Below are 288358 nucleotides of genomic sequence, written 5' to 3'. Positions count from 1 at the left end.
ATATTGTTCAGGATCAAAGAACAAGTATACAAAGTTAATATCCTTTAAAATGAAAACGAGAAATTAGAAAGTAACAGCTTCCATTTATTAATGTTTTCCAGTCCTTTTTTCCTTTATTAACCCTTGTGCTTCATTTAGTAGTTAATAACGTCTCTTGAGCAAAAGACACATTTATCTTTATTGGCTTTTAGGTTAGCAGACAAAGTAAGGATGAAACTGTCCTTTATGCTCATTTGTTCCCCTCCCCCAGAGCCACCGTCCTGCCTCCTCCTCTTCAGCTGGTTCCTCTTCTCCTAGTTAGTGCTCCACCCCCTTCTGCTTTCTGATCACATGGAACCTTGGGACCTCTTTCTGCCTTCTGTTCTCTTTTTCAGTTTCACAACCTAAAGAATGCACATATAAACATGTGTGCATGTACACGTACACGTACACACACACACACACAGAGAGAGAGAGAGAGAGAGAGAGAGAGAACACACCGAGTGCAGTGTGTGTCTCTCTGAGTCTGACTTGTTTCACTTAGCACAGTGACCTTTCAATTGAAGACGTCCCTGAAACAGTCCGTGACTTCGTTTCTTTGTACAGCTGCATAAAATTCCTTTGGGTATAAGCACCTCCTTTTCTCCATCCACTCATCTGTTGATGGACATTCAACTAGTTCCAATTCCTGACTATTGTAAATACCGCAGCTATAATGAAAACTACAAGCATCTCTTATGAGTTCTGTGAGTACACACCCCAGAGTACCATAACTGGGTCAGAGTCACTGTAGTTGCTGCTTTTCATACTAATGTACATGGTTGCTATGTGAATTTGCATCACAACTACCATTGATTAAGGGGTTCTCTCTCCCTATATCCTTACCAGTACTTGTTAATATTTTAAGACTTATTTTTATTATTTTTAATTATGTGTAGGTGCACATATCTGTCTATGGGTGTGTACATGTATGTGGAAGTACCCCCAGTGGCCAGAGCCATCTTTCCGGCACCCTTGGCCACTGAGCCATCTCTCCAGTCCCATTCCAGCTGAGTTGATTTTCTCAACTCAGTTTTACTTTGCATTTCCCTGATGGCTAAGACTGTTGAATACTTTTTGAAGTATTTACTAGCTATTTCTATTTCTTCCTTTGACATCTATTCAATTCACAGACAATCCACTGACTGAGTGGTTCAGCTATTAGGTATTTTTTGCAATTTTTTATAACTCCTAGATATTAACCCACTGTCTTACTTGTAGTTGGTAAAGATATCTTCCCCATTCTGTAAGCTGTTTCGAACCAAACCAAAGTACAAAAGGATTATAAGACAACAGTGTGAACCATGACACATCAGTGAACTAAACTAACAAGATAAAATGAAAAATTTCTATAAACACCCAGGTTTATAGAGAGTCAGGAAAAAAAAGGAAAATATCAAGTGCAAGTGAAGAGGCTGAATGGAAAAAGCTTACAACAAATAAAAGTCCAGAGCCGAGGATGTGCTTGGTGTGTCCTGTGACTTACAGAATAATTAACATTATTCTCAAGGATGTTAAGGGGGGGAAAGAGGGAGGAACACCATGGAAGTCATTAGATGAATTCAGCATCAGCATCATATCCGAGCCCAGGCAAAGACATCAAAAGAAAACTAACACCCATCCATCAATAGCCTCTGTGATCTAAATGCAAAACTTCTCGGTAAACGCTATCCAATTGAATCCATTTTCAAATCGTAATACACTGTGACCACATGAAATTTACCACAGACCGGAAGAGTGTCTGAATACATTAGAGTCTCTATAAGGCAGCACAGAATGACGGGCGTGGGAGGATCACATGATCACCTTAATTGATGCAGTGAAAACATTTGACAAAATTCAATAGCCTTTCAAGGCTCAGAAAGCTAGGAAGAAATGGAATCTTCCCCTGAATGGGAATATGCACTCATGAGGAACGCACAGTAAGTGACCTCATTGCTGCAGGTCTGAAAGCCTCTCTTTCCTCCTAAAGCAAGAAGGAGAACAAGAACAAGACAAGGTCTCCCTCTTTTGTCTCTTCAACATTGTTCTCAAAATCCTTGGTTGGTTGGTTAGTGGTTGTGGTTGTTGTTTGGTTTGGTTTAGTTTGGTCAACTTGACACAAGCTAGTTATCTGGTCAGGGGACCTCAGTTAAGAAAAATGCCTCCATCAGATTGGCCTGTGGGCAAGTCTATAGGACGTTTTCTTGGTTAATGATTGATGTGGGAGGGCCCAGACCACTGTGGGTGTTGCCATCCCTGGGCAGGTAGGCCTGGATGCTATGAGAAACCAGGCTGAGAGAGTCTTGGGGAACAAGCCAGTAAGCAGCATTCTTCCATGGCCTTTGCATCAGCTCCTGCCTTCAGGCTCCTGACACAAGGGATCTTGAAAAAGAACCAGCCTAAGAATTCCCACTTCCCAATTTTAGGATGCACTGTGAGAGAACAGTGGTGCGAGGGGCCACAGAGACAGACATATAGACCACTGGGCTAGCCCTGACATTCGGGAACTGAGCTACATATTTATCGGGGCACCAAGACCAATCACTGAAGAAAAATGTGCAGAGACAACTGGATAATCTTACACAGAAAAGATGAGTTTGGAAGGCTGGGAAGATGGTTCCATTGGTCCAGTGCCTGTAGTTTTTGATGAGAACCTGAGCTGGATCCCAGAGCCCACAGAAAAATATCTTGGCACAACACCACATGTCTGTAACCCCTGTACTGGGGAAGCAGAGATAGGAGGACCTCTGGGGCTGGCCAGCCAACCAGTCCAGCTCAATTGACAAGCTCCTGGTTAGGTGAGTGACTCTGTCTCAAAAAATAAGGTGGATAGTGATGAGAAAAATACCAAGGTTGACTCTGACCTCCACATACAGCCACACATAAAGAATAAATTTGGATCCTTGTACATTACATACAAAATGTATATAGTATGCATAAAAGTATAATATAAATTGTGGGAAGCCACATGTGCCATTGCAGGGTGGCGCAGGCTACTGCTGGCCACCACGCATAAGTTTGGGCAAACAACCAATGCGTACTTATGCAGTAAAGTTTTTTCCACCAAAACACTGCCTGGCCCGGGCATGATACTGAGGCTCTGCAAAGTACTGAGAGAATAACCAATCAGATGTGAGACATGCAAATGAGGTATGTTAATGAGGTTTTGTGAGGTACTGAGAAAGAATAACCAATCAGATGAGGAACATGCAAATGAGGTAGAATGCACAACCAATCCGGGTGTGAGACACGCCTCTCCTAGGCCTATATAAGCAGCACCAGTTCTGGGCTTGGGGTCTCTTCGCCTCTGCAATCAAGCTCTCCCAATAAACGTGTGCAGAAGGATCCTGTTGCAGCGTCGTTCTTGCTGGCCAGACGGATGCGCGCAAGAATAAATTGGTAAAATAATATTTAAAATATAACATATACACCACATAGAAAAATAAAGCTCAAATAGATTGAAGATCCAATGTGTAAAGCAAAACCATTCAGCTCTTAGCTGGAAAACAAGTACGTTCTGATAAACTAGGATCTGGCCATCGTCACTTAGATATGGAACAAAAATAACAAATGAAGGTAAATACAAAGGGAAACTTAATATTGTTAAGATGACAACACTGTCACCAGAATTTTACAATATTGTGCTTCAAAAGTCACTGTGTGGAAAGTGGAGGATGGAGCACTAAATGCTCCACCAGAGAACCGGCCTGGGGTCAGGCAGCGCACGTGCAACTCCAGCCACAAGGACTTAACACATTCTGCTTACCTACATGGGCACTTGCACACATGTGCACACACACACACACACACACACACACCATAAATATAATTAATTAATTAATTAATTAAAAGGACAATACACAAAATGAAGGAAGTACTAAAACCCTGAGAACAATTCCCACAGTTAAGTAACACAGACAATTCAGTGTCTAAATGGGTAAGGAACCTGATTGTATATTTCTCCAGAGAAAATACACAACAGCCAATAAGCACTTGAAATGATGCTTGATATCATTAATCATTAGGAAAATGCACAGCAAGAATATGAGACCCCACTTCACACTCACCAGAACCTCTGTAGTTAATGACAGAAAGTGCTGGGAGACCAAGCAAGGAGGGCAGATACAAGTTCGCCACCAGTGTAGGCTACGTAATGAGTTCTAGGGAAGCCTGAGCTACAGCCTATTTTGGTGAGGATGTAAAGAAATGGAACCCTCCTACATCACTGATGGGTATGCAGAAGGCACAGTCATAACCAGAAACCACATAATGCTTCCTTAGTAAGGTTGCATTACTCCAGCAATGCACCCTGGGTAAATTCCCAGAATAGTGACCACAGGTGCTCACTGTACACTGGGGCTGGGGAGACAGCAAAGTTTAGAAAGTGCTTGTCTCACAGCACAAGGGCCTGAGTTTGATTCTGAGGACCCACAGAAATATACCAGCTACAGTGGTTTATGCTCATTCCAGTGCTGGGGAGACCCAGGCAGGAGGATCCCTTGGGCTTGTTGTTCAGCCAGTATCGCTCCAAGCCAATGAGAAAGCTAGTCTCAAAGGAGGTGGCTGGCATTCCTGAGTATGACATCAGAGGCCGTCCTCGCCCACTTCTCACACGCATACATGCTTGCACATGAACACACACACACACACACACCAATAAAAATGTGTGCATCAAATGTTTATGAGAACACCATTCAAAATAGCCAAGAGAAACCACCAAAATGACAAATCACTAAATGATATAAAGATAAAAATGTGAAGTCTGTGCACCCTGGAGTATCACTCCACTATGAGAAGGAATGGAATTCTTACATGTGACATCACGTGGAGAACCCTTGAATGGATTTGTAAAATAATCCAGATATGAAAGGACAAGCATTGCATAAATATATATATATAGGAAGCTTCTAAAACTGCCCAATTCATGAGACATAATATAGATCAGGAATTATCACAGGCATGAGAGGAGGAGAGATGACGGGGAGTTGTTATTTACTGGCTACTAATTTCTGTTTGTAGTAATGAGACTTCTGGAAATAGTGGTCATGGTTGCACCACATGTCAGCGTAGTTAATGCTGGAGAATCAAATACTTAAAAATGATTAAACCTGGGGCTGGAGAGCTGGCTCAGTGGTCAAAAGTACTTCCTGTTCTCCCAGAAGTCTGTGGTTCAAATCTCAACACCCATGTTAGGCAGCTCACAGCCACCTGTAAGTGCCCCTCCATGGGATCCAACGTCCCCTTCTGGCCTCTGAGAGCCCCCACATATTCAGACTACCTACACAGAGACACACACATACCCATCAATAATAATAAAATCTTTTAAAAATTATTAAAGTGGCTACTGTTGTATCTAGGTTTAAAAATGAACCATGTAAGCCATGATGGTGGTGCACGCCTGTAAGCCTGGTGCTTGGGAGGGCTGGGGAAGGAGGCAAGACAGTCCAATACCACTTTTCCTTAGCCATCTAGCGATGTGAGGCCAGTGCGGGCTGTGTGAGATGCTACTTCAAAAACAGATTTTGACAATGTAATATACAAAAGGCCTGTCCTGAATTGTATACTTTAGATGAGTGAGTTGTGTGGTGGGTGATTATGTGTCAGTATAACTGCTTTAAAAAAAAAAACGGAAGCGGAGTATTACATTTATTCAGATAAATGAACAGCATGAAAGAACCCAGATGCATTCTGGTAAGTGATTCAAGCAGGACACAAAAGACACGTCACATGGTGTCATTCACATGAGATACCCAGGGTCGATAAAATAAAGAGCCGGGGTAGTCACCATTACCTGGAGCTGAGGGGAGTTGAGGGAGAGGGGGTGACTGTTAATGGATGCAGAAAGTCTCTGGTGGGGAACATAAAAAGGTTCTAAAAGTAATTCTGGGCCTGGAGAGATGGCTTGGCTGTTAAAGGTACAGCCTGCTCTGGCAGCGGATCCTAGGTGGGTTCCCAGCACTCACACGGAGACTCACAACCTCCTGAAACAATTCCAGGGGACCCATCCAATGCCCTCTTTTGGACTCCACAGGCAACTCCATTCACACACACACACACACACATCCCTCACCCCAGCAAATGCATAAGCAAGCAACTAAAATACATATTAAAAATATAAAAGCTCATTTGACAATGGCTATACAATTCCATGAATATATTAAAAACTAAATTCATACTTCCAATGATGAATCAGGTGACTGTACATGAATTCTAGCTCAGTATAGCTGTTTATTAAGGTAAGGTTATAGGAAGGCCCAGCCTAGGGCTTGGTCCCTAGCTAGTGTTTGATACAATCCAGTTACCATGGAGATGAGGGTGATTCTAAGACGATGACATGTGCTTCACACAGGGCAACTCTTAAAGCATGGAAAACATCACAGGTGCTCTTGGCAGCCATGTGTTTGCTGGGGCTAGTCTGCCCATCTCCAGAGACCCAGGCCCACTGAGGACAGAAGGACCTGACTCCAGCACGGGCACCAATGTTTACCTCCCTGCTGTCCGGCTCCCAAGCTCCCTGCTGCTTTAATTGGCCCCTGAAAGGGAAAGATGTCTCATTGACAGGCCCTAATGAATCCCTAGGAATCTGGGTCCCCAAATTCTCCACTCCCCAGTTGCTAGTTCCAGACAAGCAAAGAATTTTGCAGGCTCCCAGAGGAAAGCTAGGCCTTGAGAGACAGCCACATATGTGGTCTGAGCTGACTGGTAATTAGACCCAAGAGAGCCTACCTCATGATGGCAGACTCTACGCTTCGTGCATGGTGCACTAAGGAAGAGTGGCATAGAGTCACTTCCTCAGCTCCTGGGGGAGAGTTCTGGCCCACACCTTCCTTCTTGCCCAAAGGCATCTCTGTTCAATCCCTGCCCTTTGGCTTATGGCTCTGAGGCACAGACTGGGCCACTGCCCACTCCTTGAGATTCTGAGCTCACAAGGACCAACTCATACACCTCTTCTCACCCTTCAAGGCCCAAGGCAGACACGTCTCTATGACATCCTAGCCAAGTGTGAAGCCATGGCACTGCCTGAGCACCTCTGCTTTACAGCTCCTGGCACTGCAGGCCTGGAACAGAGCTGGCCACACATGCTTCCTGCTTCCAGGTAGACCACAGAAGCACAGAAGCCAGACTTGAGGAGAGAAAGCCTCAGGCTCCATTTGGTCCTCGCTATCCTCCCTCCTCAGAGTCGTGACTTGCTGCTAGTAGCTGTTCCTTTAAAACTGGGGCCTGAAGTCAAATACTAATAAAATGACAAAGCCAAACATCTGTTTTTCTTGACTTCAGGACTCCTCCGGGCCTTCACTGTGCTAACTGAAGCTGCCCATCTGTTAGAAGTGGGGGTGGGGGTCTTAAGAGGCTGCAGGGATGGCTCAGCAGTTAAGAGCATGTGTTGCTCCTCCAAATGACCTCCATTTGGCTCCCAGCACCCACGTGAAGCAATTCACAGCAACCTGTAACACCAGCTCCAGGGTATCCAAACCCCTTGCCTGCAGACATCTGAACTTAAGTGCACACACCCATACACTGACAGCCTAGCACATGAACATGAACACACACACACACCCCTAATGCAAAGCTATAAAAGAGGAAGGTCCTTAACTATTAGCTACAGAATCTTTCCCCCCTCTTAAAATCTTATGGGACCAGGATAATGTGAAATCACTGGAAAATTCTGTGAGATGAATGGGGCAGGCGAACCAAACTGAACTCAATGCCAGTAAAATAATTAAACGTTTAGATGAAACTATAAACACTATCAGAAAATGAAATAAAAGGAAAATGTCAGCAGTATCTTTGGACCTCCAAGCCTGGAACTGAGCCTGGCCCACGGTGATGTAAAGGTTGGTAAAATGAATAGAGGATTTCTGATATCACAACGCACATGCTAGGCTGGCTGTGCTGGCCTCCATGTTGACCGCATCCCATGTAGGAAGCTAACCCAAGGCAACTGATAACTCTGTGGGCCACTTCATGGAGGTCAGTCAGTGAGGCCAACAGAAGGGAAGGAAAGACAATACAGCGTCAGATATACAAGACTTTACAAAACATGCCAAGAGGGATGGAGAGATGGCTCAGCGGGTAAGACTGCTCTTCCAGAGGTCCTGAGTTCAAATCCCAACAACCACATGGTGGTTCACAACTATCTATAACAAGATCTGATTCCCTCTTCTGGTGTCTGAAGACACTTACAGTGTACTTACATATAATAAATAAAATAAATCTTAAAAAAGAGAGAGAGAGAGATGCCAAGAGTCTGGTGTGGTGGCGCATACATTTAGTCCCAGTTTTCAGGAGGCAGAGACAGGTGGATCTCTATGAGTTCAAGGCCAGCCTGGTCTCTGTAGGAAGTTCCAGGACAACCAGGGCTCCTAGTGAGACCATCTCAAAATTAAAAAGTGCCATGGCGCTTGGCTGAGGGCTGAGGAAGGACAGAGGAAAGGTGCAAGGATGCAGCTTTCATGGGTACTTCTGGCCTCTGGGTTTGGTTGGTTGGTTGGTTGGTTTTGATTTTGGGTTTTTGTTGTTGTTGTTGTTGTTGTTGAGACAGCCTCATGTAGCCCAGGATGGCCTCAAACATACAAAATGTATACCAAGGGTGACTTTGAACAGCCTGTCTCCAGCGGCGTATGTATGGGCAGCACATCCAGCCCACAATGCATGTTTCCCGTCACTCCGGCTAGCACATGGACAGCCATGAGCAGAGACGGGGTCACTATGACGGTCTACAAGAGAGAAAGCACTGAGACGGCCAGCAGCTCTAACTGGAATGCAAGAGGGGGTGTGGAACACACTCAAACAAAGCACAGAGGCTGACACTTGGGCGTGGGAACACTAATTGCTCATAGATGCAAACCTTACAGATGGAGCAACTGAGACCTGGAGGCATTCAGGGGCCTGCCCATGGTCTCACACAAAGAAAAGACCGGTCCACAACTTAACTCCTGGGCCCAGAACCCTTGCCATCTGACACAAGAAATAGACGTAAAACTGGAGGTTTTACAAAGCACTGGATACCAAACCTGGGCGTTTGGACCATTTCCACGGCAACTGAGAGCCATGGCAGAGTGTTGCGATTTGGACTGCATATCTTTGCCTTCTCCTTCAGGACTTTTTCCAGTGCTGTTGCTAAAATGCACAATCTATCTTCTTCTAGGCCAACCCAACCCTCTTGGTCTTCATGGAGAATAAGCCATTCTCTCCTCCTTGCAAGCAAAAAGCACACAGTCCAGAGAGGTCAAGAGACATGTCTAGAGCCACACAACTAGTACCTCAGATTTGAGAATCTCAGAACTATTCTCCTATACCCTGATTAAGAAATATGTGGTACATCTACACAATGGAGTACTACTCAGCTATTAAAAAGAATGAATTTATGAAATTCCTAGGCAAATGGATGGACCTGGAGGGCATCATCCTGAGCGAGGTAACCCAATCACAAAGGAACTCACACAATATGTAATCACTGATAAGTGGATATTAGCCCAGAAACTTAGGATACCCAAGATATAAGATACAATTTGCTAAACGCATGAAACTCAAGAACAAAGACCAAAGTGTGGACACTTTGCCCCTTCTTAGAATTGGGAACAAAACAACCATGGAAGGAGTTACAGAGACAATGTTTGGAACTGTGACGAAAGGATGGACCATCTAGAGACTGCCATATCCGGGGATCCATCCCATAATCAGCTTCCAAACGCTGACACCATTGCACACACTAGCAAGATTTTGCTGAAAGGACCCAGATATAGCTCTCTCTTGTGAGACTATGCCGGGGCCTAGAAAACACAGAAGTGGATGCTCACAGTCAGCTATTGGATGGATCACAGGGCCCCCAATGGAGGAGCTAGAGAAAGTACCCAAGGAACTAAAGGGATCTGCAACCCTATAGGTGGAACAACATTATGAACTAACCAGTACCCCTGAGCTCTTGACTCTAGCTGCATATGTATCAAAAGATGGCCTAGTCGGCCATCACTGGAAAGAGAGGCCCATTGGACTTGCAAACTTTATATGCCCCAGTACAGGGGAATGCCAGGGCCAAAAAGTGGGAGTGGGTGGGTAGGGGAGTTGGGGGGAGGGTATGGGGGACTTTTGGGATAGCATTGGAAATGTAAATGAGGAAAATACCTAATTAAAAAAAAAGAAATATAGAAGAATGATGTCATGGCCTAGAAAAGAACAGCTGGTCCAAAGTGAGCACAAGAGATGATAAAGCAAGACCTTGAACCTAGGTGAGCTCCCAGAGGCCTTTGCAGCATTCGGCTAGCTGCCTGTCCTCCGTAGCTGCACTCCTGAGAGAGAGAAAGACAGTGTCCTGACTCCCTCCTTCAGCATCACTGTGTCCCCATCTATCTTGTCAGGGACCAATGCCGGGACATCTCCAGGCTGCCTTCAATTATGAGGCAATAAATATGAGATGTGCTGCTCGGTGAGCAGCCGCTTGGGCCGACAGCCCCGCCTCCACCCTCACCAGCCTCTGTACCAGGAAGATTGGATTTTGTATTGTTCATTTTTTATCTCTCATTTTGTCGGATGGGGAGACACAGGCCATGGGAAGTGGATAATTTGATCTTCTCTCCACTTTACCAGTGCAGCATGGGAAGATGGGAAGTGTGATGTCCTCAGGGTGCTCCCACACTGTCGAGCATCTCCACCTCCCGCGTACCTACCCTGTGAGCATGCAGCTGTAGCGCAAGGGTCCTGCCCAGGGAGATGGTGACCTGAGTTCCAGCTTTGACGCTGCTGTTGGCCCACTTCAAGATGTTGGATCAACACCCTGAGCCAGCAGGCAGGGGGACCCAAAAGAACATGACCTGTTCCAGCCCTCTTGGAGCTGTGGTTTACATCAAGTAAGCAGACAGCTCCTCTGTTGGGCACAGACATTGGGACTGGGTATGAAGGATACAGATTTGCCAGGAGGGATGAGAATAAGAGAACAGTACACATGGCAAACGCAGACAACGTTGCTTGACTAACACAGCCAGAGGGAGGAAAACCACCGAAATGCTCTTAGAGGCCTGAGAGTATGGCTGAGACATGGGGCACACAGAAAGGGAGGGGCAGTTTTAAGCAGAAGGGGTCTCTACCAGGTTTGAATTTTAGAATATACTCTCTGGCTACCCAGAAAGCTGGTTTGGCAGTGAGACCAGAGAGGGAAGGTGAAAACTTCAATGAGGAAGCTGGTGTAATGGTCCAGGAGAGAGGACTTTGTCCTAGAGTAGGGCAAAAAAAGACAGTGGATCAATAAATACTCCTACTTGGGGCTGAAGAGATGGCTTATGTGTGAGGAGAATGTACTGTTCTTACAGAAACTAGAGTTCTATTCCCAGCACCCAAGTCCCAGCTGCCTGTAACTCTACCTACAGGGGAACTGATGCCCTCTTCTGGCCTCTGGACATCCGCGTGCACATGCAAGTAAATATGCACAGGCACGTGCACGCGCGCACACAGACACAAACACTCACAATTGAAAGTAATGAAAAACAAGTCTTTTTAAAAAGAGAGATACTATTGTTATCACCAGCCTAATGAATGTTGTCATCAAATTTCATTAGAATGGGGATAGTGCTAGATATTAATAGTTTCAAACCCAACAATTCTTCAAGTAGATCATCACCCCCATTTTGTAAAGAAATGACTCAAGACTTGCTCAAAGATACACTGCCAATAAGTGACAGAGGAAGGATAGCAACAGACCCATACAGGCTCAATGCCCACACCCATCCTTTCCAGGTTTCTTCACCGCGTTCTGCTTCCTGGGAAGGAAGGCCACTTTCTAGGGCCTAAGAAGGCAAAATTTTTCATTGTTTGATATGGGAAACAAAGAACAGAGGAAGAAAGAATGGTATGAAGTCTGCTGGCCAGTGGGCATGTGGGTGGTGGGTGGATAGAGAACACAGGAAAGTCGGAAGCTGTGGAAGGAGACACTGAGTATGGTCTTGACCAATAGAAACAGATGACAGTTGGGATTTGTTGGTCAGTGACGATTGCAGATATCTGAGTTGGTGAGGTCATTAGAGGAAGCACTTACAGCAGTGGAAGATCAAGTCTGAGCACTTCAACTCTCAGAGGGGGAGCTACATGAAGTCATCTGACAGAGACCATGATCAGAAAGGTGGAAACTAAACTCTGTCAGGACCAACAAGCAAGAGTAAAGCAGAGACACTCCAGCAACCATGGGGACCTGTTCAAGTGGCCTTTATGGGCATCATGTCATCCAAACAGTTGAAAGGGTCTGTAACACCTACTCACAGACTTGAATTATCTTGTGCACTAGACATGGGGCAAGTCTTTTGGCCCTGCCAAAGGGTGACTCCTACCCTACTCTTTCCAGAAACTGAATGGTCAGATTAAGAAGGCCAAGAACAAAGCCAGGTACACAACTTTGATCCTAGTACTCAGGAAGCAAGAAGATCTCTGTAATTTAGAGTCACTTTGGTCTGCATAGTGAATTTCAGGCCAACCAGATACATAGTGAGTACATAGTGAGATCTTGTCTGAAAAAATGGGGGGAAGAACAATTGCAGAAAGAAGAAAAATGAATAAGAATGCATGAAGATTACTAGAAAGGTATAACAGATACACCAAAGGAAAAAGGAGTTTTACTTTGTTGCTATTTAAAAATGACTATACTTATCAAGAACAAAGTCACAAGCCACCATTGCTCAAATACTATTCAAGCAAAGAAGAGTGAGAACTATGTGTGTCAAGTGAAGCCAAATGGTGAACTGTCTATTGTCCTGGAAGACATTTCAGCTACTGTCTTTACCCATGAATGATACCATGGCTGGGTATAATAGTCAAGTGCATGGGTGCAGAAAAGTAGAGCTCCATCTGGATAGAGAAGAGTTGATAAAGGGTCACTGTCATCTGGGTTAAATCATGACTAGAGTTTCTCTTTGCTGCTGTTACTCTTGATGAAAAATCCTGTAAAGCTACTGAGGCCATGCCATTTTACAGATGTAAAGCTGATCCCTTATTTGATTGATAACATAAACTCCTGAGGCCATGTTATTCTACAGCCATAAACCTGATTCCATGTTTAACTGACAACATTTTAAACTATTAAAAAGAATAATTTTCCTTTTCAAAATACAGGGACCTAAACTCCACAAGCATAGAACATTTTAGGTAGTAGGGGTGTGGAAAATGAAGGTCAGTTTAAAGAGCAAAAAGCAAGGATAGACAGAGTGAATCTCAAGAAATTGAGCTGCCATGATAAGGGAAGAGAGGGGTGTTAGTGGCTATAGAGTAGCATGGGATTGTGGTCACTTGAGATGAGAAATTTGTAATCACACCAAAAGTTAAGCAGCAGGTAGAGAGGAAAAAGTACCTGGAGGAAGCAGGCAGCAGTGTTCTCTGGCTGTAAGCCTGGGAGATTTTCCTTTCTGATCATTGCAGTACAGTACAGAGATTAAGGATTCAAGATCTGCAGCCAGGGGTTCAGTTCATATGACTTTAGTCAAGTTACTTAATGTAAGACAGAGGTTTGCCACATAGAGATGTCTTCCCTGTGGAGCTGCTAAGAACAGAAAGCTGGCTAACATGGACAAGCAGAACAGTGTCTGGCGCACACAGAGCACTTGATGAAGTTAGTGTCTGTGGTCAGTCAGCTAGCTATTAGCTAATTCATCTGACACAGCTGGAGCGAAGGGGAGATGAGGTGCAGCCTGTCACTTCCTGTCACTCTCTGTCACTCCCACTTACAGCTCTGGTCTGGAGTCAGACCTGAGTTCACAGCCCTTCATGCTAAATTTCCATTTGTCTATCTGAACAAAGCTTCCTGTCAAGAGGTGGGTATGAGGGCTGGGGATGTAGCTTGATCAGCAGAGTGCTTTCCTGGCTTGCATAAAGCCTTGGGCCTGAGCCCCAACCACCACATAACCAGGCATGGATGTATATATACACTTGTAACTCCAGCACTTAGGAGGTAGAGGCAGAAAGATCAGAAGTTCAAAATCATCTCTGGTTACATAGTGAGTTCAAGATCATTCTAGGCTACATGTCTCACTAAAATGATATAAAATAAAATAATAAGGTGAGGGGGCTGTGAATAGTTGACGCTGCACATGGCACAGGGCAGGGTCTGGTGCTGACACTCTTCCAGGGCTTTGCTCATCTTCTACCCCACGGCTGGTCCATACCCAGCTCCTCTTTGTCTAGGGGGCCTTGAGTAACTTCCTGTTCTTCACAGCTAAAGAAATCCAAATAAAACCCGTGGTTATGTTCCAGACGAGGAAACAAAGGCTTAGAGGGGAAACGACCTGTAAAAGCACAGAGGCAGGCCTGAAATCCACAGTCCCCTCTTCTCTTCCCTTCCATCAGTCCCCACTGCCCCCCGGAGGGTCCTGCCAGGTGGGAATAGAGTCAGGTGCCAGCCAGAACCCCCTACCACCTAGAGATAGAAGTAAACTCTAGATAAGAGTCTGTTGCCCAGTTTTCCCTCCTTTAGGGCTTTTTCCTGAAACCCCCAGTCTGTTGCCTCCTATGGCTTTCCCCATCCTTGGCATTCATTTGGCTGAACCCACAGTAGCTGAGCATCAGGTTTGGAGATCTGAGGACGACTCAGGGCTCACATGGCCAGGAAGGGCAGACCTAAGTGGGCAGAAAGGGACGAAGGCTTCCCTAGCAGGAGGCTCTGGGTCTAAACAAGATTATCTCATCTCCTTGGAGCCTCAGTACTTGCTAGTTAGGTCAGCAATATGATCTGCAGCATTTTTCTGGGGAAGCGGAGACTTGAAGCAATGACATCATCTGCTCAGGGTCTCAAAGGCAACAATGTTCAAATTGGGGATTTCCCCTCTGGCTCCAGGCTCCACCTCTAGACACACCCTGCTATAGGCTCCTCTGTGCTGTGGCCCTTCCGTAGAATCTGTCACCCCCTTTTTGGGATGCTCGCTGAAAAGAGGAAGGTCCCCCACATTTCTGAGGCCTGCCCACCTGCTCTTTCTGGGGCGGCAGTCTTTCCACAGCTGGGTGAACTCCAGGCCACTCCCCACCCACCCGTCTCCCTGATAATGAATTGCGAGCCTGCGGGCCCAGCTGCAATGCTTTCGTCACCCAATTACCGGAGCTGCTGGCACGATAAATCTTGCTCACACAAACGCAGGCAAATCTGCAGCTATTTTCATGGCCATTACTGTGCATAGGACATTGGGACCAGGTCATTTGCTTTTCTGACATGGGTTTCCTATCCCCACAACCCTCCATCTTTTCTGTCTTCTTGCATTTCTCATTGGCAGCTACACCCCTCCCCTCCGCATCCCTCAAGCACCTGCACCTCCGTTCCCTGGGCTGTGGGGCCAAGATCAGAAGACTCGGTGTGACCTTGGCCAAGTCTTTTCACCCTTCCCGGCTTCAATTTCTTGTAAAATATAAATGATGTCGGTGACTTAACAAGTTTGTGAAGATTAGCTCACCCAGGCGTGGCACACGCCTCGCTGGCATTAACAAGGGTGCGTGTCAGCATTCTTTGTTATTTTTAAAACAATTATGTATTTATCACAATGTGTGTTAGGAAAAAAATATAATATCGAGCCTGTATCACTGCTAGGAGACCATGAAATTAGAGATCCAAATAAAGTATGCTAAAGGAAAAATATTAAAAATAAGCCACAGAGTTAGCTACTATGGAAGGATTGTGTGGTTGAGAGAAGGGTGAGAGCCTGAAATAACAGCCACACAATGCTTGCACCCATAAACATCTGTTCTGTTCCCCACCCTGCCCCAGTTCCTGCAGAGGGAGCCTGCCCCAGTTCCTGCAGAGGGAGCCGGCCTATCCTGCTGAGAGGCGCCGGCTGATCTGCAACAGGGTATTGGGGGAACTTGGGGCCTTTGTTCTCATGAGAAATGGTTCCTGGGCCTTTACCATGCAGAACCCTTGTTTGGTAGTAGGGACAAGGGGCTCCAATGGCAGTGTCTCCCTTGGGGAGCCCCCTCTCCACTTCTCTTTGAAGAAAACCCTGTCATAGTCAGGCAAGACAGTTGTCATGGCATTTACCCAGTAGGACTTCCCTTGAGGTTTCAGACTTGTGGACTTGCAGTGAGGGCCCAAAGCCAAGGACAGAAGGCCCTGAGACCACATCTGTAAGGAGAGGCACAGAGGAGCAGGTTCACACAGAGGACATGACAGAAAAGGATTCAGGGGTGGCCTTGTGTGAAGGACTGTGTATATGCTCTGGTGGAGGAGAACAGGACTCCCAAGATCCTCGTGGGAGCTGGGCACGCCTGCCAAGATGGGGAACCTCATCTCTTATCATAAAGAAAGCTGACTGAACCTGGGAATTTTCAGACCCATCCCAGGGCTGTCGCTAGACAACGGAGAGACTGAGACAGGGCTCCGGCAAACATGGCTAGGGACAGGATGCCACTGAGTGGAACAAGGGAAAGAATTCCAGGGAGAGTGCAGAGGCTCACTCCAGTTCTTCCCCCCTGTAGGCATGCACAGAGGAAGATCAGAGCAGTTTCCGCAGCCCCCACAACAGAATTCACAGGCCAGCATGCAGCCCTGTGGTTACAGATGAGGTAGGGCTGACCACCTTTAAAAAAAAGCTGAGCCTTGGGTATCTGGCAAGATCGAAGGGAAACCTAGCTGTCTGTCTAACCCTGGATGCACCAAATGAACTATCTTATAAAAAACCAGAGGCAGAGTCTACATTCCTCTGTGTGTGTGTATGTGTGTGTGTGTGTGTGTGTGTGTGTGTGTGTGTGTGTGTCTGCACCATTGTCACCATGGAGACAATAAGGCTAATGAGTGACGCCACCTCAGGGCAATTTTGAAAGTTCAGGCACTTTGAAAGAACTGACTTCCTCGGGAATCCTCAGGAGTCCTTAGCAGAAATGCCTAACTGTTGGGATATGGAGCCTGAAGAGACCACCTCCAATAGCCAGACAGGTCCCCCAGCAGAGGGATGGGGACACCAACCCACCTACAAACTTTTGATCCAAAATTGGTCTTGTCTAAAAGAAATGCAGGAACAAAGATGGAGCAGAGACTGAAGGAACGGCCCATTTTGAGCCCCATCCCATGGGTAGGCACTATTGATGATGCTATGCTGTGCTTGCTGACAGGAATCTAACATAGCAGTCTTCTGTGAGGCTCTACCCAGAAGCTGACTGAGACAGATGCAGACACCCACAGACAAACACTGGACAGAGGCCGAGGACCCCTATGGAAGAGTTAGGGAGAAGACTGGAGGTCCTCAAGGAGATGGCAACCCCATAGGAAGATCAGTAGTGACAACTAACCTGGACCCCTGGGAGCTCCCAGAGACTGAGTCACCAACCATAGAGCATACACGGGTTGGTCCAAGGCACCCAGCACATATGTCGCAGAGGGCTGCTATGTCTTGCCTTAGTGGGAAAGAATGCATCTAATCCTGAAGAGACTTAATGCACCAGGGTGAAGAGAGGGGAGGGCCGTCCTCTCAGAGGCGAAGGGAAGGGGTGGTGGGGGAGCATTTGGGATGTAAATATAAATGAATTAATTACTCAAATAAAAAAAGAAAGAAAGAACCGACACTGCTGTGCAGCCACCAAGGATAGACAGCAAGCTTTAAAATTGGGGTTGCCTGCAATTTGCAGGGAGTTAGGGAAAGATTGCCACCTCGTGTTTAATGTTGGTAGTGCCTCAAACAAACCTATGTAGGGCCTTATAGATGCTACAGATATCAGATTTTTGACTTGCTGGTCCAAAAATAGTCTTACCAATAACGTGTTCTAATTTCTGGAAACAAATTAATATCTAGTCTTTTTAAAGAGACAAATATCATAAATTTTCTGCTCCAATCCAGGTGACTTTGGGAGACTTGGGGCTAGGGCCACTTACCACTTACCTGCAACTGCCCTCCTCCCCACATGTTCACACAGATGCAAATGCATCCGACAAGTATGAGTCTATGGTGCTCACACCTAGTGCCAGGATGTAATCTGGCCTTTGTCCCTGCCACTGGGGAGCTCACCCTAGAAAATATATCACACAAATATAGTGACAATACACTTCAGGGCAAGGTGATGTTGACTGGGGTCCAGGGGGCAAGAAGGGGTCCTGATCCAAGAGCAAGGCAGGTACCCCCACAGATAGGACATCTACTAAACTAGATCCTGGGAGGAAGGGGTTCTCTTAGTAGAGAAGAGGGGGAAGGGGCCATTCAGACAAGAAGAGCCACAGAGAGATAGAAATGAAGCCTGTTTGGGAACATCTGCCCACATGTGTAGAACAGCTGAGGGAGGTGGGGTAGAAATTGGTCCCTGGCTTTCAAAATAAAGGCTTTATCCTGGAACTGAGGCCTTATCATGCAAAGGCACTGGCCATAATGTTGCAAGCCTGACCACCCTCGTGTAACCCCTGGGAACTTTGTAAGAATAGAAGGAGAGAACTGACTCCACAGGTTTCCTCGACAATACATCTGTGACTTGTATCCACACACATATGTACGACATGACAATTTAGATAAAAATGTTGAGAGAGGGGGGTGAGAGAGAGAGAGAGATGTCCCATTGGTGGAGAAGCTAGCTAGTATACAGAATGGGCAGGGACAGTGTTATGGCAACTGATGGGGCACTCATGATAAGACACATGAAGCTCACTGCCTTCGCCTCCTGCCTCTTCCTTGTCCCAAAGTCTGGTGTCCTTAGCAGGTCACTGTAGTCCTCTCAGACACAAAAGAGGGCCCTCTCGTGACCTCATGCCCATGGACAGACACAAGGGCCCCTATCCCTACCAGAGACAAGAGCAGGACCCAGACAGGGACTGGAGAATAATCTCACCATGGCTCTACCCTGAATGCTTCACAGAGAACATCTGAGGTCCTCTCATCAGCCAAGAGGTTAACACTGTTGTGCCTGATTTTCAGAGGAGGAAAGGCAAGTCAACACATTGCCCGAGTTCAAAAAATTAAAGGAGAATAGAGAGAAGAGGCTGTCAGATCTCTGAGTTCGAGGCCAGCCTGGTCTACACAGCAAATTTGAGGACAGACAGTAGGGCTATACAGAGAACTCCTGTCTTGAAAAGCAAAAACAAAAACAAAAATAACCACACAAAACTCACAAGACTTAAGAACCTTTCCCTCTTGAGATGGAGAGATAGCTTAGTTGGTAAAGTGCTTACCATACAATCCCACAAACCTGAAGACCAAGGTTCAGTTTCACAGAATGTTTTTTAAAACAACAACAATGACAACAAAAACCTGGGCAGAGCAGTGTGCACCTGTGATCTTAGCACTGGGCAGACACACGGGAAGATCCCTGGGGCTCACTGGAAAGTTAGCCTTGTCAATCAGTAAACGCTGGGTTCAATGGGAGATTCTGTCTCAAAAAAATAAGGTGGAGAACTACTGGGGATGACAGCCAATAGCAGTGTCTGGCCTGCGCGCGCACATACACACACACACACACACACACACACACATTCTCTCTCTCTCTCTCTCTCTCTCTCTCTCTCTCACACACACACACACACACACACACACACCTTTACTCTCCTCCCAGCTTCCTCCTGATTCCCAACATCTCTAACCCCACACTGTTCTGTTCAGTAAAGTACTGTACAACAGTCAACAGCCTCCTAAGCATCACTTAAGTATTTCCCTCCCTCCCTTGAAACTTTGTCACAGAAAATATATTTTAATGACCCCTGCCCTCAGGCCACAGAGCCCACAGCCAAGCCCAGAGGGAGGCCTCTCTTCCCTGCGGTCTAGACTTCTCCATATTTAAGCAGATGTATCCCAGACCCAAGCTGAGTGGGCTTAGCCTGACACACAGGCCTAGATCAACCTAGGCTCCCACAAAGAAACCAGACTCGGGACTTTCCAACCTTGACCTTTTAGGCAGCTGTGATTGCTGTTATCTCAGATACTCAAAATCAGGATTTCCCAACAGGTACCCTCTGGGCATATTACATGGCTTAAAATTACCAGGTAGCTGAATTTAAGCCCCATGTGCCTTCAGCCAGGCACAGAAGCAGCTGTGCTGGATAGTTTTCTGTCAACTTGACACAAGTTAAAGTCTTCTGAGAGGGGGGACCCTTAATCTTTCAATTAAGAAAATGCCTCCATAAGATCAGGTTGTAGGAGCCAGGCAGTGGTGGCACACGCCTTTAATCCCAGCACTTGGGAGGCAGAGACAAGTGAATTTCTGAGATCAAGGCCAGCCTGGTCTACAGAGTGAGTTCCAGGACAGCCAAGGGCTACACAGAGAAACCATGTATCAAAAAACAAAAACAAACAAACAAAAAAAAACAACAACAAAAACAACAACAACAAAAAAGGATCAGGTTGTAGGGCATTTCCTTAATGATTGATGAAGGGTGATGCCACCCCGGGATGGTGGTCCTGCTAAGCAAGCCATAGGAGTAAACCAGTAAGCAGCACCTCTCCATGGACTCTGCATCAGCTCCTGCCTCCAGGTTCCGGCCCTGCTTCAGTTCCTGTCCTCACTTCTTCAGTGATGAGCCATGATGGGGAAACATAAGCTAAATAAACCCTTCCCTCCCCAAGCTCCTTTGATCTTTGATCATTGTATTTCAGCTCAGCAATAGAAACCTGAAGACAGCAGTAGTTCTCCCAAGCACGGCCACCCACCTGAGCTGAATTTTGAGTCCCAGCTAGCAGCATTTGGCCTTAACTCTCCCAACAGGTACACACATGCCTGCAAGCCAGGACCTTTGTCAGAACCCATTGAGATCAGTGGTGCCTTGAGGCCTGCCCTAGAGCCTGGTTCTGGGTTGGTTCAAGGCCTGTGCCCACCTACTGAAATTCCTAGGGCAATGGATGTTCCTTAGCATCGAAAATATTGATGAACACCTACCCATAATGCCCTTCTCCAAAGATGTGAATAAACCGCAGCATTCTCCAGAGGAGTATCCTCACAGGGGATGGGGAAGGATGTTCTTTTTATGTAAGGGACTGGGCTCTGGCCTTCAGATCTCTCGCCCCCTTCAGATCTTCTCCGATTCCTTTTGTAACCACCATACTAGTCCTTGGAAGCATCAGCGTCCAATCACAAGTCCCAGGTTAAATGTGCTCACCCCTAGCATTCCTTAATAACAACATAACAGATGTGACCTGGAATACTAGCCAGGCATCTGGAAGAGCTTCTGGCTTGGTTCATTTCCTGTTTCTGTAGTGAGACACTATGCACAGACAACTGTAGAAGAACGTTTGTTTGGGGCATACAATTTTAGAGGGTAAGTCCATCACCATCGTGGCTGGGAGCATGGCAGCAGGCAGGCAGGCAGGCATGGCACTGGACAATATCTGAGAACTTACATTTTGATTCATAAACATGAGGTACATAGAGGTGACTGAGAACAGCATGGGCTTTTGAAACATAAAGCCCCACCCTCAACCTCAAGAAAACATCTCCAGCGACACACCTCCTCCAACAAAGCCACACCTCCTAATCCTTCCCAGACAGTTCCATCAACTGGGGACAAAGTATTCAAATATTTGAGCCTATGGGGCTATTCCCATTCAAAGCATCACAGCATGGGTGGGTATGTACCTCAGCATGGGTGGGTATGTACCTCAGCTTGGGGTCCTGTTCATGGCATCTCTCTGAACCCTGGCTCCACTTTACTTCATGCTACCAGAGATCATCATTGGGGTTGCTTCAAAGCCTGAGGTCAAGGAAGGTCAAGAAGAGCAGGGATTTTCATCTTTCCTAAGACCCATCTTTGAATTCACAGTTTGTGGGCACTATACTTCCTCAAATGATTCAACCTGGAATGGCTATTCATTCAATCTCTCAAGAAATATTTATCAATTTCATACTGTACAAGAGGAACAAAAGGAAAACTAAGAAACTTAAAACGCTTCCTTCAAAGTCCACACCTGTCATAAACCAAAGTCCATGGCCTTCATTTTCAACATAGACGTTTTTAAACCAGTACACAGTATAGCTGGAAGAACAATTTCCCAACGATTTGACTCCCCAAAGTTAAGTCTGAGACCCTCGAGGGAAGAGATTTACCCTAGACCTATTAAATTCCATTCTCCAGGTGGAGGTGTGATAGAGGATCGGGTAGTAGAAATTGATTTTAGCAACTCTCCAGGTGATGTATATGTACATAAAAGGTCGGAGAGCACTGCTCAGACTTCATCTTGGTGTTGGGGTACACTGTGTGAAATTGTGTCTCTGTCCTTCCTCACTACCTAAGGTGTCCTCTGACTGGCTTTAATAAAAATCTGATGGTCAATTAGCTGGAAACGAAGTGGAAGGTGGGACTTCCTGGGAGAGAGAAGGAGGAACTCTGAGAAGAAGGAGGAAGGTGTTTTCGCAGGAGACATGGGAAGGGGCAGATGTGACTACGAGCCTGTAAGGTATAGCTAGCCACAAGGCTAGATGGGCTGGATGGTTGGGTTAACTTAGATGAGCTAGCTGAGGGTCTGCCCAGCTAGGTCTAAGCTTTGAAATATTAAAAGGTCTTTGTGTGGTTATTTGGGGAAAGGATGGTTAAGGAATAACTGATGCTATATCAATCTCCAGCATTAAGTAAGATATACAGAACATAATAATCATTTAATTTGCAAATAGTGCCCAACTTACAGGAATTAGAATCCAAACTTACAGTCTAAAAGGGCCAGGTAAAAGACAGGGTAAAGTCAGGTTAGCCTGACCAAAGTTCTGGTGTATTTAAAAAAGGAAGAAAGCTGACCAAAGGCTGAGGACACAATTCCTGCGACTTTTCCCAAGCACAGCACAGTTAAAAGCATGCTAGACAGAGTTCTGTCTGTGGCCTGAAGTAGCAGAGAAGTTCCGAGGATTGCAAAAGCCTGGTCAGGGTGGTCCTAAAGTGGAACCAGGGTCACGCCCACCCTCCCACTCTCCCTTCTCCCTCCCCCCTCCCCATCCATCCCACCCTCCCCACCCACCTCACCCACCCCACCCTCCCACCCAGCTATCTGAACTGGCTAGGGCAGGGCTAGCAATACAAGGTACAAAAGATAAAGCCCTGAGCATCTGAACTGGTAAGGTATTAAGTTTAAAACTGGCAAATTGAAATCCTTAAGGAGAAAGTCAGGAATTAAAGGGAAAACTATTTTCCACGTTAGAAAATGGAAGTCACAACAGCAGAAGGCTCTTGGATCCCGTAGTTTCGTCTTAGTTGTCATCGTGGAGCTAGTTACAATATGTTCACAGTCTTCTGTGCCCTCTCTAAGGAAGTTCAGAATAAAACAGACTTAGGAAAGGGGAGAACCGAGAGATGGGATGCTAAATTACAAATAGAGATAGAGGAGGAAAAGGGCTCCCCAAGAGAGAAAAGGGAATGGATAGCGGCTGGAACTCAGAGCTTCCTGGTTATAAGATGTTAGTCAGCTCTTTCTGCTAAGGGCCAGCTGACACAGTGCAGGAGCACCTAGATTCCAAGGCCCAACAGACAAGACTTTGATGCTACGGCATGAGATAACACATCTGACCCCAAAACTTAGAGTTTCCTTGTTTCTTTGCTTGGCTTTTGTTTGAATGTTTTTGTTTTTCCCTAGTAGTGGAAAATAGAGAGGATTTGTTTGTTTGGCATTACTAAAACATGGTGTCTTAGTCAGGTTTTCTATTCTTGCACAAACATTATGACCAAGAAGCAAGTTGGGGAGGAAAGGGTTTATTCGGCTTACACTTCCATACTGCTGTTCATCACCAAGGAAGTCAGGACTGGAACTCAAGCAGGTCAGAAAGCAGGAGCTGATGCAGAGGCCATGGAGGGATGTTACTTACTGGCTTGCTCAGCCTGCTCTCTTATAGAACTAAGACTACCAGCCCAGAGATGGTCCCACCACAAGGGGCCTTTCCCCCTTGATCACTAATTGAGAAAATGCCTTACAGTTGGATCTCATGGAGGCACTTCCTCAACTGAAGCTCCTTTCTCTGTGATAACTTGAGCTGTGTCAAGTTGACACAAAACTAGCCAGTACACATGGGAAATTTCTAAAGATTTTAAGTAGATTCAGAATGTCATTACAGTTCAAAAATTGTTGTTTTCTAAATTAAAGAGTTACAATGATTTCAAATTGAGGTGAAATATTTGACCAGGCCAATGATGGCACATGCTTTTAATCCCAGCACACAAGAGACAGAGACAGGCAGGTCTCTGTAAACTCTAGACCAGTGAGGCCTACACAATGAAGTCTGGGTGGGACCCCTGCTGACAAGATTGGGGTTAGGGTTAGTCTAAAATCCAAAATGTCACATTTTTTTCCTTAAAGGTACTGTGTAAATATATGCATGTTATATTTATCCACATCAGGTATGTTTATAATTTCAGCTAGAAAGATTATGCTTTTTCTGTTGCCAAAAGCATTTTGCTCTAGGGAAGATATATTCTACTAGTCACTGTAAGGACCCAGAACTGGGGCGGAAGCCGAGTTGTTTTGCTTTTATACAACAGCTAAAGAAAAGCTATGCTCATGAGAGCAAACATGAGGTAAAACACCATGCCACTCAGAGCAACCAGCCTGTCTCCTTAGAATATCGCACTCCCACAGGAGAACTAGTGGAACTCAGCCTAGCATGAAATGCATAACCCAGGCCAAGACCTCTGGGCAAGTACAATATGCTTGAGGGTATTCTTGGACATTAAGATGGAAAGGCGTTTAAATAAAATTGAACACAGGGAAGAATGTTAAATTAAATAAAAAAAATACAGATATATCTACATAAAAAGTAATCTCCAGAGAAAGGAGATTAAAATTTGACATAAGGGCTGGTGAGATGGCTCAGTGGGTAAGAGCACCCGACTGCTCTTCCAAAGGTCCGGAGTTCAAATCCCAGCAACCACATGGTGGCTCACAACCATCCGTAACGAGATCTGACTCCCTCTTCTGGAGTATCTGAAGACAGCCTATAGTGTACTTACATATAATAAATAAATAAATATTAAAAAAATTTTTGACATAAATGTTTTCAAGGGGACACAGGTACTAAATAAACTCATGCCTTTGATCCCAGTACTTGGGAGACAAAGACAGAGACAGGTAGGTTCCTTTGTGAGTTCAAGGCCAGCCTGGTCTACAGAGCAAATCCAGGACAGCCCAACTACGCAGAGAAACCCTGTCTTTAGAAATAATAATAAACATATGCCATTGTAGAGGAGGATATTTGGACTCCATACAGTCTTGTTCTGATTTAGTAATATGAAAATGGTTAGATTGCCAATGGTGATAGTGACATTGTACTTCCTCTTTGAGAGAGGTCAAAATGGAGTAGACTGATTGGATCAGTCTATATTTATAATGACTTCAAACTGTGAGACGACAAAAATATGTCATGTGGGAAGAGGGGCTTTTTATTTGTGTCAACAGAAAAGGAAAAGGGGCTTTGGATTCCATCCAAAATAATAAGAATCAGATATCATAGAGGGAAATCTCCTATAGATCTTGGCTGCAGCAAGAAAGGAGAAAATTACAAGGACCAAACGACCCGGTAATGTATAATGCTAAACCCTCTATTGAAACAACTCTGAAATTGGCTGGGACATATACGTCTCCAGCTAGAACTTCAGCTCACATGGCCAATAAATCTTACTGGCTACAGAATGCTCATAAGTTATTATTACACATCATCCTTTCGGATGACATGAATGGAGACTTTTATTGCAGTTTGGTTATGTAATCATACTAAAAACACACAGATGTTTTTCACATGCTCACACAAAAAGAAGATAATTGTTAACAGACTTGTAAACCTTGCACATTCCTTACATATATTAATGCAGAACTGGGTATTACTTGTAAAAGCTTGTATGTCATTTGGGGGGGGGTGATTACAAATAATTATGATCTTGACAGGGAGGAAGCAAAACAGGGAGCTTCGACCCAGGGAGTTACATCTTTCCTTTCCTCTTCTCTCTCCTTCTTATCTTTTATCTTTCTTAGATTAAGGGAAGGGTGTTGAGAAGTAAGGGGGAATATAGAATTATCATATAGAAATAATGGACTAAAAGGGTAGATTATTGAATCTACTCTTCAACTTCAGAGCTATTGATATTCTCAGATAAGGTTATTTTTGTTACACTGGTACATGTTGCATATCTATACAGATTTCAGGTTTTCATAGGTATGAATCTTTGTATATTGATATAAAATTTAAGGTTAATTTTGTTTCAATATAACACATGTATGTTTCAACTCGTATATAGATGTGCCTTGCAGCTCATTTGAATACTCCGGGTTTAATTCCAGCCCTTTTATAGCTGCTATTGCAAACTATTAGCGAAATGTTTGTCTGTTTCTGCATACGCAGATATTTCTTTCCTTACAAGTCTCTGATGGGGATGAAAACTAGATAATCGTGAAAGAGGAAAATTACTGAACACCTGAACTGTTCCTGAACTCTCTTACCCCTCCCATCCAGAGACTGTTCCCGGAGCACTCCTGAACTTTTTACCCCAAGGTACCCCCTCCCAATTGGAAACTGCTCCAGGAACATTTTTTAGATAAGGGTCTCCTGGAACGAACAAACCTAGTCCTACCCCTCCTAACTGAAGACTGTTCCAAGAACATTTTTGAGATAGGGGCCTCCTTGTACTACCCCAGAATGTTCCAATAGATCGAATACATTGCCAAAATATAGGACACGACCCCTTGGTGACGTAAAACTTGTACTTTTCCCCTGGCTATTTCCTATAAAAGCCTGTAAAAATTTGGGCCGGGCGCCGAATCTCCTCTGCACCTTGCTGGCTGCATGAGTTTCGACCCCAGATATCTGGTATATGTGCTTTTTTATGTGCTTTCTTGTCGTTGCTGTATTAAATCTTACTCTCTATACATCTTAAGTTCGGTCTCAGTGTCTTCTTGGGTGCGCGGCTGCCCCGAGGCTTGAGTGAGTGTCTCCCTTTGGGAGTCTTAGAGTCTTTCATTCGTAGTCTTGCTATAAGTTTAAGTTGTGAGGGAGCTAAGAAAATGTTGTCGGGTCTAAGGAGATGTTTTAAGGACTGTAAATGAAGGCTAGAAGGTCCAGGAGATGCCTTATGAAAATTGTAGGAAAATATAAACAGGTGTTTTAGGTTGGTAATGCAAATTAGGATAGAAAGGGAGTTAGAACTGAACTCATCAAGATAGGGTAAATACTAGAGTTCTCTCTTCAACGATTGCCAAGTAAACTGGGCTGAACACTGTGAATGTAATTCTTACCTGAGAGTTCTTGTCATTTTTCTTATTACATATAGTTTTTTATGAGATAAAAAGCCTTTATTGGCCGGGTGGTGGTGGCGCACACCTTTAATCCCAGCACTTGGGAGGCAAAGGCAGGCGGATTTCTGACTTTGAGTCCAGCCTGGTCTACAAAGTGAGTTCCAGGACAGCCAGGGCTATACAAAGAAACCCTGTCTTGAAAAACAAACAAAAAAGCCTTTATTGGACTAAAAAGGGGGAAGTTGGGGTACACTGTGTGAAATTGTATCTCTGTCCTTCCTCACCTTAGGTATTCTCTTACTTTAACAAAAATCTGATGGTCAATTAGCTGGGCAGGAAGTGGAAGGCAGGACTTCCTGAGAGAGAGAAAGGAACTCTGGGAAGGAAGAGGACAGCCTTTTCTTTTCTTTTCTTTTTTTTTCCTGATCGTTTCTTTATTAATAAGTAGAGATACACAAAGACTTGATAAAAAGTACATAAAAGGCTCAAGAGGACAGCCTTTTCACTAGGAGACATAAGAGGGGACAGACGTGACTATGGGCCTGGATGGGACTAAGTGGTGGCTTAACTTATATGAGCTAGTTAAGAGTCTGCCCAGCTAGGCCTAAGCTTTGAAATATTAAAAGGTCTTTGTGTGATTATTTGGGAAACAGCTGGTTAAGGACTAACTACTGATGCTGTATTAATCTCCAGCACTAATTAATATATACAAAACATAATAATCATTTAATTTACCTCTTAGTTCAGCCTGCTGTGATTTTATTACAGTGCCTTGGACTGAAAAGTTCATATGCAACAACAATTTGTGGGTCACTGTTCTGTTCTTGAGATGGGGAAGTTCAAGATTAAAGTGCCAGTAGCTTGGATATCTGGTGAAGGTTTCATGAGGCCTCGTGAGGCTTGTTTTCTGTATTCTCACACAGCTTAATTCTCTCTCAGTGTTGTTTCCTCTCTATGGCTACTACATACAGCTCCAGAGACTGAGCCAGCAATGAAGAATGGCAGAGGCAGTGTTGCATAAGACAAGATTTCCGTCCACTCTGTGGCTCCTAGAGCTGCCTGGTGCCTACAGGCTGCTTGGCTGGCACGGCACTGCCTCTCCTGCTATCCACGTCTATGCTTCTCCCTTAAAGGGGTCCATGTCCTCAGTTCTTATTCTCTTTCCAGTTGACAACAAAACCTATCTTTAGGATGACTGTGGGTCTTGGATGGCAGGTTCTGGAGCTGGAGAGTTGACTCTAAGGTTAAGAGCCCTGGCTGATCTTCAAGAGGACCCAGGTTCAATTCCAAGTACCCACATGGCATCTCACAACGGTCTCTAATCAGATACCCTCACACAGACTTCCACACACTACATACTGAGTAAACTGGAGAGCTCTCTCTCCATCCTCAGAACCTGCCATCCAAGACCCAGAGTCACCCTAAAGATAGATAGGTTTTGTTAACAACTGGAAAGAGAATAAGAAATGAGATCATGGAACCCCTTAAGGGAGAAGCGCGAAATAAAAGTAAATAAAAAATAAATAATTGTTTTGGTTTTTTTTTTTTTTTAAGTAGGCTCTTAGAGGTTGGAAAGCAAATTCACTAGCCTGCGATTCTGAGAGGAAGTGTCATGTGACACACACTGCCACAGACACCAGGGAGTGCCCTGTCAGGGGCCCTGCCTTGTCCCTTCATTACCTCATTGTCAACACTCAGCCATCAAATGTTGCCCATGCTGAGGACAGTGAAGACAGTGGTAGGATAACTTCCTGCTCTGCTCTCCACGCTGCTAAGCTCTTCTGAGGACTCCCTGGTCAATCTCACTGTCTTGAGGAGGTGGGTTAAGCATGTGCTCAGGCTATGGGGGTTTTGTGCCCCACTTTGTTATAACAGTGGCTTATCATTGGAGTAACCATGTTGAATAAACTATTTGCAATGCTTGGAACATTCCAAGGATCAACTTTACTGATGTTGGAATGGGTAGTTAGTTATGCATAAGGTAGCTTACAAAAATTTGCTTTTAGTTAAATGTTTACTAAGTCCTGATAAAAATCTCAGATGAGGTAAACAAATGGAACCACCAAGGCTTGTAGAGTTTTGAGTATTCCTCTCAAGCCAACAGGTCGGACATGGACCAATGTAATAAAAATGCAAAAATAGAAGACGTCAGATTTCTTGCTTTAAATGATTATGTAAACAAGTATTATAAAACTACTGAAAAGGTAAACTAGTATTCTCTGGAAGTTACTTTTGTCCTTGGGAACATCTCAGTATTATGAAAATTGCTAAGCTTATTCAAAGCCTTTCCTAAAGTGAATTTCAGAGAGCACACGGACTCGCTGAGAGAATTTAAGGAGTCGTACTGAATTAGTTGGTGAAGCCCAGCAGCAGCTAAACAGCCCACTGGCATGCATGCTGTAACATCAGCAGTGAACTTAAAGGCGTCACCTTCTTACTGGAACACCGGGACTCTTCAGCCAATTTGACAGTAATTTCAGTCTTTAGAAAACACAGTAAGATATACAGTGGCCAGACCTGGAGCTGCAGTCAGTGGTCACTGCTTGGCCAGGGTCTTCACATACATGCTCATGGGTATCTCTTGCTCACAAACCAGCCACTGTAGTCCTGGCTCTATTTCCCTCTCGCTGATTAAAGAACCTTGTATGAAACTACAAAAGAGGATTAACGTTTTCTAAAGAGTTCTCTGAAAAGAATAAGTTGGCTCAAATTTACTTTTTGAAAAATGTTGACTATGCACTATTAATAGATATTAGGACAATGACCATTTCAGTTTCCTTAGCAGTCAAGATCAATAATTACTGGGGTACTGGGGGGGGGGTGCCTGCCTTTAATCCTAGCATCCAGGCAGAGCCAGGTGGATCTCTGTGAGTTCGAGGCCACCTTGGCTTACAGAGCAAGTTCCAGGACAGCCAGGCCTACACAAAGAAACCCTGTTTCAAAAAAACTCGTTAATCGAGCCGGGCGGTGGTGGCGCACGCCTTTAATCCCAGCACTTAGGAGGCAGAGCCAGGTGGATTTCTGACTTCGAAGCCAGCCTGGTCTACAAAGTGAGTTCCAAGACAGCCAGGGCTATACAGAGAAACCCTGTCTCGAAAAGAAAAAAAATCATTAATCAATGGAATGAAGAACTTTAAGCATATTTAATTTTTCTAAGTCAGCAATTCTCAAACTTCCTAATGCTACAACCCCTTAATACAGTTCCTCACGTTGTGGTAACCCCCAGCCATAAAATAATTTTGTTGCTACTACATAACTGTAATTTTGCTACTGTTATGAATTTTATTTTCTGATGGTCTTAGGTGACCTCTGTGAAAACAGTCATGACCCCCACGTTGAGAACTGTTGTTCTAAGTGATGGCAGTGTTTATGAATACAGTGATGTGTCTGGCATCACAGAGCCAGGTAAGACACACTGAGAACATTATGAGCTCAGCATCTCCCTTGGAGTCATGGAGGAATGTCACAGCTTGGCTTTAGGCTTGGGACATCTTACAGTGTGAGACCAGGCCCAACCTAGGTGGATGGAGATCAGCTCTGAGCTCTGGTTCTCTTTGGGAGGTAGCCGAGGATAGAGAGCAAAGAGCATCAGTGTGGTGGTGGGGTGTGGTGGTGGGGTGTATGGGTGTGGTGTGGTGATGGGGTGTGGTGGTGGGGTGTGAGGGTGTGGTGTGGTGATGGGGTGTGGTGGTGGGGTGTGAGGGTGTGGTGTGGTGATGGGGTGTGGTGGTGGGGTGTGAGGGTGTGGTGTGGTGATGGGGTGTGGTGATGGGGTGGGGTTGGGAAGGTGGGGTGTCGGGGTGGGGGACAAGACTTGGTCTTGTGGGAGATTGTGTGCTTTCTATAATAACATTTACCAATTTTGACTTTAAGTTACTCTTGAGGCTAAAAGTTGCAGGTCTCTTGGCAAGTTGACACCTATCACTTAAAAGAGGTCCTTGTTCTTTTCTCCACAGGCTGAGCACCTAAAGCTGAGGGTTTAACTCCTTGTCAGCTAGGGAAAGTCACTTTTTGGAATAAGAAAGGAGACACTTTAAAAAGGGGTTCTAATCCTTATTTCCAAGAGAAAAGAAAAATGGAGGGAAACGATTGAAACTATCTAACTCACTCCAAGCCGTTCACGCTAGTTCTTTATTTTCTCAGAGTACGTGCTCGCGAAGTGTCTAACTCAAACATTCACCACAAGTTTAAACATAAATTCAAAAAGAAGATGGCAACAGAGATGTTTACATGAATTTCCATTAAGAGTAGTTATCTAACTAGACATTTCTCTTCTGTCACTAGCTCCGCAGGTTCATTGAAAGTTAAAAACCATAATTCTTGTGTATAAGTTAACAATGAAGTTGCATATAGATAAGCCCAGTCAATATTTTATGGTCTGTCCTAGCACCTACAATAAATCTTTCATTCCCTTTCATGACCTCTAGCTAATTGTTTTTACAGTTCTAAGAAATGTGTTCTAAGTTGTAAATGCCTGCTTTCTATCTCAGAAGTAATTATGACATGTGAAGACTGGCAGAGTTCTCACTGCAGTTTTCATATCAGAGAGGGCTTTAATAGAAGTCCTATTATAAAGGACTTAATAATTACTAGTATAATTTTAGGAATTCTTATAGGATCATCATTAAGGTGTGGTGGTGCATGCCTTTAATCCCAGCACTTGGGAGGCAGAGGCAGGCGGATTTCTGAGTTTGAGGCCAGCCTGGTCTACAGAGTGAGTTCCAGGACAGCCAGGGCTACAGAGAAACCCTGTCTTGAAAAACAAAAAACAAACAAACAAACAAAAAATAAGAAATCATCTATTTGTCTATATAGCATCACTACAAGACAGTACACACACAGAGAAAAGGCATGTTAATACTAGAAATCTTTCCTACAATGTTGTCCTTTGGCCTTGCCTGTAAGGGCTCATCCATCATGGTTCATGGTTCACCTGTCACGGTGAAACCATCTCAGGAAGATCACCTGCTAGCTCTGAGCCTCTCCTAGATGGCTCCTGGGATTAGATAAAAAAGCCCAGCTCCTGGAAGCATCGTGACTAACCTGGAATCAGGCTAGCACACACAGCTCTCATTTTAGCTGACTGTTCAGCAGTGTTAGAATGTCCCCCTGGAAATGGGTGGATGCAGCTAAGGACCTCTGACTCTGATTCATCTCTAACAGAGGTAATGGCATCAAAAGCAATAAGCACCATTATCAACCATCATCCAGGGCAGCTGGCACGGGTTTCTCATTTTCTCCCTTGTAACTGTTTTCTGGATGAGGAAGGGGAGGTGGAACACAGCATCAAGGCTGGAGAAAGCATCTGACCTTACAATTCTGCTTTCTCAAGTCTTCTAAGACAGAGAATGTGCACAGCTCCAGGGATTATTGGAAGGATAAGGGCATTTTTCTTATTAAAAATACAGCAATGCGGGGCTGGAGAGATGGCTCAGTAGTTAAGAGCACTGACTGCTCTTCTGAAGGTCCTGAGTTCAAATCCCAGCAACCACATGGTGGCTCACAACCATCTGTAATGAGATCTGATGCCCTCTTCTGGTGTGTCTGAAGTCAGCTGCAGTGTACTTACATATAGTAAATAAATTTTTTTTAAAAAAAGTACAACAACACAGATCTTTCTTCTGGCCACGGCAGCTGCACATCACCTAACACTCAGGTGAGCAGTGAATCACTGGGGAAGGCAAGTCTGTGGCTTCTCCTCAAGATCAGAATCCAGGAAGGAAGTGAGCACATGGCCTCTCCTCTTAATGGGAAGAGAAGAGATTCAAACTCCCAGTTCAAGAGCCTCGTTATGTAAAATATGGCACAATTTTCACTATGCTCATTGAAGGGAAAAGTGAAAAAATTCAAGGAGCAGATTATTAGTTTTTAGATTTTTCTCTAGACATCAGAGACCTCTGCTATCCTGGCTGTAGCTGCCATTCCTTTCTGTGGGAAGCTGGGCCTCACTCATCCGTCTTGATTTGGCTTTAGTCGCGACTAGGGCTGGTACAGTCTTCACAGCTCAGGACCTCGTGGTCTGAAAACAGACAGAAGTCAATCCGTTCATACTCCTTCTTCTCCCCACACTCAAACAAACACGCCACCAAGTCCTGTCCTTCCACAACAGCCAAATCAGAGTAGCCACTGGGCCCAGAGTTCAAGATCCACGGGCGGGACCAGCAGTTCACCTCCAACGGGTTCTGGTTGTGGTAGATGCCTAGGTTAATCCTCTTCCTCTTGCTAGTTGGATGTGAGTACAAGAGCCATGTTCCTGATGGTGTTTCAGCTCCTTTCTCCACCTCCCGAGAACTGTCCAGCAGAGGGTACTTCTGAGAAGCGGGAGCACCTTTGCCAATTGAGTCTTGATAGATGTTTGGCATCTTCAAAGGCCGGAAGCTCACTACACTACCTTGGCAGCCGGTTCGAGGCTCATGGAGTTGTGAGCTCAGGGTTGGCTTCTGAAAGCAGCCACCACTATCAGTACTAAAAGCCTCTGCTCGAAATCGGCTTGGTGTTCGGGCACTGCAGTAGAGCACAGGGTTACCAGTGGTCTCAGCCACTTCTGCCACTTGGCACTCCCCTGTCACCTGGGGCCCAATGAACTTGCCATGGTGCCATGTGACTCCAAAGTCATCACTGTAGATCATCAGGGAATGGGACTTGACTGAACACGCAAAGCAGAGAAACCAATGTGAGACATAGTAGGCATAGGCGGGGATGATCAGCCTTCCCGAGTGCAGCTGGATGCCATGACCTGGGCCCACAGCAAACGTGGCCCAGTGCTTCACCTCTGAGCCAATGACCTCCTCAGTCAAGTCTTTCACTTCACCCCAGGAGCACCCGGCATCCTCACTGCAAAGGAAGCAGAGACGGGCGGCATTTTTGCCCCACACAATTTGGCACCTCTCAGTAACATGGCCCCGCACACAGATGAAAAACAGGTACACGCGGCCAGTCTTTTTCTCCCACACAGGGCAGGGGTTCATGGTGCGATGCCCAGGTAATGTGGCCTCCATCAGTAGCCGCTGGGGGCCCCACTAGTCAAGGGAGAGAGAAGGAGACAGTGGAAGTGAGTTACTAATATGAAGACAAGAGGCTCATGAAAAGCATCAGTTCTTTTTTCAAACAATATAGGACATTGAAATGGACAGAATCTTGAAGGCCCAAATAATCACTAACTTTGCAGCTATTACAAGGTGGCTTTAAATCTGAAAAATGAAAATGCTAGACACTGTAAAAGCTGTGCTCTCTCAAGAATGTTCTTTGCTTCATCTGGACTTCCAAATCATCCTCCAATCTACAACCTCAGTGCCACCTCTGCTCGGAAGCCATCCTTGAAACTCACTCTTCTAACAGCTTAGACCAGCTATGTGACACTATCCATGTTTTTGGTAACTGTCTCCCCTTTTAGACTATGAGCTATTTGAACAATACCCAGATTGTGGACATTTGTATCTCCAATACCTGGCATGTGAGAGCAGTCAATAGACGTTTACAAAAACCAACAAGAAAGGTGGGGGCCAGTGAGATGGCTCAGAGCACAGATGCTTGCCGCCAAGCCTGGTGACCTGATTCTGGTCTCCGGGGCCCAGTGGGAGAGAGAGAGGGGACCAAGGACTTTCATTAGTCTGTTGATCACCAGACATGCATGGTGGCACATGTACACAGAGAGACAGACAGACAGACAGACACAGAGACAGAGCAGGGAGGGGAGGAAGAGAATACATTGTAATACAAAAGCAGACGATGAAACTTAAACAAAATGGATCAAAGAGGGAAGTTCCCAGCAAAGCGGGAAGCTCAGGACAGAAGGGCTTTTATCTTCCTGCACTATGGTGGGAAAGCAAGGCGTAAAGACTCAAGCAGAGTCTGACAGCCCTGCCCCAAGCCTGCCCTTATCACAATCGTGAGACACCGGGCAAACGTGATTGGCATTCCTCATTGGCCAAATGGAGAGCAAGAGAGGAGCTATGAAGGCAGTAAAGGAGATACTGCCTGGCCACACACCACAGGAGAGGCTCGAGCTTCTCACGCAGCATTTGGTAAATTTCTAGAATCCCAATAGAAAAGGGCAAAGAGCAAAATCAGACATGTCACAGAAGGAGGGAAAAAAAAGGCGTTCAACCTCACACATAAAACATTAATAGGAATTAAACTAATAGAATTTTCAATTAACATTTTTTTTTACATTATACAGTTTGGTAATTGTTGGTAAAAAAAAAATGTGGATAAATATGCCCCTTTATGTATGGGTTAGAGTATAAGAGTTGAGCTCTTCTGTACAGATACATTTATCCTTTCACAGGATGCTCAATTCTGGAAAATTATCCCAAGACCTATGTGTTCATTAAATAAAAGTCTGGAGATGTAGAATGGGGTAGAGTGCACGCCTAGCACATGTAGAACCCAGGGGTGGATCCTAGCACCACACACTGAGAGAAAAAGTACAAGGCGTTTCTTCATAAACATTTTAAAAGTGGTTTTTCATGATAGCTTCGCTTGTAATTGTAAGTATCCCAACACATGAGGTTGTGTTTAATGGGGAAAATGACCCTTTGTTCATATATAGTGATGTGGGATGGGTTCTATCCAATGTTAATCTACACTGCCCAGTAACCCTGCTCCAGGGAATTCTACTCTAGGAGCCAAGCCCAAGCAGGATAAGCCTGGTACTCTCAGGAGAATGCTGTCAGTCCAGACAGGTCTTCAAGTTGCAGTTTTCAAGAGACCAGATGTCAAATCAAGCCTGTCACTAAAAGAAGAGAGCTTTTCAGCCCAGAGAAAAGAAGTCATGAGATACAGCAAGGAGTGACTCTCTACAAAAGGGACCTTATGTTATGCATAGAAGGCAGGGAGACAAGATCAATGCATAGTTAGAAGTAGAGACAATCTCGTTTAAAACATGCAATTTTCTGTCAATGGTTAACATCTTAATATGAAGTATTATGAAAACACACCACCGTGAAAGATGTCTAGTGTTGAGTTCTTACTAGGCAGTTCTCATTATCAACTACATGCTGTAAGTGATAAAGCAGAGAACACTCAAGGACCCAAGTTCAGAAATCCAACAGGGTACACTGACTGGCCTGGCTAGTTTTAAGTCAACTTGATACAAGCTCCAGCTTGTATCTGAAAGGAGGGGATCTCAACTGAGAAAATGCTTCCACAAGATCCAGCTGTAAGGCATTTTCTTAATTACTGATTGAGAGGTGACAGCCCAGCCCATGAGAAAGCAGGCTGAGTCAGTCAGTCAGGAGCACCCCTCCACGGCCTCTGCATCGGCTCCTGCTTCCAGGTTCCTACCCTGTTTGAGTTCCTGCCCTGACTTTTCTCAGTGCTGGACTGTTACCTGGAAATATAGGATGAAATAAACCCGATTCTCCCCCAGGTTGCTTTGGTCATGGTGTTTCATCATAGCAAGAGTCAGCAATCCTAATGAGGACAGTGACTAAAGCTACGCCCCTAACCGCTAAACTAGAAGCTGCTCATGAAATCAGATTTCTATATGGAGAAATGTTTTTCCTAATTTCAAAAGTCAGTGCAGTGAGGAGAAAGCACGGGAACCATGGGACTGCAGGACAATGAGGTTCTGCAAGAGCAACCAGGAAAACAAAACAAGCAACGCCCTGGCTTAGCAGCTCACTGGCCGCACCAGCAAGAGGAGCGAGCGACACAGGTGGTGTCTGTCCTAGAGAAAATGAAACAACTAGGCCTCAGGCTCTATCAGGCCACAGGGCCGGGCCTCTGTGGGGTCTGATCTGCCAAGCTACTGATATACAGTAAAGAACTGGCAAGTCCTCAAACTACAAAATCCTCAGAAGGAATTGGGAACCACTGCCATTTAAAGCAAGGACAGAGGCTCAGCAGAGTCCCAGCGTCACTGTGTCAGTGTGACATGGCAAAGCACCCACTTTGGATATGATGCTCAGACTGTAAGAGATAGAAAAGCAGGTAGATTCAGGGATGGAGTACTCGGCAAAGCTGAGGAAACGGTGCTTCCTTCTTTGGGTGGTTTTACCAGGGCATAGGAACAAAAGGCAGGCCACGCCAGGTCTGAATGAACCACAGAGGTCTTGGGCCTGAGTCTGCTGGATTATGGATACATGACTTAGAATAAGTGACAAGGCCTTCGAGCCTCGTTTCCCCACATGCCAGACACGACTGACATCAAAGCCTAGGATACAGAAAGGCTGTGAAGATGCTATGTATCCCTGATCACACAGTAAAAGCCCCTCCCTTTCTTAGCTACCCACACCAAGTTTTACTGGCAAAGGTGAGGAGAAAAGAAGAGACCCGGAAGTGCATTCAGCTCTGAGGAGAGAAGATGAGGCCTGTAGCAGTGAATTAGTTAAACCGCTCTGGTTCCCAGTGAGCTAAACTAAGGCAGAGCATTAGAACCAGTTCTCATCAGAGCCCCATGCCCGTATCTGGAATGAGTCACCTCTACAGAGCGCCCCTTCATCAGCCCTCGTCTGAGCACCAGGTAGGCAGCATCCTCATCTCTGACTGAGGTACGTTTCTCTGCAAAGGCCAGGAAGGTGTGGGTGGGAGGAAGGTACAGCAGGGCTGGGATCCGGTAGGTCACCCTGCTCTGTTCTTCCTGCTGGAACAGGGTGCTGCTGAGGGAGCAGGGTGGGACTTCCTCCATGGCTTCTGTAAGGACAGGAAACAGTTCAGTGTGGGTCTGCATACAAGTTCCTGGTCATTTCATTGCTGAGGGCACACAGCGGGTACTTGAATGTCTACTTCTTCATATAAAGAGAACATCATAGCATCGATAGCCCAAAGCAGATATCATGAACCCTCATGCAACAACTCTGTTCTCTAGATACGTCCATTGAGTTCCAAGGTTACTCAAACGCATTTGAGTAACATTCGAGATTAACAAAGCACTAGGAAAGCTTTCCCCCCATCCTGAAGCCTCAGAAAAAAAGACAGCCTGCTTTCTCATCCGTGCCAGTAAGAGGGCTTTGTCCTCTAGTCACTGTGTGAGGGGTGCACACAACAGAGGGTGGAGATTCTCAAGGGACACATCTTGGTGCTGTGATCTCAGTTCTGGGTGGTCTAATGCAGGTAGACCTGCAGCTTTGGCTGGGGTGACAAGTGTGTTAAAAGCCACACTCTTGCGTGTGACCCGCTGTGTGTAGCTCAAGGGGTTGGTACTCTGGGCTCTGGGTTTGCTCTTACTCTCAGCCCCTTCAGGATTACATTTTTTTTTCCCGCAAATTCAGCTACATGGGTCTTTGTGAAAGTCTAGCTGCCATTTGCTAGGCTAGCAGGTCTGTGACACTAATAGTAGAAGCCTCCAGAAACTGAAAGAGCCCAGAAGCCCCACTTCCCAGAGGCCACAGAAGGGACTCAGGCCAAAAAGAAAAAAAATAAACTTTAAGATTTAAGCTTCTTTCAAATTATCTGTTATCCAAGGCCCATATTCAAACAATTTATACAAGGAAGGAAGGAAGGAAGGAAGGAAGGAAGGAAGGAAGGAAGGAAGAGAGAGAAAGGAAGGGAGGAGGGAGGAAGGGAAGAAGGGAAGAAAGGGAGGGAGGGAGGAAGGGAGGGAGGGAGGGAGGGAGGGAGGGAGGGAGGAAGGAGCCCATAAGAGCTAGGCCAATGACTCCTCCCTCTGTATTTATTCAATAAACATTTCTGGGCCTACATATATCAGGCCCTTGCACTGGTGTTGAGGAGACACTTGTTCTCAAGGTTAGAACGAGTGAGGGGGGAGATAGATCACACAGAGATAGATATGAAGCAGTGAGCATTGTCTTAGAGATAAACACAAGCGCAAACAGAAAAGGCACAGCTGTGCAGCTCAAAGCCCCAGCAAAAGACCTTCTGAGAGGGTAACACTGGGCCAAGCCAGCTACCTACTCTGCCTGGGACATTCTTTTTCAGATAGTCACACAATTCCCTACCTCACTTTTCTAAGTTCTGGTCAAACCTCATCTACTACCTCCCCTCCTAAAGCTGTGCTCAGATATCATCCAGTCGCTGGGCTGTTATCTGACAACAGCTTGCCGCCTCTGTGCCTTGTTCCCTGCTTGTTTCCCCACAGGACTTCTCACTCTCAGAGGTCTCCCATAGCGTACATACTCAATGCATGCTACAAAATAAAAGATCCACGGTATCAGGTCCAAGATGGCAGTCTGTGCTCATCCCAGGCTGGACTCTGACCCAGTGAACACTCAGTGCTTCTCAGAAACCTTGTAAAGTGGGTTTCTATTTGTCAGGAAAAGCCATTACGTTCTTATCTTCTCCTACAGGCCTGTACTCTCTGGAGAGGGCCTCTAGTCTCTACTAAACCAAACAGGCTTCCAGCAGGTCAGAGGCCCCACAATAGTTCCCAGGCTATTCCAGCTAACCTGCCCTCCTTCCGATACAGCACAGTCACTTAGAACAGGCAGGACTCTCCCACCATATTTGCTATCTTTCCTGCTCCCATAGTTCTGGCAATCACCGGTCTGCTCCTCTCTCTCCCTGCCTTTTCTCTTTGCTAACCCGGGGGACCCTCAGCATTCCTCAGTCACCTTCTAGAGTGGGTTTCCATCTGTCAGTAAAAGCCACTACTTTATCTTCTCCTACGGCCCCCCAAATCTCTGAAGAGGTTGCCACCTGTGTGGCTTCCTCACTGCACCCCTTGATTACACAGGAGGGCTTTATCTCCTCACCTAGAACCAGGCGTTCTGAGCTTGCGGGTTTGGGTAACAGACAACAGTGAGCTGTGGGGGCTTTCAGTCGGCTAGTGTGACTGTGGTGAGAGGCGTGAAAGACCTGTGAGCAAAGATGGGACTAAGTTGACCAGCAGATCTAGATCCCAACAAATATATATACATATATATATGTACATATATACATATATATATATACATACACACACATACATATATATACACACACACACATATATATATGTATATGTATGTATTCCATACAGCCTAGCTGAGCCATACGATGTGCATACACACTGATGAAGTTCTCACAACGAAACCACATCATGGATCATTGTGGTGTTCTCAGTACCAAGCCCCATCATTAAGCACTGCATTATTCTATTAATTACAACCTCCTCTTAGCACCTGGGCTGGTCTTGAACTTGTGATTCTCATGCCCCAGCCTCCTGAGCGCTTGGATAACAGGAGCCAGGCACCATGACTGGCTCTCATTTGTTAAAGGTTAGTAATGTGTACTTATGAGGACCATTCTAGAATGCTTTATAAACTTTAAGGCACTATACAAATTGATGTCTTTAATTATTGGGAATGCTGACCTTTTTACAATTCGGTTTTGGTTCTGCCATCACCTCAACAATTAAATTGTCATTAATTTTCACTAATTATGATTATTCTAATAATAATGATGACAGTGGTAACACAGTAGCCTGGTCACACTTAAAGGATTCACCCAAACTATGTGCTCAGAACTAGGGGCTGAGAAGAATCTAGTACAGGTCGGCTTTGGAGTTGTTTGCTTTAGCAGATAATTCTAATTATTAATTACTGGTCCATACTCTCTCGCCTTCCAACCAGGTCCTCTCTACTCTCTTTCTCGGGGAGAGTACAGTTTAGCACGACTTCTGAAGTCAGCCTTGTTTGAAGAGGAAAACTTAGGGGAGATCACTCAGTTGCAAACCTAGTATCAAAAACATTCCACCTCGGAACCTTTTTGGTCGCCCACAACTCCCCAATAGTAAGAAGACTTCCCAGTCTCGGTTTCGCTTTGTTCCCACAGTGCTAAACTACAGCTGAAGTTTGGCTTTAGATGGAAGAAAGCAAAAATAGAATGGCCCAGAACACACTCTGGCTGTGAGGTCCTAGCTGATTCTGGCTGACTAAGTCTTCCTGATGCAGGTCCCCACAGTCCCCGGCCGAATCACCCCAGCTCACCGGCTCCGGAGGCTCTCTGGGCTCTCCCGTGGAGTCTCGGAAGAAGGCCTGAAGCTGAGCTGGGGCGGTGGAGACAGGATAGCAGCGACAGAAACCACAGACGCTGAAACAAACCCAGTGACTGCCGCGCAAGAGCTGGCAGTAAAGACACAAATATCCCTGGGGCAGTAGGGACGCGCTGGGGAGCTGACGCCAGAGGACTGAGAGCAGTATCTGGGTGTCGACCTCCCCGGCCAGGCCACGCCCCTTCACCGCGCAGTGCCCGCTGCTTGCTTCTCCACGCCCTTAACGATTGGTCTGTGGAAGGTATCACCGCCTAAAACTTCCCTAGACAGCCTAATTGTCGAGCAAAGGTTCCGGGGCTCAGAGGGGACTCCTAAAAAGATAAAAGGTGGAAGGGGGTGTTTTCACACAAAGCACTGGACACTCTCCTTACAAAAGGTTCCAAAATGTATATATGGTGGTGCGGGGCTGTGGACTTTGCTAGTGTGGTAGAGACTGTTAAATTTCATCTGTCTGGACTACAGAATGAGTTTAAGGCCACCCTGAACAATTGCCCTTCTCGCAAGATTTAAAAAAAAAAAAAAAGTATAAACAGAGCTGAGAAACCAGTTAGGTGGCAGAGCACTTGCCTACCAGGTGAAACGTCCTAGGTTCACTCTCCTGTACCTTTGATAACTTATTGTATATTGTCTACACACATTTACATACATGTATTTGTCACCAAGTACTGAATCCATTCTCTTGTTTCACAGTCACACACAAGGACCATCCCATTCTTCCCCACCTACCAAAATCAAAAGAGGAAAAAGCCCCTCTTGACACACTGCAGCATCTAAGAGATCAGCCAGGGGTGGGGACAAAGAAAGCTAAAACTGACTGTTTTTAAAAACAACAACAAAAACAAACAAACAAGCAAGCAAACAAACAACCAAACCGAAACAAACAAACAAACAAACCCATCAGGTCAACAAGGCTACCAGAGGAGACTAAAAGGAAAATGAAAAAGACACAACCAAAACAAAAACCCAAACAAACATAAAAACCAAGATGTGGAGTACATTGATATCAAAGTTCACAGTGGTTCCTTATGTACCAGGTTAACATAATGAACCAGGACATTTAGCATAGTGGCAATACCCTGTGGGGAGGGACTTGTATTTGGCTTATAATAGTAAGATGTATGATAGCACCCTTCACCTTATAATATTAAAAATCACACCCCCAAGTGGCAGGTCTAACCACAGTAAGATAGAAAGCAGCACAGCAGGGCCAATTCGGCTGGACTGTATTCCTCCTCTGCCTGTGAGGATGCGGGGGTGGGGTGGGGGGGTGAGTGGGGGGGGGGGGGTGGGGCCCTGTCCACCAAGGAGCAAAAGGTGTCTTCCTTTTATTTCATCCCAGTCATGTTAGGAGTTTCTCTCCCAAATGGCTGCCTCCTCTAGTTCCAGTGTAAGAATATGGGGTCTTCTTTCTTTGAAGTGAACTTGATACTCAGAAGTAGAACTCACATGGAGAGAAACAATTGAAACTCATTTTTTTGTTGGAACCAAGTAAAACATAAAGGAATTTGGCAAAAGAAATGAAGGGAAAGATGGAATATTAACTTAAAGGATGGAAAAACACTGACTTCTACTGAATTTGAATCCCTGAGCCTGAGCAAATACCATGGGTACGGCAGTGAACGCTCTAAGGGATGGGCTTTCCTAAGACACAAGATCATAACAGGATGGGATTTTCCTTCATTCCTTTTTAAATAATGAGAGATTAGCCTGACAACACTGAGATAAAATAAAGTATTTTCCTACTAAAAGTAACTAGGACTTCAAAGAAAAACGGCTGATTTCAGAGCAGGGCAAATTCACAAATGTCAAAGGGCTGGGGGAGAGAAGGGGGCAGACAAAACATTAAAACTTTTTAATCTATTACAAAACCAAACAAAACTGAATTTCTAGACCTTGTTTGGATCTCAGATTGAATAAATGAATTCTGAAAACACATGGAGGTGGTTTTACCAGTGAGCAGACATTAGGTGACAGTTTGGTTTTGTTTACTAACAGCATTGTAGCTGCTTTTCAGTCTTCCCAGCCATGAGCACCAAGGCCCCAGATCTTGGTTTCTAATAGCTGATTCCAGGGGTGGAGCTGGGAATAACGCAAGCTGAGTGTGGAACACCTTGTGGCACGTAAAGTACAAAACGTCACAAAGTGACCGGGAGTTCCTTCCCAGGAGCTCCTTAGTGGCCAAAGCTGAAATCCCCAGGGCTAGAAGATATTGGTAGCGAGAATATAATCCATAGAATAAAGTAAAACCAAGCCCATACCACGTGAATAGTTGTGCTAACCAAGGGGAAGGGAGAGCTCTTCCTGACAGTAGAATTCCAGCTAATAAACACTGAAGGAAGAAATGAAAAATACCACTGTCTTCCCTTTAAAGGTTGGCAAAAGGGCTCCACTTGTCGCAAGAAGATGTTATAGAAAATATAAGTTTATTTCTAAAATCTAAAACAATTCAGAGCCATTTCCAAGGCTTTTGGTTATCAGTTGAGAACTCTGCAGAATCAACTGGTTTTCTTCTGTCATAGACGCTGGGACACACTTTGCAGGTCCTCCTTCAAGGAAGGCCCACAGCCACAGCTGCAGGACCAGCTATCAGTCCTCTGTCATCACATCCGGTGATTCTGGGTTTTCCTCAGCAGGAGAAGGCCCTTCCCTTGAAGTTGAGTCCTTTACCCAGGTTGACCCACATTCAACATCAAATAAGTAACTGATAAGAGGGCATAATGTTCTGGCCATTCCAAGTCAACATAGACTTATTTCTAGAAGTCAGCAGTCAGGAGAGGTTACCCAAGCTTAATATAAGCTTGCACCCCATCTCATCTTTCTCAGTATCTTTTGATTGGCTTCCCTGGTCCTCTAAGGTGATAATGCCAGGGGCAGTGAATAAGAAGCACCTTGCCAGACTCTGGCCCACAGCCTGCTTCTTGGGCAGCACCTAACCTAAAATTCTAGAATGGTTGACTGAGTTGTTCATGGGCTGATTCCATTTTTTTTTCTATGTGTCTTAGGGTTTCTATTTCTGCACAAACAACATGACCAAGAAGCAAGTTGGGGAGGAAAGGGTTTATTCAGCTTACACTTCCATACTGCTGTCCATCACCAAAGGAAGACAGGACTGGAACTCAAGCAGGTCAGGAAGCAGGAGCTGATGCAGAGGCCATGGAGGGATGTTCTTTACTGGCTTGCTTCCCCTGGCTTGCTCAGTCTGCTTTCTTATAGAACTCAAGACTACCAGCTCAGCGATGGCATCACCCACAATGGGCACTCCCCCCTTGATCACTAATTGCGAAAATGCCTTACAGCTGGATCTCATGGAGGCATTTCCTCAAAGGAGGCTCCTTTCTCTGTGATAACTCCAGCTTGTGTCAAGTTGACACACAAAACCAGCCAGTTCACTATGTATTAAGCATTTTTTCATCATGTGTATTCATTATGCATGCTGTGGTGTTACATAAGGACATTTTCATGCAAGAACATTCTCTCCCCCACTTCTAATTTCCCGCCTTTAGTCCTCTTTGTTCCTCAAGACAGTTTCACTTCTACCTTCATGTCATAAATACATACAATACTTTCTCTCACATTTGTCTAAGGCTGAGTAAACTCGATTGGTTATCATCAGCTGTCTCACCTTTCTGCAAATGGTGTAATTTCATTCTTCTATATAGCTGGGGGTAGGGAGGTGGAAGCCCATTAGGTATATAGACCACATTCTCTTACCTATTTCTCTGCTGTTGGACATTTGGGTTGGTTTTGTAACTAAGCTAATATAAACATTGTATGACTGTGACATGTTAAATAGGAGTCCCTTTGATAAAAATCTAGAGCAGACACAACTAGGTCAGATAGCTCTCTGAGTTTTAAGTAACCTCTGCAATGGCTTACATAATGGCTGGATTAGTTTCTCACTAATAACTAGATAAGGGTTTCTTTTGTAACCATTATATGATGTGTGTATAGGTATGGAATTCCACACATTATACTTGTACATGTGTGTATATGTATGCCTTGTGTGACCATGCCCACAGACACCAGAAGATGGAATTGCAAGATATTTTCAATTTCAGTTTCTCTGATATCTACCGAAAGTGAACATGTTTTTGTGTCTATTGGTCATTTTGTGTTTCATCTTCTGAGAATGATTCATAATTCCTGTATTGACTGGCTGGTTGATTTCTTGCCCTGGTTAGCTTTGTCAATACAACATAGCCTATAGTCATCTCAAGAAAGTCTCATTGGAAGAACCGCATAGATCAAATTAGCCTGTGGGCTTGTCTGTGGAGGACTGTTTTGATTGTTAATTGATGTAGGCAGGCCCTCCCACTGGGGGCAGGGCAATAACATCACTAGACAAGTGATCCTGGTCTGTCCAAGAAAGCTAGCTAAGCATAAGCCAACCAGCCAGCGGTACTCCGTCGTGATTTCTGCTTCAAGCCCCTGCCCAGACCTCCCTGCAATGTTTGTTTTTCCACAGCAACAGTAAGGAAACCAGAACATCTCCCCATCTTTTAAAGTTCTTCCTAGATATTAATTTTGTTAGGAATATAGCTAGCAGAGATCCTGTTCCACTCTTGGGTGCTCTCTTCACATTCTGATCTTCTTATGCAGCTTTGAGATGACAGTTTGATGAGTTCTCTCTCACTTGTCAATAGTTGGTATTACTTCCTGACTGGGTTCTATTCAGAACAGCCTCTCCTGTGCCTGCATCTTGACTGGTGTCTCTACCCTTCCCTCTACGTTTCAGTTCTAGATCTTACATTAAGGTCTTTGGCCCCCCTGGAGTCGGTCTTGTACAGGGCTAGAGATGGGGTCTGGTTTCATTTTTATATGTGGGCATGCGGTATCACCAGCACCTTTTGTTGGAAATGCACGTTCCGCCAACATGTTTTTTTTTGGGGGGGGGGGGGCAGGGCTTTTTCTTATAAATAAGGTAGCTATAGTAGCACAAGTTAACATGTGGCTCTTAACGTTCCGTTGGTCTGTGTGGTTCTGTGCCAGGGATGTGTTCTTTGTTAACTTGAAATTGGCTTTTTTTTTTTCTTTTTTGCTCAGCACTGCTTTGATTATCCAAAGTGTTCCATGTTTCTGAATACATTTTAGGATCTTTTTTTTTTTTTTCTGTGAAAATGACATGAAATTTTGATGAGGACTGCACCCAATCTTTGAATTTCTTGTTAATATAATGATTTCACAATATTCACTGTTATAATCTGTAAGCATAGGTCTTCAATTTCTTTCTTCGATGTTTTGGCGTTTTCATCGTAAAGGTCTTTCATTTGTTTGGTTAGGTTTATCCCAGGGCTTTTCCAGGTGTGTGGGCAGGGGCAGAAAGAACAAGTGTGAACGAGGTTGTTTCCCGTTTCCTTTCTTAGCGTGCTTGTTGATAGGCACATAATGCTTTTAATTTTTCACATGGTAATTTTGTGTGCCACTTTTCAGGAAGTGTTGATAGGAGAGCTAAGTTTTCTTCTGGTTCTGAATATGAAATCTTATCTACTTTTCCCTTTTCCTATTTATACCCCTTTTGTTTTGTCATGTTGCTCCAGCTAAGATTTCAAGCAGTCTCTACTCCATTCGTATAGGGAAAGAGACCATATGTGTCTATTGCTGATTTTTAGTAGAAATGCAGTGTTTCCCACTTAGTGTAATAGTGCATACAGCTTTGTCACATGCAGACATTATATTTACATATGTTCCCTTTACTCCTCGTCTCTTTGGGAATTTTTACCATGAAAGAACGCTGGATTTTATCAAAAGCCTTTTGATCATCTACTTAGATGACATTGTGATTGCCGTCTTTGGATCCTTATACTGGTTTGCATGTTGAATCATTACTGCATCTTTGGATTGAAGGTGACTTCAGATGGTAAATGGCCTTTTGATGTGTTCTTGAATTTGGTTTGCAAGTATTTTAATAACTTTTGTATATATGCCCATCAGTGAGATTGGTTTTCAATTTTTGTTGTGACTATACCTGGGTCACCAGAACAATACTGGTTTCCTGTGAGGACTTCGGTACATGCTTTCCCTTCCTTTCCTATTTATGGACCAGTCTGGGAAGTGCTGGGGTTAGTTTTTTTTTTAAAGTATCAGGAAGCTTTCGGTAGTGAACGCATTGTGAGACTGGACTGTTTTAGCTGGGAGATAATATTACTGTTTCAATCTCATAGCTTGTTATAGATCTCTTTAAATGCTCATCTCATCTTGGCTTAATTTTGATAGGTCACCTATGTCTACATAGGTCGCATAAGCTTTTAAGGCATGTGCTATGGATTTTCTCAATTTCATTGCTGACTATGGTGCTGTCTACCTTTTCACTGATTTTTTTTCCTTTTTTACATTTCTATGTAATTTTTTTTTCCTAGCCTGTTCTTATTTCTTTCCAACTACTGATTTAGGGCTTAGGTTGTTCTTGTTTTCTACAAGACCTCACCTTGAACTTACTTCTCACAACTCAGACCCTCCCTTCCTACCAGGCAATTACACAAGAATTCAAAACATTCGGATAAGGTGGTCACAGACACCACCAGAATGCCAGGCCCAGGAGTTTTGAGACAGAGTCTCAGCACGTAGCCCTGGCTGACCTGTATGTAGCCCTGGCTGACCTATAACATGCCACATAGACCCGGGCTGGCCGCAGCCATAGGCATCTTCCTGTCTCCCTGGTGCTGGGATTTCAGATGTGCACTGCCACATGCAGCTTTTTTAACAGGTTTACAAACTCTGTTGAAAGGGCACTGCAGACCTAGGTCAGAAGCAGCTACGCAGCATACACAACAGATGCAGTGAACAAGCATCCCACAAGAGTGGGTCAACAGCCAGTCCTTGGGAGGGGCTCTGCAGCCTCACAGTGAGTTCCAGTGGAAGTGGAGCCTGAGTGTTCCTGATCTGTGTGTCTACAGCTGTTCTGGGGTAGGGGTGGGGGTGGGGGTGGGGGTGGGGGTGGGGGTGGGGAGTGGTTAACTGATTCTTCAACACATCTAAACTGCTTAAACTGGCTGCAGTCCGTCTTTAAGTGGATTTACTGGGACCTACGTTTTTAAAGGTTACTAAAGTATGCACTTTACAATGAGAGATGTTTTATGTTTAATTCCAAGGGGATATTTTCTAACCCTCTTAATGAAGTGACTTAACCTAGAGAAGGAATGCAGTTTGCTCAAGCTTACATATTAAAATAAAGCTATGGAAAATCAAGTCTCTTGACTCTAACAACCAAAAAATCTATTTTTTTTCTACTTCTGAGATACTGAAAAACTAGAGAGAAAAACATCACCTATTATTCTATTATCTATTGATAAGGGAAGTTAAATTAAAACCATTAAGTGATATTATAGTTATTAAAACTTTGTTTGCCTATAGGGAGTAGCTATAAAATACACTATAAAAACAAATTTAAAAGCCACAATGGCATGTGCATAGGGTACTAGCTGCTACAATGCCAAGAGGCAGGAGAATCACTTGTGTGCGTGAGTTTAAGACCAGTCTTGGCAACATACTAAGAACCCCATCTTGAAACAAAGGAAAAGAATGTGTCAGCATAGTTGGAGTGTTTAAGGGGGGGGCATATATAAATCTGTGTTTGGAGAGCTGGGGAAGTAGGTCAGTGTGAGAACATTTGCTTAACAAGTACAAACCCAAAGCCAAGGATATATTTGTATAGACATAAAGCAAAGGGTAGAGCAGGTGTGCGGTAACCACGGCCTCCTCTCCTAGCACTGGAACCTCCCTAACAGTAGTGACTGTCCCTGTGCCAGTGTCATTATCTGACCAAACACTTTCAAAACCTTTAAGTGGGTCCCTGAACTTGAACCTTTACCCTGTGTGCCCACGCACAGAGGTCAGAGGCTGACCCAGAGTGTCAGTCTATGCACCTGTGGAGGCCAGAGGTTGACAGTACAGGTCTTCCATTTCTATGCAGCCTGACTTCTGAGACCGGGGCTTTTACGGCACCAGAGCTTGCTAATTCAGCCAGACTGGCTGCCGGCAAGACCCTAGCCTCCGCCTTGTCTTTGTTCCCTAGCACGAGGGTTAGATGTGCTTCACCATGCATGGCTTCTATGTGGGTTCTGGAGATCCAAACTCAGACGCCACTGCTTACACAGCAAGCATTTCACCCTCCCAGTCATCTCCCCAACTCTGGCTTTGAGGCTGGCCGGCCAGCATGCTAGAGAGCACCCTGTATCCATGTCACCAGCAGAGGGATTACAACTGTAGCACCTGGCTTCTCTTCACATGCATTCTCAAGGCCAAACTCGGGATCCCACGCGTGCACGCCAGCACTGTATTAAGTGAGCCACCTTCTCAGCGCTGCACTGTTGCTTTTACAAGAAGGGGTGGGAGGCAGCATTAGAAGCTCAAGGAACTGACTTAGCGAAGGATTATAGGAAGGCTTATAGGCTTACAGAATCCAAGCCTTCAACATCTGGCCAGTGTGGTCTCACTGTGTAGTGCTAGACAGGACAACATTCCGGATGCTCTCTAATTTGGGGTACTACACTTAGAATTAGACTCCGGAAACTGCCCAGTTCTCTGACCAAGTTGAGAAATTTTTTTGTCTCTGCAGGAACATAACATCTGGTGGCCTGTCAACTTTCATGCCTTAGCTTCCTCCTGTGTGAGGACTGCTGTGGGTGAGCTTCAGCGAGCCAATGCATGTGATATGCCCAGAGTTAAGTGTCACTGCTATCACTAGAACTAAGTCCCTGGCTCCGAGTTCTCAAGGGCCCACAGACAGTGAGCCAGCCTAGAGGGGACTCCACCCAAGTAGAGCACGTGCTGTGTGTGCTGTTCCTTCTTTCAAGACTAGTACTCCACATTTTCACATCTTCTTTCATTTATTGAAAAAAATTTTAGAAAATGGTAGTTAATAAAGGGCACAAATCAACAGGAACATACGAGTGGAAAACAGAGAATATAAAACTAAAAATGCCACTGGCTTCTTTAATTGGTTAAGAGCACAAAAAGTAACAGGCAGGTCTATTTTAAACAAATTAAAAAGCTATTTTGTATTTTTGTAAAAAATAATTCTCCCCAAGTCAAATATATATATACACCCACAAAAATGGTGTGTAAAGGAAAGCTGTCACACTTAACAAGTTGTATCCTGGATTTAAGGAAATAGTTGCTGATGCAGGGGTCAACACAAAGTCAGCAACAAGTTAACAATGCCCACTCCCCAAGCCAGGACCTGGCTCTACTGCCCAGGATCAAATCATTCCCCCTTCCTCAGCCTGGGAAGTGCTGGGATTCTGGGTGAACACTACTGTGCCCCAGCAAGGTTAGTAGTTCTTAAGAACTGAGCATTCAAACGCTGCATGGCACAAAGCTAGACTGCATAAAGTACTATTAAGCACAAAGGAAAAAGTATGCTTAGCTCTTACAAAAACGCTTCTTAAGGAAAGCAACAGAAAACCACTCAGCAGACCAGGGAGGCTACAGCCATCAAAGGGACAACTGCATATCTGAACTAGGAAACTCTATTCATCCAGGGTGGATTAGACAGGGGCATCTTCAACATTTTTTACTTGACCAAGCTTAAGCTTTCTGTCTCCTCCCCTACCCACCAGTGAGTCGTATGATCCAGGAGAAGGAGAGCTTTTACAAGTGGCTATTTTATTTTTCTTTCTGTGGCGAGACTGTCATGGAGCCTGGATATTTCTGGTTCATATGCATCCATGACCAATGTCCCGCTGTGGTCAAAGAACTTAGCAATGGACTTGGTGAACTCAGCTTCCCGCTGCTGCTTTGTCCTCCCACTGATGAAGGTCAACTTCAGGGTGTATTTGTCATCAAACCTAAGCATCAGGACAAAGAGAACAAATCAAAAACCAAACCGACTGGGAAACTGAGGCACTCTTAGGGTGGGAGACAATAATGGAACACATGATAGTAAGACAGGGGTACTGAGGAGAGGGAGGGAAGCAGCAGCAGGGATGCAGGAAGCTGAGGGTGAAGGACCAATGAGAGCACACATATGAAATGCCCAATAACAACAAACGGACTCAAGCAGTAACAATTCCTCCCCAAGTGTTTCTGAAAGGTAGAGATAAGCTAGGCAATGCTGACATAAGGGCTACCCCACTACACACTCTCACCGAGAATGAGAGAGACAGAGACAGAGACAGAAAGACACAGAAACACAGATAGACTGACCAACTGACCCCACTCACAGGTCTCCTAACTGCCCTGAAGACACTAATTCTGATGTCTCCTTACAAATACTGATTTCCCTTCCCTTCCCTGGTTTAACTGCTGAACCCTAATGAAGAAGAGAACACCAGGCTATTCAAGAAAAGTACTACATGTGGAGGGACCAGAAAGTTCAGAGGCCCTGTGGTGAGACCAGCAAAGAAGGGTGTATCTGCACACGCATGTGGAGTACTTGCCACACACATAAGGACTGCTAATCTGTCCTCAGAACTTAGCCTTTCATCCAGCTTGTTTTATTGTTATTGTGTGTGTTAATGAGTCTGTGTGTGTGTGTGTGTGTGTGAGAGAGAGAGAGAGAGAGAGAGAGAGAGAGAGGAGAGAGAGGAGAGAGAGAGAGAGGGGGAGAGGGAGAGGGAAGGAGGGAGGGAGAGGGGTAGGCTGTGCGCCACCACGCCCGGTTCCTAACAATTCTATGGAGGGGTTTTTTGAACTCAATAAGCTTCACTTTACATACTTTACCAAAAGCCATGAATTAGAAACAAACACTGGAACATAGACTCAGCTCTGGGTACCAGTGAACACATGTGTGTACTGCCAAAGTTCAGAAAGAAAGGCTAGACTGTGCTTGAGTTGCACAGAGCACCACTGCAGAGATGCTTGAACACATTCAGAATGAAGTCAGAAGACACAGATGCTAAATACAGAGCCTTCAAGATAACTAACCTCACAACTCGGATCGACTTTAAAAGATTTATTTTCTGTGTCTGTTTTTACCTGCATGAGCTTGTGTATAACATACATGTAAAAGACAAAAGACCATCCGTTCACCCACCCCCCTAAAAACAAAACAAAACAAAACAAAACAAAACAAAACAAAACAAAACAAAACAAAACAAAACAAAACACAGAAGAGGATGTTGGAGCCCCTGGAACTCAAGTTACAGATAGTTGTGAGCTACTGTGGATGCTAGAACCCAAACCCAGGTCCTCTATAAGACTGGAAGCAGTCTTAACCTCGGAGTCATCCTTCCACTCCAACCTTTGACCTTTGCTAACTGGCCACAAGGAAGAAGACCATCATTCTTCAGTCTTCCAAAGTAAAAACTATAAAGAAATCCAGAACTGCTATGCTAGGAAAACCTCCTAGCTCATTTGTCCCCTTTCATGGCACTTGACTAGCACTATGCTCTGCAGAGAGCAGACACAGTGCCCAGGAATCATGACAATGCAGGAGCCAACACCACACCAGTCCTTAAGCATCTCTAAGAACTAAGAATGGGCGTTACCTTTTGAGGCTGGAGGACAGCTGCCAAATATCATCAGGATCCATTCCTGTGGGGTCTTTTCTGTGGGCCACAAGGAAGATGCTCTTCTCTTTATATGAGGTATAAATGGTCAGAATCCCCATCATCACAAAATAGGTTCGAATAACGTTAAGGGAAAAATACACAAATATGCAAACACAACACAAGTAACAACAAATGACACACAAGAGCCACAAACATTTTCTTGACTGTCCTAAATACTTTTTATCTTACCACTAAAGCACTGAGAACTTAGTTACTCACTCTTAGCCCTTTTACCTTGTATTTATACCTAAAAAAAGCAAGGCTCTCTCTGGTTAGTTCTCTAGACACCTCAAAAAGGAGACAAAACGGTACAGGACAAATGGGCTTTCTCATCTTTTATACTAAAGGACAACAGATCTAAGAATTGTCCGTTGTCTAGTTTTTTAAGACAAAAAACCCCAAAGGAACCAGAGGCTGGAGCGATAGCTCAGCAATTCAGAGCACTGGCTGCTCTTGCAGGAGTCTGGTTTTGAATTCCACCACCCATACAACAACTAAGTACAATCTACAGCTACAGTTCCAAGAGATCTTATAACCTCTTCTGATTTCCTTGGAAACCAGGCTTGAATGTGGCACACAGGAATACATGCAGTCAAAATACTCATACATGTAAAAATTGTTTTAAAATATTAAAAATAAATTTTAAAAAAAGAAAAGAAAAGAAAGAAAAGCACTTCAAAGGCAGAGGCAGGTGGATCTCTAATTTTGAGGCCAGCCTGGTCTACAAAGTAAGATCCAGGATAGTCAGAGCTATACAGAGAAACCCTGTCTTAAAAACAAAAACAAACAAAAAAACAACAAAACAAACAACCCTATCCCCAAAATATCTCCCCAGTGGATTTGACTGTATTGAACCACTGTCAGAGTGACTTCAGATCAGTCTTCGTGAGAGCGATTATGCCTGACGTACAACGCGTGTGCACACAGACACGTCACACTGGTTGTTAACTCTAAGTTCAACTGCTAACATGCTGTGTGGAGTGTTATTCAAATCTTATCAGCTAAAGAGGCAGAAGCACAGTGCAAAGAACATGGACGTTGGAGTTAAGACAGTCTTAGATCTGCATTGTAGCATTTAATAAATTTCTTCCCCAGCTATCCTCACGTTTACAGTGAGGAGAATACTGAACTTTTAGAATTGTCATGAAGCCAGGTACAGTGGTACACACCTATAATGTCAACACTTGGGAGGCTAAGTCAGGACTACTCCAAGTTTAAGGCTAGTTAGTGTACTGAGATTCTGTCTCAAACAAACAAGAATTGTCATGGGGTTTCTATATATAACCATGTAGCGCACAGTAGATATTTATAACAGTAGTCACTAGCACTATATATAGAACATGAACTTAGACCCTTATACAAATATAACTGAACACTATCTAAGTAGTTCTTCTGGAGAGTGTGGGTAAGGTTGCTGTCACTGTTTTGAGAATAAGTTCTCTAGTCTCTGAGATTGCTTCAACAGTGAAAACCTGAGGCGAGGGTAAGTGACCCGACTGAAGAGTCACAGAGTGCGTGCTGGCGAGCCTGGCGAGCCGGGAAGCACCGCGTTGTATAAAAGTGCTTTTACTCGGCTGCTTTATGAGGATGGCTCTGAGAGTGCGTGTGTGTGTGTGTGTGTGTGTGTGTGTGTGTGTGTGTGAGTCCATGTACGGTGTGTGTACATTAGTGTACTGTGGAAGCCCAAAGTGTGTGTCAGGTCCCCAGGAGCTGTATTACAGATGGCTGGACGCCACCTGATGGGTTCTGGGAATAAAACTCCAGTCTACTGCAAGAACACCAAGAATTCTTAACTACTGCACTCTTCCCAACCTCAGGAAGGTAACGCCTTTATATATAATTAGCGGTAGAGTTCTACAGAGCAGTGTGAATTTATAGCTGTACTTTTTTGGGTTTTACATTTATGTATTTGGTGCAACATATGCAGGAAAGTACATCAAGGTGTGCGCAGGAGTCGGTTCTCTCCCCTCACCGTGGATACCAGCAAATGCCGTCACCTTCAGAGCCATCTTGACGGATCCCCCCCAAAAAATGCATTATATTTTTTAAGTTATAGTATAAGACAGTTATAAAGAGATAAACTAAGAGATAGGAAATAGAATTGGGAGACTACAAGAAAATCATTATTACAAATGCATATAAATTTTATAAATAAGATATAATAAAAGTTCTTTACATTGCATATGTTAAGAAATAATATGTTTATCATAAAAAGGAGAGGCAAAATTCAACTTACAATAGGATTTTGTAACTATGAATTAAAAATGCATGTAATACATTAAACTTCCAAACACTATAGATCATTTAGCCTAGCTTACCTTGAATGTGCTCAGAACATTTGCATCAGCTAGCAATTGGGCAAATCCATCTAATAAAAGCCTAATACAAATAGCATGCTATCTGATGCAATTTGTTGAGTTTTATTTTGAAAACCACAATGGTTGTATGAGTATTCTTTCATATCATTATAAAGCAGAGAAATCTTAAGCCAAACTCTTGAATTTGGGGACTGTCTATATTATATATCAAATATACTATAATCTCCCACCTAATTTTTTTCTTTTACAGTTGTGTGGGGTATATGCATGTATGTATGTTCACCTGTATGTACATGTATGCACGGGTACACAGAGACATGTATGTGTATGGAAGCCAGGGGTTGACACTGTCTTTCTATACTACACTCCATCTAACCTTCTATACCACTCACTGAACCACCCTGGAGCTCACTGATTCAGGAAGCCTGGCTGGCTGGACGGCCCTGGGATCCTTGCCTTCATCTCCTCAGCATCGAGACTACAAACTGTGCTACTATGTCCAACTTTTTATGTGGGTGCTAGGGTTCTAAACCCAGGTCTCTGTGCTGTGTAGCAAACATCTTAAAAACTGGATCATCTCCCTGTCCTCTTTTTTTCTTTCCAGTTTTTAAATGACACAAGGTTTTGCCAGGTAGCCCTAGCTGGCCTGAAACTCATTAATCATGCTGACTCAGCCTTCTGAGAGCTGGAATCACAAGTGTATGCAACCGAGCCCAGAGTCCCATTCATTTTTGCGATTCTGAACGGGTATCACTTACATTTTTTTTCCTCTAGCACAAGATCACAAAGCACCTTGGATTTCAAAGTCATGTTGTATATAGCCCCAGAAGGAGTCTCAATTTCACTGAAACACAAGGCCAAACCCTAGGCTCATGCTCGGGGCCTCCCTGGCCAGCTCTCCAGCTTCAAAGAAAAAGAGGAAGCAGATTCGAATTTCTATAATCCAAAGCTTCTCTACTAACAGTCTAGAATAAATGGATTAAAGCAACCCAGTCTAAAATTAAAGTCTAAAGGGTTAAAAGAGCAGGATCTCGCTACCACTGTGTGACAGGAGCTTTGGTGTTCCTACTGGTTAATAATAACTAGGTGCATACTGATAAAGTAACCTTATTAAATACAAACTATCAATGATGGAGCATGAGTCTATAGGCATAATTTTATGTTAATTCTAACATTAGCAAGCTCTAAAATCAAAGCTTTTATATTTCAAAAGCAAAGATAACTTAATGGCAGATATTTCTGAATTGCTACTAAAAAGCAAACCATAGCATTGAAAAGGATATGATATGACGCACAAAGCCAAAACTGGCTTGGACTCAGGAAAGGGATGCATGTAATCCCAAATCAAAGCCACGATGGCAAAAAAGCAGGAGATGGTACAGATGGTGAGGCGACCGTCAATGAGACCAAAGTTCTCCACATACTTGTACTTTTCCAGAAGTACCTAGTGAAAAGCAGGATATAAGGTCAGATCGATGCTTTCTTCCTATGGCTTACGTTTACTGGTTGCCATCTAAAGTCATGTCATGAAATGCAGGGATGAACACAGTTCTCTTCAACTAGCATCTTACCACCCTACACAAAGAAGACTCAAACCCTCTTTAAAGAATACTCCCCTGGGGGGGGGGTGCTTATCAAGTCCTTAGTTTTAAATTTCTCAACTTTTCCCGTAGAACACAGCTGACAGTTTTTCTCTTTGCAAATGGGCTCACCATAGATGAACTGTCTTCCCAAGGCTCTGTGCTCTAAGCTAATTAATCTCAGAACAATGAGTTACCAATTTTCTTGATATCCCAACATTCGTATTAAAACCCATTTCCTCCTACTTATTCTGTGGTAATTTTAGAAGCCCCTGTTGGCTCATTTCCTAACTTTGAAAACTATGGTCATTCCAAGTAAGAGAAGAAAGGGGAGTCCTATCCACAGGCTGAAAGCGTGCTCTTGTGTTCTCACAGGAAGTACCTTTTTGGCAGAGTCATCCAGAGAGTTCTTCACAGCTGATCCATCCCACTTATCAATTTTTACAGGCTTATCATCAATCTTCCACTGCGAAACAAACAGAAAAGTTGTACAACCAAAACCATGGCACCTAACGAAGCAGCCTTCTTCAGGCTGCTAAGTGCACGAACACTCACCCTTTGTCTTCTGATAGGAAGGTTAAGCACTGCACTCAGATGCGTGTATGGACTCTCACATGGACGGTGCAAGTCTCCACGCAGAAAACTCAAACCCTACAGCACACATGCGTGTGCTATGTGAGCTCATATATTCTGCCCCCCTTTACCCACTGATGAATACAGGAAAAAAAAAAACTGCCTTTGTTCATCCTAATATTTTACAAGCACAAACTTCATAAACTATAAAGGAATTTATAGACGCTAACAAAGAGGAAAGGTCTTCTTTAAAACATTGTCTGTGAACAATTTGTATACTTTATTAGCATATTTTAACTTTAAGACAGCAAACTCGGTACAACCTGTTAAAAATGTCAATTTTTCTATTATAAAACAACTATCCCAATTTGCTGTTTTCTGTTGCTGTGACAGGATATACTATCCAACAACTCTGGTTGGAAACCAAGGGCAGCATGTAGCTCAGAGGCAGTGCTTGCCTGCCATGCATGAGGCCCTGGGTTAGATCACTAACAGGTAACTCAATTCAGATTCACTTGGCTTGAAGAATGGATTCTTCTATTAAAAGGCAGAAAACTGGTGAGATGGCTCAGCGGGTAAGAGCACTGCTCTTCCAAAGGTCCTGAGTTCAAATCCCAGCAACCACATGGTAGTTCACAACCATCCCTAATGTGATCTGCCGCCCTGTTCTGATGTGTCTAAAGACAACCACAGTATACTTACATATAATAATAAATAAATCTTAAAAAAAAAAAGACAACAAGAATTTTTTAAAAAGACAGAAACTATTTCTATCTTATAAATCTTGTAAAAAGCTGTGATTCTTTGCACTGATATACAAATAAGAAAGCACGAAGTCTGCTCAGAGGAAAAGAGTATTAATGAAATGCTAGGAATGTATGTGTAAAAACAGTGTGTATTTATGTGCTTGCATGCATGTAACCAAGCATGTGTGTGTGTGTATTTGCACACATATCCCGCCCCAGGTCCCCTAGAGCTGGAGTCACAGGTAGTTGGGAGTCAGTTGACACAGTGCTGGAACACAACTTGGATCTTCTGTCAGAACAGCAAATATTCCTAACCATTGAGCCATCTCTCCAGCCCCTAAATTAGTTATATTTAAAACCATTATTAATCAAATCTTTTCCCATCAGTGTCTTAGAAAAACACAATTTTTAATTATTCATGGAAGCATTTTGTAATACTGATTCTCTCAACCTGCCAACCTACTAATCAAACATGACACCTAATTTAGAAAATTATGTACTGAACTAAGAAGAAAAGGACAGCCTTTTTTTTTTTTTTTTAAATCCAAACACCTGGCTCATACGCATTCAGTCAAATATATTCTACTTAAATAACCTTAAATAATTTGTAGAGCTAAGCCTACAACAAGGTCTGGATTATCTGTGAAAGATTAAGTCATTTTGAAAACTTTGTCATTCCAAAAGAGGAGGAAGAAAAAACCATATTCTCATAGCCCCCTACCCCAGATACACATCACTGAGCACAGCCCAGTCCAGAAATGAAACTTGTCTCTGCAATCTCCGAGTTATTTTCAGGGATAAACTGCAGCACTGAACATGCTGAGTAAGCTTCAGCTCTAACTCTCCTGCCCAGTGCCCAGAATCTTCAGCAGAGAGAACAGAAACTCTTCCAGTGAATTACAAAAACCGCAAGGAAGGTTTGAATTTGGTTTCTGAAGAGAGGGAACATCATCCTACTTTGTATGCATGAATAGCTGAGCCCTCTCTGCACAGCAGAGAAATATCTGGACAAGTAGGGACTGACATTAGGTATTTATTTTTGTGGTCATCATTCTCAAACACTGCTCATCTAAAACGTTTGTAAATCACATCCCCTCTGCTGTTACGCGGGCATCTTTTCCCTCTCCTCCTGGTCTTCCTAAACTAAACAACAAAGGGCAATAATGAAGAATAAAAAGACAAAGCAGAGGCTGAGGAGATCAGTGAGCTCGGAACTCAGTAAGCCATCCTCTCTCAGACGTAAGGCAGAGCCAGGCCCGGCAGCCACGCCTTTAATCAGTGCTCAGGAGCAGAGGTAGATAGCTCTCTCTAGGTCTGAGGGAGCCAGTCTGGTTTCCATAGTTCCAGGCCAGCCAAGGTTACAAAGACTGTCTCAACAACAAGCAAGGTGGAGATGAACTGAAAAGATTCCCAACATCAGCTTCTGGCCTACACACACACACACACACCATAGTTGGGGGTAAGGGCGAAACACAAAAGCAAGTTTGTTTCACATGGGACCTCACAGGATAAATTATAATGAAGGGTAACATGTGGAAAGGAATTAAGGTAGGTCTTCCTAAGGATTGCCACCCTTAATTAGGAGGGCACACTTTCCACGTTGGTCTTTGCCTGCTATCTGGCAACGTGGTTCTTACACAGTTTCCCACACTGATATAAAAATCCTTTACATGCTAAAAGTAGTTCCCTGTGTCTAAGCTGTGACCCATGCCAAACACCTTTCCTTCTAGGAGTCTGACACAGACCAGGCATAAGGTGCCCATTTAAGCAGCCCTAGGGAAAACCACTGTGTGTCTAATGAGGCTCCCTGGCAGACCACACCACTGTCTATGTGCTGTCCAACTCTTCCTACTCAGGGCATGTCTTGTGGGGCTCTAGTGGCAGAGCAACTCTAGACGACCCCATGGTTTCTTCTGCACTCCATCTCGAAAGCAGCATCATATGCTGGGTCTCACAGTTCATCTAACAGGTCACCAATCTTGGGAACTCTGCTGACACATACATTTACTTTTCCTACTCCTCCTGCCATTTTGTAAAACACAGTCACAGTAGGGACTTGATATTATTTGATAGCTTAATTCGATCAGACCATGACTCTGAGCTATATCATTCATCGGTATGGCTATTCCTCGTTGCAAAGGAGTCACTGCGGCTATTAGAAACCACTTGTCTATCAACAGAAGAACAGGACATGCTTGTCCCTGGCCACGTTCTGGAGGACAGAAATGGCTAGTTCACAGAAAAAGGCTACTTGATGATGATTTCCATGGGCCAATGAAGGTTCATTTCACTTGTGAGTCTCTGCTGGGGATAGTTCTACAAAGACATTCCACTGCAGGCACGGCACTGGGAATCTCACTTCTCAAACGCTCAGTGAAGTTTTTAAATTTAAACACCTCTATTTTGAGGAATATATATAGGAACTATATAGGAAGTCATTTTTGTTTTGTTTTGTTTTGTTTTTTAGAATTAACGCATTTGGGGATTACAGCCTCTGTTCCGCACACATCTTCTGGCATTAAGGGCTGGGGCTGGGTCAACAGAGGGAAACATTCTTGGTCATCAGGGTACACTAAGTGAGCTGACAGTCTTCAGAACAGCATGGTGGCAGGAGCACTTTCTCTTACTTGGGCAGAGTCGAAGCAGATGTTATGTGGTGACATGAGGACCACAGCGGACTGCTTCAGAGAGTTCCTCAGCCTGATCCAAAGGACGCCTCGACTCCCTCTAAGATGGACACCAGGGGTGACAGTGCTGTATCAACAGAGGACCCCACTCTGACTTAGAAATAAATTACAAAGTTTCTCTCTCTGTGTCTACTCCAGTTCAGAAAGTGGGTAAGAGCTGCCAAAGCGGCTAGTTAGTAGTAGGAACAAGGCACATGGCTAAGGAACCACAACCTAGGGCTGCTTACAAGGCTAAAGGTAAACTTGGCTCTGAGCAGGAAATAGGTAAGATTTTAAGTGGGCTAAATCAACCACCTTTATGTGTTGGAAGGGAGTCTGCTGGTTTTGTTTTGAACACCTCAGTCAAATCTGCAGATGATCTCAAAGGTAATACCAGGACATGTATAATATATAACTATACAGTACTACTGATAACAAATAAGTTAGACAGGGCCTTAAAGTGCAGAACGTGAATGTTCAAAATCGCATTTTGAGCACAGATGGTGTGGGAACTGGATGGACTTAGTAACAAACTAGTGAGAAGTAACATGACAGAACAAAGAGATGTGACGGGGCCAGGCATGATGGGTGGTGAATGCCTTTAATCCCAGCACTTGGGAGGCAGAGGCAGGAGGATTTCTGAGTTCGAAGCCAGCCTGGTCTACAGAGTGAGTTCCAGGACAGCCAAGGATACACAGAAAAACTCAAAGAGATGTGATAGGGTTCCATCTACCACAACTAGGGCTCTTAGATGACTGGTCTTAACCATCATGCCATTTTGCAAGAGAAGGAGCACAGGAGGACAAGGATGGAGCCTCCCCTGTGTGCACTAGGTTTGAGATGTTCAAGCTCTATAGCTGTATTTTACCTTTGACTCCAGAATTTTCTAACCAGTAATAAGGAGATAAAGAAACTGATACTCAGAGGCTGTGATGACTGCTTGGGCTTAAGTATACATCTACCCCCACCTTCCATAAATACACATTTAGCAAGATCAAGAGTAACAAGTGCAAAATTAAGGGGAAAATGTTAATTTGGGGAGAAAATGATGTGAATCTTGAAAATGCAGTTGCTTAATTTAGATACAATTTGAAATCCCATGATATCACCAAGCCAAGATTCCAGCTGTTAGCACTTTGAACCTTCAATTTCAAGGTTTTTTTTTTAAGGGCCAAGAAATACTGTAATGGAAATTGCTGGTATGCGAGTGCTTATTAGTGGTTGCATTTATGAGTTACTTGGAGGTTAGAAATTACCATGTGTCAATTAAATTATGAACATGCACATTAGTGGCAACTCCAGAGAAACTGAGGGAAAAAATTCCCCCCACTGCTTTCTCTGTGGTCCCAGACTCTAACAGCAGTCTGGCCCCATGACTCAGGAAGCCTACACTGCTGCAGTTCTGTGGAGACAGTTTCAGTTCATGGACACTACAGCTTAAATATCCCTCAAATGGTGCCAATCCATCTGAGAGCTAAGGCTGGAAACGATGAGGAGGCAGGACATAGTTCAGTCGGTAGAGGGCTTGCCTGGCACGCAGGAAGCCCTCGGTTCAATCCCAGCACCACATAAACCAATGCATGTCTAATCCCAGCACTTGGGAGGCTGGAGGCCAGCCTAGAACACAGGAGACCCCGCCTAGAAACAACAAGGTCAGGTACTCGTCTTCAGTCTTAGCACTCTGGAAGGCATAGGCACACAAACCAACTTGAGTTCAAGGCCAGGCTGGTCACACAGTGAGTTCTAGAATTCCAGGCCAACTATCATTACATAGTTAGACTCTCAAAAAACACAAATAACAAAAGCCCTGAGAAATAAGACGTGAAATGAGCCCATAGTCGATGGATATGGTAGATCATGCACTTAAACACTACAGCAACCAGCTTAGAAACTGCAACTGCACTGTAAGTGACTTTCTGGGTTCTCTGTGGCCATGTAAAGTGGCCCCCCTAATGTGCAAAGCAGTTTTGACAGCTCCTCAGAAAGCCAAACACAGGACCAAGGTGTCAGAACACAGTCCAGTGGGAGATTTCTGAGGGCTTATAAGACAAGACATGAGCCTTGTGACATGAGTTTCTTCAGAACATAGACTCGCTCCTGGGATGGATTTTGTGGTCCTCGAAGGTACACTGGGAAGGGATAAGTTCACGCCAGCTGGTTTTAACCGCTCGAGGCTTGCTCTTGTGATTGGACACACACTCAGGTGACTCTTCTGAACCCTCGGAGAATAAACTGTCTTGTCTGATCTCTGAATAAAGTTGACCACTGCATCAGACTTTATAGACATTTCAGGTTCTGCTCACCCAGGTTCACACTGCCAACTACAGCAGTACACACCAAGGGAGCCTGTAATTCTAGCACTCAGAAGAGTGAGGCAAGACCACACCAGGTCCAGTCAGTCAGCCTGGGCTACAGAGACCACATTTCAAAAATCAATCAATTAAAATATCAACAGTTACCATATGACCCAGCAATTCCACTCCTAGGTACATAGCCCAAAGAACTGAAGATGTCCACCCAGTGGACAACTGTGTTTAGAGTAGGTGTCACACAGCCAAAAGGTGCATGATACAAATATTAACCAATAAGTAGAAAAATAAAATGTGATGTATCAGCATCCAACGGAGGGAGGGCTTCAGTAGGTAAAGCACTGGTCACAGGAGTGTGAAGCCCTGAGTTTTGAGTCCCAGAAGCCACATGTAAAACTGGACTTAGTTGTGAACATCTGTGTAACATCTGTAATGCCCATGCTCCTGTGAGGGGGGTGGAAACAGGATGATCTCTCCCAGGCAGAGAGTGAGGACACCGGAGTGTGTCCGCTATATCCACCAAGTGCCACGGCACTCACATCATATTCAGACATACAGAAACTTTAAAATGGTTTATCAGTATGTCTTAATCAGGGTTTCTATACCTGACAAAACATCATGACCAAGAGGCAAGTTGGGGAGGAAAAGGTTTATTCAGCTTACACTTCCATACTGCTGTTCATCACCAAGGAAGTCAGGACTGGAACTCAAGCAGGTCAGAAAGCAGGAGCTGATGCAGAGGCCATGGAGGGATGTTACCTCCTGGCTTGCTTCCCCTGGCTTGCTCAGCCTGCTCTCTTATAGAACCAAGACTACCAGCCCAGAGATGGTATCACCCACAAGGGGACCTCCTCCCTTGATCACTAATTGAGAAAATGCCTTACAGCTGGATCTCATGGAGGCATTTCCCCAACTGAAGCTCCTTTCTCTGTGATAACTCCAGCCTGTGTCAAGTTGACACAAAACTAGCCAGTACACAGTATATAAAATAAAATTTGATACATGCCATAAAACATGTGAACTAGTTAGGCTATGGTGATGCACACCTTTAATCCTAGCACTTAGGAGGCAGAGACAGGAGGATCTCTGAATTTGAGGACAGCCTGGCCTACAGAGTAAGTTCCAGGAATGCACAGAGAAACCCTGTCTCAAAACAACTACACCAAACCACAAGAACACGTGTGAACTTTGAAAACATGTTACATGAAAGAAGCTAGTCACAATAGTTCATTTACATTTCATTTATATAAAATGTCCACAACAGACACACTCAGACGGAAGCTAGACTTCTTGCTAGCTTACAAGCATGAGAGTCTCCATTTGAGCCTCCTCACTGAAAAAAAAAAGCTTTATGGTGGCCTGGAGCTAAGAATAAAGCCTAGGGAAGACTGCTAATGGGTATGGGGTTGGGGGGATTTACAAAACCTTCCTGAAATTGTACACCAATGATAAAAAAAAAAAAAATTGGACAGTAAAACGAATATTATTTTCAATTTTTAAAAATACACTATTAAAATGAATGGGTAACAAAGAATATATGAAACATATGGACAGCCAGGCCTCAATACTACAAAATCTTATTCTGATCTGGGAGATATGGAAATTTATTGTTTTTAACTAAAAACAGAGGGAATCTAATATGGACAGTTTTCACACATGTACTAAAAATATTAAGGAGTCAAAACCCAGAAAGGAGGAGGATAGGAAGAGCACACGCAGTTATCAGCCCCACGTTACAAGGGCAGAAACTGAGTTACAAAGACATGTGGTGACTGGTCCAAGAATACACAGCTGGCGAGGAGAGAGCCAGAATTCAAAGCAAGGCTGGCCCCAGTTCTCAACTAAGCTACAGAAGGTGTGTTCTAAAGTAAGGCTGAGAATCCAACCAGGAGACAGAATCCAGGTAATGAGGTTAAAAAGGATTGGATAATAGTTTACCATAAATAAATAAATACATACATACATAAATTTCAATAGCCCGAACAAACTGGGAAACAGCTACTCTTTATAGCTGCCACACAGAACAAAATGCTCTGAAAGATTTGGGGCAAAAATAACTTAGTGCAGTGGACGAAGTCACTTCAAGATGGAAGATTAGATCTGCAAACTTATTTTTAAAAGACAGGAAGTATGTGCTGCTTGGTTTTGAAGGTTGGTTTCAGAGGAGCAGACACTCACACCAGTGTAGAGCAGTGAGCACATTCACACACCCAGACTGCACATCCTCACAGCAAGGGAAACTACAGGCGCAGAACTGACACCCTCCTCCAGGCCCAGAGGCTGGAAGAAAAAGGAGAGAGAAATAAGAGTCAAGAGGCTGTAAAGGCGGCATCCTCATGTGAACAACCAAAGTCCTCATTCCGGACGTGTGTCACTCAGGACAAGTCCCCACGCTCTCCACCTCAGCAGTCAGTCAGTGCGAGACACTTCAAAGCAGCATCCTCTACAGCTCTTCCTAAGACCGGGCTGGCATTTGTTTCAGCGAAATTCAGGGCTATAAGCACTCACTCTACGCCGATCAGTATAGAGAAACCCTCACAGGAAACCGGAAACACCCAAATGGGCAGGACACAGAAACCAACAGGTGCACCAGATGCGAGAGGAACTCAGAGAGGGAACAATTCAAAGTTAGCAGTTTTTCCAGGAAAAAGGACCTTAAACAGCTCTTGACCATTTTCACTCTTCTGTCTTTCATTTCATGGTTGATTATGAGGTGGGGAGGTATGGTGGAAATGCCTATGATTGCACATTAGGCAGGCAGAGGCAGAAAGACCAACCTGGATTACACAGTAAGGCCCTGTATCAACAAAACAAAATGAAGACTCTTCCAAATGTCCCTCTGTAAGAACACTCTACCTTTCTGATGTCCCAGTTGGGGATCTTGTCATTCTGTTTTTATACAGATCTTAACATTACCAGTATTATAATTTAGTCTTTATAACGAGCCTATAATGAGAATACCTACAACGCTTATTGTGGTAAGGAAATACAAGTTCAGTAATAAGCAGTCATCCAGGGCTTTTTAATGCTACCCTAGAATTCAAACTTACCCTTCTAAGAAATCCTATATATTAGTGTATAGTATGTACTATACACTATTACTGGGTCTAGTTCATTGAACTATGTAAATAACCTTCCTCAAGTCACTTTATATAGTCTCTTTACATTCCACTCCTAAATAACTTTCTCTAGTCTAACCCTACCTTTCACTAAGTTTACTTAAACCCTTCTAGTAAGCCTACTACTAAGAAATCTTAAGCACTATCATATTCTTTCCTCAAGAAAGACTTGAGGACCAGACAGATGGCTCAAGGCTTACAACCTGAGTTTGGTCCCTGGATCCTGCACAAAGCCAGTTCCAGGCCAGCTTAGCTACACAGCAAGACCCTGTCTCAAACTTGACTCTAAGGACCCTCCAAAAGACAAGGGGAACTGGGGACGTGGGTCAGTGAGCGCTGCCTACCACGTAGGAAGCTACACAAATGCGGGATGATCGGGTATCCATCTCTTAAGCCCTAGCCATCTGTTCGACACAGAGGAGTAATAGAGCATTTCGATTAAAATGTTTCAAGAAAAGTGGTTTACTATAGTAAAGCACCATGCTTCACCCTCATCACATTAGCTGGGAAGGACAACCCTGGAAGGGGGCCAGAAGGTATGCTGGGCTAAACCCCTCATTCTATAGAATAAGGAAGGCAATAAGGAGAACAGGCACATTTTAGGACACAGAGCTAGAGGCAGAACTAATGCCAGGCCCGTTTTTCAGGCAACTGTCTCTTCCAAGTTGCTGTGCAAGGGGCAAGATGGTCAATCCAGGAGCAGCGTTCCTCCCTTGCCTCTTTCCTTTAAGCCCTTATGGACAAGGACGTGAAATTCTTTAGTAATTGTGTAGGCAGAGTGGAAAGCAGTCAGCTGGTACAGACAGAAAAGGCCACGCAGGGGAAGAGAAAGGCAGGGAACCCAAGAGGGACAAAGAATCTTAAGGCTTCCTATCAGACCAGCAAGGGAAGTCAATTTCATTATTTGACATATCATGAAAAAATTAAAAGAAACCAAAAAAACCGCCTAAAAACTTTAAAGGCCAAGGAACTCTTGGGGCTCTGTAGCAACACGCGAGGATGATGGTGGAAGGCTTTGGGGAATACTGACTTCGAGGAGATTCTTTCAATTTCTTTAGGAGTTCCATTTTCCACGTTGATGTTATGGGCATTTTCAAGAGTGGCCCTCCTAGCACAATAGAAACGTGATCATTATAGTGAAATATTGCCATAATTACGAGAAGCTGCGGTGGCGGTTAGGGACCAGCAGCACTTGCGAAAAGAGATGACTAAAGGGAAGGATTGTTTTCCAACGTGTAGAGAGGGCAAGTTACAAGTGTGCGTTCGTGTGCTACAGAGGAGCGCTCAAGGAGCCGCAGAAAATAAGGGGGGCGGGGATGGGAAGCTGGGCTTACCAGCTCCTGGGCATTCCCCGGGCTCTAGATTGTCCCCAGGACTGAGCTCCTCACCTTATCCAACAAACCACTGCGGCTGCTGCTTGTCCCGCAGCTGGGGCCGCCGCCAGCCCCACTACTGCCTCCGCCACCGCCGCTTCTCCCGCCCTGCGACGCCGACGCCGCCATCTTGTCTCCCTCCGTGTCTCCCTCCCATACGACTTGTCCGAAGCCGATTGGCTGAAGCTGCTCATGTGATAGGCAGCGCAGAGCCCATCGGGATCCGTAGTCTGGTGTGCTGATGAGGGCTGAAAGTGGCCGCGGGGCTTGACGGGACTTGTAGTTAGAATCTGCCGTCGCCGGTTGCCGCCTACGTTGCTAGCCACATCGTCGCGGTTACTAAGGAGTGGGTGGGGAAGGCTGTGGCAAGCGCCACCGTGGAGCGACTCCGAGATTCCCGTGAGGCTTGCAGGCGTGCACTCCGCCTGACAGGGACATCGCCTCCGCGGGCTCTTCGGAGGCGGAAACGACGCCGAAGGCAGGTGTGGCTGGAAACTTAAGTTTGCTTGAATTATGAGTCTTTCCAGCCCCAGATGTTGTGTCCTAAGAAGGGAGGTAGAGCCTGCTCTTCACCCCTTTCTGTCCCTGAAGGTAGAATATTAGCTCGAGTATTCTCTCCGAAGTGACTATAATCTCAGCTGTTAGTAATGTTTCCAGTAGAACTATCATTTATTGAGTGCCTACTGTGTGCTAGGCAGTGCCCTACATGCACTTACATCCACCCATTCTGTGTCAGTCTCAGGATAAGGCTGTATAGACAAGAAAAGGAATTTATCAGAAGCCAGAGAGCATAGGTCTGAACACACTTAAAACAAACTTCTTAGTTTTTTTAAACTTAAAAGCATGTTTCCAGTTTGACAATGTGATTTTTATAAATATTGAGAGAAAAAAATATTGAGCACCAAAAAACCTTGACACTGAAACTAAGGCATATAAGGAAAATAGATCTGGTTGCTAATCTAGAGGCCTAGGATATCTCATAGTAATATCACTTTATGCCATATTACATTGCATTATTTGGTTTTTATACCTACATATTTTCCATATGCGTACAATGATCCGCCAGATACTGAATTTGCTAGACATTTTGTTTTGTTTTTCTGAGACAGGGTCTCACCGTCAGGTCTAGCTGTCCTGAAACTCACTGTGTAGACAGATTGGCTTCAAACTCCCAGAGATCCACCTACCTCTGCCTCCTTAGTGCTGGAACCAAAGGTGTATAATACCATGCCCAGCTTCTGAATTGCTTAGCATGTACTCAGTCCTGTTCTACACACTTAGAATATACCTCTGAATGAAAGAGACAAAACGTTCTTGGCAAGGCTATGTTCACATGCTCACTAAAGAATAGCAGATTAGATTTCATCCTCTAATAAGCAATTCCTGGCCACTCCAGTTGTAAGGGCCCAAAAATCACTGAAGGAAGACCCCAGGCTCAGAGAGTACGCAAAAACAAAGAGCATTTATTCTGCAGAAACACCAGCATGCAGGGGCCAACCATTCTTTGAAATGGTGACCCCAGATAAACGCATGCAGGCCTTCTTATAGAGAACTGAGGGAACTCTCTAGAAGGATTAGGTAATCTAAAATTTCATTGGTAGGTGCTGGGGGGTCATAGGTGATCAGAAGTCTACATTCCCATGTCATGAGCATTCAATCATGTGATGAAATAGGGTTGTCCAGTGCAAATGGCCCATTCTGAGATCAGATATTTTCCCATTTTTGTGGTTATCTCCAGGCTGTTCTTTGGGAGAGGGTTTTCTGAACTTGTTCTGGATTTATGGTCTGTTCCTAGAGCTGGTGCCTTATGACCTACTTTCTGGGACGTATGGTCTATTCCTGAAGCTGGTGTCTTACGGCTTTTTTGAAATCAAGCCTGGTCCTCAAAATGGAGACAAATGGGTGGGAAGTCTTTAAATGGGGACACATGGGGTTTCTATTGTCCTTTCACAGTTGAGTGTCTCATAACTTTTGGTTGTTACCACTCACCTCTTATCACTTCTCCGTTTCTTAGCACCCAGTTCTACTGGTACCCGCTCTGTGAACCTCCCTTGGTCCTTGCTTCTGCCTTCCTTGCAGACAAAATAAAGTGCACCTGCAGCATTTTGCTTATGCATCTGTTTAGTTGAGGCAGCATTTATTACGTGTCATCCTTCTGTAGGCCATGTCCTGTTTGAGATGCTGGAGATGAAGAGGTTACTAGAACCTAGGCTTGCCCTTGGAAGGCCTCAGCCCGAGGTGGGTGTAGTGGGGAACAGTCAGAAAAGCAGATCACTCTGATACACTGTCATCGAGTACCTCCATTAAGAAATAGGCCTGAAGGCTGGAGAGATGGCTCAGCAGTTAAGAAGGAGCACTTGGTATTTCTGCACAGGATTCCAGTTCAGTTCCTAGCATGCATGTGAAGGCTCACAACCATCTATAATTCCAGTTCCAAGTGATCCAGTGCCCTCTGTTATCGCCTGTGGGCATTGGGTGCACATGCACACATGTAGGCAAAACACATAAAATAAAATTAAAAAAAAAATGAAGAAGCTATCAAAAAGTGAAGTGGGCCTGAGATGGTAGCAGAGGGTCAATCTGGGAACAGGGAGGTACAGGAAAAGAAACTGCCTGAATCAAGATAAAGGCACAGGAAGGGAGTGTGCTGACGGTTGCAAATCAGGAGCATCAGTGCCTGGGTGGGGGTCCCAGGTGGGGGTGATGCAGGCACACAGTTGTAGGAAAGAGACAAATAGACAAAAGATGCTGTGTGTTGGAGCCAGGAGGTACCAAAGTCAGCTTGACGTCAGCTTTCAAGTTTGAGAAAGGGCGCAGAGATAGCTGAAGTTAACCCTTGAATCTGGACCTTGAACTTGCGTTTTCTACCATAATGATAAGTTCATTCTCCTGCTGGGGCGACATTCTAGACAAATGTAACCAGGAGCTATGTCCCCTTCTGGGCCCTTTAGTTTTGTACCCATACCTTCCCACCTGTTAGTACTCCTCATGTTGAGTTGGGATTCCTGTAATTCTTTACCTCCTGGGTCATGCCTGAGATGGATTTATCCTTTGTGTTAAATGTATAGAGTTTATTTTTCCCAGACTGGGTCTTCCCTTTCAGCTTTGTCTTTTCTGCTTCGGCTCTGCAGAGATGTATTTCACTGAAATGACATTCTAGATGGCCCCTTCCTTTACCATTGGCCCTTTCTGTAGCCCGCGTAAACAATGCAGCTGCACTCTACTGTGCAACAGTGTAGCTCTTGTAAAGTTATGCCCATGTCTGTTTCTGTATCTTTTGGGTGTGCACAGGTGTGATATTCAGGATCAAGACCAGGGCCTTGAGCATACTGACTGCATTCCCTGCTCCCTGTCTCTTCATAGCTACCCCATCTTTTTCATGGAATTGCTTTCATTCTCTTATCCCCACTACACATGCCCTGACCCTTCTTCATACAAGACACAGTTTGGAGCAGAAGGCTCCAATGATCCAAAATGTCAGATACACTTGCTAAGGTTCAAGAGTGCTTAACAACGGGCTAAAAGGAATTACATGGTCTCTTTTACAGGTAAAGAGACAGGTAAAGAAACAAAAGCAAAAGGAAGGCAAAGAATCATTCCCGAGGTCAAAGATCAAGTAAGTACCAAATAGGCTTGTACCTACGCCCTGGTAACCTGGTGAATTGCGGGAGCCTTCCTAGCGGCTGCCATCGCTAGCATTTTCCTGACAGTGATTTATGCAGGTGCTCCCTGGCTAGCTGTCTGTCACCTGGCTAGTTGATAGATTGGTTGATCTCCAGAGAGGTATCCTGAAAAACAAATCAACTGGTTTGTACCTGGTCACCTGCTCTTTTTTTTTTTTTTTTTAGAGAATTCTAGGCTCTGTGTCAGGTGTCAGGGTGTTCTAGTCTGGTTCTCTGTTGCTGTGATAAAAACACTGGCAAAAAAAAAAAAAAAGCAACTTAGGGAGAAGGGGGTTACGTGTTTTACAGATCCTAATCACAGTTGTCAACCAGGGAAGCCACGGCAAGAACTAAACAGGGCAGGAACTGAAGCAGAGACCACAGAGGAATGCCTACTTACTTAGCTTGCTTTCTCCCACCACCCAGGATGCCTTCCAACTGAGACCTGGGCCCTCCCCACATCAGTCATTAATCAAAAACAATGTGGCACAGGCTTGTCCGTGTAGGCCAGCCTCATAGAGGCATTTTCTCAGGTGATGTTCATACTTCCGCGATGGCACTAATTCTAGTTAGGGTCTGTTGACAAAAGCAAACTAATCAGGACGTGAGTTGATATGGATGAGGTAATCATAGCACATCAGAATGCGCACAGGCTCCTCACTAAACCAGAGAGCCCAGCCTCTACTTCCTCATCCAACAGCAGATTCTATAGGAATCTGTCACGTGCTGGATATTGTGTTAGGATAAACAAACAATTAACTATGTAACACTGCTCTTTCCCTCAGGGAAATTAGAGAGATGAGATTTACCTGCATCCTTTTGGTCCCAGGAGTACCATGGCGTCCTTCATCAGACTCTCCTGTCTCTTAGGTGCTTCTGATGCGCTAGATTCCACGGGGAGATTAGAGGCAATAGACTGAGCTGTTCAAACCCAGAGGTCCCAGTCCCCTGGGGGTAGGTTTGCAGGGTTATCTTGTGAAGTCGGAAGTGCTTGAGTCATAAAGGAGAAAATTACAAAGTGGATGAATTAGCTCAGAGTCTAGCAAAGGCACAATCGTCCCCCCCCCCTCCCCCAGAGAGATCAGTAAAGTCTCTCAGAGGGGCGGCATATGCTGGGGTGGGGAAAGATGGCTTTCCTCCACGGACCTTATCCATGGCTTCATGTCATCCTCACCACGGCTTTGTAGCAGAAACTAGAGCCGAACTTGAGTTCCTTGTTCAGGAACTGCCCACTTCCTTCTGCCTCACCTCAGGTTTGTCACTCCAAGGAAACCTTTTCCCAGGACACCTTGCTCCCTGCTTCCTCACTGCCCCTGTCATTTATGGATTCTTCCTATATACTCTTAAGACTGAAGTCTCACAGCCTTCACTTAACTCCCTTCCCTCAGCCAGGGGGCCTCAGAGGGTCTCACATTATCTGAAGCTGCCCCAAAGCAGGTTTTTTGATAACTAAAGTCTGTCAAGGAAAAAAATCTCTAAGTTTCACAATTTAAGAGACTTAGATCTCTGAGAGACAGGCCCCGCAACTGAATTTTAATGGGTGAGATCAACCAAGGTGGACAGAGTGAGAAGGGATATGCTTTGCAAAAACAACACTAAGCACTAAGCACAATGGACAAAGCTGGGAACACTGTTCACCACATACCCTCCAGGCTAAATGGACAGGAGTGGCCAGGCTGGCAAGGTAGGGTGGAGATGCCAAGGACCTTGGAGAACAGGTTTCAAGAGCAAGATGGGGAACCTTGGGTTCAGAGCACCTGCCCATTGTGTCTGAGGCCCTGGGTTCCATCTCCAGCAAAGCAAAAGCAAAATGTTTGTTTAGCTAAACAAACAAAAATGACTAGGGCCTATGGCTTTCCCGTGAGAATCCAGTCAGAAGAGTACGGTGGCAGTCTAGGTACGGTACAGTCTGAGGGTGAACCAAGGCGGTGGAGAAGGGTAGACTGCTAGACCAATGTGAGTGGAAATTTTGCCACAGCAAATGACCAATAGAAGCAGAGGATAAAAAGCAAGGCCCCGGCCCCAGAACAGGGTCAGGCCACATTGGGCAGTCCCCTGCTGTGCATTTCCAGGCAACAGCAAATGCTTGTTGTTGGATTTGTAAAGCTAAGTAATAGTAGTATTCTGGTGGGGTTTGTTTGTTTGCTTGTTTGTTTGCTTGTTTGTTTTTGAATAGAATTTCTTACTTTGACCCGGGAAAGTCAAAGGATTTTCATCATAGAAAATCAACAGGCGCCTCAGCGTTGACTATCTTCCCAGATATGTTTGCTTTGGCCTGCACATTGTTTCAAAATGATAGATGAGTTGCTCATGCTTAAATAATCGGGTTCCATACCCTCCCCCTCCAAAAACAAAACAAAAAAAAACCCAAAAAACCAAACAACCAGACTTCTCTTGGGGAAAAAAGGAGGGGCTGGGGGGTGGGGATGTGGCAATGTTGACTCAGATTTCTGCTTGGCAGCAACTGGGAAGGACTGAATAGGAGCTGCTCCTGCAGGCATGCACACACACACACACACATGCACACACACACACTCGCACACACATGCACACACATACACACACACATACACACACACACACCCTCTGCTTCCCTCCTGTTGCTGGCATCCAGATTTCTTTACTCTCTCCCACAGCTTACCCAACTCCTACAAAAGCCTGTATTTGCCACACTTAGCTACTTACGTAAATTTTTACAAGGTCTGACAGCAGACAAACAAGGACTAATAAATACATACAGATGATAGATAAATCCCAGGGGTTTCTTGTTAGGCTTGGTTTGGGTTTTTGTGTTTGGTTGGTTGGTTGGTTTGGGTTTTGTTGTTGTTGTTGTTGTTGTTCTATTGTTGTGGTGGTAGTGCTGGTGCTGGGATTAAGCTCAAGCTCTTGCACACACCAGGCAAGGCCTCTACTGCCCTCAGCTCTTAGTCATCGTTCCTGAACTCGGCAAGCTCTTTAACTTCCTGTTTCCTGAGTGACAAGTGATACATTCTACTGTGATTAGGGGGAGCAACTCCTCTGAGGAATTATTCTGAGGACAGTAACATGACTTTTCAAAATAAAAGCCCAACTCAAACCCTGGAGGCAGAACCTCTTCCCAATTTCTGTCTGTATACATGCACGTACACACATTTCTTTCTGCATACATGTATGTACATACGTGTACAACCAGCAGGAAGTGAAAGGTTATTTCCTTTGTATTATTTTTATTTCTCAGGTGGTAGAGAAATGGGCCAGTCAGGATATGCAAAATGTCTTCCCTATTGTAGCCATTCCTCCTTCTCCTCAGTGGAGGAGTCCCTCCCCTAGGCTCCAACTACCCTTCTTCCGGATTGCTTCCAGATGGGGTTAAGGCCGCCCATCTTTCTCATTCTCTCCTCGTCAGATCTGCTCCCTCCTCTTGGTGACAGGTATATAGGCGAGCCTCTCTCATCCCGTTATCCGTGGTCATCCCAGAAGACTCTCCCTGTGTGCTAGTCAGGTGCTGTTTGCTCTCCCAAACCCACTCCCAAGCATCTCTCATTAGATCATCACAGCAGTTCCACAGAAGACGTCCACTTACTCTCTGCATTTCATAAAGGGAGAAACTGAGGCAGTGTGGTACAGTGTTAAGTAATTTAAGTGTCCAAGGCCACCCAGTAAGTATCTTGCCAGCATTTGACCTGTGCTCTGCATGTAGTGCCTGCCCTCCAAGGCTGGGACCAGTGTGAAAGCATTGGCTGCCTTGGCTCCCTGTGTGAGCCAGGGAGCGCATCCCCAGATACTCCCCACACCCCACATCCCCAAACCCTACCCTGTCACCTGCTTCCTCTTCACTATGCCTTCCTGCTTGCCTCTGCCTTCCCTTTCCCAGCACAGGTCTTTGGAAACTTTGCTTGTGGTTACCTTGCTCGAATTACTCTGCCTCCCTCCCTCTCCCCACTCCTTGTGTGTGTGTGTGGGGGTGTGCTTTCTCTTTCTCCTGGTTTAGTTCCTGTGTTACATGGGCCCTCATACCTCGAACTGGCCTGGTACAGCACACTCCCTACTTGCAGTACCCATTGCCAGCCTCATTCATTGGCACCAATTTTGTCAGGCCTCCTTTCTCAAGCATAGCTCTTGTGCAAAGCTCAGAAGTTGACTATATCTTCCAGTCACCTACAGTTTGAAACCACAGCCAATTCCCCGAACCCCACTCTTCATAGCAAGTGCCCTTCAGGGGCAGGCACTATCTTTCCTGTTCTGCCTCGCTGGAAGAGTCCTTGACACACACCCTTCCCCTTCCTGAGACTGACAGCTTCTTCTTGAGTACTGCAATGCCCTCAGTTCTATGGTTCTTCCTTTTTGGACCATTTATTCTTCTCTCCATCAGTAAATTGAGTTTACCCCTCAAACTGGATTTATCCAGTCTCAACTTGGTTTGTGCATCACTTTTCCTAAAAAGTAAGCCCCATTTCTCTGAACTGTGTTAAGACAAAGACAAAGACAATTCGGCCCTTCACATGTGATCTGCTCACTCCTCTGTGAAGGTAGGATTGTCACTCCCCACTTTACTTCGAGTTCCTCAGTGGAAGAGAGGAACTTGCTTATCACACAGCAAGGCAAGGATTCAAGCCAGGTCTGTCCAAGCCTAATCTAGTATTCTGCTGAATGAAGACTAGTTTGAATTGGAAAGCTCAGGTCCCACCTCCCTGATCTGTTCTCAGCAGCCCCATTTCTGAAGCAGAGCCTCTTGGTCCTTAGATGTAGGATGCTTAGGACACAGTGGTCTTGTTAGGCTCGTGAATGTTAGGCACTGGGTGAAGGGGTCCCCTGCCCTTTTGACTCTTCTGACTCCCCGCTGCCCTGCCTGTGTCCTTCAGGGAGATGGTGTCTTCAGGAATGTACAAAATGGACAATGGCAAGCCTTGCCTCAACAACTGCTTTCCAGCCAAAAGTCTCCTTCGGTTGCCGGAAGAAGGTGAGGTGACTTCTCCGTTGCTGCCTCTTCTCTATGCCCATCTTCCTGCCTGGCGCCATTTTTGCTTAATTTCTCCTTGCCACTCAGGCCACCCCTCCCATTCCTCTTTTTGTAGCGCCCTCAGTCGGCCTTCTGTAGTGTGTGTTTAACCACAGTGGCTTCTGCTCAGCGGCCTCTCGTTGCTGACACTGTGGAGGCCCTACATGTCAATGGCAGCCTAACCCACCCTTACTCTCTGCCATGACCCTCTCCTTTATTTACGCCTCCTTCCCAGGATGCTCTTCTCACAAAGCTTTTGGCTATGTCCTGAATGTTCTGGTTAGCTGGAGTCTTCCGAAGCCCTTCCCTTCTCCTATGGTTTTCAAAGACCATCTTATGACCTCTGAGTCTGCTGTGCACCTTTCTTCCCATTTCTCTTATTAGATGAGTAATCAGGCTCTGTTCCACTCCCAAATGAAGTTGCTAATGTGTCTGTAGTTTTTCAAATATCCATCTAGTTAAACTCCCCCTGCCTGGGGCAAGGATGTTTAGAGTGAGCACAGCCTTAGAGGTGGAACACTGTCTAGAAGTCAGGTAGCTCTATTGCTTCAGATGAGTAGGTCAAGAGAAAAGCCCACCTTCTTTAACCCCTGGTTTCGTGACTTGTTACCTAGCTACTCTACTGTTAAGTATTTCCTTATCTTCCATAGAGAGATGGACTAGTCAATGGCTAAAACATGAGTAATGTAAACCATATATTCATATAAACCATATATGTGTGTATACATATATATATACTGCATAATTCCATACATATGGATCTGATAAGGTTTAATTCATAAACTAGAAATAGTATGAGATTAACTTACAGAGCTAAAACTGTTCTAGTTAGCTGATAGTAGATAGAATAATTATATCAGTATGCTATAATCAATTAAGTTATGTAACTGTGGGCTTTTCCACCTGCACATAAGTTCCCCAAAATAATGACTCTGAGACTTAATATATATGAATAAATGCTCAGGCCACAGGCTTGGGCTCCTTTCCCCTATCTCATAACTCATTTATCCCATTTAAACTAGTCTTAGCCATGCCACATGACTAGTTACCTCTCCTTCAGGATCATGCATCTGGCTTCCTTAGAGTTGAGGGTGGGGGTGTTGTAGCTTGTCAAAGGACCCCCACTCACAAAGACCACAGAGACTGCATGAGGATTTTATTTATCCAACATGTTGGGGAACCCCTTCTCAGCACCAGGCCAGAGGAGAGACCCAGAACAAAGAAGGAACACACTTTTTATACCTTTGTAAGGGCTGGATATAGGCACCAGGGTAGTTTGGCTTATTTTAATTGGTGTAGCCAATAATCTTTTTAGACATTGGTTGGCTTGTATAGGGTGACTCTCATTTTAGCTGTCCTTGTGGTTTTTAGTGTGAGGTGGGGCAGGGGAATTGTTAATCTTGGTTTTGACTGTTAAAACTATGTTTCTATATTGCTCAGTGAGCCAGCTTTTTTAAAAATCTGGCTCTGTACTTGGCCTGCTAGTACAGTGTGGAAAGTCTTTTCTGAAGGGGGAAGGTACTAGGTAGCCTTGAATTTATTTTGGATACTCCAGGGACAATCTTTCTGCACCTCATTCAATCCCAGAATATCTTTGTTTTTGCTGGATGTCCCATCTTCTAATCCTGCCTCAGATCATTGGCCAATCAGCCCTTTGACAGTGAATGCTTTTACACAGTGCACAAGAGATTATCTCTACAAAGTTGTTTTAAATTCTTCTTTCTTTCTGGGATTTCCCACTTAATAATTTTAGGCCATAGTTGAGTCCTAGCAACTGAAAACAGAGAAAAACCTTGGAAAGGGGGACCTTAGAATATGTAGGATATGGATTGACTCTTCTCTAGCCTATTCTCCAATTTGTTGAGGGGTTTGGTAACTAGGGATCAACCACAGGGCCTCACATGTGGCAGGCCAGGGTTCTACTACTGAGCTACATCCCAACCCTGTTCTCCCTGCTTCTCCTCTTAGGCATCGCTCCTGGCCACCTACTTGTTTGAATCCTGTGAGGAAACAATCAATGTGGATTCATGTTTTTTTTCTCTCCCTCCCTCCCTCCCTCCCTCCCTCCCTCAAACTCTCTCTACACACAGAAGAAAGAGACAGAGACAGACAGACAGAGAGACAGAGAGGGGAGTGAGGTGTTTATCTGCATGTGTTGGTATGCATACTGACTGAGAGCAAGGAGGTGTGGACTTAGTGAAGAATATACTCGATGCCTGGATCTTGGTTTCTAAATACAATTCTCCAATGAAAGGAATAAGAGCTCCCAAGAAAAATAGATCTTCACAGGTCTGAGGCAAGGAGAAAAGACTTCAGGTTGGGCTTTAAACATCTTGTGGTACCAGAAAGTGAAGAAGTGCTCACAAAAGCATTGAGGGCAGGTTGAAAGGACACGGGAGTCAGACAACAGAGCCAAATCTGGGAAATAAATAGCCTAGATAGGGAAATGAATAATGGTAGGATAAATATTCATGAGCCCATAATGATATAAATAAACATTTAAGTCAATAAATAAGTGGGAGAGAAGAAACATCTTTTCCTTGTGGTGAAACTCTCATTAATGAATACAGAAGGCATGAGGGAAATATAAAATCACTATTCAAATATCACAGTAATATTTTTTTACAGGTAAAACTCACTTTGGGGTAATATGTCAGTCAGGATTCTTTAAAGCAGTAAGGCTAGTAGAAGATGGGTAGATGGATGAATGGATAGTTAGATGATAGATAGATAGATAGATAGATAGATAGATAGATAGATAGATAGAACAAGTGGGTAGATAGAATAGGAATTGACTTATGTGATTATAGAGGCTTAGGAGACCCCTATGGAGAGCTAATCTGAGGTAGATATTAGTTTGTGTATTTTGTTTCCTGATGGTAAGAATGATGAAGCCCCATGCTTCTCATAATTTGGGTAAGTTCTACCACTGAGCTACAAGCTGCCCAATGTGGGTTTTTTTTTTAATTGAATATCTCTAGGTATCCCTGACTATTCTAGAACTTATGTAGACAGGCTGACCTTGAACTCACAGGTATTCACTGACTGTAGAGTGCTGGGATTAAATATGTATATCCCATGCATCCCCTCCCCCACTGTAGTCTTGAAGCAGGGCAAAGGGAGGACATATTAGTCAGGAAACTGGCAGATTTCTAAGAAGGGCTGACATCAGTCGCTGATGTTGCATCAGTGCAAATTGCTCCAGTACAGTAACTTCGTGGCTGTTATAAAGGCAAGAACAGAACATCAGGGGACCCAGGTGAAGGCTGTGTGTGGCAATCTGACTGTTTTTGCAACTTTTCTGAAAGTGTAAAGTTATCTCAAAATGAAAAATTATAAAGTAAAGCAAAACAAAAGAATCCTTCCTCAATCCTCCTTTCTGCTAAAAGCTATACCATTCTTGAGCTTCGTCAGGCTCCAGCACTTCCTATGGCTGCCTCTCCTGACCTTTCTAGCTTCTTCTCACTGATCTCCTGGCACATCTGGACCTTTCCTCTTGGGCGCTTTGCATTTTCTCATCAACTCAGACTTACCTTAGGAGTCAGGGATATGCTGAGTGTCAGGGAGTACCACCACGCCCAGGTGGGCAGCCTTTGCTGGTGGGGTTCCAGACTGCCTAGCCCAGAGCAGGAGGGGAAATGCCTCACGAGACCAGAGCAGGCAGGACTGGCAACAGTGGCTGAGTGTGGAGCCAAGCCCTGGATCCTGGGTCCCACAGCTATTCTGTTGTGTGTTATCCTGGCCCTCATATATCTGGGTATTTGTTGTTCTTCCCTATGCCTAGACTGCCTTAGTTTCAATCCTCATCCATCTACTAAGCTGGAATTCCTTCAGCCTAGTAGAGCTATCTCATGCTGGTAGGTTCTCTGGACTTCCACACTACCTCAGATATTATTGAACTGTTGGGGTCAGGGCTTCTGTCATGTTCATTGCCATGACCCCAGCTCTCAGCACAAAGTAGATGTCCTCAAACATCTAGGCAGGTGATGATGTGGGCTCACTACATCATTCGTTTAGCAGCGGTCACAGTGGCAAGTTCTGTGCAGGCTGTGTGGACTCGAAGATGAGTTAGTCAGACAAGGCCCCTGCTGTTAAAGAGTGTCTATTCCGGAGGGAGGGGAATGTGGACAACAAATGAGTAAGTAAATAATATAAAGATTACAGTAAATTCCAAGGTTAGATTAATTGCTAATGTGGAAGATAACAGATTATAGAACGTCATCATGATATTTAAATGGGCTTACTATGAATGGCATATTCTTGGTTTGTTTTTTTTTTAAGATAGGGTTCCATGTAACCCAGGCTGGCCTCAAACTTGCTGTGTAGCTAAGGGTGACCTTGGGTCCTCCTAGTTCCACTTTCTGAATATTGAGTTTACGGGTGTGCTCCACTATAATAAGTTTTATGTAGTGGGGGGGCGGGGTGTGAACTGAGGTTTCTGTGTATGTGAGGCAAACGCTTGGCCAACAGAATTACATCCCTGGGAGTCATATTAGTCTTTTTGCTGATGTATAAAATTGAGGTCACCGAGCCTAGTACTGAGAGATTAATCCTTCATGCTGACAGGGATCAGGGAGGACATCACATAACAGGAAGAATCTGATCCTGTCTCTTAACCAAACAGTAGCCTTGGGAGGCACACATTTGGAGATGAGGAAGGAATTGTACAGCCATCCCTCTCTTTTATCATAAGCCAGTTCATCCATAGTATACCCCTCACTGAGCCTAGAGGCTCTTGAATGAGACGTGTGCACAGACACTTCAGCAGTAGTGAGTGCTTGGTAGTGTCAGTACTCAGGAGATAAATTAGAGATAAATTAGGCATTAGAGACAAATCTTCTGTATTCGCACCCTTGTCTTGAGAGGCGTTTGGCCTTACTCACTGTCCCAATCTTCCCCACAGGCCGGGGACACTGGATAGTGTCTCGGAAAGGCAGCATGAAGAAAGGTGCAGCTAAGGCCTCCACTGAAGGTCAGGAAAGCCAGAAGAAGGTTTCTTTCGATACTGGGTTGAAGAAAACATCTCGGAGGGATAACCAGGCAGACGTTCTTGGACACATCTTGGACAGGTCTTTTCTGGTGAGAGAAAAGGCATTCCTGAGTGGCTGACAACATTATCTAAGGGAAGGGGAGGCGAGGGGAGGGGAGGGATGAGGACTCCTCTACTTTGTCTGACCAGGGGCAAGGACTGGTCTTGCCCAGGTACCACTGCTCCCACCTGACTTCAAGCTATGAGAGTGATGGTAGCATGACGAACTCACCCTGGAGATGTCATTTAACACGTGAAACCTTTACATACATCCTGCGCCCAAGGCAGGCCCAGGATGGCCGTCCTTTCTATATTGCTGCCACTGGTAGACAGGGAAAGAGGCCCCACATACAGTGAGTGAGTGGCCAGACCAGGATTAAAACCCTGATCTACCGACTCAAAAACCTGTACCTTTATATTATGTAAAATGGCTACACAGGGTGGCACATGCCCTTAATTTCTGTACTCTGGGAGGCAGAGGCAGTGGATCTCTGTGAACCTACTTAGTGAGATCCTGGCTCTAAGAGAGAGAAAAAAAAGACACTTTACAAAGTGAAAAGTCCAGCCAGGGCAACACAGAGAAACCCTGTCTTGGAAAAAACAAAAACAAAAACAAAACAAACAAAGTGAAAAGTTTTATGTCATTTGGAAAGGCAAGAGTGTTTCAGAAATAAAAGGTAAACTGAGGATTCTATGCCAGCACTGTGGAGGAACGAGAGATGCCTGTGCACCATGCTGTGCTCTGCTCTGTGGTGACTTCTCCAGGAGCCAGTGAGACCAGGGAGGTCCCACTTTCCCACAGCCTTTGTCCTTTGGTTTTAGCATTTGTCTGGAAGCAGGAGGACCCCAGGCTGGAGACAGCTCTCTGAAGAGACCTGGGATGGTGGGTTAGAGACCAGCCAGGCAGATTCACATCTGTTCTATGCAGTGCTTCAGTAGCTTTGCAGAGAAAGATGGGTTTTGTAAATATATACTAGGGGGCAGCATGGGCTCTCATTGCTCCCTGAGAGAAACTCTGGCAGCCTTGCTCGTTCCCACATTCTGATGGTAAGTCCTAAGACTCATGTGTCAGAGATCGCAAGAGAAAGTGCCTGGTCCACCTCACCTCCCTGAGCAGCACAAGCTTTCTGTGGAGCCTGTGGGGTTTGTTTTTCTGTTAGGACGGCTCCTCACTCACTGGGAGTACAGAGGTCAGAAACAGCAGTAAGGTGGTAGGGCAGACCACATCACTCCATGGTGCTCTTTGTCCCCTCATTCCCAAATACAACTGACCCTGCATATCCACTATATTCCTAGTCCCTAAACCACATGGCATAACAACTGTTTACATATTTCTCCACTATATACATATTACATGTATTTGGTATTATCAATAACTCAGAGATAATTGGAAATATAAAGGAGGGTATACATGGGATTTTTAAAAACAAACAAACAAACAAAACACTGCACCATTTTAAACGAGGGACTTGAGGGCTGGAGAGATGTCTCCGGGGTTGAGAACAATAGCTGTTCTTCCAGAGTGCCCAGGTTCAACTCCCAGCACCCACATGAAAGTTTAGAACATCTGTAACTCCAGCTCCAGGGGGATCTGAAACCCTCGGCTAACATCTGCAGGTGTCTTAGTTACAGTTTCCATTGCCATAAAGAGACACCATGGGAAAGGCAACTCTTATAAATGACAACATTTAATTTAATTGGGGCTGGCTTACTGCTTCTGAGGTTCAGGCCATTATCATCATGGCGGGAAGTATGGCAGCATCCAGGCAGACATGGTGCTGGAGGAGCTGAGAGTTCTACATCTTGTTCTGAAGGCAAACAGAAAACTGACTATTCTAGGCAGCTAGGAGGAAGGTCTCAAAGCCCACCACAATAATGACATACCTTCTCCAATAAGGCCACACCAACTCCAACAAGGCTATACCTAATAGCACCACTCCTTATGGGCCAAGCATATTCAAATCAGAACAGATATTAGGCACACATGTGATGCACAGACATACACATAGGCAATCACCCAGGTTTATAAAATAAAGTTAATTTTTAAGATGATCATGAAGTGTTTGGATGTCCCTGGTTTTGCATCCTAGCATTTCCAGCAGTTGAGTGTGTATGTGTGTGTGTGTGTGTGGGGGGGGCGGGATGACCGTCCCCGTGTGAGTTCCCATATTAACCGGCATGGTTTGTTACCTGCACTGCTGCTTTGGGTAGAGGAAACAATGAGAATGCTTTTCAGAGCAATGGGCTCTCTATGTTGCCTGTCAGTTCACTGGCACCTCTGATTGTACTACTGCACCTATGCCATTAACCCCACATCCCCAATGTATCATTTTGGGTAATATTACCTCTCCATTGGCACTAACTAGCCAGTCACTGAGCTAGTAACCAGGGGTTATAGTTCATGCTTGCCTCTTGCCCTCTGTTGACACTCCCACATTACCAAGTCCTGGAACTTGTATTAAAGAGTCATCACACCTACTTCCGTTCATGTCTTCTGCTACAATTCTGAGCCAAGCCACTATCACCTCTTATTGGGCTAATCACATAACTCTTAACTAGTTCAGACCAATTAGAATGCTTTTCTTTAGGGACATCGAGATAGCTCAGTGGGTAAAAGATCTTGCTAGAAATGTCGTTAACAACATCTGGCACATTGGTCTCTTCTGTCTTCTTATCCTTTCTTAGTAGGTCAGACAAGCTGATCTTTATGAAACTGCTGTCAGCCTCTACTTAATCCACTCCCTTGTTCAGAGCCAGTGTGGATCCGCATGGTCTCAGAACTCCCTCTCTAAAAATATCTTGCCTTCTCCTGCCTGGGAGGCCTTCGCACTCCCTGCCCACTGCATAGGATCATCTATAGCTTAGCTCTCAGCTGGAAAATCACACCCTCAAAGAAATGTTTCCTCCTTTTAAGACTGAGGTTGTGGCCTCCTGTTTCCACATCTCACTGGATCTTGAATTTCTCCTTTAACATAATCATTATATTTCTAAGTATTTGCTGTTTGCCTTTCCACTAAATGGTCACTCTGAGAAAGTATGGAAGGCACCTGCTGCTTCCCCACTGTCTTCTCTGAGCCTGTGTAGAGTTTTTTTTCATAGTAGGCACCATATGGGGCAGGCCATCATAGCTGGGATAAGGAATTCTGCAGCACTGAACTAGAAGATATTCTGAGGCTGATATCTGATCCTAACTTTTCCATTGTATACAGTGACACAGGGCAGGCAAAAAAAAATGCATAGCTTAAAGAGTACAGATTGAATCCGAATCATAGATCCACCATTTTCTAGCTACAGGGCCTCAGACAAGGCACCGTTCATCTCTTAACCTCATTAAAGGGGGAAGTAACTCTTTAACTAAAGTAATACTGGAAGTAAGAGCTAACCCTTTAACACAACTAATAAGTTTTAAGAAACACTATTTACATTAAAGGGGGTTCAATTTGGGTTAAAGAAAAGTTTGCTAATATAGTCAGTACGGTCTGTGCCCAAAGTAGTGCTCAGATAATATTTGGAGAATGAATGAATGAATAGCTGAATGAATGCACAAGCAAACAAACAGCAAGTCTATGAGAGTAGAAAACACTCAGCAGAAGTAACTCTACTCACTCCATTCTGTTGGGACCACGGGAACCAACTCTTGTGTCCTGTGTTCCAGCTGAAGCACCACTCTGCCAGGAAGCCAGCAGATCTTTGCACTATCAACGTGAGCGGCATGAAGTTCTCCAAGGTGAGGCCAGCATCAAAGGCGTGACTGAGCCAGATGTCAGGGGACCTGGACGATTTGCTTTGTGTATGGCACCTCCACAGTTCCTGGGAACTAGAAGTTAGTCTTATAGAAAGAGGGAGAAGAGATGGGCAGACACAGGCAGAAACAATATTCATACACAGACCTTGCTATGAATTTGGTATTCTGTGAATGAGAAAAATTCACCTGAAGAATCTGTTCTTGAGACGAGGGCATGGGTTGAGACTAATTCCTTGTGTGAAGTTCCCATCACATGAGCTAACCGTATGGTAGGGATATAGAAACTCTTACGCTGAGGAAGGATGTGCCGGAAGGTGTATAGCACCTTGTTTACAACAATGGAAGTTTTGAGTCAGTCTAAATGTGTACACAGCAGAAGAGGATAACTTGTCATTTACTCAAGCAAGGAATTCAAATGGACAAATTAGACCTATGTGTATCAACACAGTTTAATCTCCAAAGAGCTATACACATCTCACGTAAATCTCAAAGCCATACTCTCAAGCATAAAGACACATTCGTACCATAGTATGAATATAAAGTCTTAAAACATGTAAATAACCCTATGTATAATTGGTGGGCATAAACATTGGTCTATATGTTATATACACAAAAACTAAGATCAGGGATAAGGTGTAGGGTTTGAGGAGACCTGTGGAGGGTATGGTAACAGAGGCCCTATGTCTTCTGATAGTTTCTTTCAAGTTTAGACAGTTCAGACTCAGGTCTTTAAAACTGGGTCACGGTGGCTACATCTTCAAAGTATCACTCAGCGTGTGTTTCAATATGTTTGAAGTATTTCAGGGTAGAAGAAAACAGAGAAGTCCCCTTAGCCCTCCCCACGTGGCTGCTCTTACACTAAGAATGTCTCTCAGTCCCTTTTAGGCATCTGTCCTCTTAGCAGCTGCTCTGGTGTTTCTGCAGGCTCCTGGGCAGGGAACTAATCCTGTGTTTATCTGGCATGCTTTCTGACAGGCAAAGGAAAAGGACTTCAAACATTTTACGTCTGTGATTTATATCAATGCCTCTGAAAACCTGCTGCCTCTAGGTGAGCTTTCTCTTCTCAGAAACTGTCCTCCTGGCCCGCAAAGCACTCGTGTTAGGATTTGTCTGTCTGTCCACCGGGGGTCTGACTCTCATGGCCCTGGAGAGATCACAGATCTCGACTCTGGTGCTGAACTGTCCACTCACCAAGGGTTTCCCTGTCAGTTGAAGCTCCTCTCCACAAACACAGATAATCCTCTCCTGCAGCCTGGCAGGCCACCTTGCAAACGCCGGTGAGAGAAGGCCTTAATTCAGCAGATCTACAGTGCCCCCTGCTGGTGCCAGGACTGTGTGGCCTTTAGAGAGAAGGGCACCCAATTGCTCTGGAGAGCTTATGGTTAGTAGGAGAGATGGTTTCGGACTCAGATCAAAAGCAGGGTACATATATGCACTGGTGCAGGGAAATCAGGAGACACCAGGCGTGCATCCCAGAGGGACTTTAACCCAGTCCAGTGAGTCAGGAAACCTAGGAAAGAGTACCTGAGACAGGATCTTTTGATAAATACATTGGGCCAGCAAGATGGTCGAGTGGCTGCAAGCACCTGCTGCCAAGCTTGGTGACCTGAATTGATCCCTGAGAATCACATGATAGAAGAAGGGAACTGTCCTCTGACACCTGCATGTGCACACACCACACACACTCACACACACACACACACACACACACACACACACACATACTAATAAGAAATTGACTCAGGAATTGGTGCTTTGGATTGAAGGGCAGCTGTGGAATGGTATTGCCTGGTTGGGAAGAGTATACAAGGGATACATGGGGAGAAAAAACTGAAGCAAGACACACTGGCAAGGGCTTAATCATCAAGGGCTTTGAGTGTTGAGCTTAGTCCTCTAGACGGGAGAGGCGTGGAAGGCTTTTAACCAGGGAGTCTCAGAGAGGAGGGGTTTTCCATGGGAGGGGAATGAAGCTTGAGATGGGGCGTGAAGGGGATTGAGAGAGTGATCTGGGAAGAGATGGGAATCACGGGGGCAGGAATGAGTCAGGGGATACCCAGAGACAGTCCTAGAAGGGGTGTGCCAATGAGTTTGTTCCAATGAGTTGGAGGAGAGCATCTGTCAAAGCATCTAATGAGATCCTTGCCTTAGAAAAAAGTGTAGTCTGCTAGGAATGTCTTGGTATAAACAGGCCAAAAGGCCTGTGATAAATGCCCAGCTTCACTAAGGACAAAAACATGGGGGCCACTCACAGCCACCTGTAACACCAGTACACAGTTTTATGTCCATCAAATATTGGCAAGTATGAAAGACGCTAACCACAGCCAGCCCTGCGGAGTCAAGGGAGACTCTCGGTAAAAGTCAAATATAAGAAAGCTGTGTGACTCCTTGAAGGAAATTTGGCAATGTCTCTTAGAATTTAAGATGAGGCTGGAGATCTGGCTCAGCTGTTAAGAGCATTTGCTGCTCTTGCAAAGGACCTGGGTTCAATTTCTAGCACCCATGGGGGCCACTCACAGCCACCTGTAACTCCAGTTCCAGAGGATCCAGTGACCTCTTCTCACTTCCATTGGCTTCTGCACATACTTACTGCACACAGTGCCACACAGGAGCATACGTATAATAAATAAGTAAGTAAATAAATCTTTTTAAAGTTGAGATAGTCACTGCCTTTAGTAGTTCTGTTTCTAGGAATATATTCTACAGAAAGAGACTTACCCAAGGGAATTCCCCAGTCAGTGTCTTATTTGACCTGACTGAGCCTCCTGACTCTCAAGCTCTTGTAGGCTACATAGTACACCAGGTTCACTTAGAAGGTTCTAAGTGATTCTACACTTATGTCCCTGTAGGACTTCAGGAGTCCTACAGAGGAGTTCCCATGGTTGACTCTCTTGCAGAGCTGTCCACTAGCCAAGAGTCACCCTGGGTGCTGGAAAGAAACTCTCATTGAGTAAATGTGGGGAATCACCCTTGTTTGGAAATCTCATCAACACAGGAACCAATGTGCCATTCCATAGGTCTATATTACAGAAATCCCATGAAGGACATGTCTGATTCTAGGAGTCACCACTTAAAGAGGAGTACCCCCTTTGGGCATTTATAATTTATACCTTCTCCTGGTTCAGACATAATTTTCCACTCTGCAGTCATTTTTACCACAAGCAATAGTTGCCTAGTAACACAGTTACCATAGCATGTGCTTTAGGTTACCAGGGAAACAGGCCTAGAAAGTGAATCTAAGATCCAGTTGTCATGCAAGAAGGAGTCCTTGATTACCTCCCTCCCACATAGGTTACATGCAACCAACAGGAAAAGCGAGTGCATGTCGATACTAGAAAGATAACTAAGATACTGGACAAGTTTAACATGGAATAATCTTCACGTCATACTGTGAAAGGAGAAAAGCCACTGTACAGCATGTATTCTGGTTTTTTTATAAGAAGAAGACTATTTCAATACATACATGAGAAAAATGTTAGGTATATATATAAAATTTTGAGCAGTTGACACTAAATGTTGGGATTAAAGGAACATTTTTCCCCGTGAGGTTTGACTATTTGGGGTAAGCATGTTAGCATCTCTAATCAGAGGTTATCTAGGAGTGTGGCTCAGTGGTAGAGAGTTTGCCTAGCATGCACAAGACCCTTAGGTTGGCCCCTGGATTGGGAAGAGAAAATAATATATATCAGTTTTAAATGGACAGGCCTTCCATTTGAACAGACTTACATCTGAGCCTTAGTTTTCCCAGTTACCAGCCACCTTATTTCAAATAAGTCACTTAGCCTTCCAGAGCTGTCATTTCCTCAGTGATAGGATGAACGGCACAACTCTTGTTAGTGAAGTAGCTAGAGATTTAAATTTTTCTTGGAATCCCCTAGAGCTGGAGTAACAGGCAGTTGGAAGCCACCCAGGGTGGACGCTGGGAACTGAACTCTGGTCCTCTGCAAGAGCAGGGAATTCTCTTAACCTCCAAACCATCTCTCCAGCCTTATGGTTAGAGATCTGAGGTCTGTGACATAAAGCATCGCCCACAGCTGGAAGCTCAGTGAATGGTCATTAGCATCTTCCTCTGTAAGCCTTTCCAAGCTCAAGATTCTCTCTTATTCTCTCTCTCTCTCCGTTCCCATGTAGATGTCTTTCACACATTTCCAGTCCTAAAGGAATTGGAGCTTGCGTTCAATGGCATCAAGATGGTCTACGTGAAATATGGAGACTTCAAGACATTGGAAGTAAGTTGGAGGTAGGAAGTTTTTGATCCTACCTGTTCCCCTGTAAGAATGAGTATAGGTATCTCGACAGGTTATGACTTTGGGCAAAGGTTCTCTGGGCTTTCACTGCTAGGCTCTGGCTTCTTGCTTCTGGCCTCTGGAGAGGATGGTGGTGGTGGTGGTGGCGATGATGATGATGACGACGATGAACGATGATAATGATAATGATGGTGAGGAGGAGGATGGTGATGATGATGACGGTGATAATGATGATAATGAGGAGGAGGAGGATGGTGGTGGTGATGGTGGTGAAGGTAATAGTGTTAGTGGTACTGATGGCAGACAGGTAATTATGGCCAAGGTGTATGACCCTGGAATATAAGTGCCAAGGGTCATTCATATTCAGAGGAATCTATAAAAAGTGAGTTTCAACGGAGTATCATAGGAGGAAGAGTTTCATGGGAGATATATCTCCTTAGGTGTTTGGAGAGCTTGGATCCAGCTTAAAAGCAGGGTGCAGTGAGCTAGAGACTGTGTGGACCAATACCAAAGCATACCCTGACCTCAGTAAGCGAGGTTGGTCCCAGCGGACTGGGGTAGTCCCTTGGCCTGAAGGTGAGGATGAGCACACAAGGCCCCCGTGGATTCAACAGCACACTAGAGGTGTGGGCACATCCCATGCACATCTCTAGTTGTTCTCAGAACCTTGGGATAGAAAATACAGAAAGTCTGCTTTGCATAGCCTCATGCTTTCTTACCTCTTTTGACTTTGATAAAGGCTCAAGGGCCACTTTTTTTTTTTTAACAAGGGAATGAAGGTTTTGTCACTACCTGAGAGTCACTGCACACAAGAATTGGGGAATAGTGCTGGAAGTGGGGCTCAGCCCCTGGCCAGGCTCACTGTCTCCCCGAGTAGTGTGTCCTTCCCTGTGTGCTGGCCTTATAGTAGTGCACTTCCATTCACACCTTAGCAACATGTGTCCGTGTGCTTAGCTTTAGTAGCTTAAATCTGCAAGCATCAAAGGTCAGCCATGCTTCTGTGGGCCTCCCTTCACTTGTTTAGGGAGACTGACCTTGTCAAAGAGTTGCTGGCCTTCATATGGCAGAGTTTGTAAACACTTTTAACACACTGAAATGGACATCAGCTCAAGATGGTAGGTATGTCTTCACACTCTGAAAGCATCCTGTGCTGAATGCAATACTGACTTCTCTCCATGTGACTTTTCAAGTCACACTGAAGATGACAGCAGTTTGCTCTGACTTGGGTCATCAGTTGGTCCTCAGACATATTATTCAGTATGCAAACTCTCAAAGTCCAATAAAACCCAGTGGAAATGACTGATGCAGCTTGGAGCTATGTTAAAGCATCTTTCTGTCTTGTATTTTGGTGTTGACAGTGGGAAGTAGATCCTAGACATGAGAGATCCAGAGAGCCATTTCCCCACCCTCTGGGCCCAGGTGCCGCCTAGGGGCTCCGTTGTTCTTTGACTTTTTCAGAGAACAGTCTGAGCACACAAGAGTTGCATAGTGTGCCTTGAACCTTGTCTTCCTCTGTCTTAGTCAGGGTTTCTATTCCTGCACAAACATCATGACAAGAAGCAAGTTGGGGAGGAAAGGGTTTATTCGGCTTACACTTCCATACTGCTGTTCATCACCAAAGGAAGTCAGGACTGGAACTCAAGCAGGTCAGAAAGCAGGAGCCGATGCAGAGGCCATGGAGGGATGTTCTTTACTGGCTTGCCTCCTCTGGCTTGCTCAGCCTACTCTCTTATAGAACCCAAGACTACCAGCCCAGGGATGGTCCCACCCACAAGGGGCCTTTCCCCCTTGATCACTAATTGAGAAAATGCCTTACAGTTGGATCTCATGGAGGCATTTCCTCAACTGAAGCTCCTTTCTCTGTGATAACTCCAGCTGTGTCAAGTTGACACAAAAATAGCCAGTACATCCTCCTTCCAAATACCCAAAACACAACACAGGTACCAGTGGCCAACCAGAGGGATATGATCACACGCTTTGACCCTACGAGTGACTAGTTTGGCATCCAGTGTTAATCATGATTGATTTTGTGCATGGCCCACTTTATCTGATTACATCTGATGAAGATTATTTATCCTACAAACCCAGCCTTGTCCAAAGGTATTTGTCTACAAAGAAACCAGACTCATTTTAGGATGCAGCATATAAATGAGAAGAGGAAATCTCTGGACTAGTCATTTGTTCTCGTCTCTCTGTGATTTGCAAGGGCTCCCTGGGGAAAAAGATAAACATGTCAAATATCCTGAATTTGCATCTCACAGTAATGAATACTTTGATGTGTAATAAAACTCAATGTGGCTCAACCAGATACAGCAGCCAGGCTAGGAATCTTCTGTCCTTGTCTGTCAGAGAGCCTGCCCCAAGGGGAGCAGCCCAGAGTGGAATTCTTCCAGAGTCAGTTCTGGAAAACTTAGCTTTGCTGTGATTTGATTTTGTGTTTACAAATCTGAAAACCGTTGAGCAGGACCCCAGCCCCAGCAGCCAGAAGGCATGCTTTCTTGCCTGTGTCCTGCTGGCCTTCTGCTGGCTCTAGGCCTCATCCAAATAACTTGCCCCGAGGATAAAGTTTCTCCCGCTGTAAAATCTGGGCTGGCTCTAACATTCTGCAACCTATGATCCTACAATTGTTTATTTCTTTGAGCTACCCCTCATGGAAAGCAAATTTGGATCCAACATTAAATAGTCAAAACAGCCAGAATAAGATTTGTGTGTGTGTGTGTGTGTGTGTGTGTGTGTGTGTAAGAAATAAGAAACTAAGTATGGAAAACTTTGGGTCCATATGCTCATTATTAGTTGTGGCTGTCACAAGTAGTCATCCTTCTGTGAGAGGAAAGAACTGCAGACAGTAACAGTACAGAGACTGCTGAGGCCTGCCCCAGCCTTTAGGGAAATGGCACTAGGCAGAACCCAGTGTCCGATGAAGGCTAAAGACTGATAACCTCTGGCATTATAATTTTATTATTTGTGCTTTAATAAGCACAATAGGTCTCTTACTCCGTAACTTTCTTACTATTTGTGCTGATAAGTGCTGGTTTCTTTCCTCTCTGGCTCAAGGACCTCTCCATAGCCAGGTGAGAGGTTTAGAACTCTTCGTGAACCAGAGAGAAAAGAAAAGAAAAGAATTATAATCCTTTACACTGGCAAATATGCACAGATACACAATACTCATACACACGCACATATGCACACACACACACATACACACACTGGACAGGCCTAACCACCTGTCTCAATCAACTGTACAGTGCTTATTCATGTTTACATACATACACACAGACCTACACATGTACATATAGACAAATAGGCATATATATTTGGTGGAATGGATGGGGCAGAGTCCCATCAAGCCACACTTTATTTCTTTTCTCTGACCTTTTTATAGACAGAAGTTCTTAGAAAAGTACCTCACAGATGAATGTTGCACAAAAGCGGAATTACAGAAGGATGTTCATAGTAAATTCAAAATAGTGTTTCATTCTTTAAGCTCATTATAAGTTCAAAGCAACAGTTTCACATGGCCTTGCTTTATCATGGCTCACACCTGTGGCGTCATCCTTGGATCTGACCTAGATTGAATGTTTTTCCTTGATCACAAATTTGTTCCAAGTCTATTTCTCTTTGTAATGTAATTATGAAGGCCCATTGTATCCCTTATCATGCAGCCTTTCCTTACTATTCTATGAGGAGGGGCACATTCTCTTCTTGAGTCTAACTTTATTATCTTTCTGGTGAAACAACTAAAATCATCTTTTAAATCCTTCTTCCTAAAATTATTTGAATCAAATGAGGAGTTCTATAAAATCATTAATTCATCCAAACAACATTAATTCATGAAAGTTCATCTTTATGTAGATCTGCAGGAAATTTGCTCAATAGGGTGTGACAATGCCCAGGAACCCTTAGGCTGTATAATAGTGACAGGAAAGGCATATCGGTTGCAAGAGGCAATCCTGAGATGAAGTCTTTTGGGACCTTGCCTCTCAGACCTTGCCCATCATATGCCAGAAGAAGAAGGAAAAGGAGAAGGAGGGGGAGGAAAGGGGGAGGGAGAGGAAAGGAGGAGAGGAGGGGAGGGGGAGGAAGGGGAGGGGAGGGGAGAAGGAGGAAAGGAGGAAGAAAGAAGAGAAAATAAAAGAAAAAAGAAAAGGTGGACCACTTCCAGGAAAGTCACTTACTAGCCTTGGCCTCTCCTAGATGGCTTCAGACAGGAGGCAAACAAGCAAGATGTTGAAATGTGAACTTCTCATTGCCAATTGGGGTACACTATTCCTTTTTTAACTAATTTATTTTGAGACAGGGTTTCTCTGTGTAGTCCTGGCTGTCCTGAAACTCACTCTATAGACCAGGCTGGCTTCAACTCACTGAGATCTGGGATTAAACACACACACTAATATCCTGGTCTCATAGTTTTTTAAGTGTAAGGATCATTGGTAGCTCACTAGCCACGAAGGAGCATCAGGCTAGATTTGCTTGCTGGTCTTGGTTCACCAACTCTTGAGCTTGAATACCATTGAATCGGCTCCGTGTGAATAGGTGGAGAGTGAGGGCTGAGACTCGGTAGTGCTGTGTGAGCCTGAAGAGGTGGCTTAGGACATCTTGCAAAGGAGCTAAAACTATCTTATGGAATAGGAACCGCCAAGTTTTAAGTTGGAGCATACTGTGGTGAGGGCCATGTGTCCTGGCTGCTGTCTGAGGAATAGGTTGGCAGGAATGTGAGAGACACAAAGGGGGGAGGTAAAATCATAGGTCTTGGCCGTCCACACACAAGTATGAGACACAAGGATTTCCCCATCTTTGCCTGTGTTTTTTCCAGGCCTTGCCCCTCTTCTTGTTCCAGCCAAGTGAGATGGCTCTGTTCTGTGCACCTCAAGCCCTGTCTTTCCTCCCAGTGCTTGGAACCTTTCACGTCCTGGCCAGTCTTATCAAACCTCTCCTCTGCCACAAGCTTCCCTGATACCCAGACCCTTTGCTGTTCTCAGAACAAGCCAGCTACCTCCTGACTCATGCCTCTTTAACAGTTTGGTCTGGGGATGGCTCACATGCTGCCTCTCTGTGAAGCCTGCGGAGACACTCTGGCAGTCCTGATTGTTATTTGTGGCTTGTGTGTGTGTGTAGACATCTATCTAGGCAGTATCACTTCTGTCTTTTACATTTTACTTATCTCTTGACTGTTTCATGTATGTATATAATGAACTTTAATCCCCTCCATTCCTAGTACCCTGTGTCCACCTCTTTCCTTTCCTGCCAAAACCCTTCTTCCCAAGACCCCCTCCTGCTTTTCTGACCTTGGTGTGGGAGACCCTCTGGGTTGCCTGCATGAGCATAGGTGGGAAGCCATTTACCAGGACATGGGCAACGTATCACCACTGAAGAAAGTGACACCCTGCCCCTGCCACTATAGCTACCAGTGGTCTTTCAGAGACAGGCGGGGCCCCATGAGCCTTTCCTTCTTCTCTGATGAGATGTTGATGAGCCCAGTCCTGTTCCAGTAACCATGACTACCATGATGTCATGAGTGCACCATCCATGGCGCCTCCAGAAGACAGTTTCACCTGCATTCCTCCCCAACCTTTGTTTCTTAAAAATCTTTCCACCCCTCTTCTGTGATGGCTCCTGAGCCTTGCAGGAGGGGACGTGGCTGTCCCATTTAGGGCCGAGCACTACACAGTCACTTATTCTCTGCACTTGGATCAGTTGTGAGTCTCAGTATTAACCTCTGTCCACTTTAAAAGATGCTTCTCTGATAAAGGAAGAGTCCAGCAGCATCCCTTCTTAGCGGACGGACATAGTTTGCGGCCAAAGAAAACAAAACTGGGACTTCCCAGAGGGCAAGAACAAAATAAGCCTTCAGTATGGAGGCAATGGATGAAGAAATGGTAGTGGTGATGATGATGGTGGTGGTGGTGGTGGTAGTGGTGCAGAAAGAAAGAAGGAGGAGGAAGAGGAAAAGGAGGAAGAAGAGGAGGAAGAGGACAAGGAGGAAGAGGAGATGATGACAATGACTACACAGCAGAAGGGGGCAGCAGAAGAAGGGGGCAGCAGCTGATGGTGGGGTGACCATTTGGATTCACTGTTTCTTTAGGCTAATTCATTTAAGTTCACTTTCATGCGTGTCTGTTTGTGCCAGGGCCTGTGCTCAGTTATACAGCTGCTGTGCTGCAGTGATATGATTCCTGACATCAAAGGGCTTACAATCCAATCCTCCACTGTGTGCCAGACAAAGTACACGGCACACCTGTTTTTTATACATCTCGAGATATCTCAAGATCCTGCAGACTTAGACAAATATCCTAGGATAGTTTAAATAAAGCAGATAAAGTCAGGGGAGGGGGATAGTCCACCTGGCCAAGATTTGGGGAATATTTTCTAAGGCAACTTTGAGATGGCCTTTTGGGGCTGGGATTCCAGTGCTCAGAGAGGGGCATTGTTCTAGTGGAAACATGCACAGAGTGACTGGCAGGACAGGCAGGGAGGAGGGAGGAGTCTGGGAAAAGATGCACAGTGGCAGCTAAGACAAAGAGAAGTGAGCCTGACTCCAACAGGCTGTGAGTGCCAAACCCAAGACGCTATCCTGTGGGCGAGGGGTACCTAGAAGTGAGGAGGGAAGGGGGCAGAGCCAGCTCCCCGCCTCGAGTTTGGGCATCATTGTCATACATTGCTTCTGTTATCCCATCTTTTGTTTTGCATGGTAGTTCTTGGACCTTTCCTTCAACAGCCTGACTGAGGAGGCCATCTGTGATCTGGGAATTCTGCCACATCTCCGTGTGCTGCTCCTCACAGGCAATGGGCTCACCTCTCTGCCACCTAACATGGCTGTCAAAGAACAGTAAGTTCTACATCTTTGAGTTTGTCCCGTGTGTTCCCCCAGGACATGTCTGGGTCCTAACATCAGAGGAATAGCTCAGAGCAGCTCTTGTGGGGAGTTCTGTAAAGACAGGCTTTGATTGCCCAGTGCGAGAATGCTGCCTACTTATTCTCCCAGGAAATCCCTCCAATGGATGCTTTCCTGTGTGTTCACTTGATGGTCAGAGAAGAGAGGAAGTGGCCTACGAGCTGGGCCTTGGACAATGAGCGACCTGTGTGAGAAGCCCTGCCTCTAGAGTCAAAAACACTTGATCCAAATCTCAGCTTAAGAGAGATTGGAGCTGGGCATGATGGGGCAGGCTTTTCATCCCAGCCCTCAGGAGACTGAAGCAGGTCAGTGTCTGTGAGTTGTAGCCAGTCTGGTCTACCTAGCAACTTCTAGCTAGCCAAGGCTACATAGTAAGACCTGTCTCAAAACATATGCCCCTCTACACATGGACACATGTACCCATACACAAACACATACATGTACATACATGTGCATGCATATACACATATACACACACATTTGCAAAGCCATTTTCCCTGCCTCTGATCTTTTGTAGGCAATGGGTATTGCTTTTGCTAGCTGCTCCTTAAGTTTACTTGCTGGCCTCTAAATCACCTTTGTACATTTCTGCTCTGCATCTTTGTTGAGGCTGTTTCTTCTGCCAGAGTGTACTGACTTTCTTTTCTGAATAATGACACACATGTGTTTACTGTGTGCCAGGCATTGTTCTTCACACTCTAATCCTCCTGACAGTTTTATGAGCTAGGTGATTATCATCCTGTTTTCCAGATGAGGAAACTGAGGTAGAGACAAGTTAAATAACTTCCCCATATTTAGAAAACTGGCTTCTTACAGAGCCAAGATTTGGATCAAGTGTTTTTTGACTCTAGGCAGAACTTACAGTCATCATGGTGGCTTCTCACACAGGTTGATCATTTCCAAGGCCCAGCTCCTAGTCCACTAACTCTCGTCTCTGTCAGGTGAACTGCATGTTTCCCTGGCTTGTCTGTTGAGACCTAGGCTACCTAAACGTGTATCTCTATAGAAGGTGGGTAGATGGCCGGTACATCTGGCTCCTCCACGTGGGTCAGGAGTACTCTCAGAGCTAGAGCTCTGTCTCAAGCATCTCTGATCGGCAGCAACTAGACCAGGACACAGTGCTTTTCATTTACTGTGTAGTTGACTACAGTTGGTACTGACCAATGAGATGCTGATGCTGACGGTCCTGGTGATGATGCTCATTGCCATGAAGAAAGGTTGGTGAGGAAGACTGGTGATAGCAGTTAGCTGCTCCAGGTGGTTGGGATAATAGCGGTCATTACATTTAAGGTTTCTTTAGTTAGGGTTATGTTTCCAAGCTGGATGTCACAAACCTAGTTCAAACTAACTTAGTATCAGTGAACCACTAGTGGTGGCATGTGCTTAGAATAGTATGAGAGACTGAGGCTGAAGGATCATGGGAGTTCAAGGTCAACCTGAGTTACATAGTGAGTCCTTATCTCCTATAAAAAACAAGAGAGGACTGGACAGTCGGTTCAGCAGTTACAAGCTCTTGTTGCTCTTATAAAAAGGACCTGGGTTCAGTTCTCAGCACCCACATGGCAGCCAGCAACCATCTGTAACTCCAGTCCCACAGCATCCAATGCCCTCCTCTGCTCTCCATGGGTACTGCATACATGTAGTAGACAGACAGACATGCAGACAAAACAGCTACACACTTCAAAAAAAATTTTTTTTTTCTTTTTGGTTTTTTGAGACAGGGTTTCTCTGTGTAGCCCTGGCTGTCCTGGAACTCACTTTGTAGACCAGGCTGGCCTCGAACTCAGAAATCCGCCTGCCTCTGCCTCCCGAGTGCTGGGATTAAAGGCATGCGCCACCACGCCCGGCCTCAAAAATATTTCTTATAAAGGAGAGGAAGGGAGCTTATAAATCTAAGAAGTCCCACAAACAAATCGGCTGGATCCGTGCAGAGGGTCACTAGGGATAGGGTGTGTCAGGGTTCTGGTCCCATATGCAAACTTCTGTCACTGTGTCTGTTACTTGCTCTTAGACCCTTGCACACTGCCTTGTTTGCCTTTGTGCTGACTTCGTTCGGAGGTAAGCGTTCTCTGTGATAGGAGTTGTCTCAATCAGACTCACAAAACCGTATCATAATTAGAGAGGATTCCCTTACTCTGAGGAGAGAACTCATCACTGGTATTTTATTATGGAAAATTTCAGAAATGCATAAAAATAAAGTTATGGTTGGAGTATTCAGTATCCTTTCAGATGGCTCATAGTCTAAAGGTTAGGTCCCCAGCTGATGGCACTGTTCTGGGAGTTGCCGAAACTTTAGGAAGTGAGGAGGCCTGGCTATGCAAAGTTCTTTCCTGGGAAAGGCCCTTGGGGTATCTTGTACATCTCCAGTGCTTGTCTTTCTCTGGTTCCTGCCCTCCATGAGCTTGGTGATATCTGCCACAGGCTCCCATCAGTGTGACATTCCATCTCACTGCAGGCCCAGAATCGAGGAGTTCAAGGACTAAAACTGAAACCAAGAGCCAAAATAAATGATTCTGCCCTGTAAGTTGCTTTTCACAGGTGTTCATCACAGCAGTGGGCAAAATGATTAACACGAGGAGAATAGATGGGAAAATGAGTTCCCATGTTCCTTCCACCAAGTAGTGAGCACCTGACAGTCGTGAGATTGTGGCCAACCTGTTACAAACCTCATCATACCCCAGTATAGATTATTCTTAAGAAATAAGTACCCAGTAGTGAGTAGTGAATCTACTCACAAATGAACAAGCAGAATCATTTATCATGTATAAATATTCAGTATGTGCCTCTAGAGATAAGGACTCCTTTAAAACTCATAACCAACAAACCTTCATTCCACCTCCAGCATCACCAATGATAAGTAGAGAGACTTGGTTACTCCATCAGTCTTAGAACACGGCTGGAGCAAATGGAGAAGAGGGACATGGAGGAGCAGAAGGGGCTGATTCCATCCATTGGAAGCTAGCGCTGATGGGCTAGAGCCAGGAGTCTGCATCTGCCACTGGACTTTTAGAGAGGCCATTGCTTTAATTCTAGCTCAGCTGCCTCGGCCGGCCTTTGACAACACAGCAGCCACTGTCTCACACACACACACACACACACACACACACACACACACACACTGGCCCAGAAATGAGAAGCAGAAATGTCATTATTATTCCACTATCAGACATCACTGTGAGAAGGCATTTCCACTTCCCTCTGCTAATCCCTAGGTCCTTAATGAGAATGCTAATGAGAAAGCCAGCCTCATATTGACGTGATGTTCCCACTGTAAGTCAGGGTCCCCGTCTCCCCAATTCTACATATCTAGTATGAGTCATAAAAGCTATTTCATCGGAGGATTCTGGGCAGATGGTAGGCTAGGAAGCACTTCAAATCTGTGTCCTCACCTAACAAGTGCATTGGCAGAACCTGTCATTAGGAGACCATTGGGGGACTTTAGAACCTGCTGAAGACTTATCTTCCAAAGGAAGATGGCTCAGTCATCAAACTGCTGATAATTTCAGCTCTTTTCTCAGTAGCTAGACCCCTCCTGCCATTCCCAGTCTGGTGGTAATAATCACACGTATAACTATGAACAGCTTGCAGTCCCCAGAGTGGGCAGAAATGTCCCTGTTCTCCAAGTGTCGGGGATCTGTCCTGTGACCATCGACTGCTGCTTCTGATTGTGAAGCTCAGGGAGGTTAGTCAATCATCCACTGTGGCCCCACACACTGCTTAAGCCACTCCCACTTCTGTTAAAGAAACCTCAAGACTGGTAGTGTTTCTTCATCTCCCTCAAGAGTTCTCCCCACTCCTTGGGAGCCAGATAAAGTGTAGGATATTCAAGAGCAGTAGTGTATGTGGAAGAAATTAGAAACTCACCATGAATGTCCAGAGAAAGGGACATGGTCCAAAATGATCTGAGAAGACCTGATGTTGATGCCTCAGAACAATCCTTGCCATGAAGATAGCCTATAAAAATGATAATAACCCAACCTCAGGAAACCTTGATGACACAGGAGGCTGCTAACGTGATAAAGACCTACCACCTTAACAGATCCCACATTCAGTTCTCCACTAAAAATTCCAAGCTGTAGAACAATCTGAAGGAAGATCTTCTAGAGAGAAAATAAGCCTCAGCAGCGGTGAAGGTGCACGACAGCTAACGGAAGACAAGGGGCGAGTCCAGAGAATGACGCACACGCAAAATATTAATAGTAGCAAAGAGAGGGAAACTGAAAAGAAAACAGAAATTCTACAACTAAAAGTTACTGAGGTGAAAAGGTCATTGGGGAAATTCAAAGGCAGGTTAGAGCAGTCAGAAGAAAGGATTGGTGGCCTTAGAGGTAAGACAGTAAATTTACCAAGTCTGAGAAATAAAAGGATCGACATCTATAAAGCTTGAGGAATCTGAAGATCTACTGCCAGCACATCTGTCTCTGTACTATGGACGCCCTGGAAGAGGAGAGGCAAGCTGGAGAGGGGGAAGGAGAGGAAGGAAGGGAGAGGCAAGAGGAGGAGAAAAGGGGACAAGGGGATGGGAGGGAAGGGAGGAGGGAGGGAGAGATTATTTGAAGAAATAGTGACTCCAAACTTCCCAAGTTTATGTGAATCTAAACACCCACAAAGCTCGGTGGATGCCATGTACACACACAGACACACCACAATCAGTGTCGAAGATAGAGAGGAATTTGAAACCAGTACAAGAGGAAGTCCCAGTAAGATTATCAGCCTTCAGTAAGATGGCAGCCAGAAGGCAGAAGTCTACATATTCAGAGTGCTAAAGAAAAAGAAAAACCTGTCAACCAAGAGTCCTGTGTCTAGCAGAGCTGTGGTTCAGGGCCTGGAGACATTGCTGAGTGCATTCTACTCTTCCAGAGAACCCAGCCTGGATTCCTAGCACGCACGTCTGGAAGCTTACGACGGCCTGTGATTCCAGCTCCAAGGACCCCGAGGGTACCTGCATTCACATATACACACACACGCACACGCACACACACACACACTCGCTCACTCACACTATTAAAAATAAAACTGTCTTTCTATGGTAAGGGAGAAATTAAGACATTTCAAGATAAGCAAAAGCAAAATGAACTCATTACCTCTAGATGTGCTCTGTAGGAAGTGTTAGGGCAGGATGTGGCCAGAGACTGGTATGAAAGAACCCTAGACGGTAACCCAGAAACAAAGACTATACAATATGTGCACAGACTATACTAGACTGCGCAGAAAAAATGATTATGCAATTTTTGTATATTTAGGTCAGTACACAGTCACCACGGTATCATTGTAATACTATTGCAGTTCCGGCTGTAGAACACTGTGGAGAGAAGGTGAATCTGTGTCCCAAACCGTGTAGGATCACTTTAATAGACACAGTGCTCCTTTTTGAAGGAAGAGATGCATCGCAGCCAGTCCCTCGCTCCAGGAAACAGTGCCCTTTGCAGCAGGCACAGCAGTGACCTCTGCCGTTGGCAGATGATGCACAGCTGTGCTTTGATGAGGGGAAGTGCAGAGGCTTCCTTCCTGCTGTGAGACCAGTTGGCCACCTGACATTCATGGAATTAGGTCTCCTTGTCCATCTGGTCCCTGAGATTGCTGCAGTGTATATATATCCACAGAGGACATATCAACAGGACAGGACTAGCCTTCACGCCCCACCTATTCTGGAAGTTCATTCAAAGATCACTCCAAACCACCCTGCTAGCAGTTCTCTCTCCCTCTCCCTCTCCTCCCTCCCCCTCCCCCTTCCCCTCCCTCCCCCTCTCTTTCTCCCTCCCCCCTCACTCTGTCTCTGTCTCTCTCTCTCCTCCCTCCCTCCCCTCCCCCCTCCCTCCCTCCCTCTTTCTTTCTTACAAGCCTTATATATTGTTCACCCACTGGTCAGGAAAGGTCTGTGCTTCTGACTCTCCGAGCAAGCAAGCGGATAGTCAGGTGAGTTGCTCCAGGCTTTGCTGCTGTGTAGAGCCACACCATATACAAAATAATTTGCAAGTACAGTAGAGGCGTCCCTGGGCTCCTGGTCTTGAGGCTTTAGCTGTGGGCTGATGGAGAGACAGCGGCACAGCTGGAATAGGCCCCACAGGAATCTAAGCCATGCGTTCCAGACTTCCTGGGAACTGACCTTAAATGATGCTTTCCCCAGACTCAAAAAGACAAGTCCTGCAAGATCTCACTTATACATGAAATCTAGAACAGTTGACGCAGCTGAGCATTTAGCTCAGTTGGTAAAGTCCATGCCTAGTGTGCACAGAGCCCTGGCCTCAACTCACCCACCCCCACCCAGCATAAACTCGGTGTGGTGGCACACAGCTGCAGTCCTAGCCTCCAGAAAGTGGAGGCAAGAGGATTGGGTGTTCAAAGATGCGTTGTGCATCTGAGGCCAGCTGGGGTACATAGGATCCTATTTCCAAAAGTAGGGCAGGGAGTGGCTCCGTGGGTAAACACTGGGGTGTGCTTGTCCACCCACCTGTGACTCTTAAATCCTAGGGTAGAGATAGAGTCAGACAGAGTCCAGGGCCAGCCTGCCTGCTCAAACATCCAGGTTCAGTGAGAGACCCTATCTCACAAAAACAGTAGAGAATGATAGAGGAAGACCCTGGCATTGACCTCTCTCCCCCCATACACTGATGCACACAGTTGCATTGACATGGCCACATAGACATATACCATAGCCACCCCCGTACACAGGTATGATCACACATACACCATAGCTACCTCCATATGCAGAATTTTTAAGTTTATCTCATAAATGCTGAGAATAGAATAAAATAAAGCTGGAGAAAGTTGGAAACGTAGCACGAGGAGAGGGGAATCAATAAGCACTAAGCTACCAGTATATAGGAGAATGAGTTCTCAAATTCTGCTGTCCACTAGGGTAAGTTATATTGTACAGATAACAAGTATATGCTATGTTTTTAAAAGAAGAAAATAATTAGAAGGAAATATTTGGACTATTTTATCATGAAATGGTATATATTTGAGAAAATGGATGTGCTGGTGCTGGCTTGAATACGATGCAATGTATATCTTACCAAAGCATCACACTGCACTCCATAATGTATACATTTTAAATGTGTGGTAGTGCACCCCTTTAATCCCAGCACTCAGGAGGCGGAGGCAGAGAGGGAGAGGGAGTGGGAGCGGGAGGGGAGGGGAGGGGAGGGGAGGGGAGGGGAGAGGAGAGGAGAGGAGAGGAGAGGAGGGGAGAGGAGAGGAGAGGAGAGGAGAGAAGAGAGAGAAAGAGGAGAGAGATCCACTATTTTCAAAAGCATATCTCTGCCACATGATGGGGCCATTCTGTCAGACATCTGGTTCATAAGTGACTCACATCACATGGCCATTTTGTGTCCCGTGTGCCAGTCTCTGCCAGCACACAGTAGTGAGCCAAAACTGAACTTCAAAAAGAGAATACTGATCAGAATAAGGGCATTACTTTGCTCTTAACGATCTCCACTATTTCTGTCTACAAAGGGCTCTATTTATAGCATAACCTGTCAGTCATACATCATCCAAACCAGAACATATTTAAGAGAGAACAAAAGAACAGTTGTTTGAGAAAATGGAGAAACTCAGGCTTCCCTTACAAAACAGGATGTGCGGTAACCCTGTCCGTGTGACCCGTCTGATGCTATGGACCTTTTGCACCCAGTGTGCTTGCTGAATGGGTCACAGAGAAGAGCAGTTTTCACTACATTCTCAGCCTGCTGCAGAGCCTTGTCTTGACCACTGGCGGTCTCAGGGAATAGTCAGTCAATGGTTTGAACGGCACGAATGCTTTACTTATAATTTTCTTAGCAACAGGTGGTACAAAGTACAAGAGATATAGCTCAAATGCTCCAGGTACCTGAACGCAAGGTGACAGTCCCCAGAATTCTTCTGTGTTTTACCTCCTACCTGTGACCCAGGTAGGAACCTTACTAATCCATAGCAGTGGTGGGAGTGGGGGAGGGGTAGGAGTGGTAACTTTTCTCCTCACCAACTCCAGTCAGCATGTTGTTTTCTGTGGGACATCAAAACAATTCATCCTGATGGATCAATGGTGACAGGGCTTAAAGTTAATATGGCCCCGAAGGAAGAGGACACAGGTACACTGTTGTCCCCATCACATTAAGACAAACTATTTCTGGAAGTTCTTGTTAGCTGATAAGGAGAAGGAACCTTTTTCAGGGCCTCAGATAGATTCCCAGTGCCTAGAGCTCTGCTGATTCAACACAGGAAGATTTCACATCTGCAACAGCAGCTGGAGTTGGAGTCATCAGGATGTTAAAGAAGGAACAATCTACAGTCATTCTTCAAGATCTGACATCTGCACAAGGACGCTTTGCAGGCGGGCCATGTGCTCCATGATCCTCCTCTTCCCAGCTGGCAGTGCTCGCTCTGCGGTGACCTCGAGATGCCAGTGGTATTTTCAGTTTACTGTTAGGGAAGGAAATTTCTTAGAGCTTCAAGGTGGCATTTTTCCATAGTAACAGTCCACCAGGTTGTTATTGAGTAAACACTGTGGGTGTTCTGTTAGTCAGTCAGTGTGTCTCATTCACACTGGGGGGGGACTACAAGTGGGCTGAATTTCTAGTCTTCTCTGGCCTCTGTGATCCCCATACTGAATGGTAGCCCCCATACCTTCCACTCGCTCAAAGACTTACACGAGTCTGCAGGTATTGTCTGATGGTTTGTAAGTCTGGTTTAACACTGTGTGGTGCTGCTTACTACAGTGTGGGAAATGTTTTGTATGGGTGTTGCTCAGCATGGTAGCTACAGAGTCATAGTAAGCACTCAAAATTAGCTAATATGAGGCAAGAACGTGCTGTTCTATTACATTTAAGCCCAATTCTAGTTGAAATGCAAATATGGAACCCAAATGAGATGCTCCAATTCTCCCTTTGAACAACTTAAATCACTTTTTTCTTGTCAGATTCATGTAGATAACCAGAGTCTCTACATGAATAATTCTAAACCTTCCTAATTCAATTATAGTAACTAAAATTATTAGAAATTATTTCTAGTACACACTGCCTTTTACGGTTTAGTCCCTCAATGTCCTAACCTAGAACCATGGGCATTTTATTGGGCTTCCATTCTGTGGCATGCTGTGGACCTAGGGTTTGGGACCCTCCACTGGCACTTCTAACAAACTGCCTGGTCAGTTTCTCAGCTGGCCTGTCACTTCTACAGTGGGCAGACAGCTCTAGGGTCACCTCATCAAACTCAGCCTCATAACTCTTCACAGCTTATTTCAGGCACCTTAAAGTAGATTGTTTTAAAGTATGTATATTGCATGGATTCTCTTTTCTATGCCAAAGGAAATTGGCCCATGTTACTTGTCTTCGACCCAATAAACCCTTCCAATTATCTGGCCAGGTGCCCAGGAGCACTCACTGTGGCTCCCAGGAGCACTCCCTATGGCTATTTTCTGATTATTCTAATGACATGGATTTGAGATACAGCTTTGAGAATGCTCCATCCCTGTTCACTCCGAGACAGCTTTCCTGGTTGTGAGATGAGAGGGGGCTCTGTCTGGCTCACACTCTTCTGAGAGTGGTCATCCCTTTAGCATCTCCGCTTCTCGATGGATGGCCTACTATCAGCGTGCTCTATGCTTTGATTCTCCAGACTGTTCAGCCATAATTCAATTCCATCAGGATCAGCAAATGCCCTTGAGGCTGCCCAGCTCCCTCCATTCAGACAGATTTACAGTCTGTATACTGCTTCCTAATGGCCTTCACATCTCTTGCTGGTTTTTGAATAATGCATCTTTTTTTCTTTTTGCTCATTATCCAGCAGTCTGGGTCTTTTCAGTGGGAAGCCTTGCTGTGTAGAGGAAAGCAAGTCCCTGCCATTGCTTCTTTCTGTGTGAGTCAGCTCTGTGTCGCTGGGACAGAATACCCCAAAGAGACAAGTACGAGGAAGAAGAATTCATTTTGGCTCACACTTTTCAAGGCTTGACCCATGGTCACTGTCTCCCTAGTTCCTGGCTGTGGCCAGGCAGACTATCTGACGGAGGCTACCTTAGGGCACATGTAGTGGTTAGGACACACAGACAGAACATGGAATGGGAACTAGGGACAAAGGAGATCCTGTTCTTAGCAGTGACCTAATGTCTTTGCAACAAGGTTTCATGTCCTGGAGTTTACGTGACTGCACCATAAAGCCATCGGCTGGCATCAAGCATTTAGCACATGATCCTTGGTGGGCATTTTAGGCCCAAGTAGAAACTTGTTGCCCTGTATATAAGAACTGCAGAGTCCACACACTCCTGTCTGCACCAGGATGTCAGCTGAAATCATTGTGCTCTGAGAGCTGTGGGGTTCTTGACATAAAGTATAAGAAATGGCTTTTTACTGTATGACAGAGATGCTCTACACCAGAAGTCATGGCCAAGCTCAGCAGGCGCAGGCATCGGGCTTCATGAGCTAGAGCTCCAGGCTGCTTATGCTCAGCCCTGGCTTCTGCTAAGAAGAAGCATGCGTTCCTGTGGCTGAATCCAGCCACGCGTGTATGTGCGTGCTCAGCTTCTAAGACATTTACCTACCCTATTCTTAAAAATAGTAATCCATTTCCAGGCAGGGGGCACTGCACATGACATTTCTAGCATGAAGAGCTGGAAACCTTAGCTTCTCCACCTCTGGTAAACTTCCACTTCAAAGATTTCATCTGCTGAGACTGTGGAGAAAGCTCTACAGTAGAGCCATAGCTGCAGTGGGCTTCTCCTGCTAGGTCCCATGCCACACACGCACATGCACACAACACACACATTCATGCATCCTGCTTTCTTTATAACTATGGGTTCTTTAGATTGATTTATTATGGGAGTGTGCCCGCCCTGGCATGTGTGGCGGTCAACTTGTGCAAGTTGGTTCTCTCCTCATATTTGTGGGTTCCAGGACTGAAAAACAGGTTGTCAGGATTGGCAACAGAAGCCTTTGCCTGCTGAGCCATCTTGCTAGTCCCTGTCCCCTTTTCACAACACCTATGTCATAGACAGGAAAAAACAAAACAAAACAAAAACAAAAACAACCTTTTGCTATGTTTTCACTAGGGCAGATTTTAAGAATGTGAGGTAGGGCTCTTCCTGTCTGACCAGCACCGGGGTGGCTGGGGCGCGGGGTCGCCCAGTCGAGGGCACCTCAACACACCGGAGAAGCTAGACCCGGATCTAAAAGCATATCTCATGATGATGGTAGAGGACATCAAGAAGGACTTTAATAACACACTTAAAGAAATACAGGAGAACACTGCTAAACAGGTAGAAGACATTAAAGAGGAAGCACAAAAATCCCTTAAAGAATTGCAGGAGAACACTGCTAAACAGGTAGAAGACATTAAAGAGGAAGCACAAAAATTCCTTAAAGAATTGCAGGAAAACCAGACCAAACAAGTGATGGAATTGAATAAAACCATCCAAGACCTAAAAAGGGAAGTAGAGACAATGAAGAAAACCCAAATTGAGGCAACGCTGGAGATAAAAACCCTAGGAAAGAAATCTGGAACCATAGATGCAAGCATCAGCAACAGAATACAAGAGATGGAAGAGAGAATCTCAGGTGCAGAAGACTCCATAGAGAACATCAGCACGACAATCAAAGAAAATACAAAATCCAAAAAGATCCTAACTCAAAACATCCAGGAAATCCAGGACAAAATGAGAAGACCAAACCTACGGATGATAGGAGTAGATGAGAATGAAGATTTTCAACTCAAAGGACCAGCAAATATCTTCAACAAAATTATAGAAGAAAACTTCCCAAACCTAAAGAAAGAGATGCCCATGAACATACAAGAAGCTTACAGAACTCCAAATAGACTGGACCAGAAAAGAAATTCCTTCCGACACATAATAATCAGAACAACAAATGCACTAAATAAAGATAGAATACTAAAAGTAGTAAGGGAAAAAGGTCAAGTAACATATAAAGGCAAGCCTATCAGAATTACACCGGATTTTTCACCAGAGACTATGAAAGCCAGAAGGGCCTGGACAGATGTTATACAGAAACTAAGAGAACACAATTTCCAGCCCAGGCTACTATACCCAGCCAAACTCTCAATTACCATAGATGGAGAAACCAAAGTATTCCACGACAAAACCAAATTCACACATTATCTTTCCACGAATCCAGCCCTTCAAAGGATAATAACAGAAAAAAACCAATACAAGGACGGAAACCACGTCCTAGAAAAAGCAAGAAGGTAATCCCTCAACAAACCTAAAAGAAGACAGCCACAAGAACAGAACACCAACTCTAACAACAAAAATAAAAGGAAGCAACAATTACTTCTCCCTAACATCTCTTAATATCAATGGACTCAACTCCCCAATAAAAAGACATAGACTAACAGACTGGCTACAGAAACAGGACCCAACATTTTGCTGCTTACAGGAAACTCATCACAGAGAAAAAGATAGACACTACCTCAGAATGAAAGGCTGGAAAACAATTTTCCAAGCAAATGGTAGGAAGAAACAAGCTGGAGTAGCCATTATAATATCTGATAAGATTGACTTCCAACCCAAAGTCATCAAAAAAGACAAGGAAGGGCACTTCATTCTCATCAAAGGTAAAATCCTCCAAGAGGAACTATCAATTCTGAATATCTATGCTCCAAATACAAGGGCAGCCACATTCATTAAAGATACTTTAGTAAAGCTCAAAGCACACATTGCACCTCACACAATAATAGTGGGAGACTTCAACACACCACTTTCACCAATGGACAGATCATGGAAGCAGAAACTAAACAGGGACACAGTGAAACTAACAGAGGTTATGAAACAAATGGATCTGACAGATATCTACAGAACATTTTATCCTAAAACAAAAGGATATACCTTCTTCTCAGCACCTCACGGAACCTTCTCCAAAATTGACCACATAATTGGTCACAAAACAAGCCTCAACATATACAAAAATATTGAAATTGTCCCATGCATCCTATCAGATCACCATGGACTAAGACTGATCTTCAATAACAAAATAAATAATAGAAAGCCAACACACAGGTGGAAACTAAACAACACTCTTCTCAATGATACCTTGGTCAAGGAAGGAATAAAGAAAGAAATTAAGGACTTTCTGGAGTTTAATGAAAAGAAGCCACAACATACCCAAACTTATGGGACACATTGAAAGCATTTCTAAGAGGAAAACTCATAGCTCTGAGTGCCTCCAAAAAGAAACTAGAGAGAGCACACATTAGCAGCTTGACAACACACCTAAAAGCTCTAGAACGAAAGGAAGCAAATTCACCCAAGAGGAGTAGACGGCAAGAAATAATCAAACTCAGGGGTGAAATCAACCAAGTGGAAACAAGAAGAACAATTCAAAGAATCAACCAATCGAGGAGTGGTTCTTTGAGAAAATCAACAAGATAGATAAACCCTTAGCCAGACTCACTAGAGGGCATAGGGAAAGTATTCTAATTAACAAAATCAGAAATGAAAAGGGAGACATAACAACAGACCCTGAAGAAATCCAAAACACCATCAGATCCTTCTACAAAAGGCTATACTCAACAAAACTGGAGAACCTGGATGAAATCGACAAGTTTCTAGACAGATACAAGAAATAGAAGCAGTCATTAATAGTCTCCCAACCAAAAAAAGCCCAGGACCAGATGGGTTTAGTGCAGAGTTTTATCAAACCTTCAAAGAAGATCTAATCCCAGTTCTTCACAAACTATTCCACAAAATAGAATCAGAAGGTACTCTACCCAACTCATTCTATGAAGCCACAATTACTCTGATACCTAAACCACATAAAGACCCAACAAAAATAGAGAACTTCAGACCAATTTCCCTTATGAATATTGATGCAAAAATCCTCAATAAAGTTCTCGCTAACCAAATTCAAGAACACATCAAAACAATCATCCATCCTGACCAAGTAGGTTTCATCCCAGGGATGCAAGGATGGTTCAATATACGAAAATCCATCAATGTAATCCATTATATAAACAAACTCAAAGACAAAAACCACATGATCATCTCGTTAGATGCTGAAAAAGCATTTGACAAAATCCAACACCCATTCATGATAAAAGTCTTGGAAAGATCAGGAATTCAAGGCCCATACCTAACCATGATAAAAGCAATCTACAGCAAACCAGTAGCCAACATCAAAGTAAATGGTGAGAAGCTGGAAGCAATCCCACTAAAATCAGGGACTAGACAAGGCTGCCCACTCTCTCCCTACCTATTCAACATTGTACTTGAAGTCCTAGCCAGAGCAATTAGACAACAAAAGGAGATCAAGGGGATACAAATCGGAAAAGAAGAAGTCAAAATATCGCTTTTTGCAGATGATATGATAGTATACATAAGTGACCCTAAAAATTCCACCAGAGAACTCCTAAGCCTGATAAATAGCTTCGGTGAAGTAGCTGGATATAAAATTAACTCAAGCCAGTCAATGGCCTTTCTGTACACAAAGGATAAACAGGCAGAGAAGGAAATTAGGGAAACAACACCCTTCTCAATAGTCACAAACAATATAAAATACCTTGGCGTGACTCTAACTAAGGAAGTGAAAGATCTGTATGACAAGAACTTCAAGTCCCTGAAGAAAGAAATTAAAGAAGATCTCAGAAGATGGAAAGACCTCCCATGCTCATGGATTGGCAGGATCAACATTGTAAAAATGGCTATCTTAACAAAAGCAATCTACAGATTCAATGCAATCCCCATCAAAATTCCAACTCAATTCTTCAACGAATTAGAAAGGGCAATCTGCAAATTCATCTGGAACAACAAAAAACCTAGGATAGCAAAAACTCTTCTCAAGGATAAAAGAACCTCTGGTGGAATCACCATGCCAGACCTAAAGCTGTACTACAGAGCAATTGTGATAAAAACTGCATGGTACTGGTATAACGACAGACAAGTAGACCAATGGAACAGAATTGAAGACCCTGAGATCAACCCACATACCTATGGTCACTTGATCTTTGACAAGGGAGCAAAAACCATCCAGTGGAAAAAAGAGAGCATTTTCAACAAATGGTGCTGGCACAACTGGCAGTTATCATGTAGAAGAATGGGAATTGATCCATTCCTATCTCCTTGTACCAAGGTCAAATCTAAGTGGATTAAGCAACTCCTCATAAAACCAGAGACACTGAAACTTATAGAGGAGAAAGTAGGGAAAAGCCTCGAAGATATGGGTACAGGGGAAAAATTCCTGAATAGAACAGCAAAGGCTTGTGCTGTAAGATCCAGAATCGATAAATGGGACCTCATAAAGTTGCAAAGCTTCTGCAAGGCAAAAGACACCGTAAATAAGACAAAAAGACCACCAACAGATTGGGAAAGAATCTTTACCTATCCTAAATCAGATAGGGGACTAATATCCAATATATATAAAGAACTCAAGAAGGTGGACTCCAGAAAATCAAATAACCCCGTTAAAAATGGGGCTCAGAACTGAACAAAGAATTCTCACCTGAGGAATACCGAATGGCAGAGAAGCACCTGAAAAAATGTTCAACATCCTTAATCATCAGGGAAATGCAACTCAAAACAACCCTGAGATTCCACCTCACACCAGTCAGAATGGCTAAGATCAAAAATTCAGGTGACAGCAGATGCTGGCGAGGATGTGGAGAAAGAGGAACACTCCTTCATTGTTGGTGGGATTGCAAGCTGGTACAACCACTCTGGAAATCAGTTTGGCGGTTCCTCAGAAAATTGGACATAATACTACCAGAGGATCCAGCAATACCTCTCCTGGGCATATATCCAGAAGATGTTCCAGCCGGTAAAAAGGACATATGCTCCACTATGTTCATAGCAGCCTTATTTATAATAGCCAGAAGCTGGAAAGAACCCAGATGCCCCTCAACAGAGGAATGGATACAGAAAATGTGGTACATTTACACAATGGAGTACTACTCAGCTATTAAAAGGAATGAATTTATGAAATTCCTAGGCAAATGGATGGATCTGGAGGGCATCATCCTGAGTGAGGTAACATATTCACAAAGGAACTCACACAATATGTACTCACTGATAAGTGGATATTAGCCCAAAAACTTAGGATACCCAAGATATAAGATACAATTTGTTAAACGCATGAAACTCAAGAAGAACGAAGACCAAAGTGTGGACACTGTGCCCCTTCTTGGAATTTGGAACAAAACACCCATGGAAAGAGTTACAGAGATAAAGTTTGGAGCTGTGAAGAAAGGATGGACCATCTAAAGACTGCCATATCCAGGGATCCATCCCATAATCAGCTTCCAAACGCTCACACCATTGCATTCACTAGTAAGATTTTGCTGAAAGGACCCAGATATAGCTGTCTCTTGTGAGACAATGCCGGGGCCTAGCAAACACAGAAGTGGATGCTCACAGTCAGCTATTGGATGGATCACAGGGTCCCCAATGGAGGAGCTAGAGAAAGTACCCAAGGAGCTAAAGGGAACTGCAACCCCATAGGTGGAACTTTATTATGAACTAACCAGTACCCCAGAGCTCTTGACTCTAGCTGCATTTGTATCAAAAGATGGCCTAGTCGGCCATCACTGGAAAGAGAGGCCCATTGGACTTGCCAACTTTATATGCCCCAGTACAGGGGAATGCCAGGGCCAAGGGGTGGGGGTGGGTGGGTGGGGGACTGGGGGGGGGAGTGTATTGGGGACTTTTTGGATAGCATTGGAAATGTAATTGAGGAAAATACCTAATTAAAAAAATGTGAGGTAGGATTACTGTCACAGAAACAAACGGAGCCCCTTCACCATGGCGATGCTTAATGGGGTCTCTCTCTGAAGGCTTGACTCCTGGCGTGGAGTAGAACAAAGAGCTGCTGTGTGCCTTCCCACTTATTCTGTCAAGTAGAGATTCAAAATTCATTGAGCAGAAGTTGTCTCTCTAGGGAAAGGAAAGGCTCCTGTTACTAAAGGCCCCTGTCCCCTCTGCTGCCAGTGCCCCTTATGAAACCACATAAGCCCTGCCTGCCCTTGTTCAGTCAGAACATGGTAATACCCACAGAGGGCTGTTAGTTTTACAGTAAGCCCACAAGGGGAGAATTCATTATAAGAACCCCAGGAATCTCACAACTGTATCTTAAACAGGATCTATGTTAAGACTGTAGGTCCAAGGACTGGATAGCAGCCCAAAATTCTCTCTCAACTTTATACCCACCTGTCTCTGTAACTCTACCCGAGTATCTTCACAGCTGGGCCACTTGCGTGTGTGTGTGTGTGTGTGTGTGTGTGTGTGCACATGCACATGCGTGCCCCCCACTATAGGAGGCATGGCTGCCCAGAGCTACAGAGCCAGGGGTCATTTCTTCTACTGCTTCCTTTTTTCGCAGTTAAGAGCGTGGCAGAATCCCTCTCATCATTCCTTATTAACTCACTGAAGCCTTGCCTTTCCTGAGCCCCACCCCCACCCCTGCTTCAGGGATAGCAGTTGCCTTATCATGGCAGCATTTCTTGCCTCCTCCATGAGACTGGAAATGCCTGGAGACATAAACCTGACAACATAAACACCTGCTAAGGAAATTCTGGAGGGAATGAATGGCTGGACCCCTCCCAAGACCCACCTGTGAAATGGCCATGACTTAAGGATCCCAGAGCCTTCGTTTTTCATTAGTTCTAAGAATTTTGTACACGACATTTGACCTTATTCACTCCCTCTTCCTCCTCCTCTTCCTCTTCCTCTTCCTCCTCCTCTTCCTCCTCTTCCTCTTTCCCCTCCCTCTCCTCTTCTTCCTCCTCCTCCTCCTTCTGATCCACCCCAATTTTGCACTTGCTTTTGAACCTTTGCCAAGCTCTCTCTAGACCAGGCTTCTCTATCTCCTCACCCTGTAATCCATAAGGGACTTAAAGATGTGACCAGAAGAGGAGGCCGGTGGTGGGAAGGGTCTGGGCTTGTGGATCAGACAGAGGCTAAGCTCTAGTTCATTCTCCGCCTCGTGGTAGCTATGAGACTTTCAACGAGTTGCTGAGCTTCCTGACTGGAAACCAGGTAGACAGTACCTTTCCCTGCTGACATCCTCCAAGGACATGTGTGAAGTCCCTTATCACAGCAGGGATGATGTAGGCTTAGGAGAAATGTTGGTTGTCTTACCTCTTGCCTGTGTGCTTGTAGCTCACTCATGGGCTCCATGTTTGTGTGTGTCACAGGTGTCTCTATTCTGTGTGGATGGAGTGGGATGTGCAGGGAGGGGTGAGACTGTGATCTAAGTCATCTGCCCACATATTTTTAGGACAAGCTAGGCCTCGTCCCCCTGGAGACAGGAGATCAGATTAACTGTCACACCTAAACTGCTACCACTCCCTGATGGCCTGTGGACACCAGGGTCCCAGCCTCTTGAATCCCTCTCTCAGGTGTTTTTTGCAATTCCCCAAGGAAACCTCCATAGCACAGCCCTGGTCCAAGCCAAGAGTATATCATTCCCATGGTTACCAATTCTCAGGCTAAGTAACAACAGGTACCCAGCAATCTGCCTTTGGCCAAAGTTGTACAGTGTACCATTTTGTTGCACAATTCTACAATTTGGTCTTGCTTCATCCACCCTGGAGGCGACCATCAGCACAGCCAATGGCCCTGCAATCCCAACCCTGCCCTATGTCAGTGAAGCTTTCTCCATATGGCAGCCTGTGTGCACAAGCAGGGCTTGGGGAAGGGGTCAGTGGGCAGGAATTATGCCTGCTCCTCATCTCTATGTGGACCTCTGGTGGGCACTAGGGAAGTTTCGAAGCCAGTTAATCCTCCTGGTCAGCTTCCTATCTTCCCTTCTTCCTGGGGATAGTGGCTCTCATTCTCTTCCCCCCGCTCAGTACCCAAGATCTCTGTGCCCACAGGGAGGCATCCATAACATCACTGACAAGCAAGAAGTACATCCTGAGGTTCCCAGCGCTGGAGACCCTGATGCTGGATGACAACAAACTGTCCAATCCCAGCTGCTTTGCCAGTCTGGCTGGGCTCAGGAGGTATTGTCACAGCCTTCCTCATCACTGTCCCCAACTCCAGTGGGGCTCACACCCTGAGGGCTGCATTCAGGCTACATGGCATGGGGTGAAGTCCCAGCTCCACCGTGTAACTCTGCTTTGTAGCCTTGGGCAAGTCAGTTCTCTCTCTGGGCAACATCAGTAAGGCTGTATCTGTCAGGAGAAGGACTAGCTCTTGTCCAGGAGAGATTCCTGATTCTGAAACCAAGACACCCACACACACAACCCCCCAACAACTACACAGACACAACTGCCCATACACAACACCCCCCCCACATAACCCCACCATATAACCCACACATACCCCACACAACACAACCCCCCCCACACAATCCCCCACACAACCCCCTCGCACAACCCACACACATGCAACTGCCCCCACAACCTCACAGATGACTTTAGCTTTCAAGTTGTGCATATGTGACAAAAATCCCTAGAATATTTTCTTTGAATTTGGTTACTACTTAATGGATACTGCTTTGTGCCTACTGTTTATATTGTCTCATGTCGTCTTCACCAGAGTCTTCACCAGAATTAATACACATTACCCCCTTTATGAGGTAGGAACATTGACCCCCAACTCAAGGTCACACAACAGGTGTCCATGTTCAAGCCCAAATCCATGTGTGTCTCCCAGCTTGCTCAGCAATACCCCAGAGATAATATCACTGCTGCGACTCTGAATTTACTTTCCTTAATTGAAGACTGAAGAAGTTGAGCCTGGACCAAAACAAGATTGTCCGGATCCCGTACTTACAACAGATTCAGCTCCGTGATGGGTCAGGGGACTGGGTTACAGAGGGACCAAATCCCCAGAAAGAGCTGCAGCCCCAGATGTGGATATTTGAGACACCTGATGAGCAACCAAATTATACCGTACTGCCCATGAAGAAGGACGTTGACCGCACAGGTGAGCTATGGCCCTTGCTCCACTGTGGAGTAAGCTGCTGGGGGTTGATCATAAGAGTGATTCTTCTGAAACAGCCTGTCAGGTAAGAGGCTTGCAAACTCCAAGTAAAAGTGAATAACTTGTTTTACTTCCATATAGTAAGAAAGAAGTCAGGAGAGTCTGTGGTGTATCCATGTCCTCGAGGGCTTCCGGTCTTTCCATTTCCTGGGTACTAGCTTACCTGTGTGTCCTATTAGTCTGCTTCCTATAGGTCTCGGGATGGCCCCACGGCTCCAAGAGTCACATCCACATGGCAGACCCCCGAGGCAGAAAGGAAAGACATGAACACATCTTAAACCCAAGCCGGTAACAGAGGATCACATCTCTGGGGTGGACATATTCTGTTCAGGTCCCATTAAGGTGGTTGTTACTGTGTATCTGCCAACTATTTGTCTACGGTTTAAATTGGGGAAAATGACGTACGGCAAGTGACGTACAGACATCATGTGCAGAGCTTGAGGTTTTATCTACACTCTTTATATACACGCCTTACTCACATTACAATCAGAACATCCCAGTGGGACCCTCCTAGCAAATACCTCTGCCCAACTTGACCCATGTGCACAGGACTGTACATGGACTTCGTGCCCAGTTTTTTCCACCCAGTGTTATGTCAGTGTATTCATCAATATTACTCCATAGAGCTTTCCCCCTGCTCTTATTTATGCCATATATACCACAATTTATTTCCTTTTTGCTGAGAGACCTTCTGGTTATATCTTGTTTGGGGCTGTGAGCTGCTGTGAGCATCTTCTTACCACTCAGCGGGAACATGCCCTCGTTTCCTTGGGGAGTGTGCCTGGGAGAAGACTTGCTTGTTACACATGTTGCGTGTCCGTGACACTGCGAATGTTTCCCAGCATGGCTGGTCCAGTTCACTCCCACTCTGACGTGTGAGTCCCGGGGACTCCATAACCTCACAGCTGCTTGAGTTGGATATGTAGGGGCAGGGCATCGAGGTTTCATCTTCCATCTCTCAAGTAGCCAGTGATGTCAAGTTCTATGTATGTGTTGGTCAGTTTGATGTTCCTTTGGAATGTGTACTTTTTTCTTGATTTGTTGGGGTTTTTTGTTTTTTGTTTTTGTATAATCCTGGACACAAATCCTTTATAAATATGTTACAAAAAAAAATCTACTGTGTAGTTTGTTTTTCTGACTTGTTTCTGTAACACGGGTATCTGGCTAGATGTGAGCTTGGTCTGCCATTGGCCTGCCCACTTCAATGGTCCTCTATAAAGACTTTTATAGAAATTCTCTTTTTCTTTAATTATACCATTATATAAGGCTGCTTTCATGCAAATGTATTTTTTAGCACACTAGCCCATACCCTGCTGTGCTCCCAAGCTGAAGTGACAGAGGAGTGACCACAGTAACTAGGCTTGGCCACTTATACCTAGGCTTGCTGCTTGCTAGTGAGCCTCTTGAGGAGAGCAAGCTGCAGTGCCCGACAACTTCTGGCACCACTAAAGGCCTGCATTTGATTGGAAGTGTACTGAATATCTAGGTCAAGGTGGAAATAATGTCCTCATGATATGTTTTCCAGAATAGTCAAAGAACACACCCTATCAGTTTTCAGGTCTTTTAACATTTTATGTGTGTGTTCTGCCCATATGTATGCCTGTGCACCACGTGTATGCCATGCTTGAAGAGGCCAGAAGAGGGGATAGGCTCTCCTGGGAGTGGAGTTAAAGAAGATTGTGACCTGCCAAGTGTGTGCTGGAAGTTGAAACCAGGTCCTTTGGAAGAGTAGCTGGTCCTCTTAGCCACTGAGCCACCTCTCCAGCCTGATGGTCAAATCTTCTAGCTCCTCGCAGGAGGCTCTGTTGCTTCCAAGGCCTCCTGTCATCAGATGTGTCCCCAGGCTTTGATCTCTTTATGTGATCAGTCATCAGTGGTGCTGATTTTGATACTCCAGTCCCGTTCATTTGTTGCTGGTACACTGACATATTGAACTCATATCCATAGCAGTCCCAAGTTCATTTCTTGCCTCCAGTCACTTTCAGGCTCTTTTGAATTAATCTGTGTTTATGGTGGCAGCATCTATATATGATGATGTTTTAGCTCCTCTTTTCCGGCTGTAAGAGCTCTTAGCACCTTTTTATTGCTGTATTGTATGACCACAACAGTATGGTGTTTGTTTGTTTGTTTGTTTGTTTGTTTGTTTGTTTCAAGACAGGGTTTCTCTGGAGCTCACTCTGTAGATCAGGCTGGCCTCCAACTCAGAAACCTACCTGCCTCTGCCTCCCAGGTGCTGGGATTGAAGGCGTGTGCCACCACTACCAGTATGGTGTTGAAAGCAAGTGACGGTGGGAAATTTCCTGTGAAACCTTGAGAGAAGGAAACCTTGAGTGTTCAATATTCCAAAAGTATATTAGCTGTATATATTTTTGTAGATGCCTTAAATGTGAAGAAGTTCACAGGCATTCCTAGTTTTCTGAGAGTTTTTCCTTCTGGGAATTGGAATTGGTGTTGCCTTTTATTGGATGCTTTTGAAATTGGGCTGATAGTTACATAGATTGATTTTTTTGGAGGTGGGAAAGTGATTTTTTTTTCTTGAGATAGAGTCTTACCATGTAACTCTGGGTGGCCTGGAACTTAGAGATCTGCATGCCTCTGCCTCTGTCCCCCCAGTACTGGGATTAAAGACATGCCCCACCAACCCACACATCCTTTATTTGAAGGGGTTGGTGAAATGAGAGAGCTTCGGATGGACATCTCAGTGCCGAGTCAGGCTTGCATTCCCAGGATAAGACCCTGACCCTTGGCCATGCAATTGACTTTGCTGACATTCTGAGGAGGGCTTTTGCAGTCATGTCCAGCAGGTGACTAGTGTAATGTCTCCCTCTGTTAAGATGCTCCTGTGAGGACTTGTGATAAAGGCTGTACTTGCCTCAGACAGTGAGTTCAGAGTATGCAGTGTGCACCTCTCTTCTGTTTCTTAGGAAAGTTGGATACTGTTTTCAGTCTTTAAGTGCTGGGAGACAATGTTGTGAAGCTGTTGGGGCCAGGATACAAACACACACACACACACACACACACACACACACACACACACGAAGAGGTTGGAATCCAGGAGAGTTAGTACCTTGCAGGAAGGGCCTCGTGGACTCTAGACCTGAGACTTAGACATGAGGAAGAGCTGCTGCTGTCTGTGCTCAGCTGGCCTTGTGGAGCTGACCCAGATCTTTGAAGGGAGGACCCACCAAGCGGGTCAGAATTAGGCTGCTTTGTGAATGTGGAAAATATGCCAACTGAATTCACATGCTAAGCAAGGTGAAGCTTCCATTCTTAGGAGTCACAGCAGCTGCAGAAGCTCTGGGACACAGACCAGAGCAAGGGAGCCCCTCTCTCCCTGATGTCAAAGACCTCCTCCCACCAGGCACCTCCTTGCCGGAGCCTAAGATGGCTCATTCCCTGGCAGTCTGGTAGTGCGCTGCATGACCCTTCCCTGGTCCTTCATCTTAACTTTGCAATGTGTTAGATTGCCAGCTAGGAGAGCTGTTCAGGGCAAGCGTTGTCCCCCCTACTGTCCTCTACTGTTTATTGTCATGTGACCTTTCTCACCTTGTCAGGAATATGAGGTGGGCTCAGGTACCGGGGAAGGCAGAGTGCTGCCTGCACAGGGTGCATCCCCACAGATGGCCTGCCTTGGTCCTGAGGTGACACACAGCAGTCGATTGGCTCATCTCAGTCCCACCACCCCAGGATGAGCTCTTCTGCTGCCTCCTCCCTAGCCCAACTGTTCTCACCGACTTCACCAACTAACACATTGTGTTTCCAGACATTCAACATGTCTTCACCTCCTCCTCAGACGGGTGTCTTTCCTGTTCATCGCTCTTGTGAGACAGCTGGTTAGCTTTCTTCTCCATGCAGGCTCCCCAGTAGCACTGGGGCTAGAAAGAGCTCACACATTGCAAAGTTAAGATGAAGGCCCATGTGACAGAAACACTGAGTGAGCAGAAGAGCAGAGTGAGCTGAGGTGGGAGAAGATGGGAGGAGGAGGGAGGGGACCAACCATGCAGGCACCCAGCAGCCTGGCTAAGGACTTGGGTTTCCTCCCAGTCTAACCCTTTTCTGGGTTAGCACTGGACCTGTCGTGGAGGCACCCAGAAGACACAGTGGGGGAGAGATGCAGACCTGACCCTGGGGGTCACAAGGTCCTCACCACCTTCCTTCCGTCTCTTTTTCTGTTTCAGAGGTTGTGTTCTCCTCTTACCCTGGATTTTCAACCTCAGAGGTAGGAGGACCTGCTACTTCACATCTGTGTTTGTCTGTTGTGCTACGAGGACAAGTGCTGTAACCCCTGAGCGACATTCCCGGCCACATCTGGATTACTTATAATACCGGATATAGTGTTAATTCTTGTAAAGAATTGTACTGTGCTAGTTAGAGAATAATGACAAGAGCCCTAGATGGTAACAAACAAAACTGAATAAGCCACAGGAGACATTTCTTTAGGTCACTCTAAGTGAACAAGTTTTTGCAGAGCACCCACTGTGAGTCAGTCGTATGCTGATGCGGGTGGGGTGGGGGGACTGAACGGCTTCTGACCTCATCAGTCCACAGCCTTGCCCCCATGCCTCCAGACACAGCTCAGCTTAGTGTAATGGCAGCAGCTACCTCAGGTGATATAACAGGGACTGCCACTGGGACAGAACTCACAGAGCCCTCTCACAAAGGCCTCAAAAAGTGGACAAGTTCCTGCTGGGCGCAGTGCTGTCCAGATCAGAGCCTCAGTGTCAAAGCTGTACTGTTTGATTTTGGCAGCATAGAAGACTGGTTTTTGTCTAGGGCAGAGCTCACTAGCCAAGTTCATGGGGATGGATACATGTAAACTAAATATAGACACATCCACTTGCAACAAGATGTGCATTTCTACAGCTAGCCAAACCGGAGCCTTGAGGCATAGCACAGTAAGCCGCCTCCTCACAGATAAAACCATGTGAGAAACCGAGCCGGTTAACCTCTGCTGCAGAGCAACAAGCACTGACTTGAGTTCAGCTGATCACTTCCCAGAATTCTTTGAGCTAGCAGGGTATGTCTGCTAGGTTTGCCACCATGGCAAGCCAGCTGGGAGCTGAGCCTCAAAGGATATGGCAGACCCTGGCCTCTCCCTTGTCATCTTCATTCTGGTCTTAACAACGGAACAGAGTCAGGTCTCAAGAGAGCAAGAAAGAAGCAGAAGAGAGAAATACAGATGTGGTACCTTGGCCACACTCTCTTGTCAAAGGAGCAGAAGGGGCAGGATGATTGCAGCACCGTGCTGATACTAACCACCCAGTGTGAGGTTGAGTTTACGTATATGTATACATGTATGTGTGTATGTATTAGATACATACACACATACATACACACATATGGTGTCCTAAGAAAATTGGCCACACCATAGGTGCTAGTCATGAAGGAGGAGAAGAAGACAGTAAGCTATTCATTCATACTATGGCCAACTAGCTATAAATGTGGGAGTCCCCACAAACCCCCTACCTTGTTCGATAATTTACTAGAACTCAAGGGATCTCAAGAAAGGGCCCTGCTCAGACAATTGCAGTCACATTATAACAGACAAAAAGTGAGGTCAGAAAAATGAGATGGCTTGTAAGGTGAGGTCAGCTAGGTCCCACTGGCAAAGCTTGTGCACACCCTGCCCCCATACCCCCATGCACCCTGCCCCCATCCCCCCATACCCCTTCCCCTCGTACCCCCATGGAACCTGGCACATTAGTACTCACCAACCAGGGACTTTGCCTGATCCTCAAAGCAACTTTTGTTAGTCTTCTTAGATGCATGTTTGAGCTCAGAGCCCCCACCCTCAAACTGTGTCTGACAGCTCCCATCCCAATTCTGTTAGCAGAATGGAAATGTAGTTTAAGTAACCTTGGCTAACAGGCAGCCCAAGGAATCCTGGGTAACAGACAGCCCATCACTTAATCCCAGGGCTTTAGAAGCTCAACATGAAGATCTGGGGCAGATAAGGTACCATATGCCTTCACTGTAAGGCAGCCAATCTAGTTTTAGAAGTGTAGAGATGGCAGCTGCTCCTTTGAGTTGGCCAGTGCCAAGTGTTACATTGCAAAAGGATATTCATAGTGGGTGGAGGGGCCTGTGGCCAGTGCTGTACCTTGGAAGTCAATGGCAGCTGACAGGAACGTTGGTGCTTATAGAGCAGTATCTGAGAATCTGGAAGGTGAATGTAACAGTCAGATGCATGTCCTTCTGCTGGGGGACCAGTCATGCTCTCAGCTGGTGTACTCGGAGCCAGACTGACTTCCCTGGTCTGTGCTCTGCTCTGGCTTGCCCATTTCTGTTTACCTAGTCTTGCTCCAGTTCTCACCCTGGAGGGTTCAAACAGGCCAGGCTCTTGCCAATCAACTCAGGAGATAAGTGGTAGTTAAGAAAGAACATAATTATGCAGCGAAATCACACTGAGAAGCAACAGGGGGAATGGAAGCTGGCTTTGTCCTTGGGCTGCAGATAAGAGCCCAGGGCTATGTAGGGGAAGGACTAAAACTGTGGCGGGGCCACAAGCACACATAGTCGACTAGTCTCGTCCCATCTCTGCAGCTCATTGTTTCAGGTCTGGTTGTGGAGGTTCTGTGGACTCTCAGGAAAGTATTGCTTGATGAGGACGTTTGCTTCAGTCATGAGAGGACTGCTCCCACCTGGGTGGCCTCCACTACAGTTATGGAATAATTGTTCCTACCTCTGTTCCCATAGTGGGGGTCATCTGCCCTCAGAGATGTCTCTAGAATCATGAAAACACCTTAGTTACTTTTATCTTTGTGCCTTCTGCCTCGAAGGATGATGGGAGATGGGAGGTGAGCTTAGGGATAATCTTCTGTGACTGGCTTTTACATGATTCTCCTGTGTGTGGAGTTGAGTAGGGATATGACCCTAAGTTCAAAGTTGCACAGGAGAGAGCTGTAGGCCCCCTCAGGGATCCCAGTCACAGGGAGTTGAAAATTGGGGGAGGCTGTTGTGTGCTGTCATTCTACCTACCCAGCTTTGTCAGGGGGCAGTGGGTGACCATCTACATTTCCATACAGTATCACTCACCTACCTGACACTGACCTGTCTCGCATCATGTCCTGGCTTCACAAGCTGACTCAGGAAGACATAAAATGTTTGGCTCCAAGTAGCTGCTCATCACATGCTCTTCTGTCACACAAGGGATAGTAGAACGATGGGGTCAAGATCACACCGCAGTTAGTGCCACTAGGGACATTTGGTTCGTCCTAGTCCATTATCTACCCTCATCATGTCCTTTGGCTCCTTGTAATTCATGGAACACAAGTGATCTGAGTTTGGCATGGTTAATCCGTCAGTTCCATTTTCCTGCTTGATCCCATGTTGGCCCGAGGCAGTCCAGGCTGTAGGGGAGCCAGGTACTACTGGGGGTCCAGATGAACCATCCAGCTATCAGGCTGAGCCTGCCTCATGTTGGTCGGGACTTAGCTGTTCCACCCTGAATGACAACTTGGGTTCCCCTCTCAGCCCGATCCTGCCCTCCCACTTCTGGCTAAGGCAACTGATGACCTTCATCAGTGTAAAACTTCCTCTACCTCCTGGAGGAGATTTCAGCGGATGCACAGAAGGGGCAGCCAGAGCTAAGGTGTGGAGGGCTGGAGCTGGAGGAAGGGTAGAGCCTCTGTGTCTGCAGCACTCCTATAGTATTCTGTGTCCCCAGAGAACTTGAGATTGGAACTTTGGAGGCTGGAGTATTAGCTCATATGACCTCAGAGAACATGGAGTCAGAATTCTGGCCTTTATGACCTTAGATGTCTCTTTGGCCACATTCTCTACAGAAGCCTTTCACCATACCCGATAGGAAGGGCGCTGGCTGCTGCCAGCCTTATTTTTTTTTTTAAATCATTGTGACACTTTGACTCTGGCTTTTTTTTCCTCCGAAGACAGCCAAGGTGTGTTCACTTCCTCCCATGTTTGAGATTCTTCCTGTGAAGTCACTAAAAGCAAGGAACCAGACACTGGCCCCGCCTTTCCCAGAGCTGAGGTATCTTAGCCTGGCCTACAACAAGGTAACTGCTTTGCTGTTTCTGTGGGGCACAGATGGGAAGAAGTGGCTGTGAACCATTCTGACCTGAAATTCAGCCTTTTCTTCCCCTAATGCATGTGTGTGGCCCTGGTTCTCAAGGTGGCCAAGGTTGTCACTTGTCACACACTAGTCTCCATGCTAGACACTGGGTGCACAGGTACACAAAGAAAGGCCTCGAGTCTGGTGCTGTATCATACTTGCTTAGCTACTGAAACCCAGGGTTGGTGGCATGTCCCTATGATCCCATCCCTGGGGAGGTAGTGGCAAGAGGATCAGGACTGGCTGCCTGGTGAATTTGAGGTTAGCCTGGGCTGGAAGCACTGTGTAAAAGGAAGGAGAAGATTTGGTCTTTCAGAGCTTATCAGCTATGGAGACCGACACTGGACAGGCAACCACACCATACGCATGCTTGGTGCTATGAAAGAGATACACAGCATTGTGAAGTAGAGGGTGATGCTCATTCTGACCTCATGTTTGGCCAAGAAAATGATGTAGCATCTAAGCTTAGATCTGAATCATTGACTTTAGGCAAGCAAAGGAGGGTTGGAAGACACAGTAGACTGAAAAGTCCATGTGTCTCCCTTTAGCTGTTTCCCTCTATCTAGTACCCATGTCTTGTTTGGCTTTCTATAGACTCTCTGTTATTTATTTGTTTGTTTATTTTTTTTTGCTGCTAGAGAACAAACCCAAGTTGTCATGCATGCTAAGAGTGTGTTCACCTACTGAGCTACATCCCCAACCCCTGTGTTTTTTCATTCAACTTAAGTATTTTTAATTTTTCCTGTGGCTTTGTCTTTGACCTGAGGGATCCTTAGGAGTCCGTTGGTTAATTTCCAGATTTATAGGGCTCTTCTAGGCATCTTAGGTGTGCTGACTCCTAATTATATCTCTTGCCAGGTAAACAGGATTTGTGAGATTTCTTTCTTTTTAAATCTATTTAAACTTGCTTTGAGGTTCCCTGCAAAATTGATGATTGTCCCATAAGCTCGTAAAGCAACATGTATCTGCAGCTGTGGAGACAGTGTGATGAATGTCAGGCAAGATAAGATATTGGCAGGGTCACTACTAGTCTTGCTTATCAGCTACTGACAGCAGTGTATTCAGATATCTCCCCATGGATCTGGGGAGATGACTCAGTAAGTCGCTTGCCACACAAGCATGAGGACCTGAGTTCATATCCCCGGCACCCACAGAAAAGCCAGCTAAGGCAGCAGACACTTGTAACCCCGGGGTGCTGGAGAAGAACCACTACAGGTGGGTCCTAGGGCCTTGCTGGTCAGCCAGGCCGGCTGGAACAGATTCAGGCTCATGGAGAGACCCTATCTCAAAAGTAAAGTAGATGAGAAAGGAAGATGCAGAAGCCAACATCTGGCCTCGACACACACATGTGCAGGCAAGCACACCCACATAGGTGCACACCACACACAAAAAGAAAGATCCACTCATGGCTGTGGATTTGTTCCTTTCTACCTTCAGCTCTGTCCCTTTGGACTTCAATGATTCCTTACAACCCTTACCTTGTGGGTCTTTAAAGCATGTGCAGCCCTGGCGGGGAGCACAGCTAAGACAGTGTTCCACTGACTGGAGATGCTCCGCTTTACTGAGAGCTCCTTGGGACTGCTCTGAGACCAGCATTCTCTGCCTGCTTCAGGACAGCTGGGACCGTAGAAGGCCCACATGTCCTTGCTGGGGTTGTGGTGACACTCCTTCCATCTTCTGTGCCCTCGCCATGGCTGCTGATCTCCTGTGTGACATCATGGTTATCTCTGCACCAGTGATCTCTTATAGACCACCAGGACACATTTTGTTTAGTGCTAGGCTTTGTTTTACCCACCCTGTATCCTTAGCTTTCAAAATAACATGACACATGGAAGGCACACAGCAAGTGTTTGTGGGTGCTGTTTGTGTCCCATCACAGACACTGCTGCGTGCATTGAAATTAGGGTTTGGTTTATCAGAGGTGCAAGTTTTCAAAGCCAGTTCTACCTCCAAACAGACTTCTCCCCTAAGATGTTCACTGAGAAATGTTGTGTCAAGTGCAAACTCAAATTTTACTTTTAACCACTATTTATTTAGCTCATAGGTTTGGCAGTTATAGTGTCTTTAATCCAGTGAGGCTGGGTGGAAATCACTTTAACCCAGTGAGGTTGGGCAGAAAGCAAAGGTTATCCCTAGAACCGGACTGTGTCCCTGACATCATTTGACTCACCTCATAGGGAGCAGGCTAGTCTGAGCCAGATTCTGCTTGCCAGTAAGTCAGAAAGAACCCTGCATCATGCCTTTGAGCTAGGGCTTGGTATCGCGGAACAGAACATAAGACACACCCTGCCTGTCACTCAAGATGCCGCTCCTTATTTTAGTTATAAACAGGGTCTTGGGTCTTGACTGAATTCATTTATATTTCTACTCCTGCATTTGTAGAACTTACCTCTCACTACCTGGTTTGCCCACAGAGGCTTTGTGCCACCCTGGGCCACCATGACACACACACCATAGGTAGATTAAGCCTCCTCTGAACCACAGCTTTTTGTAATGTTTTCAGCAGTGACAATTAAACCTTGAACCTCTCATATCCTAGGCAAGTGACTACCACCAAGTCACATTCCCAAACCCAGTCATTTTGTTTTGAGGGCCAGACCATATATGTATACAAACATATATTGTCTACATAGCTCTGCAAAGGCAATATGAACACAAGGGGGAAGGTGGTGATCTATTGAGATGTGGGTGAACTGAGTTTGCCACCCCTGGTCTTGGCACAGCCTCTGGACTGAATGCCTTTTACATTTTCATGTGCATTCAACAAGGATAGCATTTCATGAAATATTTACAATATGAGGAGTCAAATTTCAGAGACATAAATAGTTTTCATGGAAAAGAAACACTCAAGCTCTTTGCTTATGAACTGCCCAGGGCTGCTTTGAGGTTATACAAGCAGGCCTGAGTCAGGAGCAGAGACTCTGTGTCCCAGTCCTTACCACCAGGCTCTTGACAGGAAGGCTTGGTGGCCCATGCTCTACACTCGGAACTCTAGAGGATCGAGTGCTGGGCTGGCAGAGGGAGAACCATGAGAGATGCCATCTGCTTCAGGAGCCAAACTGTTGTGTCTGTCCTTACCTTCTGTCTTTGAGTTTCCATTACTGTGAAGAGACACCATGGCCAAGAACTCTTATAAAGGACAACGTATAATTGGGGCTGGCTTACAGTTTCAGAGATTTAGTCTATTATTGTCATGGCAGGAAGCATGGCAGCACCCAGGCACACCTCTAGAGAGTTCCCTAGAAGGAGCTGAGAGTTCTACATCTTGATCTGAAGGCACCCACAAGGAGATTCCCTTCTGTAGGCAGCTAGGAGGAGGGTACTTTTTACACTGGGCAGAGCCTGAGCACTAACTAAGAGACACAAAGCCCACCTACCCCAGAGACACACTTCCTCCAACAAGGCCATACCTCTTAATAGTGCCACTTCCCATTGGCCAAGCATGTTCAGACTACCACACCCTCTCACCCTTGTGCCTGAATCCAACTCCACTCTGGGCTCCTCTGATGCCAATAGCTCTGATTCCCCTCTACTGTTGTCCCCATGTTCTCGTTACTCTACTCAACAATGTGTGTGTGATTTTTGTCATGTAGAGTCTGGCCTGACAACCTACAGGCTAAGTACACAAGGACACAGTAGCTCCTGCCTCCCCGCCATCCATGGCGTGTCCCTTGTGCTCAACTTTATCCCATTGGCTGTCTTTACTGGGTATATTGATGCCTAGGACTGATGGGAAGGAGAGGCCAGAAGTGTTGCTGGGGAAATGCTGAAGTGTGCAGGCTTGCTGTAAGGAGGACTAGTTACATACAAAGTCAGTGCTGTGCCAGCCCTCGAGGCTCTTTCAGAGAAATGTTTCTGATTAATTGGTCATCAGTGGCCTTGATGCTTTCATATCCAGTGTGGACAAGTGATTTTTAACTATTAAAAATGCAGCAATGGGGGCTGGAAATGTGGCTTAGCTGTTAAGAGCACTGACTACTCTTCCTGAGGACCCAGGTTCAGTTCCTAGCACCCTTGTGGTAACTCACAACCAAGTGTAATCTAACACCAGTTCCAGAGAGATCCACTGCCCTCTTCTGGCCTCTGAGGTCACTGTACACATGTGGTGCAGACATGTGCAGGCAAAACACCCATACACATAAAATAATAACAATTATTTTTAAAGCGTGAAGCAGTTATGGTAGGATTTGTGGACAGGAGGGCAAAGTGTTCTGGGCCTGAGCAGGCAATGGTGTGGGGATCAGGTGTTGCCTACTGTCTGTCACTCCCTCCCCATCTGTTCTGCAGCCCATCCTTGCTAGCCAGCCTCTTCCACCTGGGTGGGGAGCATCCACTAACATGTCTCCTGTGCTTTTCCAGATCGCAAAGGAGGATGCCGTCCTGCCAGCAGCTCTCTTCCCCTCCCTCTGTGAGCTTGTCTTCCATAACAACCCTTTGGTAGCACACACACGAGGTATGGTGGCCACAGGTCTGTCCCCCAACCCAGTGTTCAGTGTTAGCCCTAGAACTTTGATTGTCAACTCTTAGGTGAAAGTGGGGACACGCTGGTGGGGAGTGAGAGGTGGGGTGGGAAGAGGAGGAAGGCTCGGCGACCCTGGAGAATGTAGGACACAGCTGGCATTGCTGGGCACCTGCTCTGCACCTGCTTGCCTTGACAGCAACTGTGGTGAGCAGGCGTTAACCTCAAGAACCTTGGTGGAAACCAAAGCTCACAGCAGTCATGATCTGCTCATGGTCACTCCAGAAAAAAGCTGGGACTTTTGAATCCCCAAGCCCTTACTCCAGCTCTTTAGGCTGCACCCTGGTTATAGAGCAGGTCTGTGTGGTCTCATCTCTATTTCTCATCTGGGGTTGGCCCAGCTGCTGGACTAGCTCTGCCAAGTAGTCTGAATGCAGTTTTGTTGTGGTGCCCACCGTCTCCTGGCCAAGACCTAACAGCTGGAGGTACATTGGAGTCCTGGGCCTGCTGTGACAACAGTGGAAGTGCTAAGTCTGGCTCACTTTGTTACCTTAGCCTGTCTGTCAATTTTCCTTGCTTATAGAAGAAGAACGATATGGCACTGACTACCTAGGGTTGAAAGGAGAATACAATTATATTAACACAGGCAAGGCAATCTGAACGATGCCAGACACACAGTAAGCCCCAGGAGACACTAGTTAATTGTCATCTTGTTTTCCTTCATACCAGGGATCCCACCACTGCTGAAGAGCTTCCTCCAGGATCGCCTGGGCATCCGCTTAGTTCGAAAGAAACTGGTAAAACCTAAACACCATATGTTGATGCCTCGGAAGGAGTCACGGAAGGTAAGCCTTCCAAGAGGACCCTGGCCTCGGAGAAATGGAGCCTGTTTTAACATGCATTCAACTGGGCATGAGAGCCCTGCTCCCCAGCCAAACCTGGACCCTCTCCATCGGCTCCAGTGCCTTCTCCTTTTCTTGTTAAACATTGGAGCAGGGGTGATAAGACGAAGAGCCCCAGCAAGAGGAGGGTAGACAGAGAGCCTTGGCGGTCACTAAGTCAGTGACCTCCTAATTTTCACAGAGAAGCTAAGGGCCCGGGAAGAAGCAAGGAGGAACCAACCTTGAAGCTGGTTCCCATCACTGCCCATAGTCGTCTGGACTAGACAAGAGTTTAGATTTTTGAGCCGCTAGTATTTTAGCTCCTCTAGAGCCTCCCAGAGCTCCTGAAAGGGATGGATGGAAGGAGACATGAAGCTCGATTGCAGAGCCCAAGTCCTTAGCCACACAAGTTCCTGACACAAGTTACAGCTCAGTCAGCAGGACCAGAAGCACAGGCGGCCTGGTTCCTCTCACTCCTGCATCTCCTAGGCTGGCCTCTGCAGGTCATCAATTAGTTATCATCCTCTTGACCTGAAGAGACTAAAAGAAAATCTTTGAGAAGCTCCTCTCTCCTAGCTCAGACATTGCTGGTCCCCAAAGGTAGACACATCTGTCCCTTGCTCCATCTGCTCTGCTGCAGCTCCGTCCAACCAGGCTCTTAAGCCCTCAGAGGAGCACAGCAAGGGTTTAAAGCCAGAAATAGAAAGTCCTAGGGTTTCCCTTGCCTGCTCTGAGGATCTGCCACATCCCTGCCTGTCTGCCATCTTGGGGAGGCAATGCTCCTGAGCTAGGTGCTCAGTACAGGCCTCTTAAGGTACTCTGTGGCCAGGACTCGGCAGAGCACACACACCTCTGCCCTTGCTTACCTCCTGAGAAAACAGGCTCAGAATAGTGCACCAGCTCACCAGATACGTGTGCTGGACTTAGGGTGGCCCCCCTACCCTAACCCTATCATCCTGTTCAGGGTCCTGAGTAACTGAGATATTAATATTAGTAAACACAAACACCAGCTTGCAGGAAACAAAACAGTAGTGGGCACATCTACAGTTGACCCACCACTTGACCCCAGAACATGGCTTAGGCCTGACACTAGCTGGGGATAGCCTTAGTGCAGAAGAGACAAAGGTTCCAGGCCGTGCATGCCCTTGTACGCAGTCATGGGCAGGTGGCGAGAATGGAGAACACACTTGGTGGGCTTCTCCCTGTGAGGACACAAGAGGCAGATGGACCAGACTAGTCCTGAGGGCAGGGGCTCAGGCCACCAGTGAGCCAGGGATGGAGAGTGTCAATTCACCCTGTAAGGGATAAGGAAGTAAGGTAGGATTAAGATGCAGCCCCCCATCTCCCTCCTGGCAAGGACTCCTAGCACACCAAAGTCCTGCTAGTGCTGCCTTCCCCCTGTGATGAACAGGTTTTGATGAACGTCCACACCCTTCAGGCTTCCATCTAAAACATGGACTCTACACATATCAAAAGGAAAACATTCTCTTAAAATGAAATTGATTTTGTTCCTCGGGTGTTGGATCTGGGTAGGTGTGTGTGTGTGTGTGTGGGTGGGTGTGTGTGGGGGTCCTGTCCTGGTGGTAGGAGGAAGCAGCTTTCTATTCTGCTAGTCAGTCTGTAGAAGTAGACAAGAAGGTGTGTGTCCGCGTGCGGGTGCGCGCGCGCGCGCACACACACACACACACACACACACACACACAGCCCCCATTCCCCCAGGGAGTCAGCACAGGAGGGATGGTGAGAGGCCCTGCCAGTTGAGAAAGTAATTCCACAGCTTCTAAGAAACTTGGCTCAGGAAAAGAAGGGCCACTCCCACCCACTCTAGGGCTCCCTGAGGAAAGCAAGCGGCATCCTGGTGAGCCCTGAAGAGCCGCTGCCAAGAACAGAGTGAGGCCTAGAGTCCAGGCCTCCAGGCAGAAGGGACAGACTGTGTCACAGACTGGGAGTCAGTGCCCGGGAGACGGGCTTCATGTTCCTTTGGTAACTTATCAAATTTACACTGCATGACAGAGCCCATGTAGAGGTCAGGAGATAACCTGTGGGAGCCAGTTCTCTCCTTCCAAGGTGTGAAACCCAGGGGTCAAATTCAGCTTGTCAGGTGGCAGCAAGAGCCCTTCCACACTGAACCTCTGTGGTGGTGTGGAGAGACGCTGTGTTCTCCGTGAGCACGTGTGATTGCTCTCTGCCTCCCCAAACTGCTCCCACTATACAACCCATCTGAGGCTGGTAGGGCTATAGAGCAAATCCAGCACAGCCTTTCTCTCATCCAGGTGAAGACCTACATCCCCAAGGTGCCGAAGCATTCTCTGGTCCCCCATCACCTCAACATGATCACAGACAGTCCTCCATCAAGTCTTATGCCGGAGCCCGAGCACTCCACTGAAGATGCTCCTCACGAGGCACTGTTTGTCAATGAGGGCCCAGAAGGCCCTTCCCTAACTCACCGGGCCTTTGTGCCGATGCCTCCCATCTGTTCCGACTCCACCGTTCACAGCGAGGCAGTGTCCCACCAGAGCCATACAGCCGGCCTCGTGAGCTCAGAGCACCCATCAGATGATGACGCCAAGAGTACGGAGTCCATCTTCCTGACCCAGGTGACAGCCCCCAGCTGCCTCCACCCCCAGCTACAGTGCCCACAGGTTCCTGCAGCCCCTGAGCAACCTGCACTGCTGTGGACTGCCCAGGGCAGGCAGGAAACCCCAGAGGAAGTGCAGCTCTCAGACAGCCTCCTGAGAGGCTACTACTCAGGACACAATGTCCTGTGGCATACATAGGCAGCATCTCAGATCTCACTGGGACCTGGTGCTGTTCAGTCTTCAGAGGCTTGTCACTACCTGTCCTTCTCTGCTAAAAGGTACCCCACTTGTCATGCTTCCCTGGGTCCTGGGAACACAGGTGGCTCAGATACAGGTGCCGCCTTCGAGGTACTTATGCTCCGATGGGGAATCTGGTAGGAGCAGAGCTTGCCATCAGTGCTGAGAATGGGAGAACCCAGGGACAAGAACCTGAGGAAGGCTGCCTCCGCCTTCCAGGAGGGTATGGGAGGGTGGAATGAGCTGCACTTCTCAGGCTAGAAGAGGGACACGGTGGAATACGGGCAGAGAGAGCAAGGAATACGGGCCAGGGAGAAACTCCAGTGGGATGTTTAGAACCATGAGTATTCACTGTCAGTGCAGCAGTGTGGAGCGAGGAAATCAAGACTGAACACCCCCGACCTGAACGACTCAGATCGCTAGTGCTCGAATGCTGACGTTTATGTGCTAACATATCCACAAGAGGAAATTTTGATGAAACTTTGTTTCATACCTAAAATCATTTAAGATGTATGGAATTACCTTAGGGGTATGTGTATTAGATATACATGAAGCATATGCAAATTTTATGTATAGACTTGGGTCCAGTGCCAAGGCATCTCATCTTGTCAGGTAAATGTTCCAAAAAGCAAACACCTCTAACCCCAGGTCTTCCACATGAGGATTGCTCAGCCTCTGCAAGGCTGGGAGAGTTGGTAGGGCCCCAGAATGTCCCTACACGAAACAGGGTTTCCCGTAATGAATAAAGCCATTTGGGTAGGCTAAAATGTCTCTGGTGTACCTCAGAACAAGAATAAAGAATGCCAAGCAAATACCCTCAGTGTGGCACTGGGAGGTCCTTCCTAGGCCTGCTCAGAACTCTGGCCACCCACTTGTCTCTTTAAGTGTGCCCCGATGTCACTCCCTGGCTCCTGCTGTTGTAATCCTTCCTTGATTGCTTGCAGTCCAGCCCTCTCTCTCTGCCTTGTTTGGGGACAGCTCTCCTGTGTCCCTGGGACTTGGTCCAGACTAAGTCATCACCTCCTATGGAGTTTTCTGGCTGGTTTTGGGCCTCCTCTGAGAGTGCCCAGATTGGCCATGCTCCTTCCTGTTCCCACTCATTATCTAGTCTCCTGTCTGCGTCCTTCGTGCCTCAGCTTTATCTGTGTCAGGGCTCAGCACTGCTGGGATCTGGCAGGGAACAAAAGAGTGTATTTTCTTCCTGGCACAGGTGAATGAGCTGCCATCCTCCACCGCCCACAGGGAAAATTTGGAGGCAGTGAATGACCAAAGGAGACCATCAACAGCACCCAGAGAGACAAAGAGGACTCGGAGGAAGCAGACGGCTACCTCTCTGCACAACAAGTATGACGGCTATGAAGAGCTGCTCACAGTCAAGCCTGACCCGGCGTTTTTGGAGCCAAAGGGTATGGGATTAAATGCTGGCATTAAAGGCATGTGCCACCGGGCCCTGCTCTCTGTCAGGGGATTCTTAGGGCATGGCAGCATCGATGTCCTTTGCTGAACTGTCATGGCGTTGGGGGTCGTAGCTTTTTCAAAGACTAGCTGGATTAGCCCAGTCACCCTGGGTGTAAAATTTACTTGCAGAAAAGGGCTAATAACCAGCAAAGCAAGCAGGCTCCCGAGCTCTCACAGCCCATTAAGGACCGGTAGACCATCGCAAACCCATCCCACCTGGTTTGGGGCAGCAGAGACAGTGCCATCTCAGCTTTGATTCCACTTCCTCTGGTGTGCCCCAGTATCTGTGCCTCCAAATTAGCCTGCCAAGGAGCGGCTTTCCTGAGAGTCAGCCCTTTCCATGTGACCGCCTTTAAGGGATCACTGTGAGGCCAAAAGTCTCTTCACATTAGACTTTGACTCAATGAATGGTGGAGGTCTAGGCAAGGGAGCAGACGAGGTAGCCCTGGGAACGGCTTTCTTGGGCGTTAAAGTCCTTGTCCAAGTGCTGAGCTGGGTCAGGGATGACACCTGTTGCTGCATCCTCTAGGCATCCAGAAGAACGCACAGGCCCTGCATCGAATGCTGAAGCAGCCGCTCATCTGCCGCTCCTCCAAGCCCAGGCTGGACACTTTCCAGAAACCCTATGTTCCCAAGGAGAAGAGGGTAAGCACTTCATTCAGCCACTGACTGTTCCTGAGCTCTGAGGACTCCACAGGTAGTACAGACCCAGTGGTTACTTTGGGACCCTGAGGCCAGTTTCCCAGCGCTCCCTACTGCCCCCTGCCTGTCACTATGGCTGTATGCAGTGATAGACCTCTTCCTTGCTTTGTGCCAGGCCGGGAGGATACCGATTCTTCCCCCACGGAAGACCCGAGCGCAGCTGCTGGATGATATCCTCATTCGCATGCGGGACCCTCGGAATGTTACTGAGGCTCCACTGGGTATGGTGCCAGCTGTCCCACCGGGCGCAAGTTTAGCAGGGAGGGCGGGTGCAAAGCTAGAAGGGAGCATGGTGAGCAGGGAGGGCTGTGGGAAATGGGAATTTCTGAGCGTCTACCTGCAGTGGGCTGTAGCATGCAGGCAGAGGTTTCCACATCATCAGCACCTTCGGATCTTGAACTAAAGCATGACTTCCTACTGTCGGGGCTGGACTGCTTCTACACACCAAAATATTTTCTGCATCTCTGGGCCAGGGAAACCGGGCGATCCTGGCGCTGTCCTTTCTCATTCCTGTAGGCACTGTGTTGCAGCGGCGTGCACAGCAGCGCCTAGTGAACCAGAAGCAATACCGGGAGGCCAAGAGGCTGCTCAAGGAGTTCCGCGCACGCTACCGGCAGCTGGTACGCAGCTCTCTGCGGACTGTGTTCGCTGCCAGCCCGCCGCCAAGGCCGCCCACCCGCCGTGCTCTGAGCGCCGGCCAGCCCAAGTTAGGCCGCTTCCTCGAGTTCATGGACGAGTTCTGCCAGGAGCCCACGGCCAGCGACTCGAAAGAGTAGAGCTGCGCACCGCCCTCCCCAAGGGCTCTGCGCCCTGGACCGTGCCCAGCCCTGAACAGAGGGGGCCTGGGCTCCATTTCGCTCCGTGGTCAGTATGGGGAGCACAGCAGGACCTTGCCTCCGAGCCCGGCCAGGCTGCACCTGGTGGCTGGCCCAGCAGCAATAAAGAGTGGTGTAGAGCAATACAATGTGTGCCAAGTATCCTCCTTGGAGGTCAGGCCAGGGCCACAGTGGCAGTGTCACTAAAGAAAAATCTCTGTTGATTCCTGCATCCCAAGAGGGCCCTGAGTACCCCACCTGAGCCAATCAGGACAGCTTCCGTAAGCGCCTAAGCGGCAGCAAGTAGCCAGCAAGAGGCAGGGTGGGGAGGTGGGGGCTGTAGCGGCCAGGAGACAGTTTCCCTGTGAGGAAGCTTTTTCCATTGTGAAAAGGAAAGGGTGAAGGAACACAGAATGGTTCCTCTTGAGACCATTGCTGGTAGAAGGGAAGGTTTGGCTCCCCAGTGTCCTATAATCCATGACACAGGCTGAAGACAAGAAAGGCCATCTGGGAACCTAGGTTCTCAGTAAAGAAACAATCTGGCCAAAGCCGACTGGGGCTGCTGCATTCTTGGTGTGTGCCCTGGGGACAGCATCTGGCCCAGGAGGGTCTGGAGAAGTCCACCAGGACTATGTTGGGTGGGACCTAAGGAGGCAGCTGACCTGCAGTACCCAGGGCCCAGGAAGCACAAGGCTTCTTGATCCTCAGCAAGACAGATCCCCCCTCCAATTCCAACCATTTGCATATTATTGAACCCAACTTCACAGACTTATGCAAGTAGCCAGTTAAGCTTATACTAAGCTGTGATCATTCCCAGACATACATGTGATGTACCGTCACTACACAGGTCACCCTAGGTGACAAAAGGTACAGTTAGCCCATTCACAGATGTCTGAACAGATACAGGTAACACGGTGACCCACAGCAGTAGCCACACTCAGGGCATTTGTTGACGTGACTGGACTTTCTGGAGTTCCAGAGCACTCATCCTTTCCTTTACTGCTAGGAGAATCCTTCCTGACTCTGACATTGTCGACCCAGCGGGTTCCCTTCAGCCAGGTGTGCTCATGCCACTTATTCTCACGGATGGATCTACCTCCACAAAAAAAACCTGTTCCAACCTAGCTTCTTGCCTCTCTTTGGCACTGTTAATGGTGTTGCTACAATGGACTGTGGAGCATGTCTACTGGAGTTCCCCACTTCTGGCTCTGCTCTTTGTACCCCCATGGCAGCCCAATAATGACACACTTATCTGGGCCAAGCACCTCTTGCTTCAATAGGCTGGGTACCTCTCCTCATCATTCTGAATTCCGTACTTTGGCTTCCCACCTTCTAAGCTGCTTTCATAGAGAGCAGAGTTCAAGCATGGGCCTCCTTTTCCATATATAATAAAATGTTGCAACTAGACCCCAAGAAGGAAGCCACTATGTAGTACCCCAATTTTGCCGCTACTCTAGTAACACTTGGTCGACAGACATGGCAGCTCGTGCTTTGTTTTTTTTAGACAGGGTCTCATGTAGCCCAAGATGGCCTCCAACTCTGTAGCCAAGGATGGCGCTAGACTCCTGATCCTCCTGCCTCTGCACACTCCAAGCTGGGCTCACTGGCAACTTTTAGCTTCAGTTTGTGTCCTCCAACCTTCCCAACTGACTCTAGTTACCCAAGATGCTGGTGAGCAATCTCCTAGTTGGGCTAGGAGAGAGAACTGGCAGATGGAGGAGCAGACTGTGTTCACATCCTGAATTAGCTCAGAATCCCATGGTACAGTGGGTAAAGTGGAAGACAGCCTGGTTCCTGGCCCAACCAATTCCAGTCCAGATAGCAACTGGAATCACAGTTTGCCGAGGCCAGTGGTAGAGGTTCTCACTGTAAGGTTAGCAGAAGAGGCAACCAGCACCTTTGCAATCAGAGGGCCCCGCACCTAGACTCTGAACTGCCAGGGCTGGAGTTCCCATCTGGAAAAGGATACAAGCCACCATACCCAGTTAGAAGGGAATTAACAGTGTGCCCAACATCTTGCTACTCTAGAGACCAAGTGCCCAGCACTGTCTTCAAGTCTCTAACTGGCAGCATGGTCACTTTAAGCACTTTCCCTTGGAGGTCTTGGACCAGGTGACAAAGGTCCTACATCCTGCCTTACCATGTGTGGCATCAACTCAAAATGGTCTTCCAGGTTCATTTTCTGAGTTTAAAAGGAACAGGTAAACATTTGTTCTCTTTTAATGAGAAACTATGTCAAAGGTGTTTTTTATGACTTTCAAGCAATGGTTCCAAAGGAGAATATTTTTAAAAAGCCAGATTGCTAAGAGTGGCCGTAAGGTGCAAGGATAATGTCGTCCCCAAGTCATTCTTTACTCTTGGTACCTTCAGAGGAACAGGAGTAGTCACAGGAGATTGGGAGACAGTAAGTAATGTCCATTAGAACACGTCAAAAGACACATTGTTCCCTGTGAAGACCCCACCCCAGTGCTTCCTGCTCATGGCAAATGCCAAAGTGAGGCCTTCTAACCCAGCCCCGAGAGTGCTAACCCAGGCACCCCCACGCCGAGAGCACCTAAACACCTGCTGCCTTCAGCTTAGGCCGCACTGAGACGCAGCTCTCCAGACTGATCAGAAATGGTCTGTTTGCTTTCATGAGTCTGCTTTACTGCATTTTCAACTTGGGCCTTGCCTGGAACAGGCACATACACATTGAAGAATGCACTTTGGTACTGTGTTAATCATCCATCAATCATCCCACTTGATTCCACACCATTCCTTTGTGGTAAAAGCATCCCTGACAGGGCATACCTTGTCCCAAGTCCCTCTATCAAAAGGCTCTTTAGGAGTCAAGGGGATACAGACAGCAGTGGCAGCCCACCAAGATCCAGGGCCCCTTCTCCAATTCTAATGTAAACAGGTTGAATAAACCACAATCACCAGACCACAAGGAGCTGTACAGGTGGCCTAAAGCCAACAGACAACCGTTCTATTTCTAGGTGGAAAGGTTTCCCTCCTGGCTCTTAGGACAACTATATTTATACAGTTATAAGTAAACAGTGTTATCAGGTAGAAAAAAACAAACATAGTTGGCATTTCAGCTAGTTATTTCCCATCTTGCATAGTCTGTCTGCTTGCTTTGCTGGTGGTTATGCCTGAGCAAACTGGGATCTGCTGGGCTGCACTGAGGCTCCGTTTGGAGGGCAGGTAGCAGCTAGAGAGAACCTGTCTGCAGCTGCAGGTATCTGGAACCACGTTGAAGCTGCTCCCGGTCCAGCTTGACATCCGAAGGCTGAACTGTCTGTGCCTCACACGCAGCACTGGGAAGGGCATGAGCAAGTCTGGCCTTAGCATGGCCTTGTCTAACTCCTCCTGGACCCAAGACTCCGAAGAGTGAGGGAATGAGGGACCTCAGAGTCTAGGGTCAGCTCTTGTGTGGTGTAAGTTCCCACACTCCTGGCAACAAACTTAGGAAACACAAGAGTGCATTTTCCCCCTCAGAAAAAATCCTGCCAATACACAAAGCTGTCTACTCATGGGGACATGGCACTTTTCCCTCCATCCTGTATGACTAAAAATTGGTAGCCTCTGTGTACCTCCAAGTCTCTTCCACAGAACAATCCTCAGAATGCTACCATGGATAACAATCTGGGAAATGTGCATCTCTGTGTCATCTCCCCCCCACCCCCCACAAAAAAAATTCTGTGCAGCAGCCTCATCCTCAAAACCTGCTCCTCAAATCCTACTAAGTTCTAAAAACTCCAGCTCCATCCATCCTAAGGGCTCAGTCTAAAGAGGCCTGTACGGCTGGTGAGGAAAGGGCTGGCTAAGGAAGGGTTAGGACCCTATGGAGTTTGAGTGAAAGAAACCACAAAGGCTGTTAATTAAAATGACAGCTACTCTAACCAAAATCTCACCAATGACTTAAATCACACTGTGGGGTACCCCCTACTAAGTACTTTATATAGTGTGGGTGTATTCAGGAGATACAGGTATTTCTTAACTGAAGAAAACAGAAGAAAGAAACATCATAAAACCTGTCACTTGGATGTCCCTTTCACAAACCACATAACTTTCACAATTATTTGGGCCCTGGAGCACTACAGTGGGAACCAGAGCTGTGGGTCTTCATTTAAAGGTAGGGGCTGATGCTGGTCCAGATTTAACCCAATGATGGGCTAGCTATCCATCCCTACTGGCTCTCTGCTTCAATGATAAGCTAGAAAGAAAGCCCAAGTCACTGCCAGGTCTGGAGAGGTCAGCTTGGGATGCACTAGGAGGTCACTCAAGTGAAGGACAGGCTTTGTCAGGGCAATCCAGACTTGACTCATTTCTTGGGATTTGAGCTAAATGCAGCCTTTGAACAGGGGTGACTAGTCTATAATCACTGCAGGAGAAAATCCATTCTTCCTTGGGAAAATTACTTAGGAAAAAGCAGAGTTAATCAAACCCAGAAATACTGATAAGGTATAGAAAATGTGAGTGATCTGCTGAGCCAGATCTCCTGAACACGAACATTGTAGAGCATTGCCAGGGATGGAACGGCCTTTCACAGTTCATGAATACACTCTTGGGTCAAACGCATCCACGCACACTGCACTACACATGGCCCTCAGTAGGAGGGGCCAGTCTGTGGTCCAGCACAGGGTGGCAGGTCTAAGAGCTCAGAAGTGCCTTCTGAATGAACACAGCCTCCCTCATTAGCCTGCCATTTTAGTCAGTGGCCAGTTTGTAATCAGACAATAACTAATTAAATAGCTTTAATTTCTGAGGGGCATTTTACCTTAAAAAAAAAAAGACCATTTATGACCAGTACTTTTTCCATAATCAAAGAATTTTTTTTTAAATAAATGAGGTCAGTAAGGAAAGATTCCTAGACAAGTCTCAGCCAGACTTTTTTTCTTTCTTTCTTTTCTTTTCTTTTTCTTTTTTTAAAGAGACAACTAAGGGCCAGAGGCCAGAGGCTGGTGCTGGCAGAGTACTCCCTGACTTGATACCAGCACATCAGGCCCAGATGATTTCAGATGACTTCTTCAAACAGGTATAAGGGTTACCCTCTCTAGAGAAGGGCTACCAAACCCTCTTGAGGAATAACACATCTCTTGGATTCCCCATCAGAAAGACTCACCCTCCTGTCCCTCCTAGTTTCCTCTTTGCACACACACTAAGGAGCACAGCAGAATGTGGGCAGTGGGCAGGTCGCTAGGACTGCAGTGACTGCAGCTAATTCTAGCTGTGAAATGGTGTCTTCCACTCGAGCTCACCAGCCTCCCAAGCGTTCTCTTCCCTGGTCCATTTTCTCCTATGGGATTCCCGTCAGCAACTGAAGCTGCAATGGACTTCAGTCAAACACCAAAAATGAAGTGTCAGGTTTCACTGAGTTTGAGAGCATCTTGTATGCAGATACTTTAGTAGTTTTTCCATTTTCAAGGGTAAGCAAACTAAGGAATAAGCCACGCCTTCTCAACATAAACTGTTTTGCCTCTGTTTCAAGGGCCACTGCTCTCAGCAGGAATTATGGGAAAGAACACTGTCTACAGTCCTCGGGGTCTCCCTGGGGGGTGGGGTGGGGTACAGAGGGACAGCCCAGTGTCTGCAACACTCACTCAGCAGCAACAGCACCTGAGCCCACACTTGTCACCACTGCTGCGCACTCTACTCAAGGTAGTCACTAGGGGCAGGGGAATATTTAAAATATATATCTTTCATCTATTAAAATATTTTATCTTCTTACCAAAACCAAAAATTAATTCCAACTGAAAGTGTTTTTCTAAGCATTAGTGACATATAAAAGGGTGGTAAGTGGAAAAATAAGTGTCTTTAAAGCTACCCAGTAAGACTATCCAGTAAGCCTAGCCTTCCAGTAATAATTACTAAGCTCATAAAGGAAATACATGACATGGTAGACATTTCTAAGTTTTCTCTAATGGGATTTTCCGGTGTCCGAAGCCAGGGCCAGCTCTCCTCCCTGGGGCGTTGGCCTGCCTTCCTGCAGCCCTGAAAAGCCCTAAGTTGCCTAGGATGGGGAGTAAAGCCGTGTGAGTATAAAGTAATGAGACTATTGCATGTTTTAAACACACACACACACTCCAGACTCACACAGTTCCTGCCAGAGCAGCCTCCTAAGCCACCTTGCTAATGGCCACCTTACACATCAAACATTCCTGCGAACAGTCAACTATGAGCTGCAGAGACATTAAGTTCTGTCTGCTTCAAGGGACATAGTGCTTGGGACTCCACATCCTTCTTCCCACCTTCAGAAGCTTCAACCAGTTTCTGTCTAACTCCAAATCTGAAGTTCTCTCTCCTAGAATTCCCAGAGACTGACATCTCCCTTGGCACAGAACAGTGAGTCTAAGCTCCAGCTACTTCTAGCTTTGAACGTTTCAGAAACATTCTGATCAAAGGCAACATCACCAGATGACTATGGAGTATCTTGCTGGGACCTTTTAAAGGGGACAAGATAGGACTGGTGTAAAAGCTCTGGAAGGTTTGTGAAAATGTCAGTCACATGACTATGTAACAGCTCACACACACAGGAGAGGCCAGCCCACCTGAGAGTCCCTAAAACCGTATCATAATCCTATTCTCAATGAGCCCAGAAGGGCAGAAGCACCAAGCACCACCAGGGATGCAAAAGACACACGGTGTCAAGCTGCTAAGAAAAATAAACCCCAAAGGTCCATGGGACTGAACTGACCAGCTGCATCCAGCTAGATACCTTGTTTCCACAGTATGGAGTTTCAGCTTTGTCCTTTGCCTGACTTTAGGGCAAGTTTTTTTTTCGTGATTTTTAGATCAAAAATTGCAGATAGCCATTGCCATGTGGGAAGTAGTAAGGAAACCTCCCAGTTCGTCTCCCGGGCGAGGGCTCCCGGGAGAACAGGAGCCTGTAAGCAGGCAGTGAGGTCACTCCAGTTTTGCTTTCCATCCCGGCAAGGTGAAGTGCTTCTAGGTGGGCTTTGCACTGTCATGTTCAGTCATGGCCCTGGCATGCCCTAGGCTGTACTTCCTTTGGGCACCCTGTGATTGTAGAGAATCCATGGGACTTGTGGCCTGAGAGCCAGTGGTCAGTCTGGGCTAGGCCACCTGGCAGCTAAGAGAACCTGGACATCCAGCTGACAGCATTTACCAGTCAGGTCAGCCACACTGCTTCAATCAAATGTCATAGTTTACACAAAGAATGCAAATAATTTCTGTAGAGGTAAAAGTTCTAAGCTCAACTGATTTGGGTATGTAGAAATGACTTGTAGCGAAGGGGAGGGAAGATGAATGCGAGCATCTATTTATCTTGGCTCTTCCAAAGCACTGGCACTGCTTGTCTCTGAAAAGAATCCATGTTTATCTGCAAGGTGAACTTAAACACCACTCTGTGGGAAGAAGCCAGGGGCTTTATGAGTGTGAGAAGGTACCCGTCCCATCTCCCTACCATCTCTAACACTGGCCCTCACTTTCATGAATGACGGCCACTCTCAAGCTCACTTCAAGTGGGCACTGCCAGGTTTGGGCCCAGAAGCCTTGAGAGTTGGCTTACTCAAAGAGTGAGGAGTACTGGCCCTGGTCCTAGAAAGCCAAGGATGCAGACACTTGGCTTTTGAATACCAAGGCTCTGGATCCTCTCAGAACCGTAGCAGACAGTGGTTTGCCATCGAAAGAAACTCCAAATGAGAACATTCAGCTAGCTCTTTTGGATAAATGGCTGAGGTCAAGGACCTCTGAAGCAGGGAACATTACTCTGTCCATCAAGTGCTACTTGGCCCCAGCCAAGCTGCTGGACCTCAAGAGATACTGGTCCACACTTCCTTTTCGCCGGCTCATAGTCCGCCTCTCACTGTCAAACATGCGCTGTGACTGCAGAGCCAGCTGCTGGCCCTCTTCCTCCTGCTGCAATTTCTGCCCCACCTCAAGCAGCCCTGGGTCCTTGGGGGCCAGGTCCATGTTACTGCCCGGCGGTCGCAGTTTTTTAACACCGTTTTGTTCCAAGTGCTTGGTCTTACAGCGCCTTTTCCGGCCTCTGCGCAGGGAAGGAATCGGCTCCTCTCCTAGGCTGTTGACCAGAATGCCATTACCCAGATCAAAATGACTGAGTGACTTCAGTTGTTGCTTTGTTTTGAGGACCCCACCCAAAGCATCATCTTTGGGTAGCAGTGAATTAACTGCTGCAGTCTTCATGACTGTGCTTATGCAAGTCTTGACTAATGTGGCATCCACGGTGGACCCTGACTCCTCACACTGCTCCCGTTCCAGACAAGGCCCACTGGCTGCTCCTCTGTGCTCCGAGGAATGGCAGGTTTCCAGTGAGAACTCATGGCTCTGTTTTCTAACACAGTCCTGTTCTACTTTGGTCTGGTTAACAGAGGGGAAGCACTCAAGGGCAGTGGAGGTGGGCCCAGCACACTCGGAGAGCACCTGGACCCTGGGCAGCCTTGTATTGAAGGCCAGAGACGGCCTCTCCTTGCTGGAATGCATTGCGTCGGAACCTGGAAACTCTTCCCCTGCTTCAGGAGCCAGGGAGGTGAGAGTGGCTTTGGAAAGGGTCTTCTTGACCTGCCGCTCCTGGAAGATCTGCTCCCACTTCTTGAGGATGCGAGGGCTGGCCTCATATGACGTCTGCTTCTGCAGGCTTCTGGTCAGGTTGCGAGGCGTTGACTTGATGATGAGAGGACTGAGCACCCGGCCATCAGGGAGTCTCTTGGGAGGGGTGCATGGCGAGCAGACGATGGGCTTGAAGTGGTTTAGCTCTTCAGAGATGCTGTCATTGCTTTCAGGGCTGATGGAGCGCTCCGGCTTATGCAAGGAAGCCAAGGATGAAAGGGAGCTGAAGGGCAGGCGCTTTTCGATGGTTAAGTCAGGGGCGGAGAGGCAGCGGTTGTTTTGAGTAGACAAGAGAACGCCAATAATGGGGGTGGAGCCTGGAGTTATAGTTGTGATCTGAAAGAAATATGAAAGATCATGTGTGTGGTTTTTTGACTTTTTTTATCTTTTATCTTTTAAAACGTGTATATGTGGTTCTGTGTGTATGTATGTACATGTATGTGCAGGTGTCCAAAGAGGCCAGAAGAGGGTGTTGGATCCCCTGGAGCTAGAATTATGGGAAGCAAAGGCCCGATGTAGTCTAGGTCTCTGCAAGAACAAGTGATCTTAACTGCTGAGCCTTCCCTCCAGCTCTCTCGCACATGCATTTTTTTCTATGTAAGTCCTTTAGATGGGGGCGGGGCGGGGGGTAAGAGAAGGAAGGTAAAGGAAGGGTGGTGTGAAAAAATGGGAAAAGTTCCTAGCCTAACTCATACACATCAGTGAGAGAGTTAGCAACATCAAGACCTGAAGCTGGATCTTGCCTAGACCAAACCTTCTGGAAGGTCTCTATAATGGCTCACTCTCCCCATCTGTCCACTAGTTTGAACCTTCTTCCTTCATGCCTTTTTGCAGGATTCTCTAGATGATTAATATAATTTTCCTGGGATTCACTCTGCCCTGTGCAGGGAGCTTTGTGTGCTGAGGTGGAGGATGCAGAACGGCGGAGCACGGCAGCAGCCCCAGGCTGACCACACCACGTACCTTGGCTCTGTTGGGCGGAGCTGTTCTGAGCCTGCTCCTCACTCTGTCCTGAACTGTGTCACTGCAGCTCTGACTTCTCTGCATCTTAGTGTTTAACTTCCTAAAAAAGAATACACAGTTACAATTAGTCCATACATGAGTTTAGAAAATGGTGACAATCTCTTTCCATTCTAAGCCACTCCCCAAGAAAGACAATCCCCATAGGTAGCTAGAATAGAAAATGGGTTAATTTATCAACCAAATGCCAAAGAGAAAAAGACTTCCAAAGTCCACACATGATTTTTATCTTATGTATTATAACTTTACAATTGTTGTTCTATTTATTTTATGTGTGTGGGTGTTTTGCCTGCACATACATCTGTGCAGAACATGTAAACCTGTGCCATGGAGGCCAGAAGAGGGCGCTGGATCCTCTAGGACTGAACTACAAGTGTTTGTGAACTGCCATGTGCAATTCCAATCTGTGTCCTTTAAAGAGCAGCCTGTGACCATAACCACTGAGCCAACTCTTGAGCCCTTGGGTTACGACTTGCAAACCACTCTCCACAGCACCTGCACTGAGCGCTGCAGTCCACGGTGTTAGCATGCCAAATGAAGTAACAGAATAGCCCTTACATAGCTAAAATGCAACCTAAGTGTTTAGGTGGTTACCTCTGGGTCTTTGATTTATTCTGAACTAATCCTCTGCATGTGGTAAGGGGCTGCAGGTCTAACTGCCTGTCAGCTGTGCCTGTGCCAGACAGAATCTACTGTAGAACTGCGTGCACATGCAGGTGGTCACCTACACCACACTACAACTAACGTTTCCAATGACTCCAAATAAAAATTATTTCCTTAATTGATACTATTTAGCTCTTAAACAGAATGCATCGTATAAACTCTTTTGTAGACAGGATTTTTAATGTCAGAGTTGGCTCAGGAAAAACAAGGAGGCAGGGGTGTGGGGGGGAGGGCAGGGATTACCCCCCCAGAATTCTCTGCATCTTGCATCTCCAGAGAAAGCCTGTCTAGCATTCAGAATTCTACTCCAGTACCTCCCATCCTATGTCTCATGGCCCCACGGTGTCAGTGGGAGAAGATGATGACTGTGTAACACATATTTATACTTTAGCAAGAAAATTCAGCACTTAAGGAAAGTCTCTCTCAATTTTGGAGCAAACAACTGTCACTCTAAGAAGCAAGCTGGATTGATACTTAGAAAAATATTAAAATTCATTTGCATTGCTAGAAGCCATACACATTGCCAGTCACATAAGCCATCCCAAAATGCTTTGTAAATAATGAGCACTTGGACCAGGGATTTAGAGATGAAAGGTGGCATTAGTATTTCAAATCCATGACTCTGGGTGAGGCAAACAGACACTGAGAGGAGAGAGTGAAGAAAGAAGAGCTCTGCGCCGTTCAGCAGAGCAGCTCTGGAACACTGGGTTTTGGTGCCACTGGAAGGGGAGCTGAAGCCACACCTAAGCCCCGAGCTCCAGATTCGGTACTGGGGAATTAACAAGAGTCTTCACACCAGGCCAGGAACCCATCTTGTCAGGGGCAACCGCCTAGCTGACAGTTGAGTTTCAGGTCCAAATTACAGACGCACTAATGTCCACTGTGGGCAGCATATCTGTCCCTTCAACTCCATATTGGTGAAAGAAAAAACCTAGGGGCAAACTCACATTTGTGATGAAGCATACAATGAAGATCTACAGAAGTTCCTGACAGTGAAAATATTTTTGATAAACGTCAACATCATTGATCTTTTCTTTGTCATTTAGAGAGGAAAGTACATTTCCAGCAGCAACTCCAGGCAAAGCACTAGACACGAGTTGATGAGCTAATCCAAAGGCACATCTAGTTCCTGAAGGCCACCACATTAGAGACTGTCCTGAGGGGCAGTAACTGTACAGCGGACCTCAGAGTCTGTCCTAAGAGCTGCATCTCTCATGCTCTTGCATGTTGATTTCCAGCTGGGCAGCTCCCTGTCAAGAGGCAGGTTTTCTTCCCAGAGAATGATCTTGCCACCCTTGTTGAGAATCAACTGACCACAAATGTATAGATCATTTCTGGATTCTCAATTCTAAATCCATTGCTCTCTGTCTGTCTCCTACTCCAGCACTGCACTATTTCGATCGCTGCCATCAACCTCTGTCCTTTCTCTGGGCAGCTTTGGATATGTGGGATCTCCTGGAATCCCACATGAGAATGTTAGCATCAGTCTACATTTCTGCAAGAAAATCCACTAGAACTTTAGCATGTGTTATACTGAACTTTAAGAAACTATTCAGGGATTACTGACATTGTAACAACATTCAGTCTACCAATTCATGAACAAGATGTCATTGCATTTATTGAGATTCTTCTAACATCAAACTTTGGAATTTTCAGTATTAAAGTTTTATGCTCCTGTGGTTAACTTTATTTCTAATTATTCTTTTTTGCTGTTGTTTTTTTTTTCTTTTTCTTTTCTTTTCTTTTCTTTTTTTTTTTTTTTTTTTTTTGGAGACAGGGTTTCTCTGTGTAGCCCTGGCTGTCCTGGAACTCACTTTGTAGACCAGGATGGCCTCGAACTCAGAAATCCGCCTGCTTCTGTCTCCCGAGTGTTCTATTTTTTTTTTATCCTAGTAATAGATCAAAATGGAATTGTTTTTTTTTTTCATTGCACTTTTAAATTGTTCACTACTAATATACAGAAATGCAACTAATTTTGGTATAGAAAATTATTGAAGAGAAAACTGACTCCCCTTCAAGTTGCCCTCTCATCTCCACAGGAACACACACACACACACACACACACAGACAAATGCACACACATAATAGGTGTAAAAGATAAACAAATGAAACTCTTAATGAAGACTAGATATGACATTAATAAGTGTAAGAGTGTATAGAAACAATTATTTTTTAATTATGTCTTGTTGATAAGCCATTTTATCCAATCTGAACTCTGCCCAAAGCCCAACCCCCTGACAGCCCAGATAACCACAGCCCAATGTGAAGCTCTTAGCAAGAGAAGAGATACACGTCAACCAGTTTCCCCGAGTGAGCTTATAGAATCACAGTTTCAGTTCGAATTCAATGGAGAAACGGGATGAGGTATAAAGCAAAATAATGGTTTTTAAATTAATTAACTAACTAACTAATTAAGCTTTTCATGTATTTAGTTTTTATTTTGTTAAATATCCTACTTAGGTTCAAATTAATTTTTCTAATTAATATATATCTAGAAATGATCTTTGATTAACTTATTATTCTAGTTATCTGAAAGAATCACAATCTCACCGGATGACTACAGAACCCTCTTACTTTGTTTCTTCTACAAAAATGAGTTGATCTGTTGACAGCATCCACAGGCAGAATCTACCCGTGTGCTTTACCAATGGCCGCCCCGCAGGGGCCATTTGCCTGCTTGCCTGCTTCTGTGCTTAAGGAAAACATGCTTACAAAGCAGACAAGAAGGACAAGTGGTAGCTTCATTTGATGAAAATATAATTATTTAAAAAAAAAATCTAAAATTGTTACCTGGGAACTCTCTTTAGGAAACAATTTTTCAGAGAAAGCCTATTCATTTTTTGTTACTGAATAGAAAAAAATAGCTTGGGCAGCAGAGGCAGGCGAATTTCTGAGTTCGAGGCCAGCCTGGTCTACAGAGTGAGTTCCAGGACAGCCACAGCTACACAGAGAAACCCTGTCTCAAAAATACAAAAAAAAACAAAAAAAAAAAAAAAGAAAAAGAAAAAGAAAAAAATAGATTTGAAATCTCTCCAAACTATAAACAATGCTAGTATCTTTATGTAGTAAAATATAAACAACACAGATTTTATCATTTTAACTATTTTAAATTTATTAGATGGTTGTACAACTATCATCAAGTGAACTTTCTCACTGTCCATAACTACACATCACTGTCAGCATTATAATCTTTACACTGTTTTCCTAAAATCTGAAACAGTTTCAAGTGGACGTAACCGCTTCTGAGCTAGAGAGCAGACCCACCCTAACAGGAGACCCGTCAGCGTTTCTGTAGTCAAGTTTTCTACCAGGGGCTCCCACTGTACTGAAGATCACTGCCTGAAAAGACAACCCCGCTAAAGACATCGGGTTTGTTTTCGGTCATGTGTTCGGGTTTCGATTTGACTTGGCAATGCTGGAGAACAATCTCACTACCTCTTGCTTGGTAGGCAAGTACTCTTCCACTAAGCCAAACCCCTAATTAAGGCATCTTTAAATAAAAATTATGTTTAAGGACATATTTATTCAATGCCGCATCATTTATATTAACAATCACCAGCATGGAGGGGCAAACAGTCAACTACTTGAAAGTCCCTTTTTTGAATGTTCTGGAGTAACTTTCCACAGAACAGCAATTAAAATGGCTGCTACACAGTCATGAGAGTCTTTGAACTTCCTGCCCATACATGAACACTGTCTAAAGCACGTCCTTTCCAGAGCAGCTAGGCCTTGCCACCCCTGTGATGGGCTGAGCTCAAACTCTTGTAGCCTGTGTCTTCCCTGTTACTTCTCCATCTTTCCTTTGTGCTAAGCTGGTATCTAGCAGTAACCAACATCCTCTGACCCATCCTGCGACCCCAGAACTGGGGGAGGCTGGGGAGAGAGGACTGAGAGAGTAAGGCTGGCCTGGGTAACAGAGCCAAAAAACAAAACCCCAAACAAAAGGGAAACATCCTACCCAGTGCCACAGCTGCTGCTACTGCTGGAAGCGCCACAGCCACCTGGGTCTCAGGGTTTGGCAAAGGAGCAGCCTCCATCATCACAGGAGACAGGCTACACAGAGAAACCCTTCATGGCTCCAAATCCTGAAGACTAATCACCATAAATGGCAAATCTACTACCTCTAAGACTGTGTCTACCATTACCAAATCCACTGTAGCCATCCCTGCTGCCACAATATTCTCCAGCTTAACTGCCAGCACGGATGCTGTAATGAGCACCAGTGAGGACTCCTGTACAACCAAACACGCCCCCACCTCCGAGCTTGCTCCCCGACCACCAAAGTATCCAGGACAATTTCAGCCCCTTCAGCTAGAGGAAATGCAAGGCACGCCCTGCTTCCAGGAGGCATTCCTCACTTTACACACAGGCTGTGACTGGGAATAGGACAACATTTCTGGACAGTCATGTCTCCGCTGCCATGGCCATCAAGGTTACATAAGTAAAATTCCTCTTCTAGATCCTGCTGCAGTAAGTCAGGATTTCAGTCACTTCAAATTGCCCATGCTGTTCCATATAATCTCTTAAATCACATTTATGGTGGGGCTTAGTCATCAGGAAGTGGCATTGCTTTTAAAGGACCAGGAGGTGTGGCCTTGTTGGAAAAAGGTATCATTGGGAGTAGGCTTTTAAAAACGCACACTAGGCCCAGTCTCTCTGTCCCTCTCCCTCTCACTTTCCATCTCTCTCTCTGTCTATGAATCAGATGCAGCTCTCAGCCACTGCTCCAGCGTCATGTCTGCTTGAGTGCTGCCATGCTTCTCACCATGAGGATGTGGGACTAAGCCTCTGAAACGGTAAGCAAGGCTCTACTTAAATGTTTTATTTTGTAAGAACTGCCTTGGTCATGGTGTCTCTTCACAACAGAACACTGACTAAGATAATGTTTCTCAAGTGTGTTCTCTAATGCTCCTGATAAAAATTTTCCACAGTGAAGTGGGTGCCTCATTTTGGAGATTCTCCTGAGATCACCCTCTGTAGATCCATGCTTTCATCTACCCTGTGAGGCCTCACAGTGTGTCTGCATACACCTCTTTTACAATGGTCTAAGTGACAACCCCACGGTGCTTGAAGAATTTAGCATTTGGCTATCTCATTACTACATGTCCATGAATGTCCCTGTTGCCACATTGGCTTCCCAGACTCTCGTGTGGCTGCTTAGGTTTTGTTGGAGACTCTGATTTGGACATGACAGCCATGGGAGATGGAGCCCAGTGATGCTTCCTTGTGGGGTGGTCAAGAGCATGTGTGATCCAATCAACTGTCTCAAGAACTAAGCTAACAATCGAACTTCACCTGACTTGACTATTTGTAAGATGAGCCCTGAGACCCGAGTTGCATGATGCGAACTTTAATGGGAGCTAACAAAGTCTGCAGTCAGGGTTTGCATATTAATCGGTCCCATCATGCAAGGATAGGCTAGGAAACAGAAAAGAAGAAATGGCAGAGATGTTCCCCAAGCATACTCCTCTGTGCTTGTGCAATTCTGTCCAAGACAGAATGATTTTTAAGGCTTTTATGTAATGGCATATTAACCCACAGGTCCTCGTTCAGAAGGATGAATTATACCAGTACAAAGGCAGAGCTGAAATTGGCAATAAGCAATTCACCCATTCAACATCAACTCCAACTGGGGCAATGTTTCTTTGGTACAGGAATATTAATTTATTTTTCTAAGTTATTTCACATAATAATATTCATTACAGATGTCATAAAGCATTAGTTTTGGTGTATATTTATTGTGATTTCTGGCTTTATTAGAAAAATGACTTTATTTCCTTCCTGTTTTATAACCATTAAGATATAACTATGATTGGGTATACACAACCACATACAAAATCACAAAGTGACAACTATTCTGCTTTGTGGAGCTGGAAGGACATCTGACTTCCGGCTCACACACATCTTTATCACAGGCGTACCTAGTTCTAATTCTACCAACTAAGCTAACTGTCTAGCACAGTAGTTCTCAACCTTCCTACTGCTGTGACCCTTTGACAAAGTTCCTAATGGTGTGACTATACCCAATCGTAAAATTATTTTGTTATAACAAAATAACTGTAATTTTGCTACAGTTAGGAGTTGTAATGCAAATATCTGATGTGCAGGATATCTGATATGTGACCCCTGTGAAACTCCAAAGGGGTCACAACTCACAAGTTGAGAAACACTAGTCTAGGACAAATTATACAAGTGGAAACATGCAAAGAAGGGTCCTCAAGAAGTTACTATTACTTCAGAGAAGACTGGAGATCTGGTGACTTTTACACTTACAAGTCTTCAGCAAAGGACACCACACTGTTCCAGAAGAACATACACAAGGTTTCCGGAACAGACATTACACGGGGCCTTTCAGGACAGAACCTCTGACAAAGTCATTGAACCTGATGGTCTGCAGTAGTTACACACAGAGACCAGTAGCATTTCCAGGAAAGAAGAGTGCATGTGTGTCCAGAGAGGCAGCAAGAAAGACATCTACTACATACATAGTGTTGGCAAGAACAGAATGAGCCCCAGCAGGAAGGATAAACAGCACGAGCTTTAAGTAAAAAAAGACAACATGAGGTCAAGATTGTGCTTTGTATCCCTAGTATAAACGGAGCACAGCATGGAGTAGCCACTGCCAAAGCGTCTACTGAATAAATGAATGTTTCACTTCTTCCCCCTCCTCCCTTCCCCTCTCCCCCCCTCCATTCCCTCCCTTTCCACCCCGTGCCTCCAGAGTCAAGCAACCATCCAACCATACTCTTTTCCTCCCTAGGGCCTGCAAAGCCTAAAGGATCCAGCAATTCCTTGACCAGGGTTTTAAAAACTTCCTGAAATCCATGTTAGATCTAGGCTAGGAAGAGACCCAGCCAGGACTCACTTGGCACACTTCAGGGGCCCTGTCTCAAAGAACAAGATGGATGGCTCCTGAGGAACGCCACATGAGATTAACCTTCAGCGCGCACACACATGCACGCATGCTTGCCACACTCAGGTGAGCCCTTTCTCTGTATTCCACATTTGGAAATTCAGCTCCCACCTCTTTTCACCCCTTCTACTCATCCAAAAGCCCTTTGTCATCCCACAAATGAAAGAACTCAGACTGAATTCAGCATCAATCTTACCCTGCCAGGAACGCTAAGGAGCAGGAGCTGTTCTTGGAAACAAAGGCAGAGCGATGGGTCTGCATCATCTGGCCCCGAGAAGGCTCTTCATTCTCTGAATCCGAGAGACGTGCAGGACACTGTTAAAGAGACAAGGGAGACAAATTGTTCTGTGGGATCTATCCTAGTATAGTTTCAAAGTCCATCTCTCTAACTCACTGTTCTGAGTTCCAGTTTGATCCCATTTTTTTTCTAAAAATACTAATCGCAAATGTGATATTACCTGAAAATGTGCAAAATCAAATTAACCCATTATCAAATTGTATATGATATTTTCTTCCAACTCTGGGAGAGAGACAACAGACTCAACACAAGGTAAGTAATGGCAATCTGTATTTTGGTCTCTTTTTATAACTAGTTTGGTACCAAGTGAAGGACCATTCAGATCAGATCTCCATCAGTGTCACTGGTCTGTCTCCACTTCCTCAGTGCAGACCGTGCTGCTGGGAAGGTCCTGCAGGCCGATAAGCACTAAAGAAGCTACAGAGAGCATTAGGGAAAAGCTTAATTTTATACCATTCACCAAATTACTTTTAACTGATGAAAACTAAGCTGCATTATTGCAAATAAATATCTACAAAGACAAAACTACCCTCCTGTCCATGCCTAACACCTGGAAACACGAGGTGAGAAATCTTCACCTCTCACCTTTCACCTTGGATGTAAATAAACCTAAGGCACTATTGTGTCCTTTGGACGGTACAGAGCATGGCTACATGAAATGCTTTCAGGACCAGGCCACTGGAGGGCAGGGCCCCCTCACAACACAGAAAGAGCTCATCTACATCACACCCTCTCCAGGACATCTGGGCAATGAACATTCACACAGCCTCAAAGCACACTTCCTTTCCCCTGGCCTTCTGCTTGTAGTAATTTATCACAGCAGCATTTAAAGCAGTAAGGTCTCTCCAGGAGATCCGTGTGTGTGTGTGTGTGTGTGTGTGTGTACACTGTACTTTGAAAATAGATCTGATTAGGATAATCACCAAAATGTCTGTAGGAAATATTTCTAGGTCATAGGATAATTAAACTTTCACCTCTGGTTTATAATCCTGAATATAACTATTTATAACTATTGACTATACAATTTTGCTTTCCAACAATTCATACCATTATTGGAGTAATGGTACCATAATAAAACTAATTAAGCATTGTGCCCATTTTATTTCTATTATAAAAACAACATATCATAATCTCTCTTTCTAGAATTTGTTCTGAGTTTAATTTCATGAGCATGCATCAAAAACTTGTGATGGGCAAGACATTGTGGGAGGCTTTTAGTTGGGTCAGACACATGTCAACAAGCAATCTGAGAGAAACAAACATAAAAATCTATAATGGGAGTATACAGTCCCATAAAAGCCACAAAGTACTAAGGGTAAACGGAGGAGAGGAGGATGGGTGAAGTCTCTGCCAGTTTGCAGGTGGCAGCTTTTAAATGGGAAATGAAGACAAACAGTGACCTTCCCACCAGTAAGCTGTTGAGATGAGCCTGACCTAGAAAAGTGGAGTGCGTATGTTGGCAGCAAACATCTCTCCTCTGAGAGCTGCAGAGCATCCTCACGGCTGGAAAGACTAGCTAGATTCATGTTTAAGGGTGGAACTGGGTGCTGGCTGAAGAGTTCTCATTTAGTTCACAAAGAAATGTAGAGCCACTGAGGTTTGGTGACAGGAAAGTGTGTAATGACAGTCTCATCATAACACAACCTTAATACGATGACTGGCTGTCCCCTGATATCACTTCAGGTTTTCTTGGGTCCCAATTTTAATATAATGAAATCATTTGCTCAAGAGCAAACACTTGCTTTTCCCCAGCACAGGCTGGCCAATGGCTCCTCTCCTCCTCTGTCCAGCCTTTTTTATTTTAGAGTCCCAATGAATTGTCCAAACTAGCCTTGAACTTATTCTGAGGCCCAATTAGACCATGAAGTTGCAGCCTTCTGACTTCAGTCTCTTCTAGTTGAGAGCACAAGTCTTTATCAGTCTAAAAACTATTTTTTTTTCTTTTTAAAACAGGATTTCTCTGTGTAGCCCTGGCTGTGCTGAAGAGTTCAGCACACTCACTCCGTAGACCAGGTGGTCCTCCAACTCAGAAAGATCCACCTGCCTCTGCCTCCCTAGTCCTGGGATTAATTGATGTGTGCCACCACTGCCCAGCTTATCTAAAAATTATTAAAGTCATTTAAAAGTCTTCAAAACTGTAAAGGAGATAGGAAGGGTAGAAAAGGGCAGGACCACAGAAGTCCAAACGTGTCAGATTTCACTCACTGTGCTTTGCATTGACAATGTTATGAACCTGACTACGGCCAATAAGGGAATCTGAGAATCTGTATTTTCCGGTTCCTTTAAAGAAGTAAATTGCACTGATGCAACTACTTTCTATTTCAAAGACAACAGTGCCAGGAGCAAAAAATTACAGTGACTCCCAGCCTCAACATGGAAGAAGTATTCTCTCTCTCTTTTTTCCTCTCTACTAAGATGGTGTTTCTTTCTTTCTTTTCTTTTCTTTTCTTTACTTTTTTTCTTGGATATTTATTTACATTTCAAATGTTATCCCCTTTCCCGGTTTCCCCCCCATCCCGGAAACCCCCTATCCCATTCTCCCTCCTCCTGCTTCTATGAGGTTATTTCTCACCCACCCACCCACTCCCACCTCTCTGTCCTCAATTCCTCTACACTGGGACATCTACCAAGGGCCTCTCCTCCCATTGATGCCTGACAAGGCCATCCTCTGCTACATATGCAGCTGGAGCCATGTGTACTCCTTGGTTGATGGCTTAGTCCCTGGGAGCTCTGGGGGTGGGGGTGGGGGAGGGTTTGGTTGGTTGATATTGTTGTTCTTCCTATGGGGTTGCAAACCTCTTCAACTCCTTCAGTCTTTTCTCTAACTCCTCTATGGGGGACCCAAAGCACAGTACAATGGTTGGCTGAGAGCATCCATTTCTGTATTTGTAAGGCTCTGGCAGGGCCCCTCAAGAGACAGCCATATCAGGCTCCTTTCAACATGTACTTCTTGGCATCCACAATAGTGTCTGGGTTTGGTAACTGTATATGGGATGAATCCCCAGGTGGGACAGTCTCTGGGTGGCCTTTTCTTTAGTCTCTGATCTACACTTTATCTCCATTTTTGCTCCTATGAGTATTTTGTTCTCCTTCTAAGAAGGACAAAAGCACCCACACTTTGGTCTTCCTTCTTGAACTTCATGTGGTCTGTGAATCATATCTTGGTTATTTGGAGCTTTTGGGCTAATATCCACTTATCAGTGAGTACATGCCATATGTGTTTTTTTGCAATTGGGTTACCTCATTCAGGATGATATTTTCTAGTTCTATCCATTTGCCTGTGAATTTCATAAATTCATCGTTTTTGATAGCTGAGTAGTACTCCATTGTGTAAATGTACCACATTTTCTGTATCCATTCCTCTGTTAAAGGACATATGGGTTCTTTCCAGCTCCTGGCTATTATAAAAAAGGCTGCTATGAACATGTTGGAACATCTTCTGGGTATATGCCCAAGAGTGGTATAGCTGGGTCCTCAAGTAGTACTATGTCCAATTTTCTGAGGAACCACCAAACTGATTGAGAGTTCATCTTGGTAGATTTTTCCTTTCACTAGTATGAAGTGTCCTTCCTTATCCTTTTTGATAACTTTTGGTTGAAAGCCGATTTTATTCGATATTAGAATGGCTACTCCAGCTTATTTCTTGGGGCCATTTGCTTGGAAAATTGTTTTCTAACATTTTACTTGAGGTAGTATCTGTCACTAAGGTATGCAGAAAAATGCTGGGTCCTGTTTACATATCCAGTCTGTTAGTCTATGACTTTTTATTGGGGAATTGAGTCCACTGATGTTTAGAGATATTAAGAAAAAGTGATTGTTACTTCCTGTTATTTTTGTTGTTAGAGGTAGAATTACGTTTGTGTGGCTATCATCTTTTAGGTTTGTTGAAAGATTACTTTCTTGTTTTTTCTAGGGTGTAGTTTCCCTTGTGTAGTTTCCCTTCTTGTGTTGATCATCTATTAACCTTTGTAGGGCTGGATTTGTGGATATTGTGTAAATTTGTTTTGTCATGGAATATCTTGTTTTCTCTGTCTATGGTAATTGAGAGTTTTGCTGGGTATAGTAGTCTGGGCTGGCATTTGTGTTCTCTTAGGTTCTATATGACATCTGCTCAGGATCTTCTAGCTTTCATAGTCTCTGGTGAGAAGTCTGGTATTAATTCTGATAGGTCTGGCTTTATATGTTACTTGGCCTTTTTCCCTTACTGCTTTTTCCTTTATTTCTTTGTTTAATGCATTTGGTGTCTTGATTATTATGTGATGGGAGAAATTTCTTTTCTGGTCCAGTCTATTGGGCGTTCTGGAGGCTTCTTGTATGTTCATGGACATCTTTCTTTAGGTTAGGGAAGTTTTCTTCTATAATTTTGTTGAAGATATTGACTGGCCCTTTAAGTTGGGACTCTTCGCTCTCTTCTATACCTATTATCCTTAGATTTGGTCTTCTCATTGTGTCCTGATATCCTGGATGTTTTGGGTTAGGAGGTTTTTGGATTTTGCATTTTCTCTGACTGTTGTGTCAATGTTTTCTATGGTATCTTCTGCCCCCCAAGATTCTCTCTTCTATCTCTTATATTCTGTTGGTGATGCTTGCATCTATGACTCCTGGTCTCTTTCCTATGTTGTCTAACTCCAGGGTTGTCTTCCTTTGTGTCTTCTTTATTGTTTCTAGTTCCATTTTTAGATCTTAGATGGTTTTTGTTCATTTCCTTCGCCTGTTTGTGTTTTCCTGTAATTCTTTAAGGGATTTTTGTGTTTCTTCTTTGAGGGCTTTTAGCTGTTTACCTGTGTTCTCTTCTATTTCTTTAAGGGAGTTATTTATGTCTTTCTTGAAGTCCTCTATCATTGTCATGAGAAGTGATTTTAGATCCAAGTCTTGCTTTTCCTGGTGATGGTGTATCCAGGACTTGCTATGGTGGGAGAATTGGGTTCTGATGATGCCATGTGACCTTGGTTTCTGTTGCTTATGTTCTTATGCTTGCCTCCTGCCATCTGATTATCTCTAGTGCCTCCTGCCCTCTCTATATCTGACTGGAGCCTGTCCTTCCTGTAATCCTGATTGTGTCAGAACTCCTCAGAGTCCAGTTGTCCTTGTGATCCTGTGATTCCGGGATCCTGTGATCCTGAGATCCTGGGTGTGTCAGAGTTCCTGGGAGTCAAGCTGCCTCTGGGACCCTGAGAACCTGGTGTGACCAAGATCCTGGGATCCCAGGATCCCGGGATCCTGGGATCCTGGGATCCTGGGATCCTGGGTGTGTTAGAGCTCCTGGGATTTGAGTCTTGGGCGGGGTTCCTGTATCCCTGGATCCTGCTGGTCCCAGTTATTCCTGGTGGTTTTGGAACAGATGTTGTGTCCTACTCACCTCTTCTGGGTACTGTGGGACTGGCTGCAGAGTTCATGACCAGGGTAAACTGGCACAGACCAGAAGGAGTAAGCAGTAGTCTCTAATACAGTTCTGGGAGGAAATGGCATCTCCCAAGGACCAACACTTGGAGGCTTTTGGACAGTTTGCCTGAGCATATTACAAATGGGAAGAGGCGAAGCTCTTTCAGAGACTGCAGCCCAAAGCCAAGGCTGCCATCAAACCACCCCATGTCCTGCTGCCACCTAAGCTGATACTGACCCTTCCCAGCAGCTGTTCTTTGCCTTTGAAGGTTCCTGGGGCATATAGCACAGAAAGCACACAGAATTCTGTGCTTGTTAAATGCAATCTTTTATAGGACTGAAAACTTGTGAAATCCAAGTGCCTTTGTTTTATTTTTATTGTTTGGAGAAAGAGCCTCACTATATACATAACCCAAGTAGACCTAGAACTCACTACAGTGTCTAGGTAGCTTAACTGCAACCCTCCTGCCGTCCTCCCAAGTGCTGATATTACAGATGTGTGCCACCATGCTGTTTCCAAATGGCTATTTTTAATAATAACTAATGATGATCGATACTATAACCAGAATCATATGTCACCTGCATATGGAGTCCACAAATACACTGACCCAAAACACCCTTAAAATTTTCTGTTTTTTAAGCTCAGGAAACCTGTCCTTTATACAAACTAAGCCAAAAGGATGAACAGGAAGAAACCCGGCGAGAGTGCAGTTAGGATGAACAGGAAGAAACCTGGCGAGAGCGCAGTTAGGTGCAGTGCTGGTTTTGTAGAGTTGTTGGGGTTTTTTTGTTTTGTTTTGTTTTAAACTATTGTTTTTTTCTATCTATCTGTGTATAAATATGTATGTATATGTTTATAACATAAATATACAAAATATATAAACATATACAATATGTTATTCATTCTTATTGTATGAATATTTGGCCTGCATGTTCCCCACATGTGTGCCTGATTCCCACAGAAGTCAGAAAAGGGCATCAGATCCCGGGAGATGGAGGTTGTAAGAGCTTCTGTGGGTGGTGGGAATCAAACCCAGGTCCTCTGCAAAGCAGCCATGTCTCCAGCCCCCTCGTCCTACTCTTATATTGCCTATCTCCATTTATGTTAAGGCTTCATTAATTTTAACCCATTTAAAAAATAACTTGAAATGTTAAGAAGGCTACATAAAAATGCTGAAAATACACGACTCAAAATATATACAGCAAGCATTAGATGTCCAAATTGTTGTGGTTAGAATTGATATTAAAATGTTTATTTCTATATGAATACAATTATATTTTCAAAAAGTCCTTCCTTGGACCAGTGAGTTGAGTTGGAGGGTGAAAGTACCTGACCACCTGATTTCAATCCCCACACAATGGAAAGAGAAAACCAACTCTCATAGTTTGGCTTTTGACTGCCACATGTGTGTCAGCACATGTATGTGCTTGCACACATTCTAAGAAATAATAAAACATAAGTAATGAAAAATGCTCAGGCAAGATGTGGCCCAGTCATATGCCTAATTAGTTAAGTTTAGACTATCCTCTAATACTGGGGACATGCTTGTATCTGAGCATTGTTCTGCTTAAGAGATTGCAGAGGATAAAGGAAAGTAAAATACACACTTAAAAAAAAAATCTAATTGAGGATATTAAGGTGTACATCGTTAATGTCAAAAAACAGCACATATGTCAACCTGATGGTATACATACAAACCTGATGGTATACATACAAACCTGATGGTATACATACAAACCTGATGGTATACATACAAACCTGATGGTATACATACAAACCTGATGGTATACATACAAACCTCATCACACACAGCACAGTATCCCAGCCTCTTCTTACTCGTCTTTCTTCGGGTCTCTTAATCTTTCCACAGACTCCACTGTCCCATTCAAAATTACTTCCTCCATCTCTACGTGGATGGATAGTGCTTCACTGCTCTTAGGCTGCACAATCAATGAGTATTCCTGGTATCACGGCCTGCAAGGCAGGGCTCTCTGAGGCAGATGTCCACCAGACATGCGTGACCCACTGACCTGCTCCAGACTCGTTTTCAGCACCGCTGGTTCGTCCCTTTTCTTCTGTGCATCAGTTTTCCTCTTCCCCACTTCGGAATCCTCCTGCAGTAGCTTGTGTATCTGATCATCACAATCTTTTTCTTCCTGTAACTTCTCCCCTCTCAGCTGAAAAATACAAACCACACAGAGACTGTAGAGTTTTAGGCATTCCTAGACTTAAAAACATCTTTACAGACCAGATCAAGCGGCAGTCTCCAGGGTGACTCTCTTATTAGGCGCAGCCACCCTGATTGCTAAGTCAATCTGCTTTTACTTGGCCCTAGCTCAGTGGTGCTCAGCTTTCCTACTGTTGCGACCCTTTAATGCAGTTCCTCACGTTGTGGTGACCCCCAATCATAACATTATTTCATTGCTACTTCGTAACTGTAAATTTGCTATTCTTATGAATGGTAATGTAAATCCGATATGCAGGCTATCTGATATGTGACCCCTGTAAAAGAGTCATTCAAGCCCCAAACTGTGTTGGGAACCACAGGTTGAGAGCCACTGCTCAAGGGAAACATTTACTTCCCAGCACAGGATCAAACTGTAGTGTATTCTTAAGCAACATAAAACCATAAAAGCTAGCTATATAGCTAGATTTATTCACATAAAAAAATAAAACTTAAACCTAAAAATTCTTACTGCTGAAGTTACATATAACTGTATGGGGCCAAGAGCAGAAGCAGCCACAAAGCATGTGATGAGCTGGCTGGGTCTATTAGCAACAGCAATGACTCCTCCCAGGTCCTGCATGTTATGTTCATATCCTATGGTCACAGGTTAAGTCAACAAATACACAAGGCCTACATAGAAATCCACAGCACAGATATGTATCTCCTCATTTGGGAAAGGTGGTGTTGCATTATGCAACTAGCAGAGGACTTTTAATAAAAAACTGAATGATGGCAAGTGGTTAACCACTTATGTAACTCAAAATAGGGGCCTCTGCATCCTACTCTAAGGAAACCATGATTGTGAGTATTCTAAATGGTCGACAGAGGATCCTGCTGTGCTCTTACCGAGTATCAAGCAATTCTTCCTAGTTTCATTTTTTACTGCTCAAAGTTTTAATAAATTTAAATGAAATAATATATATCCCAACTACCGAGAAGCTATTTACAGTTTCCATTTCTTGTAAAAAGATAAAGCTAAGAGGTCTGCCTACACTTGGAATAGACAGAAGACAGCCAAGGGGGGTAGCCGCTACTACGATGACCAAGTGCGTGATGGAGAGATGGAGTGTCTTGTGCACTATGAAGAGAGGCAGAACTGGAGATGCCACAGCAATGAGGAACAGCCTGACATTAGCCTGAGGTGCGTGGTGAGGTCTGGACCTGTGCCGCTGAGTGCTCTGTTGGCGGTGCTCTGTGTCAATGTCTGTGGCCCATGTTACCACCAAAGGCCATGTGGAAGCTGCTGCCTGAGGCCATGCTGATGTCCAAGGGGTGAGCTGAGTTGACCCCACCTCTGGCACATAGGAGAGCTGGCTCCACCCCTCACCTGGGCAACACAGGAGAGCTGACAAGCTGATCAGCTCAGTACCACTTAGGCCTAGATCTAGGGCTTTGAGCTGGCCCACTCATCTGTGAGCTACTAGAGTGTACGAAGGGCCCAGTTCTGCAGAACCAAAGCTGCAGGACCTCCATGACACAGGGCAGCAACAGGATATCTGCGAGGAGTCCCAGTGAGGATCCAGTCTTGACTGCGGAACAGAAGTCAGAGTCCTTGAGCCAGACCAGTGACTCACTGAAGTGAGCACTGGAAGGAAAGTTGGATCCTATGTGACACACTGCGAGTGACGCACTGTGACACACTGCGAGTGACGCACTGTGATAAGCTGCAGCTTCACAGTGAGCGTTTTGTGGTGGTGGTGTTTTGGGTTTTTTGTTTTTGTTTCCTTTTGGTTGAGAGGTTGCAAGGATGGAAGGCAGATATGGAGGGCTGGGAGATGAGTGGGATTGGAGTGCATGATGTAAAATCCACAAAGAATTAGTTAAGTTTTAAAGAGATGACATTAAAGAAACAAGACTACTTTAGGGGGAGGTGTGGTCTGTTTTTAATTAATTAGTTAGTGAATTCTTTCCTTGTATATACATGTGCATAAATGACTGGGTGCAGCCATGGTGCATGCGCTTGAGGACAACTTCGGGAGCTTGTCTTTCCTTCTGTAGGGGTTCCAGGGGTCCAACTCAGATGGTCAGGCAGGGCGGCAGCTGCCTTAACAAACTGAGTCATCTCACTAACAAAAGGTCTCACTGCGTAGCACAGGCTAGCCTTGAGCTCAGGGTGTTCCTCCCTTGGCTTCCCACATGCTGGCCTTACAGCCTTGTACCTTCACACTTAGTTAAAAATCATACTTCTGACAGGAGGTTGTCTCTAGATTTAAATAATAATAACAACAACAACCCATAGCAACAAAAACAAAACAACAGAGCCTGGCTTTATTCTTCCCATTTCTATAGGTCTGACTGCTGTAGCCTGACCTAGTCTCGAAGTCACCGAACCTACTTCAAGTAGTTATATGTAAGCAGGAAACACCACGTACCCTGCAGTGAAGTGGACTTCCAGCTCCACCCAACTCAAATGAGACCCTACAGGAAGAAGAGCAAATCCACAGGCAGGAAACAAGACAGAAGTCAGTGCTCACAGTCCATCTCAGAGACTCTTGTTTAGAGACTAACCACAGACAACACACAGATGGGCATTGCATTTTTCATGGGATACAGAGGAAAAACGAGATCAGGCTTTAGCATCACAGTAATTACATTTGCTAACCGTGTGCCAGGCACTGAGCTAACAAACTCGGCCTCTGTGCCCATTACATCTCTACCCCTGCCCATGTTTGGCTCACACCCAAGGCTGCAGGAGAGGATCACCCCACAGGATTTACCCTGCTCAAACCTTCATTTGCATGTGTGGCTGTACACTGGTGTTGAAGCGGTGAGCACAAGAGGCCCCTGAGTTCAAGGAAGCCCTCTAGTAAACTAGCTGTACTTACGAAGTGTCTATGAGAACCCCAACCTCCACCTGTGCCTGGACCAACATCTCACTCAAAAGTAACTATAGTCTTGGTTTCTAACACTTTAAAATAACAAAATCATTTTATCTTCTCGAGGCTCAGGGGATCATCCCTTTAGAGCCTGAGCTAGCCTTGAACTTCCCAGCCTGCTGCCTCAGTTTCTCAAATGCTGGGAGAATAGGCATGTGCCACTGTATCCGGCCTAGCTTTGACTTTTACGTACATAGAGTACTCTGTTTTTTGACTGCCATCCTTCTTTCACCATTCCAGGAAACTTAGCTGTGTGCAATTTCTCATTTTGTTCTTTGTATTCTATTGCTTGATTTTAAAACAATCTGACCATCTATTATTCATAGATACCTGGAGACACTCTAGCCTGTGGCTATTTAAAAATAAGCTGGTATTCTTGACGACTTACCTAGGGATATGCATACCACAGAAGAGTCTGGAAGAACCTGTGAGTCATCCGATGTGGGCATGCGGCCAGCTTCTCAAACTCACTGTACAGACTACACTCCCACCTGCAGCCCCTCCTGCCAGGAGGACAACAGTCGCTCCCAGATTCTCCCCCACTCAGAGCTCTATCTATTTTTGCCATCCTGTGGGCTGGCACTGCATTAGGACTCTGAGAGCCAGGCCCGCAGAGCACTTCCCGAAGCTCGTTACTCGCGCATCCTCTTTCTGGCGTGGTTAGCCACGTCACATCTTTGCCCTTCTAATAAGAGTTACTTATAGTCTTTGGAGATGAGGACTGTCAGGATAAAATATACACATACATGTGTCTGCATATATTTCTCTGTGTTACAGCTTACATATGTCCATTAAAAGTCCATGTGTTCAAAATGTAACCCTCATATTTGCATGGTGGTGGTATTTGGAGGCAGGGCTCTGAGTGATTAGAATTCTATGTTCATATTCTTTCTAACATCTTGGAGCTGTTCAGCCAAGGGAGAGGATGTGAGGTATTGTCTCTGTGGTTTTAATTAGTATTTCTCTTATGGCTAATTACGCTGTCTTCATGTCCTTAATAGGCTATGTTCTTTTGTGAAATGACTGTTCAAACCTTTTGCTCTTTTATAATTTTATTTACTTATTACCTTATTAGCAAGTACATATATACACATTCTGGATACAAGTTCATTGTTACATACACATTTTGAGAATATTTTCTGCTAATCTTTGCTTTGCCTTTTTATGTCTTAAATGACAGATTTAAAGAGCAAAGTTTGTGGGGTTTGTTTGTTTGTTTTTTGGTTTTTTTTTTTTTTTTTTTTTTGAGACAGGGTTTCTTGGTATGGCCCTGGCTGTCCTGGAACTCACTTTGTAGACCAGGCTGGCCTTGAACTCAGGAATCTGCCTGCCTCTGCCTCCCGAGTGCTGGGATTAAAGGTGTGCGCCACATGCCTGGCGTTTGTTTTAACGTTTTGACACTATCGATGTATTGGTTGTCTCAGTTAGGGTTACTATTGCCGAGATGAAGCACCGTGAGCAAAAGCCCCTTGTGGAGGAGAGGGTTTACTTCCCTCGCAGTTCCACACAACAGTTCAACGTGAGGAGCAGCACAAGCAGGAGCCCAAGCAGGGTGGGAACCTGAAGGCAGGAGCTGATGCAGCGGCCATGGGTGCTGCTTACTGGATCACTCACTCATCACTGCTTGCTCAGCCTGCTTTCTTACAGAACCCAGGACCACAGCCCAGGGATAGAAATACCCACCGTGGGCTACACCCTTCCCCCATCAATTATTAATTAAGAAAATCCCCATGGGCTTGCCTACAATCTTATGGAGGTATTTTCTCAATTGCATCCTGTCTGATGATTTTATCCATATAACTGAGTTTGTTATTACATACTGATATTTTTCATCTATTAGAAAGTTGGAAACATTGTTATCCTTTCTATAAACCCCCTGGCTGTCTGGTCTAAGATCAAGACATTACTGTTTCCTTCTTGCACTTTAGTTTTTACACTTTTTGTTTGTTTATTTTGTTTTCTTTGAAACAGACTTTCACTATGTATCTCTGGCTATCCTGGAGCTCACTGTCCCCCAAAACAAAAACCAAAAACAAAAATTTGAAACCTGGCAAAAAAAAAAAAACCATTTGAACAGATATAACATCTAATGTAACATCCAGAAGATAAGAAACGTGAGAAAAGATTCTCAGCATCATAGTCTGGGGGAGACGGTCTACCCGGGCTGCGAAGCACTAGCTCTTCACTTCTAACTACAACTTTTCAGTCTTCCATTTCCTACCCAAGCAAAAACTGAGAGGGTCACTATGTGCTCATTTTTTTAATACTAATAAGAATAATTGATAATTATATATGAATTTACATGTGCCAGCAGTATTTCACAATAAGGGTAAGCTAGGGAATACGGTATTCATTTTAATGACCAGGAAACTAAGACATACAAAAATTATGTAGTTTGCCTAAACTCACACATTAGTAAGTTGCAAAAGTAGGATTTCAAGTTGGGCAGTTGGCAATGCAATATTGCCTCTTGGTTTAGATTAGTATTAACTGTAGAATGCATATTACTTGATAAACATCTGCATTTTTAAAAGCCTAAGATAAACAAGTAGAATTTTAATTATAAAAAAGAGTTAAGTGAGCCAGGCATGGTGGTGCCCACTTTCAATCCCAGCATTCAGACCCAGAGGCAGGCAGAGCTCCTGAGTGTAAGGCCTGCCAGGTCTAGAGAATAAGTTCCAGGACAGCCACAGATATACAGAAAGACCCTGGTTTTTTTGGCTTTTTGGTTTTTTTTTTTAAAGTGAAAATTTTGAATTTATTTAAAAAATAGTTTTGGTTTGGTGTTTTTGTTTGTTTGTTTGGTTGCTTGTTGGTTGTTGATTGGTTGTTAGGTTCTTGAGACAAGGTTTCCCTATGTGTAGCCTTGTCTGTCCTTTAACTCTCTCTGTAGACCATGCTGGAAAAGGGCCATAAACTGGGCAGTGGTAGTGCCTAGCACTTGGGAAGCAGAGGCAGGCAGACCTCTGAGTTTGAGGCCAGCCTGGTCTACAAAGTGAGTTCCAGGACAGTTGAAAGTACAGAACAGAGGAACCCTGTTCTGAAATGTCCCCCACAGAAGGGCTACAAAGATGGCTCAGCCCTTGTTGCTTTCCTAAAAGGACCCTGGTTCAGTTCCCACATCACGTGGCTCATTACTGTATATAATGCCAGCTCCAGGGCACCAACTTCCTTTCTGGCTTCCATGGGCACCCACACACATACGGCAGATACACAAATACATACACACACACACACACATAAATAAAAATAACTCTTTAAAAAAGTAATAAAAGATAAAAATAAATTTTTGTAGAATATTTTTAAACTCATTTTAAAAAGTTATTTCTGGCTATTATAAATAAGACTGCTATGAACATAGTGGAGCATGTGTCCTTATTACATGTTGGAGCATCTTCTGGGTATATGCCCAGGAGAGGTATTGCTGGATCTTCTGGTAGAACTATGTCCAATTTTCTGAGGAACCATCAAACTGATTTCCAGAGTGGTTGTATCAGCTTGCAATCCCACCAGCAATGAGTGTTCCTCTTTCTCCACACCCTCGCCAGCATCTGCTGTCCCCTGAGTTTTTCATCTTAGGCATTCTGACTGGTGTGAGGAGGAACCTCAGGGTTGTCTTGATTTGCATCTCCCTGATGATTAAGGATGTTGAACATTTTTTTAGGTGCTTTTCAGGCATTCGGTATTCTTCAGTTGAGAATTCTTTGTTTAGCTCTGTACCCCATTTCTTAATAGGGTTATTTGGTTTTCTCGAGTCCAACTTATTCCTAATATCCAGAAGCTGGAAAGAACCCAGGTGTTCCTCAACAGAGGAATGGCTACAGAAAATGTGGTACATTTATACAATGGAGTACTGTGCAGTTATTAAAAACAATGAATTTATGAAATTCTTAGATAAATGGATGGATCTGGAGGATATCATCTTGAGGTAACCCAATCACCAAAGAACACACATGATATGCACTCACTGATAAATGGATATTAGCCCAGAAGCTCAGAATACCCGATACAATTTGCAAAACACATGAAACTCAAGAAGAAGGAAGACCAAAGTGTGGATACTTCGATCCTTCTTAGAAGGGGGAACAAAATACCCATGGAAGGAATTACAGAGACAAAGTGTGGAGCAGAGACTGAAGGAAGGACCATCTGGAGACTGCCCCATCTGGGGACCAATCCCATAAACAACCACCAAACCCAGACACTACTGTGGATGCCAACAAGAGCTTGTTGACATGAGCTTGATATAGCTGTCTCCTGAGGGGCTCTGCCAGTGCCTGACAAATACAGAAGTGGATGCTCACAGCCATCCATTGGACGGAGCACAGGGTCCCCAGTGAAGGAGCTAGAGAAAGGACCCAAGGAGTTGAAGGTGTGTGCAGCCCCCTAGGAGGAACAATAATATGAACTAACCATTACCCCCAGAGCTCCCTGGAACTAAACCATCAATCAAAGAAAACACATGGTGGGGCTCATGGCTCTAGTTGCATATGTAACAGAGGATGGCCTAGTTGGACTTCAATGGGAGGAGAGGCCCTTGGTCTTAGGAAGGTTCTATGCCCCAGTACAGGGGACTGCCAAGGCCAGGAAGGGGGAGTGGGTGGGTTGGGGAGCAGGGCAAGGGGGGAGGGGATAGGGGATTTTCAGAGAGGAAACTAGGAAAGGGGATAACATTTGAAATGTAAATAAAGAAAATATCTAATAAAAAAAGTTATTTCTGACTTTTGGTCTTGACATTCAGGACAACACTGGCACTAACTGAAAATGTTGGAGGGGCAATGACAGTTCAGTGGTAGAGCGCTTGCCACCATCAGAGTGGCAAGAAGTCGAACATTGTTTGCTTTAAACCTTTATTTTCATGTGTATGAGTGTTTTACATGTGTGTGTGTGTGTGTGTGTGTGTATGTATGTATGTATTTGTACCATCTGAGTGCGGTGCTGGCAGAGGCCAGAAGGGGCACTGGATTCCCTGGAGTTACAGAAGGTTGTGAGCTGCCATACGGGGGCTGGGAATTGAACCTGGTTCTCTTTAAGAACTATCTATATACAGTATCTACACTATCTATAGTAAACACAGTTTGGTTTTGGTTTTACAAAATACTCAACCCTGGTCAGCATTTTCTCACTGTGTAGTATGAACTGGCCTCCAACTTGAGATCTATCTCAGTCACTCAAATCCTGGGATTACAGGCAAGCACAACTGTGGCCAGCTGCTGTAAACAACATTTAAACATGATTACTAGGTGTCCTGACTACTGCTGATTTCCCGTCTTTAATCCTTTTTCATAACCTGGTTTTTTAAAAATGGTTTTCACCAGACGGAAGAAATGGTTCAGCAGTTAAGAGTGCTGGCTGCTCTTTCAGAGGGCCCAGGTTATAGCCAACACCTCTGTTACTTCAGTCCCAGAATGATCTGACAGGCTCTTCTGGCCTCTTTTGGCACCAACATGTAACTGGTAAACACAGATATATTCATGCACATAACAATAATTTTTAAAATAAGTTCTAATGTTTTTCACCATTCAAAGACTTATACAACTCTGCTGCCTTTCACAAAAGGAAAAAATAAAGCTATCCTAACTTACTAAAAGCATACTTAATCAGACAGTTTAATAATGTATTTTGTTTGTACTAGGGGCTTAACAGTTACAGCTAGATGATGTCTTTATTTGCTTTGCAAGTAACCTTGAAATGATTTTATTTAAACTATTTTCTAAGCTATAAAAATAATTATAGAAGTATAATAGCTTTAAAACTATTGATCGTGTCTCATAAATATGAAAGTAGCAAGGCAAAACAGCACATTTCAGAAATACCCTTAATAAATTGTTACTCTAAATTTGATCTCACTCTGAATTTATGTATGTTATTTTCTCCAAAAAGTACATTACTTCAAAGAGGAGACCACATCCTTATCTAACATTCTTCGAGTTTAAGCGTCTATCTTGCATTTGCCTGCTCTTAAACACATAAGGCCCTGCACCTATTTCTGCCTCTAGAGAGAGCAGGAGCACATGTCAGAAGAAACAGCTTAAACAGACATAGCAGTGTCAGGAATCTTAACATGCATCCAGTCCTATCATGAACCAAGGGCACTGTTATATAAATCACTGTTCATAAAGAAAATGCTTTAGGATTATATAACCAACAACACAATAAACAGCTGGTGAGCATCTATACTTATAAACGCTATAGGAAAATCATTTAAAAATAGGTCAACAACCTGCTTCTTCTGTGGTGACGGAACATGTTTTAAACTCTCTAGGTTGCTACAAGTGTTCTGTAACATAAGTAAACAAACAGAAAATAAATAAGAGAAAGGCTAGTTCAAATCAAGGTAAAATGTGTTTATAGCCAAGTAGATTAAGTGAAATGTTCAAGTTTCAGTAAAATAGGTTCTATTTTATAGTTCAAAGCAGAACGATAATGAGAGGATTTTAAAATATAGCTTCAGAGACCAGAGTTAGCTCAACAGTTAAGAGCACTTGTTCTTGCAGAAGACCCAGTTCAGTTCCCAGAACCCACGCATGTCAAGGGCTCACAGCTGCCGGTAACACTGTCCCCGGAGCTAGGATGCCTCTCAAGCCTGGTCTTTGAAGCACCTACATTCACACGCACACACCCACACACAGGCACAAATACATAGCTTTTTTATATAACACACATACCCAGAGGAGGAGAGGGAGTAAGGGAAGGGAAGGAAGCAGAAGGAAGGGGAGGGAGAGAGGAGGGGAGGGGAGGAGAGAAAGGGTTCTGGAGTCGCTTTCCCTCTATGCCTGCCTCTGCCTCTCCCTACTTAGACCACCACGCCCTAGCTCTTCAGCTTTACCCCTAGCTCTTCAGCTTTAACCTTAGCGTCTGCAATCCTTTCTTGACACCAAAACTGACAGCTCATTTTTTTTTTTTACTGCTCTTTTTAAATAAACCTAGATGCGACCCAAAGCCACAGGTAGCTGGGCACAGAGCCACATATCTATAATTTCACCTTCTCGGGAGGCGGAAGACTTGGATTTCAAAACCAAAACAACAACATGCAGCTCTAATAACGGCTTTGGACACGTCTTTGAATTTACTGTATCCTCTCTACCAAACTTGTAGCAAAACTGTGGTTTAATTAACATTGCTTACGCAAAAAGTATCCTAATTAGCCTTATTTCCATTTTATGAGGCAGACACTGCAAGCTCCCAGCCAGTAACCAGGCTCTCTTTCTTACTAAGGAGATCCTCTTTGTACACAGGAAACCAGCGCACCTGCTAAAATGCAGTATTTGTCAGGCTCTCTACCAGGAGGGGTCTGTGACATCAGAATTTAAAATTCTGGTGAATACCCCCGTAACTCATACCAGGTGCTCAATAACCACGTGTGTAATAAAAACATATCATCGATTTTACACTGTATGTGTGTGTGCGCGCACGCGTGCACGTACCTAGATGGAAGAAATGAGCTGCTGTGGTGTCTACCCAGCCTCACTACGTGCCTCACTTGTAGAAAAATGAGCAAGCACCTGCCCTTCTGTCACCACAGGCCTTTGCCTGTTATCACAGGGTCACCTGCAGCCGTACCCTTTCCACCAGGAGTGACTGTCCCTCCACGCTCTCAGCTGCTTCTTCCAGGCATTTATCTCCATGAGAAAAGCATCACTACAGCTCGCCTCTATCCTAGACCAACGCCTGATTCTGATAAGTAGGGCATTTACCTTTATAAAGTCAATGCCCACATGCAGAATTATCACCTGATCGTTTATAAACCTGAGAGAGCAGTGGTGTAGGAGTGGACCAGGGATGCTTGTCTGACATCAAAAGTCTACAGGCCAGTCTCAGACAATTAGTTTGAAATTAGAGAAAATAAAAGTAACAGTTATGGGCTGGAGCTGGACCTCATTGGCAGAGTATAGCCACCATGCCCGAGGTTCAATCTCCAATAATTGAATAAAACAAAAAAGAGATTATGATAACATACTTAAAAGCTTTTTCAGTAGTATATATTTTATAATTAAGAGATTATTCAAAATGTCCTATGTCCTCCATACAATGCTCCTGGAGTACTTACTAAAGTAAAACGCATACAAATAACAGCAGCTACAGTAACTGGAGTGTTTGGGAGGGAAAGTTACACAAGCAATTATTAGCAAGGGCTGTCTGAGTGTGGAACACAGCTTTCTTGATTGTGTGATAGCCCCTAAAAGCCACACTTCACCTGCGACAAGGCAGCTCAAAGGTTCTTAGCTACATTTACTTCTAGTGTAGCTTTAAGTCTATCTAGACTGTTATAAAATAGTATGAAGAAAGACAGGCTATGAGTCATAAATTTTTAAAGACCCAAAGAATTAAAGATAAGCATTCCTGAATGCCAATATTTCAATTAACTGTAAGAAACTAAGCGCCATGCTAACACGTACCTTTCTCAGGCATCCATATTCCTCACTGAGTTCTCCGGGCTTGCTTAACTTGATTGGCGTTCTGAATATAAACTCTGGAAGAAAGGGAAAATACTTTTTAATTTAGTTTTGTAGGAAGGGATCTTTACAGTGTCCAACCGCTGACAGCCATGTTACAACCTGCATAAAAAACTATGGTTATCTTTTTTTTTTTTTTTTAAACAGTGTTCCATCATGTAGCCCAGGCTATACTGGAACTCACTATTGTAGACCAGGGTGACTTTAAACACAAAGAGATCTACCTGCCTCTGCCTTCCAAGAGCTAGAATTAAAGACATGTGCTTTCACGCCTGCTTATGGTTATCTTAATTTGAATACTCATTTAATCAATACTTACTAAAGGTTATAAATCAGGACTATACTAAGCTCTAGAATATAAACAAATACAATCCTTGTGCCATGGAATTACAACCGTGTAGAAGAGCAGAAAAGAAGGAAACAAGTGAGAATATATTCTGAGCAGTGGTAGTAAGTGCTATCAGAAGGAAATTAATGTAGGGTGTAAAGAAAAGTCTGTTTTATCCAGAGTGGTCAGGAAAGGGTTCATTGATGAACATGCCAAAAAAACACAAAGAAAATTGCATTTAAGCCCTATGTCACACATCACATGCATGCACACACGCGTGCAAGTGTGCGCGCGCACACACACACACACACACACACGCAAATATGTTTTATATTTTTCAGTATGTAAACTACTTTCTTTAGCCCTCCAAGACCTTAGTGGCTCTCATGAGCCTACCAAAGAAAGCAATTGCTTCCTTCAAGGGCTCCATTAATTGGTCATCTTCAAAATCACTACATTGCTCAACCCCTGACTAATTAACCACAAAACAGGAACCATGTACATTACAATTTGATTTCTCATCTAAACTTCTATCTTCTCTCTTTCTATCCTCTATTTGTTAATCAAAGACTGAAGTCTATAAGGCACATAAAGTACATGGATATTATGCAAATGGACAATAAAAATAAGAACTTAGAACAGGAGTAGGTAAGTCTTATAAAAACCAAAAAGCCATGCATGTTGATACTATCCTGTAATCCCTGTACTCAGGAGCCAAAAGCAGAATTGTCATAAATTCATTAATAGCCCAGACTACAGAGCAAGAACCTATGTTTAAAAAGGGTGGAGGGGTACACACCTTATTTCTGTAAATATGACAATAGTTTATATCCTCATGATATTTAGTGCTCTAACTATGGTAACAATTTTACAATTTATTGGTAACTTTAACCTCCCAGTGTTGGCTTTATAAAAACTAAGGTCCTCAAAAGCCTTTTGTTCTTTTTCAGTTGTCTCAAATGTTTTCAAAAGACAGTATACTGGAGAATAAAGGAGAAACTAAAGAAGTGAACCTGATAGAGATTCAGAAACAGGGACTCCAAGTTCTCCCATGCACTAAGAAGACACTCCACGCTCAGTTTGGAAAGCAATCTATCACCTTCACCCACTTCAAGTCCTGATACTATAAAGTCTTTCTTCGTTAACACCAGCTGCCATTTCCAAGTTGAGCTTTCTAGCTATACAACTGCCAACTGTTATCCAATATTTTTTCTCATTAAATTCCTTTTTTAATTAAATTCACAAGTGTAGATTTCTGCTTTTTATTACTTTAGCTGTTTGTATTTTTTCATAAAGTAATCTGAAATAAACAGTATACCAGGAGCTGATAAAAGCAAAAGGAAGAAAAAGAGAAAGATTTAAAAGAAGAACGCAAATGGGGTTGCACACTGGGCTTCCGTCTACAGTCACTGTTAATACTACAACAACTAACATTATATATTGTGTTCCTCTGCATGGCTGCTTGTTGTCCACAGGCCAAACTGCTGGCACTGGATGTTGAGCTGAAGACAAGTGGTTTAACAGACAATAAACCCACCTTCCTAAGCCAGCACTGGGTGACAGACCCTCCAGCTCAACTCCTGCCATCTGCTCAGCACAGTGCTGGCAACAATGGCATTCCTATAGAGATTTCAGGAGGAACACCAGGACTTCCCACATGGCTAAGAGCAGTTTACATCTCCTCTAGAGGAGATCTGGTCCCTGTATTGACTACATAAGCCCATCTTCCTGGTTTGTTAAAGCTCTCTGTGTAAGTGAAGAACATTACTTCTCCTTTCTATCACGGTTGTGGATTCTTCTTCCAGTGGATATTCTTTTAGAACACATTACTCGAATTCTTCTTCTTCTTTTTAAAGACAGGCTCTTCTCCTGGAACTCCAAGGTCCACCTACCTCAGCCTCCCACGAGCTGGGCTTAGGGTTAAAGGCACGTGCACTTCAATTCATATTTCGAAGACTTTGGGACCAAGACATAATCAATTCTATCATAGTTCCTTCTGGTACAAACTATAACAATCTTCTCAGATGCACTTTTTAAATTTCTAAGTATTTTGAGGAGCAACATAAGGAACATAATCTTATGCAGGCTTATAAATAAGACTACTATCCAACACAAGGGAATAAAAATACTTCAGTGGTAGCTGGGTAGAAATAGCAACTTGTTTACCATTAGGAAATTTTCTCTGTTTAAAACAGTTCTTGCTGGTTATTTAGTATACAATGAATTCTATTATTTTATATAACTAATATATACTAATTTCAAAAATAAATAAACTTTTCAAGTCTCAAGAGTATAATATCTTCATCTTGTAAATAATCTAAAATTTAAAACTTGATCCCAGACAAGCATAAGAGCCTCGGATAAGAAAGGTTCAATACCCTGGTCTATAAAATCAGAATAACAGCAAATATAATTCTAATTAATGATATCATTAACTATAGGCTTAAGAATCAAACGAGGATAATGAGAGTGAAAACAATTTGTAAATAATTTCAAACAGAGCAACATATAGCACAATTTATTAAACATAAAATTATATTATAGCATATTATATTAGTGGTATAATGCTCCTTAAATTATAATTTGTTTTTATTTACAAGTTAAACTTGTAAGAAACACAGATCTAGCTGTTTTTATATGTACATTTGCACAAAAAGCTAAATTTGCTCTGAAACATTCATTAAGAAATTCACACAGGGCTGGTGAGATGGTTCAGCAGGTAAGAGCACTGACAGCTCTTCCAAAAGTCCTGAGTTCAAATCCCAGCAACCACATGGTGGCTCACAACCACTCATTATGAGATCTGATGCCCTCTTCTGGTGCATCAGAAGACGGCTACAGTGTACTTATTTATAGTAATAAATAAATCTTTGAGTCAGAGCCAGCAGGGCCGACCGGAGAGAGCGAGGTCCAACAAAATTTCACTTCCCAATAGCCACATGAAGGCTCACAACCACCTGTACAGCTACTGTGAACTCATATACATAAAATAAATAAATAAATCTTTAAAAAATTCATACAAGGATAAACAGCTGGCATCACAGCCCTGCAGACGTGTAAAAGACATAATAATATCAGGTTCAGACACTTGTTCTGCCAATGAAATGAAATTATTTAGAAATGGCAAAGCCTTGCTTTGTTCCCATCTCATCTATCAAATACGAATCAAGAAACTGGCCAACCTATCTCATAGGCAATTAGACCACAATTTATTATTATTATTATCTATCCTATATCTTACTCTGCCTCTGACTTTGAAATCAAAAGACAAGAGTAGGGTGTTATCGTATATTGACTAACATTAGGACTGAGATAAATCATCTGAGTATTGGGTTAGAATAATGGGTTGTTTTCTATGTGTCTTAGTCAGGGTTTTATTCCTGCACAAACATCATGACCAAGAAGCAAGTTGGGGAGGAAAGGGTCTATTCAGCTTACACTTCTACATTGCTGTTCATCACCAAAGAAAGACAGGACTGGAACTCAAGCAGGTCAGGAAGCAGGAGCTGATGCAGAGGCCATGAAGGGATGTTCCTTACTGGCTTGCTTCCCATGGCTTGCTCAGTCTGCTTTCTTATAGAACCCAAGACTACTAGCCCAGAGATGGCACCACCCACAAGGGGCCTTTCCCCCTTGATCACTAATTGAGAAAATGCCTTACAGTTGGATCTCATGGAGGCATTTCCTCACCTGAAGCTCCTTTCTCTGTGATAACTCCAGCTGTGTCAAGTTGACACAAAACCAGCCAGTGCATCTGTGATCCTTTGCTGAGACACACTCTGTCCACATCCCCCAGAACATTTTTTACTTACCCTAGACTCTTTCTCTCTAAATCTTTTCTGATTCTAGGCCACAAAACCCGTCCTTATTTGAGTGATGTCAATTGTGCCTTACAGTGGCCTAATTGACTTCTAAGTTATCTTAGGGCCAGGGCAATCCTGATGCCCACAGTCATTATGTTTACTTCTGTCATTCTTTACCCTAAATCTCGGGCACTATCTGAGTCAACAGTACTCATCTATGTGAGAGAAGCCAGATGTAATTTAAAAAGAATATCAATGTAAACATGTCTTAAGCTCTATTAAACTCATGGGACTGAGTTGTTATCAGAAAACTGTTTCCAAAATCATGCTGTGCTTAATAAATATGGCTAAAATCAACCAAGTGGTGTCAGACTCTCCAAGTTAGGCCCAGCACAAGTCAGGCTGAACTGAGTCTCAGTCTTCTCTCACCTGGGTCATTTCCCTGCCATCTATAAAGCCTGTGGGGAATCCCCACAAAGGATAATGTTTTCTTAAAAAACTAATCTACCTCACAGGGAAGCACACCGTAACTGCAAGCAGTGTTAGTGTCAGCAGCCAACGAGCAATCCTTACAATAGGCCTCCTGTGTGGCATGTACCTGCAACCCTAGTCTCAGGAAACTGAAAGAAAAGGATCTTTGTAAATTCCAACCCACCCCAGATACATAGCCTAGACTCAGCCTGGGCTATGCAGTAGGATGCTATCTCAAAAATATAAAATAAAATCTTTACAATAAGACATGTAACAGTTAATGAGCTCACAATATATACTAAATATCACATACATACAAACCACACACTGCGAAAAAGAGATATGGTCCATCTGTCATTATGAAGGATTGCCCTATCAACTTAGCCTTTCGCTGATCCCTTCAACTAGGATTTAAGGTAGGGCTCCTATCTTCCATGACTTACCAGTACGAATGATTTACTGCACCTAACTGATTCTAGAACTACCTGCTTCTCTGCTATGAATATGAAATCTTGGTACATGCTCAGCAGAAAGTGTATGTGATCAACTGTAGGCACTTAGTCTCCAGCAAGGTTCTCTGGTTGACAACACGCACACAGTGCTCTTCTTTCTTTGCTGGGGGAGTAATACACATCTTGCATGCCTCCACTCAGGGAAAACTCTGGAAGCCTGAACCTAACTTCCTCCAGACTTTGTTCCACAAAATGTTTCCTCAGTATTATTTTTTATTTTGCTCAGTATTATTTCACTGTCCTAGATCACAGCTATGAGTTCAACTATCTGCTGAGTCCTGTAAGGGTTCCTGTTGAGTGTGGGTGGTGACTGGGTGCAGACAGACAGACACAGACACAGACAACAGACACACAGATGCACATGCACACGCGTGCACACACACACTGTGCAGCACAGGCTAACCTCAAGATCTTCCTGCCTCAGACTTCTAGATGCTGATATTACAAATATGCACTACTAAATGCCTAGCTTTAAAAAGTCTTTGTCTCAGTTTGTATCTGAGAAATGATAGCAATAAGCACATCTATAGTTGATTCAGCATCAACTTTTTTTGTTTGGTTGGTTGGTTTTGGTTTTGGTTTTGGTTTTTCGAGACAGGGCTTCTCTGTGTTGTCTTGGCTCTCCTGGAACTAACTCTGTAGACCAGGCTGGCCTTGAACTCAGAAATCCGCCTGCCTCTGCCTCCCGAGTGCTGGGATTAAAGGTGTGCGCCACCATGCCTGGCTCAGCATCAACTTTTAATTCACTCTTATTTCCTACTCTATATTCTTCTGAAGTCTGTAAAATTCCACTACAGTTCAATCTTACAGGTAAAATGCTATTTGGCTTAGCATAGTTATAACATCAAAGCCACAGCTCTGAAACTCTGTGAAGTGCGGCACTTCAATCTGCCTGGATGAGTGTGAAGAAAACGGACCAAGCAAAGGCCAGAAACGAAAGCTCCCCGTTTCAACGTCTGATCGTATGTTTATTAGCTTACAGGAGGTGGGTGTTTGCTACTGTGTGCATCGAGGTTAAAGAACAGCCTGGGCAGTCAGCACTCTTTCCTCCACAAGGGCCACGGGCATTGACCTCAAGTGGCCAGGGCTCACAGTATGCATCTTGCCTGCTGAGCCCTCTTGCTGGCCCAAAAGCTCCTCTTTCAAATCAGTCTTTCACAGCTGAATAGTGACTGTGTAGCAGACACTTAACATTATCAGTGGGTAGAACCATTTGGCTCCATGATTTGTAAGGTAGTTTGTATCTGCTGATGTGGGATTTTACTTAATTTTCCCTCACTTCCCTAACCTTCTTAGGATTATATGTCAGCTTCCTCTACCCCAAAAGAGGAACTTGAGGTTGAAATGCCAGCAACGCTATCATAAGCAGAGGAACAAGATGTCCAGGCCAACAGGAAAAGCAACACAACCCTTTCTTGTTCAGAGCAGTTAGTTTAAAGAAAAAAAAAAAAATCTACTAATCCCATGGGGCCTTGTAGCTTCATTGGTTAAAAGTGCCTGCCTATCTAGGAAAACATCTACCAACTGTTCAATGATTCCCAAATGTCTTAGTAGCACAAGAACTGCTCACACTTCCCTCCCTTACAGAAAGTGCTAGACGTGGCTCTGGATGCATGAGCGCACAGAATATCCCCATTCATAGAGGAATCCAGGGCTGACAGAATTTCCTGATGCCTGCCCTCTGACTCTGTATACCAGGAAGAGAAACTCCCAAGGGACAAGGAAGGTGCCTTAAGAAGGACACACACCTGTGGTTAGTAACCTATGTACATTCTAAGAACAGAAAAACATCCTTAAAGGTCCTTCTTAAAATTGACTCTCTGGGCAGGGTGACCAGTAATTAGTTAATGAACTACCAGGCATTCTGCTACTTGCCCCAAACACCCACATTCAATGTAGACTTTTTTATTTTTATTTACTGTGCATGGATGTTCTGTTTGCACGTCTACCTGTGCACTATGCATCTGCTTGTGGAGGCCAGAAGAGGACACTGGATCCTCTGGAATGGGAATCACAGACAATCGTGAACCACCATGTGGGTGCTCAGAAGTGAACCTGAATCCTCTGTAGAGAGGCCAGTGCTCTCTTAGCCACGGAACCATCTAGTCCTTCAATGTAGTATTAGAAACAGAGAGCCCTACTCTACTCTACTGGAAGATGCTAGCTTACCAATTCCAAAGGCCAGAGTCAGCTGTCCTCTAGTCCCTGAACATGCCTGAGTGTCCCCTCTCACAAAGTTTAATTTCTTATGAAGGTAGCAGAACAAAAGAGAATTTTGGATTTCTTTTTTTCTTTATACTATCTCTAACTTCCTATTTGGTGGTAGGAATTAGTTACAGAAATCCAGATACTTAGTAGTTTTGAAAAATGTAGTCTTTGCATTAAACCAGTGCTCTAACATGCATTGCAATGCTCTAGCAATGATTTCTTCTCTGCTTTTGGGGGCGTTGAAAAAACAATCCAGCTTACTAGTTAACACCAGTTCAAGGAGAATTTTGGATTTCTTGAGTCTTAAAACCTATTATGTCTTAAATTTGAATGTGAATATTCTGACTAGCCATTTGTCCTTGTAATTTGTCATTTGTAATTTTATAATATTACAACCACATCTCAAAACTACAGACATGACATAAAACGATGATTCTTAAAGGTTGTGCGCTGTAAAGTGTTTGGTGAGTTAATTTACCACCATTCAAATGCATGGCTAAATTAATAGCGACCACGAAATGTTTAACTAGAGAGTATTGCAGTCACTTCAAACATAAGGGATAATTGTCTCTAACTACCAGAGCTGGTTCCACACCACTTATATTTCAATACAGTATAAGAGTCAGTTGTGGGGCACAGTCTCTGCCACCTCCGCAGTTTTACATCACCTCACTCCTTCCTTATAGTTTATGGCTCCTGGCTAAACCACATTCTGTCCCACATCTATGCCTGAAATGCTCTCAACCGTCCACCCTTACCAGGTTAAAATAAACCATCCTTTAAATAGGAGCCAAATATAGGCTATGCCAGGCCCATGCCTAACTCACTCATCATCATGTCTCTGTAATGTGCCTTTATCACCATTTTCCAAAGAAGGAAACTGAGGTACAGAGAGTATAATTTGCCAGTGCCCCAGTAGTGTATGAAAACCATGACTGAAACCCTGGAAATCAGATTCTGTGCTCTCACATACTAAAATACACACACACACACACACACACACACACACACCTTTAACAGACAAAGGACATAGGAAATTATTATAGCCCAGGACCTAGGGTAAAATCAAACACTACTGCCTTGCTTAGCCATCAGCAAAAAGGCTCCCTCCTGCAGCAAATGGGACCAAACACAGAGACCATGACCAGACATTATACAGAGAATAAGAGAGCCTGGAATACTCAGCCCTAAACAGCAAGGCTCCATCAAATCCCTCCCTCAGGGCTCAGGGAACCCTAAGAAGAAGAGACAGAATGAATGTAAGAGCCAGAGGGGGTGGAGGACACCAAGAAAGCAATGCCATCCAAATCAGCGTGATTAATACACACCTAACTCACAGAGACTGAGGTAGCACCCATAGGATACTGTATCTTATATGGGCAAAGACCTGTGTACAAGAATGTTCACTGCAGATCTCTCACAGCACTGAAGACTATAATCTGAATGACCTTCAAACTAAGACTAAACAAACTACGATCTAAGTGGGACACCATTTCTCTAACAGTTGCTCCTATAATGTCTGTTTTTATCCTAGCTTCCAAATTGGCCTGGTAATTTTGGGTAAGATGTCATCCACTGTGTCTAAAAAGCAGCAGCTCAGGATGACATCATCTCCCTGCTGAGGCTCGCCATGTTCCCTAACAGCAGTCAGAATGAACCTAAAGAGAACATGAACAGACTCGAAACTGCCTGCAGTTTCCAGACTGTAAACTTGACTCTGCCCTTGTGCACAACCCCATAGGGGTCCAACGAGGATCCCAGCATTCATCAGGCCTGTCTTCCTCAGGAGCTCCCGGACATTTTCTTCCTCTACCCTGAAGGAACGCTAAAGACCGCCTGTTTCTCCAAGGCTTCTGTGAGGGTCCTCAGCCTTTCTACCCTACCCACTTTAACCAGCAGATGCTCCAAGGGGCAGGAGGTGGGGTCATGCTCCTCCTCCTTACTAGGGTCCTGGCCTCTCAGGTCTGGCTGCCTGGTGCCCTGAGCTACACTTTTCTATCTCCTCGGGCCCATGAGGAGAGCACAGCTGACTCTCTGCTTCCTCCCCTCACCAAGAATCCAAATCTGAAGCTCTGGCTGCCTTGGCAACCTTACAGTGCTCTCATGTGGATATTTTTTTTTTTAAATAAGGCTCTTCTAGTTATTCTCAGCAGGAGTCTTTGTCTGCTACAATCTGTTCCACTGTACCCAGAAGAATTTAAAATCCACATACTTCATAAGCACTGTAAGTAAAACACAATTTCATGATAAAAGCACAAATGAGACCCAACTATTTTTTTCAAATTATGAGATGAAGTAATTATATGGCAAATGCAGACACAGGAATAAATCTGAAGGGAGAAGAAAGGACCAACAGGAGCTAACATAATCAAAAGGGCCAGGCTCTCTGCAAGGGGTTAGTTATGGCAGGGATCAAGAAAACATTCTAGCAAAGCCAAGAAAGCCACTCAAAAACTGTGTGAGTGCACTGTGAACTAGAGTGGGACACAAGATGCATGCGCTGGACAGCAAGGGAAGACGATGTTGAGTGGAGAAGGCTGGAAATGGCTGCTGAGGAGGCCTAAAGGCGGGACTAGACCCCAGGGGTTAGACACAAAGCAATGTATCTCTGCATCTAAAGCGCAAAGTCACATGGCGCACCTCTGAGAGTGGCAGGGGTGGGAGGGATGAAGTTGGAGCAATGATTACTGAGTGACTGTAACAACAGCGACATAGGCCCTAGAAATACACAAGGAGTAAGCAGGAATACACGAGCGTGGTACACCCTTGGGAAAACAGAAAGGAAATACACTTTAGAGAGACTAAAATGGTACCACCGAGATGGCTCAGGGGTAAAGGCACGGGTAGCCACGCCTGATGACATCAATTTGATCCCAGAAACCTACATGGTGGAAGGTGAGAAGTGACTCCCAAAAGTTGTTCTCTGATTTTACATACAGACTGTGGTACTCACAAAGGTACATGCATGTACTCACACAGGCACACACAAAATCAGTAACTATAGAAAGGGTTTTAAAGGATTAAACCCCTGACAGCAAAGACAGAAGAAAAAAAAAAAAAAGGCTTGGCTCTTATGCATACTGAGGTTCAGATGAGAAAAGACATCACAGCTATTTATGGGCACCTGAACACAGCACTGGGATAGGTACACTTAGAAAAGTTACACATGCGTATAGGAAAAATCAGCTAATATGGGGTTTGGTCCTATGCACAGCGGCCTGCATGCACAGGGGTCTTCAAGCATAGCACATCTCTGGCAGATAAAGAGGAAGTGCTGTACCTCTTGGAAACATGCGTTAAGTGTATACACAGGACACAGGAGTCACTATCAACAGTCACAAGTGACCCATGTATGTATGTGCCTATCCACCAAAAAGAAAACTGTCAAATAAAATCTCGCCATGCACCCCAGACACACGATCCTCCTGCATCAGTCTCTCTGAGTGCTGACAGGTACTGGCCACCATAACCAGCCTTCCAAAAGGAGAAAATCTAATGTTAAATTAAGCACACCCTCTGCAGCATGAAGAGAAATAAGAGAAAACCATAAATGCGTGCTAACCCAAACTAATATGATCCCCTACGCTTGGGGGTGATAAAGCTCTGAGTCAGAGCACTTACATAATACATGGGAGGCAGTGGGTCAATCGCCAGCGCCACAAAGAACATAAATAAGCTATTTATTTACTACTCTTAGGTTAGCTCCTTCTAAGAATGTGGACTAAGTGTCAATCAACTACATTAACCTGCTCACTCACTGGCTCACACAAGGAGCAGTTAGAGTAGGCAAGACCAAGAGTGCTCACCTGGGAAGAGAGAGTAGAGACAAAGTTAAGAACTGAGAGCACTGACAGCACTTGTGGCTCTCGAAGAGGACATGGGATTGATTCCCAGCACTCACAGGGCAGCTCACACTGCCATAACTCAAGTTCCAGGTGCCTGACCTCTACAGGCACTAGGTATGCACAACATACATACGTGTGAGCAAAACTCTCACATACATGAAATAAATCTTTTAAAATTTTTTTCTTAAATGCTAGTAAAATTTAGACTCAAGTATACAGACTGCCTGAATTCCTCTAATCACTATCACACTCAATTTCACAGGTTAGATTTTAAACCATCCCCTGGTAGATCATTAATCAAATCAAAACTTCACAGCTCACATGATGTTTGTAACTTCAGGTATAATAATTTAATTTCTACAAATGTATCTAGGAAATTTTTCTAGAACAGAAACACTTCTATGTCAAACTATTTTCAGGGCTCACAAGATGGCTTGGCAAAGTCGCTTGCTGGCCATCAAACCTGATGGCCTGAGGTTGACCTCCTGTGACCACGACAGAAGGGAAAGGCCAGCTGCTCAAGTTTTCCTCTTACTTCCTCAAGCATGCTGTGCTCCAACACACACACACACACACACACACTCTCTCTCTCTCTCTCTCTCTCTCTCTCTCTCTCTCACACACACACACACACACACACGGGGGGGGGGGGAGTATATAAAAGTTAAAAAAAGATATTCACTACAAAATGAAAACCAAAAGTTACCTCGATGCTAAACACTGAGCAACTGGTTAGGCTAATTATGTACAGCCAGACAATGTACTAATGGCTATGCTGGCTAGGTTTATGACAACTTGACACAAGTTAAAGACGTCTGAAAGGAAGAAACCTCAGTAGAGAAGATGCCTCCAGAAGACCCAGCTGTAAAGCTTCTTCTTAATTAGTGACTGAGAGGGAGGGGAGAGCCCAGCCTATAGTCGGTGTTGCTATCCCTGGGCTGGTGGTTCTGTGTTCTATAAGAAAACAAGCTGATCTGTAAGGCAAAAGACACTGTCAATAAGACAAAAAGGCCACCAACAGATTGGGAAAGGATTTTTACCAATCCTAAATCTGATAGAGGACTAATATCCAATTATACAAAGAGCTCAAGAAGCTGGACTCCAGAAATTCAAATAACCCCATTAAAAATGGGGTTCAGAGCTAAACAAAGAATTCTCAACTGAGGAATACCGAATGGCTGAGAAGCACCTGAAAAAATGTTCAACATCCTTAATCATCAGGGAAATGCAAATCAAAACAACCCTGAGATTCCATCTCACACCAGTCAGAATGGCTAAGATCAAAAATTCAGGTGACAGCAGATGCTGGAGAGGATGTGGAGAAAGAGGAACACTCCTCCATTGTTGGTGGTATTGCAAGCTTGTACAACCACTCTGGAAATCAGTCTGGCGGTTCCTCAGAAAATTGGACATAGTACTACCGGAGGATCCCGCAATACCTCTCCTGGGCATATATCCAGAAGATGTTCCAACTTCTTGGAAAGAAACATGCTCCACTATGTTCATAGCAGCCTTATTTATAATAGACAGAAGCTGGAAAGAACCCAGATGTCCCTCAACAGAAGAATGGATACAGAAAATGTGGTACATTTACACAATGGAGTACTACTCAGCTATTAAAAACAATGAATTTATGAAATTCTTGGACAAATGGATGTATCTGGAGGATATCATCCTTAGTAAGGTAACCCAATCACAAAAGAAGTCACTAGATATGCACTCACGAATAAGTGGATATTAGCCCAGAAACATAGAACACCCAAGATACAATTTGCAAAACACAAGAAAATCAAGAAGAGGAAAGACCAATGGGTGGATACTTCATTCCTCCTTAGAATAGGGAACAAAATACCCACGAAAGGAGTTACAGAGACAAAGTTTGGAGCTAAGACGAAAGGATGTACTATCAGAGGATACCCCACCTAGGGATCCATCCCATAATAAGCCACCAAACCCAGACACTATTGCACATGCCAGAAAGATTTTGCTGAAGGGACCCTGGTATAGTTGTCTCATATGAGGCTACTATGCCAGTGCCTGGCAAATACAGAAGTGGATGCTCACAGTCATCTATAAGATGGAACACAGGGCCCCCAATGGAGAAGCTAGAGAAAGCACCCAAGGAGCTGAAGGGGTCTGCAACCCTATAGGTGGAACAACAATATGAACTAACCAGTACCCCCAGAGCTCATATCTCTAGCTGCATATGTAGCAGAAGATGGCCTAGTCGGCCATCATTGGGAAGAGAGGCCCCTTGGTCTTGCAAACTATATATGCCTCAGTACAGGGGAATGCCAGGGCCAAGAAGCGGGAGTGAGTGGGTAGGGGAGCAGGGCGGCGGGAGGGTATAGGGAACTTTCGGGATAACAATTGAAATGTATATAAAGAAAATATCTAATAAAAAAATGGAAAAAAAAAGAAAAAAAGAAAACAAACTGAAAGCTGGGTGTGGTGGCACACACCTTTAATCCCAGCACTAGGGAGGCAGAGGCAAGGCGGATTTTAAAGTGAGTTCCAGGACAGCCAGGACTATACAGAGAAACCCTGTCTCGAAAAAACAAAAAAACTAAAACAAAAAAAAAAAAAAAGAAAGAAAGAAAGAAAAAGAGAAAGAGAAAGAAAGAAAGAAGACAAGCTGAGCAAGCCATGAAGAGCAAGCCAGTAAGCAGCACCCCTCCATGGATGGCGTCCAGGTTCCTTCCCTATTTAAGTTCCTGTCCTGACTTCCTTTGATGATGAACAACAATATGGAGTGTAAGCCAAATAAACCCTTTCCTCCCAAAGTTGTTTTAGCCATGGTGTTTCATCACAGCAAACTAAGACAAGAACATTTTTTTAAATTCATTTATTGAATACACTTCAAGAGGGCAGTGGGCTGGAGAGTACTAGAATACCCAGAAAAGTAAAATGTTGCTTTAATAAAACGAAAAGCAACTGTTATGGTTTGCTAGATAATTGGCATGCAGGGGGGAAAGGCGACTTAATAAAATTCACAAATGGAGAAAATGAAAATCAAAGTGCTAACATAGGAGAGTGCATCCACGCGCACGTGTGTGTGTGTGTGTGTGTGTGTATAAGAACAACGCAAACAGTCACAAACCATTAGCAGGTTAAAGAGGAAATGAGCAGTGAAAGGGGGAAGTGATGTGGGGAAAGAAACAACAGAGAACAGGCACGGGGCCCTCCACAGAGAATTTTAATACAGTTTATTAGCTAAGACAAATCAATAAAAGGTTCTAAAGATGGGTCTGAAGAGCTGCAGACGTAACAGAGTCACACAGGATAAACAACTATGAAATCACTCTTACAGCCAAGTGCTGCAGTTAGGGAGTCACAGAAGGACAGGAATGAGGAGGACAGGGAACACTTTCTGGAGGAAGGGTGGAGTGGTCTAACCTACTGGCCAGTCTACCAACTCCTGAGTCAGAGAAGGCTGACAGTAGAGGTCAGACAGACTTGCAAAAGCAGAAACAGAAATAGTCAAGCAAAATAAGACTTCCATGCTGAGTCTAAAAACAACCCCCAAAGTGCCATTTTCTTGTTAGGCAACCTGTAATGGATCATCAGTAAAGTCTACGATTAAAAAGCCACAGAATCAGATGTAGGCACAGGGCTCAGGAGCAGCCACAATGAAGGACTTGGCCCTCAGAGCTCTCATCCTCAGGTGTCCACAGCAACACAGCCACCACCACCATGGAAAAACAGCTTTCAATTTCTGCTGCCATGTGAGGCAAAATATCATTCACAATTGTGGATTTGAATATAATTGACCCCCATAGGCTCATAGGGAGCAGTACTATTAGAGGTGTGACCTTGTTGGAGGAAGTGTGTCACTGGGGCTGGGCTATGAGGTTTCAAATGCTCAAGCCAGGTCCTCCTCCCCACCCCACCCCCCAGGCTGATCTGAATGTAGAACTCTCAGCTACCTCTCCAGCACCAGGTTTGCCTGCATGCCACCATGCCCCCCACCATGATGATAATGGACTAAACTTATGAATGTACGCCAGACCCAATTAAATGTTTTCCTTTCTAATAGCAATAGGACATTGACTAAGACAACAACCATTAGCAAAATGATTCCTAAGTTAGAAACAGTCCAGGATCCAGAACCAAACCGACTTGCATTCACTTGTACCCTCTCCTAGATTGTACCTCCAGTATTCATCCTTGCTAGCTTGATTCTTTAACCATAAAATGGCTGTCTGAATAGTTCATCTCATCTAATCTCCCAGCATTACTGAAAACAGTGCATGTGCATACCCAATGGCAGGCTCCCTGTTTCTCAAACTCTTTGTCTTCCCATATATCCTCAACACTGTTTGCATAGCCTCAACATTTAGTTCTGTATAAAGTGACATGACACTACCATGAGTAACTTTTGGTAGCTTTTAACCCCCTCTAACATATATACAACAGGACCCCAACCCTACCACTCGAGCTATATCCTCTGCCCTTCCTGTAAGTTGGTCCCCAGCTCTCACCCACGCCACTATTCCTAACTTGATCTACACTGTGACTTCACACTTGTTTCTCTCCTTCACTGTGTGATGATTCTCTACCCATACCTCCAACCCTTTCTCTGCCTTCTCTTTTCCAAAGCTTTCCTACTAACCCAGAGAGAACTACATTACCAACCCAGCTCAGAGCAGTCTATAAACGCACTAGCATGTATCATACTTGCTACAGAGGCTTGGATCTGCCTCACTACCTAGGGATAGATAGAGGATCTCCTGACATATATCCAAATGTGGTAGCTTTAACATAATTGGCTCCCACAGACCAAAAAGGAGTGGCACCAACTGGGAGGAAGGTATGGCCTTGTTGAAATATGTGAGACCTTGCTGGAAGAAGTGTGTCACCGTGGGGGCGAGCTTTGAGGTTTTATATGCACAAGGTACACCCAGTGTGGCACATAGTCTCTTGATGCCTTTGGATCAAGATAGAGAACTCTCTGGTCCTTCTCCAGCCAGCACCATGTCTGCCTGTATATTGCCATGCTTCCCATCAAATTAATAATGGACTAAACCTCTGAACCTGTAAGCCAGTCCCAATTAAATGCTGTCCTTTATAAGAATTGCTGTGGTCATGGTGTCTCTTTACAGCAGTAGAAACCTTAGCTAAGATACCAACTGTCATTCAGTGCCTTCTAAAGCGTTGGTTGAATATCTAATGAGAATATAAACTTCCACATTCAGTTTTCTCTACTCAAAGTCTCTGGCACCAGCAATTTCTCCCCTCCACCATAACACACAAGCCTAACACATCTGTTGGTGACTTGACTCACCTCTCTTACAAGGAAAGCTTAACTTCTTATCCCCACAGGCACGGTTTCTCTGCTCGCATTCAACAGACTCAGAAAGACGATCTGTTTCTGCAATCTTGGTTTTAGTTGTCAATTCAGGCCATTCTATGGGTTCTTTTGTTGCTGTGGTTGCTGTTGTTTCTGTGGTTGTTTTCATTCAACTACTGTACCAAATGCTTTAAAAAGTGCCCAAGCAGGCTACAAGCAGGCTGCCATGTTACCCAAGGATGGTGAAGCAGTACAAATGCACATCAGTTCACACTCCACTGTGCAAAGACAATCTATGCTTAGTCTAAGAACTAAGAATCGATCTCTAAAACCAAAAGACAAGCTTCACTGAAACACAAAGCTGGGCAGAGTAACTCACGTGTCGTTACAGGATCTGCTCCCGCTGGAAAGATGGGAACGAATAACCAGCAAGTGCCGTCCTTTGTGCTCTCATCGCTCCACCACCCCTAAAGCTTCTTACAATGCATTCTCCCCCAGCAGAATGAAACAGGCTCATCCAGTGCAAAGGATCAGTGCTCCCTCAGCATTGCTCTGTTTAATACACTTGTGCTCTCAAGTCCACCCTTCTAGGCACCTAGTCCAGTGCCTTACACATAGTGGGAGTTCTCCATTAAACACAGCACAAAGCCTTAGCATATAGGAGAAGTAAATTCCACAAATGCTAATTCTTTTACCGCCAAAACTTTCCTGCTAGTAATGACTATTCATGTTTAGATGCCAATAACCACATAGTACAACAGCTTAACAATTTAGGGATCATCTTCCATATCTAGCGCTAAAATGAACAAAAAATGGGCAAATGTCAGTGAAGCGTTTGTCATCTGAGCAGGAGGGCCCGTGTTTGATCCCCAGAACCTATGTTAAAAGGTGGCATGCATTTGTAATACTAGCACTGGGGAGGTGGAGGCAGGATGATCCCTGGAGATTTCTGGCCAGCCAACCTATAGTAATCAATAAAACAAGAGACCCCAGCTGGATAGATTCTAAGGAATGACACCTGAGGCTGTCCTCTAGCCTCACTAAATACAAGTGCACACATGTGCCTGGGCACACACACAAAGGGGGTGGGAGAGAGGAAGGGAGGGAGAGACCAATTCTTGGCACATAAGCACTTTGTCACTGTTAATTTACTAGGTAGGCCTGGCCCTGACCTTCCTTAACCATTAACTCCTTTCTACCAGCAACTGGAAACCAGCAGCAATTCATAAACAAATGGACAGCTTGTCCTTCCTGCAGTACGTAGCAATGGGAAAAGGTGGTCTCTGTCAATTAGGCTCTCAAGTTCTACCATAATCCCATAATGGGGACTCTCCAAAAGCACCTTGAGTCCTGAGTCAAACCTGCTTTGCTCTTCTGTAGAAGTGGACTCTCCCTGCCTTCTTATGCCTCCGTTTCCTTTCTCTCGGCACCTAACTGCCAGAAAGAATAGCAGATATTGCTGACTTTTCATCTCTCACACCTCTGCCATTCAAATAAGCCCACCTTTGTGCACCTTATTTGTATAAATGGCATTAGCTAGAGCCTTTTGTAACTTTCCACTATACAGTTTTTCAAGATTTATTCATGACTACACATAGGGACTTTGCTCATTCATTATAGTAACAGTTACAGAAATGACCCATAATTTATCTTGAGGAAACTGTTCACTTTTCCCAGTTCTGCAGTTGGAGATGAATGGTGTGAGGATGCGTACCTGTGAGTTCCCCTGAGGCAGATACGCACTGCTGGAAAAGCTGCACTGTCTTCCTTCCATCTCACAGGGAAGACCAGTGCCTCAGATGAGAATGTCACCATTCTTTCCTATCTTGTACCTCCTTTGGACTTGACCTGCTATTATTTTTCTAACTTTCCTGGGCCACTTGGTTTTGTAACTTAGAAACTGGGCCCAATCCCCAGGGGGCGGGGTAGGGGGAGTGTCTTTGATGTTCTGCAGTTCCACCACAATGTATTTAGTTATAGGGGCCCTGGGTGTTTCCAATTCTTGCTGGACTTCATGAGTCTTAAGAGAGACAGGGTTGGGCTGGAGAGATGGCTCAGCAGGTTACGTGCACTGACTGCTCTTCTAAAGGTCCTGAGTTCAAATCCCAGCAACCACATGGTGGCTCACAACCATCCATAATGAGATCTGATGCCCTCTTCTGGTGTCTGAAGACAGCTACAGTGTACTTATGTATAATAATAAATAAATCTTTAGAGAGGGGGGGTTATTCATTCTAAAATCATCTCAAGTCGTCACATCTTCATAGTCTATAACCTCTTCACTCTACCTTCTTTCCCCACTCCCCACCCCCGGGTTAACACTTGGAGCTTCCTGATCAAGCTCTTCAGTTCTCTTTCCTATTTTCTCCATTCTGTGTGTCTGAGGCGTTTCCTCCCACACTAGGCTACTTTGGACCCTGGTTTGCCTTGCTGAGCTGCAGCCTCACTGACTAGAGGTTTCCACTACAGTGAGTTCTACAGATTATTTCCTGTCTTGTTCACTCACTGAGGTGTTCAGTTCTGGATATCTTTATTGTATATAAAAGATCCTCCATTCTGGAATACCTTCAGTCCTGAACCATGTCCATTCATTGGGGTGTCGATTTTGAACTATGCTATTTTAATTATCTTGTGAACTGACACTCTACACTCCAGTCCTCGCTTCCTGTGTGTGGACTCTCCTGTCTGTGGGTCCCTGCTGGCTCAAACTGTCGTTCCACTGAGTTTACCCACAGCTGGGCCTCTTCCTTCTGGAAGGACCCTGGACCATCTGGGTAGGAAAGTGTTCCTGAAACTCTTGCTTCAGTTTCTCCAAGTGCCATGTGATGTGTGTGCATAGTTCACTAGCTGGAGATATATCTTTTTAATACTAATTCCTCACCATAAGGCTATCTGAACCAAACAAAATCTTTCACTTCTTAAGTGTGAGTGAGCTACATATCCTATGATTTGCTTTTTAGGAAAGCTTTTTTTTGTTTTTGTTTTTTAATTTCCACTGTGCAAAAAGCCCAGGCAAATCAAGACAAGATTTTTTTGTTCTCTCTTTGTGACTGAGGGTAGTTGTTTGTTTGTCTGTTTGCTAATCCCTTCACAGGGAACACAGCCCATGAAGACCCTGAGCTATGCAGAAGTCTTTGCCTCTTGCACATGGCTAAGCTCAATCCCAGGAGAAAACAGAACCTTCTCACTCACTCTGGCTTCACTGAGTCTCTTGAGCCTACTACAGGGTAAAACACTGTGGGCACAAGGGCTTAACAGTTTAGATAGCTCCATGTCTGTCTCCCAGCAACCTCAGGAATGTGTGAAGTCCCTGTTCTGTACTCCCCATTTGTCTGGTTATGTACAGCCTACCATCTTTCAAAGACGACTGGGGTTTCCAACACATGTGAAATGCACAAGAGGCTCCTCTTTGGAATTCTTTGGTGCATCCTCACCCTTTGACAGGGCATCCAAAGTCCACCATCGCCCAACAAGTCTGTCCCCGACCTTCTACCCTCTTCTGGACACTGTGTCCTAACTAATAGGAACCAAATAATCATTAATTACATTATTCAAATAAAATGTGACTAAAATGGATTATCATATTGTCAAGCCAAGTCACATACAAATGAACTCAAGGCGAGCAACTCTTCTAAATCAACTGGATGCCAGGGAGCAGAAGTGAGAGGAAGGAAGCCGATACCACCTGCATTCCTGCTGTTCAGTTTGACTCCCAAGAGCTGAGCAATTCCTTCAGTGGTAATTCATTTCCGGGGTCAGTAGATGGTGAGGTAATGTCAACATGAGCTTTGTAGAGCACATCAGCAAGCGTGAGGCACATGGAGTCTGCTTTAGTGCAACACAACAGTACCTGCTCATTTCGTCATTAGGGGAAAGGGATGAGTCACCTCAGATATTCTGAAACGAGCCCTAGAGACCAGAGAAAGCCCTGTCCTTTTACACCATCACATAATTGCTTTATGTACTCATCCTAGAAGGAATTTAGGCAACACACTTAGCAGATGTTGTCTGACAATTGAGTAACAGACCAGAACTATTTGCTTTTCACAGAAAACAAATGTTTAAAATGTGTGTTAATCATAAGTGAGCAGGAAGTGTGAACAGGGACGTTTGTGTGGAGACTGTGAGATACAAAGGAAGAATAAATGAGACAGTATGAACCCTATCATCTACTATATTTTTGAAATTTGATTTTAAGACAAAAAAAAAGAAAAAAAAGTCTGCCAGCTTAAAATTGTTATCAGCCTTTGTCTAGCTTATTACTTTAATCATTACCTATAGTGGAAGAAAAAGAATTATCCTAAAAGCTAAAAGGTTCCATTTTCAAGATCAAAGACAGTATAATTTAGAGGCTCTTTTGGCTTTAAATCAAAATTCTTTAATCATTTTCAATATGACTTAAATATAATTATTATAGTTCTAAAACTATTCACACCTGTGTAGTACATATTTTTAAAATCAACACATTAGAATGCCTTTGTATCTAGAATATAAATTGCATGACAGAGAGTTTTATAATATTTTGTTTGCTGGTATAAAAAATACTTAACAAAATGTAGCTATTCATGATAAACCCTGCATATGTTCAAGACAATACCAAAGCTTAGTACAACCTCAGACAAGGACCTGCATGGCCTCAAAGAATGTGAAGTTCAGCTTGGAGCCAGTCTTGACATGATCTCTGCTGTAGCCTTCACACACAGGGATTTACAGAGCAACAAAACTAATAAGCCAGGTATGGTAGTATATACCTGCAATAAGCACACTAAGAAGGCTAAGGGGCTGCTATGAGTCTGAGAGCAGCCTGGATACACAGTGACACCCTGTCTCAAAGTAAATAAATTTCAAGCCACAAAAATGTCAAAAACACAACCAAAATTTTCAACAAGCACAAACTATACTTTTATATTTCACAGACAACCCTAAAAGAGATGTTGTATATTGAAATCTTTTTAAAAAAATAAATAAATTGTGCATGGTGGCCCATGCTTCAATCCCACACTTGGGCGACAAAGGGTGGAAGTCCCCAAGCTTACTGTCTGCCAGGGCTCCACAGCAAGGTCCTGTCTCAACACAGGAAAAAAAAAAAAGTGGAAGGACTGCAGGAGTTCAAAAGCAGCCTCTGCAACACAACACAACCTAGCCTCAAATAAATAAGCAAGCAAGCAAACACAACAGACTCTCACTTAAACAGCACTGCACCAGAGACGATTTCATTTCCAGTCTCACAAAGCAGGCCAACCCTACCTTCTGACATAACTGCTCTGTAAGAATCCACCAAGAGGTGCACTCGCTCGATCTGGCTCCTACAAATGCCCGCCTGCTGCTGAGGTTTCTACTCATGAAATCACAATGCAAATCCTTCAGCCTCCTCCTTTAACAGCCACCAGGAGCCTCACACCTGCAAACTCAGCACTCAGGAAACTGCAGCAGGAGGATAGTTCAGGCTGGCTGGACTCTAACATCAGATCTCATCAAAAACCAAAACAAAGTCAACATGAACCCTCCCCTGTCCGCAGTCTGCACTGTGTCTTTTACACAGTCCCTCTGTCAGCTTCTGTTGATCTACTACCTCACTACAACTTCTAACTAGTAGTTCTTGCCTCCCTGTCATTTTTCTCTGTGCAACAATGAGGACCCAGAATGAAACCATCCTTAACTTCTTCTTTTCTTTAGCAAACGCTTTGTAAATCTGTTCAAGCTGTGGGTGACTTCTCCATGGAAATGCATACAGTTACAAAACAACTTTTTTAAAAATTATGAGTCAAGAGAGATGGCTCAGTGCTTAAGAGGCTTAAGAGCACTAGCTACTCTACCAGGGGACCCAAGCTCAGTTCCCAGCACCCACCCACCTGCCAGTTCCCAAAGATCTATGACACCAATTCCAGGGAACCCGACACCCTCTTCTGGCCATTTTAGGCAAGCGCGAGCACACACACACACACACACACAATTCATGCAGGCAAAACACTCCTACATATATACTTTGAGATGATGGCTCAGTGGGTAAGAGTGCTTGACCTGCAAGGATGACCTAAGTTCAAATCCCTATATAAAAGCCAGGCGCAGTTCCAGGTGTCTGTCACTTCAGCACTGAGGGACAGATTGTGTCCCTCAGTGAGACAGGATTGTGAGAACTTGCTGACCAGTCAACCTAGCAACATGAAGGCTTCCAGTTCTGTCAGAGACCTCATCTCAAAGCAGAAAGGCATAAAGCAGTCGTTTTCAGCCTGTGAGTGAGCCTCAACCCCTTTGCAGATTGAGCAACCTTTTCACAGGGGTCACCTAAGACCATCAGAAAACACAAATATTTACATTACAATTCATAACAGTAGCAACATACAGTTATGAAATAGCAACAGAAATAACTTTATGGTTGGGAATCACCACTACATGAGGAAATGTATTAAAGAGTGGAAGCATCAGGAAGGTTGGGAACCACAGGCAGAGAGGAAGGTATCTGACATCCCTCTGTCCTCTGTGTGCCCATGTAAAACACACACACACACACACACACACACACACACAACAACAGTGTGTATAGCATAGCAAATATGTATTTTATTTTGATTTGGATTTCATGCAGATGCACAAACTGTGAAAGAGTAAACAGAACACCGGGGACCTGGAAATGGGAAGAAAGCACGTTCACAGAATGAATACTTTCTCCCATTTTCCTCAACTCACCAGTGATACAAGGTTGTTGTGTTTGGTTTTGTTCTGTTGAGACAGAGCTTCCTGTAGCCCAGACTGGCCTGGATTTTATTATGTATTCAAGGATCTTGAATTTATTCTCTAGTCTCTACCTCCCAATTGTGGGATTATAGGCTTGCCCTAACACACTCGACATTGTATGTATTACATTTATTACATTTTTCTTTATTTATTTTGGGAGGTATGTGCACATGCCACTACACACATGTGGAGATCAAAGGGCAACTTTTCAGAGTCAGTTCTCTCCCTCACTACGCAAGTCCTGGAACTGAACTCAGCTGTTAGGTTGGCACTGCTGGTGACTTCTTGCTGCCCCGACCCCGTTGTTAAAGTTTTAATTAAAATAGATTGTGTATAACTTCAGTAAATACCCACCAATGCTGAAGATAGTTTCCAAGCCCTATTCAGCAATTCCTTTTTTTTTTTTAAGTTTTGTTTTTTAAATGGCTTCCCATGAAGCCAATAACCTTGAACTTCTGACCCTCCAGAGTCCACTTCCCAAATACTGAGATTCCAAGTTTGCATCACCATGACTGGCTCGGTAGTATTTTCTATTCTTCTAAAATTATTTAGCTGGACAAACATATGATTGCAATGATCCAAAAAGTAAATTTAGGGAAAATACTTTTCATTATGGCCCACATATAACTGAAAGATACTAAGTAACTTAACAAGTCCTATGGATTCTCATTTTAGGTAAATGTCCTTAATCACTAATAGCCTATCCTTTATTTAAACAAATTTCTTTTAGTGGGAAAAGTTTACACAAATCAGTAAGCAATGCATTCTTTCATAATTCAAATTTCAAGGTGAATGTTTCATAACAACTCCAAGAGATATAGAAAGAGAACTGCTATTCTATTTGACCATACAGTCAATGTAGTTAGTAGGGAGACCAGAGAAATTGCTTATATTTATAATCTCAGAAATTAAAGCAAGCTAAATTGAGAAAATCAGATGGAATTGTACTTTCATCATCAGACAAGTTAGTTAATCTCTTTGGGCCTCAGTCTCACCTATAAAATAGAAATAAAGGTACAACCAAGAGCACTGTGATGGTTTTGGAAGGGATAACAAGAAACGCAGAAAGTAAAATGCCGAGCATCTCAGCCCTTAGACTGAAAAGCAAGGTGTCTTTGGCAGGTGTCTCTGCTTGAACCAAAAATAGATGCATTCTGGACTCTGTAGTTTCTAGGAACTGCACTTTCATACACACAAAGCAATGCCTTCCTTCTGCTGAAAACGACGTAAGGCAGAATTCCTAACATAATAGGGCTAGCAAATGGCTTTTCCTGATTCACGGTTCTTGAAAATCTCAGCTGTAGGTATGTTGCCTAGGCTTGCACCAAAGAAGCCTAGGTCTCGGTTCGTGTTACAAACGTAATTTTCTATCTCAGTCTTCAGCACCAACAAGTGATGGGCTGCCGACGGTGAGAAAGGCAAAGGAGTTCAGGCCAAGAGTCCTACAACAGACCTTTAAGCTGCCAGCATCATAGACGAAACTTACATAGAAAGACAGAAAACAGCCCCCAGCCAAACCAATCTTCGTCTCCAAAACTTAAATCCCACCCAGCTTTTTTTCATCAAGCACCACTGACATTTATGATTAGTATTATTACCAATATAGATTTGCATTTATCTCATCCTGTGTGGCAAGCTCTGCGCTAAGCATATATGTTTTTTTCAAGATTGCATGAGAAAGAACTTCACACGAGAGCTCATCCTCAAAACCCACTCTGCTCTCAAGTCTGCAAAGCTCCCCCTGAGCCTGGGATATCCCACACCTCATCCTCTCCAGCCCTGGAAGACACATCTCTCCTAGACCGCGCGACCCCAAACCCTCCGCCCAACACTGAAACAAGCGCTGCTGGGATCCTCCAGGGCCCCTCCCCCTCCACGCACCAACTTCAACATGCCCCTAACTTGTTCCAGGAATTGTTTCCTTCCAAACTTCTGACTTACGCAAGGCGCGGGGTCCCCACACTGCCCCTCCAAATTCAACACGCGCATAGTTTCGCTCCAAAGTTCAACCTTCACCAACACAAACTGCGCCTGGGCAGAACCCGGTCGCGACCCCAGCAGAACTCTCCACCCCGCTCACCAGGCCAGACCCGGCGGCTGGGCCTGGCTGAAGCCCACAGGGGCGAGGGGAGGCTCCACCTGGCTCCGCGAGCGGCTCCGGCTCCGGCCTGGGCCCCGAGGCAGCCGCGCCCCCGTCCCGGCGCGGGCGGCAGCGCTCCGGCTGTCCACGACGGGCGCCCTCGCCCATCAGCTCCGCGGCGGCCTGGCCGTCGTCGCGCGCCCGACGGCGGGCCCAGCCCGAGCCGCGGGGACGGCAGCGACGGCAGCCCGGGCCCGCCGCGCGCGAGGCGCAGCCTCGGCATCGCGAGTGGCTGCACGGCAGGGCCGCCACTTCCCCCGGGGTCTCCAGGCACCCGGTGCAGCCCGACTCCTCCGGCCGTGGCGCTGACCGCAACACTAACAACGCGGGGCTGGAGGCCGGGCCCGGAGCCCCGGCTTTCGCTGCCGCCATCTCGTCACAGCGGCCCCTCCGGCCCCGCCGACTCAGAGCTGCCGCGGCCGCAGCGGAAGAAGCCCGAGTGCTCGGACCTGCCGCCGCCATCTTGTTTCCCGTTTGAAGGGAAAGTCGGTTGCGGTGGGAGAGGAGTAGAGGGCGGGGCAGTGCGCGGCGGACAGCTATCTGCATATTCATGAGGGGGCGGGAACCTAGTCCGCCTGGGGATATTTCCCCTAGAGCCTTTCCGCTTAGCAGGAGGAGACTGCTTATTAATATTTAATGATTATTCTTTATATATCTGGTCTTCAGCCCGCCCTCCAGTTTTTGCAGTTTCTAGCACTGAATCTTGAGAGACTGAAAGAATTTATTTGGAAATTTTGAGCGACCCTGAGCTTCATAAAGTGAACTATAAATATGAGCTATCCAGAAACTTGTCGATGTGCTTCATTTGGTAAGGGCTTTCTCCTCAGGACCATAGCAGCTTGTTGTGATTAACATGAGGCCGATCATGACCAAAAGTCTTGAGTGATTGTTGAGATAACAACCTGACCAGCCATCATTTCAGCCTCTCTCTCACCACATCCCTTTATGAAGTCCCCTCCCTTGACTGGGGCAAAAAAAGCATACTTTATTTCTCTCCTCGGATGACTTCTGTGTTTGATACTTAAATGTAGATACTCTTGTGTAAGCTTGTGCCTTTTCTTTTCTCCGTCTATATGACTCCCTGGTCTCCTCTTTTCGTCCCCATGAAAGCCCACACTAATATCTGCAGTTCAGAGTTAATGAATTTATCATTATGGATATCTGCATGCTCCGTGCACAAACCTAATGCCTCCCTCCTTTCAAAACAGCCCTTATCTCCCACATTCTATTCACAGAACCGTCTCAAGAGTCCTCACGCTCCCAGCCCAGGCATCTTTAACTTATAGTCTTGTCATTTTTCTGGCCAAAATGGCTCTATTTCCAGCCTGTTCCCACCCACTTCTTCATTCCATAAGCCCACTGCATGATTTCTTTCTCGTCATCTCTCACCTAACTGGCAGCAGTGACTTCTGCAAACTGACCTGCCATCTCACAACCCCTCTTCCTATAAGCTTTGTCCCATGGTTCTTAGAGTTCATTCCTACCGGCCAGCTCTGACCACATCATTCCTGTTTAAGCCAGGGAGAGGTGTTGAGACTTTGTTGTGATTTCCCTTTCTGGATACAGAGGATTTAGGAAAAAGAATGGCTCCCCCTAATGGAAAGATGACTCTACTACAACAAGTCTCAGGCTGTTGCCTTTTTTTTTTTTTTTTTTTACCTTAAGGTGCATTTGGACCAAGATGTTATCTTTATGGAAAAGCAGGCTTTGTAAAGACATTATTTTTAAGCAACTTTATGTAAGCATCTAGAAGCTCCAGGTTGCCACGAGAGTGTCCACAGTTGGTGGTAACCGATCCAAAGCAGAGTGATTAATCCAAGTTGGGGGGTGGGCGGGCGGGACTGGAGCCTTAGGATGAGAACCTGGAAGTAAAGGACAGACAGCAACTGACAAAGGGTCAGTGAGTAACTAAACATCATGTCCAGAGAGTCAGAGGCCCAGTCTAAGGCCCAGACAGCCAGAATACTGCCAGACACAGAAGTGAGTTCTTGGATGGGCTGTCCTTTATCCGGGCACTTCCTCACTTCCTACCCAGAGACATTTTACCTGGTTCTGACAAGGAAGACTTGTGATACAGAGAGTATGCTAGCTAGTTTTCTGTCAACCTGACACAAGCTAGACTCATCTGGTAGGAGGGAGCCTCGGTTGAGACAGTGCCTCTATAAGATCAGGCTCTAGGCAAACCTGTAGAGCATTTTCTCAAGCAGTGAGTACAGGGGGAGAGCCTGGCCCATTGTAAGTGGTTTGACCCTGACCTGGTGGTCCTATAAGACAGCAGGCTGAGCAAGCTATGACGAGCAAGCCAGCAAGCAGCACTCTTCATGGCTCTGCATCAGCTTCTGCTTCTGGGTTCCTGACTTACTCCCTCAGTGGAATGCAAGGTATGTAAGCCAAATAAACCCTTTCCTCTCAGAATTGCTTTTGGTCATGGTGTTTCATCACAGCATGGTGAAACTTAGACAGGAAGCAGCCACCATTAGAAACAGTTGCTTCTTGTGAGCTGCTCACACAATAGGACTTCAGTCTGAAGGGCCTGTTCACTGCTAGCCTAGAACAGTGTAGCTTGCTTTCTTGGACACAAAGAGAAACAGAAAACTTTCTTTTCCACAGAGAAAAGTAAGCGACCTGAGTATCACTTGCCCAGATGCCAGCTCTGGTCTTGTTCCTGGGCCTTTTCATTGGCTCCCTTCCTTCTTCCTGCCCTCGGTCTCCTCGGCTTTAAAATAAATGTCCTGGAATACAGCAGGCTCTCAGCCTGGGGTTGCACCACGCAAGTGTGTGCACGTGGGCAGATGACAGCCACGGTGCTGCCTCAGACTGATGCCAAAAGCTGAGATAAAGGATACCAGGATCTATGTTGTGCTCATTTTTAATGCTATAAGAATCTAACACTAGATTGTCAGGGAGACTGTTACAGTGGACACGTTCAACAGTCTCTTCTATCCCTCGAATTCAGAAGACCGAGTTCCCAGTTTCCAGTTTTTTCTTTCCTCTATGCTGTTGCCAAGGTAATATTTCTAACACAGTAATGGTGACGAGGTGCAGGGGGTGGGGAGAGACAGAGCTGTGGAGAGTTATTCATGAGGAGAACAGGAACAAAAAGATGGTTCTGAAGTTTCAATTGACTGTGATCCTGGTTGACAAAGCCAGCAAAACAGAGCACCCAGGAAGGAGCACCAGCCTGAGAGGAGAGAAGGACTGAAGCCTGGCAGACATTTTGTTACATCGCATTTGCCACCATCATCTAAACCTCCTCTCTGCTAAGAAACCCCTCATTCTGTGCATCTCTGACGAGAGGAGGGAAGCTGGCATAGGAAAGCATCTAACTGCTCCCTGCCTGGAGAAGCCAGGACTGGTCATAGGTCTTGGGCTCTACTCGCTTCCCATTTCTCTCAGAACTCTGCATCTTCGGTGAGTGGCAGATTTAGAGACAGATTTAGAACTGTTCATAGCAACAAAAACAGCGGGTATCCAACAGCAAGGGATGTTGGGTGGGAACTGGGGGAGGTGTGGTGTCCTTCCCCTGGTGATAGTAGCCACTGGATTGTTCCTGTGGTACCAGCTGCCCTTTCCAGCTGACCCAGTTTTTCCTTAAACCATTCTCAGTTCCTGTCAACTGTGCTGCAGTTCTTGTTGTTTTGAGGCATCATCCGAGACTGGTTGTTAAGGATGCTTCACAGATTATGAAATGATACAACAAGGTTAGACCAATGGTCTAGAACAGAAAAAAGCCCAAATAGTGTAACTACCGTGCGGGACTGGAGATTTTCTAAAGAGACAATTGTGCCCCTCCCTTTAGATATTGAACTATTGGAATAATAGATTCCACGGGACTGGAATTTCCCTGGAAATCCTATACTGGGAGAAGGAAAAGACTAGGAATGGTGCCAGGCAGAGGAGAAACTTGTCTCTCAGAAAGAAACTTCACACGATACTGACAGCTTGTCAGACCACCTTGAAGGAAATACTACAGCCCAGGCAATGAGAAAGGACAGGACCACACTTAGACCAGGGCTGTTTTAGAGCTAAGCTTCATGTCCAGACCCAGAAGATGGACTTGGCCAGAGGAGGAGGATGTGGTCCATCTGACCTCTGTGTTCCTCTTCCCCACCGGGGCCACACTGAGTGACTCTTTCTGCTCATCATCCTTACTCTACATCTTTCGTCATCTGTCGGGGGACCAGTGGCTGAGCCCCTGGGGTGCAGTGCAGGATCCAGGGCCAAGGCCTGCTCCCAGCAGGAGAGTGACATGGTAGGCCATGCTCTTTGTTCTCATCCTCCAGTGGCTATACCAACGACCAGGAAAAAGTGGGACCCATAGAGCCACTTTAACACAGGATGGTAACTAGAACAAGAATGGAGTCCCGTGCTTCAGTCACCACCCCTGTCATCCAGGCTGAGGACTGCATGGCCACCATAGTGCCTCAACTGGAACAGCTCCAAATTGTCCTAAACTAATCTTAAAACTCTGCATCCACTCCAGCAAGCCTCTCTCTGCTCTTCCTTCAGACTGACGACCCCAGTTTTGCTCTGCTGGGCTGATGGACGGTGACGTAAGGTAAGACCATTCAGACTGAGTCTAGGTGGGAACAAGGCTGTGTCTCTTTGCAGAGCCAGGAAGTCCTTCACACCAGCCCACAAAGACGTCACACCATCTAGCACAAGAAAAAAAAAATCCCACCCCTTAGACCTCCTTAAGACTGCTCCACTCTTCTCTTTGGGCTGCTAATTTGTCTCCTTTTTTGTTTCTTTCCTTTGGTTTCAGAAAAGGTTCTCAAGAAGCCAATCATTGTACCCATCACTGCGATGCTGTCATCTGCTTGACCCTTCCAGACTCTGTATGAATCTCCTTGACACTCTGTTTCTGCCTCTTCAAGCTTACAATCTAGTAGGCAAAATTATGCACCCATAATTATAACAAAAGAATTGTGGCAAAGCTAGAAGCAGTCTAATGAGGGCGCGCGCGCGCGCGCGCGCACACACACACACACACACACACACACACACACACACACACGGTCTCCTGGAAGCAGAGAGCATAGGCAGAGTCCTAGGGAAGTCTCACAGACGTCCCCTTTGAATTGTGCTCTGAAAGTGAGTTCACCCAATAGACAGGAAGGAAGGAAAGAGCTGAGGCTCCAAGGCAGCAAAGCTCAGCTTTGTGTATGTATGTGTCTGTCTGTCTGTGTGTGTGTGTCTGTCTGTCTGTGTGTGTGTGTCTGTCTGTCTGTGTCTGTGTGTGTCTGTGTGTCTGTGTGTGTGTCTGTGTGGCAGAGATGGAGGGTTAAGGGATGGTGTTCAGACTAAGCAATTCAATGTGGGAAGAAAGAACACAGGGCTGGAGATAAGCCTAGAAAATCGGGGGGGGGAGATGAACTAGGTCCCCCAAGCCTGAGGAACTGAGCTTTAACCCTCAAGCCCCAGGTGGTAGAAGACAGACTCCAAGTTATCTAATCCTCATAGGCAAGGCTGGCATTCACAGGGGTCACCCCCCTCCCTCTCTTCCTTTCTCCCTCTCTACCTCTCCCTACCCCAAAAAATGTAAAACTAAAAGGTTGTCTTAATGGAGCTGGAGAGATGGCTCAGTGGTTAAAAGCATTCCAGAAGACATGGGTTCAATTCCCAGCACCGACATGAGCAGCTTACCTGCAATGCCTGCAATTCCAGTTTCTGACAGCAAGGCCCTCTCTGGCCTCCGAAGGCACCAGGCACACTTGAAGTACACAGATAAACATGCAGACAGCACACACATAACCATAAACAGTTTAAAATCAATTAAAAAGAAAAAGTGGTTAAAAAATAAAACTAGAATTTGCAGAGCAAATACCACATGGCAGGCCCCACATTAAGCAATAACGTCTTATTTATCTCATTCCAGCCCGTCAGCCCTGCACAATGGGCATGTTCATCTCTGTTTATTTCTAGAGGAAAGCAATCAAGATCTTTGGGAGCAATCAAAAGATTTGGACTAAAGGAGCTTTGCACATGAATTTTATAGGAATAATTCTCAAACCTGTAGTTATGAATATGGGGTAAAAACAGGATCTTCTCCCCACCCATATGGAGCTGAGAGGTCACCACAGTAAGCCCTCACTCAGCACTGATACAGACTGAGAACTCAGCCACAAGAAGGAAGGCTGGGGACTGATGACACGGGGCAGCTTCAGGTACAAGGTTTGATGCATCCTAGATGTTATGAAATCAATTTCATGGAATAACATTCAATAGTTAATACCGTTACCATTCAGTGAGTCTCAAAATACAACACATTAAAAAAATCTATTAAGAAACAAGCACAATGAAACTACAAAGCTTCTGCAAGGCTAAAGACACCATCAATAAGACAAAAAAAACCACCAACAGATTGGGAAAGGATCTTCACCTATCCTAAATCAGATAAGGGACTAATATCCAATATATATAAAGAACTCAAGAAGGTGGACTCCAGAAAGTCAAATAACCCCATTAAAAAATGGGGCTCAGAACTGAACAAAGAATTCTCACCTGAGGAATACTGAATGGCAGAGAAACACCTGAAAAAATGTTCAACATCCTTAATCATCAGGGAAATGCAAATCAAAACAACCCTGAGATTCCACCTCACACCAGTCAGAATGGCTAAGATCAAAAATTCAGGTGACAGCAGATGCTGGCGAGGATGTGGAGAAAGAGGAACACTCCTCCATTGTTGGTGGGATTGCAAGCTTGTACAACCACTCTGGAAATCAGTCTTGCGGTTCCTCAGAAAATTGGACATAGTACTACCGGAGGATCCAGCAATACCTCTCCTGGGCATATATCCAGAAGATGTCCCAACCGGTAAAAAGGACACATGCTCCACTATGTTCATAGCAGCCCTATTTATAATAGCCAGAAGCTGGAAAGAACCCAGATGTCCCTCAACAGAGGAATGGATACAGAAATTATGGTACATTTACACAATGGAGTACTACTCAGCTATTAAAAAGAATGAATTTATGAAATTCCTAGCCAAATGGATGGACCTGGAGGGCATCATCTTGAGTGAAATAACACAATCACAAAAGAACTCACACAATATGTATTCACTGATAAGTGGATATTAGCCCAAAACTTAGGATACCCAAGATATAAGATACAATTTGCTAAACGCATGAAACTCAAGAAGAATGAAGACCAAAGTGTGGACACTGTGCACCTTCTTAGAATTGGGAACAAAACACCCAGGGAAGGAGTTACAGAGACAAAGTTCGTAGCTGTGATGAAAGGATGGACCATTTAGAGACTGCCGTATCCAGGGATCCATCCCATAATCAGCTTCTAAACGCTGACACCATTGCATACACTAGCAAGATTTTGCTGAAAGGACCCAAATATAGCTGTCTCTTGTGAGACGATGCCGGGGCCTAGCGAACACAGGAGTGGATGTTCACAGTCAGCTATTGGATGTATCACAGGGCTCCCAATGGAGAAGCTAGAGAAAGTACCCAAGGAGCTAAAGGGATCTGCAACCCTATTGTTGGAACAACATGATGTACTAACCAGAACCCTGGAGCTCTTGTCTCTAGCTGCATATGTATCGAAAGATGGCCTAGTCGGCCATCAATGGAAAGAGAGGCCCATTGGACTTGCAAACTTTATATGCCCCAATATAGGGGAATGCCAGGGCCAAAAGAATGGGAATGGGTGGGTAGGGAAGTGGGGGGCGCTATGGGGGACTTTTGGGATAGCATTGGAAATGTAACTGAGGAAAATATGTAATAAAAATATTAAAAATCAAAAAAAAAAAAAAGAAACAAGCACAAGAGGAACACTCCTCCATTGCAAGCTGGTACAACCACTCTGGAAATCAGTCTGGCGGCTCCTCAGAAAACTGGAAATAGTACTAACTGAGGACCCAGCTATTCCACTCCTGGGCATATATCCAGAAGATGCTCCAACACATAACAAGGACACATGTTCCACTATATTCATAGCAGCCTTATTTATAGTAGCCAGAAGCTGGAAACTCCCAGATGTCCCTCAACAAAGGAATGGATACAGAAAATGTGATACATTTACATAATGGAGTACTACTCAGCTATTAAAAACAATGACTTCATGAAATTCACAGGCAAATGGATGGAACTAGAAAATACCATCCTGAGTGAGGTAAAATCATCCCAGTCACAAAAGAACACACACAGTATGCACTCACTGATAAGTGGATATTAGGCAAAAAGCTTAGAATACCCACAATACAATTCACAGACCACATGAAGCTCAAAAAGAAGGAAGAGCAAAGTGTGGGTGCTTCAATCCTACTTAGAAGGGGAAGCAAAATACTCACAGGAGGTAGAGGGCGAGAGGGACTTGAGAGAAAGAGAGGAGGGGGAGGGGGAGAAGGGGGCAGGATTAGTTATGGGAGAAGACAGGGGAGAATTACAGAGGACCAGGAAATTGAAGAGAGGTGTTCAATGGGGCATGGGAAACTGGGGTAGCCACCAGAAAGTCCCAGAAGCCAGAAAAGCAAGAGACTCCCAGGACCCAGTGGGGGTGACATTAGCTGAAATACCCAACAAAGGGGAGAGAGAACCTGTTGAAACCATATCCAGAGGTTAGGCACAGCCCCCAATTGAGAGATGGGGTCACCCACCCATCTCTAAAATTTTAGCCCAGAATTGTTCCTGTCTAAAGGAAATACAGGGACAAAGAGTAGAGCAGATATTGAAGGAAATGCCATCCAGAGACTGCCCTTCTTGGAGATCCATCCCATATGCAGCCACCAAAATCCATACACTATTGCTGATGCCAAGAAGTGCTTGCTGACAGGAGCATGATATAGCTGAGCCTGAGAGGCTCTGCCAGAGCCTGACTAATAGGGATGCGGATGCTTGCAGCCAACCATCAGACTGAGCACAGGGTCCCCAATGGAGGAGTTAGGGAAGAACTGTAGGAGCTGAAGGGGATTGCAAGCCTATAGGAAGAACAACAATATCAACCAACCAGACTCCCCCTCCCCAGCCCCCATAGCTCCCAGGGACTAAACCATCAACCAAAGAGTACACATGGAGGGACCCATGGCTCCAGCTGCTTATGTAGCAAAGGATGGCCTCATCTAGCATCAGTGGGAAAGGGGAGGCCCTTTGTCCTGTGAAGGCTTGATGCCTTAGTGTAGGGGAATGCTAGGGCAGTGAGGATGGAGTGGGTGGGTGGGTAGGGGAACACCTGCATAGAAGCAGGGGGAGGGGATGGGGGGTTGCAGAGGGGAAACAGGGAAAGAGGTAAGATATGAAATGTAAATAAATAAAATATCCAATTAAAAATACATTAAAATAAAATAAACAAGAATGCTGGTAGTGAGCAGTTATCTCTGGCCGGGCATGGTGGCACAAGCCTTTAGACCCAGCATTAGGGAGGCAGAGGCAGTTGGATCTTTGAGTTTGAGTCCAGCCTGCTCTGCAGTTTAAGTTCTAGGATAGCCAAGGCTGTTACATAGAGAAGTCCTGTCAGGAAGAAAGGAAGAAAGAAAGAAAGAAAGAAAGAAAGAAAGAAAGAAAGAAAGAAAGAAAGAAAGAAAGAAAGAAAGGAAGAAAGGAAGGAGAGAGAGAGAAAGAGAGAAAGGAAGAAAGATTTCCTATGTATATACTATAAATCCACTTGATTATACATGCAGCGGGGCCCACTCTCTCTACCTCCTTCACAGTCCGCCACCCCCACAGTCTTTCTCCCTGACTCTGAGACTTCTCTACTCTTCTGTCCCCAGACCCTGACTAGAAATTCTAAGTAATCACTTTCACTTTCCTCCCCTCCCCTCTCCCAACCCTCATTTTAAGATAAAGTCTCACACTGTAGCCCAGACTGGCCTGGAATTTGCACCAGTCCTCCTATCTCCAGCCTCAGACTGCTGGGACTATATACCACACCAAGCTTGATTTATTACAGAATTTCTTTAATGAGTGAAAAAGTTTATATTATATATAGTTACTGTTTATAAAGGGGGCAGAGGTGGCTTTAAATGTATGTCGTGTTTATGATAGAAAATATAAGAGAAAAATCAGCAAATAGCTCTACCCAACCCCATTTCACAGTAAGACATTTAGAGACAGATTTCTCTCTTTCGAGGGCTTGGCATATTATAGTTCAGATCTGCTTTATTCTCACAGAGCCTGACTCCTAGCAACCTCAACAAAGAAATCTTACTAGCTTCGCTTTGCCTAGACCAAGTCCCCAAAAGGAAGTGGCCATAGTCCTATTCGAGGACAAGTGTGAGACACAGTGAAGCCATATTTTGTCATAAATGAACGGGTAAGAGAATAAAAGTGAGCAGAATGAAGAATTTGCCTCAGAAGAAAATGTCTCTAGTTTGGGAAGAAACTGATGCTTGATGGGTCAGGTAAAGGCCGAGAGCAGAGAGACAAGTGATAAAATTACTTTGTCTATTCTAGAATGGTCATTGGGTGATGGCTCTTTGTTCACAATCTGTTTGCTGGTCTCAGCTCTACTCTCCCATCCCTGGGAACAGCCAGCTAGTTTTCCCGGCCTCCCAGACTGTGATGTCACCAAGTGACCACCAGGGGGCAAACAGAGCCTGCACTGCCTCTTCCAAACAGATCCTGGGAAGCCAAAGTCACTCAGAGCTCTGCTGGCGTTTGAAATCGTCAGAGGTTTCTAACCAAACCCCTTTGTTAAAAAGAAGAAAGCTAAGGTTTAAGGAGGGGAAGGACTTGGTCAAAGCTCTTTAGTGAATCATGTGACCTGGAAACCAATGCTTCTGACAACTCCAGCTCTACCCATGTTCTTTCTGTCTCACTACACTTCTGTTGACACAGGGTCTCACCACACAGCCCTTGCCAGCTTGGAACTCACTATGTAGGCCAACTGGTGTCTAACTCACAGTGCCATCATTCCTAGCTAACACTTCTTTCATGTTTTCTACATAACATGACTGATTTCCAGATTAAGTTATAAGAGCAGGAGGCTGGGGAGCGTGTTTTGACCAACAGTGTCTCCAGCACTTACCCTGCTGTCTTGTAGACCGCCTGTGCTGTATGCAATTTGAAGGATTTCACCAAGCATGAAACTGAGGTGTGGCAGGTCCAGCTACCCTTTCTGGATGCCCAGAGATGAAAACGCACCATCCGCATCCTCCCTCATGGGCTCAGTGTCAATGAAGACAGACGTGAACCTGGAACTAATCAGGGAGACCGCTTAACAGTGGTGCAGATAAAACCATGTGGAGGTGCAAAGAAGGAAGCCACTACTAGGTGGGCACAGAACTGGATCCAAAGGAAGGATCTGAAGTCAACCAAGAAAAAGGGAATTCCAAATGGAAGGGACAGGAGAGGAAGCCAGCACTTAGAGGCACAAAACTCCCTGCACGGGATGGAAAAGACGGATTCTGAGGAGCTGCCACATGTGTATCAGATTAGGGTGGAGAAGTAGAGAAGATTGGGGTCAGCTGGTGACACGGCCATGTAATCTCAGGATTCAGGAGGTAGAGGAAGGAGGACTGCAAATTCAAGGACAGCCTAGGCACAGAGCAAAGTCAATGCCAATGAGATCCTGAAGGAAGGAAGGAAGAGGAGGAGAGGATGGGGGAAGACAGGATGAAAGGAAAAGGAAGGGAAGAGGGGAAAGAGGGAAGGAGAAAGGGGGAGAAAGGAGGGAGGGAGCAGGGGTGGGTGGGAAGGGAGGAAGGAGGAAGGAAGGGGGAGGAAAGGAGGGGAGAGAGGGAGGGGAGCAGGGGAGAGAGGGAGGGGAGCAGGGGTGGGTGGGAGGTGAGGAGGGTTGGAAGCAGAGGAGAGAGGGGGAGGAGGGAAGGAGAACTCTTCCATCAGCTATAGAGTTGCTGCTGTTCACACATTCACTCAAGGAGCTACTGGACATGTTAGCAGAAGCAGGGGTGAGGGTGGGGCTGGAGAGATGGCTCAGTGTTTAAGGGCACTTGTTGCTCTTCCAGAAGACCGGGGTTCGATTTCTGGCACCTACATCAGGCAGCTTACAGCCACTTTAACTCTAGCTTCGGAGATCTAATCCCCTCTTCTGGTCTCTGAGGTCACTGCACACACATACAATTATGTTGGCACACCACAGACATACACAGAAGTAAAACTAAAACCGAAACTAGCTGGAAAGGCCGGCATGCGCCTTCAATGGGAGCATTCAGGAGGCCGAACCAGGCAGCTCCCTGTGGGTTAGAGGTCAGCCTGGTCTACCTAGCCAGCCTCGGGACAACCAAGGCTACATGAAGACTCTGTCTCAAATAAAAGAAGCAGTGGCAGAGGTACTGGTGGCAGTATTATACAATCAGATGTCTAGAATTTGGAGCCTTGAGTCTAAGCTTCCGGGTCCCTGTGAGTCAGACGCTGCCGGTGCGCATGCGTGCTAGCCTCCACAATTTCTCCTGTAACTCACTTTTCTCAGGACAGCACCTTCTCCTGCATAAGGACTATTTGAAGATTCCTGAACTCACTGGGCTGTTCTCTAAGCACGGATTGGTAAGTAGCAACCCCACTGAGTTCAAGCAACACAGTTCAAGAAGGGCCTGGACTGCCTGCACGCAGGGAATACTTATTTTTTATGACCGGAAGCAGTGGTGTGTGCAGGTGAGCAGACCAAGCCAATATTCTACACTAAAACTACAAAAAAGGTCGTCCTGGGGATGAGGTGAAGTGAGCCCACCCACCAAGCCAAGGGAAGCCTGGCTGTTACAAAGTCTGGGAGAAGATATGAGAAAGGCAGCTGGATGAATGCTTTATCTTTTTTTTTTTAATCCACTCTTTAAGACTTTCATATGTGTATACAATTCATTTTGATGCTATCAAACCCCCCACTTTTCCTCCAACTTTTCCCAGACTCCCTTAGCCCCACCTCCACCCCAACTTCATGTCTTCCTTCGTTAGCCTAACACAGCGGTTCTTAACCTGTAACAGATATCCTACATATCAGATATTTACATTATGATTCATAACAGTAACAAAATTACAGTGATGACATAGCAACAAAATTATTTTATAGTTGAGGGTCACTACAACATGAAGACCTGCGTAAAGGGTCACCGGCACCAGGCAGGTTGAGAACCTGGCTTACTAAGTCTAGTCAGTGCGTGCACACAGAAGAACATGGAAGAATGTGGAGCCATTGATGAGAGCATTGATGAAAGGGGCCTAGGATCCATCCTTTGTTTTATTAAGAAAACAATAAAACCCCAAGGTTATGCCGTCCACCATCTCATCCAACTCCCATCCACACACACCCCTCAGGTCCAGCTCATCCTGGAGTGTTCAAGATCATGGAAGTATTGGTGTATGTGTTTTCTTACTTTATTGGGTTCTTCTATCTCCACCTCCTTTCTAACCCTTATTCCACCCTAATCCTGCCCAACCCCCCAACACTAGATAGGAGAAAAGAAGGTTAGAGGGGGCTGGCGAGATGGCTCAGTGGTTAAGAGCACCGACTGCTCTTCCGAAGGTCCAGAGTTCAAATCCCAGCAACCACATGGCGGCTCACAACCATCCATAACGAAATCTGATGCCCTCTTCTGGAGTGTCTGAAGACAGCTACAGTGTACTTACATAAAATAAATAAAATTAACAAAAAAAAAAAGAAAGAAAGGTTAGAGGGGAAAATGGGTGTAGCCCTCTATAGGTGACACTCTGCTGATTTGAGTCATCAGATTCCTCGGGGCAAGTCCAGTCTTCGTTATCAGGATGTCCAGCAACAGCAAACACACACAGACCATCTCAGGACTCCACCCTCCCCCCAGAGCACAAGACAATCTAAGTTAACAGCTGTGGACAAACTGGAGCAGCCCCATATCCCACACCTGGGGTTAGAACAAAGACATTCACATAACTGGTTTTTTAAAAGAAACCACAATTCCCACTACATGATAGAGACAGATCATATGTAAGGCTTAGGTCAACTGCTACTATGATTTTGTTAAATGGACTTAGCATCAAACTGCCCTTTAAAATCCTAGCTCTCTATCTATAGACTAGCAAGACTCACAGACCGCATCAGAGAAGTTTCTTTTGTGTGGTGGATGGTGCTGAACACAGAAACTCACAACTGGTTACAATGCAGATAAGTAGCTGTGGAGTGTTCAGCTATAAACGGGACATCTGTATCCTTCCCTCTCCCCAATGCTCAGGGGCCATCACGGAATGGGGGTGGGGTGGAAAGATTGCAGGAGCCGGAGGTCAGGGAGGACCAGAGTGAAACAGTGTCTTCTGAACACAAGACCAGGGCACTCATGAACTCAGCTGCTGTGGCTGCCGCACAACGTCCACACAGCCAAGAGACGGAGTGGGACACAAGACCAGGGCACTCATGAACTCAGTCGCTGTGGCTGCCCGCACAACATCCGCACAGCCAAGAGTCAGGGTGGGAAAGGGTTGGTGAGCCCCACGGAGGAGCTGAGAGCCCTTGATGGCATCTGGAGGGGGAAGGCAGTTTTTTAAAGGATGTAGCTTCCAGTAGGGGGACCGTGCTGCAGTGGATGTCCTATACTCAAATGAGGGACAGCGAAAGTTAGAGTAGATGAGTTATTTAATTAAGAAAGAGAACATAAGGCTGGGATGGGATGGGAGATGGGGAGTTATCTGGGAGGAGTTAACACCAAACAGTGAGTTCTAGATTCAGTGAGAAACCCTGTCTCAATACACACAGTGGAAATGGTGGAGGACACCAGACATCAACATCCAGCTTCCACATTCACACACACACACAGACACACACACTCATGTTATTGCCCACCCCCAAACACACACACACTCACCCCACACACACTCACTTGCCCACACAGGTGAACACACATACACAATAGAGGCACACACATACATTCTCTCACACACACATACACTCATGTACACACAGCCACACACACATATATACTCACATGCCCACACAGGTACATGTATACACATATGCACATACACACATACACACATGCACACACAGAGGCACACATACACAGAGGCACACACACTCATGCACACACACACAGGCAGACACATGCAGTCACGCACACACAGGCACACACACACACACACACACACACACAAGTGACTCAGAGAGTGCAGGATGTAGCTCGAGTGATAGTCTTTTTTTCAGCATGTCTGAAGCCAGGGGTTCAATCCCCAGCACTGTATTCCAGGTTGGTGGCCCATAATCCCAGCATTCTGGAGGTGGAGAAGGAGGAACAGAAGCTCAAAAGCATCCTTTACTACCTAGCAAGTTTGGGGGCAGCTAAAGATACATAAAGGCCTGTCTCAAAAAAAGAAAGTAAGCAGAAAATCAAAGAAGGCAGACCCTGGTGAGTAGGTTGGCCCTGGAAGATCACTGAAGACGTGACACCTGACACGCTCTGGGGAAAGCCTGAAGGGAATCATCTCAATCAGGAAAATGACAAGGCAAAGACAGAGGCTGGGAATGTGATGTGTCATGGGGACAGAAAAAGGCTAGGTGCTGGAGCACAAAGGAAAAAGGAAGTCCAAGGATAGGCAGGGCAGCTCAGAGAGGCCTTTCAAAAGTCGCCAAGAGGCTGGACTGGATTCTAGATACGCTGGGAACCCCTAACTAAGGCGAACATGAAGACTTTTTGAGTTACCCCTCTAGATGATGACTCTCAGGACTCCCACAATCAGACGGACACAGTGCAGGCTACCGTCTGACTCAAGTTACATGGCAGCACACAGCACTGCCCTCTGGTCCCCTACCTACTTCTTCAAGTAACCACCGACAGGAGCCTGTGAACTTCCTGCTTTCCAATGTCTGAGTGTGGAGGAGGCCAGAGCCAAAGGTCCATTCCCCATGCCGCTTGTTTAATAAGACCACAGGATTAGCATGATTGCCAACAGCACAGGAGGCCTCCGGGGTAGCAGAGCTTAGAACCCAGATGAAGAGTAACTTCATTCCATAAAATCTACTATAAATATCGTTCCTACTCAGCTTCCCTCATGAGGGCTCTTTTTGTTGTGTTATGTTTTATGGTTAATATAGCCCAGGCTGGCTTTGAGCTCTCAATGTAGCCCAGGATAAACCTGAATGTCTGACCCTTCTTCTTTCAGTGATGTCATTTCATACATGTGTCACAACACATGGCTTATGCTACACTGGCGAGCAAACCCAGAGCTCTGTGCATACTAGGCAAGCACTGGACATCTCCGATCCATCCTCTCTCTCTCTCTCTCTCTCTCTCTCTCTCTCTCTCTCTCTGTGTGTGTGTGTGTGTGTGTGTTGTCTAGTCTTCTGGAGCTGGAGTTATAGGCAGTTGTGAGATACCTAATTTGGATGCTGAAAACTGAAGTCAGGTCCTTCTGGGGAGCCGAATGTACTGTCCACAGCTTGGCCCCCTCTCCAGTCCAGCATCCTCACCACACTGCATACAGACTGCTCTGATAAGAGCAGACCCACAATAGAGCATGAGAGGCTGAATGAGATTTACACATGCACATAAAACTTATACAAGTAAATACAGTGTATTTTGCTTTAAGAAAATCAGTGTAATAGCCAGGTGTGTGTAGTGCACATCTTTAATCCCAGCACTCGGGATTAAAGAGGCAGACAGATTTCTGTGAGTTTAAGGTCAACCTGGTCTACAGAGAAAATTCCAGGACTGCCAGGGCTTTGTTATATAATGAAGCCCTGTCTCAAAAAAAATAATAATAAATAAAAAAGGAAAAAGTAAATAAAAGAAAGAAGATACTGAGTGCTCACAATGCACAAGTAACAATTTGATATGTCAAGGGTTCATTCATCCATTCTGCAAATGTTCATTTAGGTGAACACACTATCTGGAGATCCAGATGAACACATCCTAAAACAGCAGTGGCATGGTCTCACTGAGTAACCAAGCTAGTCTCAAACTTGTGATCCACCTGCCTCAACTTCCCCAGTTGCTGGGGCTATTAACATGCACCACCATGGCTGTCTTAATATTGGCTTTAAATTAATAATAAATATTTAAATAAATATTTGTTACATACACGAGTGACTGAGCCCAGGAATAGCAAAAGGTGGGCATATTCTCTTCACACACTAACTCTGAGGAGCACCTTAAGTAAGATTTTCCTCCCATTGCTCCTGAATTGGTTCTGACTTCAAAGAGTCAAAATGAGGAGTTGACCCATTTTAAGGAGACAGTCAACTCAAGAGTGAGCAGGTGTCTCTCACTGTGCATGAAAGATTGGGTCCAGGACCCTGGTGGATACCAAAATCTGTGGACACTCAAGCCCCTTGTATAAAGTGTATCTGCATAGAGCAGACACGCATCCTTCTGCAGGAATGCTCTAACTCACCTCTAGACTGCTTTCACCATGACAACAGTTGCTACACATCAGTGCTTAGCAATGCCGATAAGACAGCAGGAAGCCTGCACAGGATATGAGTCTCTTCCTGAATAGCTAACACCTGCATCGGTTCAAGCTGCAGATGCTAAGCCCGGAGACATGAAGGACTGACTGTGTACTAGAGCAAGGGTTACATTTCTAGATATTTTGCAACTGGTCGTTAAATAGTTATTAGCAAAACTATCACATAAGTTTAATAAAATATGAGATAAGCTGTATTTAAAACAGAGATAGTAAGGCTTTGACCACTGAGACCTCCTCTGATGCTTGTGACAGTTGCGACCTGACCATAAACATATCGAGAGACTTGAAATCATCATTTTAATCCTGGGGGGAAAGACTCTGGGGTCGTGTATCCCAGACTACAAACTTCGTTAAGATGACAATTTGAGGCTAGAGAGATGACTCGCAGTTAAGAGCACCGGCTGCTCTTGAAGAGGATCCAGGTTCAGTTCCCAGCACCCACTGTCACTCACAACTGTCGGAGACTCCAGTTCCATTCTGATAGATCCAGCACCCTCCTCTGGCCTCCGGTGCCACCAGGCAGGAATGTAGTGACATATGCAGGCAAAGCATTCATGCACTTAAAATAACAATAGAGAAAAATAGTGATCTTCAACTGGGTTTAAATTTGTCCCACAGAGGAGTAGCTGGACTGAGAGGTGTTGGAAGGCGACCCCTGTGAGGAGACTTCTGTCTTCTATAGTGTATGAATTGGTTCTGACTTTAAAGTGTCAACTCCTTCCCTGCCCACTTAGGGGAATAATCAAGAAAAGGCAGTCATCATGGTTGCCCCTTCTGATCCAGCACCACGGAGCCCAGAGCCCTGCAGAATCTGTTCAGGTTCCTTTATATAAACTGACATAGGATCTGCAAACAGCCAACGTGTGTCCTCCTGTCCTCACCTGGAGACTACTCACACCCACAACAGTGCAAATAATTTATAAATAACTGTTGTACCGTCTCACTTAGAAATAAGGACAACAAGAGGCATGCGTGTGTTCAGTAAAGTCATTTTTAATAATTTAGATACTCAGCTGGTTTAATCTGTGGCTGTTACAGAGGGCAGAGGCAGCCAAAGAAAGCCCACAGTAAAATGGACATTTGGCAAGGTGGTTATTAAACGCAGTTATTAACGAAATTAAGTTACATGAACTTATAATCACGTAAATTCTGTTTAAAACAGAGGTAGCACGGGCTGGAATGTGGCTTGGTTGGTAGAGTACAAGCCCATCCAGCACAATGCCCTGAGTTTCATATTCATTGCCCCACAAACAAGGCAGGGCAGCAGCGGAACGAGGAGACGGCAGGGTTAGAAGTTCAAGGTCAGCCTCAGTTATGTGAGATGTTCAAGGCTGCCCAGGACTACAAGAGATATCCTCCGCCAATCATTTTCCCCCTCAGAATAGGTCAGAATTATCACCAAAATCCCAAATTTGGGGTAGCATTTGTCAACCACAAGTGTCCGCACTGCCTGGGGAGGCATATGAGAGGCGTCATATTATCTGACCAGACTTGGCCATGACAGAATTCGAAGACATAAAATCAGGTTACAGAGTAGATTTTCAGTTTGATGAAAATCTTTACTTTGAAAATAAGGTTCTCTCTGAAGAATTTCATCTGGGTGAGAGCTATGAGCCATCTTCAAAGGTCACTGAAATCAAATGGAAATCTGGAAAGCATTTGACAAAACACTCACAAGTCCCACAGAGAATAAGACCAGCGGGAGGAGGCAGCATAAGGAACCGTGGGGCTTCTTTTCCTGGTTGACTGGCCATTCTATGTGGGTGCGGACAAATTGAGAGGTCATCAAAGGTGATTGTTGGCCAGACCCCTAGGTTCCTGATATGGATGATTGGGGAGTGGTGGTGATGGTGGTGATGGTGATAATGATGATGATGGTGATGGTGATAATGGTGATGATGATGGTGCTATGGAAGCTAGAGGAGGAGAAGGATGGGAAAACACTGATGAAGGCAAAGAAGATGAAGATGATGGTGAAAGGAAGGCAGGAGAGGAGGGCAAAGAACACCAGAGGATTCCAACCTTTTCTTTCCCTCTTTTGATTGTCTCCAGTCCCTGAGAGCCAGTTGCAGTCATTCTCCCCCTCCACTACCCCTGTGCTCAGCTACACTGTTTTTGAAGACCCTTTCTTCTAAACACCACAGTTCTCAATGTACTTGGGGACACACCTTGAGCAAAATACAACGGAAATAGATTAAAAAAAAATCCAGAACCATCCCCTACCCCCAAAGCTGGAGCTTACACATCCAGCAGAATAGCGCGGTATCTGCCTGTCACAGAGCCCTCTCTTGTCAACTCCCTCGGGGTGAATTCTTTCAGAATCACGCTGTCAGAATTGAGTGGGCGAGGTCCCCTAACCCCTGGGATCCAGGTTGTAATGCTGGTTCTACACTGTTGAGCAATCTCTAGGCCACAAATAACACATGACCAGAACAAGGAAGACCTCTTAAACGTTGTCCGTTTGGACTCACATTCACTTGAAAAGATTTTACTGTTACAGGTTATCTAGGTATCAAAATGTTATTAATAATAAATCTTAAATTCATTTAAAAATAATCTTTTGCAGTGAGGTTACCTTTACCATTTATTAGACACAAAAAGACATTGGCGCCGGAGCGTGGTGGCACATGCCTTTAATCCCAGCACTTGGGAGGCAGAGGCAGGCGGATCTCTGAGTTCAAGGCCAGCCTGGTCTACAAAGTGAGTTCCAGGACAGCCAGGGCTACACAGAGAAACCCTGTCTCAAAAAACAAAACCCAAAAAACAAACACAAAAACAAACAAACAAACAAGAGACATTGGCATGCTAATGAGATGAATGTGCTTAACTGTTGTTAGATAAACAATTAGGTCTTGTCTGGATGTTTGATGCTGTAGACTACGAAGCCTATTCCAAGTCTTTCGGAATTGGCCAATATTTTGGTTTCCTAATGGCGGATGCTGGAAATGCCACATTTCAAAAGTAAGCATTAACACAGAGGCACGTCAGGGTCTTCTCAGCAGTTATCCGAAACTCTGTCCTAATCCTATATTCATCCAACAGTTCTTTTTTATGAAACTCCAGTTAGTAAGTTAGTTTAAAAACAATAATTTCAAAATCAAATGTCATTATATCCACCATAAAGGCATCAAAAACAAGCAGGTCTCTGACTTCCAGTCAGCCTGTCTACACAGTGAGTTCCTCCTGGACCTAAGGTCCACGAGAGGCTGAGGAAGAGTGGGAGTTCAAGGCCAGCATGGGCTACACAGTGATTTCAAGGCCAACCTGGGCAAGTTCGTGAGACTCCATGTCAAAATACGGAAACTGGGTCCTAACAGGCTGTTTGAAGCAATGGAAATCTACCCAGCAACCCTCATTTAGTTGCAAAGGTGAGTAAAAGTATGTGCTGAGGACCAGGGAAGAAATGAGTTAAACACTAATTTGTGTCCTGAAGGAGCTTGCTGTAGAGAAGGTGACACAGCCCCATGACTAACAGTGTGGTAGATGATGTCATCCAGGAAGCATGCAGGAGAAAGATGCTAACTCAAAGGCCATCAACACACTCCAGAGGGAACGCAGACTCTAAGCACTGGCGTCTTTCTTGCTCTCCACTGTGTCCCTAGCACCTCATACACTGTGTCCCCAGCACCTCATACACTGTGTCCCCAGCACCTCATACACTGTGTCCCCAGCACCTTGTACACTGTGTTTCCAGCACCTCGTACACTGCCTGCACAGAGCTGGCATTCGGTAGAGCAGTCAGTAAATAATGTATGTCAGAAGGAGTATTGGTGTCTTTGACTTTGTTTTGTTTGTTTGTTGTTGTTTCAGACATATCTCTATATTGTTTAGCTCTGGCTGTCCTGGAACTCACCCTGAAGAGCAGCCTGTCCTCAGATTCTCAGAGCTCTACCTGCCTCTGCCTCCTAAAGTGCTAGGATTAAGGGTGTGAGCTGCTATACCTGGCTAAATCTGTGGTCTTATGAGTCAAACAAGGTGGGCTCGTGACTGTCATTCCAGGAGAAGAAGGAGTGTGAGTGCTGCTTGGGTTTTCTCAATTTGGTATGAACTAGAGCCACCTGGGAAGAGGGAACCTCAATGGAGGGATCACTTCTACTACACTGGCCTTCGAGGAAGCCTGTGTGGACAGTACCTTGAATAATGCTTGCTATGGAGAGAACACACTGGGCGGTGCACTCCCAGACAGGTTGTTCCAAGCTGTGTAAGGAAGCTGGGCAGGCTGTGGGAAATGGGCCAGTGACCAGCACTTCTCCATGGTTCTGCTTCGGTTTCTGCCTCCAAGGTTTTCCCTGACTTTCTGTGATGATGGATTGCAAACTTAAGGTGAAATAATTTTTTTTCCTCTCCAAGTTGCTTTTGGTCCTGGTGTTTACCATAGCAACAGGAAGCAAAGCAGAACAGAAAATGATGCCGTGTTGTACAGACATCTGTACATTATCTTCTGAGCCAAACCATCACCATCTTCAGGGGCCTCATAGAAAGAGGGGCAGAGCTGGGCATAGTGGCAGACACCTTTAATCCCAGCACTCAGGAGGTAGAGGCAGGCAGATCCTCTGGGAGTTCAAGTCCAGCCTGTTCTACAGAGTGAGTTCCAGGATAGGCAGGGCTATGCAAAGAGAACTTGCCTCAAAAGAATTTTTTTTTCATTTAAAAAAAAGCAGAAGGGGGCAGAAAGAGCCAAGGGACCTGCACCTTAGTATCCAGTCATCCCCCGCCCCCGTATATAATTCTGCCCTGATTGCATGTGGTCTTAGCGGGCAGTCTAGAGACTTGTGTGGGGTAGGATAAGGGAGAGCCACCATCTATGTGGCTATGGGAAGCCATGACCTCTGCTGGGTGCAGACTTTCTAGGGTGACTACTTTATAGTCACCTATGCTCTTCTTCATAACCACCCACTGCTGCTCTGTAAGTAAGGCAGTGCGTTCCTCAGCTCCCCTGGGTGGACTTTGGTGGAATTGCACATTGGTTGGTCCCTGGGACCTTGTGGGGGCTGTGAGAGCTAAGCAATTCTACCTTGGGAGGGGATTTCAGCAATACTTGGTTCAGCTGGCTACAACAAACCAAGGGTGAGTTTGGGAAGAGCAATGGCATTGCTTCTGCTGAGCATCATGGGCCAGGTAGGTGAAGTCTGAGTGGTTGCGGAGGGAGTTTTGACACTGTGATCTGTTCCTATCGGGCTTGTGGGAGTGAGGGCAGTAGCATGCTTCTCACAGCTGGGAGGCCAAAGAGAAAAGAAAACCCAAATATAATCTTATTCAAAAGTCCTTCCAGAACTCCAAACCTGGAATCCATGGAAGGAGTCAAGTAGCAAGAAGGGAGAGAGTGATACCCATTGAGTCTGACCTCTGATACAAAAAGGAAAATCCATGGTCCAGAATCCTTTCTGAGGCCATAATAATGGTCCAGTGGGTGAGATGATAAAGAAATATTCAGGACTGGGGTTTCTGGAAACAGAAACCCTTTAAACAAGCGATGAAAGATGCTTACAGTCTGGCTTGTGAGGCTGTGGGACAGTCAGAGGCAGTACACAGGGAGTCAGTCCCTGATGGAGTGGTCCACTCAAGCCACTGGGGATATTTGGTCATCATCAGTGGAAGTCACTATGGATATCAGGTGCTGGAGGATCATAGAGGAGGGACAGGCACCACAGAGGCAGCGAGGGATGAGGAAATCAGAGTATGATGCCTAAGCTTCCGGAACTTTGTTCGCCAATGGTTTAAGGAAGAGCTGGATGCAATAAGGGCCTCAGGACTGGGTGGAGCTACAGTGCTTGTGGAGCCCTTTGGTGAGGCAGGATCTTTATGAAACAGAAAAATCTTTACTGGATCTGCATGACCTTGACTGACCCGTAAATCATGCTTATGAGGTGATGGAAGAGAGTGGCCACGATTGAGGGAAGGGTCTATCTGGGCTACTTGAAGGCAAATGTGGCAAGATCTGCATTGAGTCTGAGTTCCTAAGGAAAAAAAATGACCGAAAGCCAAATTCTGTGCTAATGAGCTTCTGGAAAGTATCAAGGCCAGAGGATCAGTTCACAGAAGGCATCTATGATAAAACAATACAGGTGAAGACAATTGAGCACGTCCCATTCGGGCCATTATCTCTGTAGACTATGCAGGGTGCCTTTCACTCCTGCAAAAAGATATACTACAGATGGACATAGTTTGCCTGGTCATGACCTCTCCCAAGCAGCCAGGTGTGGTAGATGGAGAGGCAATAACTGGAGATACAGCCACAGCCACAACCCAGAGTCTCTCTGACCCCAGGAGCTCGCTAAGTCACAGGCACAGCAGAGGAGAGCAAAACCTGTGCCCAGGGAAGTCACAGGCTCCGGTGGAGAAGCAGCTGCCAGTGCTTGGCTAAAGGATGCAATAGCCAAGGTGCATCCCCACATTTATGTTTGCAAAATTATCACTGCCAGCTGTTTGGACATTCGCCTACTCGGCAACCCCTCTTGTCTTTTTGTCTTTCACATGCATTTTGTAATAGGAGATGTTCCCATCCATGTTCTGGAGATAGAGAAATGACAATAGTGTATTAATAATTTTCTATTAATATGACAAACACTATGACCAAGGTAACTTATCTAAAAAGCATTTCATTGGGCTTATGGTATCACGAGTTAGAGTCTGTGATGGTGGAGGAAAGGCATGGTGGGTAGGCAGCTGGGACAGTAGCTGAGAGCTCACATCTTGACCCAAAAGTGGAAGGAACACCGGCAGTAGTACGGATCTTTTGAAACCTCAAAGCTTGCCCTAGTGACACACCTCCTCCAGAAAGGCCACTCACACCTCCTAGTCCTTTCCAAATAGTTCCACCACCTGGGGACTTAGTCATCACATATATGAGCCTATGAGGGCCATTCGCATTCAAACCACCACAGAGGACACGGGGTTTGGTTCCTCACAAGAGTTAGAAACGAGTCAGAAATTTATGTCACTCCCTCCCAGGCTCAGGAACCCACATGGAAGAAGATGCCAGAAAAAAATGTAAGAGTTGGAGGAGGGGAACCGGCTCGAGGCACTGTACAGGACTGACTATTCTCTGAGGCAAACCGTCACCATCTCCAGGGGCTCTGCCAAAGATCATCACATCTGAGCCTCATAGGCACGGCCAGGGAGGGTCATGGGAACCTCTCCTGAGTATCCAGTCTCCTCTCCCAACCAGTGTTATGGAGCTCTGCCCTAATTGCATGTGGTCTTTTGGAAAGGGCTAAAGGCTGTAGATGGGGAAGGATGAGGAGAGGGTTCCCATTTGTGCAGCCACAAGGAAGCCATCATCCCTGCTGCAGGAGTGAGAACTGTAGTTGATAGGAATGTTTTTGTCCTACCTCTTATTAAGAATTTGTAAACACATCAGATCGATATTTGTGGTTTTCTTTCTTCTGCTTATCATGTAATATAACATCAGCTGATATAATATTAGTGATTAAGTGTTGTAAATCTATATTATCATATAAAAGTGATAGGACATTAAAGAAGAAAGTATTCCTCAAATGAGTTTTGCTCTGTAGAGCTCAGAAGATTCCAGGTGGCGGTCTGTGGAGCTTCACGATTTGCTGTTTTCTCGATTGGATTGGATTGGATTGGATTATACTTTGCTGTGGTTGCTCATTTTCTTTGGCCTTATTTTTTTCTCCTTTGGAATATGAATATCTACTTGGTTATGTTGGAAGTGTGTCACGTGGTTTTGACATTTATAGGAGCTTATGGTTAAGAATTAGTGTTTTTAAGAATTGGGGAGACTTTTTAAAGTAGACTATAGCAATGCGTGCTGAGGTCAAACCCAAGGCCTTGCACGTGCTTGGCAAGAGCTCTAGCACGGGACACTTGTGTTTCTTAGTGATGAAGGCTGAGAGCAAAGGGTGTCTCCTGTATTCAGATGAAAGCGTAATGCCTTTCGAAATCATTCATGTTCTTGCTCATACACCCAGCCATGTTTATTCAGTGTCATTGTATATCACAAGTTTGCATAATACTCATTTTCATAGATGTGAGAAGGGCAACTTTCTCACAGTGCAGGGTGATGACACAAATATGTATTTACACTCCACACAAAGACAGAGAACTCAGGAGCCCTTGTTTAACATGTAGCGAGCCCTAAGTTTGATCCCCAACCCTTAAAAAAAAAATCTTTGCCTGGGAGACTTAGTGAAGCTCCAGAGGGGGTGTAGCTAAGTTATGTGTGTCCCTGGCACACAGGAGGCCCTGTCCACTCCCCAGCTGAGTGTGGAAGTGCATCCGCAACCACAGCACTTAGAGGGAGAGGTAGGAAGACTGTTAGTTAACATCATGGGGAGCTAGGGCAATGGCTTCATGGGTTAGAGTGCTTGTTGGACAAACATAAGAACCTGAGTTCAAATCCCTTGCACTCACATAAAAATAAAAAGTGTGTGGTGTGTGTGTGTGTGTGTGTGTGTGTGTGTGTGTGTGTGTGTCTTAAAGCCTGTAACTCCAGCATTGTCTGTTGTGGGAGGTGAGAGAAGAATCCTTGGGGCTGGCTAGCTGGGTACTAGATTCTTTCCAGTAGAGGTAGACTCAAATAAGGTGGAAAGTGATCTAGCAAGACAACGACTGCCCTCATCTGGTCACAACGTGCAAGTGCGGGAACATGTGCACCAAATACAGGTGTGCACATAGTGCACGAGTGTGCACACGAGAGAGACACACGGCAAAAATAAACAAGCAGCTTGAAGTCACAAGCTCCAGAACAAGGGTACATACCTACTTTTTTAGTCACAAGGAAGCTGGGCCAGGAGGATCGCCGAAGCCAGTTGGTGCAACTTGGCAAGACAGGAGTGGAGATGAGACTCAGTCAGAAAATGCTGGTCTACTTTGCTCATGGCCCAAGATTTAGAAGCAGAAGGAAACTGTGTACAACGATACAGAGGTGTGAAAGGCATGGGCACTTGGGGGAGGCGAGTGCTTGGTAAAGGTGTAGGGCGTAGGAGGATCCTGGTGGGTAGAGTGGGTACAGAGTGGGTGTAGGGTGTAGGGGAGTGTAGGGGGTGTAGGGTGGGTACAGGGTGGGTAGCGTGGGTGACAGTGACAGAAAGGAGTCAGGAGTCAAATGTGCACAGTCTTAAGGTCAATGCTGAATGTTATACATCTTAACCATACGAGTTCCAAGATGACCAGAATGGGTTCAAGGAGGGCAAGGAGACAGCTGGTTTGTCATTGAAATGATCAGCACAACTCTTGTGGAGAGTGTGGGGGAAAATACATTAGAACGCCTGGACCAGGGACAGGAGACCTGAAGACAGGCTGTGGGAAAGGACTGTGAGTAAGGACTGAAGACACCAGAGCTCTGAGGAAAGCTGAGGTGGCAGAGACCCTTCTGGGAAGCAGAATGAACAGGGTTTAGGACCCAATGAGCCCACCTTTGGCAACCTTAGACATCAAGACAGGTACAGAGCACACATTAGCAGAGACAGAGGGAGAGAAGATTACTTCTTAGCAAACACTGTATCTGGGAGGGTGGAGTGGAGGAGAGCTTTGACAAGGAGAACCTAAGTCAGAGGAGGACTGGAAGAAGCTCATGTTTGTCTTCACTCTGAGAGCCCTGAGTAGGCGCTTTCTTGGTCACTGGTTCCTCCCACTGCTCACTCGGCATGAGGAGTGCAGCCTTAACCCTGTCAGTCACATAACCTGGAATGGGGTGTGGCCTGCCACTTCTTCTCCATCCTTACACCTGTCCTGGTCTGAGACACTGGTAGCTGTGTAAGAGATGCTCAGGAATCAAGGTCCAAAGCCAGGACGGCTGTGTTTGCCCACAGTGGCCCAGCAAGCTGTGGATGGAGCCAGCTCCTTGAGTCTGCCCTTTCATTGCAGAGCCTGTGTGCTCTGGGGTGGACAGAGCTTGTTCTTTTCTTAGGGTCCTATTAGTTCAGGAGCTCATTCAACATGAGGTCTGGAGCAACAGCCTGCCCAGGCTGCTGGGGTTCTGGGTCACCTTCTGGTGAAAGGACAAAGCTCTGACCCTGGCTGTCACTGGCACATGCAGAGCAGTGGGGCCTCGCCTGTAGAAAGAGTTCATCCCGGGCTGCTTGGTAAGTGGTAGCAGCAGTGACCCCATAGCAAAGCTAGCTCTCATCTGCGGATGATGCCTGGGACCACCACCTGCCAATGGGAGATTCCAGGTACCTGAAATGGCTTTCCTCCAAAGTTGAAGTGCTTTGATGTTCCAAATCTTATTTAATCCTTTGCGACATTTGCAGGACGATATTGGAGACTCTTAAAGTAACTCAAATCATTATCTTAGTGCTAGAGAGAAAACCTTTCTCCTAGGCGCTATGTGCAAGCACACAAACTGTGTTCAAAATGGCAAGTGTCTCTGCACTCCCCCACCAAATACCCAATCCTGAGATTCCCAGACCCGTGCTATGACCTTCCCCACTCCAACATCAACCCCACTCAGTTTCATCTGAAATCTAACTGGGTTGGGTCCCCTTGCAGGCTGCGTACCGCGGGGAGCCAGGGGTTAAAACCCGGGGCGTCTGTGGCCCCCTTCCCCCTCCCCAGCCCCCTCGTCTCCACTCGGCGCCTTGCCTGGAGCGAAGGTTCCCAGCCCTGCACTAGAGGGGAGGGGGAGAAATGGGCTTGTTTCTCGTGGCCAATCCACGAGCTCGCGGTGCCTCAGAGGAGGCGCCAGCATTAGGGCGGCCCAGGGCTGCAGGCTTCCCGCGGCAAAGTACAAATGCGCCCGAGCGCGGCGTCTGGCGCCCGAGGCGTGCACAGCGGCAGCGCTCAACCTCCCCCGCGCCGCCACCGAGGGTCTTGTCGCCCCACCGCGCCCCAGACCCGCGCCGGACCCCGCGCCGCCGCGCCGCTGCCAGCCAGCGCCACTGGGACACTGCGCCCGGGTGACCGCACCCCGCAGATCCCGGTTCTCTAGCTAGCACCTTCTCCCTTTCTGCCATCGCCTTTTTCTTCATTTCCCCAACTCTCTCTCTCTCTCTCTCTCTCTCTCTCTCTCTCTCTCTCTCTCTCTCTCTCTCTCTCTCTCCTCCTCCTCCTCCTCCTCCTCCTCCTCCTCCTCCTCCTCGTCCCCTCCCTACTGTCCTCTCATCCCCACCTTAGACCTCTCCTTCTGCTCCTCTTCATCTTTGCTTTTCCGACTCCTCAGGCAGCGGTCCTACTTGGTCCTCTGAGGACTTACTTGTGTCCTTATCTCACTTTCTCCCGGCTCATCCCGGGGTTGTCTGACCTCGGGACAAGGAAGGATGGTTCCCAGGGTGAGGATCATCCCCTCTTTGCTGGGACTCGTGATGTTCTGGCTCCCGTTGAACTCGCAAGCACGAGCCCGTAAGTAGAAACCAGGCAAAGTCTGGGCCGGCAGGGGAGGGATGCGAACCAGTGGGATGTACTTTGCTGGAAGATGTTAGGACCTGGGGACCCCTTAACGCTTGCATTTATCCAGGCAGCACCTGCATAGCAGGGGTAGATGTTGCTCCATGACCAGTGTAGGCTGGTGAGTCTTGGGGGAGAAAGGTTTGGCAGAGTTTCTTTCTGGGGTGCTGCTGGGGGAAGAGCAGTGTGCATTGTGGGAAGGGACCTTACTCCCAGCAGCTTGATGTGTTGAGTGTGAAAGACGGAAAGGCTGACGAGCTCCTGGGCTGAAAGATGAACAAAGTGGTGTCCATTATCACTTTTGATACTCATAACACTCCATGAGGTGTCATCATTACATTTAATCGATGAGTAAAGTCGGCAGGGCAAAGAGAAGAAAGTTTCCCGAAGCTGGTAAGCCATCCAAAGCCAAGAGTCTAATTCCAAATCCTGCCTTTACAGCGTCTGGAAGACACCCCGATGTGGGGCTGTGAGACTGGAAGGCATGGGGCGTGGTGAAAAAAGATGAGGTTCTTCATCTTCCCAGCCCTACTGTGTGCCAGCTGATGGGTCAGACACGGAGGGCACCTCACCGTCTCTTTTCTAATCTATAAAATAGGAGCCTCTTAAAGCCGTTATGAGTATTAAATGACAGGGAGCAGGCAGAGCAGCTTGTATAGAGATGCTACAAGGTGGGCTCATCAAAGTGTATCCGCTGCCTAAGCCCCCAGAGTTTCCACTTCAAACAGTAGGTTATGCAGGACCACAGCCTCTGTTTCCTAACTGCCCCTCCTTATGCTGGTGACTCCTTCTGAACCTCCCCAATAATGAAACAGAGCCCAACAAGGACAGTAGTTTGCTCCAGGCCACCGAACTTGAAGACCCAGGTCCCCACCCCCTAGCTGACAACCTTCCGTTTTCCCGGCTTGGCTCCACCTGCCAGCTCTGCTTCTGACTGGCTACTGGCTTTGTGGAGCTAGTGAGGCTAGATTCTGTCCTGCTTCTTCTGGGAATGGAAATGTTGCATGTCTGTCTGACGTTCCCTAGCCTGTCAGTGGCATGAGAATTATGGACACCCTCGTGTCTCATAAAACAACACAGAGAGCTCAGAATGGGCTTCAAATCCTGACTCTGCCTCTTACACCTGAGTCATTTTTCCAACTTCTGTGAACTTCAGTTTCTTCATCGGCAAACGAGAGCTACTGACCAAGGTCTAAGGATGTGGGGAAGGACTAAAGGAAGTGATGCTTTCAGATGCCTAGCATACTGTCAAATATTCAGCGAATACCCCCTCCTTCCTTAAGCCCTGAGAGTTTCCTCCTAGCCTGCCTGCTGTCCACTGAAGGAGACTTAGTCTCAGAGGACTGCCACGCCTGCCCTGAACTTGACCCTGGCCCTGCAGCTTCCTTTCCAATACCATTGCCCTGGGTGAACCACTCTGATGATGGCTCAGAGGTCCTCAAAGCCCCTGTCTGCCCCCCCATGACCACCTTCAACAATTCAGACACCTCTTCCAGAAAATTCTGCCTGGTGACCAGCTCCCTTTCTGACCTCCCCTCCTCTGTGCCTCCAAGAGCCTTCCTGTCTGTGTCTGTCACTAGGTTCTTCAGTAAGCTACCTCCCCCATAAATACAGAGCTCCGGCCACTCAAGAAAATGACTATCACTAAAGTGAGGTGGCCTGGCATTCTGGGAGGATCATTAAGATCCTGGTGGTGTCATGGCTGGAAGAGCTTTCTCTTCTGTGTCTACTATCGGATTGTCTCCTTTCACAGTTCATCTGAAGGAGGGTCTGCTACAAGGCCACAAAGGAAGGAACAGAGACCTAAATCCTAACCCAGGACCCGTCATTTGTTGGTCGTGGGAATTGGGACACATCCCGTATCTCTGAACCTAATGATGATTGGTGCTGTAGGTCTAAGAATTTTGCAAGTCTGCTGGTATCCTATTTTAAGGTCTTGCATGAAAGCTCTTGTCTTTCTTTTAAGAGAGATCTTGAGCCTGTGGTGTGTAAGAAGTCTCCTGGTGACATCCAAAGTGCTTTTACAAATGGTGCCAACAGATGGGTGTTCTCACGTCCAAGGCAGCCACAGTCTCAAGTATGTCTAGGGCAAGTGAGCCAGGGTTTTGACATACTCCTTACCTGAAGTCCAAGGATGCTAGGTCTGCAAAGGTTATTTATTCTCTCTGGCTCTACTTCCACCCGCAGATCCATACTGAGTCTAAGCTAAGTCACACTGAGCCCTAACTGTCTGACACTCACCACTGACTGATCCCCAGTTCCACCTGAGGCTGGAGGCTCTGGCCTCATTTCTGACTGGTGCTGATCCCAGTTCCAGGTGGAGTCACATCTGTGTGGTTCCACCCTGGTCATGCATCCCCTCTGTGACCCAGAAGTGGCCACATTCCCAACTCATCTCCAGGACCTTCTCTGGTACTTGCTCCTCTCTGCACTGTGTCCTTACAAACTGTCTAACAAGCTTCATGAGTCTCTTCTCTCCTCTTATCTAATGTTACTTCCAAGAAAGGGTCAGTCGCTAAGTCAGACATCAACCCTCAAGGGTGTATGTGTTATGGGAACTGGAGCTTCAGTTCTCAGGTGGTAGAATCTCAGAGCCCAGTAGCAGGCCTGGACAAGAACGTAGTTCCTACAGGATGGTGTAGTTCCAAAGGCACAGGCACCATTGGAGCATCAGGGTCCCAGCGCTTCATCTTCCCCTTATTCCACATGTAACGTTCCCAGGCCTCTGTTTGCCACCTATAAGGTGTGATGCTTGTCCTTAAACAGGTGATGTTTGGGGACCATGGTAGCAGTGACTGTCTCTGAGATCAAGGCATCCTTGCCTTCAACCTGAGTCCATGTGACTTTGGGAGTGGAGTTGGGAGAGTGTAAGAATTCTGCCCTGTGGGGAGGAATAGATGAACAGTACCTATGAAAAAGTGCCTGGGGTGGGGCAGGTGTGGGGAAATATGTGTCATGAGATGCTTACCAATATAGAATCCTGTTCTGCTGTCCAGCTTAGTCACATCTCTATTCATCTGTCCAGATGTGCTAAACTAAGCAGAAAGCCGGTAAAGGAAGGCTTGAAGTTCAGCCTCAGGCAAGGTCCTGTGCCTGGGTCTCTAGGCACCAGCTTCTGCACCTCCCTGCTCCCACCAGTAGAGGTCTCTGCCTCACTCACTGGCTCCAAGCTGCAAGCCCCAAGACAGCTGCGCTGTTGCTCCAGCTGTTGCACCTGTTCAGGGCTGGCCTCTCAGGTTCCCTCAGCCGCCGGCCATGGCGCCGGCTCAGAGAAAGGACCTAGAATATCTTGAACTCCCAAAGAGGAGGACTGATGTGAGAGAGATGTCCCTCGGAGATGCGGCACAAAGATCAGACACCACTCTGGGTAGGACCCGAACCTGTTGCGCATTCTTGTATTCAGGAGTTCTTCATTGTGTCTCAGCCAAGTTTGTTTGCTTGTAAGTCGAAGCCGATTTCTTCTGGCCCTGTCACTTGGATGGGCACCTCTGTCAGCATCCTCTCCAGAGCTATAGAATGGTTGTGGAGTCTATGCGGGGACAGAGCAGGGATCTCTGGCAAGTCCTGATTCCTCCCTCGCTGGGGCTCTCTTTTTCTAGAGTAAAGGGACTGGATACGGTCTGAGTTCATAACTTTCTAGGATTCTATGGCTCTAAGTGTGTATAGTCAAGCAAAACAGAACGCAGACACTTCTCTTTGATAGGTAATAGAGATGCCCTTCCTGGTTCAGTGATTTTTGTCCTTGGAAGTCCATCTGTGCTCCTCAGTGTCTGTCTGTCCAGATGAAGAGAGATCTATTCAAAGAAGTGTATCCCTTTCACACAGTTTAGCCACTGAGGCCTTTCTTGTACCATTAAGAGGCAACCCTCAAGGAAAGCAAGAGCCCAGGGAAAAACTACGAGGGAAGTGAATCTGCCTGTGTATGGGGGAAGTGGGTTCCGAACGCCCGCATTCCTGGGCAGCCCAGCTCACTCAGCCTTGCTGAGCTCTTGCTCCGATTCCAGACCTCACTCTCCTCTCCCTGCACCTCCAGGTCTGTTTCCATGGCCTTCTCCAGCCTCCCTCGAAGCTTCTTACTGGTTGTCTTTCCTGATTGCTATTGGAAGAGTCTTTAGGCATCCTCTCCACCTTCGACCTTGCCCACACTGGGCCAGACTGTGGGATGTTCTAGGAAGGGACACTTGAGATCCCCTCATAAAGATCAGGGAATCATTTGTGCCCTCAGCAGCCCCGGGCTCCCAACCTCTGGGTACACTCTGTTCTTTGGTTTGGCAGGTGGTTTGAGAGTCAGTGGCCAAGAGCTGGAAGGGAGGTCAAAGGTTAATTCATGTCATGTGGCAAGATATACCTGCTGAAAGGGCCTTGTTCTCCTCCCTTGCAGTAACGTTGTGTTTGTTGTTGTTAAGGAGAGAGGTTTCCAGGATTAAAGACCATAATTGGCTCTTCTGCTGGAGCTGCTCTCTCTCTCTCTCTCTCTCTCTCTCTCTCTCTCTCTCTCTCTCTCTCTCTCTCTCTCTGTTAACTTCATCCATCCATCCACTGGGTCACTCATGAAGCACTAGCTCTATGCAGGCTCTGAACCAGGCAGAGGTTCAACATCTGTTCATTCTTCTCACAGTCTGGTATAGAAGACAAATCCACTCAACCAGTGTTTCTAATTGTTATGAATTCGGACAGTGTTGTGACCAAGCTTGACTCAGTCCTGAAGGTGAAGCCAGGGACCTACAGGGTTGGGGTGACTTTGTGGAAATGGTGCCATGGAAACTGTCTTTGGAGAAGTGGGGGAGGGGCCAGCCCAACCCTGGCAGTGTGCTCCAGGCGGAGGAGACATCAGTGAGAAGACCTTGAAGTGTGATGAGCAAGAGGCAAGCAAGGGGTGGTGAGCCTGAAAACAGGGTCACCACAAACAGTAGTGATTGAAAACGTATCCGGGAGCCAGCTCAGAGACAGCCTGAGGGGGTGACCAGGGACTATCTGGGGTCTGTCTGGCAAATATTGCCACCCAGAATTGAGACCAGATAAACTAATTCCAAATATGTCCAGTCTGTCAAAGTAAGGTGCCCAGGTATGGTCTATGAATGTGAGCGCTTCCTGAGACCTCTGACCCCCTCTCAAGGTCCTCTCTGTTCTAGTCATAGTCACTCCATCTCTGTGCCTTTGCAGGTGGCTCCGGATGCCTGTCAAGCCACTCCCCTTCTTGCTCCTTGTTAACATTTCCAAAATCCTACCTGGTGTCTCTAGTCTTCTCTTTCTCCCCACCTCCCCATACACATACAGACACACAGACACACAGACACACACAGACAGACACATAGACACACACAGACACACACACAGAGACACACAGACACACACACTCACACGTAGACACACACAGACACACACACAGACACATACACAGACACACACACAGACACAGACACATACACGGACACACACACAGACACACAGACACAGACACATAGACACACACAGACACACATACACAGACACACACACACATACACACACTCACACACAGACACATAGACACACATAGACACACACAGACACACACACACAGACACACACACACTCACACACAGACACACAGACACACACAGAAACACACACAGACACACACACACAGACACACAGACACACACACACACAGACACACACAGACACATACACAGACACACACACTCACACACACAGACACATAGACACACACACACAGACACATAGACACACACAGACACATACACAGACACACACACACTCACACACACACACACACACACACAGACACACACACACACCACTGTGTCCCACATCTGTTTGTCTTCTTTGTGAGTCAGGCTCCAGGCCCGCTGGGTGTAAGACTTGAGCTGCTGAAGCTCCACAGATGAGCGAACCACAGGAAGTTTCTTCCCTGTTACTAATGATAATGACACTCACTGCATGTGGTGCCAAGTGCCCTGCCGTCACTGATATGTAATTTTCTGGTCCCTGCCAGGAGCTGCAACCACTGTGATCACTTTCTGTCACTCTGCTAACTTTCATGCTGCCAGTGGCACAGGCTGCTGTGCCTGCACTCTGGCTTGCAGTGCCACAGGTTGCAGTGGCACAGGCTGCTGTGCCTGCACTCTGGCTTGCAGTGGCACAGGTTGCAGCGGCACAGGCTGCTGTGCCTGCACTCTGGCTTGCAGTGCCACAGGTTGCAGTGCCACAGGCTGCTGTGCTTGCACTCTGGCTTGCAGTGCCACAGGCTGCAGCGGCACAGGCTGCTGTGCCTGCACTCTGGATTGCAGTGGCATAGGTTGCAGTGGCACAGGCTGCTGTGCCTGCACTCTGGCTTGCAGTGGCATAGGTTGCAGCGGCACAGGCTGCTGTGCCTGCACTCTGGCTTGCAGTGGCACAGGTTGCAGTGCCACAGGCTGCTGTGCTTGCACTCTGGCTTGCAGTGCCACAGGCTGCAGCGGCACAGGCTGCTGTGCCTGCACTCTGGCTTGCAGTGCCACAGGCTGCAGCAGCACAGGCTGCTGTGCCTGCACTCTGGCTTGCAGTGCCACAGGTTGCAGTGGCACAGGCTGCTGTGCCTGCACTCTGGCTTGCAGTGCCACAGGCTGCTGTGCCTGCACTCTGGCTTGCAGGGAGCTTTGAGCAACCACCCAAACCAGCGCCATCCTCTCCTTGATTGCTCCTCTGGGTTCTCCACCTCCTATCTCACCCAGTCTGCCTCCAGCCTGCCCATGAAACCTACAAAGACGCTTCTTCCATCTGTACCTTGGCTTCCCTTTAGGTCCAGCCCTAGATTTGCTGTGGCACTAACTCGCCAGGGTGAGAGCCATTGCACTTTCCCAATCCCTTGCCCACTGACCCTGAAGTCATCTTTCGGCTCCCGAGGCCCACAGTGACACTTCTACCCCAGTTAATGCTTTCCACAGCTGGCCTTTGCCCTCTTGACTGCAAGGCATCATTGTGAGCTCCCTCCCCTCCTCCTCCAACCAGGGCTCCTCCGCTCTTACCCCTGCCTTCCCAGTCTCTGCCCAACCTTCTGAGCCACTCTCAGCTCATCTGCCACTCTGCATCCCAAGCTGAGGTCCAGATAGGTGCTGGTGATGTTAAGGGAGGCAGGACTGGCTTGTGAGTGAAGCTAGGAGCTAGGAGCTCCGTGAACAAGAACACTTTGGAGATACGACCTCTGGGGAATTATGATATTCATGGCTAGGAGGTGCTGGAGGAGGCCCTGAGAACTCTGAAATAAATACCAGGGGAGACAGACTGTTGAAGAAGTGCAGAGTCAGCACCCAGTCCTGGTTTTTGTCAGTGCGGTCTTAGGCACTACTTAAATGAACATATATTGTACCCTGTGTCAGACGCTAAGCATGGTGTGTATAGGAGCTGACTTAATTCTAGATTAACCCAAGACACTGTATACTACAAGTCCCACTGAACAGATGTGGACTTGGCCATGGGATGCTTAAGTAGCTTCACTCAACGAGGTCTTCAAGTAAAACTAAGACTATGAGTTAAGCCCTGGCCACTGGGACTACAGAAGGTCATGAAAATAAGACATGCTGATAGATAGATAGATAGATAGATAGATAGATAGATAGATAGATAGATGCATGCATACATACATACATACATACATACATACATACATACATATACACAGAGATACATAGACAGATAGATACACAGATAAACAGATACATAGATAGATACACAGATAGATATAGACAGACAGCTAGAGCTGGACACAGGTTGGTGGGAAGAGAATGGTGATGGGTGAGAGAAGACTGGGCTAGGGCCCGGGGAGAGGAGGCAGAAGGCCATGGAGGATAAGGGCTGGAGATGGGAAGAGCACACTGCCTCCTCTGTGGCACTCAGACTTGGCCCCAGTGGCTCCCAGAACTTCATCCTAATACACCGTGGAGGGCCCGAGCCCCTGGGATGGAGGTAGCCATCAGAATCTCAAAGAAGTGTGAAATAATCCATCCACTTCATGACCACAGCATCAAACAAGTTGATTAGAAGCTTCATGGTGTAATGAAATGTAGCCTTTTACAAACATGCAACTTCCAATAGTGAGTCTTAGAAACTTGAAACCATGAATTCATAGACTATGCAGAAAACCTCTGGAGACCAGAGCCTGCCCCTGAGTATCTCCCAAATAGAGAAACTGAGGCTCAGAGAAGGTAAGATGTTTCTGGACCTCACCCTGTGTGTTGGCAGCTTCAGGAGCGATGACTCCTTCCAACAGCCTTGTACGGGAGCTCCTGCTCCTGCCGAGGTCACTGGAACCAGGACGGCTGTGCTTGGCAGTCTCCTCCCCTCCTGGTTTTCACATGGCCTTGGGCACGCACCTCCCTAAAGGAAGAAAGCGCTCCAGGCACCTTAGAGGGCATGGTAGGGTGGAGTATGTGGCCACCAAAGGCCTCCTGCCAGGCCCCCCACAGACCCAGCTTCTGCCAGGCATGTTGGTGGCAGGGAGGAGCCCTGACTGAGTGGCTCCTGTCCTCACACTCTGAACAGGCAGGGAAGGGAAGGCATGCCAACTGGCACAGAAGCCCAAGGCTTTAGGACCGCCCTGAGGAAGGTAGGACATGGTTTCTTCAGCAACTGATTGAGACCTAAGGTGGTCACGGTGCTGCAATCAATCCTCCCTCGTGGGGGGAGGGGACTGAGGAAGAAAGACATTATTCACTCCTTGGAGAGTTGGACTGGTTCTAGCCAGCACCCCAGCTGGGCCTGGGTTCCACCCTCTGCCAGGGGAGGCTGAGAGATAAACACGGCTCATTTGATACGGGTGAGCCAGGCCAGCCAGGCATTGCTGGCTCCGGGGAATAGGACCTGCTGTTTGGTGCCACTGTCCACAGTGGGTTGGTGGGAAGCAGGTAGGGAGAAAGCTAACCTGTGTGTCCCCTAAAGTTCTCCATGGCCCACTAAAGCCCAGACTATGGCAACATAACAATGACCCCAAAGCTTTGTTCTGAGAGGTCAAGAGGGCTAAGCAGGAGCTGTGTGAGAAGCCAGAGGAAGACCAGTATTTTTCCTCTTTAAACAACTTCCTAAGGTATAGAAATGGCCTAGGAAATCCACCACCATGGAGGTGTCAGGGTGGCCCTCTTCAGCCCACCCTGGTTTGTGTATGAAAGTTCCCATGTAAGCTCTCCTTGGCTAGAGAATGGCCCTTGGTGTGAGCTTGAAAGCCTGAGAGAACAGGATGCTCCACCAGAAGTTAGGAGAGAGACCCCAAAGGCAACTTTTACATTATAGAACAGTGGCAAGCTGGGTGGAAAAGCCAGGGACAGAGTTAGTGGCTGGTGGAGCAGAGAGAGAAGGAGGTGGAGACCACGGGCCTGGCGTTTGGGTTAGAGGGTGGCTTAGGTGTTGGGCTCTGCTTTAAACCCTGGGATTCTGAATTCAAATCACTGGCTGGAGCGCTGTGGGCAGCAAGCCTTTGCTTTCTCAGAATTTTCTTGTAATGGTGACATTACAAAGCCCTGCAGGATGAATTACCTAGCCCATGTTTCTGAGTGTTTTCCTCTCCTTGGCATTCAGCCATGTCCAAGAGGAGGTGGCTCGGTGCTTGGTGCTGTAATCACTGTAGACCACTCAATTAATAGCGTCAGCTCAAGAGTGGCTCAAGAGTATTGCAGCAATTAATTCTCACACAGCGTTTAGGAGAGCGTCAACTCATCGCACAGGGTCTCGTGTGCCCCAGTTGGCCTCAAACCCATATGCAGTTGAGGATGACCTTAAACTTCTCATCTTCCTCCTCCACCTGCAGAGTGCTAAAGTGACTCCTGCCTGATTTATGTGATGCTGAGGGTCAGGCCCAAGCTTTCGCGTGTTCTAGGCAAGCACTCTACCAACTGAGCTACACCACCAGCTCCCATTAAGTAATGCATATAAAACGCTCAGCACAGAGAACAGCTGCAGGTCCCTTTGTCCCTGTTTCAATATGGAGGAACTTAGTTCTGGCTGGACAACCTCCACCCCCATTCCTTCTGCAAAGAAGGACTCCGAGTAATTGACAGGGCAAGAGGCATACTGAACCCAGGTAGCCACGCTGAAATGGGAAGCCTAACCCTAAACTAGCAAGGAGTACAGTGATTGGTTAGAAATAAAAGGGGGTGGAGGCTTTAGGAGAACAGGGGAATAGGAAAGGCGTCTAACTCACCTCAAACACAAGCTAACGTCTCAATCATTCTGAGAAATAATCCACATTCCTGTACTGCAACGGGTACAGAGACAACTAAAAAGTCAGTCAAGGCAACAATCAGGACTCAGAGAAGTAACAAAGGTGATTTCTGTCTCTCTCTGTGTGATGTGTTCATGTTGCATGTGTGCATGTGTCTGTGTACAGATGTGCATGCACGTGTATGTGTGGATGTGGAGGCCAGAGGGTGACAGTAAGTGTCGTTCTGGACTGCTCCCACCTTAGATTGAGTGAGTCAAGGTCTGTTGCTTGAACCCAGCAATTGCTGATTCGCCTTGTCCAGTGGTCCAGCCAGCCAGATTTCTCCAGGGATCCCCTGCCTTCACCTCCCCAGCACTAGAATTCCAGGAAGACCACATCTTTGGGACATTCCACATGAGTGTGAGGAGCTGAACGCCACTCCTGATATTTGTGCTTTTTGCCCACTAAACAATCTCTTCAACTCACGAAGTTCACTTTTAATGATATATGAAAGTAGGGTACTGGGTGCGTGTGTGTGTGTGTGTAAGAGGCAGAGCGAGAGGAGAGCAACAAAGGAAAGAGAATGAGTGCAAGCATGAGGTAGAGGGGCAACACATTGAGGGTCAGGAGACCCAGGCTTCCTCCCTGCTTGGTATGCTAACTGCTGTGTGGCCTTAGCATGCAAATTGCCCTGTCTGGACCTGGTATCATCCACCTATGTGTAAGAACTACCATTTGTAGCCTAGAATGTTGATCTGAAAGCATTTCATTGTTTGATCCCCTCACAGCCCTGTAAACTGCCAGCAACATGCCTAATAGCAAGCATGTGGTCCAGCGGAGATGCAAACTCAGATATTCTGGGAACAGGGGTGAGGCAGGGCTTTGAGTTGGAGCCTCCTGAGACTAACATCCCTTTTTGGCTTGCCAGGCTCGGGCAAAGTCTGCCTTTTCGGTGAAAAGATATACACCCCCGGCCAGAGCTGGCACCCCTACTTGGAACCACAAGGCACGATTTACTGTGTGCGCTGTACCTGCTCTGAGGTAGGTTCCCTCTGGCTGCTGGGCCGCCTATATCAGGTATGTCTGGAAGACAGAGGATAGGCAGGCCCAGGAATCATTATTCTACAACGATGTTGTCAGAGACAGCGTTGGGTTGAGGATCTGGTCTGCAGTCTGGTTTGTGTTGGTGCCAGCCTTGCTGTCTGCCCACACCCAGCCTAGCTTCTGTGACTTCACACTCCTTCCCTTCCAGGGAATTCCATCCAGCCCTCCTCCTCACCCTTCCTCGACAGACAATCCTCCAACCCAGCTGATCCAAATATTCCTTCTCCAAGGCTTGCCTGAAGCAGTAAATGACCTCTGTCTAGAAGCTCTTCCTGTGTGGACATCTGTGCCTCTTTCTCCTAATTACTGTTCATAACTATGTGAACCTTCTGGATGGGGTCCCCAAGAACATGGCTCACATCTAGCCAAAGGCTGGACCAAATGGGGCAGAGCTTGTGCCTTTGTTTTGACTTCCACCTCCTCCTACCCTAACTGTATCAGTGAGCTTTCCTTTACCACAACAAACCGTAAACGTATAAACATATAAACAGTAAAGGTTTGCTTCCTCTCAAAGTTTTAGACAGTCTAGCTAAGGTCAACTGGCCTTATTGCTCACTTCATGGCCAGGAAGCCAAAGAATGAGAAAGAAGCCCAAGTGCCCACCATCCTCTCTATGGGCACACCCCCAGTGACCTATGGACAAAATCCCATCTCCTGAGGGGCCACAGAGCCTCCACAGCTTCACCCTGGGACCTTTAATACGTGCACCTTCCAGGTCATTCAACATCCAAACTATCGCCATCCCAGCTCTTCCCTGGGCTTGCACAATCAGTTGGGGAGGATAAAGGAGACCCATGCAACCCAGAATTCTCCAAGGAAGTGCAAGGATGGGAGAACAGGAGTGGGCCAGGGGGACACCCAAACAACAGGTCCCTGTTGGGAGGTCTTGAATTCATTTTCTGGGTGATGCTCGGGGCTTCTGGCTCTCAGACCCTTTGCACCTTCTTTTTCTCACAGACCAAGAGATGGAAAAGGCAGAAGCTCTAAGAGCCTGTGTGGTTAAGCCAGAACTTCCAAGGGCAGAGAAGAGCCTCTGAGGAGACTGGAGTGAGGAGCAAGTGACACAGTCCTCATCTCCATTGGGCCCGCTCCTTCCTGGGTCTTTCCCTCTCTCTCCCCATTGTTCCCCTAATGTCAGCTTTAGGTAGAACCCAGACACAAACAGGGATGCAACTCCCGCCTACAAGGCTCCAGCTGCCTTTTTCTTTTTTTTATCCTTAGCACATCTGAAGCCAATAAGCCATTTTTAAAAAGCTTTAGAAAATATAGCCAGAAAACAGAAAGGAAACCATAACAGAAAATTGCAGACATGTCGCCTGGTGCAGTTGACAAAGGCCAAGTTGTGTGATCTACTGGAGCTTACTCATGTCTCCTTCCCCGGAGGTCACACTTGTAGCTTCTCATCCTCGGCCCAAAGGACAAAGCACAGCCTGAACACCCTACCGCTCTCCACCATGGCACCATCTTCACCACCTAAGCCACTTTCACCTCTCACCTAGTGAGACTGCTGCATGGGCCTGCCAACAGGTCTCTCTGTTGTCCCTCTCAAAATCCATTCTGAACAAAGCAGCTAGAATGATCTCCCCTAAATACAGACCTATGGTGTTTCTTAGCTCTTAAAACCATCCAATAGCTGCCCCCCTCAACACACACACTTTTGGACGGGGTCTCGTGTAGCCTAGGCTAACCTCAAATTCATCTGAGGGTAATCTTAAACATCTGATTTTTGCCTATACCTCAACCTTGCTTGGGTCATGGGCATGTGCCACTGTGCCGACTTTCTGCAGTGCTAGGAATTGAACCCAGGGCTTCATGTATACTGGGCAAGCCCTCTTCTAGCCTAGCCCACTGGCAGTCCTGCATGATCCAACACCCCACCCCTTATCTTCCAACTCCATGCCCTCAATGCAGCCATACCAGCCTGGTGCCTGAACCTCCAACGTTTGAAACATTTTTACCTATTCCCTCCATTGAAATAGCCTCTCCTGTCATGAATGACAGCTTTTCCCTTCCTGGTTCATCTTGTGACTGTCACCTCCTTGGGATGGCTTCCCTTACACTCTCCAAATGTGCCTTCTAATCATATCACCTGGTTTGGTCCTGGCCATAAACACAACAAGTTAGCTTGCCCCTGCTTCTAACTGCCCTATCACCTCCAGCCACTAGGATGCAGACCCCTGAGAACGAAAGACTGTCACTCCTGGATGTCCACCTGTGCTCAGTATAAGCATTCACACTGTCTCAGCATTCCATAAAGGCATGGCCCCTAGTTATGGTGTTTAGCTGCCGTGTGACCTCAGGCAGCCTCAGGGACAATTTTTGCTTCCAGTATGGATGCTGGTGTTGAGGACAGAAAGTGAGGTCCTCTATAGTTACATAGTCACTCCAAAAATGATGGCTCTGACTTTAACAACGAAGTCCCTCTAGCCACAAACAGCCCCGCCACATGCCTGTCACCCCCAAGCTGCCTTCTTCTGATCCACTTCAGCAAGAGCCAAGAGAAAGGTTCTAGATCTTTAGACCACATGTCCCTCAAAATCTATCTTGCTTTTCCAAGGCCTCTGGTCACCCTCTTAAGATTGAGCTCCACAGGTGTGGGATCTCTAGGAGGTCGCTGTTGAAGCACAAGCCATGTCTGTGGCTCTGAGTAACCCCTTCCCACTGACCAGTCCTTGGCATTCTCTTGGGCCAACTTGGGAAGCAGGGACTCCAGAGGGATTTGGACAGTCTAGGGTCTTCCTTGGTGCAAAAGGCTCCTTCTGGGAGAAGTCTTGTCTACAACCTCTGCTGGGTAGAGGGCAAGAAAAGAGAACTACATGCAAGAGGGCTGGAGCCAGCTTGATTAATCTTAGGGTTTAAACAGTGCTGACTCCATTCATTTGAGAGCTTCCATGTCTGACCCCGGCTCTCTATTCCCCCTCCACCCTCACACTTTTAGATTTTAGTGGTTGCTTGCTTGGAGTCCAGGGCCCTGTGCCAACCCTTGCTTTGGAGTCCATGCTTGAATAAGGGAGACAGATGTAAAGGTACAGCACACTGGGTCTGGCAAAGGAGCAAGAGCAAGGAGTAGGGAGGTTGAGGAAGGGCTAAGAGATGCCCTGGTGCTCTAGGAAACCTCTGGAAGGAGCTGGGACCTCTCTCATCGCCTCAGTTCATCTCATGCTCTGTGTGTTCCCTTGTCTGAGTCTCTCCTCTCACCTGCTGGACTTGAAGACGTGAAAGAACTTGAGCTCTGTTTTTCTCTGGTGCCAAACCCAGAGGCTCCATCCAGGGTTCCACAGAACTTTATAGATCTGGGGAGAAGGATGATAAAGCCACAAGTCTTTTCTACACCAGATTTTTAGTCATGTCCTGGTTTCTGTTCTCTTGTATTACAGTCCTCCTTTAAACAAGAGGCTCAGGGTCAGTACTATAAGAGAAAACGTCATAGTTAAAAATAGCCTGGGCAGAGCACTAAGATCATTGCCCAGATAGCCCAAAGCTTTTGCTTCCATTTCTCATACCCACAAAGGGGCCACGAGATCTGAGCAAACTCATGACAGGTCTGTCCTCCTGTGGCTGAGGGTGCAGGTGAGTTGGTTAGATGAGATCCGCTGAGTGGTCAGGGTAAGGACTCACTTGAGGTATTTTTTTTTTAACCCTAGCATACATAGGCTTAAGACAAAGTAGGATTCTGCTTTGGGGTGGAGGTCGGGAAAGGACCCCGGCAGATGCGAAGCAGTGGTTCTTGGGAATGAGGCCTGACCCTATATCTCTTTCAGAATGGACATGTGAATTGTTACCGCCTCCGCTGCCCACCCCTTCACTGCTCACAGCCTGTGATGGAGCCACAGCAATGCTGTCCCAGGTGTGTGGGTAAGTAGCGTCCTTCCCCCTGCTGGCACTGAGTCCCCGGCTGTCCGTCTTACTCCTGTTGTAAGCCTCTGGCTGAGAGAAATCTCCAGAAGAGGAGCAGTCCTGTCTGTTAGATATGTGGGAACAGACAGATGTTCATGGACACATCTGGGCCCTCAAGTAGGCTAAGGTAGCAGCAAACTTCTGGCTTCAAAAATTGATATACATAGCAGGAGAAAAAGGGCAGGGGAAGTAGAGATTGGGTGGGCAAGATGCCTCAGCAGGTAGGGGAACTTACCTTCAGCGTGACAATCTCTGGGACCCATACAGTAAGAGGAACAAACTGACACAGAGGATTGTCCTCTGGCCTCCACCCACATACCACAGGTTGAACCCCTTCCCCCCATGTAAAACAAAAATTGAAAGTTAAAAAAGAAAGAAAGAGAACAGAGAAACTGGCTGAAGGAGGTGGGAACTATCGTGTCCTGCTGACTGCACATCTGGGCCCCAGTCCCCAGCTATCCAGAAGTCCCTCCAGCTATCCAGAACGAGGGGGAGAGCAAAGGCAAACACCTCGGGGCTGGCTACCCCTGTGTGGGTACATGGTGTATTTGCCGTGGCTCATTTCTCTACTTCTTAGGTTGTGATCCTGTCAGTGACAGGGCCAAGCCTGACACAGGGAGTGCCCCCTGAACACTCATTGGCCTCAGACACTGAGAGGTAGCCAGGCTGCAGTGGTCAGATGTAAGCATTAGAGAGACCTCTTGGCTAGTTTATATGGGAAATGTCAGGGAAGACCTAAGTTAGACCTTAGTTTAAATGTTGAGAGAAACAGAGTCAGAGACAGAGACAGAGAGAGCGCAAATCTTCAGAAAAGTAAAAAGTGCCCTTCTGACTCCTAGTAAAAATCTTAAATCCATGGGAATTTTATTTTCTCCCTCATCCTGCTCTTCTACCTGCAGATCCTCGTGTCCCCTCTGGCCTCCGAGTTCCCCTAAAGTCCTGCCAGCTCAATGAGACCACCTACCAACACGGAGAGATCTTCAGTGCCCAGGAGCTGTTCCCTGCCCGCCTGTCCAACCAGTGTGTCCTGTGTAGCTGTATTGTAAGACCCTCCACAGTCTCTGTGGCCCAAGCCAGTGTCTATCGGACAAAGAAGGGTGGGGTGGGGCTCTAAGGATAAGAGAGGTTGGAGGGAAGCGAACACCCAGGACCTCCAATCTCCCACCCCTAGCTTAGTGAGGTGACCTTTCTCTAGGTTTTCACACTTGGTCCCCAAATAATAAGAGTAGCTCATCTCCCTCCCCCACCCCATGGACACTACTCTTTTGAGGGGAGGGAATACGCCCATATTGTTTCTGTGTCTTCTCTTGTTCATGTTCAGGGCTTGGCATCCAGAGGAATGAATGAATGAATGAATGAATAAATGAATGAATACCAGTCATCAGTCCTTGGACACAGACAGAAAGGGCCTGACAGTACCCAATGGGGTTTAGTCTGAAGTAATTAGACTTCTTGTGCCCATGGTCAGAGTAAGGCTTAGGGACAGCAGGTTTGACAGACCTGTGATTGAGAGACAGAGCCAAACAGGAACGATTTAGGAAATGTTCCTCTTCTTGTTTGTTTGGGTTTTTTTGTTTTTTGTTTTTTTTGTTTTTTTTTTTTTTTTTTGAGACAGGGTCTCTCTGTTTAGCCCTGGCTGTCCTGGAACTCACTTTGTAGACCAGGCTGGCCTCGAACTAAGAAATCCACCTGCCTCTGCCTCCCGAGTGCTGGGATTAAAGGCATGCGCCACCACGCCCGGCATGTTCCTTTTCTTGCAGGGAGAGTCTCCCTGTAGCTCTCTTACCCTCAGCCTTAGCTTTCCTATCTCTTTACTCCCTATTGCCAAACCTCTCTGGATGAGATGAGAGCTGAAATCCAGAAAGGATGGGCAGAGAAACCGTTAGAATATCCTCTCTGTCACCACCGTCATCTCTCCATCTTCCCACAGCCTTGTCCTAGTGCAAGTATCCTCCCTCATGGAAGGCAGCACTCTACAGGGAAAAGAACATAGACTTCAGGAGTCATGGAGGTCTGGGTTGAGATCTTGGTTCTGTAGCTATGGCAAGCTACTTAACCGCTTTGAGTTCCATTTGCTTATCTGAACAGGGTGATGAGTTCTTTCCCCTAAGGCCATTGACCAAAGACAGCTCCAAGAACGTGAATCTAACAGATTCACATTCTAGACTAAGACAAGAGGCAGGGGCTCTGCTAAGCAGCCGCTCACCAGCCTGGATTTCTGGCTCTCTATTTTTTCATTTCATCGCTGTTTATGGCCCTGGCTTGAGTTCCGACCTCCTCTCTGAAAGTGGGGTCCTTACACCTCAGACTCGAGGGGAGCAACAAGGAGAGGAGCTGGAGCTGCCTCGTTTCCTACAGGAGCATGGGGCCTCAGGGCCGAGTCTCACGGCCACGCTCGGAGGTGGCTGTGCTCCCTGCCTTTCACAGCAGGAGAAACTCAGCAGAGAAGTCCTCTCCAAAGAGGCCAATCTCCTGCCTCCCACAGGGCCCTGCATCCTATAGTCTCAGCTTTCAGAGTGGGCCTTGAAGTTGGTGGCCAATGGTTTCCAGTAAGACCAATATAATCCTAGGAGCCACCCATGTAGTCCGTTCTCACTCTGGGTCCCTGATGCAGGCTCAGGAGAAAGATAGAGATTTCTGTAGAAAAGAACATGATGCCTGAGCTCTGGTCCCTTCTACCCTGACTGTCTCTATGACTGGATGGCACAGTTCCCCCTCGTCTACAGGACTCCCCTTACCTCCAAGCCCATCTCTCAAGTTGCTGTGGAAGCTGAGGGGAATAGTGGAGGTGAAGTTCATTTCAGGGCTTGGAGTGGGGATAGGAGGTTAAGGGGACCTCCCCCCTCCAGCTGTCTTGCCCGGTCCTCAATATCAGGGGAGACCTTAAGGGTATTTACTCCCAGGGAAAGAGGCTCTTCTGGGCCCCCAAGGCTGATCTTCATCAGAGCTCATTTCCAATCTGGTGGGTTCTGTCTTTCAGGAGGGCCACACTTACTGCGGTCTCATGACCTGTCCTGAACCCAGCTGTCCCACCACACTCCCTCTGCCTGATTCCTGCTGTCAGACCTGCAAAGGTGAGTGTCATAGTTAACTTCATCAACTTGACAGTCTGAGTCATTTGAGAGGAAAGCCTTAACTGAGGAATTGCCTAGGTCAGACTGGCTTGTGGGCTTGTCTATGGGGGATTGTCTTGATTGTTAATTGATGTAGGATGGCCAGCCTTCTTTGGGCAGCACCATTCCCTAGGCATTGGTCCTGACCTACCTAAATCAAGCAATCCAGAAAGCAGTATTCTTCCATGGTTTCTACTTCAAGTTCCCACTTGAGCTCCTATATTGACTTCCCTCAATGACAGACTGTCACTTGTAAGTTGAAATAAATTCTGTCCTTCCCTAAATTGCTTTAGTGAGGATATTTTATCACAGCAATAGAGTGAAATTACAACCCTGAATCTTCCCAAAGGCTTCCAGGGTCCCATAGTGTCCCCTTTATGGACTTCCAGGAAGAGCCACTCCCTTTAGGGACAGCCAACATATAGTATACACTTCATTCCCACAGGGAGGTGGTAGCTTGGCATGGATGCCCCAGAAAGCAGGACCCATAGCTGATCCTGTGCTGGGCCACTTCTGTCACTACAATACCAGGAAGTACATGTGAAGCAAAGTAAAGATCTGGGGGTGAGAGAAGAAGAGGGAAAAGTTTAGCCTTAACTCCCATTGGCCAAGGCTCACATCAATAACCCTCATTAATGCTGGTTACTCCCGCAGTGTGAGTGACAGGCAGCTCTGGGAGCAGCAGACAGTGAGAGGAGGGGTCTGTCAGGGGACATGGATAGGAGGCACTGCTAGGGTAAAGCTGAGGGTGCTGGGAGCAGACAAGGTGCTGCTGCAGAGCCTGTAGTGACAGGGTGCTGTCTCACCCACCATCCAGTAGGGCTAAAAGGAGCAAAGTAGCACCCAGAAGGGGATGAGCATGGGCTGAGACCTAGTGTCTCCTGTCTTCCTCACAGCAGCATAGGGCACAGGATTGGAATCCCAGGGTAGATTCTCTGGGTAAACTGAGGCTAGCACACATGCTGCTGAAGAGCGGCTGGGCTTGAGCAGAGGCATGCAACTGGACTGTCCCCGTGGACCGGGGAAGCCAACAAGAGCTTCTTAGGGAGCCTCGGATGTTGGGGTTTGGGAAGGTGTATTTCTGTTTAGTCCTCATTGCTCCTCTAGATGTCAGCTGGGGAGTAGACAGGCTGGCCTGGAGGATCTAACAGGTGCCCAGTCCTACTCTCCTGGGTCTCTGGAACAGGAGCATTCAAGACAAGCCAGATGGCATAGTGAAGCAAGGGCTTGGGAAAGAGAATGGTGCTGAGCTTCAAGAAGCTCCGGGGCTCTCGCTCTCTGTGCTGGTTCCCTGGTGCATCTAGAGGAGGCCTCAAGATTCCCCATGGAGGTAGAGGACTGAAGAGCAGCGCTCTGGGAGTGTGTAGTGAAAAACCTGGTTGTAGGCATGGGATTCTGGGATCTTGGGGCGGTCACTTACATGGTGACCAGTATCCCAGAGGGGTGGCTTTTAAGTAGACTAAATAAGGTGCTCTGACCTAACTGAACAGTTCCCTTCTGGGAGTGACCAGAAAGTCAATGTTGGGGGGGGGGGGCTGAAGAACCATCCTAGTAGTGGAGATTTTGAGAACCCAATAAAGACAAAGACAGGTTGTATGGAGAAGTGTAAGCTCCTCTAAGGTAACATGTAGGCTGGGGTTACAGATGTGGCATTAGGCTTTTGGAAGGGACAGAGGTACAGGCAGAGGCCTCAGGGCAGTGGCCTCAAGGCTGACCCAGTTTCCTTTTGAGTTTTCAGACAGGACAACTGAGAGTTCCACAGAAGAAAACTTGACGCAGCTGCAGCATGGAGAGGTGAGTGCACACACAGCTCTGCAGGCATGGCAGGGAGAGAGGCTGCCTGACTCTCCAGTACTCACTCTTCTTAGGCATTGCACTTTATCTGTTCCTGGTCCCATATCCCTCTGCCCGTACAAACTCCAAGACTCTGGGGCAGCTGCACTGGCAGCTCCAGAATTCCAGCCGTCTTCCCTCCCTGTCATCATCATGGTTTCTACTATGGCTGATAGGCCAGAAGGGAACAAGTGGCCACAAGGGCAGTGTAGGCTCCAAATGCCCTCATTTCCCTTCTGGGGTCCCTGACACTGTTCTTTCCAGAGCCTCTGTGTGTGTGAACAGGCTAAGTCCCCAGGGGATAGCCTCTGGGTTGGTCCGTGCTTCTGTGCCTCATTTCTGGGGTGCAGGTTCTTTGCCAGGGACCTTTCTGCTCCCCCACTTCCATCTTGGCTCCTGACAATCTTGTCTAGAATTCAGAGGCTCTAGCCTTCCCAGCTCTCTGTAGCTTGAGGTAGGAGATAGGAAAATGAACCACATCCTGACTAACTACCCTAGCGCTCCTCAGTGTCATGCTACAATGTGACAAGTCCTTCCATCCTTTCATCCTGGGATCCAGAAGCCTGGGACACCCAAAGCTGGACTCCAGACCTGTCCTCCAGGGTGTTTGCCTTTGCAGGGCTGATTTCTCAGGAGGCCCATAAACATGGGCTGTTTGGTTTCTCCTTCCTCCCCGTCCCTAGAAGGCAGTGTGTGGCCACAGGCTAGTGACAGACCCTGAACAGCTCCTTCCCGACTAACTGAATAACTTGGACATGTGCCAGTTGGGCCAGTTGGGTGTTGCATCTGTCCTTCAAGCCCTCCTTGGCCCAACTTCCACTGACCAGTGCTTTGCAGGCACTTCCAGTGTGCCCGAACCTGTGCTGGGGCCTGGGGAGTTTCTATTCTGCAGGCTCTGCCTCTGGGCCATGAAAGAGTTACCTCAGAGGCTGTGTGGCATGGGAAACTATAGAAGGAAGGGTATAAGTGGCTTGTGGACATCGAGGGAAAGGACAGGCAGGCTCTTCTTCTTGTCCCCAGCCCTGTCATTCCCCACTCTGTGGCCTGGAGCCGCCCAGTTCCCAAACTGAGCCGCAGAGCTCCTGTCCCATAGGCTGTCATCCCCACCCCCACTTCGGTGTCTCAGCCCTCCTAGATCTGGTCTGGATGGGCAGGAGGGCAGGGGGAGGGGGAGAATAGGACCTGGGAGCAAGGACCTTGCATTCCAGGAGTTATGGAATGAGGACTCTCTTAAAAACCCCATGTCTCTAAGTGGAGCCTAGAGTTTTTTGATTTCCTACACTGTGGAATTCTGGAACTTTCTGGGATCTTCAGAGGCTCATTCTGTTGTCTCACCACCTAACTTTTCCTACAAAACAAATTTTCTCTATTCCTGATCCCACATTGCTTTGCCTACCCACAGCAGCCCCAAGGTCTAAGAAAGCCCTGGAAGCTGGCTTGCCAAATCTTTGTCAGTGTTTTTATTGATTAGTCTGAGAATATCTTAGACCTCACCCAGAAGGTTCTGTGTGGAGCCTGTGCTCTCTGTCTATCTGTCTGTCTGTCTGTCTGTCTGTCTCTCTCTCTCTCTGTCTGTCTCTGTCTCTGTCTCTCTCTCTCTGTCTCTGTCTCTCTGTCTCTCTCTGTCTGTCTCTGTCTCTGTCTCTCTCTCTCTCTCTCTGTCTCTCTCTCTCTGTCTCTCTCTCTCTCTCTCAGAAGTCCTCTACCCTTCTCTAGCAAGCGTCTCAATGCAGCCTGGTTGGTGTCCCCAGCTGTGGCCTGTCCCACAGACAGCTCCACATCCTGCTTGCTGTTCACAGAGACATCCCCAGGATCCATGCTCGGAGAGGAGAGGCCCCAGCACGCCAGCCCCCACCAGCCTCAGCTCCCCTCTGGGCTTCATCCCTCGCCACTTCCAGTCAGTAGGAATGGGCAGCACAACCATCAAGATTATCTTGAAGGAGAAACATAAAAAAGGTGGGGACAGGACACTCCTCTCATGCGCCAATGGGGTGAGAGCCCCTTGTTCCTGACCTCCCTACTCTGGTTCACCAATCTCAACCTGGCCATGATTATAAACTCAAAAGCAAATAAAACTGAGTGTACCCTTAACTCCCATGTGACAGAGGAGGATGCTGAGAGGCACAGGACTGAGTCAGAGAAAGAACCAGTCCTGTTCTGTAGGGGTGAGGGTGGGCATGTCTCACTAGGTAGTTCAGGCTGTCCTTGAATCTCATCTCAGACTCACCTGTCTCTGGCTTCCAAGTAATATTTTATTGAGCAGCTATTATGTCTTTATTGAGAAGTAGGGGATACAAAATAGAGTCTTTCCCGGTCTCTGCCCCAAAGGGCTCCTAAGACTAGTCGGGGAGATTTGTGAATACATTCGCATGAGACAGGGCTGAGGACAAGACTGCCAAATGAAGGCAGAGCTACTCTGTCAGGTAACAGTGGGGATGACTATGGAAGGGGAGAACAGGGTCCACAGCAGGACTCCCAGACTGGCAGAGAAGGAATGGATGTGGGCTACAGAGCCTCAAATACTGGGCTGTAGTAAGGCAGGGAGGGAGGCAAGGGCCTACTAGAGTTCACACCACCCGTGCTGACAGTTGTTTCTGGTTTTCCTGCCCGGAAAAAGCCAGGTTTGGCTGCCAGGCCAACACTCTCCTTGCCCCACCACAAGAATTTCTTAGGCCAAGGGAGGGCTTTCCATCTTCAGCAAAGCCTAGGTACTGGGAGGGATGTCAGAGTTGGTGCAGGTTTTACCCCTTAGCCTGCACTTCGCACACAGTGTAGCTGGTGTTCCCTCGTTTTGAGCTAGAGACTCTGGCCAGACCAGAGGCATTGACCCGCGTTCCCTCTCCCCTGCTCTCCATGTCCCAGCTTGCACACACAATGGGAAGACATACTCCCATGGGGAGGTGTGGCACCCCACTGTGCTCTCCTTTGGCCCCATGCCCTGCATCCTGTGCACATGTATCGATGGCTACCAGGACTGCCACCGTGTGACCTGCCCCACCCAATATCCCTGCAGTCAACCCAAGAAAGTGGCTGGGAAGTGCTGCAAGATCTGCCCAGGTAGGAGGGATGCTGAGGGCAGGAGAAACGCTGTCCATAGGCACCGGGGTGGGGGTGGGGTGGGGGCTGGGTTCTGGGACCTGGAGTGCTTACACTTAGCCATAGGTGCCCAGGCTGCTAGAAGCTCATGCATAGAGAATGCCAGACTACATGGAGACTCCTAGCATGATGGTGGTAGCTTCGGAGGCTCTTACAGACACAAAATCAAGGGATGTTTTGCATTCTCTGCAGCCACAAAGCATTAGAAGCCTGGACCTTGTGAGACTAGCCAGTGTCGACTGGACACATCACAGACATAGTTTCCCTCTCTTTCAGAGGACGAGGAAGATGACCACAGTGAGGTCATTTCCACCCGGTGTCCCAAGGTACCAGGCCAGTTCCATGTGTACACGTTGGCATCTCTAAGCCCAGACAGCCTACACCGCTTTGTCCTGGAGCATGAAGCCTCTGACCAGGTAGATATGTACATCTGGAAGCTGGTGAAAGGTGAGTGGCCAACTCCTGCTCCCAGCCCCATATGCCTCTGGAACCTTCCTGTCCTCAGCACCCATAGGGGCCTTAAGAAAGCGTTGCTAGTCAGATGCCTCAGCCTCCCTCTAGGAGTAAGAACCCCTGATCCCATTCCTGTTCCTCTGACTTGTGTGATAGCTCTGATAAGCTCGCCAAGGCCCCTGAATGCTCCCTCTCCTGGTCATGGAGGGTTACTGCACCCTTTGAGGCACCGACCTTAAAATCATAGACTCTACTGGTAAGATTGAAACATTGAGCCATGATTCAAAGCTGGGAGAAAAGAAGATTCAGGGCGTGGGGAATGCTGGCTCCTGACTCTGGTGGGATGCCCTGTTCCAGGGAATAGTTTTGCTCTGAGTGACAGTAGAGGCCAGACCACAAGCAGAAGCTATGAAACCAGGCAGACCAAGGTTCAAACTCACCTTTGCTACCTCAAATCTTGGCTCTTTTCATTCTTAGCTGTGTGATCGTGGACAATCACTTAAGCCTCTCTGGACCTCAGTGTTCTCTTCTGTGAATTGGGCAAAGGTGCTCTGGGACCTATGGAATGTGGCAAAAATACCCATATCCCCCTACCACACTGACTAGTTAGAATGGTGGAGAGCTGGGCTTCTATTTAGTAAGAGGGCGGGGGGACTTGATTAACCTCAGAGGGAGGTGCAGAGCCGCAGAGCAGGAGAGGCAGAAGCGGGAACTCTGGTAATCTGAACCTTTAGATCACACTGTTTCCCAGGGCTGGTGCTGGCTACAGCTCTCAGACCACCCACACTCTACACCCTGGCAGGTGCCGGGACAGCAGGAAAGCCCCCGTGTTTGGGAACACACAGCTTGCAGCAGGTGCTTGTGGGGAACTGATGTGGTCAGGGAAGGCTTCCTAGAGTGTGAACCTCTGTAAGTGAGGGGAGCTGGAAGGCCTTGGAGAAGCCACCGAGGCTTCTCAGGCAGAACAGCAGCAGCCCTGTGCTCTGTGATGGGTACACAGAAGGTACCATGTGCGAAGTGCTCCATTTAATCCTCACAAGAGACTTCGTTGTGTGTACTTGGGCCCCATTTCTTTTCTTTTTTTAGATAAAACTAAGTCTGAGAGGCTTAGTAGCTAGAGAGCTCGCCTTGCACACAGGAGGCCCCAGGTTCAAACCCCAGCACAGGATAAACCAGACACAGTGGCACACACCTGTAACCCCAGAAGTGAAGCCATACTTTTATGGTCATTTTCAGATGCATGGAGAATTTGAGAGCAACTTGGGCTACATAGACCTTGTCAGAGGAAGGAAGTGTAGGCTCCATCTAGGACATGACATGACTTGCTTGCAGGCTTAGGGAGGCGTCTGGGAAAGACCAAGAAGGGCCAGGATGACATACAGAGAATGAAGAGACTTATTTTCCATCTCATCATATCACTAGACTCAGCATAAAAGAAACAAGGGGGACCTTCACCTCCACCATGCCAGTCCCTCCTGGCGTGGTGCTCCCCAGTTGCTGCCCCCCCTGAGTCACCTAAATGTTCAGTGACTTCCTCCCTGCCCCAGACCAACACTCCCTGGGCTCATCATCAGAGCTGCCACGTGCAGTTTCCTCCCTCAGAGGGGTGACCACTAAACCTGCTCTAGCAAGGCCACTCCATCTGGGGCCAGCCCAGAGCACCAGCAACATCGGAGCATAACGAGCTCGGGGTTGAGAGCCTGTGAGAGTCTGGAGTTGCCCTTGTCTCCTGATGGCCCCTGGCCCCTGCCCTAGTCCTGTGCAGGTGCCTCCCTCTCAGCCCAGAACAGCTTGGTCCAGAGAAGTTTGGCTTTGCTGTGAGCTGGACTGGCCTATTGCCTGGAACTCACTCACCAGTGCCAAGCTCTGCCTAGGGGGTCACAGGGTCCAGCTGTGCTCAGACTTGACACAGCCATTCAAAAGGGCAAGGAACACATTCAAGACCCCCAGGCCAAAAAGCATCCTTTCTCATAATGCATTATAGACCCCAAGGTGTGTGTGTGTGTGTGTGTGTGTGTGTGTGTGTGTGTGTGTGTGAGTGTATGACTTCCTCCCAACTGCCACCTCTTCTCCCATGTACAGGGAGCATGCAGTGCCAGGCCTGTGCAGGAGGGCCTGTCCCCATCTCATAGAAGTTATTTCTTGCCACTCTGATGTGGCTCCTGGGCCTTTGGAACTACATGCTGGTTCTTGGAATCTAAGCTGGGGCTCCAAGGACAGTGCTGGCTATTTCCTGATCCCTGAAACTCAGTCCCAGCATCCGTGTTTTCTGTTCCCTTCATGGGCCTCACCCTGATCTCTGGATACAGGTCTGGTTTTTTGAGTTCCCCAAGGCAGTGCTGGCTTAGCTGAGACCCTGCTGGCTACATCTGATCTCTCTGGCCAGATGCTGCAGTGCCACCCCACAGAGCATGTGCTTAGACTAGGCCTCAGTGCCATGGTTGTCAAGGGTAGCTTCTCACAAAGTGAAAATATCAGAGGATTCAACTAATCCCTCATTCCTCCCGGGGCCTCGCTAGACTAGACTAGACTAGACTAGACTAGACTAGACTAGACTAGACTAGACTAAATATGTATCTACTCATCTACCTACCCACCCAGCCAGCCAGCCAACCCTAAACTTATCTATCCATCCACCCTTATATCCATTTTTCTACCCATCCACCTATCTACCTATCAATTTATCAACACACCCATCTATCCATCTACCCCACACCCACTACTCATCCATTCACCCATCCATCCACCCCACACCCATTTGTTCATATAACCATCCATCCACCCATTAATACATACACATATACATACATTATTCATAAATACATTCATTCATATACATACATACATACATACATACATACACACATACATGCATGCAAGTATGTATCCACCCTCCTATCCTTCTATCCAGGGAATCATTTATCATACATGCTTCATGCTCTGAACTCAAAGACTTAAGATCTCCAGAATTCCAAGTCTGGGAGAGAATTTGGCAATGTCATGGTGACAGCGCCATAGGAATGGGTGTGTCTGGTCTAGGAAGACTGCTTGGTTGGTAAAGTGCTTTCCTCAAAGCCTGAGAACCTGAGTTCAGCCCCCGAGGCCCTGTGAAAAGCCTGGGAACTGTGGCATACGCTTGTAATCACAGCCCTAGAGAAGAGCAGCCAGACTAGCCTGCCTCATGAGCTCCAGGCCAGCGAAAGACCCTGTCACAAAGGAAAGGGGCAACCTTAGTGAGGATGGTACCCAAGGTTGTCTGTCTGTCCTGTCTTCCATAGTCACACACACATATGTGAACACACATACACACACACACATTTAAAAGAGGAAGGGTAAAATGATAAACAGAACCTAGTGTGATCAGTCCTGCGGAGAGGAGGCTGTGGTCGCCTTCAAGCTGGGTCAGGAAGCCATCCTACTGAGGCTGAGTGGGCGAGTCACTCACTTGCTGACCACAGAAAGCAAGAGCAGAAGGACTGGCATTTGCAAAATCTTGGTTTCCTCCTGGGACCTCAAGTTTTAAGTAGGGATGGGCCACGTTCAAGACACAAAAGCTCCTGTTCTATGATGTCTGAATAAACACGGCTCTGGATTTTTATCATGTGTTGTAGGCTAGAGAAAAGCTTAAATGGTCTACATGGGTCAGCCTCCTCTTCTTTATTTTCCCTTTTATCTCTCCCCCTCCTTTCTTCCCTCCCTTTTCCCTCCCCCTTCCTTCCTTCACTCCCTTTCACTCCCTCCTTCCTTTTCTCCCTGTTTCCTTCCTTCCCTCCCTTCTCCCCCTTTCCTTCCTCCTTTCCTCCTCCCTTCCCTCTTCCCCTCCTTCCTTCCCTCCATCCTCCCCTCCCTCTTCCCCTCCTTTCCTTCCTCTTTTCCCTCCTCCCCTCCCTCCTCCCCTCCTTTCCTCCTCCTGTCTCTCCTTCCTTCTCTCTCTCCTTCCCTCCCTCCCTCCCTCCCCCTTCCCTCCCTCCCTTCTCCCCTCCATCCTTCTTTCCCTACACATGGGCAGATATGAGGATGTTGCTGGTGACAGGGGCAGCAGCAGAGGAGGGGGCTAAAGGAGCAGGTTTTACTTACTGTAGAGGTGACAGGTGGTCAGAGAAGCCAGAACATTTCAATGGTCACCATTAGGATTATGGTTTAAGAAGGACCAGGGCTCTGGTGTACTGATTGAAGAGGGGTGATGGAGTTAGAGAACTGACTGGAACCCTGCAGATTTATCCCACATTAACTTTGTGTCTCCTCAGATTGGGGGCAGGAAGAGGGGGTAGCTGGGCAAGTTGTGAGTGTCACTCCATCCTACCTCCATAGCTCATGCTGTGTCTTCCTGCAGGAATCTACCACTTGGTTCAGATCAAGAGAGTCAGGAAGCAAGATTTCCAGAAAGAGGCTCAGAACTTCCGGCTGCTCACCGGCACCCATGAAGGTGGGACCTTGGGTTAGGTTCCTAAGAGGGCCAGGCCAGGGAGAAGAGCAGAGACAAAGCAGGACCTCTTGGGGAGTTCCCAGACTGTTGGTGTCAGGGGGAGAGGAGGGGGCCTGTCAGCTGCAGACGTCAGTTCCCAGCACAGGAATCCAGTGGGTGTCTGGGCCAGAGATTTCTCAATCCCTGAATGAGAGAGAAAAGGTGAGGTTGAGCAGCTGGCTCTGTCTTGGCCCAGAAGGGTCAGGTCTGAGCTCTCAAGCCCAAGTGTGTCTCATGCCTCTAGACCAGGAGTTCTCAACCTGTGGGTCACGACCCCAAAGAGGTCAGGTATCAGATACTTACATTACAATTCATAACTAGCAAAACTACAGTTATGAAGTAGCAACAAAATAATTCTATAGTTGGGGGTTACCAGAACATGAAGAACTGTATTAAAGGGTCATAAGCATCAGGAAGGGTGAGAACCACTGCTCTAGACTGCCCGTTCCCAGGGAGACCCTTCCAACCACTTTCCTACACCCTCTCATTTGTTCTTCATTACTCTATGAAGATGGACCTGGGTGGTTTTGTGGGGATGGCAGGTCAGGTGACAGATTAAACATTACCGACAGAAGGAAGGAAACTCAACCCCTAAATACAGGGTGTCTGATGGTTAAGTCTCATACAACTATAAAATAGGGACCTCAGCTCTCCACGAGTGGGTCCCAAACCCTGGTCCTCACAGTCTCTCCTGACTCAGGCATTAAAAGGCCCAGTCCCCAACACTGTTGCACACATGCTTGTGAAATGAGTGGCTATACAACACCCCCGTCTCTTCTACCTCCCTCCATGCAGGTTACTGGACCGTCTTCCTAGCCCAGACTCCAGAGCTGAAAGTTACAGCCAGCCCAGACAAAGTGACCAAGACATTATAGCAAGGACCTAAAGAGCTGCAGATACGAGTTTTATTGGTTTTGTTATTATATATTAATAAAGAAGTCGCATTACCCTCTCCCAGTCCAGCCTGTTGACTTCAACACCCTGTTTCCAGGGACCCTTCTGGGCAGATGCCTTTGTCCTGGCTTTGTATGGATGGAAGTAGATTCAGAAGGGGTACAGAGGGGCCTGGCTCCTCACAGCTGCTTCTCATTAGAGCCAGGGATAGCTCTTGCAGCCTCCTCCCAAGCCCTTGTCTCCCAGCACCCTTATCCCCTAAGCCCCCAAGTAGGATGTTTTTATGGGTAGCACCCCCACTCTTCCAGTGGCTTCCTTGCACTAAGCCGAAGAAGAGGAACTAACTTAGTTTGCCAAGTAGTAGTGACCACAACCTCAATGCACTTTCCCCGGGGCCTGGGGCCTTCCTACTGCCAGCCCGGCCAGCCCTACTTCAGGGAATCTGAGTTTAAGGAAGAACTGGAGCAGTAATGTGCCTGGAGGCACAGAGAGGGTTAGTGGCTGGCTAGGACTGGAAGCCAGGGCTCTGGCTCTGGGCTAGCACTCCTTCCCCCATTCTTGCTGCCACACGAACAGCCTCACCTCCAAGGGATCCAAGACTGTAGTCAGATTGCCAAGTTGGCTCGTTGTCTGAGAAGGCCTAACCATTACAGTGAAAGACAAATCCACCATTTATCCTGCCCACGTGTGTAAGCGCTTGCAATGTCCAATATGGTTTATGGCCCGTGACTTCACTTACGTCAAACAATGTAGGATTTACCCCGACTCTGGAGAGGTCTCTCTGAGGCTCCACTAAGACCGTCCATCTCAGAGCCTCACTCACAGTGATGAATAGCCAGGCAGGACCTAATTTGGGTACTCTGCCACTCTGGTAACACTTTCCGGATAGCCAGGCTCAGCCATCCACAAGCCCCTGCTCTCCATTCTCTCAATGCAGGGCAGATAAGATGCAGTATAGAGATCGTGGACAGAGGCCTTCTGGCTGGGGCTGTGTAGTAGCCTAGAGAGCCCCCCTGTTGTCTCTACAGCCTTGGTTTCCACTATACTGTCCCTGAAGTCTGGGAATCTAAGCAGCCACCAATGCCACGTTTATTGGGAATCACTGTCCTGAAACCCCCTTTGCCAGCTGCAACCCATAATATACCCAGGGTACACCCAGAGAGGGGTTGGAAACAGGTTCAGTTAGAAAAACATGTCTGTGGCCTCCCTGACATCTAATAGCGCCTACCTGTCCCTTCTCATGGAGAGTCAACATTTTGGCTGGCTTCCTCACCACAGAGCTTCCTCACCACAAAACACACCTCTGGCGTTCTGAGAGGTGCCAGAGGTGCGTTCTGAGAAGTTCAGGAACCCAGAAGCCCAGCCATTCATAGGGTGTGCTCTGACCATCTTCCTGGCTCTACTGAATGTCTCTTCACCCATGTGTTTCTCATGCTCCCCCTGTCCCCCAACCCCCACCCCAGTGCCAGCATGCATCTTCCCATCTAACATAGAGCAGTCCTGGGTTTCAGGACAGGAATGGTCCCTGGTGTGTTCTTCTTGATCTGGCAGGACAAGCTGCCTTCCTGGCTTATTTAACAGGCATAACTGGAGCCTACAATGTGTGCCCGAAGCCTGCTTTTCATCCCAGCTTTGGGGGAGGGCACATTTTGTACATCAAGCCCTCCTGGCTTTAGTCCAGTCCTTTCTGTTTGAGCAAACACTCATTTTGTACAATGCCAAGCTGCCCCATGGTTTCACACACTTTCTCAGCCACTCTGGGGTAAGCATTATACTAAGCCAATAACAGAACAGGGAGCTGACATTGCCCCTCCCAAGTCTGGAGAAAGAGGACATCAATAAGGATAAAGTGATAGCATCGTGACATCCGAATGATGAAGGAGGTGAAGGAGGGACTTCAGGGTCAATGCCCCTGATCCCAACCGAGGACACTTACACAGGCTTGGAGGACAGGGAAGAGACCAAAGGAATAGTGAATTGACCAGGGGTGGGCAGGGGGTAATGATGGGGAAGCAGAAAACCTGGTGGATGAGAAAAGCAATGGTGAGACGCCCCATTCTTCACCAGTGCCAGACGGTGCAGGGCAGTGAGCAGAAGGAGGTGAGGCTGCCCCTCAGTTGAGAGACCCTGGCTTTACCCCAAGACACAATCTGTGACTACCTGCTAGAGAAGAATGGCCTGGCAGAGCTAGGCAGAAGCCAGGGAGAAACTGTTTTAGGGAGGCCATGGGGACTGACTAGGTATAAAGTTGAGGGAGAGGGAGTGTTGTCATCAGATGGCATCTAAAAGACACACCCACTCACCCACACACACACACACCTGGCACACAAGGAGATAGCCATAGTACTCTGGGCATATTATGGGTTACCTGAAGGTTGAGCTAGAGACAGAAGGTGGGAGCTGTTGTCTTATTGATGATGGCCAAAGCCAGGAGGGGAGGGACCACGGCCTGGGAAAGATCGTAGAATGAAGAGAGAAGGGAGACCTGGACAAAGGCTGGGGCATCTTGCTAGGGGGAGCAGAGGGAAGGCCAGACACCACCATGGAGTTGAGTGAGGCCCTCAGTGGGGGAAAGGGCAATCTTGTGGCCGGGGTGACCATTAGTGTCAGTTGAAAGGCAGAAGCTGTGTTGGGGGAACCTGAAGTGGTATCTGGGAAGTGAGGAAACAGACTTTTAATAAATTTGGCAATAAAGAAGAGATGCAGGAGCGTGGCAGGGGATTCCAAGGATCACCTGCAGCCTGGAGGTCCGTGATACCCACTCCACCATTCGTCTATGTTCATATTTGTCTCTCATCTGCTTCCTGGAAGACCCCAGTGAGGTGGAGATTTCTATACATGCACATGGATGAGGAAAGGAGAACCCAGGGAATGAGAAGAAGAGCTGAGAGTGAACGGAGGAATGTGGATTCCAGCCCCCATATACCAAGCTGTGGTCTTGGGGAGGTCACGGCGCTGCCTCCCACCCTGCCCCCACAGACCTGAGCCTAGAGCCCTATTCCATTGGCCCATCCCTGCAGCCTTCTAGCCCAGAGCTGGCTCATTTACTGTGATGCCTCCAGGTTTCTTGGGGCCACTTCCTCTTCTCTTCCTCCTGAGGCTGCCACACCACCTTGGCCTATCCCTCCAGGGATGCTGGGCTCTGAGAAATGGCGGTGTTTCTGAGAATCGAGAGGTGGTCTGTGGTTTGGAGCTGCCTCAGGTGTAAGGGAAGGCCCGGGGTCACACTGGGCACAATGGCACCTCTCTCTAGGACTGGCTTAGAAACCCACTTTTCCTCACCCTAGTCCCTGGAAGGCACCCCTACTTGACTTCTTCCTCCTCAGAGTCTGTATGGAAGAAGAGTGGGAACTGCTATCCCGTGTGGCTAAGGCTGGCAAGGACTGTGCCAGTGTGGGTCTCTATGTACATGGGCTGGTGTAGGTCTCTGTACATATGCCCTTCTGTGCACAGAGAAGCTTTCTAGAATTAACTGGGATCTGGACCTTCTGCTTGGGCTGATGTAATGACCACGTGATATCTGCTTTTACTCGCAGTCTCCCTTTACCCCACTCTGGTGCAAATCACACAACGTGCCTAAGGTCAAAGGGCAATGAGCCCACTCAGAGGCTGTGACTAAAAGGTTCAGGTTGTTACAACCTGCTCACAGTTCCCTGCCACCAGCCTTTCCCTTCCCACCCACTTCACCCTGCTAGAAAGTTCTACCTATCAGCCCAGGCGACCCTTTTCAAAGCATCACTCCACCAGCACTCTCCTCCATTAAAGTTGTCTCTCCAGGACTTCTCACAGCCCTTAGGGAGCACTAAAGCCCTCTGTGTTCTGCGTTCACTAAAGTCCTCTTGATGACTTCTGCTATGTCTTCAACACAAGCCCCTTGCTTGTTACAAGTCTGTGGGGACCAGGGAGTGGAATGTCATGGTTTGAATGAGAATGGCCCCATAGACTCATAGACTTGAGTGCTTGGGTCCCAGTTAGTAGAACTGTTTGGGAAGGATTGGGAGGTGTGGCCGTGTTTGGAGAGATGTGTCACTGAGAGTGGGCTTTGAAGTTTTAAAAGCCTATGTCAAGCCGGATCATCCCTCTCCCCCTCCCTCTCCCTCTCCCACTCCCCCCCCCGCCCCCGGACTCGAAGGAACATATAAGTGCTCAATAAATGTCTGTTGCATCCTTGTTGTTACTCAGCACCAGGGCTGCTACACTCACAATGGCTGCCACATTCACTGTTAGGACCCCACATTCATAGGGCCCAGGCAGCAGTGCAAACAGATTCTGTATTTCTCAAATATTTAAAACTTGATAGTCAAACTAACCAACAACCCCACATGTCTTATCTTCCATCCTTAACAATATATCTTTTGAATGACCCTGAAGACCAACTTCAAATACAAAATTTTCTGGCTTCTATGAATTCCTTGGCAGCACAGGAAAGAACCAAGCCTTGCTCCCTGGCTCTCCCTTCTGCTTTGATTCTTTATCTTCTTTGTTTGGAGAGGGTGATACCCAGACTGGTCTCGAACTCATAATCCTCCTTCCTTTCCCAACTGCTGAGATTACATCATCCATGACTCACCATACCGACAACCCTTTTTCTTCAGGTTCTAGCTCTGCTCACAGGTGGGACTGCCCCAGCCTGCATCCTAGAACAACGTTAGAACATATCCATAGATGTTTGTATTCACATGGGGTCACACAGCCCTCATCACTCCTTTAAACCTGGGAGAAGTCACCTGTACCAACAGAATGAAACTGGGATGGTGACTTCTAACCAAGATGCATGCTTTTGGAGCTCTGAGTCAGTCACATAGTACCAATGACTCCATGGCAGGCTGTCACACTATGAGAAAGCCAAGCCGCTTGGAGAGGTATTTCTAGATTCTCTAGTCGCCAGGTCCAACTGAACATCAATCAGGTTAACTAACAAAAACAATAGCCCAGCTTTGTGACTATCAGGCCCAGGCACAGTGGGCACAGACAATGCATTCATATTGGTTAGTCCCAGCTCTTTGGTGTGTGTGTGTGTGTGTGTGTGTGTGTTTGTGTGTGTGTGTTGGAGTGGGGGGTGTTGGATAGTGATTTGTTATGCAGCAAAAGCAAATGAGACTTGTCCGCATTCCACCCAAGCCCTGCTATCCCCTGCTGTAGCCATTGGTCCCTCTGAGAACAGGGGAGAATCCCACTGTCTGCAGATTCTGTTCTCTGGTTTCTGAGTGTGACCTTTGATGGGGGGCGGTGCCACTCCTTTCCAGGAGCTCCTGACACTTCTGATGCTACAGGGTACAACTGAGAAAATGTCAGTATGGGGCCGAGGATGGGGTTCTTCTGCTGTGGCGGGAGTTAACAGTAGATAACAGCTTAATGACTTACCTCAGCTCTCAGTGGCTGACAGGCTGACCTTCTAGACCAGAGCATGGCCACAGAGATAGACATGGATGGATTTAAGAACATCATCTAAATTGAAGACTCTCTCTCCCTCAACAGGTAAGAAAAGAGATGGCCTCAGGGTTCCTGCCATTGCGGATGTGCTCTAGCCAGTCAGTCCCCCCACGTGTGACACCTCCCATCCCTTGTTGTTATCATAGACACTGGTTCCTACTTCCAGGTGATCTCCCAGGTTAGAAAACCAGAGAATGCACACACACACACACACACACACACACACACACACACTCCCCTGGCACCAATGGCCCTTAGGCAGCGGTCGAGTGTATGTGACCAACATTCCAGGTCCTTCCCACTGGTGTCAGCAGCTGAGGAGTCACCAGCGCCTTCCCCCAGAGCTTCTCTTCAAGACTGAGCCCAGCTCCACTTTGTAGGACTTGGCTTGAATGATCCCCATCCTCCCTCCGCTTCCCAGCCCTCCTCCCCTCTACACGGTCACTGGTTCACCTTAGAAACACCTCCTAATGCTTCACTTTCCCCAGAGGCCTCAGCTCAACCTGATCTAGGGATCCCAGCAAAAGGCTTTCTAGCCTGCAGCCTCTAACAGACCCAGGTCCCGTGTTAATTCTGATTGTAATTTGCTTAAATTAGGAAACACCAAGGGGAAAAAAAGCAAAAAACAAAAAACAAAAACACCAACGGGGATGGCCAGATGGCTGAGTGGGTAAAGGAGCTTGCTGCCAAGGCTGACCTCCTGAGTTTGATCCCTGAGCCACAAATGTGACAGAAGAACTGACTCCTAAACATTGTTTTCTGACCTCTGGGTACACACTGAGGTCACACACTCTCCACTAAATGCAGGTTGAAAGAAAGACCAATGGATCCAGGGTGTTAAGGGAACCCATCTTTGGGGTGTGTCTGTGAGAACGTCTCCAGGGAGGTTTAACTGTTTTGTTTTTGTCTTATTTTTGTCAACTTTACACAAACTCCATTCATCTGGAGAGAACCTTCATTGAGAAAATGCCTTCATCAGATTGGCCTATAGGCAAATCTGTGGGCATTTTCTTGGTTAATGATTTATGTGGGAGGGCCCAGGCCACCCGCTGTAGGTTGTGCCTATACTCAGGGCAGGTAGTTCTGGAATATGAATATGTGTGTGTGTGTGTGTGTATATATATATATATATATATATATATATATATATGAAAAAGCAAGCTGAGGCTGAGTTGGCCATGGGCATTATGCCATTAAGCAGCACATCTCCATGGTCTCTGCCTCAGTTCCTGCCTCTAGGTTCCTGCCCTGCTTGGGTTCCTACCTTGGCTTCCCTCAATAATGGACTGTGATCTATACTTGTAAGCCAACTAAAGTCTCTCCTCTCCAAGTTGCTTTTGGTCATGGTCTTTATCATAGCAATAGAACTCTTAACTAAACACAAGGTCATTCACTGAACCTGGAGCTCACCAATTTGATCAGAATGGCTGGCCAAGAACCCCCCGGGGACAGGACTGTTTCAGCTGGGGTTACAGACGCTGTTATGCAAGTTTTTACGCTGTCTGAGGTAAGACCACCGGTCCTTATCCCCAGTTTAAACAAGCATTCCAGGTAGGCAGACCCAAAGAAGCCTCTAAGAGCACAGGAACTGAATCTGTCAAGATCACTACCTGTGATCCAACCTGACACAGTTTGTTTTCTTCCTATGGTGGCTGCTCTGACCCTTCTCAGAGCTCTTCTAAACTCACTGCCAAGCCTCCAGACTCCCATAACCAGACATAGTAGAGGGACTCCCCAAAGCTCAAATCTGACTTTCTTGCTCGGGGTCCATGGCCTGCCCATGCATCTCCCCCACCTGGTGGTCAGACATTATTTCACTTTTCCCACTGCCTAGCTGCTCTAGCCAGTGTCCAACAGCATCTCCTTATCCTCCCAAGATGCAGCCTCGTCTTCGGGCGCTTATACTAGCTCACCTGTCAGCCCTCTATCTTCCTACCCAGTCACACTTCAGGGCTGGCTGGTTGTAGTGAGTGCTGTGATAACAGGAAAAGTGAGGAGGCTCAGCGCATGGATCACTTGCTCTAGAGGCAAGACTCGAACTCCTCCACTGCCCGCTGCTGCCAGCAGGGTGCTCGGAGCCCGGGACAGGGGGCGGGGGTCGGGGCACGGGCGCAGAAGAACACGGGCTTTGATTCGTGACTCCGGCGTGGACCCAGACGCTAATTAAAATCGCCTGGGCCGCGGGGGCGGCGGGGCGGGCACAAAGCCCGCTTTGACCTGGCGGCACAGGCCAGGCTTGTGGGACGTGTTTGTTTTTGCTCGTAAAGCACAGCGGCCCAGCGGAGCCTGGCGAGGGCCCCTGAGGCCATGGCTGTCCTCCCTGCCTGCTCCCAGCAAGCCCCAGCGGCCAGCAGGAGCTTGTGTGCTCCCAGCCTCAGTTTCCCCCTCCATTGACCGGTAACGATGAAAACATGGCATTGTTAACTTTGAAGATTACAAAGTTTCAGCCCCCGACCTAAAGCTCTTCTCACTCTACTGATGTGGACTTCAGTAGAGAGTGAGCACCTCACCGGAGGTCACAGGGGTCGAAGTGAAAGAGCCAGGGCTGGAATCCAGACTCTCAAAGCCACCGGAAGCTGCCTCTCCAAAGAGGGAGAGCTAGAAAGGGCCAGCTGGCAACAGGAAGGTGGGATTCAGCAAGGAGGCGTTTCCTGCTCACCTCCCATCAAGCTGTCCATCTGTCCATCCAAGTGAGCTCCCCAGGGTGGGTGTTCCTGCAGAGGACTAGACAGAATTCCCTGGAGCCCTCAGGCTCCTTCCAGCCCCATCTTTGGGGCTTCTGGCTGCACACCAGCAGCAACTGCTCTGGTGGAGAGGCACTCGACTGTTAGGTTGGGTGAGGGGGAATATGGGTGCGCCTTCGTGGTGCAGGTTTGTGTGGATGTGTGGAAACCAGGAAAAGATGGGAACTGCCGTGGTTGGAGGGATGCCTTGGCTGCAACGGTCATTCCCTGAAGTAGGGAGCCTGGGGTCTCCTCTTACCCTCAGCCTTCCAGCTTGCCCTGTGGGACTCTAGTACCACTTTGACCTGGCTTTGACGTACTGGTCAGCCCTCAGCTCAGAACGGGCTGTGATTTCCCAGCACCCCCAACCCCACCCCTTCCCTTTGGAATAGCCATCCTAGGGTACGGACAGGCTCAATGTCTGTCCTTCATGGCAGACAAGAAGCCCCAGGGTGGGACTGTAAAGGCTTGCCAGCCCACCCTCCCTACCATGGTCATATTCTCCTTCATAAGCTGGCGCAGAAAGATCCACTCTGCCTTGGGCCAGGGCTTAGCCTACGCTGCCACAGCTCAGTCAAGGCCTGGCAAGGGGCTTTGGGATACGTTGGGAGTCTTCAGAGAATAACAGGAGACTGCTAAGGAGGCTCAGGCTCACTGAGGAAACCAGGGACAAAGTGAATGACAATCCCCATCATTGAGTTGGGCAACAACTGAGATGTCCCGTGCTTGGTCCCTGCCACCTCTCAAACTAAGTCCTCCCCTGGTCCCTCTCACTTGAGCACTGAGCATCTGCGTCCCCTCCCTCCTCCCCACCCCCACTGGCCCAAAGTCTGCAGATGGAAGCCTGGAGAGGGGTCTGATCCCAGCCACCTGTGAGGAGGAGGACAAGAAGAGGAGGAGGGGGAGGAGGCAGCCAGAGGGAGGACTTCTCAAGACTCTCTCCCTCCCTAAGTCCCAAGAGCCAGGGCTTGGACAGAGACACTATTAACACAAAATTTGCAAACACGACTTCTAAAAATAGCTCAGGCTGGCAAGGCCCACCTGGCACAGACTGCACCTTTGCGGCTGCTGGCCTGTTCCCCTCTGCACGCTGGCCACCAGTCTGTCAGCAAACATGTCACTCTACCCTCCCCGACCCATGGTCAAGGGGCCACTGCAGCTCTGGAGGTGGGAACGTGAGACTTGTCCCAAGCTGCTAAGGAGGGGGAGGACTTGTGGGCGTAGGAGGTAGGGATCATCTCATCTGCTGCCTGCAAGGAGTGCTGGAGGTGGGGTGGGGAGTCCAGAAAGGCTCAAAACAGCATTTAAAGGAAAAGGATCCCCAAGACGAAGTTCTCGGCGTGAAGGAGATTTATTTATTTATTTATTTATTTATTGTCCTATAGGGACAGAAGACAGGGATAAGGGACAAAGACAGGAGACAGAGGAAGAGGGAGAAGAGAAAGGGAACAAGGGATAGGGGGAAGGGGTATTTGTCCTGGAGGGGGACAAAGGACTGCCTTTGGATAGAGGGGAGACAGATGTGGCCCATAGAAAAATGGCTGTTTATAAAGGAAAAGATGGGAACTGCCGTGGTTGGAGGGATGTCTTGGCTGCAACGGGGGAACACCTTAGGATGAGGCGTTTAATTTTAGCTGGACCTGTTAATTCAGGAAGCCAAAGGGGGCTTTGACTGCTGCATTTGAACACGTTGATAGCTGGACCTTGACGGTCAGTGTCAGGAGGAGGAAGTATCCAAATGAGGGACTAGACCTTGGTGGTAGCTTTAGGAATGCAATCTAAAGGTTTTTTTAGCAAGGCAGAGGTGATGGGGAGAAGGCCTGCCAGAGCCATGCTCGCCACTTCTGAGCTAGCCAGAGTCCCTTCAGACCTTACAAAGGAACCTGGTCCGATCCAAGTAGAAAACACCCAGAAACAGAGGTCAGAGCTGGGAGGTTGATCCCATTATCATACGGACCTAAGCTGCTGGTGTAACCTGCCAGGTCCCTCAAGCCAGTGGCAGAAGTGCCATAGAACCCAGGTCTGCTGGCCTGATACGGTTTCCAGCAGGCCCCATTGGCTACCCTCTCTGCCGGCGGATGGAATGACCACCATTAATAACAAGTCTCAAAATGCTCCTTCTCCATCATCTACTTTCTGAGCACCTACTGTGTGCCAGACACTGGGCTCATGGAGGTGAACTAGACAGACAGGCTCCCGCTTTTCAGTAAATTCCATTACAGTCTCCTGGCAAGAATGATTCAGAGGAGCGAGCGCAATCCCCTGTGTGCCCTGGGGCTCTTATAGAAGCAGAGCCAGTGTGGGTTTCCTAGTGTGGGGCTTATGCTCCGTTGTCAACTTGTTTGGGTTTAGAATCATTAAAAGAGATAGGTCTCTGAGCATGCCTGTAAGAGCATTCCAGAACGGTGTAGGTGGGAAGACCCACCCTGAATGTGGGTGGCATTGTCCCATGCGCTGGGGTCCTTGACTGACTGGAAAGAAAGAAGTGAGCTGAACCCCAGGCATTTGTCTGTGTCTGCTTCCTGGTACGGTACAGCCACCTCACACACTGCTCACCCCATGAATTCTTTACCTCAAACTGTGAGCTCAATTAGCCCCCTCCCTCCTTAACTGGTCTGTCAGTACGATGTCAAAGAGATAAGAAGAGGAACAAACATATCCAGGTTACAGTGGAGGGCAACAGGGATTTGGGAAGCTAATAACTTGCCCAAGGTCATACAGCAAAGTTGGAACTGGACACACACACACACACACAGCTCTGTAGGTCTCCATCTCCCTTGTTGGAGGAAAGTAGTCACTTGCTTCTGGGAGTCTCCTCTTCAGGACACCCTCTTGGATTATAGCTACAAGATCTCTGGAGTCCTGTGATCAGAATAGTCAGACCCCCCCCACACACACACACACCCTACAATCCTTGCTTTGGGTAGGGATGTGTAAGTAGGCCCTCCGTTCCCCTCTGATAGTTCTTCATTAGATAGCATCAATCCAGCTAGCTCCCAGTAATCCATCAAGCCAGACACGTATGCTCTCCCCTAGTGTGGAGAGAGAAGCTGACTGCAATCTTTTCTGCCTGTTAAATGTTGAGTAGGCCAGAAGATATAAGGACATGTGACCTCCCTCAAGAATCTCCAGCTATGGGGGGGTGGGGGTCATTCTCAACAGCTCTGGGTCATTAGCCACAGACTCAGATAAAGGTCAGGGTGATGACATGGGTACTAGCCACTCCCTTTTCACATCAAGGTGAATTCTCTTCAGGGCATTCATCCCAGGTGGCCTTTTGCATAGCTGCTGACTATTCTCTATGCTCATGGGGCATATCGGTACATACATGCCTCCCATGTGCTGCCCACAACTTCCCAGAACTCTGTAGAGCAATATTTGCCTCAAGTGTACCCCTCTATGACATGCTATGGGCAACCCTGTGCTCTGACAGAATACCCCGAGTTGGGGGGGAACCAGTTGCCCCATTGTTAGCTGACTTCTGGCCCTGGCATCCATCTCTGGAGTCCTTCTGCCTCCCCTGACTGTTCCCCTGTCTCCCTGGTACCTGTGTGGCTTTCTTCTCTTGAACCACTGGACTGAGCTGAAAGGAAGGAGTCCCAACCACTGTGAACTTCAGGCTATCCTAGAGAAGCCATGCACTTACCTCTCCCAAACTCAACTCTCCCACTTAGAAATCAGGGAGACCAATCCCCATTTCTCCATGTCTTCCCACAGAACGTGAAACTGGCAAGGGGGTGGGGGTTGGGAGAGTAAGATGAGATCACAAATTGGACAGTGCACAGAGACTGGGCATCCATTTACAAGTGACTCATTACAGATGAGCTCACCCCTGTGGAAACACCAAATGGCAACTTCTGCCCTCCTTCAGGCTAAGATGCAGTTGTTTGGCCTCTGGACACAGAAAAGCCCCTCTTGAGTATCCAGCCCCATTTGGGGTAGGCAAGAGAGTGAGACCCCCAACTCAAGCCTCCAAGAATTCACAGTCTGTCTTGAAAAGATCGGTTCACTTAGTCACCACTACTTTCTGGGTCACCTTCACAATGGCATTCCTTCTCCGTGTGCCTGCGTTGTATGACTTTTCCTGGGGAGACATGAACAAATGTCTACTCACCCCAGATAGGGCACCAAAGACAGACCAAAGAAATGATTCCAATCAAGGCTAGCTGTGAGTTTATGGGGGTTACATAGGGAAGTGTGGGTGACTCAAAGGCAGCTGCAGACAGCTTGCAGACAGCTCTGATGGTCTGAGAGTCTCTTTTCCCCTGTAGTAATTGGTCACTGCTGTATGACCTTCAGGACAAGCCATGTGACTGTAAGCTGGGTCTGTGTCTTGTAAGTTCCTGTACACTAGGGGTCTTAATAGAACGTTTCGATTTTGAGTAAACAGCCTGATACATGTTTCACAGCCTCATCAGCGCTAGGGGACTGTCCTTAGTCCTCAGACCACAGCGGAGCAGAATGAATCTCAAGAAAGCCCCAGGGAGGAAGGCGGACCCAACAGCACATTCGGTGGTAGGGAACCAGCATGGTCTGAGACCAACCAAGCCTGATGCTCATTGAAGGTGATGCTGGTTCAAACACTCACACGTGTGGCTGTGCCAGCTGCCTCTTTCAAAAACCAGCTTGGGATGGCCCAGGCTAGGTACCAAGAAGAGCCAAGTACTGAGCTGTAACCCCAGAAGGACTTGTGGTGTAGCCACAGTGACCTCTATGCCCAGTCCTGTGCTCCTGACACTGGTGACTGGCTACAGCTCAGCTCTATATACATGCAACCACCTTCCCAGACGATGAGCGCTACTCTGGACAACTTATATTGTGACTTCCCCTGACCTTTGATGTTCTATGACTTCAAGCATGGGTGGAGATTCAATGAGGTCTAAGAAATTTGGTGTCACTCAGGGTCTCAACCACAGAGCCTGGGAGTGGGGATGGGGGAGCCCATGACATCTGTAGGAATCACATGACTGTCATTTGTTGTGGCTAATTGTGTATGTTAGGCTCCGTAGCTAGGTACTTATCCTGCTTCATCTGCATATTAGATGCCACAGTTATCCAGTTCTACAAAGGAAGAAAAGATACTGGAGCTAGGAGAGATTTAATGACCTGCCTGGGTGTGGTGGCTAATCTCTGTTGTTAATTTGACATACATGGAAAGAGGGACCATCAATTGAGGGGCTGCCTCCATCAGAATGTCTGTGGGGCATTTTTCTTGATGGCCAATTGATGTAGGAGGGCCCAGGCCACAGTGGGTAGCCCCATCTCAGAGCATGTGGACCTGGGCAGTATAGGAAAGGTAGCCGAAGGTGAGCCCAGAAGCAAGCTAATAACCAGAGCTTCTTCATGGTCTTGGCTTCAGGTCCTGTTATGGCTTTCCCCAATGGACTGTGATCCAGGACATATAAGCCAAATCAACTCTTTCCTCCTCAAGTTGCTTTTGGTCATGGCATTTCATCACAGCAATAGGAACCCTAACGAAGACAGAGGCTTCGCAAGAAGAACTTGAAGCCTTTGGCCTGGCTGGAGTCCTACAGTACTGAGTCGGACCAGCTCCTTCCACCCAGATGCCTTTGTTCCTGTGCTTCCCAGTCCTAATGAAGGCAGCATAGAAAGGATGAGGTATCTGGGAAGGATAACCAGGTGCCTCCAAAACCAAGAGAAAGGGACTTGTGAGCACAGAAAGACAGTCTGGTACCTCCTCAGGTCTGGGGGAGGAGCCAGTCCCTTGACCATGTATCTCTGGGTTTCAGATGACCTACATGACTTCCCCAGCCCCAACACTTCCTACAAATGAGGCAGTCACGTCATCCCCAAGACACACCCCAACTTCAGTTTCTCCGTGCTCCAGCTAGAAGGCAGCAGTGACATGACCCACTCCAATATCTACACACACACACACACACACACACACACACACACACACACACCAAGTCTCTTGTAGCAGACTTTGACAGGTGTTCTCTGCATGTTAATGATGTCCAGAGCTCTGGGACAGTAAGTGAGAGGGATTCCTCAGCCCTGGGTTTGTTCTGCTGGGAGAAGGGAATGGTGGAGGATAGCTCAAGTCTAAAAAACAGACTTCCATTCTTGAGACTTGGGAGAGTTTACAAAAAGCAAAACTGGAGGAATTGCATGCATGGGGGAGAAGGAGAGAGAGCACTGTCACCCCTGGGAAGAGGCCCTCAGAAGGAAGCAGAATTGCCTAGCTGAGCAGCAGTGGATGAGGGACTCGGGCAAAGACAGGAGAGAGACTGAGGGGGCAAGAAAAGGTGGTGAGGCTGTGGTGGGAGGAAAGAGAACAGTCACAAACAACAGTGGGCAGAGAGCACAGAGACCAGATGGGTAGGAAGGGGTCATGCCAAGCTGGGTCACAGCTGCACATGGGGCCAGAACCCCCAAGGATGGAGTGACACCTCTGGGCCACTGAAAACCTCATGTGTGAAGGACAAATTCTTTTCTTTTTTTTAAAAATATCTATTAAATGTTTGGTTTATTTTATGTCTATCAGTGCTCTGTCCCAATGTATGGGTGTGCACCACTTGTACACCTGGTATGAGCAGAAGTCAGGGAGAGCATAGCCTTCCCCTGGAACTGGAGTTATGGATGGGTGTAAGCAACCATGTGGGTGTTGGGAACCAAACCTGGGTCCTCTGCAAGAGCACCAACTGCCAAATCATCTCTCCAGCTCATGAGTTCTTTCCTTCAGGGAAAATTTTGGAAGCACCTACTGTGTGGTGGTTGGGGACCCTCTGACATCCCCTCTTGAACTCATATGGCACAAACTTGTAAAATCAAAGGGACAGCAATTTATCTGAAGCTGTGGACACAGAGGAAGTCCTAAAGGGTCCTCTGGGCAGGCAGAGAGGGTGTTCCCTAGGCAACAGCAGAGAGGGTGTTTCCTAGGCAACAGGCATACCACCTCAGTATGACAAAGATGCTTCTTAACTTGCCATGGAGTAATCTCCCAATAAACCCATCCCAAGTTTAAAGTACAGAAAAGGAACATGTGCAAAATGCACTTCTGCCATCAATGCACTCAGAGCCTGAATAGGGGCCCAGACCGACAGCATCATCTAACAAGGCCCATTTTATACCAAGTGTTAGCTGCCTCTATTCAGACATAGATGGGCATTGTGAACACACAATGGGATGGGGACACAATGTCTAAACACTGTGGCATCTACCGTAGGGTGTAAGTGTTTTCTGAGAGCATGGTTGACTGGGAACAGTAGCTTGCTGCTGCCAGAACTAAGGGAGAGAATTATGTGACACACTGTGAGGCTGGAAAGACCAGAACTCAAAGCTCCGCGGTCCATAATGACTATGAATCACTTCCCCACCACCATTTTGAAGTTGAAAACCCCAACTGTTCACCTGTAACATCTTGTTCTGTAAGCAGGGGGGATAAATGAGTGTTTGTCGTAGTACCTCATAGGTTGTCCCTTGTTACAACACACCTGAGAAGGAGATGGGAAAGGGTTCAGTCACTGGAGTGCTTGCCATGCAAACACAAGAACCTGAGTTCAATCCAGACACCCACACAAAAAAGCCAGGATGAGGGTGCACACTTATTATCCCAGGTTAGATGCTTCCTGAGAAATGACACCTGAGATCAGCCCCTGACCTACACACTTATGCAGTCATGTATGCATACGCACACACACACCATATTAAGAAATGTGCATGCGTTTTATAATTTCCCTTTTATCTTTGGAATTTTCTAAATGTTTTGCATTGAACAGGTATGGGAAAACACAACCACACTTCTTAGAATAAAGAAACTTTCTGGTGTGACCATAATTTGAGTTTTCATGGGAAACTAGTCACAGCTGGTGGAGTGGCTGCATTCTCACCCTGCCTCAGACTCACAGGCATCTCACCCATCCCCTGCTAACTCCCTACCCCACAGCCCACATGTCTCTGCAGTGCACCCTCTGATCACCTTAGCCCAGCGATGCTCTGTGGACAGAGGAAGGGAAGCTCCTGCTTGGAAATCAATCCACCCTCCTCTGGGTGGGCACTCCACTCACATGAACCCATTGTCCTACTTGTAAGACAGTGAAGAAACACATGAAAAAGATATAAGTTGTTCGGCATCAACAGTACCTAGGTCATAGTGATTTTATACACTGTGTGTGCGCGCGCATGTGTTTACCTGCGTGCTTGGTCAGAAGACACCTTAGAGGAGTCAGTTCTCTGGGATTAAACTCAGGTTGTCAGGATTGACAGTAAGTCCCTTTACACCACTGAGCCATCTCCCCAGCCCCAGTGTGTTGTTTTCAAGCCACTTCTGTTTGTGGCAATCTGTTGTAGTCGCAATTAGAAACTAATATAGTACAGCTGCATTCAGAGGCTCCCTCTGCCTGGTGATCTGTAATACTGTCCTTCTAAAAGAGCCAAACAACAAAAGGTCCTAGTTTCTATCCTGATATTGACCTGGACTTGGAGCAGTTCAGGCACCTTCTCTTGGACGTCAGTTACTTAGTGAAGTAGCATTTACATGACTGTGTGAGCCTCATCTAGTGCGTGTGTGTAGGCAGTGTGTATATGCATGTGTGAGTGAGTTTGTGCATGCAGGCTTGAGTGTGTGTGTATGTGCGCACGCACTCACACATGTGGGTTGTTGGGAGACTTCTAACTCTCAGTGATCGCTGCTTGTTAACTCAAGCAGTGCAGAGCTTTGTACTGGCAGGTAAGCTATAGATGAGTCAGCCCTAGTCCCAACCCATCTTTGCTCTTGAAGCTCCCATTCTGGATGGGGAACCAAAAAGACCTGTAAGTAGTACTTCACATGTATATGAAGAGCATAAAGATAATTATGGGTATGAATAGAGAGACACATTGGGTCCATTTACTGGGGATGTGGTAAGTTTTGCTGGGCAAGGTGACGCCAGAGCTGGGTATTGAAGGATGAGTAGGAGTTAGGTAGCCAAGGCAAACAAGGGGCTGAGAATAAGGCAGAACAAGCCAAGCCAAGAAAACAAGAGTGATTCCTCGGAGATGAGTGAGAAGAGAGGCACAGGCAGTTGGGTGGCACTGATTGGTAGGTGTGGGATGATCGGGGGAAGCATGACGTGGGCATCAATGTCCAGTGTGAGCCTGTGTGTCCTCCAGACCAGGACTGGGCCAGGAGACAGTCTGTAACAGAAATGAGGCCTTCTGGTGTCTCATTGTGTTCCCCCAGACGTGTGTAAAAGGCCTGGCAGCTGCCTTGGTCTCCTGGTAGTGGGAGGGAGGGGATGGAGCCATGCCAAATTACAGCTACTGAGTAGAGGCCAAAGTGACCTTGGGAGCTGGCTTTCATCATTATAGGGTCATGTTCTTGGACTTAGAACCAGGGCAGCGGGGAGAAGAGGGTGGGGAAGCAGGGTGGGTGGCAGAAGATGCCAGGAGGGAGAAAGAAGCAGCTGGGACCATCAGGGACTTAGACTGCAGCTTGGATGCCACCTATCACACTGTGGGATCACAGGCCAGGTGCTTGCCAGTGCTAGGTCTGTCTCACCAGCATAGGTCTTGGTGCTGTCCCTATGTGAGCCTCCTTGGGGAAGACCGAAAAGTTGCTGCTCATTTCTACAGCTATGGCTCATTGTGGGTGACAGGGACCTACTGCCATGGATGCCAGAGTTGAAAGTAGAACTTTAGCAGCAAAGCTCGTTGAAGTACCTGTACATGTTGTTGGACGGTCACACTCAGACCCATATGAGGTGAACTGCCTCCCATCAGGGGCAGTCTGCAGCTACCTCTAAACCTTGGGCATCTGAAGCCCTGCCCGCACAGGCCCTGCTCTGTATCTGCCTGTGTAGCTGCCTCCTCAGCTGTACATAGACAGCAGCTCACAGGTGTAAGGCCTTTATAGGCCTTCTAGACCAAACCACTGCAGACTGGAGTCTTAAACACAGAAAAAAGGCCAAGCATTCAATGTCCAGGGGTGAGCAGGAGTGGTTTCCCCTCAGACCTATTTCCTTGACTTACAAATGGCCTCCTTCTCACTGGTCTTCTCCAGGTCCCAATTGGACCTGTATAAAGGCCTGATTCTTCTTCTCTGTTGCTGTGATAAAATACTATGAGCAAGAAAAACTTAAGAAAGAAAGGATTTGAGAGATCAGTCTGTGCAGGAGAGTGCACGGGCTGCAGAAGCAACAGAGCTTCTTGGACAGGGTTCCTTTGGGGCTTCATCCTCAGCCAGGAGGTGGAGCTGAGCCCCAGAGCTCTGTGCACCTTCCCTGCCAGAGGAGAGCTTGCCTGCAGAGAGTGCTCTGTTCCCTGGGACTCAGGAGAGAGTTGGATTCCCAGGAGTGCTGACAGAGGCTAACGGAATCACAGGAGGATCAAGCTCCAGCCAGAGACAGCTTGAACATTAACACCAGAGATTACCAGATGGCGAAAGGCAAACATAAGAATATTACTAACAGAAACCAAGACCACTCGGCATCATTAGAACCCAGTACGCCCACCACAGAGAGTCCTGGATACCCCAACACACCCAAAAAGCAAGATTCAGATTTAAAATCATATCTCATGATGCTGGTAGAGGATTTTTTAAGAAGAGCATTAATAACTCACTTAAAGAAATACAGGAGAACACTTCTAAACAGGTAGAAGTCCTTAAAGAGGAAGCACAAAAATCCCTTAAAGAATTACAGGAAAACACGGCTAAACAGGTAGAAGTCATTAAAGAGGAAACACAAAAATCCCTTAAAGAATTACAGGAAAAACAGAACCAAACAGTTGATGGAATTGAACAAAACCATCCAAGATCTAAAAAATGGAAGTAGAAACAATAAAGAAAACTCAAAGGGAGACAACTCTAGAGATAGAAGTCTTAGGAAAGAAATCAGGAACCATAGATGTGAGCATCAGCAACATAATACACGAGATGGAAGAGAGAATCTCAGGTGCAGAAGATTCCATAGAGAACATGGATACAACAATCAAAGAAAATGCAAAATGATCCTAACTCAAAACATCCAGGAAATCCAGAACACAATAAGAAGACCAAACCTAACGATAATAGGTATAGATGAGAATGAAGATTTTCAACTTAAAGGGCCAGTAAATATCTTCAACAAAATTATAGAGGAAAACTTCCCTAACCTAAAGAAAGAGATGTCCATGAACATACAAGAAGCCTACAGAACTCCAAATAGACTGGACCAGAAAAGAAATTCTTTCTGACACATAATAATCAGAACAACAAATGCACCAAATAAAGATAGAATATTAAAAGCAGTAAGGGAAAAAAGGTCAAGTAATATATAAAGGCAGACCTATTAGAATTACACCAGACTTCTCACCAGAGACTATGAAAGCCAGAAGATCCTGGACAGATGTTATACAGACACTAAGAGAACACAAATGCCAGCCCAGGCTACTATACTCAGCAAAACTCTCAATTACCATAGATGGAGAAACCAAAGTATTCCATGACAAAACCAAATTCACACATTATCTTTCCACGAATCCAGCCCTTCAAAGGATAATAAAGGGAAAACACCAACACAAGGACGGAAACTACGCCCTAGAAAAAGCAAGAAAGTAATCCTTCAACAAACCTAAAAGAAGACAGCCACAAGAACAGAATGCCAACTCTAACAACAAAAATAACAGGAAACAACAATTACTTTTCCTTAATATCTCTTAATATCAATGGACTCAATTCCCCAATAAAAAGACATAGACTAACAGACTGGCTACACAAACAGGACCCAATTTTTTGCTGCATACAGGAAACATACCTCAGGGACAAAGACGGACACTACCTCAGAGTAAAAGGCTGGAAAACAATTTTCCAAGCAAATGGTCCCAAGAAACAAGCTGGAGTAGCCATTCTAATATTGAATAAAATCGACTTCCAACCCAAAGTTATCAAAAAAGACAAGGAGGGGCATTTCATACTCATCAAAGATAAAATCTTCCAAGACAAACTCCCAATTCTGAATATCTGTGCTCCAAATGCAATGGCATTCACATTCATTAACGAAACTATAGTATGGCTCAAAGCACACATTGCACCACACACAACAATAGTGGGAGACTTCAACATTCCACTCTCATCAATGGACAGATCCTGGAAACAGAAACTAAACAGAGATACAGTGAAACTGACAGAAGTTATGAAACAAATAGATTTAACAGATATCTACACAATGGAGTACTACTGTGCTATTAAAAACAATGAATTTATTAAATTCTTAGGCAAATGGATGGATCTGGAGGATATCATCTTGAGTGAGGTAACCCAATCACAAAAGAACACACATGATATGCACTCACTGATAAGTAGATATTAGCCCAGAGACTTAGAATACCCAAGATACAATTTGCAAAACACATGAAACTCAAAAAGAAGGAAGACCAAGATACTTCACTCCTTCTTAGAATGGGGAACAAAATACCCACGGAAGGAGTTACAGAGACAAAGTTTGGAGCTGAGACGGAAGGAAGGACCATCCAGAGACTGCCCCACCCGGGGATCCATCCCATATAAAAACACCAAACCCAGATACTATTGCATATGCCAGAAAGATTTTACTGACAGGACCCTGATATAGCTCTCTCTTGTGAGGCTATGCCAGTGTCTGGCAAATACAGAAGTGGATGCTCACAGTCATCTATTGGATGGAACACAGGTCCCCTAATGAAGGAGCTAGAGAAAGTACCCAAGGAGCTAAAGGGGTCTGCAGCCCTATAGGAGGAACATCAATATGAACTAACCAGTACCCCTCAGAGCTGTGTCTCTAGTTGCATATGTAGCAGAGGATAGCCTAGTCATGTGAACTTAGAAACATCTCTGGTTGTGGGAACCAAGGGCCATTGTCTAGATCCCCACATCCCCTATGCTTCCCTGTGTCACAGTGCTGAGCCCACTGGTGATGCATCCGACGACCCTCCCATGTCTCTTCCTGAAGATGAGGCCAAGCTGATGAATGGTTTTTGTGTCCTGGGACCGCAAAAAGGCCTCACAAGGTTGTGCCAGGTGAGGAATGCGCAACAGAGGGCAAATCAAGGGGACAGCGAGCGGCAGCTGACGACGGGCTCCAGAGAAAAGCTGATTTCCAGCCATTTTCATTTTTGTCATTTATTTACTAGAGGTTTTGGGGGGGCGCACACACATTTACAAGTGAGAGTATGGAAGAGGCCAGAGAGAAAATTGTGGGAGTCAGTTCTCCCCTTCTGCCTGTGGAATTGACTTAGTTTGTCAGGCTTTGCCAGCAAACACCTTTACCTGCTGAGCCATCTTGCTGGTCCTAAATTAATGAATAATTAATTGACTAGCACACCACAGCACACTTGTGAGAGTCAGAGGACAACTTCTGTGGGCGTCAGTTCTCTCTTTCCACTTTGTTTTGAGAGGAGGGCTCTCTGCATGGAGTCTTCAGGCTAGCTGGCCCGTGAGCTTCCAGCAGATTCTCCGGTCTCCATCTCCCATCGTGCTATCGGACATGTGCCGCTGCGTGTGGCTTCCAGCAATCTGAAATCACCAATCTTGCCTGGCAAATGCATTTACATACTGAGCCATCTCCCCGGCCCCAGAAAGATATTTTATGCTCTCTTGTGCTGTTCACATTGTGCTGGGCTGTTTCTACAGATTCCACTTCTGTCCCTATCCCTGAAGCTGCCCAGTGAAAGCAGGTGAGGGGGGGGGGGCGTGGGGGAGGGCTGTCCAGGAAGTTCTAGAGAGGTGAGAGGAAAAGAAGGAGACAGGGAGGGCAGAGGCTGGCTTTCTGCTGCTCCCAATCCCGTTAGAAGCTCCTTGCTTCTGTCCTCTGACCATTAGCAACTTTTGGATCCTCTTGTTCCCAGATCTGGAATTGAAGGGACTGGACCAGATGTTCACTGAGGTCCCTCTGGCCCTGGCTGGGAAGATTTGGGAGTGTGGCCATCTTACAGCTGTATTTCAAGAACTGTGCCCAGGTTACACACAGATTTCAGGGGCTCACAGCCAGTCAGGGATTTAGGGAGATATATCTGAGGGCCCAGAAAGAACTAAGTTTCCTGCAACTGGACCATGGCCCACAGTCTGGCAGGCCATGAGCCCCTCAGCACTCATGAGACTAGTCACCTGGGGAGCCATTTAGAAATCTGGCCCGCCTATTTTGGGGTAAAGCCATGCAACTCTCTGCCTTAACCGTGGCGACACTCCAGAATCAGTTCTGATGGGTGGGCAGCACCCTTCAGGGGCCATCTGGGACCAGGTATGGCCTGGGGACCAGGTCTCTGGCCACTTGAGTGACTTCGGTGGGCCTTTTCCATCCAAGTCCTTCCTGAAAGGGCCAGCTGCCTTGGGCCAGTGCCTGCAGCCGTTCCCTGGGCCGTGACTTCAGATTCAATGGGTGAGGACAGACGTCCTGGGTGAGCCAGTTGGCCTCTCACTATTATTTGCTTCTCAAAGTTGGGAAAACTTCACTGTGCACCTGGCAGGACTTACTGCTGATGCTGGGCTGTCTGTCTGTCTGTCTGTGTGTCTGTCTGTCTTCCTTTCTTTCTCTTTTATTTATTTATCTATCTCTTTATTTTATTTTAAGGAAAGATTAATGCCTGTGCTTACAGAACCATCCATCTCATGGCCTCCTTTATCTCCCACCCCAACAGTGATCCCCCACACAGGAGATGCCTTCCTGTTCACACAACTTTTCATGCGTTTTCCTTTTTGGTCCTGCAAGTTTAGGGAGGTACAGGGCTGATGGTGTTGTCTCTGCTTGCAGATGGGGAAACAGAGGCACCAATGTTAAGTTTGGCTGTCCAAGGCTGAGCAGCAGTGTAGAACTAGAACAAGGAACCCGGGTTGTCTGAGTCAGCCACACCTCTACGGTCACCTGAACGTTCAGAGTTAGGGTCTCCCCAAGACAGGAAGGACAGAACGAGCCTGGCATGGTGTCACGTAATGTGAAATCCTAGCACATTGGGGAGGCCGAGGCAAGAGAGAGGGGACTTCAAAATTATCTTCAGGTACATAGGGAGTGTGAGGCCGGGCTGGTTGAGGCAGCCCAATCCTCTGTGGGTGGTGCCAGCCCTGGGCAGGTTGTATAGGAAGCAAGCTGAGTGAACCAGAGCAAGCAAGCCTGCAGGCAGAGTTCCTACAGGGTCTTTCCTCCAGTTCCTGCCTCAACTTCCCTTGATGACGAACTAACCTGTATACAAGATGGACCCTTTTCTCCTCAAATTGCTTTTGGTCTGAGTTTTTTATCTTCCTTTGGTTATGTGCTGTGATCAGGAACTGTAAGCCAAACACAGCTCCCTGAGTTGGTCTCGTTCATGTTTTATCATAGCAACAGAATGCAAGAGACACCGTCTCAAAAACAAAACAAAACAACACCAGAAAGGACAGGAGCATCAGCTGTCCCCCTGGGCTCTGCGTTTCTGTTTTCCCTTTGGCAAGCTTACCCATTACTTCACCTAAAACCATCCCCTCTTAGCTAGGGAATGGCAGACCCAGGCTTCCCTCCGAGGCCTGAGGTCTGCAGACCCTTCCCCTCCCCCACACTAACAGCTGGACATTTCCACTTTCTGGGCCATAGCGCTTAGTGAACAGGGCCAACTGTCCAGCATCAGAAAAAAAAAAAAAACCCCACAGAAAAACAAATATCCATATACTTCTTACTCACTCCTGCAATGCTGCCCGACTCCTCTCACTCACCCCTGCAATGCATTCCTACCCTCCTCACCCACCCCTGCAATGCATTCCTACCCTCCTCACTCACCCCTGCAATGCATTCCTATCCTCCTCACCCATCCCTGCAATGCATTCCTACCTTACTCATTCACCCAATACTTTCCAAGCCCTCTAATTGCCCTCTGCAATGGCTCTGACCCTCAATGCTTTCCAAACCTTTTCATTTGCACCTGCAATGCCTCCTTACAGTTCTCATTCACCCCTGCAATGCCTTCAGACACTACTCTCCTTAAATTTTCAGAACTCGTTCATATCCCTACCTGTCTCAGCTAAGAAACCCCCAAACAGTCTTTAAATCACTAATTTATGCTCCTTTTAAAACCAATTGGTCATTTCCAGACATTTTAGCTAACCATTCAGATAACTGTGTGCTCTGCCTCTCTGGTCCACTTGGCATCCCACTGCTGCATAGTATATGACCTGTGTCCCCAATATTTTTCATTTGATGCAGTGAGAACTACGTCTGTCCTGCAATGCACCTTCATTGCTTTTCAGGGATGAATACTATTCCATCAATGTATCACATTTTATTTATTCACTCTGTTTTGATGGACATTTGGGTACTTCTATTTTGGGCTATGTATGAGTTTTTGTGTGTGGTACCCCTTCATCATTTCCTGTTACATTTGCTGGACAACCATGTTAGTTTCATGTAACTATTGGCACTCACGTGTTTCTACAGCACCTACTCATATATTTTGTCCAGTTTTTAGGATAGATTTTAGTTTGAGTTTTCTTAATGCTGAGCCATAGAAGCTGTTAGGTTCTAGATAAAAATTATTCTCAAACTAGGTCTGGCAGTGCCCATGGGCAGGAAGCTGAGGCAGGAGGATACTTGGGCTTCAGGTACTTCCTGGGTGACAGCAGGTTCCAGGCTGGAAGACAGCTCAGAAAGACCCTGTCACAATATTTACAGAAGTTTACAAAGGCCCATGGCTGTTGCTTGGTGGTAGAGCTGTTGTACGGCATATACAAGACCTTAGGTTCATGTGCCAGCACCACGCACACAAACTCCTGTGTCAAACAAAGAGACACAGAGGTGTGTGCATAGGGCCCCAGGTTCCCTCCTATTCATGGTCTTAGTGGTGTCTCTGCTGGGCAGAGCTCTGTATCTTGGTGAATTCTATTTTGGTTTTTCATTTACATTTCTCATTGTCTAGACTACGTCTGAGAAACCTCATCCTTCCCAAGGTCATGTCGGTTGTCTAAGGCAGTGGTTCTCAACCTTCCTAATACTTTAACACAGTTTCTCGTGTTGTGATGACCTTGAACCATAAAATTATTTTTGTTGTTACTTCATAGCTGTAATTTTGCTACTGTTATGAATCATAATGTTAAATATCTGTTTTTCCAATGGCCTTAGATGACCTCTGTGAAAGGGTCATTTGACCCTGCAAAGGGGTCATGACACACAGGTTGAGAACCACTGGTAAGGAAGGCATTGCTTCCTTCTAGAAAATGCTCCCATAACTCCCTCCAGGCTTCTTTGCTGAGTGGGTGTCTCTTTCTATATGGAACTGCTCTGGCCTTTGGATAGAAATCAACTGGCTGCTTTGTATTTCTAGACTAACAATTCAATCCTGTCAATCTAATTTTTCCAGAAAATGCCAGTGGCATATGCTCTTGATTTTAGTGTCACTGTTGTAAGTTTAGAGAGTAAGTAATAATAGCTCTTCAGTGTTCTAGTTTAAGAAAGTTATTCTAGATCATTTATGTTCCCATGTAATTTTCAGAACCAATAGCTTGCTCGCTCTCTCCCCACCCCTCTCTCCCCCCCTCCCTCCCTCCGTTCCTCTCCCCCCTTCCTGTCTTTCTTGTGTGTATGTGTATAATGTGCATGTGAATGCATGTTTGCATGTGTGTGTAGGGGTAAGTGTGCATGTCTGGATATGGATTGATGTCTAGAATTATCCACTATCACTCTGCCCTATCTAGTGAGGTAGGCTCTCTCAATCAACCCCAGAGCTTACCGATATGGCCAGTCTAGCTAGCAAGCTAGCTCTGGAGATCCTTGTCTCTGCCTTCTGAGGCTGGAGTTACAGGAGGGCCACCATATCCACTTGGCATGTACATGGGTTCTGGGAATTTGCAGCAAATGCTTGAACCACTGAGCCATTTCGTCAGTCCCAAGCTGTCAGTTTCCACAAAAAGAAATGCCTGTTGGGAGTTGATTGGTATTTTAAAAATCTATTCACTCATGTAACCAGAAGTGTCACATTGATAATAGCATTCTCTCCATCCTTGAACATGGTGGAGCGCTCCACTAATTTATATACTTCAGCTGTTTTTCATTCATATTTTGTAATTTTTAGTTTAAGTGTCCTAATTATTGAAGTTGTCTCTAAATACTTTAACTTTTAAGTTGTTGTAAATGTCAATTATTTTTCCTTTTTCAGCTGCTCACTGCTAGCATATAAACAGCAGGAGGTTAGTAAGCTTGTCTGTGCACATGACAGTGTTCTTTGAAAATGCAGTTTCACAGTCCGACTGCCCTCGTGACAATGCTGACAAGAGCCAGCAGCATAATGTCAAGTTAACTGATGGTGGTGAGGTCCTGGCCTTGTTCCCAAGTGCTGCAGCAAGGTCCTCAGTATTCCACCAGAGCACGTGCTATGAGACCCACGGTTTCCCTTAGCTTTTTATTTTATGTACATTGGTGTCTTGCACATACACAAACAGTAAGGGTAAAGTAACCAGGGAAGGGTCCAATCCCCTGGAGCTGGAGTTACAGACAGCTGTGGGCTGCCATGTGGGTGCTGGGGACTGAACCCTCACCCTCTGGAAGAGCAGCTTTACCGCTGAGCCGTCTCTCCAGCCTGAGGTCCGGGTTTTCAGAAACGCCAGTCAACAGACCAAGTGTGCATTCTCCTGTTGTTAGCTTTCAGAAACTTGTTTTTTTTTTTTTCTTTTTTCTCAAATATAAGTGTTAAATCTTACAGTTTACCATTCATGTGCAATGGAATGGCTTTCCTGTGGTCATTGAGAGCCTCTATCTACAAATGCAGCTCGGGTCAAGGGCAAATGAGTCTCTTAAATCTCGTGTATCAGTGTATTGACTCCCCACCCCCATTTTAAGAGTTCTTAGCTCATCTCTATCATTACAACCTGGATACTTTAGATAGTTGATCCTGGTACCTATAGAATGGGCTTCTGTTTCAGCTGTCTTGCAGTCATTTTTTTGTGACTTGATTGGACTGAGTTTGTGAAATCTACAGTGTGGGACTGGTGATGTCTCCAGTTTTTGTTTTTTTCTTTCTTCTCTTTCTTCCTTTCTTTCTTGCATGTGCATGAGTTATGGATGCCTGAATGTATGCAGGCCTGTGGGTGTGTGGATGAGTGTGCTTGTGTGGGAATGTGTGTGTGTGTGTTCATGTGTGTGTCAGTGTGGAGGCCTGAGGATGACATGGGAAATCTTCCTCTATCACTTTCCACCTTCTTTGTTGAGTCAGGATCTTGCAATTGAACCTAGAGGCCTCACATACAAGTAGAGTAGCTAGCCAGCTGGATTCTGGAGTCCCATCTCCTATTCCAGTTGCTGGGATTTCAGGCGGCTGCCTCCCAACTGGCACTTTCATGGGTGCTAGGGATCGGAACCCTGGTCCTGGCACTTGTACTGCAAAGCCCTCTATCCCTAAGCCATCTCTCCAGCCACCTTGTCTTTTGCAACCTGGCTTTCCAGGGATTGTACCCATGTCCTCATTGTCTAGTTCTCTGCCAATGATGTCAGAGGCTTCACGCAAACATCCTACCTAAGACTTCCACATTCTGTAACAGAACCTTAAGAACTGAGGGATAAATGAAAACCCAGGCAGTTTACAGGTCTACCCCAGCTCTCACTTGCTGCTGGGCCTGCTAAGGCTTCCTCCACCTCTCTTTCTCAAGTTCTACCAAGAGCAGATGGGTAGCTAGGACATGCTTCGCTCCCTCCTGCACATGTATGCTGTCAGGATGTATAAGGGATGTCAAGGCCCAACCTCAATGACCTCCCAGCCTGTATCCCCTGGTCCCCAGCTTGCTTCAACTAGGACTGAGCCTCAGGCCAGCTGGGTCGTGCTCTTCCCCGTGTTCCATCACTGACATAGGTGTGTGGCTCTTGATGTGTGTGCTCCAAGTGCAGCTCAAAGTTAAGTGAGTCCTTCTTCACAACAAAGCTTTGAGCTTTCAAAAATCACCCCTCCAGGGAGAACGTTGGCCATGCTAACTGAGATTGGGGGGTGGGCTGAGTGGAGGGGCGTAGGCATGGTGGTGGGGTAGTGTTGGAGACCCAGGCTAAAACCACACAGAATCCCACAGTTCTTATCCCGAATATCAGCCTGCCAGCTAACATGCCCACTGCACCTTCTTCTATAGTCCACACACTATCTTTTGCAGCACCCATGGCAGCTACATACCTCTCAGATCCATAGGATAACATTTCCCAAATGTGGATTTTCTGTAGCCTCTGTCAACAACATGTCAACCATGTAACTTACAACTAAATTTGGGATTCTTCTTGGGCAGTCGTCATAATGTTTCTTCCAGAAGCATTTTCATGCCTTGATTTTAATTATCGTTTGAAGAGGTGGATAACAGGAAAACATCCTCGATGCTTCCACATTTCCACATATGGGACATTCCCGAGATCTTTGTTCATGCATGTAAACTGGTCTCCACCTTGTGTTATGTCCCTCCAGCCTGGAGAATTTCCTACAGCACAGCTCAGGGGTGACAAGTCCTCTCAGCTTTTGTTTGTTTTTTTCTTTTTAATTTTGTGTGTGGAGACACACGCACAGGCGCTTGTGAAAGCCAGAAGAGGGCGTCACATCTCATGGAGCAGGAATTTTAGGTGGTAGTGAACCTCTCAACCAGTGTTCTGAGACTGAACTTGGGTCCTCTACAAGAGAAGTATGTGCTTTGAACTGCTCAGCCACCCTTCCAGTCCCTGCCTTTCCTTTGGAAGTCCATTTTATGTGGATAAAGAGCTGCGGGTTTTCCTCTTCATCCCCATGTTGTGTTTTTCTGTTCCAGTTTGCAGCGTCAGTATTTGCACACCCGTTATTATTTTTCATTTTGGGGATGTTTTCTATTATTTATTTGTTTGCCAAAATTAATTATTGCCTGGTACTGGATATCAAATCCGGGGCCTTGAGCACGCCAGGCAAGTGCTCTATCGCTGGGCTGCATCTCAGCCCCTTTTGCAGAGATTTTACTCTACTACCTCGCGGGAGGGGGGGGTGTATTTCTTTTTTTTCTTTTTTCTTGGATATTTTATGTATGCAGTGGAGGTTTCTTTATTTCATCCTTCACAGGAAATTTCTTGGATCTATATGCTTAGAAGTGCCATACACTTTCAATTTTTCAGTCATGATTTCTCTAAATATACTGAAACTTTATTATTTTTACCCTCCTGGTAACTTAAGAATTTGTTGTTGTTGTTTGGGTTTTTGTTTGTTTGTAGTTTGGGTCTTATTTCAGTGGATTTGGGGTTCAAATCCAGGACCTTGCACATGCTAGAAAGTGCTAGACTACAAAGCTGCATCACTACCAACTCTGGGATTTAATTTCAATCATTTCTACTTCTTTGCCTTCCAATTCACTAATCTTTCCTTCTACAGTGTTTTACCTTCTGTTAGTTTTATCCTCTACACTTATTTTTTTTTAAAGACTTTATTTGTATTTGTGTGTGTATTCATGTATATGCACACATGCAGGTGACCACAGAGGCTAGAAAAGGGTGTTGGAGTCACTGGAACTAGAGTAAAACCTCTTTGTGAGCCACCCCACGTGAGGACCAGAACTGACCTCAGGTCCTCTCCAAGAGCAGCAGATGCTTTGAACCAGTGAGTCAGCTCCCAGTACAAGATTTGAAAAAGACCTTTTAAAGAAACGTTCCACGTTGTTACCAGGCCTGGCGTTTGTCTTCTGGATTTGGGTCATTCTGATGGTGTGTGGTGGGCTCCATTGTTGATGTGCAGTTTCCTAATCACCAAAAATGCTGGGTATGTCCTCACTTGCCACCTGCATACCTTCTCACCAAAGGGTCTGCTCAAGTCTTGCCCATTTAAAAAAATCAGGGGCTGTGGAGGCAGCTCAGCCTGTAAAGTGTTTGCCTTGTAGGCAAAGGGATTTGAGTCTGGTCCCCAGAATCCACAGGAGACACGTGCTATCCCAGTGCAGGGAGGTGGTGGCAACTGGATCCTGGAGTTCCCTGGTTGGCCAGTCTAACCTACTTGGCAAGTTCCTATACACTCAGAAACCCTGCTTTTAAATAAGCAAACAATAAATTGATTAAAAAGTGGATGGTGCCCGAGGCTGTCCTCTGGCCTCCCCACATGTGTGTGCATTTGCACACACATGAACATGTATGCACACATGGAAAAGAACAGTTTTGTTCTCTTATTGAATTAAAAACATTCTCTATTTTGAATAAAGCTCTTTATCAGATGTCTCTGTAAACATTTCCTCTCATTCCATGAATTTACTCCTTATTCCTTTAGCAACATCCCCTGCAGAGCATGTCCCTCTCATTTCAGTGAAGGCCAGCTTACTGATTCTTGTACAAATCTTGCCTTGAGTGTTATACATCTGAAAGTTCATCAGCAAATCCAAGGTCATGGTTTTCTCTTCTAGCTTCTTAGAGCCTTATGTTTAGGTCTTAGTTGATTTCTGTGATGATTATAACAAGATCTGTATCAAAGTCTCTCTTTTTCTACATGGATATCTAGTTGTTGCAACAGCATTAACTAAAAACACGGTCTTTCCTCTATCCAACTGCCTATGCCTCTGTCAGGTGTTGGCTGATTAATATGGATCTAGTTTCAGGACTCTCCTGTTCCATTGATCTATCTGTTCATTGTTTTACCAAATCACACTGTGGTTTGCTGTTTTGAGACAGGGTCTTCTGTAGCTCAGGCTGGCCTTAGACTCCTGATCCTCTTACTTCCACCTCCCTAGTACTGAGGTTATAGACATGTGTGACCACGCCTGCCTTACAGAACCTTGGTTGCTACAACCTTATATTAAAAATTACCCTTTTCTACCTTTTGAGACATGGTCTTACTACATTGCCTTGGTTGGTCTAGAACATATGACCTCCTGCCCTAGCTTCTTGAGAGCTGGGATTGTAACAAGCGTATTGTATCTGGGCATAAAGTAAGCCTTGAGTCTGGACAATGTCAGTTCTGCAACTTTACTCTTGATTTTCAGCTTTGTATTTGGGATCTTTTGACTCTCCATGTAAACTCGGAAGTCAACTTATGTCTATAAAATTACTTTCTGAGATTAAAAAAATTGTTACTATTATCGTGGCTGTATGCAATGTGTGTGCACACACCTATGTGGCACGAGTGCACATGGAGAGGCAAGGAGACGACTTGTGCACTTTGTTCTATTTCTACTTTTCCATGGGTTCCAGATATCAAGCTCAGGTCATCAAATTTACTTGGTGAGTGCCTTTATCCACTGAGACATTTCCCTGCCCCTTTCTGGTGTACGTATGAGATGGTAGGTGGTGGTAGGTGTGTGTGTGTGTGTGTGTGAGAGAGAGAGAGACAGAGACAGAGACAGAGAGACAGAGACAGACAGAGAGACAAAGAGAGAGACAGAGAGAGACAGAGACAGAGAGAGAGAGAGACAAAGAGAGAGACAGACAGAGAGAGAGACAGAGAGAGAGACAAAGAGAGAGACAGAGAGGCAGAGAGACAGAGAGAGAGAGACAAAGAGAGACAGACAGAGAGAGACAGAGAGAGACAGAGAGAGAGACAGAGAGAGACAGAGAGAGACAGAGAGAGAGAGAGAGAGAGAGAGAGAGAGAGAGAGAGAATGGTTGTAGAGGTGGTAAAACCCAGACTCTCATGCACACTAGGCAAGTACTCTGCCACTGAGTGACACCCAGTTTCTGGAAATTTGATTCGGATTGTATTCAATCTATTGATCAAGGATTGGGTTTTAAACATAACATGTTTTCAATTTATTTATTTATGCTTTTATAATTTTCATCACTGAAACTTTCCCCTTATTTTGTTTATCGTTTTCCCTCAAAGAGAGCATGTTTATTGTGGCCAGAGATGGCTCAGCAAGTCAAAGCACCTGTTACCAACCCTGCAGATCTGAATTTGACCCTGGGACCCACATGGTATAGAAGAAAAAGAACAATGCCCACAAGTTGTCCTCTGACCCCCCCATCAGAGCCAAGCCAATTCACTCAAAACTAAATAAATGTAAATAATTGTGATAGGGTATGTTTATAACTGTTTTAAACTCGTTATCTTCTCTGTCTAGCATGAATGCTCCCTGTGGGTCTGTTTCTATTGAAAGTTTGTCTCATGATCACAGGCAACGTTTCCAGCGTCTTTGCATGTCTGCTAAGATGTCATCATATGCTGAATATTATGGATGCTGCACTTTGGGTGTCTGGGCTTGCTGTTTTCCTTGATGGACTGTTGAGGTCTGCTCTGGCTTACGTGCAGATGAACTTCACCCACGTGAGGCTGGTTTTGAAGTTTTGTTAAGGAGGGTCTAGAATGGCTTTTATACTCACTTCATGTCACTCTACCCTCAAAGTCTGGCCTTCCTGACAGCTGCCCTGAATGTTCAGGGGAACTTGGAAAGAGCTCAACTTCCTGGTTACTTCTAGTTCAAACATCTCTCTGTTCTCTGTGCATAGTGGTAGTTGTTTAGCTCCAAGTTCTCCAGGCTTTGGCATCTTAAAGGGCCCAGTGTTTAAAACCAACTGCATTTATTTGACCTTAGGTCAAACACATAATCTTGTCTGTAAACCAGGGGATAGTGTATACCTTGCAGAATTGTTCGGAATTAAGAGACTCTATGTAAAAATATCTTGATACAGAGGGGAAGGGCTCACTGGGTAAAGTGCCTGCCGGAGCATCCAAGTCTCCAGCATCCATATAAAAAACCTGAAGTAGCGATGCGAACTTGAATATCAGTACTGGGAGACAGAGACGGGAGGATCTGGGGGACTTGCTGGCAGCTGGTCTAGCTAAGATTCAGTGAGAGATCATGTCTCAAAAATTAAGTGGAGAGCAATAGAAGATGCCACCCGGTATTAACCTCTGGCTTCCATACACATAAGACTGGGCACACACAGACATATTCACTCATAAACTACATGCAAGAAATCTTGGTCTATAGCTATGGTCAATGGCTAATAGGAGCTTTCTCATATGATTCTACTACTTACTTAATATGTCTCCCAGATTTCTTATTTCCCGCAACACAAAACTCAAACTTCTGACCATAGTTTGTAAGACCAACTACAACCTACTTCCCTCTGCCTCTGCATCCTTGAACGAGTTTCTCTGAATCTCAGTGATATTGCTTCAGCTCCACTCAGTGGGATTCTTACTCTAGTCAAGCCTTTCTGTGTTGTAATCTCATATGGAGCATTCTTCGTAGCTCTAACTTGGCCTAGTCTTTCAGACATCCCTGTATCCATCCATTTAGCCATTGATCCAGTGCTTAGGAGAAGCCACCATGTGCTGAAGCCTCAGAATTAACAGTGAACTCACATACATATACAATTCCTGCCCTCCTGCGCATTCATGCTTTAGCTGTACTGTACTCACCAAGCCTAGACTGGAGCTCTCGCAAATGGTTTTACACATCCCATGTTTCCCCTCTCTCAGCCCTGAGTTTATGAAACTGAGAGACCCTCACTAGATTATAAACTCTGAGGGGCATGAACCCCACTTCCTAACCCTCAACTTCCCCAGACTGGCACATGAAGTAACTGCCCGGGTGACAATAAATTGCTGATGTGACTTGGTTCTGAAGCATACACTGAGCACCCAGTCTGTTAGGCAAGGCATTGTGGAAGATCAAAAGGCACAAGTCACATCATTCCTAGAGACCAGGCCAAGATGCGGCAACAACCTCAGGCCTTGGCTCGGGTTGTGCTAATGGACTGCTTCCCAATCCTCTCAATTCTTAGGTACTCAGTGTGTGTGTGTGTGTGTGTCCATGCAAAGGTTAGAACAGGACACCAAGTATCTCCCTTTATTGCTGTTTGTCCTACCATACTAAGACACTAAACCACTAGCTAAACCAATAGCTTGACATTGCAGCTAAGCTATCTGGCCAGTGCGCTGGTTGAATGTACCTGTTTCCCCATCCAGCACTGGGGTCACAGGCGCCAGCAACCACACCCAGACCTTTATACTGGTGCTAAGGGTTTGAACTCAGGTTCCCAGGTTTGC

The 288358-nt window shown here is 46.1% G+C and overlaps 5 protein-coding genes across 8 annotated transcripts; 2 read left to right on the top strand and 3 right to left on the bottom strand.

Annotated features, from left to right (window-relative positions):
* Nucleotides 1-31235: 31235 nt before the first annotated feature.
* Nucleotides 31236-41234, bottom strand: Neu3 (neuraminidase 3). The gene is made up of 3 exons (XM_021168379.3): nucleotides 40991-41234; nucleotides 37546-37757; nucleotides 31236-34141 (listed from the first exon to the last, which is right to left on the bottom strand). Exons 2-3 carry the CDS (start codon nucleotides 37750-37752, stop codon nucleotides 33092-33094), a joined length of 1257 nt encoding a protein of 418 aa, XP_021024038.1. The 5' UTR covers nucleotides 37753-37757; nucleotides 40991-41234; the 3' UTR covers nucleotides 31236-33091.
* An 8726-nt stretch (nucleotides 41235-49960) lies between these two features.
* On the bottom strand, nucleotides 49961-67401 carry Spcs2 (signal peptidase complex subunit 2). Its single transcript, XM_085841497.1, has 5 exons — nucleotides 67244-67401; nucleotides 56825-56908; nucleotides 56147-56306; nucleotides 52482-52617; nucleotides 49961-50840 (listed from the first exon to the last, which is right to left on the bottom strand). The coding sequence occupies exons 1-5, from the start codon at nucleotides 67355-67357 to the stop codon at nucleotides 50654-50656; spliced, it is 681 nt and encodes a 226-aa protein (XP_085697623.1). The 5' UTR covers nucleotides 67358-67401; the 3' UTR covers nucleotides 49961-50653.
* Nucleotides 67402-67475: 74 nt separating this feature from the next.
* Nucleotides 67476-134993, top strand: Xrra1 (X-ray radiation resistance associated 1). Of its 3 annotated transcripts, XM_085841494.1 has the most exons (19): nucleotides 67476-67712; nucleotides 70777-70844; nucleotides 75732-75829; nucleotides 80772-80947; nucleotides 84553-84624; nucleotides 85618-85690; nucleotides 88771-88868; nucleotides 95579-95712; nucleotides 114565-114693; nucleotides 115416-115621; nucleotides 119857-119897; nucleotides 123568-123693; nucleotides 128109-128202; nucleotides 128938-129053; nucleotides 131363-131686; nucleotides 133116-133311; nucleotides 133893-134008; nucleotides 134181-134286; nucleotides 134582-134993. In XM_085841494.1, exons 3-19 carry the CDS (start codon nucleotides 75736-75738, stop codon nucleotides 134839-134841), a joined length of 2361 nt encoding a protein of 786 aa, XP_085697620.1. In that variant the 5' UTR covers nucleotides 67476-67712; nucleotides 70777-70844; nucleotides 75732-75735; the 3' UTR covers nucleotides 134842-134993. The 3 variants fall into 3 exon arrangements, with proteins under 3 accessions (XP_085697620.1, XP_085697621.1, XP_021023258.1); XM_085841495.1 differs by lacking the exon at nucleotides 75732-75829 and having other exon boundaries at nucleotides 67476-67710; XM_021167599.3 differs by lacking the exons at nucleotides 67476-67712; nucleotides 70777-70844 and adding an exon at nucleotides 72105-72143.
* A 2511-nt stretch (nucleotides 134994-137504) lies between these two features.
* On the bottom strand, nucleotides 137505-197089 carry Rnf169 (ring finger protein 169). Its single transcript, XM_085841496.1, is given in 7 exon segments — nucleotides 137505-143790; nucleotides 144418-144517; nucleotides 152247-152365; nucleotides 159762-159908; nucleotides 171234-171307; nucleotides 196563-196577; nucleotides 196580-197089. Coding segments are annotated over 7 exon segments (2142 nt in total). The 5' UTR covers nucleotides 197085-197089; the 3' UTR covers nucleotides 137505-142608.
* Nucleotides 197090-225180: 28091 nt separating this feature from the next.
* On the top strand, nucleotides 225181-254317 carry Chrdl2 (chordin like 2). Of its 2 annotated transcripts, none has more exons than XM_021168290.2 (11): nucleotides 225181-225262; nucleotides 236410-236522; nucleotides 240347-240440; nucleotides 241382-241524; nucleotides 243463-243556; nucleotides 245334-245389; nucleotides 247228-247384; nucleotides 248291-248485; nucleotides 248801-248971; nucleotides 253311-253403; nucleotides 254238-254317. In XM_021168290.2, the coding sequence occupies exons 1-11, from the start codon at nucleotides 225181-225183 to the stop codon at nucleotides 254315-254317; spliced, it is 1278 nt and encodes a 425-aa protein (XP_021023949.1). The 2 variants fall into 2 exon arrangements, with proteins under 2 accessions (XP_021023949.1, XP_021023948.1); XM_021168289.2 differs by lacking the exon at nucleotides 225181-225262 and adding an exon at nucleotides 228645-228747.
* The last annotated feature ends 34041 nt before the right edge of the window (nucleotides 254318-288358 follow it).

Source organism: Mus caroli, unplaced genomic scaffold (assembly GCF_978045245.1).
Source record: "Mus caroli unplaced genomic scaffold, Mus_caroli_1 scaffold_8, whole genome shotgun sequence".
Classification (NCBI taxonomy): Eukaryota; Metazoa; Chordata; class Mammalia; order Rodentia; family Muridae; genus Mus; species Mus caroli.
Note: the sequence above shows the minus strand (reverse complement) of the source record. Positions and strands in the feature narration are given on the sequence as shown.

Excerpts from the sequence above, each read along its gene's own strand:
- Spcs2 (XM_085841497.1), bottom strand. The coding sequence starts at position 67,357 with ATGGCGGCGTCGGCGTCGCAGGGCGGGAGAAGCGGCGGTGGCGGAGGC. Across the intron at positions 56,307-56,824 it reads TGGATGACTCTGCCAAAAAG|GTACTTCTGGAAAAGTACAA; the intron begins GTACTTCCTGTG and ends GCTTTTCACTAG. Across the intron at positions 50,841-52,481 it reads CTGTCCTCCAGCCTCAAAAG|GTTTGATGACAAATACACCC; the intron begins GTAACGCCCATT and ends CCTGATGCTTAG.
- Neu3 (XM_021168379.3), bottom strand. The coding sequence starts at position 37,752 with ATGGAGGAAGTCCCACCCTGCTCCCTCAGCAGCACCCTGTTCCAGCAG. Across the intron at positions 34,142-37,545 it reads TGAAGGGGCGCTCTGTAGAG|TGGGGCCCCCAGCGGCTACT; the intron begins GTGACTCATTCC and ends TCCCTTGACTAG.
- Xrra1 (XM_085841494.1), top strand. The coding sequence starts at position 75,736 with ATGGTGTCTTCAGGAATGTACAAAATGGACAATGGCAAGCCTTGCCTC. Across the intron at positions 88,869-95,578 it reads GAGACTTCAAGACATTGGAA|TTCTTGGACCTTTCCTTCAA; the intron begins GTAAGTTGGAGG and ends TTTGCATGGTAG. Across the intron at positions 131,687-133,115 it reads AGTCCATCTTCCTGACCCAG|GTGAATGAGCTGCCATCCTC; the intron begins GTGACAGCCCCC and ends TTCCTGGCACAG.
- Chrdl2 (XM_021168289.2), top strand. The coding sequence starts at position 228,645 with ATGCGGCACAAAGATCAGACACCACTCTGGGTAGGACCCGAACCTGTT. Across the intron at positions 228,748-236,409 it reads TCAGCCAAGTTTGTTTGCTT|GCTCGGGCAAAGTCTGCCTT; the intron begins GTAAGTCGAAGC and ends TTGGCTTGCCAG. Across the intron at positions 248,972-253,310 it reads CATCTGGAAGCTGGTGAAAG|GAATCTACCACTTGGTTCAG; the intron begins GTGAGTGGCCAA and ends GTCTTCCTGCAG.